This window comes from Haemorhous mexicanus, chromosome 1 (genome assembly GCF_027477595.1).
Source record: "Haemorhous mexicanus isolate bHaeMex1 chromosome 1, bHaeMex1.pri, whole genome shotgun sequence".
Classification (NCBI taxonomy): domain Eukaryota; kingdom Metazoa; phylum Chordata; class Aves; order Passeriformes; family Fringillidae; genus Haemorhous; species Haemorhous mexicanus.
The window spans coordinates 147,908,124-148,196,481 of record NC_082341.1 but is presented as its reverse complement, the minus strand read 5'-3'; the positions used below and the strand labels follow the sequence as shown (position 1 = coordinate 148,196,481).

At 44.4% G+C, this 288,358-nt stretch overlaps 1 protein-coding gene and 2 long non-coding RNA genes across 18 annotated transcripts; 1 reads left to right on the top strand and 2 right to left on the bottom strand.

Moving 5' to 3' along the window:
* The first annotated feature begins 80,528 nt into the window (after window positions 1–80,528).
* LOC132337959 (uncharacterized) lies at window positions 80,529–103,465 on the top strand. 3 transcript variants are annotated; one of them, XR_009489325.1, is made up of 6 exons: window positions 80,529–81,437; window positions 82,178–82,359; window positions 83,804–83,972; window positions 84,324–85,793; window positions 91,360–91,603; window positions 93,932–100,618. It is a non-coding gene; the product is annotated as an uncharacterized LOC132337959 (long non-coding RNA). The 3 variants fall into 3 exon arrangements; XR_009489324.1 differs by lacking the exons at window positions 82,178–82,359; window positions 83,804–83,972 and adding an exon at window positions 100,651–103,465 and having other exon boundaries at window positions 80,531–81,437; window positions 93,932–94,027; XR_009489326.1 differs by lacking the exons at window positions 82,178–82,359; window positions 83,804–83,972 and having other exon boundaries at window positions 80,535–81,437; window positions 84,324–84,457; window positions 85,678–85,793.
* Window positions 103,216–234,301, bottom strand: LOC132337933 (uncharacterized). 14 transcript variants are annotated; one of them, XR_009489309.1, is made up of 12 exons: window positions 234,234–234,301; window positions 195,892–196,262; window positions 186,588–186,670; window positions 174,787–174,867; window positions 160,111–160,175; window positions 154,231–154,355; window positions 146,241–146,624; window positions 141,086–141,443; window positions 128,739–129,025; window positions 124,287–124,769; window positions 104,224–109,601; window positions 103,216–103,677 (listed from the first exon to the last, which is right to left on the bottom strand). It is a non-coding gene; the product is annotated as an uncharacterized LOC132337933 (long non-coding RNA). The 14 variants fall into 14 exon arrangements; XR_009489303.1 differs by lacking the exon at window positions 128,739–129,025; XR_009489300.1 differs by lacking the exons at window positions 124,287–124,769; window positions 128,739–129,025.
* A 16,867-nt stretch (window positions 234,302–251,168) lies between these two features.
* MYC (MYC proto-oncogene, bHLH transcription factor) lies at window positions 251,169–255,112 on the bottom strand. The gene is made up of 3 exons (XM_059866968.1): window positions 254,810–255,112; window positions 253,197–253,902; window positions 251,169–252,144 (listed from the first exon to the last, which is right to left on the bottom strand). Exons 2-3 carry the CDS (start codon window positions 253,885–253,887, stop codon window positions 251,570–251,572), a joined length of 1,266 nt encoding a protein of 421 aa, XP_059722951.1. The 5' UTR covers window positions 253,888–253,902; window positions 254,810–255,112; the 3' UTR covers window positions 251,169–251,569.
* Between the last annotated feature and the right edge of the window lie 33,246 nt (window positions 255,113–288,358).

Sequence of the window (288,358 nt, the reverse complement as noted above, 5' to 3'; positions counted from 1 at the left end):
AAAGCCTAAAGGTTCATAGTCAGGAAATTGTAGTGTCGGGGGGTGGGAAAGGAAAGAAATGAATGCCAAAAAGCATGAATGCAAAAGGGGAGCACCTGGAACAGCCCAATATTAGTTATTTTAAAGTATCAAGATTTCTAAGCTGATAGAGGTTTAATTAAGGATTAAAAAGAAAAAAAAAATATTTGTAAGTGCAGAGCTGACAATACCAAGGTTCGTTCTTCCTGTTTCTTCCCCTTCAGGTGCTGTTGCAGTAAAGATCAGATCAGCACAATTCGCTCCAATTCACCAGCACAGGCACCTAAATTACAACCCCAGCACCACCCGAGCCTTTGAGAAAGTGAGACAGAGCTCCTGCTGTTTTGAAGCCAGCTCACACCGCGGCTGTCTCGCTCGCAGGGCAGCAGTGTGATGAGTGTATTAGCATTTAGCAAAGGTGCGTAAAGTCCTGGTCCCTGCCTCGAGGAGCTGACAACATTGCAATACCGAGGGACAAGAACAGGAAGCCACATAAAAAGAAAAAGAATTAAGCAGACACGTTGATTATGTATTCTTGCAACCACATCAAGTCTAGTCACTAAGGAGGAAAGGATTGTGCCCTTGGATGCAATTCCCACTCCTGAAGCGGAGCCCTGGCAGTCACGCAGCTCGGCACAGACGGGCACGACTTCCCGGCAGCCGGTCCGGGGCCAGCCCACCTTCCCGCACCGGGCTGCTGGAATGCGGCACGCTGCCCCAACCAGGGGTAGCCGGGAGCCACACATGTAATTAAAGCACTGGCTGGCTCAGCCAGTGAAAGCAGGCACGAGCTACTACAATCTGCTAACATTTCCAAACCTTGTCATTAAAAATTCCTCACTGCAGCCTGTGCCAAATGGGATGGGTAAAGCCTGCGGGTCCCAGGGCCCTGGTGCTCCCATCACAAACCTCCTTCTTCCTACACCACAGCTGCACAGACCTCAGCCTGTCCTAGACCCCTGCATCATAGAAGTGCTGAGATACTCCTGTCCTACCCAGGGATGGGGTGAATCCTGTGTAGTCCCAGCCCAAAATAAGGGACAGCTGTGTCTGGCCTGGGACTCATCAGAGAAGGGCTGCCTTTTACTCCTAGAAAGCTGTAAAATTCCCAGGCAATCACACAAAGGAAAGAAAATCTTCTTAAGAGCCAAGGAGGAAAGTCAGACATGCAGGACTGTCGAGGGACTTGCTCAAGGTCACACTGCAAGTCACTGCTGGAGCTGGACTGAGACATGAACACCCCCAGTGCCCAGGCTGTACTGTGACCTCCCTTAGACCAACTGAGACCAAGGCAAATCAGGATAAGAAAATGATCAGACAAAGGAAGCTTTCTCTAATATTAGGAATACCAGCACCTCCAGACAATGATTCTGGTAGCAAGAACCTGTTCTTACATCTGTACAGAAAGAAATTTTTCTTTGATTGCTTGATGGAGTTTATAATTAACATTACTCCAGCTTCTTTGGACATTTCAAGTCCAAAATAGCAAATTTCACAGTTTAAGTCAATTCATAGAGGCACAAGGGCAATATAACATGATCTTATGTAGCAGAAGTGGTCTCTGTCTCTCAGGTATTTAGCATTCCTCTGCAGAATCCCATCATGCTGCCTTGTGAAGCACTGCACATCCTTGTCTTCCTCTGTATACTTTATTCCTTTCCTAAAGAGAAAAAGTAAATGGGCCAGATCTGCAGCTGATGTAAATCAGCATCTCCCTTCTGAAGTCAATGAAGCTACACCAGCGGGCACTAGCTAAAGATCTGGCCCAGTGAGTTTAGTGCCACGAGGTTATGAATCATTGTTATTATGTGGCGCTGCATGTAATTGCCTGAGCCCTTCTCCCCATCTCCCCAAGGGGTCCAGAGCAGCTCTCCTCCTAATGCTGCCAGCAGCAGGGGGAGAAGAGAGTGTAATGTTCAATTATCTTTTGCATGTTTTTCCAATAGTAAATCACAGCAGGGGATGTGACCCCCTGCTAATTGGAAGTCATGTCCTGTGGGGTTCTCTTCTTCCCTTTTGCTCCTGTGTGTATCTATTTGTATTAAATACTGATAAATGGCGCAAGTGCAGAGAGGTGGTAGATTGTTGTGTCGTTGTGGGTCTAATGACTATTTCTCTCACAGGTCAGGTTTTTTCTCTAGTTTCAAAAATGTTCAATCATGTTTATGCCAGGTTTTAGTATACAAGGCTAAAGCTGATGGAAATTCCTTCAGCCAAACCTGACTTAAGTCAACTGAGTGCTCCCTGTGTTACAGGAGGATAGTGTTTCTTTCACTACCGTCTACCACAAGGTCTGAAATCCCTCCATGGGTGCTTTGTGTTTCAGAAAGGGCAAAACTCAGAGATGGTAATGCAGGAGACAGGAAGTGTTTCTGTGTAGCTCATCAGCAAGCCAGTTTAAGTTTTCAAAGGGATTTAATCCAGGCGAAATTCAACCCCGTGGTCAATGAAGCACTTACATTCCTTCCAAAGCTCAGCAATAAAGTGTAGGCACCGAGGGGTGAGATGGACAGGCAGAGATTTCCTGGGGGGAGCGTGCAGGCTGTGACACCCCTCCAGCAGTGCAGGGTGATGGGTGTACTCTCTGTGTCATCCTGGCCTGGCACAGCACACCTCCCTCTGTTTCAGTCCAGGGTCACCAGAACTCCTGGTGCTGTGGGGCTGCTGCTTCAGGCACTGTGCAGAGAGAGCACTGCCCTCCCTGTGCTCCCCTCATGCCTTGGGTCTTTTACTCAGGCTTTTATAGCCTGGCCAGCCCATGGGACACAAGTACCTGACCAACCTGTTCTGCATCGTGTCCCCAGCACTGGGGTGGCTGCTCTGGAAAGAGCATTGGATCATAACCCTGCATGACCTCCCAGCAGCATTACCACCAACCTCTTCCTCCACCCAGCTCCAACATATCAGATATGTTCTCATCCCATAAACCAACCCAGCCCTGTCTCATGCATGGAAGGATGATACCTGAGAAGCCTGTTACATCACAATGCTCTGAGACACAATTACACACCTTTGAAATGTACCCAGCACCTATTGCATCATGAGACATGTACCAAGAATATGATTAGAGAAGGATAAAAGGTGTTTCTTTAATAACGCATTAGCCAACGTGTTTAATGAATGTATTTTGAATGCCAGCTATAGACAGAACAAGGTGTATTTCAACACACATTTGCTGATCAAGGGGAATGTCAGGAGGAAGTCTAAAGGGAGTAAATGAACTTGGCAAACTGGGAATCCAGCCCACAGAGAATTCAGTGGGAATTAGGGCCCTAACTCAGCAAAGTATTTAAAGACAGATTTTTAAAGATACCTAAGGAGTTAAACATTTAAACACTTTTAAAAATCTCATCCACTAATATGTAATGATCCCTAAGTCTGTGTTACATCCCTATTCATTCACCAAAGTGAGCGGTACTAAAATGCTCTGCTGAATCAGGACCTAAATCAAATTCAACAGGCTAATCCAGAAATTATCTAAATCCTGTACAAGCTACTAAAGGACAATTTATTCCCCCCCCTGCCCCCAAACCCCCCACCCCCTTTTCTGGTTCTGGAACCCTCTTGTGAAACCACTTCTCAATATTTTTTTAAATTCAGTGGGTTAGATGGACAAAAAATCCATAGCTAAGTAATCATTTTGTGTCAAATTCTGTCAGGCCTTCTAAGAAGACCAGAGGTTTGAATTTCAAAGAGCAGAATCAATAATCAACCACTGTACAATAATTTGGGATTTACAACACAGAAGTATCCACATGACACATAAAAATTACTTTCTATAAATATCTCTTCTCCCATTTCATATCTAATTAGGAATACAAGTTGCTGTTGCTTCTCAAAACTAACCCAAAGGGAATCTTAGCGGAGAAGGAAGTGAGAGGAAGCTCAAGTACAACAGGGATGGGCACTGTGTAAGAGTACAAATCAAATCTAGTGAGTCCTACCCTGGCAGAGAATTAGGGCAAGTCAGGGGTTTGAGTATTTTTCTCATTTGGCTGGGCAGAGAGCGGAGGAATCTTGACACCAGAATTCCCCCACTGCAACTGGCTGGTCATAAGAAAAGTTTAAAAACACATTTTAAGAGGGAGCAGAAGGGATTGATAAAATGAAAAGACCCTTGACACTCTTTGGTTCTTCACCCCTGCAGTGAAAGCAAAAGCAATCTTGCTGATATCTTGAGAGAGTGAGATGATCAGATACTGGTGATACTATTTTAAAGTATCTCCAGAGAAGTGGCTGACAACCCACACTGCAGTGAAAATCTGATAAGCAATGAGTACTGAGCAAAGCTTCAAATATGGGTTTGAAGTGTAATGAGCTTCTTTTCACCTCAAGGAGTCTCTGCCCACATCTGCAGAGCATAAAATGCCCTGACTGCTGGTCATGCTGCACAAGGACCATGGCTTTGTCAGGTCCTCAATCCACTCTCGTCAGAAAGTGCACATGTAGGCAGCTGCTGCAGCAGGAAGGTGTGATGGTGTGGTGGCATCCTGTCCCCCTGACACCTCTGTAGCATCAAGGAGTGACAAGTTCCACCACTGCCCTGCTTCCCCTCCTTGCAGCTCCCACCCTGCCCTTGTGAGCGTTACCCTCAAAGCTGAGAATGTTTGTTTCAATAAGGGCAGTACAGGAAATGTTTTGGTCTGTTCTGCAAAAATAACCACTTGGCAAGTAAGAGCCCCCTCATGCTTGTCAATAGCCCCAAAGGTGCTACTCTCACTATGCACAAGTGTAAGAAATGGGACTACACATCTTTTACTCAGGTTTCTGTGGTGGGGAAGGTTTGGGGAGTATTGGGGATTTTGGGTGAAAATAGTAGTTCTTTCACAAAGGCATTTTAAGCTACGTTTTTACTGCAAATCATCACATGCTTTGGGCCCATCCTGAGATACAAAGATCAAGCACAGCTATTTGATTAGATGTGTGAAAGCACCATGTTCCTGAACAAAATTGCACTGCTAAAACTAACCTGCAGTGCTGTGAATTATGCTGACCAATCCACTCATCAGGCAGCAGAGGGTTCTTGATGTGATTGTGTTTTCGCTGCTGCTGGCTTCACAGTGAATGAGAGTGATATTGGTGGTATAACTGGTATTACAAAACATTGTAGGCTGAGGCTCACTAAGCAGTAGCAACACCATGAGATACTGTTGAAATATCATTGCCTTTACCAAAAAAAGTGTTTCTGTCCAGAAGTTCTGACTATTTCACTTCAGGAAAAGTCACCCACAGTCACTCCTGCAATGGGCTGGAGTGGGGAGCAGGGAAAGTGGGAATGGGGTGCTCTGCTGCAGGATCAGTAACCTGCTGATGGACAGGGCTTCAGTCCACTCAAATGCATCAGGAAGAAGGTTATTATTTACAACTTCTTTGAGAGCATATTTTGGACCATAAAAACTTCACCCTTGCTGTCTAGCCTTTCTCAACAGCCAGGAAAAATCAGACATGCATCACCTAAGATTTTTCATCACACTTCTCATCAGATTCCCAGCCACTAAGACAAAGGTCCAGGGTGTTTTTGTGGCCTCATTCTATATTCATATGTGGAATTCTATGGATGACAGTACAAAATTCTAATTTTTAATGTAAATTTTACTGTGCAGGCAGCGAAGCATGATTTTTGTCCACAGTCATGCTCAAGAAATCTCTTATGGCTTAACTCCCGTGCTGTGACAGGAAATCCAAAGAAGTGGAGACTACCAGTGACCTCCCTACCATCTCCAGGCATGCTGTGTGCAGCTTGATCTGGACTGTCTATGATAGTCCTTTGTTTGGATCTGGCTCTGCTGATTGCCTGTGCTCAAGAACTGCAAGTGACCATCCCCCAGCTCCACTGCTGCAGCAGAACATGTTGGTTCTTCCTCCTCCAATTCAGGACCATCATCAGACCTATTTCAAAACAAGTACTTAAACTGTTCTTAATAACCTGACACAAACTAGGCAGTGTCTTTCCTACAGACCCCTCCACGGCAGCCTTTGCTGAAGACTGTCTTTGGCACAGGGTTAGTGGCAGACAGGCAGAGGACACTCATGAGTTAAACCACAGATTTGCAGCCATCTGTGGCTGGAAGGATGCTGGCAGCTTCTTTCTGTGCTTAGCAGCAACATAGAAACTCTTGTGGAAACCCATCAAAGAAAGCTTCCCCTGGTCTTTGGTGATCAGCGTCAGAAGCCGCCTCCCCTGGTCTCCTGCTGGGACTTGTTCCAAAAGAGTACATGTAAAATAACAGCAAGAGCAGAACTGTTAGCAGCTTGTCAGAGTCCAGTGGTACAGTGGTACAGTTGCAACAGGCTAAGACCCAATAAACTCCAGGGAAATCTCAAAGTTTAGGGGAAAAAAAATTTAAAATGTTCCATTTCTGATGAGAAGCAGAAATGCAAAGAATCTGCAGGACATGGAAATGGTGGGGTGAAAAAGAGGAAACCATGAAATAAGCAAATGTTTGAATATTGCCAACTACTTAGAGAGGGTTCTAATGCTTCTTCATATCAAAATTTGAAGAGCTTTTCAAATGCAGACTTTCAGAGTCTGAGTTGGAGAACAGCATCTGCTGACTTTTGAGAGCCTGGAAGAAAACCCTGGCACCGTCAGCAGCCTGGTTTAAACTGAGATGTTTGAATTTGCCAAACTACCAAGAGCACAGTGATGGGATGAACAGAAGCTCCACTGCCTGGTGTCACACCAGCTCCATTTCACTGCATCTGTGGTGGCATGGTGTCAAAGACTCTACAATCTCTAGAAAGCACAGCTCTCCAGCCTGCCTGAATGAGAGAACTGCTCTAGGTCTGGCCCTTCTGGAAGCCCTTATTCCCTGATAAAAATCAGGAAGCAGAGAAGAAACACACAGGTTTTCACAGAAGTCTCCTTGGCCAAAGCCTGTGAAGTGAATCTGCAGCTGGCCATTTTTCCCAAGTTTCTTCCTGAGGAGCCTGTGAAGACCTGGCGGAAGCAAGGAGTCCCCTATTGTAAAACACCATGCACTTGGTGAGCCAAAGGAAAATCCAGAGTCAGGTACTGGGAATGCCAGGATCAAACCCTGCCTCCACTATCGGCCTTGGGAGGTAAAGTCACTGTTTGTTTAAGTTTCTGCAAAACACTGCAATGTCTGAGTTACCATTTCTGAAGCACCTGGGCAATAAAAAGTACCATGTAAATAGTTACTCCCACAAGTTGAGCATTGCAAAGCTGGACTTAAAGGTAATTGGTTGCTGCCAGCTTTGGTTTTTAAGCAGGTTTCATGTTTGTTTTCCTACAGAAATGTTTCTTTTAGTGGCTGTGTGTAACTAAAAACTGTCAGGTTCAATTTCTTTTCTTGAGCAGAAATTAGGAGTAGGTTGTATGTGTGCTGTGAGTCTTACAAGAAATCTAAACTGCCCATCGGGGCACTACATGAAACTGCATTTATTGGAGTGGGCATTTCCCCTGGTTTTCCATTGAGGAAGTAGGAAGAAAATACCTGTTGTTCTCGGTGAGGTTTAATTTTTGTGCAAATGTTCTTTGGGCTTCCTGTGAATGGGAAATCAAACATGATGATGTGAAAAAAACAAAAAAAAAACCAAAAAACAACACACCAAAACCACAAAAAAAGAACAAAAAAAAATAAAAAAAGAACAACCCACCCCCCAAAAAAAAAAAATTCCACCAGAAACACACCAAAAAAACCCCGACCCAAACACACACACTCTGAACAGAAAGAACTTTGATTTTAGTCAAAGCACTTTACATTTCTGGTGCTTTCTGGCAACACATATTTGATGAATAACTCAGCAAATGGGAATGAAGAGGCCAATTTAATAATGCAAACAGATCACAAAAATATATTGCAATGGAACAGGCCTGCAGGAAGGATTAAGAAACAGAGTCACTGGTATGGGCCTTAAGGTTTGTAGGTACCTACTAATTTCAGATCATTAAGAGGAGATGCCTGAAAAGCCGTTCTCTTCCCGAAAGCAGTTAAGTTGCAAAGGATTTCTGTAAGATGATCCACTTTTAAAGGTAGGCATGCAGGAGCTCAAAAGGTAAATTAAAACACATGAGGATTCTTTTAAAGTAAATAATTTTAGGATTTATGTATTATTTGCTCCAGATCTCAGTGTCCGAATGCTTTTGAAATAAAACATAGACCTGCTTCCCACAGAAAATTCTTCTGGAAGTATGGCCAGGGGGCTCTGAATACATCCTGACACTCCTGCCTCTGGAACAGGTACCTGGGAGTAAAGGGATATCCTCTTCAAATAGTGTCCAGCACTATTTGAAGTGTGTAAATGGAGTAAAGGGATGTCCCCTTTTAAATAGTGTCCAGCACTATTTGAAGTGAATAAAGGGAGTAAAAGGATGTCCCCTTTTAAATAGTGTCCAGCACTATTTAAAAAACAATCCAAGCTCTGCAGAAGTGAATAAAAATTCCAGGTTAATGAATCTTAGCAGATATTTGTTATCTTTTCAGCATCTTGAGTTGATGATTTCTTTGCAAGATGATGACTTTAACAGCTATAAATTGCGTTTTTTCTATCAAGTTCTCATGTAGCCTCAGCTGTGCATTTCACTTGCATTCACCATGAATAAAGAAACAAGAAACATGTATTCTCAATCCTTCTGTATTTAAATTTTTAGCAACCCTAAGACACTTTTTTCTCACCAATCCTCCTTTTGGTTAAAGATTTTATTTTCTTAATACATAATATCTATGTTGTATATACCAGAGCAACATGTGTCAAACATATTTTCTAGCCTAATGTTGACTAAAGGTAGTGGAAAGGCTGGTCATGGTCCCATGCTGGGCCTTCCTGTTGGTGAGCAGCAATCCTGGAGTCCAGTCAGTGGAAGGAGTAATTTGTGTGTAGGTTTCAAGTTTTTATATCTAATTTCTTCATCTAGCATCCTCTTCTTATCACTGTGGTTGCAAAAAGGGCAGGCTTTCTTGCAACCTCTACCACAGATGTGTATGAAAGACAGAGAATGCTTGCTCCCTTTCATTTAATATTTTGTCATCATTTCCAGGCTTTTGTCCTTTTTGACATAATTTGAGCCTCGTATATGTTGCAAGAACAAGGAAGCAGCAGCTCTGGGGGCTGGGGATGATGAAAGAGTTAAACAGACAGAGAGGCAGAGACCAAACATGACATTACACTCACCCCAGACCTGGGGCAGCCACCAAGAGAAGCCACCACTCCTCACATCATGTCTACCATCACCTTGAACGAACGGGTCTGTTTGCTAAACCAGCAGAAAACAAATCTTTTTTTCCTGAATGAAGTAGTCTCCACATCAGCTCACCGCGCGTTCGCATGACCTGCGGACACTCTGTGAGGGAGGGGCAGGAGTATGGGAGTGGGGGCAGACAGGAAAAAGTAGGCTGTATCAGGTTAAATTGAGGATAAAACTCCACCCCAAATGCCCAGTGACACATCTAAATTTATCATGGCAATCACTAGAAGTCTTGATGGGATGCTGAATTACTGAAGAATCCATAAGGCTTTTCAATATAAAAAGAGAAACCTGAATGTTTGAGGAACTTTAGCAAAAAATTTCAGACTCTATATCACATCAGAATATTCAACAGTGAAATTAGTGTTTAGTGGTTTATTTTAATATAACAAAGATAATTTAATTCCAAGCATAATAATAATAATCAACCTGCAGTATATTAATATTTAAAGACTGAAATGGTGTTTAGGCGGGGAGCAAGGATGTGTTAGAAGAAATAGTCCTTGTAAGTTAACTCTGTCATTAGAATTTGTTTTAATTAACCTTTTAATGTTTGATAGGTCTATGGTACTGTAACAAAATGAGTACTACTAATACCAGTTACAGAAAATGTACCATATGTTACATAGGGTACCTATGGTCCTACTTCCTGCAAAACGCATAATTTGGATGATTTATGGATTTTAAAGAAAACTAAGATTTGTGTTTGAGTTGGAAGAAAATGTTAAAAGAAATCTCTAAATACTGTTATTAGAGATCTTGGTTTTTATTATATGAAAACAAACTGTTAAAATCTCCATGTATGAAGCTTTCAATGAAGAGTAATGAAGAGTGTTTATCTTGTAACTTGTATTTTGTGCTGTGTAAGAACATAATATTTTTACCATCCTCTGAATATCTTCATACAATTGCAGAAAGCTGAACCTTACTAAAGGATATGCACTCGAATATCCTAGATTTATCTCCATATTTGCTAAAAATGTGCAATATAAAGTAGAACTTGAAAGTACTTTAGTAATATTTACAACATTATTGATAACTTTGCCAGAATATAAGTTCCAGTCATCATATACATTTTCAAGAAGTTGTTGATAATGTAAGTTCAGAAAAGAGCTAAGAGGATAATGTGTTTTATCAGCTAGATCAGTCAGAAACAGGGACTGTAACACACATAGAGAGTTTAAACTAATTTTAGAAATTAGTTCAGGTATTGATATTGAAGCTTATGCTGAAACATGCACATTTCTGCCTGTGCCTATGTTGACCCTATTAAAGACAGCTCAAGTGTCTCTGCAGATGCCCACACCTGCACTCCAGCCTAAGCCTGAGTGATTTTTGAAGCTAAGGTTAGGAAGAGCTCCAAAATATAACCTCAGCTCCACAGTAAACTCTGCAAATATTGAATTCGATGAGACAGGAGCAGAAGTGCAAAAGTGAAGATGTGCTTTTCAGAATCACAGCCCACAAGAGGAACTGGAACTATTAAATACTCTGGAAGACCATCAATAACTTGAGAACTAAGCCATTGAGGGTCTGATTGCTTTTATGGCTCTGTGGCCAAAGAACATGCAAAGGAGTTCTGAATCTGCCAGAAGGAAGGCATATTGCCCCAAATGTTTGTGTTGCAAAACATATCCTTTCCCAGACACACACACAATAATGTGAGACATAAACTCACCATACTTATGCCATTAGTCAGATAGGACCTTGATGTCTGAACCAAACGTTCCTTTACTGAAAACTGGGCCACTCTTGCCAAATCTCAGAGAGAAAATATTTATGAAAGGTGTGAGGAGCCCATTTGTTAAGATATGACTGGTGTTAGCAGAGCAGCTCTGACTGACATGAGTAATTAATTAAAAATACACTGAACTGTCACACAGGCAGAATACAGATTTGAGAGGGGAGGTCCAGGCTAAGTCCATGTTTTAAAAATACACTGAACTGTCTCACACAAGCAGATTACAGATTTGAGAGGGAGGTCCAGGCTAAGTCCATGTTTCTCCTACCAGCAGATGGTACTGGAATCCTGTTGAGGGAAGACCACATCCCCTCCCCACTAATTTTCACCTTTGTGGCTCTGTTGGGAAAAACTCAGAATTGCCACGGTAGGAAAATAAAAAAGCATTTTTCCTTTGGCAATAAACTGATGACAAAGTGCTGGTTCAGCAGAGCAGGAGAAGGAGCAGGGGACCTGACTACTGCTTCACAGTACTCCCTTCTGGGTTTGCAGTAATAGTTTGACAGAAGAAACCAGTTTCCACATTGACTACTTGTTTCATTTAGCAGAATTATGCATATTCAAAAGATAAAACATTTACCAAGGCTTCTAAAAGTTTGGGAAGTCCAGTGAGAATAAAAAGCTCTCTAGAAACCATGTATTTGTTGGAATAAAGGGTCCACTGTGTTTAAAATGAGGATGAGGTCCATGGCCATCCATGTCACAGTTGCATTCTCATTTCTTAGCAGTTCTATAACCTTTATTGAATGAGTGAACCAGAGGAATGGAATCATAAAGAAATTTGGCCGGGGGAAATAAGAATTTGGCAGCAGTGCTGACATGAAGGTGAAGTCTACATGAGACATCTGTGCTGCTCCTGCTAAAAGTGGCAATTCTTGGTTATCAGCCCCATGTTCCCAGCATGAACACCTTTCTCCTGCCTTAGCCTCACCTTTCCCTTTCCCTTCTCTTCCGTAGAGGACAAGCAGTACACGGAATGGCTGGAGTCTCTGGGCTTGTTCAGCCTGGAGAAGAGAGACTGGGGGAGGACTTCATCAAGGTCGACAACTTCCTCATATGGGGAAAGCAGAGGGGCAGGCACTGATCTCCTCTCTGGTGACCAGTGGCAGGACCTGAGGGAAAGGCCCCAAAGTTGTGTCAGGGGAGGTTTAGGTTGGATATTAGGAAAAGGTTCTTCACCCAGAGGATGGTTGGGCATTGGAACAGGCTCCCCAAGGATGTGGTCACAGCCCCAAGCCTGACACAGCAAGAAGCATTTGGACAATGATCTCAGGCCCATGGTGGGAGTCTTGGGGATGGACCTGTGCAGGGATCGGAGCTGGGCTCAACTGTAATTTTGGTTTCTTTCCAACTCAGAACATTCCATGATTCTATGATTATTTCTTTGGAAAGGTCAAAAGCACACTTTGAAACCTGTTAACTGTACCTCCAGTAGGAGAAGCTACTCTGCATTCAGTCCAAAAGTCTACATTATACGGTTTTCTTGGTGTGAATCTCAGTAGGCATTTATAGTCTTGCCTGCTTATAGGCATAACTCCCAACAAGTTCTGAGGATTTAGTTCCATGGGCTTTAGCTTTTTGACATGTAAAGTTGAATTTATAATCTTTTTCTTCTTCACTTTAGCCCTATGATTTATTCCTTAGTGTGATATTATAAATTATGAGGAACCAAGGACTTACTGGGAAGTTTTTAGACAACATCTATTCTAATGAGTTAAATAGTGGCAGGGTAATTTCCAGACAAGAGAGCTTGATTGTCACCACTGTTGATGATCCCTAGCTCAGTTTGGTTCTGTGCCAGATAGTATTCCCTGAAAAAAAATCCCAAAGCCCTATTTAGAAGCTTGCATGGACCAAAGCTTGCATTTCCAGTAGGCATTTTGGATTCAGCCAGCCCATCTGGTATGATAAAAGAGATTATTTGTAGGAGATAGGGCAGTTGGGCCCAGTGCCAGAGAATGGGTGCACTGCGTACAATTTCCTGCCTGAGTGTCTATCCATGAGTGAGGGAAGAACAAAGACATTTTTTAGCAGCTCTAAAATCATATTTATCACTGCCATAGGCAGATGCAGAAATAGATGCACAAGATGGTGCTATCCTTAAGTGTCCTGATGAGATATCTCTGTGACTATGTTTGCACTAAGTGAGAAAAGGCCAGGACCTGCCCCTGGATGGGATGGCTGATGCCCAGACAGTTGAACTGCCCCTTCCCTCCCAGACCAGTGTCCCAGGTGTTGAGCCATCAGCCCAGACTGCCCCCAAACCATGCCAAAAACCGCCCAGGGGATTGTGGGAGTGAGCTTTGTCCCATGATCTGACTCTTCATGTTAGCTGCTGCTAAGTAGCTCTGTGTTCTGAAGCCCTTTGCAAATGTAGACATTGCAGCAGGGTGAACACTTTTACTGAACACCTGTAACACACTATTCTACATTCCCTATTTTCTTTACCTTCAAGACATACATCAGTTCAGTGAGGTGCCACGAGGTCCTTGCATCTTCACCTCATTATGAAACTCCCCAGCCAGCGACTGATGCAAGAGGAAAGAGTCCAGGGCTCCACAAGAAAAATCTCTTGTGGGAAGCAGGAGGCAGAGGTCCCCAGCCACAGACTGAGTTTTTGTTGATTCAGCACTAAGAAAACTCTTTCTGTCCTCATTCAAGAGATGCAGAATTTTTTTTAACATGTTTAAGTGCAGAGCTGGAAAATAGGTCAGGTAGAATAAGTGTGACAAGACAGGCCACTCACGGGGAGGTGGAAAGTTCAGCTATTATAAGTACAGTTGTGACAAGTTTAGATTTGGCATTTGCTGATCAGAATCTCTCAAACCTCTAATAACTTCAACCTTCTCCTGAAAGGACAGTGTGCTTATATTTGTCCTTAAAACATTTTGTGAAATTAATGGTAGAAAGTAAAGGATTATTTCAGGGGCTGAATATTCCATTAAATAAGCAATTCTAAGGTACTTATAACAGCATAATATGGTAGTTTCAGAAATTACATTTAACATGACACAGTCAGTTTTAGGGCACTTCATTCTTAACTACAGCGTGTTAATGAGAAAGATCTGATTAACAATAAAGCTAACAACTGTGTGTGATGATCCATGCCTATTAAGACTTATTAACATAATGTAATGGAACATTTTAAAATCATAACATTATTTATTATGTACAAACTTCTTAAACTTAATTTGGTACAGAATTGAGCAATACTAGTGTTGGTTATTTTATTTATAAAACAGTCCTCAGCTTTTAGAGAGATGTCAAAAAATAATTAGAGTTAAGTCCATACTTTTAAATGTGTCTCCTTAATATTCATACCATTAAAGCTGTAAATCTTGTATAATCTATACATCTACAAAAGCCAATTAAAACTGCAAATTTCAACCACAGCAGTTACAAGCCTGATCACATACAAACTAATAGATGGTAACATAGAATTCATGTATTTCTGCAGTCCTTGTATCAGACCCCACCACACATCCACAGAGCCACTCATCCTGCTCACCTCATGCTCGTCTCATAGATGACCTTCAACAAGAGAGACCTGGTGTGATATTGCCATTGCATTACAGAAGTTTGGCACAACTTTTTCACCAAGTCTGACAATAGGAACAGGACACTAACGCAGGATTTTGAAGATGTCAGTTCTAGTCCCTCCTGGGTCTCGTGAATCATAGACCATTTATGTTTAAGGACCCCCAAGGGATCATTGCTCCTTTTCCTGCTGGAGTGTGCAGGAAGGAACAAGTGATGCTCCAGGGTGTTCAGGTACACCAGTGATGAGGGTCACAAAGCACCCTCAGTGCCATTGTATTTTTCATTGTCAGTACCCCAAGTCCCCATTCAACATTCGTACACTTAAGATTGATCCTAATGATAACAAAGGTGTTCACCTTGAAAAGCAGAGAGGGACTTTTTACAAGGGTGTGTAGTGGTAGGACCAAGAGGAATGGCTTTGAACAGCAAAAAAGATTAATTCAGATTACATGTTAGGAAGGAATTCTTTACCGTGAGTGTTCTGGACACTGGAAGAGGTTGCCTGGAGACAAGGTGGATGCTCCATCCTGGAAGCCTTCAGGGCAGATTGGATGGGGCTCTGAGGAACCTGCTGTAGTATAAGGCGTCCTTACCCATGGCAGGGTGAGTGGAATTAGATTATTTAAGGTCCTTTCCAAACCAAACTATTCCATAATTCTATGATCTAGGAGGTTTGGGTGGCCTCAAAGTAATCTGAGAATTCTTTCCAAATGCAGCAATTTGCATACTTTGTGTACTAAAGTCTACTAACTCCTGGCAAGAATTTTTTTCCTCTTTCCCAAAAATGCCAAAAACCTGCCTGTTTAAAGAGCCACTCCACACACTCTGACATTTTCATCATAAACATGTAGATGGTCTGCTAGTGCCCCCATACTATAGAAAACCCTACTCCAACATAGAACAGAATCATAGAATAATCAAAGTTGGAAAAGACCCTTAAGATCATCCAGTCCAACCATCAGACCAGCACCAGCATAACCCCTAAACCACTAAACTGCATTGCCCAACTCCAGATTCAGATACCTCTTAAACACCTCCAGAAGTGGTGACTCCACCACATCCCTGAGCAGACTGTTCAAATGCCTGACCATCCTAGCAGTGAAAAAAAAATCTATTATGTAATCTGAATCTCTCTGTCTCAGCTTAAGGCCATTTCCTCTGGTTCTCTCACTTTTGGTATGGTAAAAAGACCAGCACCCACCTCACCACACCCTCCTGTCAGGTGGTTGTAGAGAGCAGGGAGGTTCCCCTGAGCCTGCTTTTCTCAAGACCAAACAAACCCATCTGCCTCAGCCACTCCTCGTAAGAAATGTTCTCTTGTCCTCTCATGAGCCTTGTTGCCCTTCTCTGGACAACTGCAGCCCCTCAATGTCCTTTATGAGGTGAGGGACCCAGCACTGAGCACAGCACTCAGGGTGCAGCCTCACCAGTGCAGGGTGCAGAGGGACAATCACTCCCCTGGTCCTGCTGGCCACTCTATCCTTGATACAAGCCAAGATGCCTTCTTGACCACCTGGGCACACTACTGGCTCATCCTACCTCTAGCTCCAGTTTGCATACTACCATCTGCTTCTCTGAAGCACCAAAGTATCCTAGGACTAGCAGCATTTTTTGTGTGGTCATGCTTAAGCCAGACAAAGCTTCAGAGATCAAAACAAACTTTCAATCTCACCTAAACATCAGGCATTTTGCTGTGATGCTAAGAGCCCTGAAACTCTCGTGGGAATAAACTTTTGGTACAAATTTCACCATATGTCTGTTGTTTACACAGGAAACAATAGGTGTGACAAATAGTGCAGTTAATAAAATTAATAAGGGTTTTTAGATTTACTTGGGCATTGCTTTGCAGGGTTTTGTATCTAGGTGAGTAACAGATAGCAGAGTAAAGTGGGTATAAAACCTTTGTAGAAAGGCTACATTTTACACTTCAAAATCACTGTGCTGCACTTGGTATTCTTTGCATTTTTAGTGTATATTAATAATAAATTAATATTTAATTTCTTCAAGATAAAAATTGGGTATTCTGAGTTACAAGGAAAATTTGATGCATCTCTCCTACAGACATGAAAAATTTTGTGAGATATCATAGCTTTTAGTGGTTCCTGGATTTTCAATGTTTCATCTCACATGCATCAGACTGTGAAAATTCTGGGGGATTTTAAGGGTGACAGGAGATGAGGGGATTCTGGTTTTGTTTTGACCTTTTCTTTTGAGGTGGAGATTTGTTAATTCTTGTTTTGCATATAATTTCTTAGGTATTTTTAAGCACAAAATAAGGAAACAAGAAAATCTAGTGCGGTGGCTAAGTTTTACCTGTTCTCACATTTTTTAAAATGTTTATTCCATACAAACTCTGTGGGTAAGTTTCTCCCTACGGATCTCCTCAACTTTTGCCTGGCATCCATCATGCATGGGGAGTTTTACCTTCCCTTCCATCTATTTGTACTCTTAGTGAACTTTCCCAGAGTGTGGTTCCTCTTTGAGATGACCAGCACACCCATAGGTCGTGCCCACAAGTCACTGTGTGTGCATTGCAGGTTCAGCAGAGCTCTCATATGAAACCCTAGCAAAGCCCACAAGGTATCAGTGTGCACCACACCATAATCCAGTGGGGCATCACATGCACAAGCACATCTTTTTCCATTAATGCATGTGTTTAAGGACTGTGCAGCATCTGGTCCTTAACCAGCAAAATGGAAATGCTGCTTCTTTCTGTGCACTGTCTCTTAGTGGCCATTCAGTCACCCATTATTTCTTGAGGGAGCAATTGTCAAATGGGCCATCTTTGGACAAGAGTGAAACCCAGGCAAAGAGAAGGTCCATAACAGAGATGCCAGAGATGTCAGGGCTAACATCCTGTCTAACACCATTTGGTGTCTAATGGTTGCAATGGTTTTTAATAAGCCTGCCATTCTTCACCATGTCCATAGCATGAGATAAAAAACAGTACAGAGACACCTTAAAGGATGCAGACACCACACAGCATTTACTGGGGTGTAGAAAAAATCCATTCCCAAGACATTTTAGGCTTGGTGCAGAAGACATTTGAAACCAGATTCAGAAACATTAAGGCGTTGGCATTTAACCCATTCGTGGGTTGCTGCGGCTGCCACAGAATTGTGCCACACCAAGTGGATATGCTGGCTTGATCTTTCCACATTCCTTTCTCACCCAGGGGAAAAGCATCCAGAGCCATATGATTACAGCTTTCCAAAGTAAGTGTACTACTGTGGAACGTGAACCGTTTTGATGTGCACTGGAACCTGGCCCAGAATGAGGAGACCTCACAGGATGTGTCAGGTACACTCGGCAGCAGAAGTTTGGAAAACTCTAGCTTATAAATACTGGCATTAAGATCAACTTCTGGGCAAGATCATTTCCCATTCCAGGAAGTCTGATGCCCAGAGAGGAATGTCCTAGATGACTGCATGCTTATGAACAAAAGTGAGCCCTTCTGAAGGGTCTCTCAATAGGGTCTTCTCCTGGGCAGTTGTTTGTATCTCTTCTTTCAAGCGAGGCCGTGGGGTTGTGAGGTTTGTTTGGTTTTTTGGCTGGTTTTTTTGGTTTGGTTGTTGGGGTTTGGCTTTTTGTTTTAGATTGGTTGGTTTTTCTATTTTTTGGCCACTGACAGCATGTGATTTCATTAGACATGAGTAAAATTGTGAGCTTTGTGTCTTCCTCCTGTGAACTCCCCTCCCACTTACCCCATTGCTTCCGAGAAAAAGAACCTGAAACAGGCTGCTTGAGATTTTTCTTTCTGTTGAACTGAAAGTGAGAGAGAAGCAGAGAATTTCTGAGCACAGCTGTACTTTCCCAATCAATAAGAGCTGATTGAGAGCCCAAAATGCTCTGCACACAGCTACAGCCCTGCATTTCCTGTCACTGCCCGAGGTGAAACCTTCCATCGCCTGCTGCGATGATTCATTTCCAAAACTTCAGTTAAATTATCACAACGGCAGGTGACCTCTGATTTTCACCCATGTCTTTTCCCCACCCTTGCGTTCTTTTATTGGTTTTCAATTAAAATGTGACTCACTGTGGTGGAATTTTGTCAGAGTCCATCAACCCCAATCCTCTTCCTCTCCAAACCTTGCTCCTAATATATCTGTCACAAATTTTATTTTAAGCCTCAGTATTTGGCACTGTCATTTTGTTGAATGTGTCTGCAGCTCCAAAAACTGAATTCAGAAGGGCTCTGTTGTGCCAGGTGCTGCACAAACATAATGAGACCTGTCCCCAGGAGCTACTTTAAAAAGTCCTTTCTGTCCTTTAATGATAGGCTTGCTCTCTGTCTGTTTTCTTCTGTTTCTCTTGCTGGTTCTCTGTTGAAAGCAGAAGCCTGGCTGCAAACTTATCTGTTGCTACCATTGCAGCAAACCAAATTGTCTTACTGGAGATGGCAGAACTGCTCCGTATTTCTGCTTTGAGAATCAGACATCAGGACATGCTCCCATCTTTGACTCTTTAAAAATTAGTCATGATAAAATGGCATGATAGGTACAATAGAAAAATCTTTTAAGGTTAGAGATCCAATAAACCTTCCTTCTTTTTTTGATTCAGTGCAATCCTACCTGTTTTAAGAGACTTTAATTACTAATTAACTGTGCTGTTCATTTGCTTCATTATATTCATCCCTGCTTTCTTCTGGGATTTCAGCATCTGTTGGGGAGGAAACCTTGGAAGAAAGCCAAAAAACCATGGCTAGAGGTGTTAGTGGTGCTCTTTTCAAGTCAGAACTGGAACCAGGGACACCATTTGATGGTTAGTTACCCCACTGTGTTACTGTCTTGGATCAGATCCTGGGAATGTGACACACCATGTGCTCATCAGAGCTTAGAAGTCCTAACAACAAACTGCAGCACATTAAGTAAAATTCAATAGACTAAATGAAAATTATTTTCTTCTTTTAAGCACTACCTTATAAATTTCCCACTCTGATTAAGAGACTACAGAGGAACCCCCTTAAATTGAGCACCCTTGGGTAAACTCATCCTTGTAAGCAAAAGCCTCCCACTTTCTGTATGAAAAATTATCTCCACTTCAAGAGATAATAGGCAACAGCCTGGCCTACAGGCAGCCACATGCTGGTGCTGGAGTTAATTGATGCAAATGGCTCCAGGGTGTTTTGCAGAGGATCTCCAGAGGATCTTCACTCTCTTTACCATCCACATTACAGCACAGCTTTCTTAAAGAAATAGGTTGCTTTCACAAGACCTTCCCTAAGAAGGAGAGTCTAAACAAGGGTGAGAAAGTCATCACCAAACTCTAGTACTCAGTATTTGAGACATGAAGTTAGGTGTCATTATTGTTAGTCTCCTACACATTTCAGTCAAGCTCTAATAATATGTTTTCCCACATAAAAGTGCAAATGCTCCTGTGTGTCAGAGTTTATGTTTTCACTTCAGAATTAACTCAGGTGAAGCTGTTCTGTCTTCCTCCTTCATAGAGAAACCCCAAATCTGGGGGCGTAGTTTTCATTCAGAGCGGGATTACCAATTGATGCTCAGGATCTCTTAGTGAGGGCTGGCACTCTCAGTGCTGAAAATGCAGTCACAGAATTTGAATGTTGAGTTCCCCAGTGTTTTCCCACACTTCTCTGTCCCCAGAAAATCACTCCAATTTACATACACTTACCTGGGCGGGGGTATGTCTACACCATCATCTCATTTCCCACAGCACTCCTGTTCTGGATTCACTGATCCTCCATATTGCACAAACATTAATTCATTCTCAGACTATTTTTGGAAAGTACCAGGTAGGTCCTTTGAAAGAAAAATCAAAGTGTTTTGTTTTATCTATTCTGCTCTGGGAATATCTCCCAGCAGGAAATATGGATGAGAATGTACCAGGCTGTCGTTCTTCTGCTCTGCAGAATCCTCCAAAAACTCCCTACGGGCTTTGCAAACTCAAAAACTCCAGACTTGCCATGTCATACATACAAGACCAAAATGTAGAATCTCAGCTTTGTTCCATGAGCACACCAAGCATCAAGACTACAAGACAGCACAGCTCAGAATTTGAGCTGAGAAGGGACCCAAAATGACAGCTATGTATTAGGGGAGGAAGGACATAAGGCCAAGTGTAGTAAGGAAAGGACAGAGCTAACCTGCTGTCAAGGAGGCCAGCCAGCCTAGTAGGGTTGTAACCACTAGTGGATGGGTTTAGCAGGGTAGATGTAGCCAGAGAACATCACTCAATGCAGTAAAAATAATTATGAGATATTACTTTGATGGGTTCAGGGATGCACACAGGTGTAGGCAATCCCTTTGTGGAAATAACAAAATCAGGATATGGCCAAGGTTTGCTAAATGGAATCTAGATCCACATGAAATTCAACCACATTTCTGTAATAAAGACCTTAATGTGTGATTGATAGTAGTTCTTTTAATGGATTCCCAAACTGGAACTTTGTCAAGTAAAAATATGACAGATTCCTTAGATGAAGATTTTGTGGAGGGGAAATGCCACTGATACTCCCTCACGATTCAGAGATCTTTATGATACTGTTCTTCAGCTGTGATTTTTTTTTTCTGGTGCATTATATAGACCATCAGTTTTGGGACAGCAGAAGTGAGAGAGCTCTCTAACATGGATAACTGCCCCCAGTGTTATTTTGAATGTGGATTTCCTTCTGTGTTGCTCTTACAGTCAGAAAGGATTATATGCATTATGGGTCCACTAACATTGCAATTGGAAACCTCCTACTGTATTGAAAACACAACCTGTAAAAATTGTCAATCCACCTTTGAGAAATGACCTGCCAGTGTGTGCCATTCCATAACCAGCTTTCATGCCCAGGAGTTCCCCAGCTGGTGCTGAGAACCTCACTCAAGAAGAACCGTGAAATTCAAATCTGGGGAAAACATGTTTAGTTTGCTGTTGGTCATGACAGAGGGCAAACTCTCTGCTGAGACCTAAAATGAAGAGATTGCAGTAATTGCTCAAGTTTAAGACTGCAGAGTAGTCTTGTGTATATCTACAGAGATGGGAATGAGTGGAAAATCCTCTCCAAGCTCATCCCAGCTGAGGATTGTGTAGGCAGAAGGTGGATACCTTCAGTGAAAGACACAGTGGCCACACTGTTTCTGAGGACTTTCTGCAGTCTGGATTTTGTCTGTGGACACACTTAAGGGTTAAGGTGAGGAATTTTCTCAGAAACTCACTGTACTTTATGTACTCACTGTCTGCTTTATCTAAACCCCTTACATCTGCATATTTGCCTTGGATGTTTCAAAAGGACAAATATTTGCATGAGATTTCTTCCGATTTTTACTTCCAGAAAAGTCAGAAATAGTATAAGAATTTCAAGAATGGCCTCTTTACTTCTCCTTTGGGTTCTCTGTAGAAGGAGGAAGTACAAATCTCCTAATATGTTCAATTCAACACCTTTTTTTTTCCGGGTCTTTTTGTCAAAGTAGCTGGTTCATGTTTAACTGTGGAGAAGTTACAAAACCTGCAAGAGGATGGCACAGGCATCGGAAGTGTTGAGTGGAAGGGCAATAATTCAACTGTCCTACCATTATGCAGAGGAATTGTGATATTGATGGAAAACTCAGGACTTTCTTATACTCTGGAATCACTACTTTGCACTAACGTAGATATTTACTGTGTGGTAGGTGTTGCTGGAGACAGAAGAGAAATGAAAAAATCTCTTCCTAAGTCTGCCCAGAGTCCTGTTCAATAGCAGAATGCTGATCTATGTGATCATCTTGTTTAAGTAAAAGTTCTCCCAGACCATTTCAAGACATATGGAGCAAAATATCACTGCAGTTGGCAGCTCTGTACCTCCAGTGTGCCTGACCCACCAGAGTGGTCCCTGACTGAGCACACACCAGAGGGGCCAGGAGCTTTGTTTAAAAGAACCATTTACAGCTGCTTTCCTCAGTGGTGTGTCTCTGCTTTCTCATGTCAGCGGCGTTTTTTCCCCTTTCTTTCCTTTCACCAGAAAAGCATTTAAATCTGCCTCAGGGACAGCATTACGGGAATGTAACTTGTTAGTGCCAGAGGTATTGTAACACATCTGTCTGCACTGCAAATAGGATGGCAGATAAGGATTCTTCACTTCTGGGGTGGGCTGCATATCTCCTTCACACTGGCAGAGTAAGCAAACAGCTTTGCTAAATGACAGTTGCTGGATCCAACAAACCGTTGGCTCTGTCCCTTTTCTCATGCTGTAAATATCCATACCAGAAAGCCCACAGCTAACCCATACTGAATCTTTGGCAGATAAAAATCAAAGGAGAGATACTGAAGTCTGATGTCTTCATCCAAAGCTGACTGAAGTCAATCTCCCAAAAGATTTGGCATTTAAAGCAGTACCTAAATAACCCTTTCATCCTGGGGATGTTAGCTGGGGCAGAAATCTCCCCAAAGAAATTTTGAGAAGCAAGAGCATGACACTATATGAAATTGAGGTTGCCTTTCTCAGATTGTCCCTACAGAATCAGTAGGACAAGCTGAAACCTACACATCTATTGTCAGCCACATAAATCCAGGCTTATTATAAAATAAATAAATAAAATTAAAAGCCTCCTTAGTTAAACTGCCCCTTTCAAATTCTCACTGGCAACAGAAAAGTCATTACCAATCACGCACTGATGGGAGCACTGCAGATCATTTCTAACATGAGTTACTGGCCACTTTCAATGGCTTGTGCAATCAGTGGGTTTTCTAATTGCTTTGGGGATTAATAACACAATAGGAGGCCATTTCACATTGGTTGACAATTATCCAACTGTATAAAGAACAGGTGATAAATTAATAAATTATAATCAGCCAGTTATTAAAGCTTAATGGCAGATGGCTATAACAAGAATAAAGAGAGACTGAGCCTCACAAAATGGTATTTTGATAGTATTTTTCAATGCATTTTTAATGAGAGGCATATAAAATGCATAAAACTTATAAATCATTTATAGAAGAACAAACTACGGAGTTGAATGGTCCAGTTATAATGCTATCATTATATTATTAATATCACAAGATCACACAGCATCCAACAAATCTGACTGGCAGCTTATTGTGTTGGTTGCTGCACAAACAGAGAGGGCTGCACCAGTCCTGAGGAGCTGCGCTGCCACAGCTGGGTGCTGGAGGGCTGCCAATGTCACAGGAAGGTCCCAGGACTGAAGCTCACTCACCAGCACAAGTTCTGCACTTAAGTCCTTCGTGGCTGTCGAACCCAGTCTTGGGCTCTGGAATGTTAGTCCAGACGTGTGTGTATTTTGAAGGCATTTTGGTGTGCAGAGAGCACTGTGCTGTGAGACCAGGAAACATCCTGCAGGCAGGTGGGGAAATGAATGTGCAAGACATTGTTTGCAGGCATATGACATTTCACAGCACAAATGACTGTGCAGTGCTTCTTAAATGCTTTTTTTTGGATGTTGGTCTCAAAATACAGTCAATCAAACCAGTCTAGGACATCCCTTGTTTTCCTGTCTCCTTTTGCTTCCTCTGGGGCACTGAATAGCCTATTGTTTGTATTTTATATTCCCTGTATACTCTGATGAAATTCTCAACCTTTTTAGATCAGTAGTAAAACACTTATTGAGTACAGTTGAGATATAATTTCAAAACTTGTCTTTATGTGCTGGGTTACAGGTCTGCAGAATACAATTTCTTCCCTTGTACTCATACAGACTTCAGCTAAGTAACACCTTGGGGTCCTGGTCCAAATCCTATTAAGAACAGATAAGAGTCTCAGAAGCCTGGCTGGTTAGTGACTGGCTCAAATTCACCCCAGCCACTTGCAAGTTAGGGTTTTCCCCATGGCAAATTTGGTGCTAGAAGGACACTGCTTATGGGACATTGATACACATCCATGCACACAAAAATTCAAGCTCCTCCACCTCAAAATTCTCCTCAAACAAAGTCTTCCTTTATTCCTCTCTGCTGAATGTTAGCCAGTGGTTTAGTGAGATGTATTGAATATTCCAGCTCCCTAGAACCAGATGCATTGCTCACAAAAGAGTCATCATGGGTAATATCCTCCCTGGCTGTATTAAATCAGGGATCAAGAACTGAATAACCTCTGGAAAACAAGTTATGCTTCTTATCCCAAGCGTAAATGCTTTGTCACTGCGAGACTTTAAAAATGCAGTTGACAGCCAAGCAGTCAGCCCCAAACATGGTCTGCCAGTGCAACCGACCCTGTCTCTTGGTATGCCACAGCTACTCTCCCTCCCCTCTCTCAATAACATCATTGACTGCTTGTTTCTATCTCCATCCTATTCCTGAGGCTCTGTAGAAGGAGGATCTCTTTGGTTTTGGTGCTTGCACAGCCCTTAGAGGTATGAGGATTAGCCGGTCCTTGAAAAGGAGCCCTTCCCACAGAACAAATCACAAAATAAGGACAAATTCTCAGGAAATATCTTGGGAGAACCTTCCCTGCACTGAGTTTGCTGAAACCAGCCTTTGGCTGGACGAGGAACACCAGTCTGGCACCTTTTCCCAGCAACGACACTCAGGCTGTTTTTTCTTCAGGCAAGCAAAAGAAAGAGTGGCTCCTCTGCACACACACTGGCAGAGGCTTTTGGGGAGTAGCAGACAAGAGAGAGACTCTTAGGAGTTCTTATGGGGCAGGGACAGTCCAGACCTGACCTGGACTCTGGCTGGAGCAGACCCTAGGAGGGTGTGGGAAAGGGTTGATGCTCAAGGTACATTTGACCCTGAGTGATCTCCCTCCAGCAGAGCTTTGCTTCTTCTCATGCCTGCTGTGTGGTGCTTCCCTCAGGCAGGTACTCATTGCACTCCTGACCTCCACTTCCACATGTCCATCCTGACCCTCCACCTTTACATGTCCTTCCTCTTTCATCAAAGTGAAAATTGATGTGTGCTCAGCCTCATGCTAAATTGAAAAGGAGCCTCATCAACAGAGACATATAGGCAAGAATCTTTCAAAAAGCTTAAAATTTCATGGTTATTAAAAGAAACACAAGGATTTCCCCATTTCCTTCCCTTCTAACACCTGTTTTCCATCTTCTAATAATGGTCCCTTTGCTCAGCAAGAAATAAAACCTCCACTGAGTCACAGGACTGTTTCTCGGCCCCTTCAATGAGCTCTCAGGGTCCAGCCCTTGCAAGCAAAAGTACCTGGCTTTCCCAAGAAATCAAGATGGAAGAACTGCTTATGTAGAAAATGGGTCAAGGGGCTGCAACTGAATGAAGGTACTCCATCTGGGTTGGAAACCAGCCCCCCATCCCTTCAGTCTGGGGGATGAGCAGCCCTGATGAGACTTGGGAGTGCTGGTGGATGAGAGGCTGGGCATGACCCAGCAGTGGGCACTTGCAGCCCAGAAAGCCAAAGCTGTCCTGGACTGAACCAAAGCCCTGTGAGCAGAAAGGTGAGGGAGGGGATTGTGTCTCTCTACCACTCTCTTGTGAGAACCTCAGGTCCAACATCCAGCTCTAGGGTCCCCAATACAGGAAGGACATTCACCTTCTGGAGTGAGTCCAGAGCCACCAAGACTATTAGAGGGACAAAACACCTTTCCTATTAGGAAAGGCTAAGACAATTGGGGTTGTGCAGCCATCAGGTGACCAAATTGTACCAGTACCTGAAGGGAGCCTCCAAGAAAGAGGAGGAAGTACATTTTACAAGGGTGTGTAGTGACACAGGAATGGCTTTAAACTTTAAGAGGGTAGGTTTAGATTAGATATGAGGAATTATTAGGAACAAATTCTTTCCTGTGAGGATGGTGATGCATTGGAACATGTTGTCCAGAGAAGTTGTGGATGTTCCATCTCTGGAAGTGTTCATAGCCAAGCTGATTGGGGCTTTGAGCAATCTGCTCTGGTGGAAGATGTCCTTGTCCATGGCAGGGAGGCTAAACTAGATGATGTTTAAGGTCCTTTCCAAAGCAAGCCATTCTGTGATTCTGTGAAAAGAAAGGCAATTGGTCTTCTGCAAGCTCTGAGGAACACAATGGGATCAAAACCATGCAGTTTCCCTGGCTCTGAAGGAATTCCCAGGTGGTGTAAGCTTACGAGGATAGCACCCTTACTCCCAGCACACAGATATGCAACAGGGTTCTGAAGGCTTGCAAGTGGACAGCACTGCACTCAGCTGGTCCTGCAGCCTGTGGGATGGCCAGGCAACCAGGTGAGTGGCCAGCTGGCTCCATGCCACCCTCAGGTGTGAAGAGCTCAAATGGCTTCTCTGCTTCCACATCCCCACTGACCTCAATCCCACACCCCAACTGACCCTCCCTCCGCCATGAGCTGTCCCTCAGCTGCAAGCCCTGAGCACATTCATGCAAAACTCTACTTTTCCTCAGTCAAAACGTGCATTTATGAGTAATTTCTCTCTCTCAAGTATAATTTTAAGCATTTTTAGATTCTGATTCTACAAAGATGTGGGAAAACTGCATCTCCCGCCATTCCCACATTAAAGCTGTCAACCTACAAAGAAACCCTTCATCCACCCCACCTTTTCCCTCTCCTGATTCTAGGCTCTTTCACTTATTATCAAGATGCTAGATTTATCTGACCTTTATTGAATATGCCATCTGCCATGCTAGAAACTTTAAAAAGCATTTAACTCTTGCTGTATCTAATTGCAATTTTCCTCACTGTTCTCCAAATTTAGCACTAGATCATTTGGAAACACTGCACCTTTCATTTCAGCTAAGTCACAAAAGACAATTAGATCAATAATAATAATAATACCGACTTTCTTTTTTTAAGTAAAATATTAAAAGACATAATGCACCCAGGATTTCAAGAACTAAGAGTTACACTCCCTGCAGGTTTAAATACCAGGTAATTCTGTGTTATATTTTTACCCACTCTGTAAATGCAAGTATCAACCCCAGGCCTTCCTAAATGTGTTTTATTCTCTCCCAGACCACCGAGATACACAATGGTCACAGTGAGTTGCCTTTTTTTGGTCTCCCTGAGCAGCAATATCCTCAAAGAATTCCAGCCAGTTAATGAGGCATGCCCTTCCCTTCCTGAAACCATATTAGATATCCTTAATTAGGCCATGCTTTTCTAACTGTTCCTCCCTTAGTATCTCAAAAGAGGAGCTGAAGACTTTCAACTGCACAGATCTGCAGCTTCCTGGTGCATCCCCAGGCCCTTTATAAAAATAGAAAAAGAGATCACATTACCTCCCCCTCAACCCTAAGATACCTCTCCCCTGAAGGAAGCAAACTTGCAAAAATAGTAACTACAGCTTCTCCAGTTTCCTAACCAGAGCAATAGCAGCCTAAATAGATGTGTATTTTTCTTTCCTCAGCAAGGATGAGCCTTGGATAGGCTGGAAATGTGTTTCAGATGAGCTTGAGAAAGCAAGGGACCACATTCCTCTGCTCATCCAGAGCTCGTCTTTCTATTGTTTATTCTGTTCACCTGAAACTTTACAAGATAATTTTATGGTTTTCTAAGATAGAAGTTTCTTCTGTTTTTCTTGATTAGGATTCTCAGTGGTAACCAGAACCGAAACATACCTTTTCAGATCATGCAAAATTTGGCCTTGAACTGGAAATACCAGAAGCTTCTGGAATTTCTGGTTTTCATTTTTTTAAAGATTGACCCAACACAGATGCTCGAAAGCCTCATGATTTGTACTGAGTTTAGAATTGAGGTTTGCAAACCATGGCCTAGCTGATAAATTCTACCAAAACAAAGTGGTCATAGTTTACTCTTCCAATCCTGCCCTGGAATAAGCCCAAATCTGGCCCTTCTCTGCCTGCAGTGACAGTACTGCCCATGCCTTCCCCATCGTTCTTGAAAAGAAAAGTCTGATTTTCAGGCAGAACAATTTCCTATAAAAATCACTTTCTTGCCTCACCCCATCACTACACATTTTAGGGTAGCAGCATTTTATTTTATAGTTCTCTCCTCTTTATTTCCATAAAGCAGGTATATTTTTTTTCTCTTGGTGGAACTAAAGATGAACATAACATTCATTCTATACAGGCCAGCCCAAAAAGGAGAAAAAACCCTGAATTCCAACATCAAGCAGCTGTGAAAGGTATGTGCAGGACCCAAATGGAGCCCAAGTCTTTCACAGTGGTCAGACATGGACTGAGCTCAGTCTCCCCCCAAAGTGTGGAAGCTGTTACATCTGACTGCAAAACTTTACAGGCTCCACAGCAGCTGCAGAATTGAACATCTGGCACACAGAGATGGCCACACAGATCTGTGGGACAGGGGATTAGGGGGTGTGAAAATCTGTGCTAGTGGCCTCAACTAGATACTGCAGGGAAGCTGAGTTCAACACGGAGAATGTGGTACTCAGAGGAGAGGTGGAAGCAAGACAGCTGCTTCAGGGGCAGAGCAGGGTTTCTGCCAAAATCAGCTTCCTGTTTACTGATGACTATCATTATTTTATTCAAATTACACCAGTAGGACTGAAAGAGTAATTTCAGTGGCTGATACTTGCACCATAAAAATTATTGCCCCCAGAGAGCTCCAGATTTTTCCAATGGGTGACAAAATTGACCTGGAGATAATCTTGGATGTGTCTCAGCTCAGCAAATATTTGACTTCAGGGACAGAAGCTACTTCCACTATTATGAAAAATATAAGAATTTGTTTACTCTTCAAAAAGCCTTGCAAATAACCTTGATCTCATGTAGCACTGGTGATTGTCCTGCTTCAAGTGGCAGGTGAAAAGGGAAATACCCAGAGATTGCAGCCTTTCAACATTTTTACAGATCTCAGAAATTCAAGTAGATCTCTGCAGTCCCATAGAATAAGAAAATATAATTCATAATTATTTTCATTATGATAGTCCAGTGACAAAGACATAATTTGTGACTTTGAGAAATAACCAGTGTGTCTGAAGCCACTAAATATATACCAGAATTAAAGGCAGACAAAAAGGTGTATCTATTTCTGTGGGAGACGTTCACATTTGCCCCTATTTCTTACAATCACCGCCATCAAAAATATCTTTTGCTTATGCTTGCACATAAAGAATAATGCTTGCCCCCTTGTCATTTCTTCAGATCAGTGTGAGAGAAATTTTAAAACTTTCTGCAAACAAAACACATCTCTTGTCTCTGGCTTGCTTCTTTGTTTCTTTGTTTTTGTATTTTGCTGAGGACTATCTCTATGGTCAGTAACAAGTCATGTTTTCCTTTAGGAAAACACAGACAAGACATCATAATTTAAAAACACAGCACAGTCAAAGCATTCTAGCTTTACCTCAAGGTAAATTCATAAAGGTCAATGTCAAATATGGGTACAAATCTGACCCCGAGTAAGGTGAGGAGCCTTTTATGTGCACACATGCTGCCTGTCTGCATGGTGCAGGGTGTCCATCTCTGTGAGACTGCCTGCCCTCCTGCTTCCCATTCAACCCAGTGGACTGCAGTCCTTTGCAGAGGAATTTCCCTGAGCTCCATGTCAGAGAAAACCCCCTGCCAATATCTGTAGGTTTAAATTATGTGTGCACAGCTGGGTCTCTGCAGCTGTACCCCCACATCCCTTGCTGCCATTTCAGGATGGTTGGGTGCAGATAATCTCCTCTTCACTGCTTGGGTTTGGCTGTGGCCTGGGAGAGCTTTTCCACTCACATTTTGTGTGTTACAGTTTAACTTTTGTCATTGTTCATTCTCTTTTTACTGCCACGCAGGGATGTTTCTTTCACTTCAGCATTTGCTCACATCAGAAACAGATAACACCATGGGAGGCAGAACTTGTCCCCAGAGGTCACCCCTCTTTGCAGGGAGGGGGCATTATTGTCTCACCTTCCTCCTTGAACTCAGCATCCCTGCTGTACCAAGTAGTGCTGAGTGTCAGCTCCACCTGCCCTCCCGCTCTCCTCTCTGCCATCAGTGCTCCTGCTCCCTGCTTTCCTTCTCCCAGGGAGAGCATCAGAGCTCAAAGGGACCTTCAGTACCAAATTCAAAGCTGGACTTACTTTGGTGAAGCACTGGTGGGCCAGCTGGCCACCCTGTGCTTGCCACTGACATGAAGTCTCAGAGCCCTGTCCATTCACACAATCAGATCTAAACAGCCCTCCTGCCCTTGGTACCTGTGGATTTATCATCCCAAGACTTCAGAATATTAAAGAAAGGCTATTCCCCCTTTTTCACAAACAAAAACTTGAATTACAGCTCAAATATCTTAGAAAGGTTGGGTTTACTATATCATACTGATTTTACTACACCATTGTTAAGTGGGAAACCCCAAAGACACGCAGAGAATCAACACTCTGAACACAGCCCAGGTCTGATTATCTGAATTATGAATTAATTGTTAGAAGGGCACAAATAAGAGTCAGGTCTCCACACCACTTCCTTCCCATCCTTCACTCTTCCTCCTCACCTCAACTGTTAAAATTTTTGCAAGAGCAAGAACAGTGAAACTAAACCAACTTAGAGGAGTCACTGTGGCACGTAGCAGGCACTCTGTGCTGGAGCCCTGAAAATCCCATAAGCCATTGATTAAGTGGGAGCGAAGCTATTCCAGTGATAAGCATTTATGAAAAGCCCACCCTCAAAATCAAGTTGGAAAAAGCATTATGCTTCCCTTCCTGCTCTGCTCTGGAAATACAAATGCCTGCTTTGATATGTCACAGGCATTTCCTTGGAAAAAATTAAGTGGGAGTGAGGAATTTCCAGAAATATTTAACTTCAGACCAAAAATGTATCAGAATAAATAGCTTTCTAAAGGCAATTTACATCATGAGACACACTTGAATTTCTAGATCACAGAGCTGTATGCATATTGGATCAAACGTGGCTCTATTCCCTAAGTTTACCCTTAAAAAGATTTTGTTTAAAAACAAAAAGAGTGACAAAAAGTGTATCCCTTACATACAGTATTATTATTATAATTAAAAGCTGATGCAGAATATTAAAAGCAAGATGCATCCCTCTAAGAAATTTCCCAACAGAAGTAATTCTATGGGAATTCAACTACCAAGCATTGGAATTGAGGTTGGGGCTGAGGTGAAGGTTGCTCCTTGTCATTTTTCTTAAACCTTTCATGTTGTGAAGACATCAGTTTGAGATGTCTGAGCATGTAAAGACATCACAGGAGTTTAAATTGTCACATCCACCACAGTACAGCCCCTCTGTACAGATGTGAGTGTGTCAGATGCTTGAGCAATGGTCTGACTACAGACAGGAGTCTTCACAGTTTGTGTCACACCAGGGCTTACTGTGTCACTGCTGTGGCACCATTGACCCTTATACCTGTAGAAGATAACCTTCAGGGGAAGAAGCCACAAGAAATAAAACAAGCACACCAAAGCAGCCAGCTTGCCCCACAAAAAGCAAAGCTTGTGCCTGAAAAGGCAGCAGCTGAAGCTTAAAGTGTGGCTGAGGATTGCTCCTCTTCACAGCAGAGCCCTTTCTCTCTTGCTCAGCTCCCATTTGGGTCACGTTTACTTTTGCAGCCTGAGCCCTCGCTGGTTTTAGACTGTGGTTGTTGAGACTGAAAACAAGAGTCACTGAAGCAAATGGCAACTCCCTCCCCTATGATTTTACAGCATCATGCTTTATAGAAATTCCCTAGCCAAAGAGACAAGCTGAGGTAATTTTTTCTGCAGTTGGAATCACAAGATGCAAAATTAGAATGCTAAGATCATACCCTGTGGCTTTATATTTTCTTATAGAATTAACTAATGTAAGAAATGGGCCAAATATCTCTTTCTGTGAAGGCTGAAATTCCTCGGAATCCTCATGAAGAAATAACACAAGCAGATAATTCTTTATGTTAGTTTAAAATAGACCTTCTGAAATTTTTCTGTTTTCCTTTTAGCTTAATAAGTTTCCATACAGATGATATCCAGCTACCATATAGCTAATCTAATGATGTTATTTTAATTACAAAAGCAAAACAACAACAGTTACCCTCTGTCTCCCTTGGTATGACATCCAAAGAGCAAAAGAAACAAGCCATTGAAGTAATCCTTTTTCCTGTTTTGTGTTTGAAACATCCTCCATTTACACTCACAATGACCAAAGGAATTGCTTCTCATTTACACTTTTTCTCTCTGTAAACCATAAACTGCCTTTTAATTGATTCAAAAGGTGGGTAGGGATTAGCAGAATCAAAGTCACAGAGGAGGGGGAGATGTTTTTAAAGACTTCCAGTCTGAAATACAGAGAAAGGGGTAATGCAAACACAATTAAACTCTTGATGCAAAGGAAGCAAATGCTCACATTGTGACTTGCAAGAGAATGAGTCAAGAAATGAAGACAATCAAGCTATGTCATGTTTTAGCTCACAGTCACTGTAAAGTCTGGGGTTATAAACTCCTTCCTTTCAGACAGGCAAACAGTGAGAGCTCTGTTCTGTTTTCAAGGGATGGATGCTATCACTTAGACAAGATCCTAACTCCCAGTGGGTGATAAAAGCTTATCACCCCCATGAACAACACAGCCCAGTAACTGGTGGGTGCCTCTATCTTGCAGTCCCAGCTGCTGACTTCCTCTGCCTTGAAGTAAGGGAAACATAAATAAAATAATCACCATATGGATATTGCATTATATAAATGGCAGTGGTTGTAAGAAATGCAGTTTCATGCAGTATTGGCAAAGAACTGAATTCATCACCACCATTTCGAGGTTGGTTGAGCAGAGAAAAATGTTTCTTGGGCAGTTCCTCCAGCAGCAAGGGACAACTGAGCATTATCTTCAGGACACAGCCTTCCTGGCTAGCTGACATGGGGACCATGTTGGAAATGAATAGTTGGTGGCTGAGAACAGATGGCTCAAACAAACTGACTGAAATGAGCAAGACTTTGTACCAGCAGAAGAATGTGCTGCCCCTTTTTTCTAGCTGCATTACATGTAACATCACCTTCCAGCTTGCTCACACAGCAAAGGGTGGTTGGGGACAAAGAGCTTCAGGAAGTATCATCCTGGGCCTGATTATCTTGCTTAGTTAAAATCAGCAAGGGTAGCACTGAAAGATGAAACACAGTGATGAGGGGTGACTCCTGGATTGCAGTAGAGGGGACTTTTATGTTTTGCTGTAGCATGAGAAAAGGCCTTTCTAAGCCTTCCTTCATCTCAGAGGGGCTGTGCTGTGCTGGGGCTGATTTGCTGCTCCTGTCCATTTCCAGCCAAAGTCTGTTATTCTGTTAAACCAATGCAAATCAGGAGCAGCCCCAGACGGAGCTAATGAGTTATCCTCTGTCTAGTAGGGCTGTATCTGCCAGCAGATTTCAACCCTCTGTGGTCAGTTTATTACTGTAAGCATGGAGTTGCTCAGCTCTGGATGGAGGGCCAGGACCAAGCTGATTTACAGGTTAGTCACCAAAGTACACCATGAGCAAATCCCTTGAAGGACAGCCAAGGACATAAGTAAAGACCTCAGACAATTTTTAATGGTTTCAGCATTGGCCTTGAATCATTGCTGGCCACCTAGAAATAGTTCAGGATTTAGGAATCAAACTGATTCTGACTGAAGCTGAATATCAGTGCCAAATTCCCAGACTGAGAGCAGTAGCCCTGTGCTCTCCTTTCCTTATCTTTTTTCGAAATATCTGTGGCACACATGAGTTTACTTTTTTGCAGGCACCCAGTCCCAGGCTGGATTCATGCTCTGCAGAATCAGGGCTGTGCCAAGCCCAGGGGTCTGGTCCATGGAATATGTTCTCAGCACATCCTCAGAGGTAAATGGCTGATCAATTTTAAAATCTAGTCCATGACCTAAAACCAAGGAATTGCAGAGCCCTGTGCCTGTTATCAGACCCAGCCCTTCGTCTCTGTGCCAGGCTCTCAGTCCAGGTGTGATTTTCAGCCTTAAACAGCTTGAGAGACTTCATTTAAATAAGCCATCAGTCTGAGTTCTCTTTAATCTCGGAGACTGGGGATTTTTTTTCTTGTATGTTCTGTGGTTGTAAGAATGAAAAATGAGTGGTCAGACCAGTAGTTTGCAGTTATATTGGCTGTTTCCTTTTCCAAAGATAATGATTTTTTTTTTTTTTTTTTTTTTACTCAATGAGTTGGTTTTCTTAATGACTTGCAGTAAGGTGGTTTTTTTCTGGTTTTTTTTTTTTTTTTTGGTTTTTTTTAAACTTTCATTGTTAATAATAACTCTGGAGTAGTCTTAAAGCAGAGCACAGTTTTACAGAAGTGTGAATGCTCTGCTGTGAACCCCATGCAAACAGACCACAAGCCCTAGGAGAGACACACAAGCCTTGAAACCAACAGAGTAAAATGAGCAAACCTGCTTACACAAACCTCCACATAGTTTAACAGACAACAATTGTTCATTATCCTTTAATTATATTTAAGCAGAGGAATCTTCAGCAAAGTAATAGGCTCATAAAAGTTCCCACCAGCTCAGAGCCTCTCAGAAAGCCGTCCCTGCCATTCAGTGCAGGGAAACTCTCTTCTGAAAATGTTAGGAATACACATAAATAGCAACCATTCAGAGATTTTAGAGATAAATAGATTTCTGGGGTCCTTCTCATGAGTTACAAGCCAGTGTTACTGAAAATACTTTTTCATTTATGTAGTTTTGCCCATTCTGAGCCACTTACGAACATTCACTCATTTTCTCTCTCCTCCAGCAAAGTCAGATACTGACCAACTTGAGACCTGTGGAAAAAAGCAGGGCCTCAGCTATCAGCACAATCCTAATGCCTTTTGTTCTTTATAGTGGATATGTTGTCCTGAAGACTGGGGATAGAAGCAAAAGTTAGAATACTCCTAACACTGGCAGCACAGCAATTCCTTTAACAAATCCCCAGGAGACAAGGGGCCTTCAACCATCCGGGTACTTACAGGCTGCCTCAACACAGGGCATAGAGACAAGGCTCTGAGTTTATTGAATTCCACCTGTCCAAGGGTGCTTGAGAAGCAACTTCTATAAATGAAAATGTGAACCCAGAAAAACATTTCACACCTGAAAGTATTTTTTGATTGTTGGGACTGATTTTTCCAGTTCATGTTTTCAAAATCCCCTTCTTGTCAATAGAAGACAAAAACAACTTTTGAAGATGAGATTGAATCTTTCTGCTCAACAAAGTTTGACTGAGCCTGCATGCCTGCAACTGGCTAGACTTATGGGATCACCTAAGTATGAAAACAGATCACTTTTTTCAATGTTATTACATCCTTCTCTGTCCCGTGGATCATCTCTAGCTTTAACTCTATCAGACCAAGATTTTCTTTGCCTCCAGTCCTTACACAGGTCATTATCTTGGAACGTCACCTTGCCCTTTGGATTAAAATTTGCAAGATGCATATAGCTTGCATAATTTTCTGCAGTACCCATAGGCCCTTTGAAGTGATGTCTATCCAGGGATTTAACAATTTAGCATTTGTTGGTACACCCACAAGAAGAGCTGCCTCCTTCCTACACAGGCTACTTTTTTTCTCTTACTAACTCTTGCGCTTTCTCTTCCATAGGCAGGAACATGGTTGCTGGATTACTCACAAGGTATGTCTCAGCTGCAGTCATTACTTGTCACAGAGACACACAGCATAGAATTAATTTCAGGATTCAGACTGGCCTGAGCAGAACAAATACCCATGTTACAATATCTACCTCACTTGAGTGTATGAATCAGCCTTACTCAAGCTAATTCAGAGGTGCCAACAGGGCAGAGCAGAGAAACAGGGAGTTTCCTAAAACACACATTCTAAATTCTGAATTACTAGAAAGATCCACAGGGTTTGGACCCTCTTGGGTTAGACACAATAGGGCAAACATATTTCTAGTCCTAATCTTTGCAGCAAGCGGAAGAGCACCATGGTCACAACAGAGACTAGAGTTCACCACCATGGGTGCAGGAAGGACCCATAATTCCCTACACTGATGTTTAGCACTACTTCGATTTTTGAACCCTATAGCAGTTGCAATGCTTCCCTTTCAACATCAGGAAGAACTTCCAGAAAACTTCATATGTTGTCTGTCCTCAGTTATTGCCACAGGCTGCTGAGCATACAAAACCTTGCAATTACTCTTTCATACATTGTCAGAAGGATGAATTAAAACAATCATTGAATTTCCTCCCATATATGTCTCAAAGATGGCTGAATAATTTTTATTCTTTGTATATTTAAGACAATGCATGAAACATTGAGTGGCAAGCAGCAGACAATTAGTGAACAATTATTCATTCTTTCCACTAAAACAAATACTAGAAAGCAAGCAATGAGTTGTCAGTAGAGGATTTAATCCAAAAAGAAGTACCTTTTATGTGATGCATACCTAAACAAATGGAACCCATTGTTACCGGATATTGTAGATGCCAGAAGTTTAGCTGTATTTAAAAAACCATTAAAAAAGTGCATTGAATGAAAATTCATTAGCAACTATGAAAAATAAATATACACCTCCTTTACCACATGTTGCTGGAAGGAGGTGCCGGGGGAAATGAAACTGGAGTCTTGATTCATTTTTATAACTTGTCTTTAAACACTTACAGCAAATTGGTGTCAGAGATGGAAATCCTGGAATACCTGGATCTTGGCCGTGGAGCTGCTCTTGCATTTCTGTATTTAAAAGGCACTACATTTCCTCAACTGGTGTCAATACGATATTTTTTCTTGGAGCAGTTCTTCTGCCACCTGTCATTAAGAAAAGGAATGACCCATTTACCAGGCAATAGTTTCCTTTTGTTTCTTCTGTATATAACCTCAGTTGCTAGCAGTCCCCTCTTTGCCAGGAGTGGCTGCTATTTTTATTTAGATATTATTAGAACATTTACAGAGCTGTTGGGCATGCTTGCCCTCTACCATTTTTCATTTTTATATTTTCAGCTACCATAAATTGAAAGATTGAATGAAAATGTGTCGTCGCGCCTTGTGTGGCATATCTGTGGAATAGTTAGTTATTTCTAAAGTCACCAGGCTTCATCCTTCCATTGAATCATAGAATGGTTTGGATTGGAAGGGACCACTGAAGGTCATCTGGTTCAATCCCACTGCAATGAGCAGGGACGTCTTCAACCCAATCAGGGTGCTCAGAGCCCCGTCCAACCTGGCTTGGAATGTTTTCCAGGGATGGGGCGCCTACCACCTCTCTGGGGAACCAGTTCCAGTTTTTATATACCTTTACCAATGTCTTTGTGCTGTTAAAATGCTATTTTCCACTACTTGCAGAATACTGGGGTGTTCACTCTTGCAGTTTCTCCTAATTGGTCTCGTGTGAGCACCTCATGAAATCACTGTGTAAGAGACCAACAGACAATTACTTCCTGGCAGCCTTGTGTGTTTTAGTATTTCTTGTTGCTTTGGACCATTGCCCAAAAGTAAAAGCTGTTCATGACATGAAATATCTACACTTCAAATCTCTCCTTATAGGTGGGAGTTTTTTCCCTTTATCTTCTGAATCCATTTCAGCAGTACCTGGAAGAGATGGAAAGATGTGGTGGCAAACAGAAATATGTGATAATTGTGGCCACAAACTCCCACTGCCCAGACCCTTGTAAAAATAAAGTTCACATTCTTTTAGTATGTCCTCAGAAACATTGGTATTTATTTAAGGAGCCCTCCTGGAAAAATCAGTTAAAGATTAGACCAAGCAGGGATTAACTACATAGATACAGAAGACAGCTGCTAATTGGCTTTCAGTGAAAATGATTTTGTTCTTAAGGGAGAAAATATTAAGCACAAAAGTTCCACGCAGCATTTTAGATTGAGGGCTTCAGCCTACAGCCACATCCATTTTCCAGGCAGTGTAATCTTCCAGAGGAATATTCTCTGGAGAGCTGGGTACAAGTCAGCAGTGCCCAAAGTCACTGGGCAGCCCACAAATGCTGATTTAACTCTGGAGCTGGCTGTTCTGCACAGGTGCAAATTTTGCCCTTGGCAAATATAAGCAACGTAAGTGACACAGAAGCAATGACTTCTGTGACCTCCCTTAGATGATTTGCATCTGAAAAAAGACGGTTTTGGAAATGCAACAGTTTTGTCTCAATGTCTCCAAAATAAAATTATTTGACTCTTTGATTCAAATTGACTTTTAATTCTGAAACTTCCCTCAGTGCTCAGCTATTAAAATTTTACCTTTTTTTTTTTTTTTTTTTTAAAGACTAGACTCCAGAAAGATTTTTTTCTTTTGATTTTGACCCAGCTCTGACTTCAGAGCACATTGCCAGAAGGGAATCCATCAAACTGAGTTATTAACAGTTGTGTCAAAGTGAAACAAGGGGGAGATTATCGCAAAAGGTGTTGCCCACAAAATTTCCAGAGCTTTGCTCAAAACATGGGGGTCTTTTTTGCTATTTTGGAGCTATTCTTTTTCTCATGCTTCTTTTTCTCACGTGTGGACAGCAACACTGACATATAAAGAATTAGCAGCTGAGGCTTCAAAGAGATCTGTGTGCCTACAGAATTTTGTTCCAGGGACCTCACTGTAATAGTGGGCTTTTGATATCCATGGAAATGTGGATTCTCAGGAATTGTAAGTAACCCTGTGGGCAAATTTATCTTATAACACTTGGGAAAAATAAAAGGCATCCAGCATGAGATCATCAGTTCCTACTGGGGGGAACAATTGACAAAATGTGGTCTAAAGTGGCAGAATTCTCTTGAAATCTCTCTACATCTGGAGCTTACTTCTCGTGTTACAGGAGTCCCAAATGTTCAAACCAGCAAACCATTAGTGACTGAAGGAGCAGCAAAACATCTGTATAATGCATGAAATGTCTGGAAGTGTCTGACTCTCTGGGAATCAGCTGAAGCTTTCAATTGATGCTTTAATGGTGGTAATTGAAGTTTGCTGCACTGGCACATCCTAGCTCAGTAATTAGATGGATTACAATCTTTCTTGTTTGGCAGCATTCTTTAAACAAGCTTCAGCTTTTCATATAGTCAACACTCTAGCAGAGATAAATGTCACATCAGTTCAGAGTGAAAAGTAATTTAAGGAAAGACTCAAATTTATCTTCACTGAGTACCAAACAGGAGATATTTCAAAGACAGGACAATGGCCCTTTCTATCTTAAAAGAATGGCCCATTTCTCCCATATAAAGGCTATCTTGTGAAGGGGAATCTATGGGTGTGCCTTCCCTGAAATCACTGAAGCTAAACCTGCTTATAATATTTCAGTACTCAGTGTATGTATTAATGAATTGATGAAATTCTGGCAAATAGAATTCTGTTGGGGAAAGAAAAAAGGGAGAATTCCAAGGGAGAAAAATATATTGCCTATCACTTAGCAAGACAGAATTTGTCACGGTGATTGGTAACCAAATGGCCAGTGGAAAAAAACAGTTTAAAATGAAAGCATGAGAAAAAGCTCTGTGCTGGGATTATTTGAAGTGAAATTAAATAAAAACAGTTGAGATCAAGAAACAGCCTCCATCTATAGTGGAATGGGTGACATGCTTTTCAGTCACTTACAACCAAACATTGCTTCTGTAAATCATTTTCACACTTAGCTTTAAAATGGCAGCATCTAGCTGCTGCTTGTTTTAAAACTCCTGACAAATGTGCTACATTTACCTATCTTATTTTACTGGCAGCCTTGCAATTTCAGAAGCAATGTTTTGAAACAGGATCTGTTTCCTAGAGCTCTTGTTTAGATTTTCTCCAACCTGGATATTTTAGTTGAGTGAAATGAAAATTTCTAAATATCAGTGAATTGGTTCACCTAAAGAACTTAACAGACTGAGGATTTCACATCCTCATTTCTATGTCCTAGGAAATGGATTGCATGGTTGTGTCACCACTGTGATGGGAGCAGACCTCCAAAGGAGAGCAGATAGAGATGACCTTGTGGTCACACTAATGCCTCACTTTCCTCTACAGCATCACACATCCTTTCATCTCCTTCATCCCTCCTTAGCACCATCCTACCATAGACAGAATCAAAATATTTCATGTCTGGGGCAAATCAGGCTGCCATAATTCCAAAAGAACACTAGGGGATTGAGAAAGGAACTCTACATTCTCTTTCTCTCCCAGTGTTTATTCACAGCCTTGCAGTCATGTGCACCACATTTGGGGGAAATTTAGCACCTGCCACCATCATTATTCCCATGTTACAGATTTTGCATCATGTTTGGTTCTCCCATGACTGAACAGACTTTTGCAGTAAAACTTCTCCCCGCCCTTTTGTTTTAGGACCTCGAAACAAAAAGAATCTGTGACCTCTCTGTGTGAGCTGGTGTGTCCCATTTTGGTAAAATTTATGATGGATATAGATATGGAAATCTGGATCACCGAGGCATTGACCTAGTACCCATTGCCATCAGTGAAGGATCCTGGTAACAGTAACAGCCAGCATCCCATTCAGTCTTCAGGAAAGGTTCCCAAGAAAAAAATCACACAGGACATGCTTCATTTTCTCTGTGATTTTCAAGGTGCACAGGTACTTAAGTGGTCAGAATAAATAAGCAGAATGACTGCTTTGACAGATGACTGATAGAGACTTTTTCTAACTGCAGCAAATCACTTGGTCCAGGTTGTTTTGTGAAGGTGACAACAACTTACTCAGCAGATCTACTTTCTTGAATAGTGATAGTGCCTTCATTTCATTTTAAAAAGGTAAAAATTGAAGAGCTGTTGTTTTTTCGTTTTTCAAAGATCTGAGCTCAGTGATAGGCTGCCTTCTGCTGACTCAACAGAAAAAAATAGTCATGTCCCTGCAACCTCAACATTACAGGCAGCTCAAGCAAGGTCCCTGTGGACTTGCTGGTTTGCACAGTGTCCACTGCCAAATCTGCTTGTGTTTCAAGAACGAATGAGTGTAAACTAATTTTGATGAAAGACTGCAGGACCTCTAAACATCAGGGCAGTAGTTTACTAGGAAAAGCTTCATGTGAGAACATTTGGGCATAAAACATATTAACCACTTTTAAGTCTGAGTTTAATCAGTTCATAAAAGGGATTATATAATGTGATTGCCTACACACAAGAGACCCCTTTCAGGCCTGCACTCCTTAACTGCACAATACATCTTAAGGCTAAGAGATCAGTCGATGGTAAGGACCCTTCAGAGATTTGACCATGTACAAGAGGCACAGAATAAATGGAAGTGTACATCCCATCCTGTCCTACAACACATTCAGTAATGTAGCACATAGGAGGATTATGAGAAACTGGTAGTGTAATGTTAAGGCAGGGATCTCCTGGGTGAAAGAAAAGCCTGGGTAACTATGCTGGCGGGAGCGGTTCAAGTGTCACAATCCTGACGCATTGTGGAGGCCTCCAATCCAACATGGAGCAAAAGAACTTCAGTGGAGGTACAACATGAAGCACTGAACCATAACAAGCTGCTTTTTGAGAAGCAAGCTCTGAGGGTGATGGACAAAGCCTCCCATGATGGCCCTGTGGGACCACCCCCACATTCAGCAAAGGGCACATAAAACCTCTGACTGTCACAGGATGGTTTCCACACACCTCTGCTGCTTATGAACCAGGGCTGAATAGGGACCTCAAGATCTAATTTAAAGCAATGGGACTTATCAACTGGCTCAGTGCCATGCAAATTGGAAGTATAGCAACATTATTTTGAGACCAGCACTGGCTCTGAGAGCAGCATAGATACATGCATGTGGCACTGTGCCTGCAATAGTAAATGATGGCTTGGGTGGTTCAGGTCTGGATCTCTCAACACCTACTGCATGGCTTATAGGCAAAATCCATCCATGGATAATGGTGAATTGACTGTACAGCTAAATAACTTCCTCTCCCATATGTACTGCATCACACCAATGGCCACACACAAATATAGAAACTGAAATCTCCATGGGAAGCCAAGATAGAATTGCAGGGGCTTTACTACTATCCAATACAGAGGAATTGCCAACAGCTGTCATTCACATATCCATAGTCATCTGTTGCTGACCTTTACAAAGCCTTTATCAACAGCTCAACTGTATTGTTCACAAGCATATTTTCCCTCCTTCTCCAGGATAAATCTTTGAGCAATATAATTTGAAAAAGACCATTTCAAAATTCCTTCACAAAACCTAGCATCTCATCACTCAGGAACATGGCTAGGGATTCTTCAAGGTGACAGTGAATACCTGGAGCATACACAAGGTAGCAGGTATAAAGAGCTGGAACAACTGCGGCAAGTGTGGAGCATAAACTGGATGTTGAATTGTTACCATTGCCATCTGATTTGGGGGATTTGGCACAGGTGAGATACAGAGGTTGACAATCCTGTTTTGCTGAACTTTTCCATGGAAATACATTAATAAATCATGTTCTCCAAAACACTCAGGTTCCAATGACTCAGGTGGCATAAAACCTGCATAGACTGTGTGCACCTTGGAGATCACACCTGCAGCTTTTGGGATGTCTGCAAATGGCATGGAGTTGATATGGCATGATTTCAGTCAAAGAGATGATGCTTGCTGTGGAACCATGGCCAACTGGCTCTACTTTTCTGCTGAAGGGTGGCCAGAGGTCAGACTGCTGTCATCCCAGCGCAGCTTCCTACTTCCTTTATATTAAAGAGAACTGTGCTCTAGCAGTTCCTTTTTTTCTTCAGACCTTGCTTCATACCATCTCATAAGTAGCTTGCAAGTTGCATATACATACATATAGGAGTTGGACTTCCACGATCCTTGTGGGTCCTTTCCAGCTCAGGATATTTTATGATCCCTAATATGTATAATTTTGCATGGGGCTGTAGCATTTCTTCATGAATAAGATAATATCCATAGACCTCATTCATGCACAGGTATGAGTGTGATCAAGGTAGGACAGAATGATAGTCTTAGCTTTAGCTCAAATAAATTCAAGAAAAGAAAAAAATATAAAAATCAAGAAAAAAATATTGTATTTTCAACCAGAGACAATTTTATTCCTTGCTGTTTGTGGAATCCAAGTGAAGAAGGTCATTCACACAAGAAGAAACTAGTCATGGGGGGCAGAGTTCATTTTATCTGAGATTAGCCATCTAAGAGGCAACCATCCTAAGAGGCCACCATCCAACAAACCTAAGGCAGTTTTCTAGGCTCTGTACTCAATGGAAAGAGAAGGCAAAACTCCTGGGCACGACTGGTGGCCCTCTGAGGACCACTCCTTCTGCTGCCTAGAGAGGGACATTGAATTAATTACTACTGTATTTAACATGCTTGACTTTTATGAGATTGAGGTTGCAAGGGACAAAAATCCTACAAAATATTTAGCACTTGCAATATTCAAGAGTCATGTGTAGCATGCCATTTTGCCTGGGTTCCCCTCCCATTTCTGGTGGGTTTTTTTGCTGAGATTAGAATATACCATATCATCAAGGAGTAAAAAGCATTACTTTTTTGGTTCTCTGAATAACACACAGAGGCTGGGTGTCCTTTCCCTTCATCTGTAAGAAGCTTGGGTCATTACTGGATCCAGGAAGGGAAACCAGTCCTGAATTTCAACAGGATATTCATAAGTACCTGGTACTGCAATGGCTGAGAAACATCTCTTGTTGGGTCTAAGTGCTGCTTAACAGAGTAGGGATGAGAGCCACAAAGCAAGAGGACACTTGTGGATTCTTGTATCCTTCTCAGAAGTGTGTTTGAAAAGCAGTGTCTGGTTCACTGCACTATTGTTCAAAGATTAAGACAAGCAGAACAAAAAAGCAGCAAGGTCATCCAGTCCATCACAGAAGACACACTTTCCACACTGTGTTTCTGAGTGTTTTGTCTGATCTCCTCTTAAAATTCTCATGCAATGGGGGCTACACCAGCTCTTTGGGGAGTTTGTACTAGTCCAATAATAGATTTTGATGTCTGTCCTGTAGTTGCCCTGTTATTCTTTGAATGGCAATACTACATTGCTACATTTAGCTCTTGGATATTTCCAATAAGCTTTCCTGCAAATTTGTGATTTTCATATGCCTATACACAAGCTTCACTTCATCATCTAATGGATAATACTTCAAAAATTTGCTGCTAGAGACAGCAAAGGCAAAAAAGTCTAGATGCAAGGCTCAAGATGTGAGTTCAAGCTCATGTAAATACAATACGTGGATTTCTGTTCTGGTCAGTATCAAAGGCTTCTTCCTATCGATGTAGCTACACATAAATGTGAGCTGGAGGAATAAAAGGCAGTTTCTCAAGTGCCTCCAGCTACAGAAATCTCACATATATCTGACCATTCTAGTTCCCAGCGCTCAGGATGTTTTTTCTGAACTTGGCCTCACATTTTCTTGATGGACTTTCTGTTTGCCAGGACTGTTTTGACATAACAAGTGTCCAGCCCTGAATATTTTGTCATAGGTATGGCTATGGAAAACCAAAGCTTCAGTTTCTGTGAGCATCACTGATGTTTCTGTAGCACCTAGAGGCTTTGATGCTATCATATATGTTGCAAATTAAAAACATGTTCTCTGTCTTATAATTAAATTGTTCATTTTTGCAAGGGGGCCTAAAACAGTGTAACATGCTCATTTTCATTAACCCACTGATGACTTCCTCAGTGTGGCTGAATTTTCTGATTTGACATCAAGTATCTCATTATTTTCAATGGAGAAATGCCCAGTGTTTGTTTTATTTTTCAGTACTAATTTAAAGGAAATGGTGTCAATACACTTGCTATTTCCCAATAAACCAAATATTTAGTGACAGTGAAGGAATTTGTTAAAATACAACTGCAGTTAAAAGCAGAGATCATATTCAAGACGGAGAAAAGAAAAATAAACTCTTTTTCACTAATAAAATCAAATTAACTCTTTGTGGAAGTGAACAAAAGCAAGCCTGAGGAAGAGGGCTACTAAATATCAGAGCACAATGAAAAAGACACAGAAATGCAAGTGGACAAATAAGAATATAACATTTTTAATTTGGGTCTAGTCTCAATGTATTAAGCATAAATCCAACCACCATGAAAGTTCTAACTTACGAAAAAGTTGCCACTTGTAGGGTAAATAATCATACAAGGAAGCATATGGTAGATTTAGAAATTCACAAAACCACATATCCTTCTTCTGTCCCTCCACCCCAATTGTGTCTGTCATTTTTCTCATAGAATTTAGTTTATTTTGCTTTCTTGATCAGTATCTGGTCATGGTCTTGGCTGGGGCAAATTTCATGTTTCAGTTTTATACCCCCTATATTGAAAGCAGAGGTGTCCCACTCAGTAGCTCAGTAGGATAAAATTGTCCAGTGCTTAACTTATCCTAAATCCATTGACTCTTCTTATGAGTTGATTTTTTGTCCTGCAATGCACCACAACTTGCTTTTCCATTTCCACCACATGAACATTTTTTACTCTTCCTTATTCTTCTGACTCTGAACAGGCTTTCATGCAGTCAAAGCATCAGTGTCTTCCCTTTATGCTGCTTTTATTGACAATTGAGCCTGGTGCACTCTTCCGTGGTATGGGGGGAGATAAGGCTCTTGATGCCAATCAGTCACTCCACACAGGAGACACGGCATTCCCCTAACAAATATTTGACTAACCTTTCTCCCAGCCATATATATCTGAGTGAAACTCAATAAAATTCTGTGATCTACCAGATCCATGTGATTCTTCAGGGAGAGGACTTACTGGAAGTTTTAAGGTGGGAGGAGTAGGGTGCAAAAAGAAAATCAAATTAATGACTTAAAATTTCAGCTGCTATGAATTAACAAAGCTTCACTGAAATTAAGAGCTATGTCATTTTACTTTGGTTAAGAATTAGATTAGAGAAGTTTATATTCTCAGAACCCCTCCTGGTATAAATCTTAGAATTGAAAATTCTAAGGCAATGATTTGGCACTGAGTTCAGCCATTTAATGGGTTCAGTACAGAAAAAGTCATGTATAAAAGGCCAGATAAAGTCAATTCACACTGACGTTTTCAGTGGTTTTAGTGTAACTCTTTGATCTTTGGAGAAGACCTGACTTTCAAAAGATCACCTCTTTACTGACTTCATATGAATGTCTTACTCTCAGCTTGACTGCCAATCTTTTGTAAGAGGATCACTCCTGGAGGGTGAAAGCAAAGGAAAAATTTCTTCAGAAGGCAAAAGAGGTGGGCAGGAAGTCAGCTGGTGGGAAAGTCAGAGAAGGTCACTTAAATGGATGTTGCCTGAATGGGACCACGGAGCAGCCCACAGTGATCAGTGCATAGAGGGACACCAGCTAGGGCTACTGCAATTCCATATAAACCCAGCTAAAACTCTGACAGGGATGAATATCTCTTTCACATTCCTAGACTAATAATGTTGGAGTAGGAAGCAAGACTTGAGATTTAGGCAGTTGTGTTCCCAAGTCTGAAACACGCATGCAGAGCTTGCTACCAAGGAGTGGCCAAAAGGTATCAAACACATATGGATGTCCTTCAGAAGGCAGCTGCCCTCATCACACTTCGGCTGTGACATGTTCCAGTGTCTGGGATGGGGTGACAATGCAAATTTAAAATGTGAGGCACTATTCAAAACTGGAGAGAAGGAACTGACTAATGGGGAGATGACAGTGGCCTGTGCACAAAGTGGAACTTTTTGGGCTAGAGGATATTTTTGAAGTTCCTCAAGGACTGGTCTCAAGACTGATGTGACAATAATTTCATTAATAGCATTACTAAAAAAAAAAAAAAACAAAGCCAGTTGTAAATGGAATTTGCTGATAAGAAGTTTAAAATATTCAACACTATCAATAAAGTAAAAAAAAGTATGAAGAAATCATACAGAAAGCAGGAGATAATGTCAGTAATGGGCATAAGAGAAAGAGAATGACTTCCAAGAGGCAGAAAAAATTTAGCATTTCCCTTACAAGTTAATGCAAAAAGGATATTTGGATCAACGGTATGGGTATATTAATGCACACCTGAAACAATATGGATGGATCCTTCTGAGTTTCTCGCTCACCAGCCTGAAGGAAGAGACTAACTGACCAGACAAGTTGGCCTCATCACAAGCACCTCAGCTAAGGGCTGACCTGACTTGCAAAGCTACCAATATTGAAAATAATTGGGGACACTGGTGCCCTATGTGCAGCCAAACATTTCTGAACTTTCTCCATTTTATATGGAAAGGTGCTTTCAGTGACATGAAACATAAATCATTGCCTTGTAGAGGTTGCAGTGCAACTCATCAAGGACTGGGACTCATCTTTGTGCTGATGACTTTTTTGCCTTCGTGTCTTTGTGCAATATTTCCTTCCTTTTTCACTATCCCCTCAGTGAGAAGGAAGAATAGGCACAGGGCAGGGTTTGTCTGCTGGGCACTTAGGAGGAGCCCAAGGGACATTGCCACCAGTGGCCTGCACTCCTCAGTCAGTCTGGGACAGGCTGGTGGGTGTGGGAGAAGAACCAGATCAGACAGACCAGCATCCCTGACTTAGGCTGCCTGGTGGTGCCAGAGCACAGCCAGTGAGTCAGAGAGGAGAAAATGATGCTCCAGAGCCTGTGAGGGAGCATCCCAAAGTCATTGCTAGTGCTGCCAAAAGGCTGAATGCAGAAACACCACCCAGGTGTCCCTCACTAATCCCTGCTGTCTGAGCTACTGGCAGTCTCACAGGGGGAAAAATCAAAAATCTGGCCTAGAAGACAGCAAATCCCCAGGCACCCACTTGACCAATATATCCTGCAAGCCTGGCACACACATGCTGCAGGGCTGGGCAGCTTGGAAATGCTTGCTAATATCACCCAACACATTCATTTGGGTTGCAGGGGACACACAGACAGATGAATGCACTCTCTGGGAGAAACACAGCTCTGACAGGTGTACAGAAGCCTCTGCCCTGGGACAGAAACACAAAGCCACACCTGCAGGCTTCCATCAGGCAGAATAAATTGCAGTTTTGGATCATAGCCCTTGGGCATTAGTGCAAGCCAGCAGATCCAACCCTGAAGTGTTTCCCCTTAAGGTATAAAACACAGAGGGGTTGAGTTTTGTCCTACAAACTGTTTTTTAGCATTAGTACTGGTTCTGTTTTTTAGCAAATATTTTTAAATGTGATTTTTTGGGGGGGGGTGGGGGGATGGGGGGTGATTCACACCAGGCTTTTCATCTGTGCCAGTAATGTAAGACATTGTAGGCACCAAGATCTACAGCCTGAATATTGTAGAAGCAAAGGAAGAAAAAACAAACCACTATCATTTCAACTCCAGGGAAATTAAGTCAAGGTCCATAGATTTCCCACTCTCCACTGCTTCTTGCAAACAAGACAAATATGCCTGAGCAGTTAACAACTTACTACTCCAGTAAGTGAAATTGCCCCTTATAAGCCTAAAGCTTGAAAAAGAACATCTAAAACTACTGCTGAACACAACAGCTAAGATTCATTTGGCTCAGAATTTTCAGTCAATCTATTAAACCAACAGTGACACACTTGCAAGTTCCTATTTAGCCACATCCCCCCAGTCCTAAGTTATTCAAACATAAAAGTTTGGTTCAGGCCCATTCCCAGTGAAGATGTTATCAAAACTAAAGATGACTTACAACTGCTGGTAAATCTATTACTCAGAAAGTCTACTTGTCTGGTTTCTTGTCAGCCTACAGAGGGTTTTTGTTGTACCTTTTTTTTTTGACAACATAGTAACATTTTCTTTCTTCAATGCTTCATTAGCTTGTCTTACTCATGCAATTTTCCCCATTTTACTTCATGTAAATCAAACTACTCATCAGCTCTGTAATGCCATTAGTGTACAAAGAGCCCTCTACTAAAAAAATAATCACATACTAAAAATATTAGAAAAAGAAAGAAAAACTTAACTTATGCAGGCAATATAAGTTCTTGGAGAACTTTTCATAAGAGGTGTATAAAGCTAGAGGCTCTTCTGAGGCTAGAAGGGCATGGGAAGAATTTTAACAGGATTAGATTCTCTACTGTGTGGCTGAGGTGGGATGGTCAGGAAATATTTTACATAATGCAGGATTTTTGCCTTACTATACCTGTTTTTTCTTTCTTTTAGCAAGTGTGGCTAATGGTGCTCACGCTTCAGTGCCTTAATCCACCTGCTAAATATTTCCCTCTTAAAAGGATGTGTCATAAGCAAAATATTCTGGTTTTTTCACCAGCTTAGACAGGTGAACTGCAAGCAGTTTACAGCTTTGCATGTGAGTATTTTCTCATCTCCTGAAAGATCCGAAATGACAGCAGAGCTGAGCGGTGGGGCTGTCTGTGCAGAGCTGAGTTTGGCTGTGAGAGAGAGGTTTTGGTGTGAGGCCTGGGCTCACCCACAGCCATGGGAGATGGAGATAGACAGGCTGGGTGAAAGAGGGGGTGAAAGCAGGAATATGTGCCAGGACAGGACATGAGATCCCTCTCCTGTCTGGGTATCTCCCTGCTGAGGACAAGCTCCTCCTTGCAGGTGTAGGATGCAGGGCAGAGAGGTAGAAAGCAGAGGGAGAGGTTGTGAGGATCAGTCCCCTAAACACTCTTGTAAATCACAGAGCCTGAAAAAAGCAGCTCAACTAGAAAAAAAAAACAGTTTTTCATTTATTAATCCCGTTATACATCTGATGACTGATATTCAGATGCATTGATATATGGGATGTGCACACTATTCAGTATTTTTGTCCAATTTTACCACTGCTTTCTATCCTAACATTAAGATAGAGTCAAATACTAAGCAAAAATCCCACCATTAAAGCAATAAGAAAACAAATGGCTAAAGGCTGAGTGAGCACATTAGAAAACAATGTAAATCATACCTAGCAAACCCTTGAGGGTCTTTCCCAAGCATGATCAATAACAAGTCAGTCTTCTGAGCAGAAGGAATTTCTTCTAGGACAGACAGGCAACAGCACCTGACATTTGTTTTTCATAAACAGTGTATATAGGACAAAAATTTACAGATATCACTATTTGGAATACAAGAGACACAAGCAAAACTGGTGACTGGTAGGATTGCCTCATATATAATGAAAGTGAGGAGAGAGAGCTCCAGCCATGTGCAGGTTAACCCAGAGAGCAAACACTGAAGAGGTGTCAGTATGATGAGACACAAGAGGGAACACCTGTAAGAATTTTTTTTTTTTTTAATTAAAATACAGAAAAAAACTGCTGTTCAGAATCTCAGGGAGAAACTTGGTGTCAATTTCATTAGAAAGAAACTTTCACTTGTAACTGATGCCCTTACTTGCAAAAGCCTTTTGGTTTTAACAGAAAAAGAAAGCTGGGCTTTGAAAAGATCACTGCTCATGGCAGGAGAGCCCTAATTAGCTGGTGGGGACCCGGGGGAGTAGATCTATTGCACAGTTGTGAGGCTCAACATTTCTGGCTAAATTTCCTGTCAGTCTGCAGAGAGGCAGGATGCACAGCCAGCAGCAGGCTTTTCTGACAGTACCACTGCTTTCAGCCTTGTCTGACGCCGGGAAGTGTACCAGTTTGTCTGAGGTAAAAAAATATCAGCCACTTTTCACCACAGATTTCGGTTTTCCCTCTCATTCTGGATTGCACTTCCAGCAATTCAGCCAGTAATGAAAAGAGCTGCAGATAACATACCAGCTGGGGCTAGTGAGCCTTCAGTGTGGCTTGCAGTCCAGCTTCCATTTCCAAGGACTTCTCTGGGTCAATTCAAGGAAAGAAATGATAGGGAGATTTCAACATCTACCCGTGTTCTTGCCTGGCAATTGTCCCTGAAATGCACACAGTGCATAACAGCAACCCAGAGCCAGCACCTGACACATCTCTAATTAGCATTGTTCTTGCAGTTTTATTTTGGATTTTTCCCCTGTGATTTTTTTTTTTTTCAGTCAGGACACTCACTGCAATTTAAAGCTCTTAAAGCTCTTTCTGCTGCATTTATTTGAGATTATTTTTTCCTACCTGATCACATTTAAACCTTCTTGGAATGGATGGCTGTAGCTATCTTTTCAAGACAGAGGAAATCTTCAGATAACCAAGAATTTAGTGCAAAAAATGTTGTCCTTCATTCCATTTACTCATTCTTTTACATGACCACAGCTGACTGGGGTGGAAATTTGCAGAAGGTAAATGCTGAGCAAAACTGTCTCCTTGCACTAACCTCATTTTCACAAGAGAACCCTTTCTGAACTTTTCACAGACTTCCTTTATTATTTTTTTCATTCTTCATACTCATATAAATCAAATTCTTACCTCTAAGAACTTCATCCTGTGCCACTCTCAGCTATTGGGAATCACATCCACCCCAGATGCCCCAGTTTTGGTAGGGATGGGACATAACAGAGCTATTGTTTCCAACAGCTTGATGAAATAAATGTGCCTTATCAGCATGAAGCGTGGATTACCCCATGAACAGTTCCTTGGTTTGGTTTTGGGGGGTTTTTTTTGACCTCTGACAGCTCCAAGGTCTTCACATCCAGGAAGCCCTGGAGAAAGGGCTAAAGGACAGAGAGGTTCAGGTGTTCTTGCTAGCTCACTGTCAGCATCACCACCAGGCTGGGAGGAAAGTGGGGATACAGGAAGGGGAGAGGACGTGGCCAACCTACTCAAGAGAGGCTTGGCTGTTAAAGGGTCAGGAGCTGCCCATACTGATATTCTGCTGCCAGGTCCTGCTCCACTCCTGGAACAGAGAAAAAAGTCAATTTGTACTTAATTACCCTCAATTAAAGAAAGCAATTTTAGCTGTTGTACTTGTATTTGAGATCCTCCAAAAGTTGAGAGGATGGAGAGTGTAAGAGCTCTTGTTGAGCAATGGAGTTTGTGTCAGGGCTGAGAGAGCCTCATTAAGGCCTTGGTGGTGAGTAATGCTCAAATCCTGTTTCATAGCTGGGACAGAGGGAACTTGCAGAGCAGGCTGCCTCCCTGCATGTGTGATGGTGCCTGGGTTGCAATCCTGGGAAAGTTAGGGTTCTACAATGACCATATGTTCCTCTGGAGTCTATAAAAGAAACCAAAGGAAAGCAAGCCAGTTTTCCCTAGGATATAACATCCTACATGGGGATCCCCTCTTGCCAAAATAAGAGGATTCATTACATGCAAAGGAACTGAAACTTGCAGAGACACATGGCAGCATGAAGTGCAGGACAGAGAACTTTTTGCATTTTCCATACATGCACTACTGAAGGGACACAGCATTTTCACAGCATCTTACAGAGTCTCAGTCAAAGTTTCACTCTTGCCTTCCACTTGTGATGACTTTCCACCCCTCCTTGATTCCACCTCCACCTGTGTCTGCTGCATTTTCCTTGCCACTGTTGCACAGATATCCAGACAAAGGAAGCCAAAGGCAGCATTTCTCTGACTACAGATTACACAGCTGAAGTCACAGGGGGGAGCTTACACAGGCAATCCTCCTGCATCAGGAAAAGCAGGCACTTGCACTGGCCTCAGGTAGCTCAGGAGGCTGCATGAGGATGCTGGTCCCTGTCCCAAGATAATTTTAATTTGACTTTGTGCAAAAGTGGGTTATAAAATTTTGGGGAAATAGACAGTGCAGGGTTATTAGAGAAGGGCCCTCAGTCCCTTATTGTGGGAGGAGAGCCTTCTGCCCCTCTGTATTGTTCTGGGTTGCTTAGCTATGAACAGGAGTAAGACCGAAGAATATCACAGCTCAAGTTTGTTGCTGTGCTTTGCAACTGCTGTGGGGCAACCTTTGTGAGAATTCCCAATGGCAGGAGGACATCCAGTATTGCACCATTCCAAATAATCCCTAACTCCAGGACTGCATTGGGAGTGCACATGTCGCAGCTTCATGAGGTTCACTGAACTGAGAGTGCTCTGATTTGTTGCATTGAATCAGAATATCCATCTGGTGCAGGGATCTGGAAAACATGGGCATGTGAGCTTCACTAAGCTACTCAGTCTTCATAAATATTGCCAAAGTGAGCTTTCTGAATCCTCAGGTCCTATGGGTGTTGTAAAGAATATTTCAGACTCTGTTTGAACTCACTACAGGAGTATCTTTAGAGGAGGAAGATGCTGAGATTTTTTCCTCTCTTTCTTGGAGGCCTGTAGATTGTCTGTGGAGGGCAGGAAAACTCCTCTCTCTCCCAAAGAACTGGGAAACCAGAGGTGCTGCTGTTGTTCCCAACCTCCCTCACCTGCCTGCCCTGACATCAAATTTCTGTGCTGCACCTTCAGCAGAGGTGTGCCCTCAGGCTTGCCCTCACTGGCAGCTGCTTCATCCTTAATCCTCCCAAGAGGTTTCTCCAGCAAGTTTCAGACTCCTCACAATAATTCAATCACACTTATTACTGGTGCTCAGGAGAGAGGACACACTTCTTCCTCTGCTCAGCACCAGTGGCCTCTGGAGCAACCTACACAGAAACTGCACTGCTCAGGCAAAGGAGACACAACTTCCCCAGTCTACAGAAAGTAAAAGTATTTGATTTCCATAATACACCAAATATATTCAAGATACAAGCTGTTTCACGCCTCTTATATTTTCTTATATAAAGTCTGAAGTAATAACAGAATAGTAATTTCCTTATTTCACACAACTACATCATCTCCAAAGCATTGGCAAGAGGTGCAAGGGGTTCTCTGAGCAAGTGCAGTGCAGTTGTAAACAAAATTAAATGCACCTGGAACTGAAAATATCACAGGCAGCTACAGGACTACAACTCTGGCTGCTTGCTTCAGCAGATGGTGGAAGAAAGGCTGATTTAGGTCCTTGTTATACAAGCACCAAAGATGAGCTTTGACACCAGTTACAGCTCTTTTTCCCTGATAGTCTCCTGTGCCCATGGTGGGAATGTGCAGTCATTCTAAAACCAGTGGTCCTTGGGCTTCATGAAGACTTGATGTTTAAGATGTCATCCATGATACAGAAATTAAAACCAGATTAGAAGTACTAGATCAGTCTGTACCTTTCCTTTCTATGGCAGGGGCCTTCCCTACTGTGCATCACATAGAGGTCTTGTCATTTGATTTTTAAAAGTCAAATTAAACATGGATCTATCAACTTATATGTGGCTCTGGCATTTTCACTCTATTTGTCACCTTTCTGATATATCCAACCCTCCCTTCATTTACTCCTACTTAATATATGGGTAAGACACCCTACTTAACATCTCCACCTGTAGCAGGGGCCCCTTGGTTTGATAACCTAAAAGTGATGAAGTGATTGTGGGCAGAGCTAACTTCACCGTCCACATAGTGCACAACAGTCAACTCTGATAGGAATTTTAATTATTCACATAATTCAGTTTCCCTGACTCAGATAACACATTTTTGGCACCACAAGTCTCAGAACAGCATGATGCTTGCAAGGCTGAGGCTCACCTTTGCCAGGCAGAGGGGGCCTGTCAAATCTGTAACCTCTGCCGAAGTGGCCGCCGAGTCACAAGGTCATTAGCAAGAGTTTGCCAGCACGCCACACAGTGAGTCATACTTAATAGCCCATCTGCTGTCACACTTCATAAAATATTTTCCTATTATTCCTCCTTCCTGTTCTATTCCTAAGAAGCAAATCAATCCTCAGCGGATATGTAACTGCCAGAGCCCATTTTTGCAAATAAAAGAGAAGAAACAGTTGTTGCCTTTCCCACTACCCCCAAATATCTGAAACTTCTTATCATCCTTGCTGACATTTTAACAGTGGTGACTGCTGTTTGGGATAAGCATTAGGATTCCTAGTCACAAGCCAGTGACCCATTTTACTGTGGACTGTAAAGACAGCACAAAAGCTGCACCCCAAACAACTCCAGACTAAAGACATTCAGAGGGCAATTCTCCTCTCTCAGTGTGGATTCCCCTTTGTGAGCAGACTCCTCATTCTCGATGCTGACTTTAACCAGCCTTTATGGGGACTCTTTCTGAATAGCTAATTCCTCATTCTTTTCCTTTATTTGCATGCTCAATCTAAGTTAACAGAACAACGTTTCAGTAGGAATGGTATTTTATTGTTGTCTCTGTCTCTTCTTTAAAGAAAAAAATGAAAAAACTTGCCTGTATTTCTAAAATTATCTAAGTAGCAACAACCTTCACAGAAACTGTCTTCATCTTGCCATTTTATACTGTGTAAGTCCCATTAGTCATCCTGAATTTTAGTGGCTCCATTTTGCTGTCTGTTGGGGTTTTTTTCCTAGAGGATCTGAAGAGGGCAAGCAGAAGAGATTATTGTGAATGAACTGATCGTTTTCTGAACTCATTAAATATGCCATCAATTATCAATAATTAATGACAACAGGGGTACATTCCCCTCCTTCCCATGAAGCCAAGAATGCTCTTTAATAGCTGTACAGCAATCCTTTGAACAAAAAAGACAATGTATCTACTCCTTAGGGGTAACAGTAAATGATCTGGATTGATGCTTTCCATTCCTCTTCCACTGCACTTTGCATTTAACATGAACTTTAAAGACAAAGGATTTGCTTTCTAGTCAGATAATATTATGTTTATTTCACCTCTGCAAATGCCTCGAAGTCTAAGCAGCGGATGTCACAGAGCAGCCTCTGGAAACCTTTCTGCTACTTCAGCTCAGTGATGGAGCTGCACTCTGCAGATACCAAAAGCTTTCTGCTGAAGAAGCCTTCTGAGACATCAGCTCCTGAAACCCTGCAGCAAACAAGGCACCCTTCCCCTGCCATGGAGGAGAGTGGTGAAGCAGAAACAGTGACTTTCAGCAGCCTCAAAGCCTGGGGACAAGAAGGAAAAGTGAGGGTGAGCAGATTCCTGAGACTGGCTGCTGGGCTGTCCTTCATCCTGGTGGTAATGGTCACAAACTCCACGCCTCCTCCTGCCAGTCTGGACCAGAACAGTGGGATGCTCCTGGGAGAAGCACATGCAATTTTATTTCACCAGTGGGTGATAGAGCTCTGGCAAAGGAGGAATCTGAAGGGGAGGATGAAGCCATCTCACTCTGAATGCATGAGGCTCAGAAGATCTGCTTGTACTTTTATTGCCATGAATATTGTTTGTTTCCATCTTATACAACTTAGCTGTTTACCCACAGACAAAGGGCTGATGTGTTCTGGTCATGAACGTAAAAGTAAAACAACTGAGAGAAGAAAACAAAAGGAAAAATTAGCTAATGGTCAGCATACTTTTACAGAAATTCAGAGTTTTATGTAGGGATTAGTTTGTCTTTATGCCAAAGGGGGCAATGAGATTGCAGGTTAATATCACTAGTGAAATTTAACCATTTTTTAGTGTATCACAGGCAGAACCTCTGCATCCTTCCAGTTCTAGTAACGGAGGATGCACTCATGCAAAAATTTAAGGACATGGAGCAGAAACACAGTAACTTGTGAGTGGACCAATCATGCATATACCAGTTCTACTGTCCTGTGCATCTTGCACTGCATTTTACACTTTAAAAATAAACACATAAATTAGAGTTGTCTTTCCTTATTCCTGTGCAAAACGAACACAAATCTGGAACATTACAGAAATACAGAGGGGGGAAAAACCAAAAAAATCAAAACAAACAAACCAAAATTAAAAACATTTAAAGGCAGAATATTATTTCAGAGATTTGTTTGGCAGGAAAACTTATGGCTTCACCTGTAAATAAAGAGGAAGAACAGGCTGATTTGCTTTAACTGAAAATAAGGAAACTTATTCTTTCAATATTTCCATTTAAAACACAGGTTCATTTCCAGTGGCTGATAAAAAATGGGGCACTTTTCTCTCCTAATTACTTTATTTTTAGGAGATAGGATGGTGAGGTTGCCTATATGGGTCTGTCAAAAGATGTGTTACCAATCCTGACAGCAATTTTACTCTATTGCATAAACTATTGACAAAGAGGAAGGAAATGTTCATCAAAAAAAGTAATAGCAATGAAAAACTGAGATTCTTCCGAGCATGGAGAAATAAAAAGTATGAGGGCAATTGTGATCCTATGTAGTGAGGCAAATTATACTTGAACGTTGGTGTCATGAACAAATTAGGGAAAAGTCTCAGTTACTACGTTGCAAGTGGTGCTGAAATCTGGGTGAAAGCCAGACTGGACAGGGCCCTGAGCAGCCTGGGCTAGTGGAAGATGCTCCTGCCCATGACAGGGGGATTGGAACCAGATGATCTTGAAGGTCCCTTCCAACCCAAACCATTCTGTGAGGTGGCTGAAATCAGCAGCCAACCAGCCCAATCCTCACATTGTGATGATTTCTGCACAGCTGAGGATGTGAGCCCTGTGGCAGCTCTGTGAGAATTAGTTTTCCCAAACCACTTCCACTTCTGAGATGTCTCTCATTTCACACCAGGACACTTCTGCGACATCTAGAAGATTTTATTGGACCTCTGAGATGTTCCCATCTCAGCTGGGTCAGTAATGTCATGGACAGGGCCCTCATTCTGGACAGAGATAACCAAAGTCCAAGTCCCTTGTTTTTCTCAGTCATGGGCTGGAGCTCAGGTTTTTCATGCGCCAAGCAAGTACCATAAATACCTGTCCTGTGGAAGGCAAGGTTAGTTAACTAAAAGAATACAACCTCATATCAAGATTCCCTATGAAAAGCACAGATTAAAACCTTAGAGAACAATCAGGAAAATTAGTACAGCTAGGAAAGATTTCAGTCTGGGGAGACTTTCTTTCATGGACTGAAACAATTTGCACTTATACAGCCCACATGAGCTTCAGGGGGAAGAACAGTTCTGTGTGAACAAAAACCCATTAAATTGACTGTGAGAAAAGAAAGACATCAACTTCTGCAGTAGGCAGCCCCAGGAAAATGGAAAGATGGGAAAAAAATCTGAGCAATACACTGGAAAACTCCAGGGTGAAGGGAAATAGCAGGAGAGAAACCAAAGGGAATATTAAGCTTTAAAATTAGTGAGAAACGTAAAATTATGAAAGAGATCTCCACAGGAAAACAAGCAGAGGTGGTGGTTTAGGGGAAGTTCAGAGGGTTTATCTATAAACAAATGTAAGAGATTTCAGAAGAAAAATAAGGAACTAATAGTAGCAGGAGGAGGTACACAGAGGGGAGTGTTTCAACATCATGGGCATAACCAAATCAGAGTGAGGAAGTGAAAGTCTGAGAGGATGGGTCTGAGATCAGGGAGGAGAGTGATGTACAGGTAATGACCCAAAAGCTTTCAGATTTTAGCACAGCAAAATTGAGATATTTTGACTTGCAGTGGCTTTTGATCTATCTGCATGTCAGAGCTGCACTTCAGTGAGCTTCACCTTCTTTGTTAGCAAAAAACTGCCCTCAAGATGCCAGGGATTGTGTATACATGACCTACCTGGGAAAATTACTGTCAATTTAAAGGATCAAGTTACCACTGAAATCAAGAATTGGAAGGCAGCTTAGGAGGTTTCCTAGGATGGTTTTATCTCCATGCTCAAGACAGAGTTATCTCAGCCCTCTTCAATCCTGACAGATGTTTCTCAAGCATATTTGCATCCAAATTAAATCATTGATGTGTTAAGACTGCATCTACTTTTAATAAATAAATCTGTTTAAAACTTGAATCTACTTCTGCCCAGAAAGTTGTCCTCTCTACAGACTAAGTGAGAAGCCAGGTCTGTCATGGGGCTGCAGGAAGTTGACCACCTTACTTTATGAGTGGGAATGAAGTTGTATATATGGAATAATGCTATGTGCTATGTACAGTCTTGTTCCTTGAAACATATACCTAATTCACTCACATACACACACCAGCATACAAAGAATAATCTGAAAGATATATCTTTTTTTTTCAAAAACAAACAAACAAATAAGGTAAACATTGCTTTAAAGTGCTCCACTTTAATCTGAATGTCTAAGTGGTTGATGTTGCTGTTAATCTGAATGTCAAAGTCACGTTGCTCAGTGCTAGAGAACAATCAGCAGCTAGAGACCAGTCTTGGGTAAAGCAAACAGCCATGGCACCATGCAGCTTCTCCTCCAGCCTCCACAAGATGCACAGTTCAGTTCACACCCCACCTGCTTTGTACCACTGGCATTTTTAAGCCACTCCAAATCCTCTGTTTTCAACTTGTAAGGACTGCAAGACAGATTCCTACAGGATACCACGGCTGAAAAGGGTCTGGATGGTTGGTGTGGAGTCAGGCAAGGCTGATGGCATGAGTCAGCCTAGCTGGTGTGGCCACCCCAACTCACTGCACTTTCACCAACACTGTCCCACAGCAGCAGCCACTCAGCTGGCCCAGCCTTGGTCTTGTGTAAGAAACCGCAGCAAAAAAGTTCACACTGAGCAACACCACACTGCCAGTTGCCAAATATTTACTGTACAAGCCTGGCTAACCATAATAGGAACTTAGCTTGACCGAAACCAAAAGAAAAAGATGCTTTTCTTGGGTTGGAAGCCAAGTCAATTATTTTGTAAACACGCTTGGTGCTCTTCCTAAGAATGGAGGTCAGATCCTCATTTGTTGTGAGTATGGCTTAAACTGGTCTCAAAGAGGAAGCCAGAAGAAGCAGCAAGGCACTAAAAGTCACCTTTTAATGCCTGTCCTGCTATTTGATGCTCTTCAAAAGGCCAATTGTAACCTCCCCCTGCTCTCCACGTCCACTCTCCTGCACAGGACACCTGAATTGCCATCCCTGATGATGGCTGGAACACAAAGCTCTCAGTGGAAGTGTATCAGCAGCTGAGTAGCAAAATGCTCTAAAGGCTCTAGACTTCTGCTATGGCAGGAATGCTCCCCCTCAGAAGGGGATCAATGCCTCTCTCTGTAGTCTGCTGCTTTACCCATAGCAGTAGAAAATCAATGTAGGGGTCATCTCTGTGGGATGAGATGATCCTCCCTCAAGTTGCTCCTGGAGGCCACCAGGGAGGTGGCAGAAGATGGATAGAACCTTGGATGCCTGGTGAGGTGGCAGGCAGGGGACAGAGAGAGTAGAAGAAGAGCCAAGCAGCTCTGCTGTGACTCTGATTTTCCACTTGAGTTTGTGTCTGTTCTTATGGGGGAAAAAATACCAAGGCTGCTTTGGAATCTTATTTTAAATCTTTTTGAGACAAACAGAGCTTTTCTGTATCTTTTCTGTTTTTCACCTGGCATTTTATTTCTTAGTATGGGAAAGATTGTGCTATTTTTCTGTGTTACCCCATTTGATAGCTACAGATGATGTGGTAACATTTGTTGACATTTATAAAAAACACAATGATTTTTTTCTTATTATGCAACAAATTTGGAATTTGGGCTAAATCTGATTATGAATGCATGACTATCTCAAAGACTTGCTTTTCTAACTCACATTTAGGGAATCTGAATACATTTACTAGCATTCAAATAGTTTGTCTTAAGCCCTCTATTCTTTTCTTTCCCTGACTAAAGATTGATATGTGTTTTACTGCATCCATACAACACAACCCTTTATACATGTTTTTTTTGTCTCATGGTGAGATATTTTTCTCTAAAGAGGGATCTCAATCTCTATGAAAGGAAAAATAGCAAAGAATCACTCCCCTGCACATGTACACACACACGCATTTATAACCAATGGATTCATTTCAGCAAGAGCAGAGGGAAAACCTGGCAGATGAAGTTTTCCATCCTCTGAGGCATTTTGGCTAATTTACATCCTCATTTCAGAGCTAAAGGCTCCCACTGAAAGGCAACCATGTGTTCCTTTTAAACAGGTAGATTTGATTAAAGGCTGGACTTCTGGAGCATGATCCTGCTGCCTCTGTGCAACCAGTCCTACCAAGGATAATGAGATTACTCACAGGAGTAAAACACTGCAGAGCAGAACCCTGGAGTCTCACCAATTAATAGGAGAATTTTCTTCTCTTTTTCCATCCGCCCCTTTCTTTATTGCCCTTAAAATGCCAGGGGAACTTCAGAGTTATAGCAATTATTGTTATGGAGAACAGGGCATAAAATGAACTGTTATTGCCTTTAAAAGAGCTGGAATATCTTTACCTTTCAAGAGCAGGGTACAAAAATCTGTATGCAAATGAATAAATATAAATGCAAATATAATCTACACCAGGAAAAGCTGTTTTTCCCTGAGCTAAAGAAGCATAACGATAATCAGGCTCCCAACTGTAAACGGTACTCAGTGTTTTGTAAGAGCTGTGGAAAAACGAGGCAAGGGCTTAATCCACTTTCTCCTCTGGTTGGAGGAAACAGGTGTGGCTCCATTTGCAGGTAGCTTATTATTTTTCATGAATATATTAGAGGCACTCTTTGCATATTTCAAGTGGTAGGAAATTTTGCTGCTCCTGCTCAGGAGCACTCACTGGAGAGAGAACAACATGGACTGAGAGATTTAACTGTGCTGCTTTGCTCAACTTCAATGGTTTATGAGAATTTGAAGAGACAGTAAAACATCCTTTGGCAAACAAAGGCTTCCAAGTGGATTGAATATCAGGCATGCTTTGTTTATCAATGGACAAACAAGAGTGGGATAAAACAGCAGAATTTCTTCTCAAATACCCCACCTTGCAACATATATCCCGTGTGGGAATCTTCCAGGAGATGCCTTCCCCAGCCCATGTGGGGCAACTGGGACCACATGGCTGAGATCTTGCTGCCAGCAGAGGTCCCTGAAGAAATATTTGCATCAATTCACAATTAAACACCTAGGCAAATGGTGAAAGAATGAGGAGGGCACAGAATAGGTACCTGGGCTGTGGCACACAGGTGAAAACACAGACACCTGAGTGAGTGCTGAACCAATGAGAGCCATATTATTCCAGCACAACTGGAGGAAGAGTGTTGGTGTGAGCACTTTAATTTTCTATGATTATGGTTCCCATGGCCCAGAGAAACTGTGTTGAAACAAACCCACTGAATGCCACTAATCACTGTGGTTTCAGCACTGGAAGGAAAAAAAATGAGGAACAGTATGCTCAGTCAGAAGGATTTGGAGCACTTTGGAGGAAACTCGATAGCGCCAAGGAAGGGGAAGGAAGCACTAAGTGACCCCCAAGTATGTATTGTGTCCCAAAACTTAGCTTGGTGCCTGTGGCAAGTTGGTGGAAATGAAGTCCATTTAATGAGGAAGACACTGAAGAAAGCAAGAAATGTGAAAAATAAAGACCATAGGTCATGGGGAAGGAAAGAAACCAAAATGACTCAAAGAATACCTTTTCAAAGGAAAACTTCTTAAAATGCTAAATGAAAAGACCAGTAAAATTCAGATGCAGACAACAGTCTGGGAGAAACTAAAAGTTCAGCAAAGGAGACAGGTTTAAATCCTCACAGGATATGACACAATTTATTGGCAGAACAGAGAAGACGTTAAAAATCCCTAGTGAAATGAAAATTGAAGAGCACTATTTTGTTGCAACACTCACAAAAGACAACAGCAAAACAAACACATTTTCCACAAGGTGTGAAGGTCAGAGCAGATGGAAAAGAAATCTAAACTGCTAGAGATTCGATTGTAGTGATAGGATTGTTGCCAGCACTGGGAAGAATTACAAACTTCTAAAGAGAATTTGGCAATAAACTAATGAGTCAGGAGACTGCAATGAAAGTAGGACTCAATGATGACCTTAACTTCTGTATGAGTGGAGAAGAAAAGCAAGGCACAAGATGTTTTTATCTGGTATAGGATAATGTAGCATTGAGACAATAGGTAATGCAGGAAGGAAAGGAAACAATAAGCAAAATTAAGAGCCAGGAAGAAAACCCCAGTTAGTTTCTTCAGATTTGATGGAAACTTTAGCAGAGATATATTATGACAGAATCATGGAATAGTTTGAGTTAGAAGCAACCTTAAAGGTCACCCAGTTACAAACCCCCTGTCATAGGCACATACCAGGCTGGTCAGAGCCCCAGCGAATCTGGCCTTGAGCACTTCAGGAGAAGGGACATCCACAACTGCCCTGGGCACCCCCTTTCACCCTCATAGTAAAGAATTTCAAATGTCCAATATAAATTACCCTCTTTTCATTTAAAACTTTCACACTTTACCCTGTCACTGCAGGCCCTGTTAAACTGTTTTTGTCCATATTTCTTATGAAAAAGACAGAAAGGGAAGTTGGTGCTGAATGAAGGCAAATACTCCTGATGCCAACTGGCTCTACTGCATCCCAGCTGGAAGGATGGCAGGGAACCAGCAGGGTGACAGCCAGGAAAAAATCGTGGTATCAGGGAGAAGGGTGCCCAGGAAAACCATGCATGGGTGGGAGGCAAACCACTGGCCTGAAAAGAGCATCTGTAAAAGAAAGGTTGGAGAGAATGCACAATGGGGAAATGTCCAGGGAGCCAAAGTGTGGCACTCTGCACACATTGATAAATCTCTTGTGTCCAAAGCAGGTGGGGAACAGTGTATGGCCACAGCAAGGGAACCAGATGGGACACAACAGGCAGGGTGCATTGGCAAGGGGAGCCATTTCAAGGCACAGAGCAAACCCCTACAAAAACACACACGTCAGGCAAACAGCTCTTGTGTGAAACTGGACACAAACAGCCTGCAAGGAACAAATAACTAATGAGGTCAAGTCCAAGAAGATCATTATCAAGCGCATGATAGAAAAAGAGACCCTAATGTTGTGAGTTGTTCTGCTGGGGCAGGCCCCTAAACCTGCTCAAAATGGTACTGACTCCAATGACTCTCATATTTCTGCTGGCATCGGTCAGAAAAAAGCACCAGGATGAGCTGAAAAGTACTTACACACTTCTGTACCTCATTTTTCCCTGCAGCAGGCCAAGACCCAAAACAAGAAAAGCAGCCTCTCCATGGGCCTTCATTCGAAAACATGGCCAGGGTAGAGATGAATCATTGGGAATGGAGGAAATCATAGTGAAAGCCCCAAAATGATCAGCAGAGTTTTCAAGAAGAGTTGGAGAATTACTCACTGGTGAGTCACATATTCTATGCTCAGAAGGGGCTGGTGATCCTACCCTATGGTCTCCTGCACTACAGGCCACTGAAACTGCACTTTCCTTCAGGCTCTTGATCTCTGGCTGGTCTGGAGAATGTAATTTGGGCTGAGTTCTTCAGAGACTCAGCCTTCAGAGACAGAAATAATCCACCTGCATCTACGTGTCTGCCATGTCACCTGGTTGTCCTTCTGCATCTGGTGGGGATAAAGTCAATATATCCACTGGAGCCATGGAACTTTCTTTGTTTCATCTTAAATTAAGTGACTGTCTTTAGCTGGTTGAATCATAACCGGGTGCTGACTGGATCCTCACCCAAAAAAAAAACCAAGGCACAGAGTTCTGAGAAGGGGATAAGTGGATATAGATGCATCATAGATATCCAGAACTGGGTGAGATATGTCCCGGGCCAAGAATCCCAAGGTCCACAGCATCCTTACACTTATTACGATTGTTAATCTCATTTATTCTGAGTGTAGAATAGAAATTAGATATAATTTTTCTACCTTCAGCTTCCAACCACTGACTTTTTAATATCATTTTCTACTTAACTGAAGAGCTGTTCGCAATTAAATTACTCTGCTATTATACTCTCATTTTCTCTGGATCAACAGAGTTCATTATGGTCTAGATCTGCTATCACTGAAGACTAGATAACGACATTGGATCAGATCAAATACTTCCATTAACCAGAAAAGAAGGATCTAAAAGAATTTGTGAACCAAATGCTCTATAAATGGGATTTGGTTTGTCACTACTTCACATTTTCCTGCTGAAAGGAAAAAAAAAATAAAAGAGCAATAGCAACTCCCACATATTCTCCCAAACTCTTTTATTTCCAAAGCAATTATCCACATAGACAAGTGTGGATATTGATAGATAAAACAGAAGTTCCTTTCATGGGGAAAAAATATATAAATATGTTAGCAGCAAAAAACATGGCAAAGTAATTTCCCCTACTTGTTTGCCCTGGTGGGTTTCCTCTTGGATTGCACGAGTACTCACAAGGTGAAGGCTTTGCCCACCAGAATTTAGTAACCAAAGTGAAGAGTCCAAAGAGATTTCCATGAGCAAAACCCAGTACATGTGGATCACAGAAGAAATTCTTAAATCTACCTGCAAAGCTGACAATCAGTTATTACAAACTACTGAATGTTTGAGTAGAAAGCTGCCACTCTGAATGTTGTATTCATGCATAACTTATCTGGAAAGGTGCAGCTTTCTTTTTTATTCATGTATTCTTTTTTCACTGAAACTATTTTTATTCCAAAAATAATTTTTCTATTCTCTTTGTTTCACAAGCAGAGCCTCAAGCCAGAAGGGAAAAATAAAAACCAAACAACATATGCTGCCAGAAAAGTGATACACCATATTTTACACTGCTAAAGGATAAAAGGATCAGCTCAGAGAGCACCAGGTTAGATTTGGAGCATCTGCACTGTTAGCTTAATAAAAACTGATGCCTTCTTTGCTGTTTCTCTTCCCCCTCTCCCGTTAGCTGGAGAGCAGACCAGCCTTTCTCAGAGCAGGATCCTGTTGTTAATGATAACTACTGAAATACAGTGTTGGCAAAGACTTCAAGAGATATCCAGCTCAGTCCCTGGCAGGATCAGGAACACCTAAACCATCTCTGACAAATTCTGATAGCAGATGAGGCAAAGGTGTTCTGATACTGCCTGGAGGCTGTGGGAGATCTGTGCACACACTGACAGCCTGGCTCAGACAGCTGGGACTGGGTCGCACACACACACACACACACACACACACACACACACACACACACACAAACTCATGTTTGGAAGATGCTCTTCCCACCAGCCCTGAGGACTCTGGGCATTGTGCAACAACATCCACAGCCCAAGGGCTTACCTTACCTTCAACAGCTTATCTGCTCCAAGAGCTCAAAAGGAAAGGAAAGCCAACCACAGCTCCCCAGAGGGGTTTCCCAGCATATACCAGCTCCACAGATAGAGAGGAACCCAAGCAACCCTGACAACCCCTGCAGCCCCTGAGCTGGAGGAATGTGAGGATGGAGTCCTCAGTAATTTCACAGAGGACACCAAGCTGGGTGGGAGTGTTGATCTGCCAGAAGGCAGGAGGACTCTGGGCAGGGGGATCTGGGCAGGCTGGGTTGATGGACTGAGGTCGACTGTGTGACGTTCAACAAGGCCAAGTGCCAGGTCCTGCCATAAGAACCCCCTGCAGTGATACAGGGTGGGGGCAGAGTGGTTGGAAAGCTGCTTGAAAGAAAAGATCTGGGGGTCTTGACTGACAGCAGCTGAACATGAGCCAGTGTGTGCCCAGGTGGCCAAGAAGGCCAAAGGCATCCTGAACTGTGTCAGCAATAGTGTCACCAGCAGGACCAGGGCAGTGATTTTCTCTCTGTACTCAGCACAGGTGAGGTCACACCTCAAATCCTGGGCTCAGTTTTAGGCCTCTCACAACCAGAAAGACATTGAGGGGCTGGAGTGTGTCCAGAGAAGGGCAAGGGAGCTGGGGAAGGGTCTGGAGAGTGAGTCACATTAGGAGTGGCTGAGGGAGATAGAGATGTTTGCCCTGGAGAAAAGGAGGCTCAGGGAGACCTCTACAATTCCTTGAAAGGAGATAGCAAGGTGGGGGTTGGTCTCTTCTCCCAGGTAGGAAGGGACAGGACAAGGGGCAATGGCATTTATTTGCACCTGGGGAGGTTTGGCTTGGACAGCAGGAAGAATTTCTTCACTGGTTAAGCACTGGAATGGGTTGCCCAGGGAATTGGTGGAGTCACCATTCATGGAAGTGTTCAACAAATGACTGAATGTGGCCCTCAGTGCTTTGGTCTAATTGGCAATAGGTGTTTGGACTCTATGATCTTGGAGATCTCTCCCAGCCATAATGAATGGTACAATGAATGACTTTGTGAGGGAAGAGTGTATGCCTGAGGGTGACAGATACTTCTTTTGAGCTCTTTTGAGCTATTTCCACTGTGTTTGCTGTTACTCCTTTACTGCCAGAGGTCCTGGGAGAAACTTGATCATTATAGGAACAAGGCAAGACTCCAGCACCTTCAAGACCTGTGCCCTAGAGGGCTGAAGTGTCCCTGATGCCACCTTGCTCCTCTCCCTTCTACATAAAATACCTCAGGTATTTTATGGTTCTCGGGTTCTCAGGTTCTCAGGTATGCCAGGATGTCCATGTGACACTACCAGGAACCAGCAGGTTCCAGCCTTCCTTCTAACTTAACACCCCCATCTCCTTCTCAACTGGATCTGTAGCAAAAGACTACAAAGAACTTCCCAAGCTTTGGGCACTTAATGTGTTAAAAATTCAATGCTCTTCAAATTCAAGTCATATGGTAGTACTCTCTGCAGACAGACATCTGATGATTGTAGAAAAAAATTAATAGATAGAAAAGAGTAGCACAGAGGTGAAGACTGGAAATCAAAGTCATCAGGGAAACAAATAAAAACTACGAAAAGTCAGAGACAAAACTTCTCTGATAATAATGAAATAACAATAACAATAATAATAATAATAATAATAATAATCTTCTAGGATGGTTTCGTTTCATGACAACATCATCAAAATTGCTCCGAAAAGAAAAAAACCAAACATATTTTTGCACCTCAGGTCTGGATTGCACCAGCCATATTAAACAAAACCAAATAAAATAAAGCCAAAAGCTCCTCCCCCCTCCCTCTCAAAAAGCCCTAACAAACAAAAATTCGCACAAAATGAGCTCCAGAACCATAAAAGAAAAAAAAAAGAAAAGAAAAAGAGGGTTAAAATCTGACAAAAATAGTTTCTAATAATGACTATTAACAATTTGGATGGATTTACATGAATGACAACAGTGAGCTAAGATTTCCAGTATTTTTTTTTAATATATATATAATCATCACTGCAGAGAGATGAGCTCTTTTTATCTTTGCACGTCAGTTCTGTTCTCTGCTCTCTTGGAAGAGCAAGAGTAATGTCTGACATTCTCTGAAAGCTGCTCTCACCTACTCTTCTTCCCAGTTCTTTCTCAAAACCAAACTGGTTTCTTGAACAGTGAAATTAAGACATCATTTCTGCAGCAGGACTCCACTAAAGTGTCTTCCAGATACCACTATATCCCATCTTTCCTGCCCTTCTTTCTTTTCAACAATTCAGATTCAAATGGCCTCCACTCAAGCTGGGGCATTCTGTGAGTAATTCTTGTCTCTGAAAAATGCTCTTACCCATTTAGACTTCCTTCTTGTCCCAAATACTTGTGTAATTGTTGCCATCACCTCCCTTTAGTCACCAGTGAAGCTCACCAGAAAAAGTGATCTGGCAGATATGTGAGTGTGGAAGCTGATTTGGGAAGCAGACAGGCACCCAATTTACATGAGAGCTGGCAGAATTACCTTTCTGCTTAGTGATATCTCAAACTTCCTAAGTAACACCGGGCCTTCCTCTGATTAAAAGCCAAAGTTATTTTAATTCAGTTATTTGTATTCAGCTATGGCCTTTGTTCTGGGAACACAGCCAAGTGAAGTACTGAATACTTAGTGAGTATAATTAGAAAGGTAAGCAGCTCCAAAAGGAATGAAATCAACATACACACACTCAGTCATTATACAGGATGCATGGGGAGAAAGCTGAAGAGTGGAGGGCAAAGACTTGGACACATACACACAATAAAAACTCTCCACACCCTAAGTGATCTGTCTCTACCAAACTGACATCTCTGTCAAATGAACTCCATTCCCCTGATAATTTGGAGAAATGTTTGTTTGTGGAGTGGGTGGGTTGGACTCATGACCTGTTTGCTGAGGCAACAAAAGCTCTTGAAAAAGAACCTTCCTAAGATCTGACAGGCTTTGGCCTTCAGCAAACAACATGTTCAAAATAAGCAAATAATGAGCAACCTTCATCGATGAGCTGCCAGCACAGAATGCCTTCAGATCTCCTGGAGCAGTTCCTGCCCGGCTGTCCTTCAGCTTTTCTGAAGGCCCCATGTAATCACGTGTCTCCTCTGCTCTTCAGCTTTGTTTCCAGCATTTGAGTCATTGCTGTGTTTAACATCCAGTGCAGCTTCATAAAGAAACCAGCTTATCTCTATCCAGATTGTTACAGGTATTTACATGCTACCTTGATCATGAGAAAATCAATAGGAATCGAGTACCTAAATATCCTTGAGAACACAGGCTGCAGTGGCTAAAGCTGGGAAAATATGATCAAAACAACAAGTGGCTGCAATCACTTAATTGCTCCTGGGTTTATGGACATGCATTTGTTCAGATAAGTCTTTTAGAGCAGGTTAGGCTCTGCCTGAACACATGGTGCCATCCTTAAAACATCAGTCTGTCATCCACAGAGCTACCTACCTGTCACCGACATGTTTAAGGAAAAATCCTTTTCTTAGGATTTTTCCCTCCTGAGAAGCTGAGAGGCCTCAGGAACAAACTGTAAACAATTCTTATCTGCTGCTGTGGAATGCACCAGGGGGAATCTGTGATTGGCCTCATCTGGTTGTTTTTAATTAAGGGCCAATCACAGTTCACCTGCCCAGACTGTCTCGGTCCGAGACAAACCTTTGTTATTCATTCTTTTTCTATTCTTAGCTTAGCCTTCTGATGAAATCCTTTCTCTCTGTTCTTTTAGTATAGTTTTAATATATTTTCTATCATAAAATAATAAATCAAGCTTCTGAAACATGGAGTCAACTTTCTCATCTCTTCCCTCATTCTGGGACCCTTGTGAACCATACTACACCTACTAATTACTAAGAAGAATCTAAGTTCAAACCTGATAGAGAAAGTACTGGAAGGTCAGCAGAGATTTCCACTAGCTTAAAATTCTCATTAGTTCCTAACTGGAGTCTGGTTGCCCACCATAGTGGGGAAGTCAATCAGCAGCTATGCAGGCTGTGTAAAAAGAGGTCCCTCTCCTATAAAAAATAATCATTGAAACCTGCAGGATAAGGACTGCAATATGAAGATGCTCACAATACTCTTTCCACCATTTAGCAAAACAGCAACCCAAGAATACAGACTCAGGCTGTATCAGTGCAAGACACACACCCCCATGAGCTTCTGCAACCTGCTCAGGTCTGCCCTGGTTTCCAGAGCAGGGAGAAGATGTTTCACAGAGCCCACCATAAACTATCTTCTCCCAGCAGTGAAACATGCAAATTCTGGATCCAGCCCATGTTCTCATTTGAAATCTCACATCTGGCTTTACAACCAGGAGGCTTCAGCATCCGAGAGAGTAAAGAGGATGAGAGGATGTAATCTGAGGTCAGGCTAAGGCTACTACATTTTGCCATCCCAACTTTGCCTGATTTGCACTGGCATAGCTGTGCTAACTCCAGAAGCATGAAAGAAGCTCCAGCGCTCTTGCTTGCAGAATTTGTTTTGCTGGTGATCAGATGATGGAAACAAGAGGCCTAAATCCCAAGGCAAAGCTGACCTTCACCAGGATAAACTATGTTCCAGTAAGAGATTTGGTCTGAGTATTTCAGACAAATTCAGGTGTTGTTTTAACTTGTAATGTTGGTTTAGTTTCTCCACCTCAGAGCTCATTCTGCTCTGCTCTTAAACTACTGCCTGTGTCACGACCTCACAATGGCTTTGCTTGCTTGCTTTTACCTCCACCCATAAACAGCATTTCCCAAACTGAAATTCCCCTACTCCAAACCTAGTTTTAGCTTTTATTTTAACTGATTCCCATGGCAGATCATTGACTCAAGCCTGGAATGAAGCATTAAAGTTGAGCCAAACTCCAACAAGCCCAAGGCAGCCTCATTCAGTGTGGTGACATACCCACAGGATCAGGATCAGACTCAGGAACAGCTCCTTCAGCTTCACTAGCATGGCTACAGTCAAGCCATCCCCCAGTCAATGTTCCTGCCTTTACTTCAGCCTTCCTTTCAAATCCAGAGTTTTGAAAGGGGGATGTGTTTCACCTCCCTCAGTGCCTATAGGATAGGTATAACATGTGTGACCAGCACACTCAGGATAAATATCCCCATGCAAGCACATAATCAATATACATGTAGCATTTTAGGCCCCACGGAGTCAATTTTCACACTCTGAATTTCCATTTTGCCAGTCTGGACCAGGGGCTAATCTCGTAGTCAGTCTCACTGCTGTTATCATATTGTGCCAGAATATTCAAAGTAAAATCAACAAAATATCCAACACTAAGGAAGATTTCATGCACCACAGACTTGGATCAGATATTTTCACTTTGCTACGGTGTTCATCTGTATTACAAGAGACTGGAAAATGCAGTTTTGTTATGTCAGTCTTCTGGCTAATATTTTAATCATTTAACCACCCCTCTCCCCTTCAACTGGAAGGGGAAGTCTTCACTTCCTGGCCTGGTATTTCTGCACATTTCTACTTTCTGCTTCATTTTTTTTCCAAAGAGGGCTGTTTTTCACCTGTGGACAAAATGACCTTTGAATATATATCTACAAAGAGATTTAAGATCTTTTGGCTGATGGTGACAGTGTCTATCTGCCATCACTACCAATGCCCTGATTTAAGTCAGGATTTGACTTTACTACCAAGATTAAAAAAAAAAAAAAAAATTAGTACAGCACTCACACTGCATACAGAAATCATGTCCACATTATACAGAGCAGTACATCTGAACTCACTGTGCCTTTGTTTGCTGTGCCATTACTACTATTCATTGCCTTTCTCTGAGCCTGTAATCATGTCTTCCTGGTTAGTTGCAATTTTTACTGGCATTTTTCTACTTATGAAGATGCTTTTTCTTGAACTAGGGTCAGGTTTTCCTAATTTTCAGTAAATAGGTTTTGACCAAAGAGCACAGTTTGTGCTGGCTTCCTTATGTGGCCAACATTTCCCTGATGAACAGCACGTCACAAAGATGCAGCTCCCAATAACTTGCTCACAGTTTTGGCCTTGTCTGTGTTGCCGACAAAGTATGTTTTTCACACAGGGATTAATTAAGGCACATTAGTCATCTCCTGAAAGCTAACAACAGGGCAATACAGTGCTAACACAATAGGTCTTCTCAACTGCTTGGCAGCGCTGGACTTAAAAATGTGACTGACCTGAACCTTGCTTCCTATGAGACCCTGTGGGCTCTTTGCCGCACATTTCATTTCTGCTTCAGAAAAACTCCTTTTCTGAGCAATGAAGAGGCAACCATAACTTTTAGGTTTTTTTTCCAGTAAGTGGGTGTGAAGGTGACAGAACACGAGTGTTCAGTGCAGGCACCATAGCATTGTACAGCATTAGCTTTGTATGTGATATGAGTTGATGTTAAGGCACCATCCAACCACAGATGATGCAGCAGCCCTGCTGGCAGGAAGACAGGTTCTGATCTGAGCCCTTGTGATTGCCCCATCTCAAACCCACCTCTGGTTTTGCCCCTAGTTAACAACTGACAGTGAAAACCCATGAAGCTGGAGTATAACAACTGCTCCTACACTTCCAGCACAGCAACCTTAATAAATAAAAACCCATTAAAAGCACTTTCTCCTTGCTGGGAGGAATGACCAGAGAAAAACTGAGACTGCTGCTTAGCTACCACTGAAATCTAAGAGCCATCAGGATTCAGGTCACTGATGCTCAATTTGACACTGAGCACTCTGTACAGAGTTCGTGTGTGGGTAAGTAGGTGCATACAAACCAGCCTCATCAGCCAGCCTGGGATTTCTGACTGTGGTGGTATGTTAAATGTCATTAAAATTGAAATGCAGAATTTTGGGGAAAACCCACTGTCTGTCAGGACCTTTGGCACACACTGTCTTCTGTCCAGAAGGAACACAAAGCAAAGGGGAAGTGATTTCTTTATGACAGTGCTCTTCCTGAAGGGCAGGAAAGAAAAACAAGTACATGAACAGGAAAAGGCACCCAGTACAGACTGTCCAAAAGAAGGAAGGGCTAAAAAGTGGAAGAGTCCCCAACATAAGAAACCAGACTTTGATTTGTGAAAGAACAGTACTCAGCACCTTGGGAAGTTTGAGGTAGAGATGAGCCAGATGACTCAGTTATTTAGAGGAAGACAGACTGAGACCAGACAGAAAGAAAAAAGTCTGCATGGTAAAGAGAGATGATTTGTGATCATAGTCCAAACATAGAAAAGGAGGAAAAAATTAAAATAAATATGTACAGAACATTGACAAATGTGAACAGTTCGTGCTAATTTTCTCATAGTCTTTGGGAAATATACCCCACATCTTGATGCAAGACCATTTTATTATTCAAATTTTCTTTGTTATCCATTGCCATCTTAGGTGCTCCTTCAAGTATTAACTATTGGATGAAGAACTGAGGAATGAAGAACAGAAGTTTTCAGGTAGGCAAGAAAAGAAATAGCATAGGAAAGAGACAACAAAACAATTGGTTTAAAGAAAATAAAAGCAAATCCAGTAGTTTAAAAGAGGAAAGGCCCTGGCTTTAGCTCTTTGAAATGTATGTTTCCAGCTTCAGCCTCCAGCTTCCTCTAAAAAAACAAATAAAATTTTGTGGATTTTTTGAAAGTGTCTGTTTGTCTTAGAAAGAGCCCTTGGAAGCTCTTGGAGCAATGACTCGCCCTGCCAAACATGCAACACTTACCAGCTCATAAATATGCAAAACTAATATAACACAGGCCTGGTGCTCTGTTGCCACCTGAAAACTCAGCCCTACTCAAGGGCCATTCAATCTGCACTCATTGCAATCCCTTTGTTGGATGTTTTCCATGTTTGTGAGAAGCTCCAAATGAGTTGCCATCGAGCAGAGGTGACTTCTCAGGAAGGTTTGTCAGTTTAGCTGTAATCATATATGCAAAACAGAATCATTGACCCTCCAAGAATCAATACAGCTATGCTAGTGCAAAAATATTTACAGTAGTTGTCTTTAAAGCATGTCTGCAATAGAGATGTGGGATAGAATCAGTCATGGGGAGCCAGGCTGTGAAGTGTGACAGACACTGAGTGCCCAGCCCACATGGATTTCCAGATGGCTGTGCCTTAACCCGGGCAGAGTATTCCACTAAGCCACACAGGCAAAAGAGGAGTTTTGCCCATGTAACCTGTACCACATTTTTCCATGCCAGAAATATGTTCATTGGAGAAAACCAACATTGTTTGGGTGTAAACCAGGTTTTTTACCAGTATAGGTCTCATTTGGGCTAATGAATTTTTTTAAGATACAACACTGGAGAGGAAAGTCCTTTTAGATTTCCCATGTGCAGGTCAATGACTCGTGTCTTCAGATCCCTCCCTGCACCCCCTCAGGTCATCCAGAGCAGGTACTAAGTAGGGCATCCCTCAAAACATCTGCTGATACTCTACTGGGACTTCTGCATTAAGAAGTGTCCACCAGGGTAGATGAGACAGCCTCACCTCTGTGTCTAGATTAACACAGCTGATTTTATAAGAAACAATTTTGTCTGAGGGATCAATAAATACCAGGAGGAAAATATGGCAAATACCTCAGAAAAGAAACTTCTTCTACAGACACAACTGATCTGGAATGACATCTGCCCCATCATCACCTCCTTTTCCTCCCTCTTTCCACATAATACCAATAAATTATCATTGCTGGCATTTTAGCCTCCTTTCACAAGAATATCAGGCCTGTGTAATTACTCTGTGTAAGACTGGGTGTACCTGTATACTAGCCCTTTCCAGAAATAATTTTTAAACCCATTATCAGGTTTAAAAATTATTAAATACATTGACAGAAAGGTGAAAGACTCAAAGACACTAAAGCTATGCAAACAGGAGGATGAGAAAGAAGAGAAAAATCACATAGCAAAATAAACCCCTGTATTCTAAAAAAATATAAAAATACAACCTTAAGATACAAATCTCTAGGAAATGAAACTTCCTTGGCTTTGCTACTTATGGAACTATCTGAGCTTTTTAGTAGTGGTTTGCCTTTATTAAGAGAAAGTTGCATTAAAGCAGTAGTGTGGAAAATAAAGAATGGAAATACACACTAGCTTTCCCTTCACTAGGAACAAAAAGAAAATGCAACTTAATTCATAGTGAAAATCTGCTGCTTAAAAGATGAAAGTAATTCTGCCGTGCAGCTTCAAGTCCTGGAGACAAGTCCTATGGAAAGTTAGGGATGTGTGCCTTCATTCCCAGTGCAGGAAAGGAAAACCTGTAACAGAGAAGCGCAGGCATCACTAGTACCCTATGCCCATCAGATGTGCCCATTGTCTGAGTTTCACCTATGAAATCAGTGCCCTTAGCTTTGGGTGATCTGAAATGGGATGCTGTACCTGGCTTTGGATCAGCTGTATGATGCTGCTTTTGCCCCAGGAAAAAGGTGTTGAACAGAAACAGTAAATAAAACCCCTGACTTTACTCTCCCCCAGGAAAGCAGACCTCTGCATGGTCTACCTCCAGGCTCCAAACCCTGGGCAGAGAACAGAAAGGGGGCAACCCCATAGCCCTCTCTTGGCACACACAGGGGAACACAATTGCATTCAGCACCTCATGGGCTCCAAAACCTCAGGGACAAAGCCCTGGGCAGCCCAATCTCAGCACTGCCCCTGCTTTGAGGAAGTCTGCAATAGAGACTCCTGAGGTCCCTTCCAAGCCAATTCATCTTATGATCATGCAAATATTTACTCAAGAACTTCAACAATCACCTAATGCCAATTTAGTTGTCTTGCACATCTCCAGCCCCAAAGGAAAAAAGATAAGCAAAAATTTCAACCAAATGTGGTTTTGAGGTGGTGGTGGGTATTTTTAACCAGAAAAAAATATAAACTGGGGTTGGCAGCTCCTTCTTTCACAAGTTTTCCCCTAACCCACTGAATTGCTTTAGATTAAAAAAATTACACTATACTCAGGAGCCATCTCACTTAGAGTTTTTGGGGTTTTGTGGAATTTTTGAAAAAAACCCATCATCTTTAGACTGGGTTTTTAACAACCTTTAATTGTTTTTAATTGTGAATTATTTCAAATTGCTTTGTTTCATTTGTTCCTAACAAGAGGTTTTATCTCTCTCACAGTTTGTTTATATAGAGACAAGGACTCCAGTCTTGCCTTTTCAGGGTGTGTTGGGGCTGCTCATTAGCTCAGCAGAAGTATATTCTAACATAGTTTTGTCAGTGTAAAACAAATGTTGATTGCAGACTTTGAAGGAGCAGCCCAACCAAGCAGTGTTTCCTCCTGTGCCCTGAGAGGCTTTGCTTCCCTCTGTCTCCTGACCTTTTCCAGCTCACCATGGCTCCTCTCCACCTTGGCTGTTACAGCAGAGCACTGCTCCTGGAGCTCTGTGTCATCCCACTTTTCTGACAAAGATTGCCCTGGTGAGTTATCTGGAGCAACCAAACAGTATCTGCTATGGCTGCAGATTCACTGTCCCAGGAAACCTCTTGGTGGGGAAAAGAAGGGTGTTGCTATTGCCCCATGCCCCAGCTCCTGCACTAACAGCAGGACCAGTCATGCTGGACCTGTTATTCCTCTGGAAGGGACAAAACCCTGACACAATCCCAGGAGGATTGCTAAGTAGGGCTGATGGGAGCACTCGTGAACAAGCAGCCCACTAAGACATTGTATGTACCTACAACACTTCCACAGCCTCTCCAGAGGATGTACACTTGGGCAGCCAGGGAGAGGTCCCTGAAACAGGAAGGCCAAAGAAAGTGACTGGAACTCATTCAAAGACAGTCCCTCATGTCAATTCTCATGCGCTGAGTGAGATGTTTACATTAGGAGAGTGACTGACCATAGCTATGCAGCTTGGAAAGGACAACTCCTCGGCAAGACATCTGACTCCTTAAAATTTTGCTGAAATAGCCACACATTGAAACCCAGTCAGCTGGTGTGCCTTCCCACCTAGAAAATAAACGTGAGCAATCTTGTATAATTATAATAATTAGCATTTGTAGTATGGTGATGCTTTGATGCAACCTATTTTATGTGGCTTTTTATCATTGTTCTTTAATTAAAAAGATCTCCAGCTATTGAGATCAGCACGAGTGTGTCACACCTAAATGAGTGAGAAAGAAACTTTACCCCAGATCCTAAAAATAAGGGTTATTCAGAATTTGGATACTCCTGAATCTGGCAGTGCTTGTAGATGGGGTTTGGTTTGCACTTGTGCCTTTAGGTACCAGCCTATGCTTGGTGGATAAGGAACAGAAGCAGAGCCACTAAGTTTCTCAAAGCCACAGCTGGAGCTGGAATCTGCCATGCTGGGTCTCAGTGCTCTGCCAGATCCAACAAACTCTACACCTTTCCTACTGTAAAAGTTGCAGATGTGAAAAACAGGCTATGAAACAAGCCAGAATTCCTTTTGTTTCCCCTTAACCTTTTTAACAAAGAGAATCCACTGAAGGAATGTGGCGTATTCCAAAGTGCATGGATTTTACAGCAGCTTGTGAAGTACAGTCATAGAACTGCAGCATACACCAAGTGTTTGAAGGTCCTTAACATTCATTCCATCTTTGTTCTTATTTAATTAGTAAACATCTTCAAAGGGAACTGCCTGACTGCTCAGGCAAAGGGCACAAGCAGTCCAGCACTGCAACAGGCAAATAAATGTTTCAAGGAAGACATTTGGAATGTACAAGAGGCTGGGTTTTTTCATGCAAAACGGAGAAACAAAACCTTTCTGTGACTCACAATCCTAGTTAAAGACAAGGCAAAGCTGTTCCTGTTCTGAAGGCTGCTGTGGCACTAGGGCATTCATTCACAAAGAACTGTGTCTATATGCAGATTTGTGCTGAAATGCACATGGGATTTGCAACTGCATTAGCCATATCAGTACTGGTTTCCATGTAAACAGTTTTTTTTTGTCACTGGTTATCATAACAATCTCAGAAGTATTGACCTGTTGGAAAAATAGTGCCCCTTGACTCACAGTGAGATGTTTTCAGGCTTCTGCAGAGTATTTCTGTGCACATCCCAGCATTAAGCTGGCTGCAGAAAAGACTGGAGAAAGCCCTGGTTGTGTAAACCAGAGACCTCTTGAAACCAAAAGGTTTCTCCATAGACAGGAATAGCTCTTACAGGCAGACAGGGTCAAGCTTTGATCTTTAAAGTTAAATAACAGTCTGCTCTCTTTCACAGTGTCTAAGTGTCTCTGAGAAGTCTGTTTTGCAGCCTTGGTGTCCAGGTCCCCGATGCTCATGGAGATAGGTGGAAGTCAGGCACACAAAGCATCCCTGTGGTCCCTGCTGCTGGCCTTCCCTGCAGAGCCATGCAGTCCATGTCCTGCTCTGAGCTGGAGTGGGACACTGGAGAAAAACTGTTGTGGGGCTGGGATGGAGAAGGCTGGGATGGAATCTAGGGTAGGAATAGGAGGGGTAGGAAGGCACCTGTCTACTCCCCTCACTGTTTTGACAGGACTAGAGAGGAACTGGTGACAATTCAGTCAATTTCTTGAACGATGCCAGAAACCTTCAACAGAGGTCTTTCCATCACCACACTGAAAGAGATCAAAGGCACTGCCAAAGAATCATGGGTAAAATGAGTTAAAAGCCCCTCCACCAAATGCTATATATAGTTCAAGAAAATATATGAAGAAAAAAGATTGGAGACAAAAAGGAGAGCTGTTATTTTGTCATCTGACTGTCATGTAAATTCAGTTCTGGATGACCACAAATTTTCCCTAGTCTTTTAAAACCTTTCAGTGCAATCTGGATTCACTCTGCAATTCATATTCTATAATCCTCCCTCTTTGCCATCTGTCAATCACCTGCAGTTTGAATGTGAGTTCTTTTTGGCAAAGATATTTTTATGGCATAGGAAAGTTCAGACTGGCACCACGGAGATACTTCTCCATGCTGGAACATCTGTAGACCCTTGAAACACCATTTTAAAAATCAGTGAATTTGTAAATCCTGTAAAAAGAATATTTAAGCACCCACAAGGCATTTTAGGACTCTTAGATACTGATGACTCAAAAATTAATCATTGCTGATTAAGAGAATTTTATGAGACAAAGTAATGGAGTAATAAATATCCAAAGATTCTTTACTTTAAAATTTTTATCATGCAACCTTATTTTGTAATCATAAAACTTAGAGCATATACATAAAGTACATAACCCATAGAGAATTTGAGAGTAGGGCTTATGTCTGTAATTAAATAACATGATCAAATCTAGCCAGGAGATTGTCTTAAAATGAAAAGCCACAAAGAGTTGTAGGGAATTTTTCAATACCTTCTTTCCTGAGATAGACCCATAGCAAAAATTAAAATTTCAAATATTAAAAATGTGAAAAAATATGTGGATTTGGGGATTGGTTCTGCTTGCTTTTTTCTTCTTCTTTTTTTTTTTTTTTTTTTTTTTTTTGGTAGGCTTTGTTCTTTTAATGGAATTTTCCCATGATTAAAGGAAAAACAGAACTGTTGCAAAAGTTTCCATAGGAAGTACTTATCATTTCCCAAACAGCTCTCATCTTCTTTCTCTTGATTCATACTGTAGACTGAAGCTGTCTAAACCCTGAGTCCCAAAATGGTACTTAAGCACCATGAAAAAAAAAGGGAATAATAAAATAATGCTTAGTGGACTATATATAACACTATGTGACTTATGGGCTAATACCTGTCCTGTTATTATTTCTCTGCTACTGTTAAGCAGATGACCTCAGGACAGCAGGGAATTCACTAAAATAATTCTTTCCTCTCCAAGAGTTAAAACCCCGCTTCTTGAACATACGAACCAGAAATGAAATGAACTTCTGCAGCCTTCTCTTTGCCATAAAAGGACTCCTCTCTCGGCAGCTACCAGAGTCCATTAGCTGGGAAAGCAGGCAGGTGTAAAAGAAGTTCATGTTTAACCTCAGTGGGCTTGAAAGCCAGCACTGAAGTTTATCAGCTCACAAGCCCGTGAAGGGAGGAAAGGCAGAGAATGGGATTTAGTCAAAGACTTACTCAGAGTTAACACAGGCCACTGGCGCTAATAAACAAACATTGCCAGACATCAAAAGGAAGTAAGTAAATCTGGGAAGGTTTAGTCCAAACAATGGAAGGGCAAGCTAAGCCTGTTGCAGGGTGGGCAGTGGAGCGGGTGACTTCGAGATGTTAACCCTTGCCTGGGCCACAGAGGCATCACAAAGGGAGGATTGAACCCCAAATTTGTTGCAGAGAAGCAAGAAATTTTTAGCCCAAAAGTCAGAAAACACCTACCTTCTGAATCTCAAATTTCTTTGGTCCTCCACCTTAAATTAATCATGTCACGTAAGACTGGGAGTCAGCCCAGTGCAAAGATTAACGAACAAAACCTGATTTCAAGAGTTGAAATCTGTCCATTTTCACACACTGCCCAGGCAATCAGTGGCTGATGGCCTAACAGCAGAGGCCGTGGCTGCTTGGCACACTAGAGCATGGAGTCTTCTGTGTTTAGGAGACAATTTCCACTGCAACCAAGCAGTGCAACTGCAGCCCATGGAGCTTGGTGATGGGGAAGCTGTGAAGACGTAGCAGCACTGGCTTTTGCAAGAATGTCCCTGAGGTCTCCAACAGCTTTTTGAGGACCACACAGTTCCTATATCTTCCTTGTTTAAAGGGCATCTCTTCACCTTAGGTCTCTGCCCTAGGCAGGGTTGATTGACTATAACCAAATTGTGTACTTATCTCGAGTTTCATTTCCAGGTTGGAAAAAAGGCAACATACTTTAACAGATACAGTTCATCAGAGGGGCAAAAGTGTCATTCACTCATCCAAGGCTTCCTGATCTGTGCAACTCCCTTTGTCTTTTTAGTTCTTCCAGTTTGAAATACCAGTTTTGCTCCACCCATAACATAGTGCCTTGTGAGCACAGCTCCAACAGTGACATATGTACACCTCTGTTCTGAAAAAGGCTCTTCCTGAAGGGAAAGGCTTTGAGGATGCAGCCAGAAGCTGTAAGAAAGGAAATCTCGTCAGGTGACAGGGCTCAGTGTTTCATGAGTCTCAGAAGGGTCATTGGAACCAGCAGAGTTCAGATGGACTCAACCAGGCTCAGCCAAGGGTCTCCTTCTGAGCCCAAGGAGCAGGAGCTGCCACCTTGCACTGCATGCCCTAAGACTGACCTTCCTTTGCAGAGCCAAACATTTCTCCTGAGCACTTGGGAAAGCTGGGTCATGCTTCCTCTCACTGAGGCACAATCTCATTTTTTGGAGGCTGAGGTGGAACCAGAGGCACTGGGGTGAGTAGAGCATTGCTTGCGGAGGTCAGAGCCCACCCCTCTGTGCTCATCAGGGGCAGATCCCTCATGGGCTCCTGCTGTGCATCTCCCAAAGGGTTTTGTCACCTTGCTCCTGAAAGGAAGAACCACATGGTGACAACCGTAAGGAATGGAAAGTTGCGCCTCAGTTCTGTACTTCAAGTGGGAAGATAGAGAGATGGACAGCAGGCAATACACAGCTTCTTTCCCTTTTGCCCAGGAAGAGTAAAGAAAAGGGAAAATCCACAGCTCCTTCTTTAGCAGCTGGATGCCTTTGATGCATGCTCACCCTCCTGAAGGTTGTTCCTCTGGCAGGAAGCACAGGCACTGCCTCCAATAGGCTGCCTGCAACTTATCCCCCAGGAAGGGGCAAGTGTGTGAAAGGGAGACCAGGGAAGAGAGACTGAAGGATGCAGAAGGCACAGAGGCCCCAGGAAGAACAGACAGGTGTGATCAGGTAGGTTTTTGCTGATGGTGTTGTCTCTGCAGGGCTTAGGGCTCCTCTCATGTTGCTCCCTCTGACATTTCTCAGCAAGGACAGCCAAGCCAGAAGTGTCTTGCTCCAAAGGCAGGTGATACATTCAAAAAGAACAACGTCAAAAAAAAGGGCCCCCATAGAAACCACAATCAACATAGAGGTTTAAATAACATCATGCATAATACATTGCAAACTTCCACCTCCAAGAGAGGGAGAGATGGCTGAAAAGGAATGTAAACTGAGCCAAAAAGAAAGCAAAGCTTTTTACAAAAGGCAAAGACTAGAAAATCTGTAAGGGCTTGCAATCTGCTGTGGCACAGGTTGTTTAAAGGCTGGGGTGAAAAATAGGGACCCAAAAAGGCCCCAGAGCCTGAGGATTACTCACTTTTTTTTCTCCTACTTTTTTTTCTTTTTGTTATTTCTGCTTAGTCAAGGCTCATTTTGGCAGCTCAGGAACTCACATCTGTCGCTGGGAGTGCAGGCACAGCCCACCCAACACAAAGGAACCAGCAAGGGCTGAGCCACAGCTCCAGGTGGTTCCAGCCTGGCTTCCTTGCCACCCTCCCTGCCTCCCAGCTCCCTTTCCATCAGCCAGGATGTCTTGTCAGGTGCCGTGTCACCTCAGATCTCTCTCAGATCACGGTGTGGTGCCTTCCTTTGTCAGGCAAGGTAACGCAATGACAGGATGATGTGCAACGGGTCCATGTTTCTTTTATTAGGATCGTGTCCCTGCTGTCACTTTGGATAAGGACTATCTATTTCAAGTGGTTTTCTGCGAAGTCAACAGGGCTGAGTTTCTCTGAGAGGTCATAAGAATTATCTGGAACTTCCAAGTGTGTCTATTCAAACCTGCATCCTCTATCACAGCATGGCCAGCTTTGTTACTTCAAGATCCCATCAGGTACATAAGCCCTAAAGCAGCTACCAGAAGCCCAAAGAACATAAGCACATATTTAACTTTCAGATAAAGGATTCCTTTAGACGTCAGTTTTATTACCTTGTGCTTAAAGCCAGGCACATGTATTTTCTGGATCCTAACAGCATCAATAATTTACATTGTGGAAGCAGCTAGAGGCCCCATTTATGTTGAGATTGTTGTACAAACAAAATAATTGACAGTCTCTGCCCTAAAAATCTTTCAGACTGGAAAGTGAATCTGCAATTCCCTTTGTAGCTTGCTCTTCCCAGATTTATTTTTCTCTCATATTTAATCCAACTGAAACACTTCCGTGCAGCAACATCAGCATGTTATTTTTAAATTCAGCTTTTAGTGACTAATGAGGAGAAGTGATCCTCATCTTTATTGTTGAAAAGAGCAGAGGCAGCTGGGCCCAAATGCTGAAAGATTTAGTGTCCAGCAAATGGTAATGTGGAGGCACAAGCTGAGATATGAGCCATGAATTAAGATGCTTCTGAAATACTTTTGTGAGCTTTCAGCACTACCACGGGCTTCTCATCAGATCAGCTGTTTGCCAGTCAAGACAATAAAAATGCACCCTTCAGATTAATTCTTCCCCAAGAATTTGGGCTTAAACCACACAGGATGCTTTGCTGACTGTATTTGGCTACGTAGGGATTGGTATCAGCCTTCTTGCAATGTGGAACAGATGCAAAAACAACCAGAACAAAGCAGCTGGGTCTCCATTTTCACACTGAGATGGTTTCATGCTATTCTATTGGCTGTTTCTTTGCAATTCTAATCCCATACAGAGCAGGGTCCTGGAGACAGAGCATCTCTGCTGATCAGGTGTCTTGCTGCAGAGTCTGAGTGTTTATGTGTGTAATTGTCATGAGGTGTCCTCGGTCACTTCTCTTCCCATCAGGGAAGCACCCTCCTCTGCAAAAATCTGATTCGCATTTTCCACAATGGCTGTGGTCTCAGCTCTGGACTGTCACTTGTCCAATTCTACAACATGAAGCCCTAAACTGTACTCTGTGGCCCAGTCAGTGCTGAAGAAAGTGGAAAATTGGATGTCTGGGTAGTTTTTATTTAGTTTTTGAAGTACACACCAGATTATCTGCAGTACAGTACAGCAGATTCCTTTAGAACAATGTTGCCCCACTGACTCATAGTCAATTTATCATCCTCTAAAATCCCCCAATCCTATTTCCTATGATAGGAAAATACTGGTTAGAAAACACCAAGTTTCCTCTTTTTCAGGAGACTAACAGAACTATTTAAGGGTTTTTATAGTATCTGCTGTTTTCATCATATCCTCAGTGTGCACAAAGTTGACCACATTCAATATTCTTCTTAATTAAATCTCTGTAGATGTAATATAATAAGACCTGAAAGCAAGCCAAAATAAAACAATAAATAAACAAACATTTTTATTAGATTTCAGGTTTTCAGTGGAAAAGGAGTGGAGTATCCACACATTTGTTACCAGTTTCCAATAATTCCCCTGTGTTAAATCTAGTGCACCCCCAGGCAGACACAGCTGCCATCTCCAAAAGAGAACACCCCACTCAGCCCAAGGAGATGAAAAGAAGATCTTGTTGTTGTTATTATATGTAAGTATTTTAGTAGCATCCAGAGGCTCCAGCAAGGCCTTCAAAAGCAAGACACAACTCACCTGTAACATCTCTGCTGAGCCTCAAAGGATCAGGTTTAGCCTCTAAAGCTCTCTGTTGAAGAGCAGCAGTAAAACCAGTATTAGTCCCAGCCCAGATGCATAGGAGAACAGCTGAGATTGCCTCTGACACAGGCAAGATTCATTTTATAAAATACTAAATTAAAGACATTAAACCCTTTCTTTAGGGAAAGGAGGGGAACACCAAGCCACACTTCCTATCACACTACCTTCTACTCCTCAAACCTGCCATCCACTTCATACAGTTGCCCTCTTTGAATTTTTTTTTCAGCCCAAGCAGAAGCTGACTCTGCAGCTTTCTCAGCTTGCCCTCTTCCAGTGAAGGCTCCTGAGTGCTGGTGGAAAGCCCCATCTGATCTGAGGACCAGAACCACTCTGTGCACGTGGCCCAGTGGGCACCAAGAGGTACAGCCCAGAAGGAGAACAGCTGGGGTTCTAGAGATCCCCATCTCCAGCTCAGGTGCTCCCTCAGCGGCTGATCCCATCCACCTGGAGTGACTGCTGTCCCTTTTTCCAGACATGCTTGGCCAGCAGCTCTCACACACTGTCCTCTTCAGTGATGCTTTGCTCCAGAGTTGGTGTACAACTCTGTGAGCACAAAGCCTGGCACGGAGGAGGCACCATGGAGCTGGCTCCTTGGGGGCTCTCTCTGTGCTTTTCCAGTTTCTCCATGAAGCCACCATCAAGGACCCTTTGCTCTTGTGCTCTTCCATCCCTTTGGGACTTCTGAAAGTCAGCTGCTCTTTTAATTTAGACCTCAGCCCAGTAGGCCAGAAATAAGCAATATTTCGATTTCCATAAAAGGCTCCTCCTCAGTATAAGGGTAATAATAATAATAATAATAATAATAATAATAATAATAATAAAACCAAACAAAACAAAAACCAGAATTCGAAAACAAAAATCCACATTTGTTGCTGATTCTGGGGTAAGGGTTTGAAGCCTATTTCCTTAGGTCCTACAGATATTTGACAGTACTGATTTAGACTTCTGGTCCACTTCACCCTGTTGGTATATAGTAAATGGTGAGATCTGACTACGTTTTCAGATCTTTTATTATACCAAGTAGGGGTGTAAGTAATTGATCCTGTAATTTGTCTGTGGGGCAGAGGAAGCAAGCTGCACAAAAAGATTTCTTTCTCTTTTATATTTTCCATTGGATTTATATTTTCCATTGTGTTTAATAGAAAATATTAGAAACCATACTATACTCAGGAGAAAATCCTTCCTGTGTTATCTCCTTCTTTGGGGTGAGCAAACCTCTGACAGATCTGTTTCAAGCAGAGCATTGAGGTACTACTCTGGAATTTGATTTCTATCTTCCTGAGATCAGCTTTCTAAGAAGTCAAACGTGTGCCTCCGATTTACTAAAGAGCAATGCAAGTGATGGAGAAGATCCAAAGACAGCCAACAGCATTAGGAAGACTTCCCTCAAACTGGTTGGGGTCTGGATCAGACCCAAAGACAGTTGGTCTGAAGAAAAAGAAAAGAAGAGCAGAATTTGAGTATTCCTTAAAGTGTCAGAGACATAAGCAGGGCTGCATGTAATAGAAATAAGGAAAGGCTGACTGATAGAGATAGTGCAGTGGTTTCCTTACAAGCTTTTCTTTGTTCCTATGATTTAGAACAAGCCAATTTCTGTCAGATTAGCCAAGGACCCATTTTCCTGTCAGGAGAAGCCATGGTGAGCATCAGTAAAGGCTGAATAGACCACAGTGCAGAAGAACCCTGCTGGCTTGAGGTAAGAGCCTTCAGCAAGGAGCCCGAGGCAGCTGGTCTGAGTAGGGACAGGCACACAGGCAGCGCTGCCAGACACGCAGCTGTATTTGCAGTGCACAGGCACCTGCAGTACCAGACAAGGGCTACAATGAAATTTCTCTCACCCAAATGCTGATCAAAGAGCACTGAGATATTCCAGGCCAAGGTAATGATAATCCAGCAATGTATTACCACTCTTGGAACAGTAGCACTAACCCCAAAACAATCAAAACTAGAAATAGGACATTGGGAAATGACCCAAAGCTACACCAAAGGAGGGTCGGGTTGGATATTAGGAAAAATTTTTGTACTGAAAGAATGATCAAGCATTGGAAGGCTCCCCAGGGAAGTGGTGGAGTTACCATCCCTGGGTAGACATGGAGCACCATGATATGGTTTAATGGGCGTGGTGGTGTTCTGTCAAAGGTTGGACTTGATGATTTTGGGGGTCTTCTCCAACCTTAATAATGCTACAATTCTACAATTACTGCTGGCTCTCTACAGACCAACAGGTACAGACCCCTAAAAAAAATCCCATTGCTCTTTTAGAAGCATGAATACAGAGCTATGATAAAATTCAGTTTCTTTAATATTTTGTGCTGCCTACATACATCTTTGCCATTGATACAAAAATCCAAGACATTACTCATCCTTGGTGGTGGCTGCATACGTGTAGAAGGAAAGCATGAACCAATTACTGCTTATAAAATGTTTTTGACTCCTAACAGACTGTAGCTCTCTCTATAAACTTACCACACAACTGAAGCTTTTGGCTGGACTCAAATGATTGATGAATTTTCAGGCCAAAAAAAAAGCCATTTTGAATGAACTAAGTCAAAACTGCGCACAAGAGAGGCCAGAGAATTTCCTGCAGCAGGTCTCATAATAAGATTAAAACCTGTGGTTGCATCTTAAAATCACAGAATTCTTTAGGGTGGAAAAGAGCTCTAAGATCATTGAGTCCAATCGTTAACTCAGCACTTCCAAGTCCGCCACTAAATCGTATCCCTAAAGTGCAACATCTAGACATCTTTTAAATCTCTCTAGGGATTGTGACTTCACCAATTCCCTGGGAAGCCTGTTCTAATGCTCGAACACCCTTTCAGTGAAAAAAATTAATAAACTATTCCTAATATTCAATTTAAACCTCCTCTGGCACAACACAAGGCCATTTTCTCTTGTCCTATTACTTGTTTCTTAGGAGAAGAGACTGACCCCCACCTGGCTACAACTTCCTTTCACAGAGTTGTAGAGAGTGATAAGGGCTCTCCTGAACCTCCTTTTCTCCAGGCTTAACACCCCCAGCTCCCTCAGCTGCTCCTCATCAGACTTGTGCTCCAGCCCCTTCCCCAGCTCCACTGCCCTTCTCTGGACACACTTCAGCCCCTCAGTGTCTTCCCTGCAGTGAGGGGCCCAGAACTGAATACAGGATTGAGATGTGGCCTCACCACAGGGGTGAGGGGACAATCACTGCCCTGGTCCTGCTGGCCACACTCTTGGATGCAGACCAGGTGCCATTGGCCTTCTTGGCCTCCTGGGCACACTCTGGCTCATGTTCAGCCACTGCTGATCAGAGGTCCTTTTCCTCTGGGCAGCTTTCCAGCCGCTCTGCCCCTACCCTGTATCACTGCAGGGGTTGTTTTGACCCAAGTGCAGGACCTGGCACTTGGCCTTGTTGAACCTCATACAACTGGCCTCAGCCTGTTCAGATCCCTCTGCAGAGCCCTCCCACCCTCTGGCAGATCAACAGTCCCATCCAGCTTCATGTTGTCCACAAACTTACTGGGTGCCCTCAATGCCCTCATCATTGATAAAGAGGTTAAGCAGAACTGGCCCCAGTACTGAGCCCTGGGGAGCACCACTGGTGACTGACTGGCTGCCAGCTGAATTTAACTAAATTTGCTTGTGGCAACAGAGGTAGCAAACACAAAAAAGGGCATTTCTTTTTTTCCCAGAGAAAGAAGAGCTGATAGCTGAAAGAGTTTTAGCACAAATCTCTCAGTAATTTTAATAATGAGAAACATTTTAAGAGCTCTTTAGTAAGCTTTAATTTAGAGAACATAGATCTGTTCTGACTGTCCTATCTGTTACTGTTTAGGGTAGAAGGTTTTTATCCTTCTTCTTCATCTTCTTCCCTGGCCCAAGAATCACAAAATGGCTTTTCCTGGAATGGTTCAATTGCATGTAACTATAAATTAAAGATAAGCTATCTCTATACTGAAGTCCTGTTCAAGACCCACATCAATACATGTCTGTCTCACATTTACAAAATGTATATTTGCTTCATGCTAAGAAAACTGACATTTGCAAGTGGCTGTGTGCTTTGTGCTTCAGTGAGAAAACAAGCTTTAGCTGTGGTTTTTGAAAGGTGGGCTTCTCTCACCAGAGGCACATATTTTCCCAGGAAAGGAAGCACTGGTCTCATTAAGATCCAGTAGAGGATGAATTGCCCTGCTAAGAGGAACGTTTTGCAAGTTTATTATCTAAATAATGAAGAAAAACACAGAACACTCAAAATAATAAGACCTGCCATTCATACACAAGTTTAATATGAAAGGCTGAAGTGTGGCAGGTAGGAAAAAATGAAAAGCATTTCAAAGTGCCAGGCAAAACTCTGAATGTATCTTCCCATAGTGACACCTGCCCACCCCTTACCATAATGGAAAGTGTGTCTCAATCAAATCTTTGTTTTCCCCCTGACCTCTATGCCTACATATCAAACATTATAGGAAAAAAGTAATGCAAATAAACATACTGAAAATGAAATTAAGAACTCTTAAAATCAATGGCAGTCTTGCCACTGTTTTCAGCAGAGCCAGATTTCACATACAGATAACAAAGTAGGTCATCAATGTCCATGTCAGATCACTTCCTCACTCTATGAATGGAAACTCCTCTTGGCAAAGGGAGCTTGGCTTTTACCTTTCTAAAGTCTTAATTCAACGTAGTGCTTAATGCCCTTGAAAGAGAGATTATTCAGTGTTACACCAAGTAAGCACTTATCCAGCTGCAACCTGAGTTTGTAGTTTCAGGGAAAACACACAAGTGAAAAGGAAGGGACATATCCTCACTGGGAGGATGGCAAGACTGAGTTCCCCCTAACTCTTGCTCTCCAATGCATTTTTTTTTTCTGGTATTTGAGTGACTGAAGAAAACATTTTCCCAGTTTGGGGAAAAGTGGCATTTCTGCATCCTAGACAACAAGGGACTAATGGAAGAAGTATCTCCAGGCTCTTGCTGAGCATCACATTCCTGTCAGTGGTGGCACCCTCAAAGCTCAGCCGCAGTCCTCATACCTTGGGAATCTCAAAGACCAGGAAAAAGGCTTGCAAGGTACCACCAGAAGCCAGATGAGGTTCAGAGTGGCATTATCCAGTCTTGACCATTCTTCCCATGCTGAAGCAGCCATCAGCTATTCAGTCTCTGAGGATACCTTAACTAACTCTCCACAACAGCCTTAAAACCTGATCTCTTCACAATCCCCATCCACCTGGGAAAAAAGGAAAAAAAAAAGTCCATAAAAACACACTTCTGGCTGAAAGCACCTTCCTGCATAAGACAGCACATATTCTACCTTTTGAGGTCAGGTGGTATAGAAAGGGTTAACCAACATTCAACAAACAGGCAAACTGTTCTTTTTCAGTGTTTCCAGTTTTAGAAAGTCCCAGTCAGTTCTCTGGATAGAGCACATTTTTAAAGAAAATGGGCCAGAAAGTCCTCTACAGATGAGTCACACTGACAATATCAGAGCAGAACAACGAAATTGTTGTCCTATCAGGGCTAAGCCAAAAATAGTTGTTTTCATAAGCCTTTCACCTGATTCTCATTTCTCATTTGCACTGAGGTCCAGAGGGGATGGGAGAACCAGTTTAACAATAAACTTTTTCAAGATGTATAGCAGAAGTACATTACTGAAAAGTATGTAGCAAATGAGATTGGTGGCAAATTACTCCAATATTGGCAGAAGAGGTGACTGTGACCTTAGAAGGTAGTGGGCAGGTTATGGTATCATTTTGGGTTTCTGCCTCTCTAATAAAATCTTTCCTTGTGCATCCTAAGTATTCCACTTTTCATGTAAATACCCCAACACTTCTTTATGAGTGCAAGTGAAAGGTAGGCTTACTCTGGTTATTATTACTGACCCCAGCAGTCACATCACTCTTGAAATAAAAGTCTATAATGACTGCAAAATCATTCTCAACCATCTTTTTATTTCCAGCATTTAATGCTTATACAGGCTTTTCATAAAGAGCATCCACATCCCTTGTCTTGGAGGGACATAAGAGTATGTTACATAGGACAAAACTTTGTTATGTCCTTGCAACCTAGGTATTTTTTTATCACACTCCCTCCAAACTCATCTGTGCTGAGTTAAGTTGTGTGCCCAACCAAGAGAAAACCGTGTCATGTCATGAATTTAGGCTGTCTGGCCTAAATTCAAAGTGGGCCATGGTTCTAAATGCCTGAATTAAGACATGATAAAATAAGTAAATTTTCAAAAGTATTAAATATCTGCCCATAAAGAGAGACAGAAATAGAGACAGAAATAATATAAAATTTTAAATAAGCCAACAATTCTTTTTCAGTTAGAACACTAGCAAAAAAATCAGAACACTAAAGCCTATATTAAGTCTCTGACATGAAAAACCCTTCAGTAAGCCACACAAAACTCAAAGATGTCAGATAAATATTACAGCAACTGGCTGGCATAGAGAAATCAAACAAAGTCTTCAAAACTGCAGTAGAGAAGATGGCAGAGCTCAGAAGTTGAATATTTCAAGTGGTTACACATATCCCTCCGTGGAAGCTGGCAGCTAACCCTGTACACATTTTTTAAAAACCATTATGGAAGTTGTCACGTTCTGTGACATGCTGATCAAGGTTCCCCACCAAGCAAGGGGCTTTACTTAACCTCAGACCTGCTTTTGAGTTGTGCACACATCCCAGCACAAACATACAAACACAAGTCAACAGACCTGCAGTGTCATGGAGCCAACGATATTCTCTCAAAGCATCAGGCTGGCAGAGGGGGCCAGAAGCTTTTGGCAGTGCTCAGACCTCCCAGCCTGAGAGGAGAGGCACTCGGGTTGCTCAGTGCACATTTGGGAACATGACAAGAGCTTTGTAACTCCCCCTGTAAGGATCCCCTTCACCCACCCTGGTGAGCATAATGAAAGGGTGGGGGGTGAGAGGATGCAAGGCAAGGAGAGGGGGGATTTTTCCCCCAGCCCCTCAATCCATCACAGAGCGTTCATTTTCAGCATTTTAGGGCTACTCATTTATTCACTTGGTTCTTTGCTTTACCATGCTGCAAACATTTTGCAAACACTTTCACAGCTCCACTAACCAGAGCAGTTCAGCTACAGCACAGCACCTCAGTCAAGTTGCATGTCTCTTCAGGTCTGTTTTTTTTAAAAAGCAGGAGATCCAAAAAACCAAATGAACACAGAAATAGGTTGAAAGAACATTCAGGACAGAGAAAGAACCATCCTATACACTAAGCCCTCTGAGATACCAAAATAATCCCTGTTTCCTCCTTCTTTATTTAGACCATGCATCTTATGCTTATGGGACTCCATTTCAACAGGACACGAAGATACATCAATGTGGTGCAAACAGGCAGGACCAAGGTCCACCTTCTGCTCTTCAAGCCAGGCACATTTCTTAGCTTAGTGCCTTAGCCAAAGACATGCCAGCTCCTCTGGAGATAAACCATCATGTCGTGTAGACAAGCAGAGTGCTGTTGATCTCTTGGCTGACCAATCAGACTACTTCCTATGGTGATACAACTGTGTAAGTTAAAGAAGTTTTAGTTCCCATTTATCTGACATTTGGGAGCTTTGTGTTCAGTTTTGGGTTCCCTAGTACAGGCAATGCATTGACATAATGGGCAAAAATACATTTCCTCCATAATTCATCTGTGCTGGATTCCAGGACTGCTGGTTTATGAAGGATGAGCTTTACAACATTGAATCAGCTGGAATTTTAAGGGCAAGAAAATAGTAATTTTTTCAACAACAAGCATGACCAGTTTGACTACAGTGGATGCCTTTTATTATTCCTAATAATAAAACAGACACTAGTACAGATGTGTACAGACATAGCACAGACACTTGCTATGTGACAAGCAAGACACTGCACATCAGGTTGCATACTATTTGTGGTAACTATTCCCATATTTCTGAGCTGTCTTTCCTTCTGTGTCTTCTTCCTCTTCTCACAAATCACACTTTCTAATTTTATCGTCAATGATCTATGAATCTCCTATAGTTTGTCTGTAGACCAGAACAAAACTCCTCCCTTCATTTAAGATTTCTTCCACATTATTTTATGTCTGCTATCTGAAGTCCAAGGGTTTCTTCCCTTCCTTGCCATGCGAGAGCAGTAACAGAAATTCAGCAAGCACAGGATTTTCAAGAGAGACAATATGTGAAAGCAATACTTGAAAGTTTAATAGAAATTGCAAAATTCACATCTGTTTTACCTCACCACTGAGGCTCCAATATTCTAAAACCTTCATCTTGTCCATACATGTAAATAAGACAAGTCATTTCCATTCCTTGGCACAAAAACCAATTACCCAACTGCTCATATCCAGACAGCCAAGCCCTTTCACATCCCCAGAACAAGGTGCCTGCTGCCTAATTACTACTGGTGATGGCCTCTGGCCAGTGTGCATCCACAGATGGTGCCCAGGCAGTGTCTGGAGAAGCTCTACCTGGGGCTGGAGCTGTGCTAACAGCTTACAGAATGGACAGGTATACACCAGCACCCAGGGTTATGCCTTGTCCCTATTTAACCTGCTGGGATAAACCTGGCCACAACCTCCTACAGCTCTTGCATTTGCAGACTTTTCCTCTCTCTCTTGGTCATCACAGAAGAATAGAATCTGCTAAGGCAAAGCTCAACTGCACTTCAAGAATTTTGTCAGCAAGGGCTGGAAAACAGCTGGTCAGTACATAAACTTTTCAAATTTTAATTATTTATCTCACCTGGCTGTCTTTAAGAGGCTACAGCAACTGTTGTTTTTTCAGGAAGTAGAATGGTAAGCACATGGGGAAGAATAGGGGGTAAAACTTGATGTGTCAAGGTCTGGAAATAAAATGTTAGACAAGAGGTGACAGATCAAATACTGCATGTCTGTCACTCACAATCTGGTCTCTAAAGCTCCAAAAGACACAGTTCTTATTTTAAGGTCATGTTTCCACACCCTTCTACAGTATCTCTGCACAACTTGATTGAGACACATGCCTGAGGGGCCACCTTGTATGCACTGGCCCTGCCTGCCATTTATCACCGTGCTGGAAGTGTTCATGAATTACTCTCCACATACACTGGTTTATTTAGAGATAATTTGGGTCACCACATGTGTGAACAGGGCCTTTCATTGAAAACCTGCAAGCAGCCAGACAGAGGGAAGGAGGGCTTGTGGGAGGGCATGACAAAGTGCTTCAGGCAAATGACACCCCAAACTGTTCCACCTCTGCAAAGCCAGCAGGTAGCCCACAGCATAGGTGGAAACACCAGTGCAAACAGCTGCCACTTCTGGCTGGCCAAAACCAGGCATTCTGCATGTTTATTTAGACTCAGCTGACTATTAATGCACACTCACATAACACTGACCATGGGTGTTGCAATGACATGTCTCAATGTTCCAATGAAATCTTGTTTTCTATTGACCCTTTCCAGACAGACCAGAAACAGGTAATTCTAGTGAGGAGGGGAAAAAAAATTAAAAAAAGAAAAGAAAACAGTACAGAAAAATTAGGAATAAAAGAACACTTTCCTTCTTAGCATCTTGAAATAACTTGGGGTTGGTATTAACAGAGTCTGGGTGGATGCTAGGTTTCCACTCTAGGGAAGACACATAACAACCTGCTCTGCAAATATTAATAACAGCGCTAAGCAATGTCATGTCAATTGCCTTACAATTACAATTGTAATTACAATTACACCTTAAAATTTGAATCCATTGGTGCAGAAGAAGGACACCCACGTGTCGCTGAATGTTAACAAATCACTGTCTGGGAGGATAGTCCCATTCAGAGGCTCACAGGAACCTTCCTGGTCTTTCAACAACTTCCTATTCAGCCCTTGCTATCCTCCTCTTGCTCTTCTCAGAAGCCAGACTGTGAGCCACCAACAGCTGATATATGAAGGACCTGGGCATTTGTTGAGCTGGAGCAGAAAAATCCATCTTTTGGCAGTGGAGAGAAGGTATTTCCTATTTAATGTGGTGATTATTAAAATGCAAAACTTAGGTTCCAATACAACTACTATGGTTTCAATGGATAACTCCTAATATTTCAAAACTGGTAAGTCTGAGCTAAAGATGTATATCTTGTTTTGGAACATGAAAGAAGAGTACAAGTCTGAGAGTGCATGTTGCTGTATTTTGGGGTAATCATGCCAAATAACTGCATTGACTAAAGCAATGTATATATGGATATATATAATTATTTATATCAATATAAGTCCAAAACTAGGCCACTTATTGCTCTGGTCTGTGCAAACTTTACACATACCTTTCACCTAAAAGAACTCTAGCTACATCTCACAAGATGACAACTCCATCTAAGGACCCCATCATCATGGAACCAGTCAGCTGCATGCATTATCACAATAGTCCCTTGAAATCAAGCTCACTCCTTGGAGAGACCTGGCTTCCAGCTACTGGCAGAGAGGCCAAAGTCCTGACTGCTGAATGCATGCAAGACCAAAGACCAGTCCCTGCTAAATGAAACTTGAAAGAGTAGTATTAAAGTTAGCTCAAGCTACAGAGAACTGCACTTCAGTTCACCTAGATCTGCAGACAGGATTATTTTATCATCAACAAGAGCACCTTTAGAATTTAGGTGATGACCAAATGTCTGCATGAACTAATGTCCTTTCCAGCCCATATTTTGTTCTCTTTAACTAATTTGCACTGGTATCAACACACACAAGGATCTTCTGTTCTATGCATATTGACATCCACAGTGCTTTAAGCCATTTGTCTGGTGTCAAACACATTATTTCCCCATGCTGAAGAAGTGAAAAACAAAAGAGTAAACAGGCTTGTGGAGAGATATCTTCCAGTCTGGAGACTGTCTACCTACAGAAAGGGCCAGAAGGAAGATCCAGGAAACTGCAGACCAGTAAACCTTGTTTCACTCCCTAAGAGAACTATGGAACAGGTCCTTAAAAAAGCTATTTCCACGCAAACACATTTCAAAAACCTGAATGTGAAAAGCCAACATGGACAAACTGAAGGGTCAATCCTGTTTGACCAAAAATCATGCTCAGTGGATGAAAGGAAAGTAGTAGATATCACCATCAACTTGATTTTCACAAAGTGTTTGACACAGCCTCCCTCAAAATCCTTTTTGACAAGTCAGTAAGATACTGTCTGGGCAGATGAAACGCAAAATGGCTGAGGAACTGACTAAACTGTTGAGTTCAGAGCCTCAAAAGTTAAAAGGCTCAAAGTCATGCTGGCAGCTGGGCACAAATTAATTTCTTCTGAAGTCAATGCAATTCAGCTTTATAAGTGGTCTGGAAGGTAGGCCTGAATGCACTGTCACCAAATTTGAGGATGAGCCTAAGTTGGGTGAAGAGGTAGCAGTGTTAGAAGAAAAAAATCACCATATAGAGACCTCAACGAGCTGTTGAGATTTGGCCAACAAGAATGAAGTTTAATATGAGGTTCAGCAGAGATAAATGTCAAGTCCTGAACCTGGGATGGAATAATCCCAAGCAGGAGCACCAGCTGGGCACTGGCTGGCTGGACAGTTGCTCTGCTGAAAAGGCACAGGGTGTCTTGGCAGGCAGCAAGAGGAACATGAGCCAGCCAAGTATCCTGGCAGCAATGATCGCCAACAGCATCCTGGACTGAGTTTGTGAGAGTGTTGGTAAATGAAGAGATGTGATCTTTCTACTCAGCTCAGCACCTGTTAGGCCATACCTGGAACACACTGTTCAGTTTCTTTCTTCACAGTTCAAGAGACATTGAAAGCCTGGAGATGGTCCAGAGGGGACCAAAAAGATTAGGGGACTGGAGAACTTTACAAAAAAATGAACTTCGCTTGCTCAGACTTCAGCAGGGAAGGTTTAGTGTGGGGAAACCAAATAATTGCCTTCCAATACCTAAAAAGCAATTCTGGAGGAGACTCATCTCTTCACAAGGATGCACTATGATAGGAGAAAAAGCAATGGGCAAAACTGGTTTCTAGGGAAGTTCTAGGGAAGCTCCACGTGAGTATCAAAAAACTTTTTTCTGTGAGAGCAACATGAGGATCAGTTGCTTGAAGAGAGTGGAATCTTTCTCACTAGAAATAATAAAGATGTAAATTGATTTGGCCTCAACTAACCTAATCTAAGACCCTGTTTTTAATGAAAAGTTGGATCAGATGGTGGCAGGAGGTCCCTTCTAACTTAGTCTTGTCTCTGTTTCTGTGATTCCTTCCCATATCTTCTCAACAGATACTTTGCTATTCATTTATGTCAGGGGAAAAAAGTGTTCTGAGCTTTTCAATTTGGAAAAGAGAACAGTTAGGATCCAACAGTAATTTCTTTGCATGGATGACCAACATACAAAGATCTTTAAGATCTCTAACTAATTCAAACAGCAGCTCCAGCTCTCACACACCCAGACTTTTAATGCCCTGGGTTGCACCCTAACCTCGACACCTGGCAGACACTCTCTCTGCCAGGTGTCTGCCCAGTCTAACCTTGCCCAGAGGGGCTGTGAGTCTCATGCTTCTTGCTGGCCATGCCTCCCCAACCACGGTTTTGTTTTATGCTCCACATCATGCCAGCCTGAAGCATGAGCCCTGCCCTCCACCTCATGGGCATGGTCAGGCATGCATGGCCCAGCCTCTTATTGGGAGCAGCAACCTCTCACAAAAGAGGGAAATAAGAAACTGCTACCAGTAAAGGCAAAACTGGCTGCAACCAAAGATCTCACCTAACAGAAACACCTGTCATGCCTTGAGCCATGAGCCCGAGAGATGAACAGAACCTCACAGATACCCTACTCCAGGGTCAGCAGCCAAAGGGTTAACTGTGGTAGCAATAACAAGGCAAATGATTGAGCTGTCTAACTTTTTGGCCAGCCACCTTTGAACTCACCATCCCACCCACTGCCTCCCTGCTAGGATCCATACCAAGATGAATGTGATAAGGAGGATGGGTTTATCAGACACGCCAGCATTTCATTGTCTTGCATGTGGCAGACAAGCAAGGCAGCAAGTAGGCTGGCAGTGAGCTGGAGCCATGCCAGGGGCATGTGGGCGGGGAAGTGTTGGGGCCACCAAGTGCTGTCACACACCCCTGGGATGGCTTCCACCAGTGTGAAACTGTCTCCATCACGGAAGCCACACCTGAAATACCTTTCCAAAATTGTTTCTGATAAGCAGCAATTCCTACCCCGAGGAGCTGGAGGCATGTCTAACCCCAAACTCCTCCCCTTCATGGCCCCAGTCACTAGCTTCCTGTAAATGAGGGCGATACAGGCACCTCCATTGCTATTAAGTACAATGAGGTGTCTGAGACAATGGGAACCCACTCGGTGCAGCAGTACTTTGAGGTACTTGGGATGATGCCCAGCTGTGTTTTACTTGGCCCATCCACAGGCTTCCAGGAGACCCTGCATCACTGCTCCCTGTCCCAGCAACATGCCAGGGCAGCCACACAAGCTGAGGAGGAAAACAGGAACATTAGCAGCAGGGCAGGCAGCAGCCAAGCAGCCACCATGGAGCCACCTGGAAACTGGAAAACAGGCAGAGTAGGCACCTATTTTAATGAAAATTATCTGCAATTAGATATTAACTGATTCAGACCATGCACAGGAAGACAACATAGGCTTGAAAAACAGGTATGAAGCACAACTTCACAAAGGCAGGAAACTGATGTATACTCATACCAATTTCCTACATAAAAATATCCAGGAATTCACTGTCTGTCCATCCTCCCTCTGCTGAATACATTGACTGGAAGGAACCAAACATGTCAGAGAACTGACATGCATGGTAAGCTAGGATGGTAAGCTTTCAATGCATTTTGTGAAAACAGCTGAGCAGAGGAGAAATCTCAAAGCTGACAGCCCAGCCTGGGGTGAGTTCATGTGCTATTGGAGATCAGAGGCTCTGTATGGGGACCAGCTGTGGTCCCACATCTACGAGTACAGGGAAGGCACAGATAATCTCTGTGCCTTGTGAAATGGTGGTGGGAAGGTGTCTGGCCAGGTGTCTTTGCAGGCGATTGACTCAAGTGGAAGATGGGACATGGGCCTCCCATGTCAAAGAAGTTGTCAGTGCTGGCCTCTGCAAGCTCTTGTGCTTGGAAAAAACATGGAAAACATAGATACACCCAAATAAACTGAAGTTTGGTTAAAAAAGTGTTAAAATTTCCTCCTTACACTGACCTACATTCCCAGTGGGCACCAGTTTTCATCCACTGGTTTCTCAGCTCCTGAACACTTCCAGTATCTCAAAGGTTTTCCCATGTTTTGTAAAATCAGGAGTCTGCAGCACAAACATGAGCAAAGAGAAATGTGGGATGGCCAGAATGCTCAGTGTTCAGGCAGGGCTCAGGCAAGGCTGGCAGAGGTGGCCAGCACAGAGCTGGCCAGGAGCAGCAGGGATGTCCTTGGGTAACCTGAGTAGGGGGCAGCCCCAGCTCCTGCCTCCTCCCTTCCCTGAACAAAAGCAGCTGTAGCTGCTGAACCACCTGGGTTTGCAGTAGAAGAATTCTGAGGTAAGTTGCTATGGATCTGAGGCTCTCCTAAAACAGAGAGCAGAGAATGATTTGAGAATGGCTTAATGCCCTTGGGTGTGGACACCCACAATTCAGCTCTATGGTACATCCAGACATTTTAGAGTCTTCACTTCAAATTTTCCAGAGCTCTTTTGAGTGACCATTCATCACCTGCTAACAGGTTATGCTTGATCTTTATTGAAATCTCATCCTGATATACACAAATCACACAAAAAAGGACACCACCCCAGGAGGACCCAGTGTGGATCGACAGGTGTGACAGCAAGCATGACAAACAATGCAGTCCTGGCTGTAAAGAAAATGTAGTGGGCAATGCAGCCATGTTCATGTCCCCTAGCTGGTTCAAGGTTCAACCACAGAACCCAAAGCATGAAGGAGTCACAAAATAATGAAGACAAATTGTGTGCTGGTATGGGAATAGCAAGAAATGTTGGGGAATCTACCTCTTACTCAAGCAAATCTTCCTGTGTCTTGTCATAGGAAATTATTTAAAATATTTCACCTATGATAAAAGGGAGGTATTCTAATTGAAGGTTAAAAATGGGAATTCCTATGGCTGAAAGAAGGAACATCCATCACAAGGAGATGCCACCTGCATACTGAGAGAAATAACTGTTTCACTAGAGCTGAGTCTACTCAGAAAGTGCTGTATTCTAAAGCTTTTCTTGGACTTGGGATGTTGTCTTCTTAACTTAGCAGACCCTGAGGTCCTTATCAGTGCTGGAAGTTCAGATGACTTGGCAATCTTCCTGAACATTTTCTTTAAAATGAATAAACCTGACAAGCACAATATGAGTAACAAACTGACTTCCAGGAATAAGAGAATGGTTCAAAGAATGCAAGCCTGGAGCCCGACGGAAAAAGAGCATATCTTACAGCAGAGCCTTCCCATCCCCACCCGCATTTTTTCAGTCAATTTTTGTACCCCCTGCACTTTTGTTACCAGGCAGTTGGGATGTCTCCGTGCAGCAAGACTCATTCCAACTGGCAGCTCTGGATCAAAGAGCACTGGAAGCATTAATCAGTGTGCCTAATCATTTCCAATCACAAGAAACTTTTCTCTGTGACCTGGCATATAAACACCAAGTCATTTCACTCACTGGTTGACGCACCAGAAACCAAACAATGCTTATCATGCCTAATTCATCTTACTCCTACGGGTTAGAGATGGATCAGCCTGCAATCGTCCAGCAGCAGTGGCAAACTTTAGGTGCTTTACTTAATCAAACTGATTACAACCTGTCTGTAGTGCCTTTTATCTGTTGGTGGCAAAGTAGTTTAGCAGCATTAAGTGCACCTAATTTTGCGATAGCAAAGCAAGACATGGTGACTATATTTAAAAGCACCTCCAGTGATGTGGGGGAGCTCTTGTTTTAAGGGGGTGGGGAGGTTCAAGGCAGCAAGTTTTGCTGATGCATGAAAACCGCTTTGAAAATTAAAGGAGCGAATGGCGGAGTCAGGGAGGGAGCCCAGGAATTCTGATTGCCAGATATCTGTGCTGCCCACAGTACCATATGGTTTGTTGCAAAAGGAAGAGAATAATCAAACCGGACATCTGTGCCTAGAGCCTTATCTATTTGGGCACCATCCTCTGGACAGCCACACTCTGAGCACAAACAAAGAGTAATGAGATCTCCTCTACCCTTGGCGGATCCGCAGGGGGACGCGGTGCCTCCTGCACTGGTTCAGGTTAATATGTGTGTGATCACCACCTGTTTGGGAGTTTGCTCCCATGGTAACACTGATTTCTTACTTAATGCCAAGAGCAAAACAACAGCCCTGTCACTGTTGCAAGGAAAGCTGACAAAAAACTGAGGCTGCTTTAGCTTTCCTCAGCTTTTACTCGGGTGCCCCTGACTTGGGGGAAAAAAAAGCAGAAATAATTATGCCGAAGGTCAACCTGTTCCAGGGCAGTTTGTTCCTGCTTTGAAGGAGAGAGATGTGAGGGGTGGCAGAGAAACCCGCTGCTACACCTGACAGGCTCTCATGGATAAGAGCTGGTGAGGGAGCCCTGCAGAAGCCCTTTGCAAACTTGCACGACCTGCCTTGAACCTTGTCCAAAACTAATCCATTCTTTTCTTCAGGGCGTGGTGCCAGAGGCAATCCAGCTCCCTTTCTGCTCTCTCCTGGACACCAAACAGTATTTCTTTACCCTGAGAGAAGATGCCTTCAGGGAGAAGTGTGAGGAGGTGAAGAAGGATGGGAAGAAATGCACAGGCATACAGAGACTTCCCTCCTACATCGATGCAAGCCCATCTGCTGCGGTGGAAAGTTAAACGAAGGATTTCCTGGTGCAAAGGCTGCCAACTCGAAGCTTGGGAGAGCCGGTTTTCAACACCTGCTCAGCCACAAGCTTGCTGCCTGGCCTTGTACAAGTCACTCAAGACCCACATGTATAATGGTACTGACATATCTGGCTCCTGGAAGGAAGTCCTCGACACCGAGCTGGTTGGCTGAGGAGGATTAGGCATCTATGAATAAGTTTGGCATGAGGCAACACATCCAATGATGGCTGCCAACCAGGGCAAGAGGAGGTGCCACAAGTCAGGAGCAAAGCCCCCCCAGGTCTTTGCTGTTTGAATTGCACTTCTCTGTGGGAGCCTGCTGGTGGGAGGGCAGCAAGGGGCTGCTTCACCCTCTGTTGATCCAGCACCTGCAGTGGCTTAGCACATTATCACTCCTTGCTCCCATCTCCCCACCCCAGATTTCTGCAACCATTCACAGACCCCAAACTGTGCTATATCCCTTTGATTCCCAATCCCAATATGCTGCAGAGGTTTAATAAACATGACTGGACATGCAGGGGACAGGCTGGACATCTGGAAGCAGTAGTACTTCCACGAGCTTCAGAGAGCAATGCCAGGGCTGGTCCCTGGGTAACTCCTCTCTCTGCAGATGGCTGGGGACAGGGATTTTGTACCACTGCTTGTCACCTGGTGGTCAGGCACCAGGAAAAGGGAGGCTTTGGATATGGAGTTGTGCACAAACTCTAGCAGCTCTCAAGAAGCCAAGCAGAGACATATCTCCCTCCAGTTATGAGCAGAGAGTGCTATTTCTTTGTTGACGAGGCTGAGACAGTGCTAAATTTTGATAGTAACTCATACCCTGTGGCAACAAGGTCCCAGGCAGGCAGGAGAGAGCCACTCCAAGGGTGTCACAGCCATGCTCACCTGAGGCTGGGCACCCCCAGCAGCATCACTCCAAACACTGGGGAACTGTATCAGCATCCCACATCTCTTGGGTTTGCCACCTTTTCTGCAGCTGCTCAGCCAGCCATTCACCAAAATGGGAATAAGGACAGAAGACAGATGTGATGCCTCAATCTCACAGTGAGAAAAGAAGACAGGCACACAGGAATATTTCCACATATCAATCATTCAGATACAATCCGTTTTCATGGATAACCAGTTCATGTTGCATCTTTCCTAGGCACTGGCTGAGGATAACAGTGAGGAAGGTCTCAGGACCCTTCCCTACACCTGACAAGTGCCAGAAAAAAAATCAGGAACTCGTGGAAGAAAAAGCACTGCTGCTTCTGCTGTAAGGCCAAAGCTGGGAATGCTGAAGTTATCACACAGTGATTAATAAATGCCACTGAGCCCTCCTGAACCAAACACAAACCACACAGCCTAGATCCATCAAGGTCAATGCAGCAGCACTAATTTCTTAGGGTAAATCAAATGTGCTTCTCCAGGAAGCGAGTAACTGTGGAATTGACTTTTCCAGAGGAAGCTGCTGCCATGCCTTCCCTGCAAAGGCAGACCTGCGGTGGAGAAGAGCAGCTTAGCAAAATCTTGGATAAATCATAGCCAAAGCTCCATCCTCCCACAAGCCAGGAGAGATGTGAGCAAGCTCAGTGGGCCCTGGGAGTACTGCAACCAAGCTCCCTGCTGCTAAATGAAGATGATGGGCCCTCTCTCTGGGTGAGGCTTTTGTGCTTAGCCTTAGCACTAATGGCAGGCTCCAGAGCTCAGGAACCAGAGCAAGCACCCTCTTGCACTGCACTTACCTGCACTGATGTGTTCTACACAAGAACAAAGTGCCTGATGCAGCTGCAGTGACTGTGAGATGCACACTGCTGACACCTGAAAGGGAGCCAAGGAAAATGGGGAAAGGAGCGCTGAGGGCTCCTTTTTCCTTATCCCTTTCCAATCACTGGAAATGTGTTATCGGTAACACAAAAAATGTTGTAGGATACACTAAAACACCCCAGTCTGGGCAGATGGTCAGAGCAGGATTGCTGCTGTTCTCTCCTGTCCTGACCTGCTGCATTTTTGAAGTTCATGTGATTGTCCTTCCCATTCTGTATTCATTTGCTAATGTGATTTGAAAGTGGGTCAAAATGAAACAATTGCCATTTTGCTGAAGCTTAAAAGGAAAAAAATAGAGATAACTAGAACCCAATGTCTGGCCTCTCCTTATCCTCACTTTTCTTTTGACATTAACTTGTTTGTGAGAAGCCATTTAACTTGGGGAGTAAATATTTTGATTACAAAAAAAAAGTTAAACAACAACAACAATAACCCTCCCAAAAAACCCCAAAAACAAAAACAACAAAAAAGCTCAACACTGAAGGAAGAAAAGGGGAAAAATCACAGGTTTCTCAGTCCCATGAAATACATCTCATTCATTCAAGACTTAGAATAACATTCAGGCAAAAAAGTTTATTCCACAACCCCCACCACTCTCACACTTTCTGTAAAAATTCACACTTTTCACATGGTTCAAAGATACATAATGGATGTGAGGTTTATAATTGCATCATCACTTTTTCAGCTAAAAACCAAACATGAAACCTTCTGCCATCCATTAGTGAATTAATGTCAAATAGGTGAAAGAGGTTTGTACTTAGTTATTCAGACAGCCAAAAGAAAAAAAAAAAAAAAAAAAAAAAAACCACAAGAAAAAACACCAGCAAATCATTGTGATTTGTGTCCAGGGAGGAGGCAGTTTTCCCTCACTGTTCTGGACAGCCATTCAAAGAGCCAGAGCCTTGCATCCTTCCAGGGTCCAGCAAGGGCTGCAGCCAGCAGGACAGGTACACACAGGAAGGGGAAAGCTTGGTGCTTGTCTGAGGAGCGCAGGGGAATCATCTTCACAGCAACATCTACCTGGAAAGGGGATGTGGGTTACAGTTAGCTACTAACAGTCCACTGCTATCATCCTCTCTATGCCCAGAAGTTCTGGATTTAATTTTTACCCACTGCAGTTTACCCACTCAGATGCTCTAATTTGAAGCCATGGCTAACTGGTAACATCTCTGGGGAGCTTAGAGATGGGAGGCTGGGCTCATGATGAGCCATCATGGGAGGTCATCCTGACAGCAAACTGGGACAACTGGCAAAAGAGTCATGCTGCTCCTTGCCAGTGGCAAGAGCCCTCCCTCCATCCCTGCAGTCTACCCCAGGACAGTTACCATGTTAGAACTCAGCCCTGAGGATGAGCTCACAGCTGCTTCCCAACATGGCATGGCTGAAAAGACTGGGATAGGATAAGCTGGAGTGCAGGGGAAGAACTGGGAAAACATTCAATCAGGTTGAAAACAAACCTCTTCCAACACCTCCCTCCTTTCTGAGCATCTCACAAAGAGAAATGCTGATGAAAGTGGGTTTGCTTTTAATAACAAACAAAATACCCCAGCTCTTTCTTAGACTTACCACTGATTGCTGTCCCCTGGACTTGTCTCTTTTCATACTTCTTCTTAGGCAGGCAGAGGAGTGCCCAGTGCTGCACTGCTGGGGCTCAGCAAGTGGGTCAGTTTTGGTACAGGACCTCCAGGGACTGCTCAGCTGCAGAGAGCTGATTAAATTTTCCATATTATTTTCATCTCAGGTGGTGTCAGACAGTTCTTTGTTGGGTTCTTTATTCCACTAACTCCTCATCATGCACACAGGCAGTGAGAGGGGTGTTCACCTCACACAGCTTCAGATATCCAAAGCACAGGAGTCCACATCTCAGCCAGATTTCTGTTCTTCCACAAAGCTGCTGCAGGACAACAGCCATTACCAGAGGGAAAGCCAGTTATCTTAGACACCTGTCTTGAGATGAGATGGCTCCAAAGCATTTTGTCCTGACAGTTTACGCTATGCCCAGTGTTATGGCAAAACCTCTCTATCCCAGGGAGGGGTAGAAGAAGGTGCTTCCCTTCTCTGAGGGAGGAAGGTGCTGGGGAGTACCAGAGCTCTGAGCATAAAGGCAGAAAGACCCAAATAATCCATCCTGACTTCACTACACTGCGTATCAGTCCCTTTCACCCAAGACCTCAACATAATAAGCCCAATATTTTAAACTAAACTTGCGATGCTAGAGACATTTCCTCTAAAATCTGGAAAAGGACATAGAAATTTTAAGGGTTCCTCCTTATCCCAAACCTGCTGATCAAACCTTTTTTCCTCTAGATGTGGCAGTCAAGTCACCCCCTTGCCAGCCTTCATCCCAATTAACTAAATTGCACTCCTCATGCCTGGAGTCAAAGCAAGCCCAAGTAATCTGTGGCTTTCCATTAATTCTTCTTGGCACTACCCCTCCCTTCTTCAAGTACAGACACCAGGCAGTGTGTCACCCTTTAAAAGGACAAAGTCAGGAATCATATCCCTGCTCCTACTTGCTCTCCAGAGTTGCAGGGTTCCTTTCTGTCTCACAGCTCCATCACGAGCTCACTCTCATGTGATCACACACGAGGATCCCATGGACTCTCTCCCTGACACTGCTCCCCAGATGGGCTCACGCAACTCCAGACAGAACCTGAATTCTTTGCACACTGTGCTATTTAATCAGATACCAGCCTACAAGGGCTGATTATATCCTTACTACTAAAGACTGCAAGGATATATTCCCAGACACTGCCTTGCTGCAGGATCCCATGGCACACAATTCCCATGGGCTATGCTGCAGTGCTGAGTCGGTCCTCAGGTGTTTGTTAAATCAGGACTGGCATAAGGCACCATCCATTCCTGTGGTCACAGGAGGCCCATAATAACCAAGGTAGAGTTGCTTTGGCCACCCATACTGAAATTTAAATAACAAGCCCAATTTCATCCTCCTTCTGGAACAATTCAAAAGCAACACAGCATGATGAAAGGACAAGAGAACAGATGGGTTTTGTTGTCTGCATGCTGCCACAGCAAACTTTTCATGGAAACTCAAGCCCCCCCCAGAACACCCTGACTATGTGATTCATAAATTCTAAGAGCCAAGAGAAACCAACAAAATTATTTTGTCTGTCCGCCTGCCTAATAAAGACCACAGAATTTCACACAGTGATTTCTGCCCAAAGCCCAGCAATTTGTGGTTCAAACAGAGTATCTCAAGAGCCCACTGTCCAGCTTTGATGTGAGGATGTCCAATGAGGCGCTAACCACTTCCCATGCTGTCAAAATCTGGCTCTTCTACAGGTTGCCTGCATCTCTTCACCACTGCATACCTTTTGTAGACTTCCCAGGGACATTAATACTTTTAAGCACTTTTGCCGTCTCTATCAAAACTCTTAAACCATCAAAAAGAAGGAAAACAGAGATTCCAAGGCACAAAACACTAAGTAAATACACAGAAAAAGAAGAAAAAACAAAGAATCTCTATGTACGCTTCTGCTGTGATTAAATGGAGGGAATCTATATTAAAATGCAAGGTCCACTCATTTTCCCACTCCAGATAACACAGTACAAAACAAAACAAAAAAATTTGGAATGTACACCTGTGTGACTTGTAGGGAAAACACACTTGTTTGGTTACAAAAGTAGTTTTTCCTGCCACTTATAAAGCTTGCTACAGTTTCACAGCAATAAATATTTCCACAGCAGAGACCTTGAGTGGACAGAACAAAATCCACTTCAAAAACAACTCCTGAAAAGATCAGCCTAGTAAAAAGACAGCTCATTCTGACTTTTTGTTTCCAAAATTCTGTGGTTGGTAGCACTGATGGAGAAAGAAAAAAAATTTTTTTCTCAAACCCAAAGTGGCAGGAGTCCAGAAGGCTGGAAGACCAGACTTGTCTAAGATGAAAAATATGTATGTTGAGCACAGAATTAACACAAGCATTTCTTCCTTGTATCTTGTAAGTGCAGCATTTGATGGCAACCCTGGTGATTAAGTTCCTCCACCCACAGACTCAAAACAGCCCAGGCAACAGCCTTGAGACTTCCCTGTAACATCAGCCTGTGTTGGAGAATGGGAGGGGGCTTCAGGAACCATCCCCTAAATTCACTCCAGTTCCTGTTCACCACTAAGTAACCATATTCACATTTAATAAAACCATGCCAGAAAGTTCATTCCAACAGTGTCTCTTTAATTGCCACTTTCAAAGAGATGCTTTCTCACTCTCCCTCTGCATTTGTGCCCCAGTCAAACTTGGGCTGAAAACAAATTCTCAGGATGGTATCTACGGTCCTGTAGTTCAGACTTTGCTGGGATGAGCCTAGCTCCATTTTCTACTCCCCCCATAGAAAGATTAGTCTCACCTGGACAGCAGGTAAAGGTGCAGCTCCAGCTCATGAAGGTGCTGAGCTGGCTGTGGTCAGTGTGCTGCTAATAAACGTACTGAGTGTTTGTGTAGGGTGTCTCAGGGGGGCTGAGGCACACACTTAATGGCACATTGATACAGCCATACATTTCATGAGGAGACAGCAGTAACATCTCGGGCTGTGGCTTTCCCAGCTGTCCATGAGGTCCTGCTACTACACCAGACACAGGTCAAGGCAACAGGAGCAGTAGCCATGTGGAGAAGAACAGGACATGCAGGCTTATGAATTAGACCCTCATCTAAAGGGCAGGTCTACACAAACCATCTAGTGTTTTACTGCACATGAAACTTCAGACTGTTCTAAGGCAGAGCAAAGGTGATCTCCTTTAAGATTTCAGGCACCACAACTTTGTGCACTGAAACTCTTACATCAATTAAAATTCTGTGTTAATGGGTACAATCCAAGCCTGCATAACCTCTGTGAAACAAAAGTGCACCTGAAGCAGGAACAGTTGGGCCCCATTTCTGTACACACAGACCTGCAGAAATCATCATATAAAGATGCTGTATGGTCCCATAACTGCACGGACATTGCAAGAATTAGCAATTACACTGAAAAGGTAATTGCTTCTGAAAAAGCCAAAAGCACTGGTTTTTGAGGTCCTGGGTAACAAGCAGTTAAAGCTCTGCTTTCAAATCATCCACCCTGAAGTGGTCATAGCAGGTAAAAGTAGTAACCCTCACAGTGCAACAGTGCAGAAGATGGAGTGAAACCCCACAGCCAATTTAAGTATAAGCCTCACAGTTTCCATTACTGCTACTGTAATGATTTTGCAACTCCTATTTATTTTTCACCATTTCAGCTGCTAGTTTGTGGCAAATATTTGGGGAAAAAAAATAAAAAGAACCTAAAACCCCAGAGATTGCCCATCCTTGACAGGAACAGTCCTGGCATGCCTGGAATGTGCAAAACCACAAAAGAGCCATTTCTGTTCATATTACTCCTTATGAAATCCCCTTTTAAAGAAGACTCAGCACTGGAGCTTTAGGCACTCAGCAGAGCCCCTGTAGGATTGCCTTTTACTTTGAAATGTGACTTATCAGCCAAAGCCCAGGAGGGTTGGGGTATCTGACTGTTGTGCCCTTTGCTTTGAACTCTGGGACCGTTATGTGCACGGCTGCCAAACTGGCCAAGCCATTTTCCTCCCCTCCTTTGTTCTGAGGTTCAGGATAGATAAAAGCTGCACCAGGCTTGCTGCCTCACCAATGCTAATTTGACTGTTAATTTTACATTTAAGGGGAAAAAAAAGAAATAATAAAAACCCAACACCACACACAATGATTATCACTGTCACCCACACAAAGGCCAGAACAACCACAGCATGATTCAACAGGACCTGGGCTGCAGTGGCTATCTCTGGACACGCACAAGAATGTTCTTTGGCAATGCCGTTCTGCAGCTCTCTGACACATCCTTTTCTGTTTCTGAGTCTTTTTTTCACCCTCACAGCCTGTTGTAATATCAGCAGGGTGGCAGCCTGGTTTTGCAGGTTTTGATCAGCCCCATCCACTTATAGGGACACCTGTAGGGCACAAGATGCCCAGGGAAGTTGTGGATGCCCAACCCCTGGAAGTGTTGAAGGCCAGGTTGGAAGGGTCCCTGAGCAACCCGGTCTGATAGAAGGTCTCCCCGCCCACGGCACAGGAGTTCAACTAGATGATTTTTACAGTCCCTTCCCATCCAAACCAGTCTGTGATTCTATGTGAGTTTGCTTTGCTGGAGCAATGAGGTGATCAACTCGTGTTACTGCATTAGTGCAGTGCTGCCCATACCATCTCTTGAGGTGCCTCAAGTCAAATACTGCTCCTGTTTAAGTTACTAGGTAAACTTTTTGCTGTCTTCTTTTTGCTTTATATCTCTTTTTTTTTTCATTCCTGAGGTTTCTGGGATCACCTTTCCAGTAGATCATCACTATAGTCATGTGGCAATCTGTTGTGTGAGACTCATGTCTGCCTTGAATTTAAGAAAGCAACAGATCAATGCAAGATCAAGCTGAAACACAGGGACTGTTAACCCCAATTTCCAGCACTTACTGCCTTTTGTTTGTGCAGCCCTGCAAAATGCATGGAGCCCTGCAAAATGCAAGCACTGTAGTTCATAAGCAAGAGGTCTGGCAGGACAAACATTAAAGACTGTAAGAAAGCACAGGCAAAGAAGTATCTTGTACAGAACTGAAAAAACAAAAGATAAATGATAAGTAGGAATTCCCCAGTGGGCTGAGTTTATCGGTGTGATTGCTTTCAGGACTTTTTTCATGTTGCACCACCTTGATTTGCATACAAAGCATCTCTAACAGGAAATAGCATCTGTCCTGGAAAAAAAAAAACCAAGAAGGATAAGGATTTTTGCTGCCAAGAGTAAAATGTCTTTTGGCACCATATGACGTGCCAGAAAGCCCCTCTCCTCACAAAAGCAGTGGCACATCGCAGCTCTTCTTCACTCCTTGCTCTGTGTCCCATCCCAGGGGCAGCAGCGAATAATGCAGCACCTCAGGAGAGCTTCCATACTTAGAAAATCTGAAAATGAAAGAAAAAACAAGCAGGTGAGTTGATTTGCATTCCAGATTCACAATTAACACTGCACTAAATTAGTTTGTAGGAAGTGGAAGAGCAAAAAGGAAAACCGCTAACTTAAAAATGCAAATCTTCACCCTACTACAATCACAAGCCGCAGCCAGGATTTCTACAGACCAGGAAGGCACCAGTAGGAACCCATTTTTTCACTACTTTTTCAATGTGGTCACTTCATGAACTTGACAGTGGCTTGTGATATGTGGTTTCAATCCTGTACCATATATAGCCAGTTTCATTTCCTGAAAAGAACATGAACGGAAAAGAAGAAAATGTTTAAAATGATTGTACAGGTCTTTCTGTCTTTTCTTTCTCCTTTTTGTCTTTTATTGCAGCCTTCCTACACTAAAAAAAGACATTTATTAAATTAGTACAGGATTAAAAAATTGATCTTTTCCCAAGGCTCTTGGATCGTCAAGAATATAGGTTGCTGCTTTGAAACTCAGGCACCAACTTGGCAGCACAGCACGGAAACTCAGCATTTTCTTTGAGTATGGTAGACATACATGGATACACACTATTCCTCTGCTCGTGGCTCCAGGAGTCATGATTCAAGCCCAGCAGTGAGCACAGTGAGGTATGTTCCATAGCCCTGTGCACTGGTATTGCAGGACCTCAGCTGTCCATGGCCATCAACAGTCACAGCCCCACAGGAAGCAGAGCAGAGAGTAAAATCTTGCTTTCCAGATGAGTAAGTGAGACAGTGGTAGTTATAACACTCTTTTTCCTGCAGAACTCAGGGCATCTCCTCCTCTGCCTGGGCTCTGTGTCTCTGCCTACAGGAGTCCACACCATTAGCAGGGAGAAGAAGACTTTGCCACCCGAGGGGTCCTGTGTGCTCCTCTTCCCTCCTGGCTGTGGAGAAACACTTAGGCTTTCCAGGAGTCCTATTTAACTATCATCTAGGCACAGCCCATGTCCCAGCAGCTCTGCCACTCCTCAAGGGCTGGGACAGTTGTTGGGACCAAAGGCTAACTGGACCTTAGGAAAGAAACTGCAGCAAAGACCAACAGCCTGCTGGGCTGCAGGAGCAGAAATAGCCAGGAGATCTGAGCACTCATTAGACCCCATCTAGACACTGCATCTTGTTTTGGTACAAGAAACACACGGACAAACTAGAGCAAGTGCAGTGGAAGAGCACTGGTAACCTACCCAAAGAAAAGAGGCTGTGGGAGCTGGGCTTGTTCAGCCAGGGCAAGAGATGGCTTTGAGGGATGCAGCAGCAGCCCCAGCACCTGCAGGGAGGTCACTGGGAACACAGCCGAGTTCACTGAAAGCAGGACTTGACCAAACAAAGTCATGGACAACCTGGTCTGATCTCACAGCTGACCCACCCAAGATCCCTATCAGCCTGTATTACCCTACAGGCCATCTTTAAACTGCCACCAGTGCAAAGGCTTTGCAGGAAAGGGTGGGAATCACTCAGTGCTCAGGGACTGTGATATCCCCTAAGTGAAAGAGTTAGAGAAATTACCATATCCAAGACCATGAAGGCCCAGAAGGCCCTGGGCACTGTGCCTATGTTCCTCTCAGACAAACCCATCCTGCATGCAGTCCCACAGCAGCCCACATGCAGCTGTTCATCTCAGCTGGGGTGCCAGTGGCCAAGGAACCTTTGTCCACATCCCTTCTGCAGCACACACACATCCATCCTTCTCCCCTGTGTATGTGCATAAATACACACACATAGTTACAGAACAAGCAGGATTCCCTAAGGCCCATGGCTAGGTCAATTACAAAAGAGCTCTCCATACACTGCCCAAGCCTGCAGCCTCTATTCCACAGGATGGAGATGGCTCAAGAAGCCTTCCCTCTGCCTCACAAACTGCACAGCTCTGGTGCAGGATGAGCCAGCTACACTGTCAACATGGGCACATCATCCTCTCCATCCCTTATGTCAAAAAGAGTGTTGGAAAAATATCTTTCAGTCAAAATAGTTATGTCGCTAACAGACAGGAAATGTTCACAACTGAGAAGATGAAAAGGGACTTTACAGATAGCGCTACCAAATTCCAGCTTTTTAGAAGGACCTATACAAACTACAAGGTGATTGACACATGTGCTGGGTGGGCAGAAGAGGAGGAGGTAGAAAAGGAGAGGTTCATCTTCTCACCCCAGGTCACTAAGAAAGTCAGTGGCAGAGCCATAAATCAACTTCCTCCCCACTATCCCCGAGTTTGGATGCTCCCCATCCTCTTAATGCATCTGTTTGATAGCCAAGCTGTGCTAGGAGGTAAAGCTGCCCTCCTCCTGTTGCACATAACCACACTTCTTTTTGGAGACCATTGCTTAAGGGATGCCAGCTCCCCCCCAGAAGTCAGTCCTGAAAAAATATCATCTTTCAAAAATGCAAACTTGCATCCGCATTAAGAAACTCACCCTGTTTCGATAATATGCTCACCAAAGTGTTCTGAGATGTGGTCTCGTCTCACAGGAACTTAGAGGCTCTATGGGTTTATCCACAGGTGAGATTTTTTGCACTTGGAAGTGAGACCAGCAAGCATTTTTACACCTACCTATTCAAAGAGTTTTATTTTCAGTACAAAGAGGGTATCAGACCGCTCAGTTTCAACTTCTGCTGAAATTCCTGTGTGACCCAGGACAGCTCATTTCAAGCAGCTCTGAGTCCTCATGGTGACTTGTGCTAAACTAAATTTCTGCAACTGCACCCATACCAATGTCTGCATAAATCAGTAAGAAAACCACAGCTTCAGTCAAAATTAGTATTTTTGTACAGAAATAAAGACTGAAAAACTCCATCTCCAGCGCCTCATTGATAGGTAAGCTCTTGAAGCCAGATATACCTTCAAAAACAGCTTCCCTCTCCTCTTTCTACCCTCCCATTCCTCCAATCTTTGAGCTAGACCTCAGGGGAATACTGTGCAACTTTGTTTGCCAAAGGAGAAGGATGCTTTCTGTCTGGGAAGCCCGGAAGACTGTGCTGGAGCAAAGCAGACCCCGGGCATGCAATTACCCAGGCAGCAGCAACAATATGTTAATTCACTGGATCACTCTGAAACGAAGCACAGTGCAAGTCCCTGGAAAAAGTGAAAAGAAGCCTGTTAAGGAAACTGTGTGAAGGCCTTGTGCACAGGAGCCCCTTGGAGTCCAGACAAGGATGGACTTTGCACAGACATCATTTTTAGGCCTGAACTGGCAGCCAGCAGGCCTGCTCTTCCCACCGCAGGGCATCCAACAGGAATGACGGGAACTATGCTCAAGGCTGACAGGGGACATTGGGAAACATCCTTATTTTTAAGAGCTGCAGACATATGCATTTGCCCCTGCAAGGGGCATCTGTGGAGGCAGATCACAGTCATAATGCCATGCATGTTCTGTCCATGTCCAGAGATTTCTCACACTTTCAGGAGAGCAGTCAGCAGTCTCCTCCTTGGTGTCTGCAGCTGCCAAGTTCACATCCCAAGCTCAGCTCCTCTATTCAGTTGCCCAGAGCTCCTTAGGTAACTCCTGTCCTCCAACAACAAACGACAAAGCCAACATATCAAGGAGAGGAGAAACAGACTGAAATGGACCTTCAGTGAATTTGTTATGAGAAGTCAAGGCCCTCAGAAGGTCTGCACTGACTGGCTACCTCCTGGTGCATCATCCTTCTCCTACTGACTAGGAGTGCTCTCCTCTAACACCCAGACAGAAACTATGGCCTTGTCACGGCATCATGACAGAAGTAGTCTTGCACTCCTAAATCAGATGGGGTGCCTTGCTGCAGGCAGGAAAACTGGCTTTTCTCCTAGGGAAAAGGGACAGAAGAAGAGTCACAAAGATCTCAGCTAGGTCCCTGTGTTGGACAGACTGCCCACCTGCATGCTATGAATGCAGATTCCAGATATCACAAATCTCCTTGAGGAGCAAGCAATGATTTCATCAAAGGCAAGGGCAGCCTTAAATCTGCATGGCCTCTCGTAGAGAACTTTCTCTTGTAATCCATACATAGATTAAACTCAGCAAGTGGAAGAGTTGCACACCAAAGCTCTTTCTGCATAAGGCTGCTGACCACTGAGCTGATACATTCAGGTCAGAGGCTCATCTGTGCCGACACACTTCTTGAGGAATGAGAGTGTGGCTTTCATGCATAAATACAGCTGTTACCCTGAGGAGCAGGGGGCAACCAGTTTAATGCCAAGAAGTTTAAATTCAGTATTTACATTGTACCAAAACTCCTGGTTTGCTGCAGAAATAGGATGAACAGCAGAAAACATTTGGAGAAAGTCTTCTGCTAGCTTCTGCTATGCACTGGCTTTTTTGGAGACAGTTTGACTGTAAGACTAAGACAAATTTTGTTTAAAAATGCATCTGTTTTGCACAGATTGAGTTTTGCTCTCCAGGGGGATGGGAAAAGTAAAACACAAAACTAAGCTGCAAAGACAACACTGCCTAGCCTTTGCAGAACTCTTGACGGCTGTCCCTAAATGGGAGCATTTTGCTGCCAGATGACATATCCCAGATGAGATGACTTTCCTGAAAAGCATTGACAACACGGAGTTAAAAGCTCAGTTCAGACAAGCAGTGAAACAAGACTGTTTTCTGGGTTTTGAGCTGAATATTCAACACTTTCCATGTTTGCTCTCTCACAGGTTATCGGGGCTGCACAATCAGCAAAACTGCAAAAACACTTGCTGGGGCTCAGCTACCAGGCAGTCTGTAATGGAGCTGTTCTGGAGGAAAACAGAAGTGTTATTGTGCTCACGGCTGTCCCAATACAATTAGTCATATGTGATGGAGAGATACGCGTCCTCACAGAGCTCTTACTGCCTTGTCAACAGATGAAGTCAAAATGAAAACATCCCAATTATCAACAACCAACCTGAAAGCTGAATCATGAGCCCTGAAAGCAGCCTCAATGTTACAAAGACATTTCTTCTCTGCATGAGAAGACAGCGGGATTCCTTCCATCCATCCTCTTTTTCTTCTTCCCATATAATTTCTTGACACTGCTCAATGAAATAACATTTCTTCTTTCATCTCCCCACCCAAGCAACCCTTCTCTCCTCAAGCTGAGCAATGCTGTAGGCCCAGGAGAAGAACCCACACTTGAGGCAAGAAGAGGAGAAGGCCTGAACTTGGGTGGTGGGAAACAACAGCCCAGTTGTCTTCTCTGTGTGACCTCACACAACTTCCCCAGTGCTGCTCTGCCTCATTTCCCCACTGAAACAGCAAGTTCCCCACCATATTAGGTGACTACCTGGCCTTGTGTTTCCAATCTGGGCTTAATAGTGACAATAATCAGAGGAGGCTGATGGCGTGCCAAAGCTTCCCTTACATGTCAGCATCTCATTCGGTCACACAGCAATATTCAGCACAACCCAGACCATGGTTTCGTGCAGCACTTCTATACTTGTGCACTTCACAAATATCTCTGTCAGTGTCTTCGTGCTCCAAAGATTTTGGCAAACACTCCCTATCACAACAGCGCCACTTCTGTGCTGGAATCCCAGGAAATCCACATTCTCTCTTCACCACTTAACAGACATGGTTTGACAGGACATATTCTTGCATCTACACTAATGAGAGATGGAGAAGACTGTCAAACAAATGCATGGAGTTTGGCTCTTGGCTGGTACTAGGGGAAGAACATCAGAATGCCACTCAGTTGTTGGGACTTCTTTTGTGGAGACCCTGGCAGGGCATTCCCTGGTCTAGGGAGACACAAGAAGCCTCCCTCAAAAAGCTGTTAGACCCCACTGGCTCCTTCCCCTGTTCCTATGTTCCTGAGCCACATCTTCCCTATTCCCTGACTGACCCCTTTGTACTGCCCCTAGACCAGGGTCAGCCCACAGGCCCCGGAAGAGAGAAAAAGTGAGTCCCTCAGTGTGTGGGTGCTGGGACCTGAACATATCACTGCACGGCTGAATAAACATCTGTGAATATTATGCCAAAGGTCCTTTTTGATTCCTAACCCTGGACTATGCTAGCAGCAATTCAGACTGCCACATTCTTTAGCTGGAATGTTACCTGTCCAGGACATTCCAGTCTCAAAGGGATCCTATGGTCACTGCACAAGGACTCTGGATCTATACATGCATTGCACAATGGCAGACCTGGGAGCAGACACGCAGTAGTTCCTCTTGATAACCACCACGGAATTCATTTGGAAACAAATTTCTCTTTCGAAAGCCTCTTTCCCGGCATTGACAAATCTTTCGAGATGCAATTTGCACTGCCAGGGCTCCAGCAAGGTGCAAGGGGAAGCATGCTCTGCTCCACACTGAGGGCGGCCAGCAAGACAAGGAGCAATTCAGCGGATCCACATCCATGTCAGAGCTCATAACAGAAAACAAATCCTCCACATTCAGGTGATTCCCAGGCCAAGTCTCAAACAAATGCATACATCCGTGCTCACAGCAAAGAGCAGACACACATCAAGACCAAAGAGCCGTAGGTTGCCATGGCAGTGTGCACGGGTGATTTTATCACCCTTATCAGCTGCAACAGCATTTAGGCCCATTATCAGAGAACACTGGTATTTTTTTAAGGTTGCACTAGGTGGGAGAAGCTGAAAATCAGTGTCAGCCAGAAGACAGAAGTCAGGACAAAGCAGGAGCCCTTGCTCTGAGCGATCTGCCTCCCAAGGGCACATGGAGATTTATCCAGCCCCGGGCTCGTGCTGGAGATGATGGGCAACGCTGGGCTGCTGAACTCTCCCCTGCACAGAGGGATGCACAGACCTCCAGGGAGCACAGCAACAGCAAGTGGAGGGCAGTCGCCTGTGCTCTCCATGGAGCCCAGGGAAGTAGGTCAATCCTTCTGCTTTGCTGAGCCTTTTGGCAGGTCGGTGCCACGCTGCCGTCGCCGCTCGCAGCTCGTCACTTGTGCTGCATGACAGCCACATCGTTCAGAAGTTAACAAATTCAATACATCTAATTAAATCAAACTTGGCATCCATTCAAAACTCATCCTGTGGCTTTTTTTTTTTCCAGCCTTTTTATTCCCTACTGTTGGTAGTAAAGAGACCCAATGAGGTGAGATGCAGGAGAAGGTTGCTAAGGAGCAAGGCAGTTTTTATCTCTTTCTTTCTCTCAGTTTTTTTATCTCTTCCTTATTTCAGTTTTTATTTCCATGCTGCTCTCCTGTCACAGAATCACAGAATCATTAAGGTTGAAAAAGATCTCCAGGATCATCAAGTTGTTGCAGAGACACTGTTTTCCTCAAGGGAATAAAGCAATCCACATGGCATCACTCCTTATGCCTCTTTCCTCCTCCCCTGCCCCAGACAAAATGACCTTTTCTATCTCCTTGCAGGCTTTGCAAACAGAATCCATCACACCCTGGGAATCCTTTGGCTCTGCTGCTGACACTTGCCATGATGAACGTGGACTTGGCAAGCGAGCCAAGCTGGCCAAGGGTGGGCACATCAAAGTGTGACCTGCAGTCTCTGGGCTGGGCTGGACACACTGCAAAGTGGGAGTACATCTTCCACCACCAGACTGAGCAAAGCCAGAAAGCAGAGCAGGGAGATCACTGGAAATGGCTCATGCCAGCCAGGGTCATCCCCGGTTGCTCTCCCATGCAGTTCCTGACTTACACCAAATGCCAGCACTGCTTGGTAGATGTGGCCATGAACATGGATCACACTGGAGAAGCCATCCAAGACAGGCTAGTGGATGACTACAGAGCTCTAGACAAAGAGCACAGCATGAGGAGCTGCCATTTGCACACCATCCTCAGTGACATCAGGACACACTGGTGAGCTGCCCACACCAGTCCTCTTCCACAGACTGACATGGACACTGGGATCATCCTGTCCAATCTCTCATGTCTCCTCACTACAGCAGATCCTTCCTCTTCCACCAAATTTTCTGCTTCTTCCATGGCCTCCCTGCCCTGTGACCATCACCTGGAAGTCAGGATGGTGACACAACCAGCTGCCTTTCTGTGCTGTGACTAACAGATGCCAACAAAACTGCCATTCTCAGTCACAGGAGTTTAGTTAAAGACATTTGGATCATCCCAGAAGAACACTCTTCTGGCTTGGATCCGTTGCAGGAGTTTAGTTAAAAACATTTGGATCATCCCAGAAGAACACTCTTCTGGCTTGGATCCAAGGAGAAAGTATATTGGTTTTCCATATTCTTCATGTTTTCTATAGCCTTGCTGGCCTGGGGAACCAGGACTAGGGAATAAGCCAGGTGCCACCAGACCAAGCTTATGCAGTTTCTTTCAACCAAGCATTGTTTCCTCCATAGATTGATATGAAAGATCTCTCTGTCAAAGAAGGAAGTGTTTTGTATCTTTATGGTAGCACAGAAATTAATCTGCAGTCTGTTCCCTGCTATCACCTCAAAGCCATACTTATCCTGCCTGCTCAAAATGGAGCTGTTTACCTTCCATGTCTGCACTATTTCCTCTCCTTTAATCAATTCTCCTTCAAAATAGCTCCTAAAACACACAAAACAATTCTGGGTAGCTCTTCCTCCAGACTCCTGAAATGACACTGTGCTGAGGTGCTGCTTTGCTGGCAAGCAGAAGTCAGTACGTTGGAAAAGCTCTGGCTCCCAGCATTGCAGCTGCACAGCTGGGTGCTGTTCTCCTGGAAGGAAAGGAAGGACATTTCATGCAAAACCTACTGCTCATCCCTTCCTCAGGACTATGAAAATAGTCTTAAAAGCACTTTGAACTCCTCTGGTATGAAAGGCACCAGAAGAGCATAAAATATCCCTCTCCCCCATGGCAGAGAGATATCACACAAGTCTCTTCATGAGTGCAGGAAGTCTTTCTCTACAAAAAAGCTGCTCCTCCTCACACAGGAAAGATGACATATGATGCTCTACCAGGCTCAGGATCAACAGTCCCCCCCTCACCCCTTCCTTGCCTTTTGCATGTTGGCCATGCATGCCCCAGGCTGCACAGCAGCAGAGGAGCACTCCTGGGCTGGAAGGAAGTACTGGCAGTAGAGGATACCAATTCAGGGCAATTGCCTTGGCTGCTGTGAAACAGCACATCTTCCCCAATAGCTTGCCTCACATCTTCCCTCACTGTCTATGAGAGTCTCTCCCATGTGCTGACTACTTGTTCTGTGAAAAATACATTTACATTTCTATTTACATTTCCTTCGAACTGATCAGATTTGAGCAGGGCAGTTATGTGACTGCACACAACAGATGCCTTCCCAGCCACGCCAGTCGCACTGGGAGCTGCCGGAATGCAGAGGAAGGGGCAGCCTGGCGGAGATGCAGGTGACCCCAAGAGAAGCCAGGAAGAGCAAAAGCCAACAGTTTCAAGCAGTGGTCGCTCATGCTGCCCTATTAAGCAGTAACTCACCTTTGCAGAGTAAAAGTTAGTGAGAGATTTTGGTGGGTTTAAGAGGGGTGGGTGATAGGAGCTGCTCTGACTTTCAAACACAGAAAGAAATGGGGTAACCACTAAGTGCGGAGCAAGCACCATGGTCTGTGGGGTTCTGGGCTCTTTGCAGTGGGTTTTGCAACTGGCTTTCTTCAAAGGATGAAGAAGCGCAAGAAAGTCCCGTCTCTGTGCTGCACATTACTGCTCCAATCAGTAAGGATACAGTTTACAATGATGTGGTTTGTACTGCTGAAACACATCAGGTTCTACAACACAGACCTAGGAGCTGCTGTAACACAGGAGAGCAGTGATTTGCACTTCCAGGTTGAGAATGAAACCAGAAGCTGCCTTTGATACTCATACACATAGAGCACGTTAGTAAGTGCAAGAGGAACAGTGTCCTCAGAGGAATAGCCATCAGCTCAGCATCATCTTTGCACTCAGTTTTTCATGTTTTCTCTTGAATGAACTTTTGATGCAAGAAGTCCAAAAAGATAAATTAATTCTAATGCAATTGCTCTTTTTCAACATTTAGGTACACAAGGGACCGAACAGTAGGACAGGTGAACAACCCACATGCCCTTGGAACAAACAGCATCAGCTTGGGAGCTTCACCATCCCTTCAGCAGCAATTTCTCTTTCTTGCATTTTCTTCTCTCCCACTCCACAGAGATAGGGGAAAAAGATCCAGAGGACCAGTGTTTCCAGTGATCCCAAATCCTGTGCACTCTTTCATGTCTTCCAGGTAACACAAAGCAACTAACATCATCCTGCTTCAGGGCTGGCCTGAGTCTCACCATGGTTGCTTCCAACTCCATCTCAGCCAAGACCAGCCTGCATGGACTCCCTACCCTTCCCCCCTTCCTAAAAAGGATCCTCATCATCCCCTTCAGCTCAGCTAAACCAACATCCACAAAGCACGGAGACAAGCGAGCAGCACAGGCAGTGCAAGTGCTCAGCCAGCCCAAGGCAGAAGGCTGAGACATTTCACACCACTGCTGCCAATGTCTCCACTGCCGGCAGGAACACTGCAGGGCCACAACAGGAAATTGGGTCTTAATCACCAGCTCACTTTTCATTCCCCACTTCAGTTCTGCTATTTTAGCAGCTGCTGCGAGCTGGCTCCGCACTTTCAGATGAGCAGCCGTTGGGGCACAGGGTTTAGCTTGAGTGTTTTCACTCAGTTGAGGCTGCAACTCCAAATGTAAAGAGGAAAATGAGGCAGGGGGAGGCTCGGGGTAGCGATCTGATAGCAATCAAGGCTTTAAGACACACCCAAACAAGCACCAGTCCCTTATACAGACTGACACTGCCTGGGACAGGCAGCCAGGACAGGGAGGCCATATGTGCAGGACACTGGCACCATGCAGACCTATTGAAAGGGCTTGCTGCCCAGTTAGGACAGCTGTGTGACATGGTCCAATGCAGATGTGTCTCCAGGTGCTTCCCCTCCTCCTTGTTCATAGTACATCTCTAGATCTGCTGCAATAGCAGGGTCGGCTGGAGCAGCTCCCTGCTCAAGCTTTGCAGCAGCCAGGAAGAACCCCCTTTGCAGGGGGGAAATCTGCTGCCACCATAACCAGTGCAGATGGCAGAGCTAGCCCCATACACCTGCACCAGGGATCGCCTAAAAGGGAGAAGGTGCTGGGAGCCGGAAAGAGACACAGCCAGAGCTCAGTGGCACAACCATCCCTGTGCACCAGTGTAAGAAGGCTCACCAAGCACCCATCAGCCCGTGCTCCCCATGCTCATGTGGCCTGTGGACATCCAGAAGGCAAGTGTTAAAATTCTGAAATCCTTGAGCCAAGACAGCAAGCAACCTTTGCCACAAAACTAATTGAATCTTTGAGGAAAATGACAGTATTTACTGTCCCTGTACTGCCTCAAACAACACTATTCCTGAAAAGATTCTGCACTGTTCTTGTGCCAGGCCTTCAAGTCCTACTTTGCCTCCCCATCACATCCACAGGTCACAGATGCAGTGGGTGCACAAACTGTGGGTGACGCAGCCACTGCCAAATTGCAAGTGACCTACAGGAGTTTTCCCTTCTCCAAGCTGGCCTTGATCTGACCACCATCCTCTTCAGAAAAGGATGGGAAGTCAGACTCACTGCAAGAAGGACCCACTAAACTTGCTATAACACCCTCCTCTCTCCCCAGACAGCCCAGGGCATGAGCAATGCTACAGCAGGTGTAGGATTCATCTCACCTACCCTAGGAGCCATCTGAAGTATCCTACCTAGTCAGAGTGAGCTGGCTGGGGCATGCCACATCTCATCAAAGAAAGGTGTTTGCAGCCTTGGCACCTGCATCCAAACAAGTCAGCACAGGGTGCTTTTGCAGGTGAAGAAGAATCTGCCACACAGCCAAGGAAGATGAAGGTGCAATTTGTCCCATTCATCAGGGGTTCATCACACCTGAAACCCTATGGACAGTGTTGACTAGATCGCCCCTGGCTGCAGTATAAACCAAAAGCTGCACTGCTGACCTACATGGGGGGTGATGACTCCCACCTTGCCACCCAGTCAAGTGTAAAAGACACTTCCAGAGGGCAAAACTGCTCTCAAAGCCTAACTTCAGCACTTGACATGTCACTGCCTCCACCTCAGTGCACAGGCCTTAATCCTCCACTGTTCCAGTACGGGGAAGCAGAATAGATGCCACATTTCAGCTTCCCACCTGGTGCTCCAGTTCTCCCCGTAAGCAAAGATGGGTTTGTGCTCATACAGAACAAGGGATAAGGTGCAGATACACATTAGCTCATCCTTAACCCCGCCTCTGTGGGGAGCAGCTTTTGGCAACCAGGTAGGTTGGGAACTAGGAGCAGCAACATCTCAAACAGCTCCACAGGGATTCATTTCACATGAGGATGGTTATCAGAGCGTGCAGATGAGCAGTACCTTCAGCGCAGCTGTATTAACACATCTCAGTAAAACTCCCTGAGACTCCAAGAGAGAAAATGCCACATGGGCAGCTAATTTCCACCTAACAGCACATTTTCCTTTGGCAGAAGTTATAGACTGCAAGTGTTTCACGAGCCATTTGCAGGAACATTTGTAGGCACTACTGAGGAACTCAGAAACCTAATTATCTCTTTTAAAATGACCTGTGTGATTTAAAAACCTATTTGGACTTCAGGTGCCCTGGGATCTGTAATCCCTGATCTAGCTGCTTAGCTGGCACAATCTTGAAGTTACTATACAGGCCATTCACATCATTATAAATTGTTCTGCCTGCTCACCAAACCCTCAAACATGCCCCCAAATCCACCATCCCAAACTGACAAAGAGAGAAGCAAAACCCCAACAATCACCTCCTTTATCCTTATCCACTACCTGCCTGAGCTTCCCAAATGATGGCAAGAGCACAAATCCCTTCTGCTGGGGTCAGCAAACTTTCAGCATAAACAAATGCCCAAACATCTTTAGACATAAAAAATATATAGATTTAGGGAAGTTATTATGCTTCTCGGAAACTTTTTGCAATACTATTACCAAGGCTCACTGGCAGTTTTTAGAGCCCAGTGGCAGTTCACAGCTTGAACCAAAAGACATACCACACACAAACCCTCTTACTAATAATGGCCCGCAGGGCTGGAAAGCCCCTGTACCTCTCTCAGTGTGTGCTGCACTGAGGTGACATGCCTGGGTGCTCGATTTGAATATGTAGAGCTGAGCCCAGCCACGGGGGAAGCACAGATCCTGCCTCTGAGCTGCCATCCTGACCCCAGAGATGCAAGGTGAATGGGGCAGGGACAAGTGCGCTCATTTCTCTACCCCAAAAATATTTCCACCAAGTGATGGTTAAGAGCATTCATGAGAATTTTGGGGCTTTTTTAGACATGCCAGTGTGGGAGGACATGGCCAAAGGGGAAGAACCTGCTGGTAAAATTCCTGATGCCCTGGCCCTTGCATTCACTGACTGATGCTACACGATCCCCAAATGCCAAACTCCCGTGCTTTCTGCCAAGAGCAACATCAGATTATCACTCAAAAAAATTTAGTCCTGAGGTAGTTTCATAGCATATGAATATCTCTGATGCAGAGCCTAAACAGAGGAGGGCTTAAAGGCATTTTCTACTCTATGAGGCAGGGACCTAACTGAGACTATGTTACGAGCCATCATGCAGGGGTTTCTGCTGGAGCCAGATGCAGTAAGTTTTTTTTATTTTACACATAATCAGGACCCAGTTCTTTACTCCAAAGTGCTGTTACAGCCTGAAGAACACAAGCTCCAATGAATGTAGCAAAGTATCAAAATCATACAACCACGGAATGGGTTGGGTAGTAAGGGACCTTCAAAGATGATCTAGTCCAACCCCCTGCTACAGGCAGGGACGTTTCTCACTAGATGAGATTGCTTAGAGCTCTGTCCAGCCTAACCTTGAACATTTCCACGGATGAAAGTGTTCCACAGGAAGCATCCACAGTTTCTCTGGGTAACCTGCTCTAGCGTCTCACCACCCTCACAGTAAATGCTGAGACCCAAATCATGCTGCTGGGACACAGCATAGATCCTCGAGCCAGATTTTTCTTCCAGGCTCTGGCTCATGTTTGCTGAGAAATCAGGTGCAGCACCTGACATGCCTCCACTGCCCCACTGGAAGGTCCCGCCCCAGGCTCCTGCTGGTGAAAGGGACACACTGCTCAAGGTCCTCCTTCAAGCTTGTCAGTCATGGCCCAGTGCCTTCATGGAAACCAAACACCCTCAGCATGGTGTGAACCACAGGTGATGCTCAAGAGTGTGGTACAGGTGGGGTCCCAGCCATCCCCCGTGACACCACTCACGCACAGGTAGGTACCTGGCGCAGAGCCACACGTGCTGCCATCATTGGCAGCATGGCCCTTGCTGCAATGCTCCCTTGAAAAATTTCTCCTTTTAATTCCAAATCTCCCTCATTGCTGTATGGTCCTTTGCACCCATCCAAGCTAAAGTCAACTCAGTCCCCTGCCATCCCATGTGGGTTAACACCTCCCCAGGAGCTCCTGGAATCCTGTACATGACCCCCACCTTCACAGCTCAGCTCCTTTTGCATCTCCCCCAAGGGCAGGCTCCTTTCTATTGCTCATCACTTCTTAAATCTCATCACCTATTGCTCACACAGCCTTGAGGCCAGTGGTTTTGGAGGCAGAGGGAGGTTCAGACACGTGCTCTCAGGTAGCCTGCAAATTTGTCCCTGAATGTAGTAATTCCAGGGCCTCTCATGGACCTGAGTACATTGGGTACAACTCTCACTGGCCATTGAGTCAACGGGGATTTTTTTTGCACTCTACTTCAGCCAGTATATTTCCCTTAATGATTAAGAATAACATGCTGCAACAGCAGCTGCCTTACCTGTTTCTACACCTTCTGGTTTGTTCTGCTGAAGAAGGGGTATAATGGCTCTGAAAAAACACAAACAAAACAAAAAAAACCAAAGAATCGAGGAAAGTCACTAATGGCATCTATTAAAAAGACAAACATTGCAAGTCCTGAAGAACAGCTATAAAAGCTGCAGCCTTTCAACACTAGCTTTCATTTCAAGGTGGCATGAGCTGCCCCATACCCTGTACCCCACTGAGGGAAGCAAAACCTCCCCTCCCTGTGAACCCTTTAGATGGACAAACCAAGGAGAAAAGGTGCCAGAGACCCAAAGCACACTCATGGAAAAGCATGGATAGTGAAATTAAGGTTCCTGCCTCGTGGCATCACACTACAGCTGTTATAAAACAGGACATCCATCTCAGCAGCAGCTATCAATACTCCAGCATGAGTCATCTGCAATACTTATCTAATGGTGAGTAAGCTGCTCCTGTCAGTCATACTTTCCAGATAAATCTGTGAAGAAAACAAGAAGGAAGAAAAAAACCATCAGAACATGTTATCAGAGAAATAAAATGTAGGGCATGGTATCTGGCCAGCAAGACAGCACCCAAAGTGGCACAGGAAAAGGTGGTTTGGGGGTCATTGGATAAAACATGCACACCAGGAGCTCCAAGACAAACATTAGGGTCCATATGAGTGAAGTACCACTAAATCAACTACAATGTGACCCTTCCTGTTGGTGGATGCTTCAGCCAACACCCAGGGCAGGGGCTGTGCATGACACAGCTTTTGGGACTGGGACTCCAGCATACAGACATGTCAGCCTAGGGGTTTGTGCTCATCATGTCCCAGCTTTGCAGTGAATGATTGTCCAAGTGAGGACACAGTGTTCAGGAAGAGTTGCTTGGGGTCAGGGTCTTTAACATCCCCAACAGCATGGAAACCCCAACCCAGCCACGCACTGGGTGCAAAACAATCCTAAACACGGGGGATGCTTCCCCACCACCCCCTGTTTTGACAGAAGGACAACAGCTAAATTGCAAATAATTTAGTGGTGAAAGTAATGACAGAAAAAGATAAAGACATCTTCTTTCAAGTCTGTTTGAGAAAAGCAACCCTGAATGACCACACAAGCTCATTTGCACCCAGCCATATGTGACCTTTGTGTTTGCTGCCTGCCTACATCTTGTAGACTCTGGTGAGCCACAGGAGCTGAGGTCAAGCCTCAGAGAACTTTCTCACCAAGAAATCGCTGCTGGGGAAGTGGAGGAAATACCCCAAGGGTCCCCCAAGGGGTTATGGGTGTCTCATAGAAATTTCAGAGGGGAGCTGGGGAGCGGGGGCTGTGAGGGGAGAAAATTCCAAATACCTCCTCAACTTCACGTGCCAGAAAATGAGAGAAAACCCCATGTATGAATCACTCTGTGCTGATACCTCAGAGCCACTTAAGTGTTTCACACAGGCTGACGTGCAGCCTCCTGCCAGAGCAGAGGAGCCCATTTGCTGTTCTTGCAGCCCAGCTGTGAGGCTTTGTGGGCAAGGGAAGCCCAGGGTGGGCACAATGCTTCTGTCAGCTTGCCTGCAAGTGGGGAGAGGCACAAGGACAGGGCTGTGGGAACCAACACAGATCCACCAAACCCCAAGACCTCCACACCCAAGATGGAAGCCTGAGATGGTCACCTTAATCTCCTCCTACCTGGAAGGGACTGGAAAATAAGAGCTCTTGTCATGGCATTTCACAGAATCACAGAATGGTTTGGGTTGGAAGCTGACCTTAAAGATCATCTTGTCCAAATCAACTGCCATGGGCAGGGACAGCTTCCAGGCACAGTAGACCAGGTTGCTTAAAGCCTCATTCAACCTGGTCTTGAACACTTCCAGGCATGAGCATCAACTGTAGGCAAACTGTTACAGCATCTCACCACCCTCATCATAAAAAAATTTCTTCCTCATGTCCAAACCAAACCTAGCCTCTTTCAGTATGAAGCCACTCCCCCTTGTTCTATCACTCCACTGTCCTTGTCAAAAGTCCCTCTTCAGACCTCTTGTAACCCCTTCAGGTGTTTGAAGGTCTCCCCAGAGCCTTCTCTTCTCTAGGCTGAATGATCCCAGCTCTCTGAGCCTTTCCTCACAGGTGAGATGCTCCAGCCCTCTGATCATCTCCGTGGCCTCCTCTGGACCTGCTAAAACAGGTCCACGTTCCCCTCAGACTGGGGACCCACTGCTGGGCATTCCACACTGCAGCTCCAGCACTGCTCAGGGTGACCTCTGTTTTCCCAACCTGCCCTGGGGACAAAGGCTCTTTGTCAGACAAGTGCAGGAAGTGACACAATCAAGAACAAGCTAGACTGTGATTTTTCTCTGGGTTAGATGTTGTTCAAGTCAGTGTTGCAGTGCTGCAAAATCATGTGTACCCAGGCACCAACAGCAGGGATGGTATCAGTCTGAAAGAGGAAAGACAGTGGGACCAACTGTGGCATGGGCACACTCACACTGGGTGAGAAGGGCCACATAACCACACCCTCACATGTCATTCTCAGCACTTAATTTTATCAGCCTTGGAATAAAACTGATTCTTTCACTGGAGCACAAGCTCTGTATGGGGACAGCCATTTAGAAATAAAACCAGGCCAACTTAGTCTCTCCTGAAACCTCAGACTTATTTTCATATACATATTTTTCTTCCCTTTTTTTTTAAATAGGATTGAGAAAGGCCTCACTGGAGCATGAATTCCATAAGCACCCACCTCAGGCAAATACATAATCCTGCCCAGAAACACACCAAACACCTTAATCCCAACACTTCTATTAAAAAGCTTCCCCAAAAATGAGAAACTTTCTTCTTATGTTCAGCCTAATTACCAACCATAACAGGTGAGACCCATTTGCTCCTGAAGCATCAGCATCCTTCTGTCTCAGCAGGTCATCCATCTCCCCCCTGATACACCTGTACTGGGCTGAACAAGCAACCTGCTGCTCCAAGCCTTCCCATCTCAGGTCTTCCTGTCCACCATGGGAATTCATCTGAAGAACATGAGAACTGGACCCAGTAAGCACTATTGTGAAGACCACTTGCCTCAGAGAAATCGTCCTGTTTTTCTAGGTTCTCCTCTGAGACCTTCCTACTAGTGTTTTTAATTTTTGGGTTTGGGGCTTGAATTGGTGTTTTTTGTTTCAGTTATGCTGTATGACCAAAATTACCTTTAAAATGTCTAAACATGCATTACATATTAAATCAGTATGCAGGGAGGAGGGGGAAAAACTGTCATATCTTCTTGCCAAGATGCAAATAAAGTGCTGAGTAGGAAATGAACTGGCCACAGATGTAATCTAGCCTTGTCGGTGCTTTGGAGCACGTATGGTACAATATTAGACCCAAATTAGGAGATTCTTTCAAATGAAAAGACCATTTTGCCAGCTCAATTTTTGGTGGGAAAAAAAAAAAATAAAGAAAAAATAAGAGAGGTCTGTTTGGTCTAATATAGCATTTAACCTAGCCAGTTTTGCAGGTATAAAAAGAACAAAATCAATAATAACCTATGTAGCAACCTATCACAGTTTTGCACATTTCTATCAGTAAATAAATTTAGCTGTATTACAAGGATTGCCCATCTGTATTACGATACAAAGGCAAACAAATGTGCGCTGCCAGCTTTGGACCAAGGCTCTGGAATTTACAGAAGCAAGGAAAAATCAACAGGGGCTTTGCCTGAATAAAGACCGCTGGTTCAAGCACACAAGGCTTGTGCCAGCGTTCAGTGAACCAGCTTGGCCTGCGTGTGTGTGTGCACAGTTAAAGATAACCATCTCAATACATTTATATCAAAGAGGGAGAGCAAAAAAAACCTCACATGCAAAACATGGTGACGTTCTCACAGATCTTGCAGATCTGGAGGCAAGCGAGCCGCGCTCTCACAGGAGGTCACAGCTCTCAAGTTAAAAACCCTCTGACGTGGGTTTTCCGAAAGGGGACCTCATTTGGCTGCCCCTACAACTGCTGTTGTACACAAAGCTGGTGCAAAAGTCACATAGCAAGCATGCGGTGAGGTGATGCAGCACTGCAGTCATTCGGCTCCTCATCTTCTGCATGCTGGAGAACATTTTTGGATTCCTTATTTTGGGTTTGAAAGTTTGGAGATTGGATTCTTAAAAGCAAACGTGTGGAAACAGTCTGTTCCTCCTAACAACTAGTGCGTCTGTTTGCTTAGGTAGCTTTATGCTGGTACTGGTGAAGCAACTGTGTTTTTAATGGAGCAAAATTGCAGTCACTGGTGGAATTCATGAGAACTGCAGCTCAGCATCATCTCCTCTGCAGTCATCTGCTGGATTTGCATCTGGTTTGGTTGCTCAGCTCCATGCAGCTGCTCCAAGTGTACCTCCCAATCCCTACAGTAACTAGCAAGTCTCTTGGGGTGTAAGTATAGCTGTCACCTGAGATGTCTGCAGCCATTAATTAAATTTCCTGCTCTAGGTACTGCGTACCTCTCTTAGAAAGCAGCAGCCTTGACTCAGCACACGTCAGAGAGAGGGAGAGACCGTGCTGCTTCACTTTCTTGAAAGGTCAGCAGGGGAACGCCCCGGAAAGCCTGAGTAGCAACACCTCGTCCTTAACCCAAGTGCAGGAGCTGTATTTAGGCAGCTGACTGATCACAAGAGCTGCAAGGACACGTGTCTGCTCAGCAGCAACCAACTGGAAATGCGGATGCCTTTTATTAGCCGCTCTTGTATTTAGCTTGGCTCGGAAAAGCGTGCTGCTCCGCTGGTGGGTCCTGCAGCGTATGGAAGAGCAGTTATTAGTGAAGCTAATTACAAACAACGTGGCTACTTAGAGGGCTAAAAATAGCGTGGTGTATTAATAGATGGAGTGAAAACTGGGACACGGAAGATGACGGTTTTGATCTTGAGCGCAGCAGCATCCTACGTGATCCCAGGTAATTCTCTTCATCTGTATATTTTGTTTTCACAGTTTACAAAGCAGGCAGGAAAACCTCTACTCAGAAAGGCTGAGAGGCTGAATTCCTAAGCATCCTGGAGCACTGAGAGATCCTCTCTTGTATCTCCACACAAGAGGAAAACATTCCTGTGTCAGCCAAACTGGCTCGGTGACAATAATTTCACGCCATTTATGTGGCAACTCAGGCGACAGTTCCCAGAAAGCTGTAACATTTACCTTAAATACCTGAGTTCACTAGTCACTGATCAAAGGAAAATGCAGCCTTTGGAAATGGTTTCCGGTTGACCTGGGGCTGCTGGAGCAGAACAGCAAGTGAAGCCCTTGGTGCCTGCCACCAATCTACAGACAGGAAGACCACTGCAAAGGGGGAAGCATCTGACTCACTTATTCCATGCCAACTTCAGCCAATTTAAAAATCATATGATTTGCATCTACCTAATGACCAGAGGCACAAAGACTTGCAATGACACCATAAACCCCCCTGCCTCCCCACCAGACAAGCTCAGTCTCAGCCCAGCACCTGAGAGCGCACACATGAGAAACAAAGCTTTTCCCTCCCCCAGTCTGCAGCCCCTCAGGCAATCTAATAACGAAGGCAAACAAGACCCTGACTACCCTTCCAAGCTGGAAAAATACCACTGCTGTGCTGGAGAACATCTCCTGAACAGCAGGAGACCAGACCAGCCAACAGAAGGAAAGGACATGAGAAGCTTGTGTCCCAAATTCCTCATGTCCCAGAGAAGCTCCAATGACAAACCTGGCCAGGCTTGCAGGCACCAGGCAGGCTCCATCTCCCCAGCTCCCAGGCTTTCTTTGAAACTTCACAGTGCTTGGCTACATGCAGGGTAGAGAGATGTGTGCAACCCCTGGTCCCATACATACAAAGCTGTATTTGAGTAGATCAATGCACTGCTCCAAGATGCCAAATTAACCCCTCTACATCTATCCCTCTGATACAGCTATTTCTATGAAGAGCAAAAAAAAAAAGGTCTTGAATCATGATGCAACTGGGGTGTTATAGGAGGTCTGCATGACTCCTAGTAACTATAAGGCAACATACCTTAATGAGTAAGAAAGGGGAGTGGAAAATTAATGTGCATTTGCAGAGGGATTAATCTATTTATTTAAAACAGAGGTCATGCCTCTGAAACAAGACAGTGCAATCCCACAGTCAGTGACAGTTCTACCTTTGGACTGATGTAGAAGAGATAAGACTCTGCCCTTGAGTGTTTTGTTACCTTCTGCTCAAGAGTTCAAGATGATTAAAAAAAAAAAAAAAAACCAACAAAACAAAACAGAAAAACCCTTGAAGAAAACATAAAAGCCACAAACCATACCAGTTTCAATACAAACAAACAGGAATGTTTTCTTAAGCCTTTTCTGCCATGGAAGGAGTGAGATAAGTGGACCTTTCATATGAGTGTTGTGAAAACAGCTGCAGAAAGATAACAAAAATTGAAAAATATGTCAGATGCAACTGTAAGCTACTGGCATCTCAAGCTGCAACTGTTCCCACACTTAATCTCCAAGATGAGCAAACAAAAACATCTAACAGCGCTTCCAAAGTCAGCACCTCTCAGCTGTACTACTGGCTTCCTGACCAGGAGGGGTGGTGGCACCCCCCTAAGTGGAGGTTGAGTCCCAGAGGGGAGTGCCAAGCAGGAAGAGGAAGGACAGAGAGGGGAAGGAAGAGACACAGGAAGGAGGAGCAGTCTCCTTTCTCCTTGATCTCGTGATACAAAATTTCTCAAGGCTTCTGCCACCCCTTGTGTTTTCTAGTGGACATAAATTCCTTTACCACCCTCAAGAGCAGAAGCTCAGTGGAACTCAAAGATGCCTCAAGAGCCAAGCATGGCCCAACGCAACCAGAGTTTTCCACTGAGCACCAGCAGCCCTGGCAGAAGACCTAGCCCAAGGCTGAGGAGCTGGAACTTCAGCAGGGCTTCAAGCTCCAGCTTTACCATCCATGGATTTGGGTGAGGCGTTTTTTCTTCCATAGAACTCCACAGAAGAAGGAGGGATGACCCACTCTTCTGCATTTTGCTCCTCACAGGAACTCATCTGCAGGCTTGCTGCAGCCCAGGACCTGGGCAGACACACGAGGACTGCCCAGCACTAAGGGTCTTTGCTGCTGATGGGTGTTCAGGGGTGGAACTCCACAAACCACCACTGGAAACATGAAAAGAAACTGGCACCAAATTATGACTGTGGGAAAAAAGAACAGATGCCTGGTGCTTCCTTCTTTTTCAAGCACTCTTCTTTTTTTTCTAACCTATGACTTAATTTTTTCTAAAATATCCCTTCACATTGGGATAAAGCAATTTGTGGGGATGGAGATGCTCTCTAAAGACAATATCCACTGCACCTGTGACAGACCAAAGGATTTTTGTCTACTTAAAAGCAGAGCAAGATGTTTCAAACTGAAAAAAATTGAAAGAAGAAAGTGATTTTTCTCCTTTTCTTAAATCATCACCTAAATCAAACTAAGCAAAGTAAAATTAAATTAGGAAAGGGGAAACTTCAGCCAGACATTGGGAAGTATTTAACAACCTCATGCATCCTCCTGTTGGGAAAAGCTTCCCATGAGAAGGTCAGCGGCGGGGAAGTGAAGTCACCCCCAGCTCTGGAGCTCGGGGCTGCGCTGGCTGATCAGCACTGGCAGCGCCCGAGCCGGGATGGGGGGTCCTGCCCAGCTCCCGCCGCAGCACGGAGCCCGGCTGACTTCATCGGAAGTGAATCCCCTGCTCCCCCTCCGGCCCCCATTCATGTTGGGAAGGAGCCTGGCAAACCCTGGGGGGATTACAAGGCAGGGGAAGCAGGAGGTTAAAACGCTCTGAGGCCCCTTTCAGTCTAAAAGACAAAGTAATCGCGAAGCTAAAACAGATGCTTTGCTGAAAATAAAGAGTGGTTTACAAAATTCTCAAAGAGAAGCCAAAAAATGAAAATACTGTGTACAGTCCCAGGAAACTGAGAGCATCCTGTTCTTATAAATAGCTACAATAATTGCATCTACAATAACATTATTGCAGCATTTTGAAATGATGCTAAAAAATTATGTGTGTTATTCGAAGGATAAATTTGAGATGGTACATAAAGGAGACCATGCTGCTGAATATGATGTAATGAAAGCCCTTAGTTTAAAAAGATATATACTTACAATTTACTTCCACGAGTGATAGGAGGAGGACTGACAAGACCAGCCACCCAGGCAGACGGACAAGCAGCTACCCATTTAAATGAGCTCCCCACAAACAGAGCAAGAAATACCAAGACAAAGCCATGGAGAGATTAAGTCAGCAAATGCCCCTTATAAATGTAATTATTGTTGACTCCTGTTGCATTTGGTAGGCTGACCTGTTTCCCTGGACAATCAGAGAGAAGTGATATTCTGAGAGAATATTTCTGTATTTCACTAACATTTGAGCAGGGTATTTTATGGTGCTTTGATCCAGCTCACCTCTGTAGGTGAAGGGATGCTATACTCAGGCTCTGGGCTCAGCCACTCCTCCACCTTTCTACTGAAACTGCCACCTCAGCAGTTGCCAGCAGTGTCTTGGCACAAGCATGTCTCTGCTGCTTTGAGAATAGACTGAAAATGTCATGTTTCTTCCCTCTCAATTAATGCAAACGGATCAACTGAAATAGGAGATTACAACTTGCAGGATTTCAAGAATCACAGAGTGGTTTAGGTAGGAAGGGAGCTTGAAGGCTTCATTTAGTTCCAATCCCCCCTGCCATGGGCAGGGACACCCTCCACTAGACCAGGTTGCTCAAAGCCCCATCCAGCCCGGCCATGAACACTTCCAGTCATGAGGCACCAATAACTTCTCCGGGCAACCTGTTGTCAGTGCCCCACTACCTCACAGTAAAAAGTTGCTTCCTTATGTCCAACCTAAACCTGCCATCTTTCAGTCTGAAGCCATTCCCCCTTGTCCTGTCACTCTATGCCCTTGTAAAAAGTCCCTTTCCAGCTTTCTGGTAGCCCCCTTTAGGTACTGGAAGGTGCTCTAAGGTCTTCCTAGAACCTTCTTCTCCATGCTGAACATCCCAAACTGTCTCTGTTTCACCTCAAAGGAGAGGTGCTCCATAGGGACACCAGAGTAGATAAAAGCAGCTCTCCTGGAAGTGAGCCCATCTCTGGAGTTTGGGCTCTATTTATTTATATATTTGATCAACACCTCTGGCTGCTGCTTCAGAATGGCTAATGGACTCTGATTTGTCTTCAATATCTGGAGCTCTAGGCGAGGAGCAAGTCTGCCAAGTGAGGAAGCAACACAGCCAGCAAGATTTGTCTCTACCTTGCGCTGCTTTCCAGAAAGTTTAAAACACCTATGCAACTGTCCTGGGACCTGCCAGTGAAACTGTGCTGCAGTTGCTCTGCAGCTATTCACACCAGAGCCTGCCTTACAGGTCTGACTGACATTCACTGGCTACTTAGGCTAAATTCAAGGGTCTTGCACTTGGCACTTAAAGTCATCTCTCAGACCATTACCAGCACAGCTTTTCACAGACTTCCACTCTCTGTCCACAAGTGATTTTTCATCCCCAGGTTGAAGCCAGACTAGTACAGAAGTGACAACCCCTTTATTTTGTTCTTATGTGGTCAGAATACCCACAGTTAATTACAGCCAAAAACTACAACCTACAAAAAAGAGATGCTGACTTTTCATATATTGAATAGGGAAAAACAGCAGAGAAGAGGGGAAAAAACAGAAGAGGAAAAAAAGGAAGGAGGAATGAAAAAAAATTACAAGAAAAAGGAAAATAAGGGCAGGAGGGAGGGAAGAAGACATGGAAAAAGGGGTGGAAAGAACAAAAGGACTGGGTGGGATGACTCTAGTAGGGTTCAGGCACTAATCCAGCACTTGTTCACCTGGCATACTGCCCGTGGAGAACAGGCACTGCATTAGGTAGCAGGTCTCCTGCACAGTGCTGGCCCCAGGCTTTAATCCTCCTCCTGCACAGACGGCCCCATGATCACGTTTCAAGCTTTATAAATTATTTACATCAGATAGGAGGAAGCAGAGACATTAGAGATGGAAAAGATGCACCAGCCCATCCCCTGGGGAAGAGAGCTGGATCCTTCCCCGTGTCACACGAGCAAAGCAGTGATGCTCTGTCTCTCCTTAAGGAGGTGTTTTGCTACTCCATGCCCTCATCAGGCTGAATTTCTTCATGAAGCCTTTGCATAAATTGCATTTATTTTGACTTCTAATCCCTTTCTTCTGGCATTACCACCTGCCTGCATCCTCTGCAGCCCTCTGGAGCTGTACAGAATCACTAAGACACCTCCTTCTTGAAAATTTGCCATAGACATGAAATATCCTGCAAGGCCCAGTTAAAGGTACCTCCAAGAATAACCCAGCAATCGAGTACTTAAAAAAATAAAAATCAGACTAATTTTGAAAAAGGAGGACTTTCAGCTAGAACTTTGCTCTTCCAGGCTTCACTCTCAGAGTGGGAGAGCAGTTGCTAGCTAGAGATGTGGTCAGCAGAAAAATATTTCCTGAGCTATGGACTGACTGCTTTGTAAAATTTCTCCTGTAGCACCAAAGTAAATAATGGACTCCAGAGCAGCTTCATCTTTCCTCCCACAGTGCTCAGCCAGTTGGAGTTTGTGGGATGGGGCAGCACCCATCCACCTGAATGCTTGGCAAAGGCCAAAACACAAAAGCACAAAAGCAAGCACAAAATAACTCAGTCCCCATCCCCAGCACCACATTTTAAGAGCTAACTCCCTCCTGACAACTGAGATAGAGTACATAAAGGAGCATGTCATGCTTTGAACTCCACGGTAATTCACCTCCTTGCCAGGATTTACACATTCTTTCTGTTGGCTTCAAGAGTTGCCAACACTTCCTTCACTTACAGGGCTTCATGCAGATGAAAGACTCCTGCTGAGAGTCGTCAAGATTTACTGCAGTTTTGGTTCAGATCAGGAAAGCACTTACACGTGCCCCTAAATATTGCAGAAGTCAAGGGCACCCGGCTGCACGCTCCGTACTCAAAAGCAATCAAGAGGAACCCCTTTTTTTCATTGGAATAAACAGGCATGTAGAATCTTAATTAGAGCTAGATGGAAATTACCTAAATGAGCAGCTTGTTACTGTAACAAATCAGATGGGAAGATAATCAAGTACAAGACATGAGGACAGAAACTGGATGGGGAAAAGCTGGCACTGAGGGTTTGCTTGAGTAAGCACAAGGTGCGGGACACAGGGCTTGCTCACAGCACCTCTGAAAACAGGCTGTTTTCAAGACACCAAAAGTCAGAGAGGGGAGGTTCCCAGGTACTTTTACTGAAGACTCCCCTTCTAAAAGATGTATTCTGGCTTGCTCAAAATGGTAGGGACCAAGCCAGTCTGCTTTTCCCCAATGTGTAATGCATTTCTGCTGGCTTGTCCTGCTCTGCTTGCATAGACCTGTGCTGGTACTGGGAAGCCCTGAGCACGGAGCAGAAGTTTTGGAGGCTCCCCTGTACTCCACAACTCATACCTGGCTGGCAGTATCTATGATGAACAGATCATACTATAGATATGAGTATTTGGGAATATTTGGAAATTCAGCCTGTTCAGTCCCCATTCCCATACTCCCAGTGCTACATGTGGGACATCTGACAGTCACCACCAACTGCAAGAGAGCTGTAGCTGCTCACAGGCCACTACATCACCCATGGCTGCCCCAGAGCAGGACCAGCACTGGGCACTAACAATGTTCCGGCCGTGTGTTAGGGCCAATTCAAACTTCCATTATGTGAGTCAGTCTAACCCAGATAATGGTTTCTAGTAAGAGCGCTGCGGGTTCCAGGATGACTGTGCCTTAGCAGCTTCTAGAAAAAAAATTACCTCAGCTGACAAATAAAATGACAGGTTTTGCTTTTTTTTTCCAACTGCTAACTTGGTCTGGGAACTGAAAGCAAAGATGTGAGTTCTCATCACCTCCATCACTGTCACCCAGCACGTCATCTCCCAACAAGATTGCAGTGTCCATGGAACTGGGCATGCTGGGTGTGTGGGGTACATGCCATGATGCCATGAGTGCATGGGCTGCATGTCATGGGTGTGCAGCATGCTTAGTGTGAGTGTGGAGGGTGCACGCTGTGCACATGCAGGGTGCACTCCATGGGCATTTGGGGTGAACTCCATGGTGGGTATGCTGCCAGAGCCCAACTCACCAAGGTTATCTGCAACAATTCAGAAGCCAGAGGCAGACACTATGCCAGAGACAATGGTCAGACAGTGCATGCACTTGGCAGTTGGAGGAAACCCCCTCTGCTCTTTCTTTTAAGAAATCACACATGATCCTGCAATTGTATTAAAGGCAGGCACCCAGCTGGACAGGCCAGGCTGACAACTGGGAGTTACCAGCTGGTTGCCTCAGATGGTCACTAGCCCTAAACACAGCACTTCCCATAACCTCCCCAATCCCCCACCGAGGCAATCACCTATTCCCACAGGAACAGCAGAGCACTGCATCCAGGGCAAACAGGCAATAAACAGTCACCTCAGCAGGAGCCAGGTAATAGGGAAAAGCATGACTGTGGTGCAATGGCATGCAGACACTGCTGGGGAGCAAAGCCCAAGGGCCAGCTGGTCATCCACTGCCCTGGAGACCTCCACTCCAGCATGACCTCAGGGCAGTGGTTGCTCAACTGCTGGTGCAGGGCCAGAGGCTGATGGGCAGGCCTGAGGCTGCTCCACTGAAGTCAGGGTGACTCAGCATGATTCAGGGGGAAAATGGTGAAGAGAAAAGGTCTGAAGGAAGTAAGACCCAGCCCACATGTGACAGCATCTGCAGGTGCCTGGGACCCCATGCTGCAAGCTGTGATGGATGCTGGGCTGCACCATCAAAATGCAGGAGGGACAACAGAGAAAAACCTGAAAATCAGGCTGTGGATACTGTTTCAAGAGGAGGAAGATGGCTGCACATGTCCAGAGGTGCCATCCATGAGAAGGGTGGCAATGTCCTGCTCTCTGACCCCTGCCCTTCCTTGGAGATGGGGCACCCTGGGGATGCAGCACCCATCAGCCCCAGCATTTCTTGACAGCTGCTGCAGATGGCAGAGGAGCCTCCCCAAGGAGTCACTCAGAGCACAGCCTTGGCCCACGGCCACACCACAGAGGGCTGTTATCTCTGGGCATCTCACAGGGCACTGCAGAAAGCAGCGCTGGTGGTTTGGCTCAGAAATAAAGTGGTCTTCCGTGGGCAGCATCCCCCAAAGATGAGTCCTATGCTTCCAAGAACATGCCAGGATTGAGCCAGGAAGGGTAGTGGGCAAATAGTGACACTTCCAGCCATAATGTCCTCACTGTATGGGGCATAGCTACCACTCTTATACTGACCTAAAGAATGGCTTCTGCTGGACACGTGGGCTGCACCTCCTGCGGTGCACTACATGGCTGCCACAGGCCAGCTTGAAGATACTCGTAATTAAAGGAGAAGTGAAGTACCTTGTCACGGTCACAGACCAACATTAAAAAACTCCTTTGGGACCACCTGGCAGAAGAAATTGATGTTGTACATTAAGTCTTTCTCCATCAAAAACGGTGTTTTACCAGATTTATTCTGATCTGAGAAGATGACCCCACCCTTAGTACAACACTACAAGAGTATTGTTGTGTGGAATGCACCCTCCTGCGAGGAAAACCACATGGTATTTCAGAGTCCCTATCCTAGGAACCTCTTAACAGAAAGTTTGACCGTGCTTGGGTGGCTGGGTGGGTAGCTAGTCTTGCTTCCTGTCCAGGAGGACTCCTAAGAGCAAACTTGCCTTTGTGGACAGTGCTCAGTTAGGGGAGTTCACCAAGGCTACTCACTCTCCATCAAGAGCTTTGCCCAGATGCACTGCAGAAGCTGAACACCCCATGCTGTCAGTTCTGCCCTAAGAGGCAAAGACAAGGCACAAAGAAGGTGCTTGAGTTTGGTGAGAGAAGCTTCTCTGCCTCTCCCCTACCTGATAAACACCAAGACAACGTCTTGACTCCTCAGCAGGTTAACTACCAGGTTAACTTCCAAAGACTGAAATGGAAAGAGAGGGAGGAAAATAACCTGTCCTTAAAGAGGTAGAAGGATGGAGAGATGCAAGCTCAAAGTCTGGAGAAAAGCTCTTACTGTCAGCAGGAGGGGATGGCTTTTCACACCACAGAACTGGAAGCAAAGCCTTTGTCCAGCGGGAGAAAAGAGTCCCTGGATATGAAGCCTAAAGTTAACAGCTGTGCATACAAGGACTTCTAAGTGAAGATGCATTTGCACAGCTCTAAGATGCCCTGTTTTAGTCACATGAATGGTCTCCCTTCCCCTCCTCAATCCCACATTCTCCCAGGCACATGGAAAATCCTCAGAGCTTTGATCTGCAACAAAACCTTGACACAAGCACCTCTGACCTATGGACACAAATCCATTTATTGCTGGCCTGGGAGGCTGGACAAAGAGGAGTCGTGTCTCAGAGCAGGGTGCCAGGGCCACTCTCTGATTCAGCAAAGCCCTTGATAAGAAATGTCATCCTCCATTCAGTAATTTTAGCCCATGAGATAAGAATCTCTATCAGCCTCAAACATATGGCTGGCTGCAGAGCATGAAGCAAAATGAGACGGGTAATTTATTTGCTTGTGCTAAGAGCACTCCCAGACCCAGAAAAGCTGATGCAACCAAATAATCAGTACTAAATTACACTCTATTCTCTGGAGACCTGGAAGAGGCTCCTGTGATATACAAGGGGTTGTATCTCTCTCCTTTAAGCATCAAGCCACCAAGAAGACAACAGTCGTCCACAACTAATAGAAGACTGAGCTGCACTGCATTTTCTAAGGTCTGTTCTTCTCATTAAATCCTATTTGTTACACAGGAATTCACACCCACAGATATGACTGGTACTCTCTATGAAGTGCCAGCAGATGCTTCCCAGGGGAAGAAGTGGAGGGGTTAAATGACAGAATTACACAGGACTGAGGGTGAATTCCAGTCTCCTGGTCATTGCAGCAGGACCATCAGCCCACCAGGTGCTGTGATGTCCCCCGGCTGAATCCAATTTAGCACCTCGGATTTAGGTGACCTTGGCTAATCCATATAAACACAATAGTGGGCCAGAGACTGCATGGCTTGGGTTGCTCAGTAATGAGCTCTGTAACCTGAGCACAACAGGAGCATCTGATCCATGGGGACAAATGGACATAAAGGACACTCCCAAGAAATGCTTAGCACATTTACTCACTGGATTCTGCAAGGATCTGCTGAGAAAAGCTCACTCCTAAAGCACTCTTTCTTATACTCTTTCCTCTCTTAGCTATCACCTGGGGGGATACCAAACTGGTCTTGCTCTGTACAGCCACTTCTACTCCCTTTCATCTTTAACAGTGCGGCTGCTGTTCAATGTGTATCACACATTTTGTCACCTCACCTTTAAATGGGGGAATTTCAATGCAAGATTAACATCTAAACATCCACTCTGAAACTGAAACTTTGGCTTAACGGAACAAATACTTAAATTTGGTTCTTCCAAGGAACTGGGCCAGACCCAGACTTTGAAAGAGTCCTTCATCTCTCTGATTCAAATCTGCTTTAGAAATGTAGCAGCTACACATTTAGTCATAGATAGTCTCTTCATAGATGTGAAACCATTGTTGCTTCCCAGACAGTGGTACCTTCCCACCACCACATCTACCCATGTCATTAGCATTCTCACTGGAAAAATCAGCAGTTAAACCAACAACTGAATGAGTCACAGAGGTTAAAAACTTCTAATACAAAGTGATGGTCCTTCCAGCTCAGTGCTGAGACAGGAGGGTGAGGGACAGCCAGGAAATCTCTGATCTGACGAGAAGGGGGAATTTTCACCTCAGTGGAGTTCAGTTCAGCATTTTTCATCATTGCCAAATTTATTAGGGCATATTGCCATGACAGTATAGGTCCCCATGCACACACTGGCATGGCCTTCATGGGAACATCACACACACCACACATACTGAGAGGGAGAGTCTGATGAACCCTTTCCACCCTCACCACCATCCAGCCTCCAGAGTGCACGGAGAGCATGAAGTGCAGCAGAGGAAAGCTGTATGTCCCCCATGCCCATGGAACTGTATTGCTAGAACAGACCAAGCCTGGCACCCCTCTGTCATCCTGACCAGCCTTCTCCTCCACGGAATGCTTCCAGCACTCTAGAGCCCAGGGCTCAACATTGGAGGAGCAATGCATGTTTGAGGAAAAACATTTGCAGCAAGAAAGAAGCTAAAAACTAAATCAAGCTTCAAAATTCTTTTCCACAATCAATGTTTTTCAGTTCTCGAAAGGTAGTAAACTGGAAACAGGAAATTTTGCTCTATTTTCTGCCTTTCTCCTCTTGTGGTTTTGGATAAAGCCATGTGAAAGCCCATACATTTCAGCTCTCTCTGTATCTCATCAGTTTGGAAAATGCATCACTGTCCTGCTCTGGAGCTACAAAGAGTGCAGTGCAAACAGTGTGAGGCACTTGTCATCCTCACTGCCAACAATAGAGCAGTAAGATCCTCAGGCATAAAGTAAAGGCACAAGTGTCCTCCAGAAACAACACATTTAATATGCGTGTGTGTGTCTGTGTGTGTGTGTGTGTGTGTGTGTGTGTGTGTGTGAGAGCAAAGATGCTTGAAAAATTAACTCTTAGATATGTGGACAACTAAGGCAGCTGAAATTTACTGATGATTTTTACATGAAGCCTGCTCAAGGCACGGGTGATGCAGGACACAGGAAGTGGCCAGGGAACAGGACAGAGACTGGGGGCAGTAGGAGAAACTACTCAATGCATGGACTCATTACTCCTCTCACTTCTTGTCTGATGGATATTTCAGTGAGGTACGAAGGAAAGAAAATGTTTTGCATTTGTTTGATTTTTTTTTTTTACCTTGTTAAAAAGCTTCAGTCCCACTCTGGAGGGTCAGGAAGCTGGCTTGTAGCATCACCTCTTCTCCTTCTTCTAGTATCCACATTCCTCCTAGGTAAAATCTGTCTCTAAACCAAGATGTATAGGCAAGGCTTTTCTTCTTTGGAGTACTCCTTCCAAAAGCAACACAGCATTGATTTTCATTACTTGTGTAAAGCATTCTATCTCCTTGTGTGACACTGGAAATGAAAATTTAGGCTCCTCTGTCCCCAAAGTCTAGGGGAAGGGTTGCCTGGCAAGTTCAGAAAGTCTTCTGAAATACTGTAATCCAAGCCAAATTGCAGCTCATCGAGTTTCATCATCCAAACAGTGGATACACCTATAAAGAAAACACAGTTTTAATATGTGGATCAGGACAGATTGACAAACCTTCAGGTTTTATACAATATTCCTATTAGTATTAAGAGAGTGATGTCTGGTTCACCCATCAAAGGACACCCTGACCTTGCAGTACTGACAAAAGAACATCTTGTTGCCTCAAGATGCAGCCAATGGAAGGTACTACTCTAACAGAGATGAATAAGAGATGGCAAAGAAAAATCCAGTTCTGTCATCCTTCTGGGACTTTAAGATTTTGATTTTTTTTTCTACCATTCTGAATAAGCGGAAAGAAATATAAAAAACTTGAAATATTGAAAGTTGCTGAATTGAAACTCATTTTGACTTGAAGCACTTTGTTTTAACAGTTGGAAAATTTCCCTTTGGAGTCACAAACTTTTACATTTTGTATTATAACTTCCACTAGAAACAAAGACTCCTTTCAATTACAAACCAAAATGGAGTCAGAAAGTTTAGATGTACTGTCAGTAGCCAACCCTCTCCAAATTTTTACTACACTTTTCCCAAAAAGGAGGATTTACTGAAGCTGACTGTCTCCTGAGGGTGCGTTCAATTGCAACATCACATAGGATTAGTGACAAGGTAAGAGTCAGCTCAAATGCCAACAAAGGAAACATTGAGCTACTTTAATAAAATTAAGTGGATTTTAATACACATTACAATACAGTTAGTTTTACATGTAAATTCTACCCTAAGACAATGTAAGTGTTCAACTGCAGACTGTCACAAACTAGCAAAATGACTACACTGCGTGTTGATTAATACTAATGCAGACATTGCTCTGCTGGGTATAACACACTGCTCCACCGAGGCGCCAGGAACAACTCCAGAAATCAAATCTAGAATTAATTCTAAATTTTATCCAAAATAGCCTTTTTTTTTTTGTGTGCAGAGGGAAACAGAAACACAGCATTTAGGTACTTTATCTAAACTAAAGACTTTCATGATGTCCAGGAGCTCTTCTACTGGACACTGGCTGGACACAAGCAACCCAACATAATGGACCCAAGAAAAAAAGCAGCAGCCCTCATCTGTGTTCAGGGGACATTTGAAAGAGACGGAAAATAAACACAATGGAGATGTCTACAAGATTTCTTTGGGTGGGAAGAGCTGCAGAAGAAGAGGCCAGCAGCCCTATCCCATTAGGGAGGACCTACAAACTAACTCCAACCCAGCAAGGAGAGAAGGATTGCCAGGGTGGACCAGTGACATAGAAACTCAGGTTTAGGAGGCAGACGGGAAAAACTTGTAGTTTAGCCTCATAAAAAAAGAGCTCTCTTATATCAATGAAGAAGCTTGGTCCTACCCAGATTTAATGTTCCTAGTTACAAAGACCAACAGTGAAGGGAGGGCCCTGCCTATGGCAGAGGGGTTGGAATAGAAGATCTCTACAGCCTCTTCCAGCCCAGACCTTTCTATGATACCATTCTATGAGAAGCAGGAAAGCTGGTCTATGCTGCAGAAGAAACCTCTTCCTTGGGTGCAGGATGTGGAACAGTGTGGAGCACTGATGCTCAAACACACCCTGGGTAGGGAAGCCAAGCAGTGTGGTTTACTGCCAGAAGAAACAAGATCATGGCTTGGTGTGGTGGAAGCAAATGACTCTGTCATTGCCTGGGAGCATGCAGGGGACAGCTAACAAGGTGGTAACAGGAAACAAGATGGGCCCTAAGCCATGAGAATGGTAATGCCATCCACAGCTCCAGAAATGTGTCTCTGACCATCTCTTGCTGCTTTCTGTGTTCACATGACAAACATTTAGAACCACGCTGTCTCTCCTGCTCCAAGACCTGCAGTGCTGTTTCAGCATCTTTACTCTCTGAAGGACCACACACACAAACCAAGGTCCTGCAGGCTCCTCTGGGGCTGTACAATGTCCACCTCCATCCTGTGAATAATCCAGCTGAGCTGCTTTCTGACACATAACCAAGAGCACTTGATGGCCAATCCTTGGCCAGCTCACAGTGCTGTGTCATTCATTAGAGAGAAAGAGGCAGAAATAGGATGAGATCTACACCTTTGGGCCATTCATCTCATAGGCACCTACCACACCAACATCTCCTCCTCCTCACAGAAGGGCTTTGCCAAACCCCAACCACGTTTCCACCTTCTTCCCCCATTTTAACCTGCATAACCTCTACCCCACCATCCCTGGAGGGAGGTGACAAACCAGCCTTCATATGGGGAGATGAGATTCTTTTCTTCTTCAAAGACCTTGTGGCTGCCATCGCCTTTCAAGACCAGGCATCCACGTCAGTAGATTGCAGTGAGCACCACAAAATGGTCTGCTCTGAAGACAGGCTCTCTGCGACACAGAAAATGAGCCATCAGCAGAAGTCATTGGGGAAAAGGGAGGAAAAGCAGCATGGTGTAAGGAGCTGCAGTGCTCACCAGATCTGAGTCCGTATTGGAAGGGCTGTGACCCAGGGCTTGGAGTGTGCAGCCTAGAAAGACTGCACAGCTCAGGGTACTGGGAATTATGGAACGTTATCCTCAGGCTGCTGGCAATGTTCCCTGGGGCAGGGCACAACGCTGACACAGTGACATTAAAAGCACAGCTCCCAGTAGTATCCTGGCTGCCCAAAGCCCTGGCATGAGGCAGCTGAGCTGTCCCAAAGCTGACCCTCCCTGGAGGAACACCACATGCTGACAATCCTGGCACACGGACTAGCAAGGCAGTGTTGAAGTGCTAAACAGATACAACCAGGGAGAGAAACAGCTTCCCACTAATGAGGGGACAGGCAGGAGGATCTTCTCACACAAGGAGAGCTTGCCCTGGTGTCAGCTGAAGTCAGTGTTCAGACAGACAAATGTCTTGTCCACATGGCTGAGTTGCAACAGCACAGGTACACAGTGACCTGTAACCAGGCAAACCTGGGGCACAGTACTTAAAATTACATGCAAGACTACTTCCAAACACCCTACATGAATGGTAAAAGCAAGAATAATTTGGGTTACAGTTTGAATTGCCTTCCTTTCCCACGCTTCCTTGGCAGCTGGTTGTCCTTGCTTCTGCTGCTAAACTTCCCCCTCCTCCATTTCTGCATTACTCATAAATTAGTATCACACACAGCAGCAGGCAGTAAAACACACCAGCAGCATTGCTGAAGGCATTGACTTCAACAGTGGTTTAAGCAGATGTGCTAAGGAAACATCTGGATGATATTACCAAAAAGCTTCCTAGGTTCCCCATCAGATCAACACCTCTGTTTCCTCTGAATCATTACACATAAGAAACAACATAGAACCAATAATAAAAACATCTCAGTTGGACATACAGTCAACTCTCTGTGTCTAGTATCTAGAAATTCACCAGCACTGACCCAAACCCCCAATGGGAGCAGCCAGTCCATGACCCCCAGGCAAGAAGCTTGGTGCTACGCTCCATAGCCAGCAATGACAGGTTTGACTGGTACAGTGCTTGCAGGTTGACCATCTCCATGGTTAATCTTCACAGGAGAAGACAATCCATGAAGATCCAAAGAGGTCAAAAAAGCCTGCAGAACTTTGGAGCCAGTGGTATGCATCTGTCCTGTCCTACCATCCACTGGAGGTCTCAGCGTTATTTCCCTCTTGTGAACTACTTTCCTTCCTCCAGCTCTGTAAAACACATTCCTAGCAGCTCTCAGTTTTGTTGAGATTTTTGACGTGTGGCTGGTAGAGGGAGAAAGGTTGGACTAAAACTCCTTTCAGAATAAAAAAAATACATCAAAAAGATTTAAGAGATGCTTGGCATATTAAAGAAACGGGTGCGTGGAAACTTTTTAAACATGCAAGACCTACAGGACTGGCTGAGGTAAGAGGCATAATTAGCCCAAGGTGAGCTCGCAAGGCAGCTCCATGGTGCCTGGCTCCACAGACGAGGGATGTCACGTACCAGCAGAGGCCCTGTTATCTTCAGGCCTTGGGCTGGCACAGCTGATGGGAGTGTGAGGTTTCATACCTGTACCCACACTTCAAAAATACTGCTGGAAAAACTGGAGAGAGCTCAGAGGACAACCACAAGAACAAACCCAGGCTTGTAGCAAGGAGCTCAAGGAAGTCAATCAAAGAGAAAGTTAAAAGGCACCTCACAGCCTGTAGGTACCTGTCAGAAAAGTGCTCTCAGCCTGCCAGACAAAGGCATGACGAGACCAAAGGTTGAAAGTTGAAGCTCAACAGAAAACAAACCAGAAGCAACGATACCATTTTTCAACACTTCAGGTAATTAACAGAGAGAAAAGTCCTCCAATTGGCATGGCCAAGGATCCAGCACTGGTAACTTTCAAAGTAAGATGGAACTCTTCCACCTTGCTTCTCTTGCTCCCCCAGAAATGGTTGCATTCACAACGTCTGACTGCAGAGTGGAAATTAATTCAAGGAATCTCTGTTATACAGCAGGTCAGACTAAACAAGCACAACGTCCTTAAAGCCTAGAAATCCATGAGGTACTAATAACAAGAGGCTCAACTACTGGTGGTACAAAGAACAAGATGCCCCATTATCAGTGGTTGGGCTTGTAGAGACCCAGACATCCCTGCCCCATCCAAAGGTCCTCTGCATCCATGGCTAACCAGATGTGGATTCTGAAGAGCAGCAAAAGTGTCACATCCATACCACAAGAAGCAAAACAAAATGCTGTTAAACCAAGAAACCCACTCTGATGTTTTTTTCACAGGTAAAAAACCAGAAAAAAATCATATCCAGACCAAAGCAAATTAAAAAAAAATTCACTCACTGGCCAGAAACAAAGCATAATGTAAGAAATAAGCATTTTACAGTGAGAACAATCACTCACTGAAATAACCTGCCCAGGGAGACAGCAGAGTCTCCATCACTGGAGATCTTCAAGGTACAACTGGACAAGGTTGCTACAATCACCTTGGCTCCCTTTCCCACAAAAGACTGAACCAGATGATCGTTTCCAGTCTGGGCCGGTCTGTGGCTCTACGAAAGACACACAAAACTTTCCTGACTACAAGCACTTGAGCCAAAGGAATGAAGCACCCAGTTCTGACACTCTGAAACCACCCATTGATGCTTATCATAATTATGCTTGCAGGTTCTCTTTGTGCTTCTTGGTTCCAGGATCTTCACATCTGCTGGGTTCCTCTAAGCCTCAAAGGCATATCCCAGGATGTAGTCCCTGAATGCATTCTCTCAAAGAGCTGGAAAGCCCTCCCTGCAAAGAGAAAACAAATTTCAGCTCCTGCCTGGTTTGTTTAAAGTTTTCATCATCATGGTACTGGTTCATGGTTGTGCATTTGCAATACCTTCCCTCACTCCTGCCCCTTCTTCCTTTAGGGCTTAAAATGTGGGGGGCTCACTGTTTCAGCCATAGGATTTAAAGGGTAACTAACCTATGGCACAAAAATCAAGGAGCTGCTACTGCTCCCTAGGAAACCTGAAGGCTGCAGTCAGAATCCAGCCTCTACCAGCCCTAAACCTGCACTTGGTAGCTGGAAAATACAGGGGGAACCAGGGATGGGGATGAACTTTTGGGGCTGCAAAGCACAGCAATCACTCCCAAAGACTTTAGGACCATTGGGTCACCCAGCCTGAATCTTGCATAAGGGAGGTCACAAGTTTCATTCCTACCTTTGATTTGAGCACTACTGCTAGTGTTTGCCTAAGCCCCACCTTCCAGGGAGGCATGCAGGCTCCATGCAAAGAGCTCGAGATATGGAGATGGTAAGTCACCTTTTTGATGGCTGGCTCAAATACTTAAAAGCCTTTAGTATTTAAAAAGGGCACTTTAACTCTGATTTATCTGCACTGCATTTGCAGCCAGGGGTGCCTGTGATATAGCTGCTGGCTGAAGGAGATGCTTTGCCTGATTTTCCCAGCTGTTCACAAATCCATCTCCAGAAGAAACCCCGGGGCCTCTCTGCTCTCTTCCCCTTCAGACAGCCTGTCTTCTGCCTCCACCCTTTTTTCTGAATTTATATTAGCCAAAGGAGAAGAGGAGCTTTCAAAGGATTTAGCACAAGTGCCTGGCAGGGAATTGCTTCTGCGGGTGGCTGGTAAGCAGAAAAGAGGAGGAAAGGAAAGGCAGAGCAAACACTTTCATCCCCATTGTTTCCATTCCAAGGTGAAGCCACACATTTCTCCACACCCATTTCCCCCCACCCCCAAACACCTCCTGCTCTCTTACCAGCTTTTCCACATACTCACACATACAAGGCTGCCTCCCCCAAATATCCTCCTCAGATGCCTCACAACCACAAACTCCTGTGACCCTGTGCCACTCTCCCACAGTCTCCTTAACAATAATTATTACCCAAGTTACTAAACCTGCTCCTCAGCGCTCACCTGTCAATGGACAGCCCTAACCTGGCTGGCTAAGCAGCACTCACCACCAAGCAGGGAAACCTGGGCTGAAGAAGATGCTCACAGCAAATGCATCCGATAGAAACAGGGATCACATTCCACTACCCAGAGCTGCATCTGCACAGAGAGCTGCTCTTGCCTACCCTAGCTGCCATCTGCAGCTTATCCCATTTGCATGGGCACAGGTTTCAAGAGCCTTGTACTGAAGCTTCAGCACTTCCACAGAGTCTTTTGTATTCAAAAGGTTTATTTTAAAATTGGGTTTATCTCTAAGCACAGATTAATTTCCAATTTATGTCGGCAAAATAAAGACCAAAATGAAAAACAAAAATGAAAAAAAAGCTTGCCTGACTTGGAAGCCTAAAAATAGACCTGTGTATTGCAAAGAGTGAACTGTCAAGTAAAGGCTGTGGATTGAAGGTTCAAATGAATAATGTGTTTGTTTTTCCTGCTTCAATACTTTCCTGCTGTTATCACTGTACAAATAAGTCAGCACATGCTAATTACTCCGATGGCAATTTCCTGGGAACTGGTACTTAAGTATCAAGCCAAATTTATTGCCAAGCATCACAGACTAGTCCTCCCCCTGTACTCCCAAACAAACAAACAAGCCCAGCTGCCAAATCCCCCTGTCCTTTCCTTCATCACTGTAGACCCACCACTGCCAGCATGGTCCCACTCCTGACTCCAGCCTAAGCTGCCCTGAGGGACACGTGTTTCCTGACAAGCCGGGTTAAAGCTAAGGTGCTCATATAGAACGTAGATCTGGCAGTGCCAGAACCTGGACTTATATCCTTCAAGGCATCCAACATATGAACAAACTGTGGATCCCAAACAGTATTTGTGCAGTAAAGGGGGTTTAATCTCGGGAGCTGAGAGTACAAGCACCTTTTTGCAAGGCACGCACATCACGAGAGAAAGGGTGGGAAATGAAATGTCTGTGAAGTGTTTTTATAAGGCACCCAACAAACCAGTCTCAAGCCCCTTTTAGCCCAAAACCATCCCACAAGGCTAACAGTTTATATTCATGGGTGAAATACATCAAAGAACCACCTAAACAATGCCTGTGGTTTCTGCTGCATTTTTTCTCCCCCACTTGGTATTTATACAGCCATGGATTTGCACTGTAATTCAGTCAAATGCATTAGAGCAAAGATGAAGGAGGAGAGAGAAGAGGGGGGAAAATGCTATTACCTGTGTTACATCCCAAATGGCATTGAATTTCTGTATAAACCTTCACTGCAACCTCAACCCAGATGCAGGCTGTTTGCTGAACAAGCAATATAAACCCAGCATCCTCCTTTGTGGGCTTTTTCAGCTTTCAGACTCTTTTTTTTTTTTTTTTTTGAAGGATGGTTGGATTGCTTTGGATTTATTGTATTATCATTTCTTTTCTGCTTTCAATGTGAGGCAAAAAGTTAAGAGACCTTTCAGATCCTCCCTGGATGAAACTCCATGCATTACAAGAAAGCTTCCAGCCCAGTGAAAACAACTTGAAAGAGGGGCAGTGACCCAGCTACAGGCTTAAGTTTCAGGTCACAACACCCCTGCTCAAAACCATCCATCTTCCTCTGGCCATAAGTTTGCAGCCAGTCACCTCCCATTAGTCCGATTTGTCTCCAGGATTTGCAGGAAAACACCTCTTGGGGACCCAGCTGTTGTTAGCATCCTCTCTTGCACATGAGATGAGATCTGTGAGCTAACAAGGGATGCTGCAGGTACACACTAATGCAGCATCTCCTTGCAACCAGTAATAAGTGCTAAAAATGCATGGACCATTAGGAAAAATAAATAAATAAATAAATAAATAAACCAAAATGCAATTGTAAGCTTTGGTTTCATTTACTCTCAACTTTTGCAAGGAAACGGGTGTTTACAGCCCCTGCCAACCTGGACACATGCACACCACATTGCATGGCAGAATCAAAGCCGTTTGGCTAGCACAGGAGCTTCATGCTGCTCTTTTAAAAGCCCTGGATCAAAGGAAAGAGAGGGTTCAGTGTTACTGCACACTGAGTCAGGGAAACAGTGCATCTCAGGAGTACTACATGCTGGAAGAAGGCTGTGGAGAGGAAGGATGTGCCTGTTCTCCCCTTCTCCAAAAGGGGTTCCCTCAGGCCTATTAGAAATATTCACCTGCTGGTCATAGAATCACAGAATGGTTTGGGTTGAAAGGGACCTTTAAAAGTCACATAGTTCAAGGACCCTGCCATGACCACGGACGTCTATTGTTCCATCCTCACGCTGCAGCAAGGATGCTGGTAAGCAACCCACTGCTGAGATTAGTCAACAGAAGGTTCAAAACCCAGCTCCACACAAGCCAAACAGAAACATGGCTCCTGGGAGGGGGGATCTTGGCTTATCTGGGGCAAGAAGGACAAAAAATATGGCATCCAGCCCCAAGCCTGGCACTCAGCCCAGCTCCTCCCAACCTCACATCTACATGGGGTGGCCTTGCTCTGAACAGATGCTAATAGAGAGCATTAGGATGGGAAGCAAATACAGAAAAAGATGAGAATGTGAAAAGATTTATCAAACATTCTCCCAACCTCTACCATTTTATGCTGATAACTTTAAAAGCAAGAGCACAAAGGAACAACCTGTGTGGGCACTGAGACTTTGCCATTTATCATCATCAACCAAACTGCCCTGGGAAGTAGGGCAGGCACAAAGCCCAAGGAGGTTCCCAGTTCAGTTGCAACTCCCAGGGTTTCAATGGGATTAGGCTGGTGACTCTCCCCTACAAGCTTTCTGGCACTGGGACCATCCCATGATCTTGTTCCCATTAGTTCCTCCCTCTCAGCCGTGCCAGTGCATGCCAGTTTGACATGCAAGACTGCAAACTGGACTGGAGAATCAAATCTACAGAATAACAAGAGAAAGAAAAAATGTCAGTTGGATGTGTTCCCTGCTGCAAGTGTGTTCAGCAACATCTTTTGTTGTCAGCAGCCTGAGACTGTTTTTGGGTGTAGCAGTGCAGAAGGACAGCTAGATATTAGAGTAACACTGCTCAGCTGTGGAAGGAATGAACCACCCAATGCCACCTTGGGCTTTGAGTTTTTTAGTGACTAACTGTATTTTCATGTGCTATCAAAAAAATGGACAGAATTTGCTGAAGTGATCCCATTTCTCAGCTGACTGGCTTACAGTGCGATCCTGCAGCACCAGAGGAACCAGCTAGAAACATTGACTGCAAACCCAGACAAGCTGTTTCTGACTAGGTGCTGAAGAGAGAAGCCCTCAGCTGAAGCTTGGTATACACCAGGGACAATACAGGTGAGCTGAAACACTGTCAAAGGACATGACAAATTCACCAGGCTCCCTGACCAACAAGCTATGCAGAAGTAATGAGATGCTGAGCCCGTCAAGTGCAGTTATCTTCTACTGCCTTGCATATACTCATGTGGGATGGATATGTGTATTTATTTTAGTATTTGCCAAAAGTATTCACACTATGTCCCAAAAAATGCAAATATGTCCTTTGGTGCTCAGAAAGGTATGTCTTGTGGGAAGATTTAAAAAACCCAAAACTTGTTTTGCCTCTCCAGCCTGCTTTCAGACTGACATATCCTGCTATTGAAGAGCAAGCACAGGTAGGGTCTTTATTAATTAGCAATAGCCTTTAAAAACGTCCTGAGATACCCATTTAGGGAGGAATTTGTAGCTCAGCAATGTGAGTGTTCAGATCTCCCCTCAATGCATGCAACTATCCTTTTGTTGCTGAGTCAGCCTCTGTCCTCCACTCCTGCAGCTCTGCAACAAGGTTGGAGGATGCCCTGAACCTGACTTGCTCCTCTGGGTTAGCCAGACTGGGGATTGCCCTCATCAAATCATTTGGGTTGCAAGAGACCTTTAAAGACCATCTACTCCGAACTCAAGTGAGCAGGGACATCAACTTGAGCAGGTTGCTCAGAGCCCAGTCCCACCGGACCTTTAATGTTTCCAGGGATGGCACATCTACCACCTCTCTGGGCAACCTGTTCCTTCCCGCCCTCCCCCTCCTCCTTCTCCTCCTCCTCCAAGGAGATCACTGAGCACCCAAGCTGCATCAGTCACTGCACCCTGAAAAAGCCGAAGTATAAATGACGCCACAGCCAGTGGGAAGATGTGGGGACAACAAGATCATGGTGTTTTACCCAGTAACTGCAGTAACGCTGGGTAGTGCCAAGACAGGAACCACCTCTGGGGAGATTCTGAAGCTCAGATCTCTTCACTTGGTTTGGAGAGGGCACAACAACTCACTCCTTGTCTCTGGCAAACATCACTACCCCTCTTTCACTAGCAAAGTACTCAGTTTGGGGTTTTGAGCTACACTAGGGCCACCAGCTCTGGAAGAACCCTGGGGAACAGCAGCACAGAACTGGGGACTGTGACATTTTCCCTGAAGATGCCATTCACCACCACAGAGTCCGTAGGGAAACTCAGGGCATGGGATGAGATCCCCACCCCAAAACAGGGCATGGCTCTGATGGGGCACCAGCCCAGGGTCCAGCAGAACAGCCCAGCATACTCAGGAAGGGCTCGGCCACCCAGGCACTGCCGCTGCGCCAGCGTTAATCGCCACGCTAAGACTGATAGGGCTGCCAGCCCCAGCCAGCACCAGTGAGAACCAGCCCTGGGGAAGAAACACAGCTCTGTGTCCTGGCTACGTGGAGAACAAAACGAGAGGCACAGCTCACTCTCTCCAAGGAATACGCCCTTCCTAATGAGAGTCGACCCAGGAGCTATGTGGGAGTGGCGCCCATTCCCAGGCAGGCTTCAACGCCACTGAAAGCCAGAGATGGAGACAGGCAGCCTCTGAGAAAAGAGACACCAGTGGGAAATTTTGCTTTGATGCTGGCTCATCAGCTAGCTCCGGCACCAGGAAGGAGGAGGAGGAAGGACTGCCGGCTCTCGCGATGCTCCACTGCATGTGCATACATGCAGAGCTGAGCTCAGCCAGAGATCCTGGGAGAGGGCTGCAGCAACCGCAGAGCAAGTCACCAGCTGTGCCCTGCCTGACTGGGCAACACATGGCTGGCACAGCATGAGCCCCACAGTGGCAGCCAACCACCCGCCATCGGACAAGAAAGACCGCGGAGAAGAGCTGGCACTGCAAGACCGCTATGAAAGGACCGTGTCGTACAACCGTCCATCGTCCCAAGATGTCGGTAGGAAAAACTCCATTATCTGTAGCTAAATCTGGGCAGACTGCAGTGCCAGGACCTCTTCTGATCCCAAAGAGGTTATGTTCCAGGAGACACAAATATTTTTTATCGGCCTGGCTGCTGTTGCTGTTAGTACAGTAATGATATCAAGCATAACTCAGCGGCAACAGCAAGGCTCAGGGTCTTGGATTCACCGCAGCCTTGACCTAACTCTAGAAAGCCAACAGTAGCAGTGGGATCAGAATAAATACAAAGTGATACAATGAAAAAGATTACCCAATTAAATTCCTGACACTTGTATCCTCTCCCCCACCTCCTCTCCTTATCTTTTGATTTGCTACCACAGATCCCAAAGCACTTAACAACTACTTAAGTGCTGTTAGCACCCATCATCATGATGGAGAAACTTCCACTGGGTTGAGCAATCCTGAAATTGCCCAATAACCCGTTGAGCGAGGAGAAAGCAGGACTGGTTGAGCACAAGTCTATCCATCCCTCTGTGCTGTCTTGCTGCAGGGTATGAGTTACCGGCAGGAGGGCAGGGCTGTTACATGGCACAACCATTTCCCAGGATAGGGTGTGCCCCACCTTTACAGGTGCTGGAAAGCACTGGGCACTGTCTCTGCTAAGGGGGTAGTTGGAAATGCATCACTTATTTCTTTTGTTTCGTGTTTGTTTGTTGCTTTCCTCATTATAAATTTCCTGTGTTTAAAGCTCAGGAGCACAGACTTCCTGCAGAGAGCAAGGGCTGTCAGGGCAGGTAGCCCATGTGGCTCAGTTCCTCAGTTAATGAATAAGATAGATACTAGCAGGTGTTTACAAGCAAAACAAAACACAAAAAAATCACCAAGGATTTTTGTTCTGTGCTTACTATCCCCAAACCCTCTGTGTCCAAGGTCTGAGCTATACAACTACACATTGAGGTGACTGAGGGAGGGCATTTCAGAGAGCCAGGAGCTACCAGTGTGTGGACCTTGCCATACAGAGTCCCTATTAAAGCAAACATGACCTTAAGAGTTGTCCAAAGGTTGCAAAGTTGGATCCCTCCAGCAGCAGCAGCAGCAGACACACTGCCAGGGGCTATGGCTCTGATAGTGCTTGATTTGAATCACTCATACAGGTGACCATGGAGGACACACCATGGTAAGCAGGTCCACCCTGACTGGAGGACCACTAAGACTGAAGATGATGCAAAGTATTTCTATTTGCTATATAGTGTACTATCTCCAGTGTACTATCAAGGAACTGCTTCTTCTCAGCCCAGGGCAGTGAATGTGTTAGGTGGAGAAAGCAGACAGAAAAGTCTCTTACCTTGCCACAGACTTATTTGCTCTTCTTTAATTCCTTCACTTGCTCTAGTGGACCCATCTTGTCCATCCAATCCTCTCATCCTCCTCAGATTAATTCATTTGGCCTTCTTGTAAATGCTAAAATTACTGTACAAATGAACAATTAAGGGATTATCATCTAGCAATTGAGGATAATGTGTCAAAGAGTCACACCTTCAGATAGGTCCAACTTAACCAAGAGGACACTAGACAGAACTATCTACTGATGATACTGAAAACTGAGTTTCAAAACTGAGGCTGATACAGAGCATGGAAGACCACCTCTGCCCTAACTCTTGCTGTGGACTATGGGCATGAAGCAGTTTAGTGACTTGACCAAAATCCAGATGCTGGGTATCAAAGCACTGCACCTGAGGATCCCAAACCTGGGAACCAGCGGGCTAAAAAAACCTCTTTACCATTTAACTTTCCATTGCTCAGTCCTGCCAGGAGAGAGGGTTCAATTAATGTTTCAAGCACAAGTGCAATAACAGACTCTGTCCAAATGCATCCCAGCTGCTGAAACGCAATTAGTTTCATCCCAGCTTCTAGGAACAGGCTGTCTCCTCCTCAGCCCTGTGCAGCAGGAGAAACCTTGGGGTGCCCAGCTGATGGCTGGGCCACAGCTAATTAATTGAATTAGGCTGCTTCCATTCTCATTACAAACCCTTCAAAACAGTGTCCTTTAAACAGAGACCTTGAAGCTACTTTCAATAAAACCTTCTCGACATCTCTGTGCCTCAAATCCAACTGTACGAGCTTCTAATAGGTAGACAGAGCTATTGTAGTCACAGTGATCACTTCTGCTGACTAATTCTCCAGCTGCCCAGCCTGTGCACCCACAGCTCACACACAGTACTTGTCTTCTCATTAGGGATCCAGCACTACCAGTCCCCTCAGCTTCCCAGGCCCTTTATGTGAAACTGCAGTGACGGCAGCAGCTGCTGCAAGCAGCCAGGTTATGCAGAGCACCACATTCCTCCTCTGGGAACAGGCAGCATGAATAAACCCAAAATCCGATTTTATTGCATCTTTCAAATTCTTAACAAGCCAACAAAAATTACTGCTGCCTTTTTTTTCTTTGTATTATTATTTCCCATTTTTAAAGTGACAAGGCTTTTAAAATCAATAAGTAAATTTTAGATGCTAGGATACTGTTAGATGTGTTTGGGGATGCTTAATCAGAGTCACCAAAGAAATAATAATAATAATAATAATAATAAAACAACAACAACAACAACAACAACAACAACATGAATTCCCCAGCAGGATATGTAAGAGTGGGGGAGTGACTGTTGCTCTCTTCCCTGCCCAGAGTCAAGAGCAAAAGCACATCCATGAGTCTCTCTGCCCATGCTGGCTGGGGCAGTCCCAGAAAGGCAGAGTGGCCCAGGACATGCAGAACAGGCTCTTTGGAAAGGCAGGACCATTCAAACCTCAGCCTAGGTCATTTTCAGGGCTTAGGGCTTGTCAGGGAGAAAGCAAAGCCTTTTTTTGAATCAGGCAGCTGCCCACAGCAGAGGAGTCTGGGAAGAGCTGTGAGTAGGATGGGAGGCAAGATGGGATGCAGGGCAGGATGCACAGCAGTGGTGGAGCACATCCCAGCGGGAAGCACAGCCCTGCTCCAAAGCATCAGTCTGAGCTTTCCTGGCTCCAGCCTTCCTTCCCAGCACTGTGCCACACACATCTGTGTGGGGAGGGTCCTTTGGCAGAGAGCCAACTCAACAACTCAAGAGGTGCAATTATCATTAAAGCCAAGCAGGCTGGAGCAGGGGAGAGGAGATGCCTCCCTGCCAAATGAAAAGGTTTAATGCTGCTCACATTCCTGCATTCCTCTGCTGAAGTGTAATGAATAAACCCTCACAAACTGCTAAAAATGAAGTGGTTTTGGTTAAGCTTTGCGAGTGTGTGTTTTGTAATCTTACACCTTTGCAGACAGAGAGCCCTGCTATGCTGGTAATCTAGGAGCTGAGGTTTTCCAGAGCTGGCTTGTGTAGCCAGGCAGAGACATCAGCACATGCCTGTTTTATGGGAACAGCATCCCCATCACAAGCAGGGAGATGGGACAGAAAGCACTGGAGCCAGGCAGATCCCTTCCCAGGCAGGAGTGCAGCAGGGGACCAAAGCACACACACAGAGCCACTTCTGATGACAGAGCGGGATAAGATAGCATAGCACTGGATAGGATAGGATTAGAATGGAATTGAATGGAATAGAGTAAAATAGAATAAACCATTTCAGTTGGTAGGGACCTACAACAACCATGTAGTCCAAATGCCTGACTGCTTCAGGAGTGATTAACAGTTAAAGAATATAATCAAAGGCACTGTCTAAATGCCTCCTAAACACTGGCAGGCTCAGAGCACTGGCCACCTCTTTAGGAAGCCTGTTCCAGTGTCTGACCACCCTATTGGCAAAGAAATGATTTATGATGTCCAGTCTGAGCCTTCCTTGATGCAGCTTTGGACCATTCCCACACATCCTGCTACTGGATCCCAGGGAGAGGAGTTCAGCACTCTCTTCTCCCCTTCCCCTCCTCAGGAAGCTGTTAGAGAGCAATGAAGTCACCCCTCAGCCTCCTCTTCTCCAAACCAAACAAGCCCAGAGCCCTCAGACACTCCTCACATGACATGACTTTCAGCAATTCCACCAACTTTGCTGCCCTCCTTGGGACACATTCAAGGACCTTCACAAACTTCTTAACTGGTGGGGCCTAGAACTGCACATGGAGCTCCACCTGAAGCCACACCAACACTGGCCAGAGCAGGATAATCACCTCTTTTGCCTCTCTGGTTCTGCTATCTGGTTTTGCCCATCTGTGTTTGATGCACCCCAGAATGATGTTACATGCAAATTTTTCCCTGTCTGCACTGGTTTTTCTGCAGAGGATCCTGTCTGCGTCTGGAAGCAATAATATTACTTATTCAAGATTTTACTGAAAAAAGTAGTGGCTTCTTAGCCAAAGGTCAAAATCCATATGTCCCTCTGCTTGGCCTTGGCTTCTCCAACCTGCCTCTGTCAGCACTATCTCTCATCTCTCCCTTCCTGCCTCTTCATCATCCTCCAGTTCAACTCCAGATTTCCCTCCCCATGGGCTCTGTGGTTCAACCCATGCTCTCATCCTTCTCTACCTCCCTTTCACCTACACCAGAAATTTGTATTGTTATGGTGGTCTGCACCCTCCTCAATGCAGACTCTCTTCTCTACTCTAGACTGGTCTCCTTATGTTTGAAAGTAAGTCTCAAGACATCTTTTGAATGCTCTTTCATCCAGCATCCAAATCTGCCATTGTCATTGAAGCTCTTGCTTTCTCTCATCACAGCCAACACCCTTCCCTGTGACACATAACTTCTCCTGACCAGCAAGAGTACTACCACATGGGTCATGGTTTCTATCCCACCTCATCTTCTCAAGGATAGCCCCTTTCCTTATCTCATCACACAAGAGCTCTGTAACTCTCAATGTTTATCCCAATCTCTACAGTACCCACTATTTGCTGCTGACTCTTATAATGTTGACTATTACGTAGGAACTTGGTCTCCTGGGCCAGTCAATGGAAAATGCCTTTGATATTGAATGAAATTTTTTCCCTTCCTGCCCCTTGTCTGGTAGAAATTCATCTCAAATGTCTGCCAAACTACTTCAGTGACTTCCTCAAAACTCTCCTTTGCATGACATTTACAAGAAAACTCAGAAACTGTGAGGCTGCTGGTGTTCTGAGACATGTCTGTCAAGATGATCAACAGTGTCCCAGTGTTTTTATTTTATTCTCCCATATACATGTACCAATCACAACCTCCTGTCATTGATCCAGACCATGAGCTTCCTGGGGGGTGGACAGCCTTTGATTCAACATTTGTACTAAGGACAATAGACTGAGGGTCATGGTCAGTGCTCCTATTGTCACAGTGGGGAAAATAACACTTTTAAAGATCCATCAAGGTCAAAAGATACCTGATTGCACTAGGTATGATCCCCAGGCTAACAGCAGACAACATGACCAAGAAGTCCACTTGCATAATGTTGTCAGGAAGGCACAAGTTACTTGAGGACAGTTCACAGGGCACCAAGACCCAGGTGTCCTGTTGCTGCATCTGCTTACAACAACCTTGGGATTGGGCATCTACTCCATCTACTCTGGGCAACCTGTTCTACCATTTCACCAAACACATCATAAAAAATTGTCTTCCTTTTATTTAGTCTGAATTTATCATCTTTAGTTTAAAGCCATTATCCTTTATCATTACAGGCCCTGCTAAGAAGTCTGTCTCCATCTTTCTCAGAAACTTTCTTTAAGTACTGAAAGGCCACATAAAGATTTCCAGGAGTCTTCTCTTCTCTATGCTGAACAACCCCAGCTCGCTCAGCCTGTCCTCATCAGGGTCACTTTGAGACTGGATGAGCTGGTCTGGATCCCTGAATCTTTGCCATCCCTCCAGGTTTGTCATCTAAAGGTGACCAACACCAAGCATCCCTTGCTACTGTTTGGCCCCAGGAGCAGGAGCAGCCTTGAGCAAGACCTCAGAGTGTTCTGGTCCAAACTCTGCTGTAGCTCCAACCTCCACATGTGCACTGGCATCTCTGCTATCCAATCAAGAAGATGGCCAACTGGCCAGGAAGACAACCTGTGAATATCACATTTCACACCCTGGGCAGCTCTGACATACAGCTTCTACCAAACTGGAAGACACAGGGGGGAGAAAAGCAAGCCCACATGGAGGTGACTTTCCCTCCACTGCCCAGGAGAGACTTGCAAGGCAAGCTTTTCCACCAGGCTCCAGGGCTGGCCACGCCATTGGGCAGGGCCGAGCTTGCCCTGCTTGGCCACCAGTGCCAGCAGCCCCAAGCAGGACCCAGCAGCCCCAAGCAGGACACTCTGACTGATGAGAATCCAGCAGCCACATGGGACCTGTGCTCTGCAGCCCAGAAAGGAGATGCTCACACAGCAGGAATGGGTTTGCTCTCATCCATTAGATGAACTTGACCTGAACTAACACTGCAGTGACAGAAGCCAGGCATAAACCACAGACCTTACAGACTTCAGACACACAGGGAGAGCTCCCCTACCTCCTTCAGTGCTTCTCACTGGGGCTGGGCTGCATCTCTGCAGATTCGGGATTGATTCGTTCCATACAGAGGGACACCATCGCATCTGCACTGTGCAACACAGGCCCTGCCTTCCCTGCTGGGAAGCACTTCCCATGCTCACATCAGACATTTTGCACATGTGCACATGAAAAAGTTTCTTGGGCAAGAGCTTGTGCCCACCACCTTGCAATCACCCACGCTGCAGGTCAGCAACAGCACTCTTGATCAGGGTTTCTCCAAGGACTGAAAGGCTGGAAACACTGTTCTCTGAGAAACAGGCAAGACTCTGCTTGGTTGAACACAAACAATTCCTTTGTTTTTATTAATGTTCCAATTTCACATCACAGGCATTTTCAGGCTCCCTGTGATTATTTTGTATATCCAGTGCTACACAGTTCACAGGCACAGCCAAGGGCGAGAAGGTCACTCCAAGGCTCTGATGAGTAGGGATTTCACATGACCCAAGTGAGATGTGTCCACCCAGACATGTGCAGACAGACCTGGGCTTGCTCTGCTTGTGCCTAAAGCTGACTGGGACTCAATTCATTTTAAGACAAAAGCCACAGAGCCACATTAGTACAGCACTCTGCCCAAGCTCATATGACCAAAGTGGGTGCCTTGGGCAAACACCAACAAGACCTTTGATTTTGCTGTCCACAACAGTTATATGAGAATGGAAGGGTTATAAATCACCAACAGCATAGAAAATTCCTAATAACCGTAACTGGTAACTATTAGAAAGAACATATTTAAGAGAACAAGTGTGCTACTCTACCCTGGTTGAATGATGGATTTCAAGCCATCTGGTCCTTGGGCAAAAATATTCCATACTGCATGGGTCTGTGGAAAAAACCATAAAAAAATGTAATTTAATTGTCAGAAGGCTTCAATTTATTTGAAAGGATCCTACATCTTCATTAAAACAAAAAACAATCAAACAAAAAAACAACACATTTAGAAACTCACAAGGTGAGAAAGGCTTGGAAAACCAGTTAGAGGGTGCATAATGAAAGGAAATCCACTCTTGGGTGGAAAGAGCTGTTAAAAACCCAATCACCCAAACCCCCCACAACATCAGGGACCTCACTAGTATGGTTTGTGAGAAACAGTTTATGCAACAAAAATGAAAGTGTTCAGAAGGAAGAAAATGAATTGAAATTTAGCCAATACAAAGATAAATGTGAACGTACAAAGAAATGCTTTAATATTCTGAATGATCATTAAAAGCCACAGTGAGAAAACAACCATTCCCTGCATCACAGTATCCTCATGTACAAATGGCACCTGGAAGCACCCTATAACCCATCCAAGCAGCCACCAGGCTCAATCACATTTAGCTTGAATGCACCAGTGAACAAGAGAACAAAGCATATTTCTACATGTGTAAGGGTGACAAGACAACGCTACACTGAAATGAAAGAAGCTGATGGTCTACCAAGCTCTCCCCTTCTATTGAAATCAAATTTTACCATATGCCAGAGGACTTGGGTTACTTTCAAGATAGAGGGGAAAAAAAATCAATGGCCGCCTATCTATACCTCAGCGCTTCCGGGACTCTCAAAGCAGCTGGAGAGAGGAAAAAACCTATTTGGAGAGGGGGAAAAAATACACAAAACCTTTTCATCTCTCTAAGTGATGTGGATGCAACCTTGATGGGTGAGGTGGACTGGGTTGAAAGCTTCACAATGTGTGCAAATCTAACACTTCATCACCGAAAAAGACCAAGTAACCTTTCCTCACTTCCTAAAGCCACTGCTGGCCCTGATGCTCACCAAACCTCTGCAGCTGCTGATGCACTTCATTGTCCAGCAGGAAGCTCACTCAGTACAGACACACGCTGAATTTCTACCAGCACAGTGAGCTGTGGGTGGATCAGTGCTGGAGCAAGTGCAAGGGCTGAGGAGAGCTGGAGAAAAGAGCACTGCCATACTCATGGTGGCAGGAATGGTGACAGCCCAGCAAATCCCAGCACAGCTGAGCACACAGCCAACAGCAGCAGAGGGGAGGAGTGGACAAGGAAGAGGAGGAAGAAAGGAAGACGGTAACAAATAAAACATTTCGTTTTGGGGAACTGCCTCTAATTAAAACTCCAAAGCAAACACAAACTTGGCAGCTGGAGAGAACAGTGCTGTGTTCTGTTTTGGATTTGCTTGGCATTTATCAGCTTGGTTGGCAGGACACTTGTTAAGCAGCTCATCCTAAGGGAAATTCCTCTGATTTTCCTAAAAATTCCAAGCTGCTTCAAACAAACAAAAGCTTTACTCGGGTATTGCCCATAGCCGGGTGTCCTGATCAGATAAACACATTTATTTTATCTCCGAACAAATATTTTGCCACTCCCTACCCTCTGTGTGAAGAAACCAACTAAGGGAAAGGAGGACACCTGCTTAGTCCAGGAGAAGAGAATCTGGATATGCACACATTGCTTTGGAAATTGCACAAAGCACTAAGGTGGCAAAGAAAAGTAAGTGAACAGACAGGAATGTTACTCTTGGCCTGGGTACTGGCTCTGGTACCGTGAAGCTCTGGTTGCTCCTGGAGGTAGCTGCAGCTGGTAGCTCCTGCCTTGCAACCTGTCTGTGCCCAATGCTGGGCTTTCTCTTCACCCTTTTTGAAGTGATTTGCCAGAAAAGGCTCTGACAGATTTGAGCTGTGGCTCCAACGCTGCTATGTCAATCCAAATTAGGGATGCTGCCTCCTGATTCATACCCAAAAGAGGTTTCACCTGTACAAGGTGATGCCTAGGTTTCAGAGGACTCTTCTGGCTGTCTCCATGCAGGGGGGGAAACACACCCCATACAGAAGGATTGCACTGAGAGGGGTATTGCTGGATGAGAGCTGGTATCTATCACCACTGCTATCCCTATCCCTTGGGATATCAGTGAGGGAAGTCAGCATGGCAGAACAAGGCTGATGTGTTGCACAGAAGCCCATGATGCTCCTACCCAGATGCGTCAGCTGCAGTGCTGGGAAATGGAAAGCAACCTAGGAGGAGGAGAGGGGAGAGCTTGCACAGAGGAAAGGTACAGCAAGCAGGAAATTTGGACCTATTGCCAGTTTCCAAAGGGGAGGGTTCAGTCACATGAAGTACATGTTGCCCCTGCAGAGCTTCACCAAACTCCCAGCCTCTGCTGCTGATGGCCCCAAGGGGCTGACACTTCAATGCTCAGCACTGCAGTGCCCTGACAGGCAGCAATACTTTGGGGCTCACATGTATGTCCCCAAGTCCCTGCACCCATCACCAAGTAGTCTGCTGGACATCCCACTGGAAAAGTATCAAAGTGACATATGTGCCATAAAAATAGCTGAAATCGGTACTCCTACCCCTTTAATCAGCTTTTAATTCCAAGTACATGAAGCACAGATGCTCAGCGGGAGTTGTGCTTGAATGCATCAGAGGCGTGAGAGGCTTTTTGGTGGAAATCTTTCTTTTTTCAACAAGTATCTTTGAAATCAAAAGCAGCCTGTGGAAAGACTTGGGAAAACCCAAAATAACAGCAGTGATCCAACTGGCATGCACTGCTCACCACAGCAAAGGCAAAAGCACTAAAACTCAGTGAAGTTACCAGCACACCTTGGAGGTTTGTAAGCAAACAAAAAGTGAAATAAGCACACAGCAGAAAGACTCAAAATTATCAAAAGAGATGGGCAGGAAACAGAAGGAGAAATGGAGAGAAGGTAAATATTCCCTGATTGTACCAGCTTTTTGTATGGGGCCATCTCAGTAACTTCCTTCAAACAACAACCCTATTTCATTAATACATCCCAGCACACTGGCACAGCCCAGCCACCTCTAAAACTTTTTATACACCCCTGTTTTATCACACTAAATACCAGAAACTTATGGGCAAACCCCCTGGCAGGCTCCTGCCCAGAAGGCAGAAGACTCAGCACTTTGTCCACGGAGCTCTGGCAGATGCTCCAGCTGTGGGTCACTATCCTGATTTCAGACTCTTGGAAAGACATCAACTGGTGTAAATGGAGTGTTGTAAAAAAAGCTGAGCTCATCCAGGGAAGATTAAGCCCTTTTCAGTCTGGGAAGTCTCCCACTACATATTTTTAAATCACAGTCATGCATGGGGAGGAACCCAGGCAGAGGGCTGGAGCACCAGCCCCTGTGCGTACGCTCCGTGGCTGAGCATCGTGGGGAAGAAGAAACAGCCCCAGCAGCCTTACCCAGCACCAGGTTGTTTAAGTTTTTAACTAAAATGGTAAAAGCAGAGGTGGGGATAAGGGTGGATTCACTGCAAACTAGGGGTATTAACCAGCCAGAAAGAAGGTACACTGCAGCCGCCTCCTCCACACCATATAGTACCCCACTATCATGCCAAACTCACATAGTTGGATTAGTGATGAACTCCCTGTGGAGGTCAGTGAAGGAGCAGGAGGAGGTGCTTCAGGCACCTGCAGCCTGTGGTGCAGCCCAGGGTGAGGCAGCTGTGCCCCTGCAGCCCATGGAGGACCACAGGGGAGCAGAGATCCACCTGCAGCCTGTGGAGAAGACCCTCACCAGTGTTGGTAGACGAGAGAATCTCCTGCTACTCCTCCCAACAACTTTATTCACCAACTGCAATGGTGAATATCCCAAAGCTCAGAGGGATTGTCAGCACTGATTCAGAGGCCTGTGAGGTATTTCCACATGATTTTATTTTTTACTGGCTGCATGTTTCTGGCTAAGTCAACAAATCCAGTCACTGCTGTTACACATTGTCCTCAGTCTGACATTTATTTTTGTTCATGGTTAAAGAAACTGCAGTTCTTTCTGATTAACTCCACAGAAATGCCTCTTACTCAGATAGGAGTCTCAAAGCTGGCTTGAACTAATCAGCAAATTGGTTTTAAACAATTGGGTTTTGAGAATGAACATCTTCTAGCACCCAAAATGCAATTCTGAGGCATTTATTTGATTTCAATGTTATTTTTTGTCCTACCGTCCCCATCAGGTTAATCCCAGACAGGACAGAAACGTCACCAAACCTGGCCAGCCCATCATGGTATAACCCAAAATAGCACAATTAATTTCCCCATCGAGCTTTTCTACCAAAGCAACATATCCTGTTGCAGTCTTGGCTCTCTACATGCCTTGTGATTCAATTTTGAAGGAAAGAAGTTCACAAGGAAGCTGCAGGAATTAGTGTAAATCCCAGAAGTGCATCCTGCAAAAGGCAGTAGAGAGGACCCTAAAGCTGACTGCCCAGGTCAATGCTTTGCCATAGAAATACAGAACCATGAACTGTCCTGAGCTGAGGGGACTCACAGAGATCATAGAGTCCAACTCCTGACCCTGCACAGCACAGCTCCAGGAGTCACACCATGTGCCTGAGAGCATTGTCCAAACACTTCCTGAACTCTGGCAGGCTTGGTGCTGTGACCACATCCTGGGGGAGCCTATTCCAGTACCAAAACACCCTCTGTGTGAAGAACTTTTTCCAAATAGCCAACCTATACTCCTCCTGCCCCAACTCAGCTTCATGCCATTCTCTCAAGTCCTATCACTGTGCACCAGAGAGATCAGTGCCTGCCCCTCTGCTTCCTCAGACTTGCAGCAGGTTTGGCCAGCTGGCCAGGCACAGCTGTTTGCTGGTGGTCCAATACAGGACAACTCATCCCTTAAAACAAGATGAATGAGTTTCAGCAAGTAAGCAGAGACTCACTGACAGAGGGACACAAAAATGCCTAAGAAAGACTTGCAGCACATAAAGAAAGCCAAGGCTGTCAAGCCAAAGAGTTGCACAGTGCCCTTTCATACACCATTCCCCCAAGTCTGACAACAGAAGAACATGAGGCTGCAGCTGGGCTTTCATGGGAGAACAGTGCCTGTGCTGATGGTTTTGATTTGGCTCAGGGTCAGAGTAGCTTCTCAGTGGGAAAACAGCCCTAAAGGACCCAACACAAAGCACAGTGACTCTCTTCTCCTCTCCCTTTGTCAAAGCATCACTTGAAGCAAAAGCCTGAAAATGTGTTACCTGGGAAAGCAAAGCAACCACATTAGGGAGCGAGAGCACAAAGCACACAGTGACATTTACAAGTGAGCTCGAGCTCACTCATTTGTATTTCAAAGGCCAGGTTGACACAAGATATTTTTCTTGTTCTAGTTTTGGCTGTGAAGGGAATAATACACAATTTTGAGTGCTACTGCCACTGTGTCAGCTTTCCTGCAGAGTCAGATACAACATTCAGCCTTCCTTGCTTGGAGAACATAAGGACCAATCTTGGAAAATTCCCCTTTGGCTGACATAGAGAAAACCAGTTCAGAAGGCTTGCTCACATCCATACAGTCACCAACCCATCCTCACCTTCCTAAGGCTCAAGTGAATGAAGCTAATCCTGTTGAGTGTCTCCCCTCCTCCAGTAACTTCACACTATGAAAGTTTTCCATCTTCAGAGCTCTAGCTAACTGATGGTATCACATTTAGTGACAAAACAGGCTCAACAGTTTAACACCTTTCTGGCCTCCATCACACTGTAAGATGTCCTCCTTTGTAGTAAAGGACCAGTATTTCTGATACCACCACCAACAGCAGCTCCATCAGCACTAATCAGGCACAGCCCTTTTGGTGACAAGCCACAGTGCTCCTTAGACCAAAAGCTGTCCCTTTGGCCCAGAAACTCGGTGTAATACTGAGTAGAAGTCCAGTTTACAGCCTTCCCTGTCATGTCAGACCTATTGAGACCCTTGCTGGAGGTAGCAATATCCTGCCCTGGCATAACACCTGTCTCAGCTGACAACCCTGAAACTGGGAGCCAAGGTACACAGTACACTTACCTGCAATAACTTCAGCCTCACATCCTCCTCCTAATAAACACCCCACTGTCTCAAAGGAACAACCCATCCTCCCACTTTTCACCTCACATATTTTATGCCTCTGTTTTCAGGTCATCAGTCCAGGAACTCCAGAGCTTCTTGGAAATCTTTACCTGCCTACAACAAAGCCCATCACAATTCAGCTGGGCAAATATGTAAAACTGACAAAGCCACAATGAGCCAGGTCTCCACCCCCTTGGTAGACACTATCATGACAATATGGAGGCCTTAAAGTGATGCCATCATATAACAAAGACCATGAATTTCCCAGCAATAGAGATCGCCCTCTTCTAAGCAGGATCAAAAGACGTGAACATTATGTGGTCCTGTTGCTCCGCTGGTTCCCTCAAGTCAGAGTTGACCACAAAGTTTTATTCTTCTTCCATGAACGGCTGCCACAGTTAATTCTGGCTCTTTTCCTGCCCCCAAACATATTGGCACTGTCACAGTCCTTCTACCCAGTTTTTGGGTCCATGCGTGTGACCCAAGCAGGTACACAAGGAAGGCAAAATAGCAAAGTAAGGCAGGTGTTCAAGAAACTGCAGGGGAATCAATTTGCCCAATTAGTTTGCCATCCAATGCAGCTTCTCACACTGATCTTCTCCACCCACACACACGTTCCACCTCTGCCCTGGCTGCTGTTTCCAGTTTTCATCCACACCCGTGATACTCTAGTCATGGTCCAATATGTCTCCCCCTCTATTTCAGGGCAGTTTTACCCCCATTTTTAAAGCCATTTTCTCCATATGCACCTTGACCACATTTGTGTACCCATGCTCACTGCACACGTGCAGCTCACAAGTGTGTGTAAGACAGGGATCTGGAGACTTCCACCCAGCAGCTCCAAAACCCCCACATCCCTCACCTGCAGTCACCTGCAATGGTGCTCCATAGTTTTCCTTTGCCTGGCTGAAGCAATGGCCTTGCTTGGGAATGAAGGGAAGCAAGACAGAGAGACCTGGCAATGGACTGGTTATACACAGCAGATCCAAGCCAAGATCCCACCACAAAAGTGAGAGTTATTTCCTTGTGACAGCACAGACAAGACAAGCTTTATATAAATCACATACAGCAACGCATACTCACATAGAGCTATACGTAAGATATATATACAGTACACACCAAAATAACACCAAGGAGTATGGATGCCAAAGAAGGGGTAAAATTAGTATATTAGAGAAGTGGCACAATCTTATAAGAGAATGGAAAAAGGGCCTATTTTAAACAGTAATGAACACATTTCAAAAATATTGGATATTCTTGGCTTGGAGCCCTACATACCACAACATACGACAATCACATTAGATTGAAGAATGAGAAAAATCAGCCAGAAGGTCCATGGGAGATCTCCCAAGAAAAACAGGGATTGCATGTGGTAGGGCGCTGAAGCAAATTATTTCCCTGGCATCACAGAGTGCACCAGTGTTCTGTCTAGTCCAGCCCGCTGCTGAAATGCAACTTTCTGAGTCACACAGCCCTTACATGGCAAAAATTGGCAAAACCTCAGAAATAATTTTTTTTAATCTATTCCTTGAAGGTTAGTCCAACATTAAGGAGACAAAAAGCAACGTTGGCAGAGAATACCAGGATGCCATTTAACTCAGAGAAAGCTGAAATGCCAATAATGTAAATTGGAACTAAATAATACTGTTGTTAGCTCAATGATTTCATAACAATCAAGTTAAGGAGGAAAAAGGAGATGGAAAATAAATGAAAATGGGCTGGACAGTTTTTACCACAATTGGATAATGTGTCCAAGGGCATTGAAGGAGTCAGGAGCATCCTAAGGTTAGGAATCAACCCTGAGAAGACTTAGCAGATCCTCTAGAATGGAAAAACTAATAAATGCAAGGTAGTACTTATCTGTAATAAAGCCTACTATAATATTAAACAAGAATTAATTAAATTCAAATAAAGGCACTACATATATTGATCAATAATAAGTGCAAAATGTATTCAGAATCACAGCACTAAAAAATTAAGACCTACTACCAAGATGAGGGCAAGCATGGTGATTTGAAGATGCATCCATTCCGCTCCACACTTTATGGACATCAGGTCTTCAATGCAATACCTTGGGCAAAATACCCCCCCAGCACTTTCTGAGGAGAAATCTGTGCCCGAGACACCAACACAGCTCTGAGCATCATTTGCCCGTCTCAACTTACAGGAAAAAGTTTTCCTAACTTTCCCATCCTTTTTGACGCCGTTTCACTGGATTATTTGATTATAGGCATGAGGGATGAATTGCAGGCAGAGGGTAACTCAATCCCTCTCTCCCTGGAGGAGTCCTACTGGCAGCTTGAAGTGAGGTGCTGACCTTGGTTACTTTACCCTGTTTTTTTTCTCCTGCAAGCAACCACAAGAGAAACCTCAAGCGAAATTGTCCGAAACTCTCCTGGAGATTTGGAATTCAGTCCAACATGGGTGCTATTTGAACTTCATGAAATGAACATCTTAAATAAAAAGGTTTGCGGTGGTGTGCAGCTGTAAAATTGATTTCAAAGCCTTAACACGCCAGCTCATCAAGCACATTCATTAACTCTCAGCATGCTGGCAGTTTCAAAGATGCTACCCATGGCCAAGATCAGCCTGTTATCCCAAACACAGGCATTCATTTGCTGCTGTAGCCAGGAAACAGCTCCGAGTTTTATATTTATTCTCTCTTTCAGGGAAACAAAGACTTAATACTAAACTCATTTTACACACAAGCAACAGAAACATCAAGAAACTACAAGGTGGGACTGCTCTCTCCCTAATTTTAGCTGTCTGGAAATTGGGCATGTAACATAACTAAATGTTCAGAAAATTTCCATGATCCATAGAGGATCCTGGTCCAAAGTATTATTTGTTCCCACTCTTCCTACAGAATTAAGTGGTGTTTACACTGAAAAACCATTTTTTTTTAATTTCACACCCAACCCCACCTGACTCCAAACCACAGCTATTCAAGAGCCGTGAAGTCCACCAAACAGCAGTTGAGACTGGCACTGGACTGCTGGTACAACATGTCCAAGTGGGTCAGCATTTTGGATGCCCAGTCTCGTTTCTGGACATTTCTAGTCCAGCTGTCTGACCTGCACAAGGTCACTTGGGATGTATATTGCAGGGCATTTTACACTCAGGCTTGAGCTCTTCCCCCTTTTGGAAAATGAAACTGCTTCTATAGCCTTTATCTGTGCTCTCAGAAAACACACAAAAATTAATCCCAAGAAGTACCAAGCTTTTTGGAGGGCTTTTTTTTAGTATAACTGTTAAAAGAAATAAGAAAATTCAATTCAACAAGACACTCCATTTTCCTCCATCATCACAACATCTCTTCATAGATAACCTACTTGGTATGGGATTTGCCAGCAGTCAAACACAAGGAATGTCCTTTCTGCCACTTCCCACCTGGTTCTGACAAACTGCCCAGCAGCCCTGCCCACACCAGTGAGACCATCATAGAAGAGCACATGAAAAGGGCTGCAGCCTCAGATGTTCATCCAAAACACCAAGGCATTGGGAATAACATAAAAATGTCAGAACCATCCAATTCATGCTCTTTGGGACTATGCCCAGTTAGGTAAACTTCCCAGGAAAATATATTTGCAAAGCATTATCTATACAGTAAGGTCTAATCCCCATCACAATGTATAGCTGATGCCTTCCCACACAAGAATGCAATCCAGCAAGGACGTATTCCTGACATGTCACTACACATTCCCAGTTAGAACGAACATCAGCTCTCCCTGTCATGACCACATGGAAAGACAAGATGGAAAGCCACCACCCATCTCATCCCAAGTTAGCAGCTCCCAGTCAGTCTGCTTGGTCAATAAGGGTAACCCTTTCCTCCTCAGATGAGCTCCCTTTCTTGCTGTTAAAGACCTCTCAGGTCCTCTTTTTGGGAGGAATCCAAATCCAGTCAAACAGACAAACAAAAGAGAAAGAAAAAAAAAGGAAACATAACACATGCAGCCATTTGGCAGCTTGGACCCTGTGCTTTCCTGCCAAATTCTTAATCCCCCTTTCCACAGAGGTATACCAGCATCATGTACCCAGCAGCCCCTTTACTGTGGACCCCTCAAGCCTCTAGGCTTGAGTTTCCATGCCAGCTTCTCTAATGTGACACTGCCTTGGTTGGAAGTTGCACTGGGGCGGGCAGTTATGACTCAGGGTTACAGCTCAGAAGCATTAGCCCTGGGGCACTGAGATGTTAGCAGAATACACCCCAGTTTTCATAACTAACCCTTCTTGACCTCAGCCCCCTTTACTCCATACTGGTTTTCAATACACAGCTTCATAATTCAGAAAATGAGCACAGTTTTCTTCAAATGGGTCAAATTTATTAAGGAAAAGCATCCAAACCCTGGCAACATCTCCCCAGAGGAGCCATCTCTGCAGGACATGCTGCAGATCAGACATTGAAGATAAAAATACAGATAATACAAACCACCTCTGAGAGCAGCTTTTCCATGCATGTGAGTAAACCACCCATAGACACTGTTAACTTATGCGAGTAAACCACTTTAACTTAAGGAGGAAACAGCAGTACCAAACAAACCACTGATGCAAAACCTAAAAAAAAAAAGGCCAGAAAACACCTGGTTCAACTGAATATATGCAGTCTGCAACTGGATGCCCTCCATGAACACAGAGAATGGCACAGAATGACAGAATGGGTAAGGCTGGAAGGGACCACAGGGCCATACACACCACGCAGTCTGCAAAGGAGACTGTACAGATCCACAGGGATGCTGTGCTCTCTCCAGACACAGACGTGTCACCACTGAACGTGGCAAGCTGCCGGCTGGCCCAGACAACCCCGGGAGCTGCTGATGAAAAGCAGCTGGATCTTGAAGAGAAGTCTGCAAGGAGCTGAAGGGAGAGCAGACTGAACAATGTCACAATTTCCCCCCCCAGATTCATAACAGTGGCTCTGTGAGGATAGAACACTTCCAAACCTTTGTTCAAGTGCCTGGGTGCAAGGATGGAGCATGTAGAGATCACAGGGCAGAACCTGCTGCTCCGTCTCCACCTTCCTATGCAAGCACCCCTGTACACACTCATTGTCCCATGAAATTACTTTAAAGAAGCAAAAATGTCTGAAACAGGAGACAGCTCAAACAGATTTTTATCGCCACATCCTGCACATATCAAGTGAAATCAGAAAGAGGGAGGTGCAGCCCACAAAATAAATAAGCAATTAACCCTCACAGTGAAAGAGTCAACGTCTTGGCTTTGGGGAAGCGGGGGGAATGGAAGCTGGGGAAAAACTCATTAACACTGGGAAAATTAGTGAAACTATCAACAATGAAATGAAGCGGGTCACCTGCAGGACAGGAGAGCACAGGGGAGACGTGGGGGGAGACCAGCCATCTGCAGCTACAGCTGAGCTGACAACACCCAGGAGACACACGTGCAGGTCCAAATCACAGCAAAGAAATGAACTCTGTTAAAAGTTCATTTAGGGTAGGGCACAAATGCAGGCTGGGTGTAGAACTTGGCTGAGGAGGATGAGCAGAGTAACAGCTGAGCACTGCTCCACCCTGCACTCAGCATCTCCAGGCTGGCCAAGGAGGGTCCTAAATCCACACCAGTTTTGAGCTAAGGCATTGTCCCCACTTGAGCAGCCAGCCCTTGAGCTGCAGCAACCGGTTGGATTCGTGCATTGCTACTGCATCAAAGATGAGGCAAAGCACGGCCTAGAAGCCGTTCCAGGTGGGTTTAAACCCGCCGGTCTCATGCGGTGCCTGTTCGCGCTGGAGCTCGGTGGGCTCTGTTCACCCAATGTTCCTCACACTGCCCTCATCAAGGAGGGCTGAAGCTGCAATCACAGACCCCTCCTGGGACCGGCATTGACTCAGCTGGGCTACTGTCAAAGCTGGAGGAAGCAGGGACCTCACTTCCCCACTTCCCCACCAAGACAGCAGAGCCACAGCCCACACTTTTCCCTCTGTATCCTGGCCTCTGGGCTTTGCTTTTTTCGCCTCTTTGCAAGGTCGTTAGGTTTGACAAAGTTATCTTCTCCAGCTGGACAGAACTGCTTTTTCTCAGGGTTGATCAACTTGTGTCATGCAAACTACCCAGGGTGGAGGTAAACCAAGAAAAGGGGCATTCAGATGCTTCCTTTTATGTTTCACAGATCATTTGCATCCTTATTCTCTGCCTTTAGGGCAACTCTCAGTTGACTGAACACCTGCTTTTAGCTGCCGGGAAGCACGCAACAAACCTCCTTCTCCACCCACCCCCAATTCACACCCCTTCCGAGTACTTAACTGGTGTCACTGAGACTTGCAAAACCTTCCTCACTTCAGGCAGGCTGCTCATTTCATATTGGTGAAATGAGCAGCCTCATTGTCATCTCAAGATGGAGATGACAACATTCTCCTGCTTACCATGTCCCAGAATCCCAAAGCATCCCAGCTCAAGGAAATCCCAAACTCAAAGAAAGGACAGAAAAGCAGAGAAAGCTTCGTGGCTTTGCATTCCATGAGCCCTGAATATCCTTGCTGATATCCACAGTGACAGCCCAGCACAAAAATGTTTCCAAAAAATGGAGTGACAGAGAAAGAAAGCCAGATGGAGTGAACTTAATTGTGAAAAACCCAGAGAGATGTCCAGCAGTCAAGTAAAAATGAGGCTGTTCCCTGGAATCACCGATACTGAAAAAAGCATCCCCCCTTCTTAGACACAGCCCTTGCATTTCCTGCTAAATTGCTCATCCTTAACATCAATTCTCACAACTCCAAAGAATCAGTTTATTCCTGCTCTCTGCATGGAGAATCAAGGCACGGTTAAGAGCTAAGAGACCACTGGGAGAAGCAAGCATCAAATACAAGGGCACCGTGAGTCCCTGCAACATCATCTGGTCTCCAAGGCAGACAGACAGAAGGCAGGAGAGATATGTGTCAGGCTCAGGCAAAGGGCAGCAGTAACCACTCCATCTTTTCACTGTGACAGTTTCCCTTGCTATATAAAGGAGAGATTCCTCTCTCCAGGGTGGCAAAGAAAACACTCCAATTATCAGCAACACAGAAAAGCTAACAGTAAATTGCAGAGAAAACATTAAATAAATGAAGAATAACACACACACACACACACACACACACACACACACGCACACACATTTCCTTTGCCCAATTACAACTAAACAAGAGTGATGTACTACAGCAAATTATATTTGTTCTTTGACTTAAAGGTGACAGTCTTGACAATGGACCATCATCATTAATCATTATTTCTGAACAGACTGCCCCCAGAGAACAAATATACTGAGGGCATCAGCAGAAGCATAAGCATACCAAAAATCTTCCAGAGCTACCTCTGCTTAAGTACAACATCTTGTACATCTAAATTTCAACCAGTGTCAGTATTTATCCTCACTGCAGTAGGGATGAGCCAGCACAGGCTCAGCACTCTGCAAACACAAGCAGAACACATCTCCATCTCCAAGAACTAGGAGGGGAAGCAGAGGGGGTGGCCTAGCAGGCAGATGTCTCTGCAGGATTTCCCCTGGCTGAGAGATGCAGGGATATGCACAAAAGCTCTGGACGGAGATTCTAATCAACAGAGAGCTGACATGCAGGCCCCAGTTCTTCACAGAACCACACCTGGGGGATTCTGCAGCCAAGGTACCAGGATGTGGATGCTCCCTCTACAGGTGTCAGGTTCCCATGGGGAGATGGCAAGCATTGTTCCAAACCTTCCTGTGGCTGAAAAGCCACAAGCCACATCACTCAGAAAGCCAAAGAGCAGAGCAGCTCCAGGGCTGCTTCCCAGGAGCTTACAGTGCAGCCCAAGCAGCCTCACTAGGTCTTAGTGCAGCGGCTCCTGGGGCTGGAATAAACTCCTGAGGCTGGAATCTCTTGCTGATTCTCACTGGGGCTGCAACAGCCAGTGTGAGATGACCCAGTTGGACTGAAACCTTCTCAGCAATCATACCCTATCCTTCAGGAATGTACATATGCTGCCAGTCAGGGTGTATAAATGCCGAGAGCAGGCTCAGACAAGTGGCTCACAGATTTAAACTGTGTCCAGACCTTGAAGAAAATTTAAGGGCAGCTTAGGAGAGGCCAAGCTTTCATGCAGAGGCTTTGGACACCCGAAGCCACAAGAAGCACGCTGAACTCCAGTCCTCCTACACAGGGTACAGACATTACACATGCCTTGCAGACCCTACAACCAAACAAGCTGCCCCAGCTGTGCTGACAGTGCAGAGTAGCAGGTATTGTAGGGAATGATTCAATCCATTCAGATGCCTACAGCAGGTCAGGGTCAGGCACTTCTAAAAATACCCATTTCCCTCCAGCAACCTAAAAGGAGCCTGGGGGGGGCTGGATCAGTAGCAGGTAATTGCAGCAGAGTTCTCTAAACCCAGACTAGTCAAGTCACCTGCTGTGAAGCCCAAATCCAGCCAGAAACAAGATCTGTGTGATACACAAACCTCAACATATTCCAGATAGTCTCCAGCCCTTCTGAGATTCCCAAGCACAACAGCAGTTTACAATCCTCCCATCAGCCCTGAAGAGGCAAATACAGTGAAATCTGTACCAAAAGGAAATCTGGAGGATCAACAGAAGAGGTCTCACACAAAGGGTGCAGGGAAGACCCGGAGGGCTTCTATCTCCAGGCTTATGAGTGCTGAAAGACATCACCACTCACCTCATTTCCCAGGAAACCCTGCCAGGATCTGACCTTCCTTTGACACACTCCTCCCTTCTCCTTTCTGCAGTCAATCAAGACCTATGTAACATTACAACAAAAGAAATGTCAGCAAGCTCAATCTTGTCCCCTCCCTCCAACCAAAAACCTTCAATTGCTTTAATTTTTCAACATAAGGCTGCAATGGAAACCAGTTATATATAAATTATAGCTTTTATAAATATCAGCTTATGTATAAATTTAAATATTTATATATCTATTTAATACATATTAGTTATTTAAATATATCATATATACACACATATGTATAAATATATAAATTGGTGGAAGGATGGGGCCCCATGCAAGTGGCTGAAGCAGCAGCACATTCCTCTGCAGCCACCAAAGTTCAGACATCAGTGATGGAGCCCTACAGCCTGTCCCATGCTGGACTCCCATAATGATCCAGCAATGTGGCATGAAAATGCATGTCAGGGTCCTCTTGAGTTGTTCACTGCCAGCTCTAGAGCAATCCCTCAAACACTCCTAAGGAGTAATGGGAGGAAATACAGACAGGAGTGACAGGGAGCCTGGTGGCCCAGAGTGTGAGGAAAAGGAATGGAGGCAGCAGACTCCTGCTCCATGACCCAGAGCATCCCAGTGTCACCACAGACAGGATGTAGGCTTTTCCTCATGGCGACCTCCAGACATTGCTGAGCCCTCTCATCACAGCCCAAGGGTCACACAGGACAGCCAGGTGGACATCAGGCTGCTGTTCAGGTTCTCAGTGCTCTGCTGGGTGGTGGTCCTCATAGGCTGTTTTCTCCCACCATCCAGGTCCCCATCCTCTCCATCTCAGGCCACAGAGCCCTTGTTGGCACAACCAGTAATTCACACAGCCATATATCAAACAGCTTTCTATCACACAGGCTGCTGGTAATGGAAGTGTGAGGCAGAGGAGGGAAGGGGACCTTTATCACCATCAAAATCTCCTCATAGCTCAGCCTACTTAAACCCAACCACATTTGCACTGCTAAATTTGGGAGAGTATGAGAAGCATTCCCTCCTAATGGGAGGTGGGGGAGGGACAAGGCAGCTTCTGGCCTTCTTTAACTCCTGCCAAGTGCTCTGTAATTCAAAGTCCATGTCAGGGAAGCCACCCCTGGCTGAACAGCAATGGGCTAGACCCAGCAAACCTGGAGATCAGTGCCTTAACCCCTTCCAGTCAGCATCTGAACTTGCCTATTTTAAGAAAATTATTGAGTCAGGCTTTAGGAAACAGCTCCCACTGAAATAGGAGGTATCCAGTGGAGGGAATTCTGGACACCTCCACACATCAGCTTCAGACAGTGAGTTTGATGAACCTGCTCTGAAGGGATGCAGTGCTCAGCCTGGTACCAGATAGCAGCAATCCTCACCTTCAAACTCATTAAAGAAGCTGTGAATGACTATTTTTGGGTGCAAAACAGATGAACTACTCAGGAAAGATGGCATCAATATCTGCAGCAGGAAGGGGTCACCATTCCAGAGAAGCATTACCCTGACCTTCAGGACAGGCACCTATAAAGTTACCATCAGGCTTTGCTTTTGAGATCATAGGAACAATTAAACCTTTCTCTCCCTGTTGCTAGCAGGTACAGGAAGGAAACAAAGGTTACAGAAACCTTTCTGGACCTGTTCTCTATAAACACCATCAGCACCTGCACCCTTCTGCAGATGCCCAAAGAAATCTGCCCCTGGAAACACAATCCATGGAACATCTTGGGGGGCAAATGCGTTGCTGCCCACATCCAACAAATAAACATTTTAACTAATCCCAGAGGGCGCCAAGTCCAGTGGCATACATGGTGAGCCAGAAATTTTCCTCAGCATTCACACTGAAACATTCGAGGGAGCTTTTGAGGAATCCAGGCATGAGCCTGGGCAAGCGGCTGGAGACATTTCCCAAGCAATTCACACGCACGCAAAAAAACCCCCAAACAAATAAAAAAAACCAAACCAAACAAAACAAAACAAAAAACCCCGAAAACAAACAAAAAAACCCCCAATAACCTCGGCTTGTTTTCCGCAGAAGTGGGCATCAAACGTTCTGACATCAAGAAGGATGATTAAAGACAGCTGAGGTGCAGAAAAGATTAAAAGAACTAAATATGCCCAACCTGGCTAAGCAATGAGTAAGAAGAGACGTGATAAAAGACTCCAGGCATCTGAATGAAGGGAGTGGCGTGGCATTAAAGGACTGAATAAAATATCTTTCTGAGAAATGGATCCATCAACGATCTCTCAGGAGATAAGGTACAAGCCTCATTTTTTTAGGCATTTATAAAACCGGTCGCCAGAACTGAGGTTTTTGAGGAGAAATCCACATTGCCCCCAAGGGAACATACACCAAAGCTTTTTATCTCTGAAATGGGGTGCCAGGAACAACGACCTCGAGGCCACCAGGGAGCACAGGAAACTTGGGATGGGGCAAGCATTTCATACCACCTCACCCAAGAAGCAGAGATATGCCTTTTCACTGGAAAATTAAAATTTATAAACATACTTGATTTTTCACTTTTATTTTTATTCAGCAGCTCTAATCCATAATGCCTCAGAGTTAGGGGGGAAAAAAAAAGAAGGAAATAACCACCAACCTATTAAAATGAACAGTTCTAGGGATCTACAAGCACTAGAATTTTTTTTCACCACAATAAAGATACATGGCATAGTACCAAAGCACCAAGGAAGCAAGAGCCTGGATTGAGCTGGGCAGTGGTGCTCCTGGCAACTGCCAGCCCAGCAGCTCTCTAGACACAGCCAGACACAGAACACACATGGGCAAAGTGACAAAATCCTGGGAAGTTTTTCAGTACTTGGCTCTTATGAGATCATACCCTTCAGTCAAAGTATCTTCTGACCCTCTGAAACCCAGGGGCCTGATATACCTTATAAAGACCAGAAATGAGCCCTAAGGCCTGAGTAAACCACCCAGGAGGAGAGATAAACCTGTTATGCTGGCTTTGCCCCAAAAATCCATGCAATGCACACCTCACTATCAACTCTGTGATGCCAAACCAGTGGTTTCTGTGAAATCTCACATGATGTCCAGCCATAGGAGGGTCTTCTGGACATTTCCCCCTAGCACAGGGCAGTGCCCCCCAGGGAAGGAGCTTGACCAGGCCAAAACTATTTACTGAATGCAGATAAATGCACAGAGAGGTTTTTACCAACACAAGCTTATCAGTTCATCTGATGTGCCCTGGGACTGCAATTGACCCCAGAATGCTCTTTCAGGTGCTTCTGCCCTGAAATTGCTGATGCAACTCAGCCACCAGGGCTAGGATTTACAAGGCTTAGTGGTATCCCAGATTTGGGTACTTAGAGACTTCTTCTTCCCTAGCTGGGAAAAGCCAGAAGACATTTTTTGCGGTGTAATTTTAAATCACTGTTAAATTCACACAATGGCCAAGTATCCTGTCCCAGCTGCCCCTGACTCCCTGACCTAGTGAGCTAAGGCAGGGTAGTTGAATCTAAGAGGAAACTAGATAGGAAAAAACACAAAAGGTGAGTAATTTTCTTCTAATTAATTCCCTAAACCAGTTCAGTGGGGCTCAGGCAAGTACTAGAAATCTTTCCCCTTTTGGCATGAGCGAGATCAGCTGAACTGCAACATGTGACTGCAATCCAAGGCAACCTTTGTTTGCAAGACCAAGACTGGATCTTTTTAATTTTATTTTTTTCCCCCTTTCCCACAGCAACCTCTTAAGTCTGCAACTGCCTTTCTCCATGGGAACAGGAGATCCACCGTTAATTGACCAGTGAGTTTTATTGCAGAATTGAAACAGGATGTTCACAGAGGATTTTATTGTGGATTTTTTAATAATTGGGACATTTTAGTAGGCAGTGTATCTTCTTGCTTTATGCTTGCTTGTTTCTTTGGGAGGCTGAAGTACAAAACCAGGCTGCCAGATTCATTTTATATACTGAAGAAACATGATTTTGTTCTACCCAACTGTAAAAAGAGAACATAAAAAGACCCGTTCAAAGTGGAGGAAATTCTGCTCCTTATGTTTGGGATGAAAAGGGAAAATTAAAACATCTAAGATAGATTATTATACCTTCCATCAAACCTTCATCTTCCCACATCAGCTGCTTCCATTACTGCAGCAACACTGATCCTGGAGATTACCTGGCTCAGGATACCACTGTCACACAGAATTAAAGGTTTGCAGGCTGTATTTGGACAACTCCCTCCTTTCCTTTTGATGTTAATTTTGGGTATCCCTGCTCAGGCCATGACTGCAGTTTTACTCTTTTTACTCTGCTCTCATCATGCATTCAGACTGATAGCCAGACCTGGCAGCTCACAGCAGGTGTGGCAGGAGGGCACAGCCCCTCTATGACCCACAACTCATCCTTCCAGGAACGACTTTGGAGTCTGGAAAAGGGAATGTAAAATTTTGACTTGTGCAATTCCCACTACAGGGAGTGGAGGTTATTTTTTCCCCATTCAGAGAGTTAATAAGAAACAACTCTCTCTCAATACAGAGATTAGTTTCTACTCAGAAGAGTGGGCTGGGGAGATAGTCCATGTGTTAAAAAAAAAATGCAGAGAGCTCCCACAGGAAGAGCCCCAGGAGGAGCTGTGTCCTGGGAAGCAGCCAGTTCTCCATGTCCTTCCCAAGAAATACATTTCTCATCCTGACACATGCATTTTGGTACACCCACTCCCACTCAGCAGAGTCTTTGCCGGCATCTATTTCCCCTGGATATTTTACAAATGCTTATCCAGAGCTTCCCATTCTCACTCTCTCATATGGCAGTAACTGCTATACTACTTCTGCTCCAGTTTTGAAAAGGTGTGAGAGAGAAATGAGTGTTTTTCATGTTTCAGAAAGATGGGAACCTCTGTTTGAGCGGGCAGCAGCTCCTCTGCTGAAGGAAAGGGGATGGATGCACTTGCCCTATACACAAAGCTCTTGGAGAGGGAATGGAGCAGGATGTAAGTGCCTGGACTGCTGCTGGTAGTCTGGAAAGAGTTACTGCTGGGCTGGGGTGAAGAATGCAAGTGACGCAGCAGCATCCTGCAGGGAGAGAAGGGAAAACGTAAAAAAAAAAAAAAAAAAAAAAAAAAAGCCTTACAAAACCTCCAGCTCTTTGGCTGAGGTTCAGGATGACTACACTTTTACTGTAAGTGTTTAGTAACTCAGACTCACATAACCCTCTCTGCCCACTTGGGGCCACGAGATGCAGCTTAGAAGCTACAAGAAATGCTTCACACACACACACACACACACACACACACACACACACACACACATACACACACAGAGCCAATTCCTGTCCAAGGGAGGACAAAAAGCCTTTAACAAATTAAGCTGCGTTTCCCATTTAAGTAGAGCTCCATTGCTATTTATTTAACAATTTTAAAGTGTTATTTTAGCCTTCCTGGTTTTTGTGTGTTGAGAGATTGTTCCTGGGACAGGAGCCAAAGTTGCTTAGAGCAACCCGGCAGCTGGAGAGGGAGGGAAAGGCAGGACAGAAGAGAGAAGGAGGAAGATGCCAGAGTGAGCTTCACTGTGGTCACAGCAGCCCCCAGCCACAGAGCTGGGGGAGGAGAACAGAAAACTGGGGACAATGATGGGGAAGAAGCACTGGGGTGGAGAGCTGTGTGCGCTCTGTCACCATTCGGTGGCTGTTGAGGTTCCCTGCTTTCAGCACCCTCAACAAGCGTGCAGGGAGATGAGCAGGTGAAAGCAAAGCTCTGGCAGTCCTGCACACACCAGCATCCACCCCAGCAAAGTGCCTCACAGCTCTCTGCGGGTACCATCCAGGAGAGGTGCTGATCCTGCCTGCGAGTTGCTTTTACAGGAAAACTGACCAGAGGATGGATGACCCACTTGGTCACAAATGCTGTTTGGTATCCACCTGCTCAGAATGCCCTGGCAGTACCAACAGCCCTGGAACAAATGCATCAAGGTAAAAACAACATTAAACATTTCCTGCAGCTGTCAGATAAGTCCCACTCAGACCTACATCCTCTTGCCATGACTATACTTCCAGACTGGCTTCCAAGAACACCTCTTTGCATGAAGAAATACTAGTCTGTGAAGTCACCAAAGCCAAGATTTCATCCTTACACATAATTATATTCACCACTGCCATTACCATAATAGATCTGTTCCTTGAAAAAGGACTTCTAAAGAGAAAGTTAGTTGTTATTAATTGGTCTTCCTTAAAAACATTTTAAAAATCCTTTGTGCCAATGTTTTTGCAGTCCTACCCTTTACCCTGTCCTCTGAAGTCCAGCAGTTGCTAGACTCTCCACTTCCTCACTTAGAGCTGATGCTGTTGAATCACCTATACAGCACCCTGGGGTTTCAGGAATGCAGTTCAGAGCCTTCAGCATCACCCAAACCACCAAAGATGGGTTTTCTGTATGTCTAAAGACACATCTCTGAGATGCCACTACAACTTTGTTGACTCTACTGAAGAGCTCTGCAGCTCCACTATCAGCAGTCCTGCTACACCAGCCTTGCCACCAGTCAGCTTCATGTGGTAGCCACCCCTTCATCTGGTGATATTATATGGAACTGTCTGGGGATTTGACTTCTTCCCAGAGTAAGCCCCAGCCTACCAGACTGGAGAAGGCAAAAGGCAATGATTAGTAAACTACTAGTTCTCTTCTTCACTTTCTCTGTACGCATCCTAAGACAAATTACCATGCTTCTTTTATTCTTTAAGGAACCGAGATCAGCACAAGCCAGATTCAGCAACAACGTCAAACATGTCACAAGCAAACATACTAAGCTGCCTTTTTTTTTTTTTTTTTTTTTTTTTTTTTTTTTTTTTTTTTTTTCCTTCAGGGGAATATTAGCATTAACAAGACTGGAACTGAAGTCTACATCTTCCTAGCAAGGCTCACATCTATATCCTCCAAGACTGTGGACAAAGACACTGTGCTTTGAGCTGTACAGAGATGCAGAACGGCAAAGGAACCCTGCAAACCACAGGGGAAAGCTCTGCAGCCTACAAAAATCAGCCAGGCATATCCTGTAGGTCTGTCTATCTATGATCTTCCTCTTCAAGGCACTTCTATATCCTCCAGTGATTTCAAAACCAGCACATACTGTTTCAGCTTTGATGCTCTGTTTTCTCATTATCAACCAACCAATACTGGAATATCCTTTCTTCTTGCAGTAAACCCCCTTTTTTCCCCTAGGGGTAGAGCTGGTTGGACAGAACAGACCAGGCATTTAGCATTTCATCATAAACCTAAGTATCAGCTTGAATCACTAAGGCTTGCACAGCTCCAGCACATTCCCATCAGCTGCAAACACCAGCCTGGTAACATCCCAGAAGCTGCAGGGATATTTGGTTTAGCATCCACAGCAGAGAAGATCATCAGCTTACATCACAGCACAGAGTGACCAATTTGTGGTCAACCAAACTACTTCCAAGAGCCAAAAAGCCAAGTGCAAAGCAGTAATGAAATCTGGATTCAGAACAGGAGGCATTGAGACACTCAGCCTCAGCAGGACTGACAGGGGCAGAACCCATGCCAAAATCTGGATGCAAGGACTGCAGAAATGCTGGGCCAGGAGGGAAGTCAAACAGCCACCAAGCCCTAAACCCTCTCTTGGCTTGTCTTTGTGCTGCTCTCCAAGGCAACACCAGCACAGCCCTGCCAAGAGCAAGCAGGACTCGGCTGCAGTTCCCAGCAATGAGTATCACTTGCCCCACCACCCAGGAAGGGCTGCTGTGCTGCTAACAAAGAAGTTTCTAATGCTTTTTGGGTCAGCTCCAGCCTCACTCATTCTCCCTCACCACCACCACCACCAGGAGCTGGAACCCACACTCTGAGAAATACCAGCCTACCCCGCTCTACAGGCATGACAGAGACGATGCACTGGAAGACCATGCCCAGAAAAGGAATTCCCTGTATGCAATTTTCGTCTAGTCCTGTCTTCAGACATGGAAAGACATTATGTGCTGCACTCTGCACACCACCTTCCTGGATGTCTCAAATCTGCTGTGTTCCCTTCAAGGCTCAGCTCTACCAGGTGCTCACAATCTCCAGTTCCTCTCCTTCCTCCTGCATAATATCTGCTGTCTGAGTGGCCATACTTTGAAATAAATTTGGAGACACTTCCACTTTTTCTATACTGAGTGAAATTCCTTTCCCAGCTCAGCGTGTGGACACAGGTTGTGACTACACAACTGACCACACAATGAGCTGCAGCACAGTCAATACCAGGAGAGCAGAGATACTTAGCCCCAAAACTACTGCTGAAGACAGCATACCATCAAACCACAGCCTGACACCTGTGGGCTGTTGGTTTTGGGCTTTTTTCCCTAGGTTTAACATATGCAAATCTTCCAGCTATTCCTTTTAAGTAAATTTTGCCAAACAGAAGCTTCATCTTCCCAAGCTGCCTGCTTTCATATTTAAAACAGAGAGGCTGAGACTGGCTGCTGTGTTTCAAACAGGGCTTTTACAGGACAAATTATTACCTTTGCCATTTTTGTCTGGGCTATTCAAGATCTACCTGTCTTCTAACAGCATCTGACTGCAATTCACAACAAGCCTGTGATTCACTGCAGCTCACAGATTCTTTTCTGTAGTTAACCTGCTCATTTTGAGAGTTACTGCTCATTTTGGGTACCTGCATCCACTTTCCAAGAGTGCTGTTTTGCACTTGTCTTTATTGAATTTATTTTTTGTATCTTTAAACTACCCTTGCAGCTCATTAAGGCAACAGTAAGAGAAGATGTTATGACCTGAAGTACCTGCAATGTCCTGCATCATCTGCAATCTACCATCTGATCTGCTACTGACCCTGCAAATGACTTCCGATCCAACACAGAACTATTTCTTTTACCTTCTTAAATACCACCTTAAAATGACTTCATCTTCAGCACATTTCCCAAGTTTGTTTACTGACCAGTTGGGATTTCCTCAAGAACTACTCTACAGCTTTCTGAACTTCTTTGTTAAAGTCACTAAAATACCAGACCTGGTATGAGAGTGCCTAGCAGTTCTGCAGGCTCTCCATCCTTCAGGAGAACTTGGAGGTATCACAGCTAAGGGCTGGCAACTCAAGACAGTGCGAGTTCTAAGGTTTCTTGAAATTTTCTTTAAAGTCGGCTCAAGCAAATCATCCATTCCCCATTTAGGATCAGCATCACAGTTTTTCAAGTCTTACCTACCCAGCTCTCTGTTGCTATTTCCTGCGGCTGAGCTTAGACTTCAGGGCTGCAGGCACTTACAAAGAAAAGCTCATGCCCAATGGGTTAAGAGTTGTTATTTTCATTAACTTTAAATCATAAATATGATTTCCACTTGAAAAGGGAACACTTCATTTAACAGACACAGTGGCTCTGATGGGTAATGAAGGGTTTTGAAGGAAATTAAAAAAAGGGAAGCAAGGGGGAAAAGAAAAATAACACTTCCAGAAAGTTTTCCGAAGGAAATGAGTAACCTCTTGTTATTAAATGATAAATCACAGTCCTCGGGAAGTGGCATTGTCTGTGGTCTATTTTTAATGAGAAAATACCCGTCACTGGCACAAGGGCTATATGGGACACGTCTGTGGACAGCGGGAGTGTGCACTGGGAGCTATCATCTCACTGCTGCTATTCCCATCCCTTATTAGCAACAAAAACAGGATGAAAGGAACACGGTTTAGAGGGGGAAAAAATGCATCCAGGGCAACAAACAAGGGCTACTGTTCTCCATGGATGGAAGACAGGAGGAAACACTAGAGATGAAGGCGAGGCAGAGTGTAGTCTTAGACTTTGCTTGTTTTCCATGTGTGAGGGATGCACATGAAGCCACCAGGAAGCAAATCCATGCTGACCCAAATGTCTCTCTGGGGGATTAGGTGACCTCCCACATGCACCAGCATCCTCTTTGTCCCCAGGATGGGGACACATTAGGCACACAGCCACAAGAAACCTCTAGGCCTCTTTTCCCCAAGGTTTGCCACTAACAGAGTTTTCTGGGGAAGCACCTGATGCTGCAGCACCACTGATGCTGAACACTTCAAAGGTGTAATTAGCCTGATTTTATGCTGCTAAATGAGTCCCAGATTCCTGCGGCAAAGTGACTCCCAGCTGGGAATAGGCACACTGTCAAGGGAAGGGAAGCAAAAGACAGCAGAGGTGGATGAAGGCTCAGGTATAAGCACAGCCTCAAAACCAAATCAGTGGCCCAGACCCGGCCATCAGGCAGCAAGACTCCCTGCACACCGCTGAAGAGACCATTTTTGGCATCTTATGTCAAGCCCAACTCTCCCAAGTGCCAGCCAAGCACTGCCAAGCCCGAGCCATGGGGTTCAGCTGCAGCCCAGATTCCCCATGCGCTCAACACATTCTGTCCCAACACCGCACACTCCCACAAACTTTCCAGACTGCAACAGTAACGAGCAGAAACCTATGGCCAATGTGCTGAAATATCAGGCACTATGCCTCATTTTACTGTGAGGGTGCCCAAGCCTGCTCAGGAAGATTGTGGAGTCCCCATCTGTGGAGATATGCAAAAGCCATCTGGACATGGTCCTGGGCAACTGGCTGTAGCTATCTACCACCTGCACAGGTCCCTTCCAGCCTCAACCATCCTGTGACTTTTTAATTGCAAAGCCAACTGCATAGCAATCCTTTGCTTTCACTGACCCACAAAAAAGACTGTAATTATTCAGTTTCTCAACTATTTCTGACATTCTTTCCACAGATGAGGTTTAAGCCTTTTTCCCCCTTTTCTTTTTAATAGGAACGTAACCCCGCAGCTCACAGCAGATTATAAAACATGCACACACACATCACTCTTCTAAAACAGCATTTAAAAGTGTTTGTTTGATTTTTGTTTTTTCCCTGCCACCCATAAACCACCACCCTGCTGGTCTCATTCATTGTGTGGCATTTTGCAATGAAGCGTAAAAATGGTATTAATCATAGCTCTGAAAAAAAACAAACTTCTTCTCTGAGGTTTGAAATAACCATTTGGAAGAAAAACTTCCAGGAGCCAGAAGGACTGACAGGGCTGGAGACTAAAGTCCTTGTTTTCAAAGGCCAAGTGTATCCCAATATATCCCTTGGACAGTTGCCCCAAGCCAGAGTTATAATACTTTATTCTTCAGTTCAAGTAGCAAGAAGGAGATTTGGTACAAAATCAGTACAAATACCTAAAGGGAATAGAGAGGAAAATGTGTGGTAAATCTAACAGGAGGGCTGAGCTCACACTACAGCTTTGGTGAAAGTGTCTGAAGCCTCAACTGCCTCTCATCTCCAGGATGTTGCAGCCAGAAAGAACAGATAAGGGTACCCACCTTTCACAGGCAGTACCTGAGCATCACAGACAGTGTGCTGGCACTCACCCATGGCACAGTGTTGCTTCAGCCACAGGCAAAAGCACAGAGATCTGCAAAGGCTATGCCAAAAAATAAAATTATTATCATCTTTATGTTTTCTGGCCAAACACCACTGGAGAAAATTACCTTCTATATAAATCAAGTTCTTTGTCCACCTCTGTGGATTCAGTGCTTCTCACAGAAGGGGAGCTTCTGTGTAAAAGATGGAGTCAGAAAAAAATATGAAGCTCTTTTTTAAGATAGATGCTTCAGCAGATATTTGCCAAAGGCTTTGGAATCCCTCTGCTTCAGAGCTAAAACATTAATAATTTAAACACCTTCTTTTAAATTAGGAAAGGCACTAAAAGAAACTATTGAAAGAAAAAAACCATCAAGCTTGCCACCACCTCCAACTCAAATACTGACATTTTCTCTCAAACCTCAAAAGTAGTTTCAACAACCTGACAAATGAGAAATTTACGTTTTTCTTACCTGTCCTTACCTCACATTTTCTCCTCTGCCATTAATCTTCCTGGCAAAGCAGTTCACAACAAGGACAGGGCACACCAATCATCCTGGTACAAAAAGACCCGGGATGCAGTAATCAGGGGCAGGGGTGGTGCAAACAGTTGTAAAATGTTTCACAGGGCATGGAAAGCATTTTGTGTTTACTGTTTTATTGATGGGATGGGATGGGATGGGATGGGATGGGATGGGATGGGATGGGATGGGATGGGATGGGATGGGATGGGATGGGATGGGATGGGATGGGATGGGATGGGATGGGGTGGGGTGGGGTGGGGTGGGGTGGGGTGGGATGGGATGGGATGGGATGGGATGGGATGGGATGGGATGGGATGGGATGGGATGGGATGGGATGGGATAGGATAGGATAGGATAGGATAGGATAGGATAGGATAGGATAGGATAGGATTAGGATAGTTGGAAGAGACCTACAATCATCATCTACTTCAACTGCAAGTACTTAGTGTTAGAAGAGCAAGACAGAGAAAGCAAGGCAGAAGGAGAGAGAAAAGAATCAATTATTTTCTCTTCTTTTTAATCAGTAACCCCAGACTCCTGTGCAGGGTGAAGATCCCTGCTTATTCAAAGCTTGTATGCCACTACCTGTCTCAGCTACCAATACCTTCCTTATCAGCACATTTCATTCTTTTCTATTCTTTAAAGAGCTTAGCAATTTTTAAAAAGTGTATTATCTCCATATTTAAGAGAAAAAAAAAAAAGCTGGCAGAGAAAGGTCTACCTCACTATCAAGGTTTTTGCAAGAGCAGGAACAATGTGGCAGCCCAAGATCCATGCTGTCTACACAAACCCCATCAGGGACCCCAGCTCCTTCAGCAGCAGCTGGTCCAGGCACAAACCTCTGTCCTGGTATCAAGGTGGCCAGACAAAAGCACACACTTGGAGCACATCTCCTATCTCCCATGCAGATGTATGAACTTCAGATGGATTGGGACCAGTCCAAATTTGAAAAGATGAGTACAGCCAGGGTGTACCACCCATTTGCTCCATACCAGGTCTTCTCTTGAAGAAAACCTCTTTGATTTGAGTCCCCAGTGCAGCCATGTAACCAATGGAAAAATGCAACCTTATGCCTCTCCAAAGGATGCTTAAATACATCCTCTTCCCCGTGGGGGGGAAGGGGGGGGAGAAGATGAGGATTAGCTATTGAAAACCTACATGCCAGGCAATCTGGTGACCAAGTGCCTCCCTCCGATAGCTTTTCCAGACAGTCATGAACTTTAAACTATTTTTTGTCTCCAACTCCCAGCAGCTCCTAAACAGTGTGAGCTAAATATTTATAGAAGAATCATTGTTTGTTTAAGTTTCAATCCATACTCCCTGAAGTCCAATATGCCCAGATCCTGAAATGACAGCTGATTACAGAAGAGCCTGAAAACACCACAGAGGGGACACTGAGACTTACCAGATCTTTCATCTGGACACTTTCTCCACTGGTTGTTTTGGGGAGCCTTTCCCAGCTTCTTTCAAAAGAAGAGGAACTGCAGCTCTTGCTGGCCAAGATCCATGTTTCATCAGACACTTTGGCACAGCTCTGCTCAATGACACAGAGACCAGGTTTTGGGGGGTCCCCACTGTGCTCCAGAGCATATGGATTGCTGCTGGAAATGCAATGGAAGCACCCAACCTGCTGAACAGCAGGCACCAAGGCAGGGCAAGAACACCCCAACACCAGTGCCACAGCTGGGGCGCAGACAAGGTCTGTCACTTCAGCTTAACAAACTCTACCCTGACTCCTCTCTTCTGGACTCAGCACCAGCTTTTCCAATTCACCATGGTGTCCACTCCAGTTGAACAAAACAGTCCTCCCATACCTTACAAAAGAACTAAGCATACCCACACTTTCTGCCTAACTGAACAGCCTGTCAGAAGGTGAAAAGACACCTGCATGAGCTGACACACTACTGATATAAGCTAGCCAAGTCCAACAAGCCAGCTGCTCACCTATGCTGTTACACAGTTTCATGGGTGAGGCAAGGAAAAAAAAAAACCTGTGCCTCATCCCCTGTAATTGTGTGTGAGCAGAGTTGTCCTTTTGGAATGTAACTGGGGACTCATCACCACAAAGGAGCACACAAGATGCAAGGCTACCAAGCAGGCACAGCTCTACAACAACACATCCCAAATGAACATCCCACCCTGCAGACCTCAGTGTCCAGCTTGGCAATCTTCTAGAGAGACAGCAGAGGCTGGGAGACAACACCCAAGCAAACAGACTTTTAATGACCACCCAAGGCTGGTAATTCCCTTTTTTTTATGGTTTCACATGCAAGCTCCTGCATGAACAACAGAGCAGAAAGTGCTTACTCCCCTCAGATGTCTTTGCTTAAGTCCAGCTACCTCAAACCAGCACCTGCTATGGACAGCCCCTTGGATGAATGGATGTTGCTGAAGAACTCAAAAGCCCCACTGACAGCTGCTGCTGTATCTATCCCATCAAGATGAATTCTTCCACTGCATCAAGATGGGACTCAGCAAAGCTGCTCTGTCCTGGGGTTCTCCAAGGGATAGCAGAACTCCTTGCAGAGGGTGTTTCAAGGCATTTAGCCCAAATAAAATAGAAAACGTGATGTTTTAAGCAAGAGGATAACTTTTGTCATCAGGTGGATCTCAAGGACAGGCTTCCACACTCATAACTCACCTTCCAGCATGAAGGCCCATGCATGGATGAAGGACCAATCATGGAAATGTCCATGCCAATGCCATGCATGCACTCACTGCCCACACCCACCCTCAGACGTATTTTCTGTCCAGAAGTACCTATGCACACACACATGGAAAGTGCCATGAAGCCTCCTCCTGTGTTACCTGCATGGGAATATGCAGGAGTTCTCATGCAGAGGCCCACCACAAGCCAGCCATGCTGGCAGACAAGACTAGGAGAGAAGACTGCAACAAGAAAGCTGGAAATAATGACAAACACTTTCATCAGTAAAACTGCAATTACCCAGCCAGCACACAGCCTTTTATCTCTGTGGGGCAAGCAAATCTACTTATTAGAGAGATGCCTCTACTGTGATCTGACTTTTAGAGAAAAGGGAGGAACTGCCCCAGCTTTTCCATGTTTGATTTCTCTGACTCTCATTCCCCGTTATTGGGGAATCGCCATGCACATCACCATGGCTGCTGGGTCCACTGGAGCCAGCCATGGCTGGGAAGGTGAAGGCACAAGCCTGCAAATCAGGAGCCTTCAAAACTGCAGCTGGTCTCCTCCAGCATCATCCACACATTCAACACCATGGAGTTGGCTTTACTGATACTTCATGGAAGAAAATTTTACTAGGGCATAGAAGAGAGACAATTTTCTATTTTAATTCACCTGGCCCTAAAAAAGAAAAATAAAGGAGAAAATAAAGAAGAAATACAGCCCCCCTCTTTCCCTTTTTACATAAATATTGGATCTGAGCAGTTTATGCTCCTAAGAAGTTAAAAATAGGAAATAACATCAAGTCTGTGTGCTGCATCTTTTATCAAAGCCTTTTATAAACATCAAAACCAGCTCCTCTGCACTCTTTTATACTTTTCCTGCTGTCACTCACAATTCATAAAAGGGGTCTACAGAGATACAAAGGGTAAGGCACTTTCCAGTACTGTCACAGAGAGTCTGGGACAAAAAAACAGCTTTTCCTCAAAGCTCTGAAATCTAAGAGCAATTTTATGACATAATGTCACTTTTAGCACAAGAGATGAATAACAGATATTCATACATAATAACACTTTCATAAGTAAACAATGCTTTGCAGTGTCAAAGCTTTTCAGCAGCAGTGTCAAGCCTTTGCAGAAAGATCAACAGTGCAATCACCGAGCACCACTGGGAAGCAAACAGTGCAAGAACACACACATGTTTAACCAAAAGGCAGAGTCTCTCTGGCCAAAATCCATCTGCCTTCTCTAGAGACACACATCCAGATCTCCTCCACAAAAAAAGGGAGGTAGGGAGATTAACAAGGTGACCCAGAAACCCCTTACACATAAACTCAAGTTTGACCCTACCATCTCTGAGAGACAAGTGATAAACCCAAACCTCCTCCCCACCTGAAAATGAGCAGGCTTACACTCACCTATATTCAAGAGATATGAGCATTAATTAACTCTAATATTAAAAAAACACATCTGAAAGATGATAGCTGCTAGAATATTCATGACTCTCATCCAGCCTGTTTATATAACTGGATATGAAGCAAATCCTCCATGTAAACCATGGCAAACCTGACAGCATCATTTACCTGTTCAGCATCTTTTCCACAGAAGGCAAATTCCATAACTTGTGGTCACCACTATTTTTTTTTCCTGCCCTGCACATAAGAATTCGTAGGGAGGAAGTGATAAACCCATGATAAAAAAAATTCCAGTGAACTGTCAGCATTATCCTAACCAAAAAAGAATTTCCTCCTTAGTCATCCACAGGCAGGGTAAGCCAGCTCCCCCATGAACTACAGAAGAACAGGGAAAAAGTGCTTATCTGGGAAATTACTTCTCTTCCTAGTACCTTGGTACTTATTTTTTAAGCAAGGCAAAGGTCAAACAAAAATCACCTGATGGTGATACAAATGGAGCCCTGGATAAAACTGCACAGGGGCCACCACAAAGAGCTGCTCTGTGCAAAAAGCTTAATGAAAGCCAAGAGATAGTGCCAGTGGGGAGGATGATGGCAATCCCACATCCATGTGCCACAAGAATGCTGCCAGTGGCAGGAGGCACATCCAAGCTGTGGAGGGGGCCAAGCCAGGGCAGTGCAGGGTCTCCAGATCACTCAGGTCGCCAGGGAATGCCCCCAGCCAGGCAAACTGGGCTGCTGAGCCTGGGCTGAAGATACACTTCTAATTGGGATAGTAAGAGATCCACCTTCCAGAGGCACCAGGGCTGCAATGCAGCTGTGCCTCATCCCCCAAGCTGTAACAATAATTGTTATAAATACAGGGACTTTGTTTTGTTGCACACACTCAGGCCCTGTTTCTGTTGCTGGAGTCCCAAGTCTCTAATCTGACCTCCTGATTTTGACACTGCAAAGATAAAGAGGAGGCAGCACAGTGATGGTACCCTGCAAAAGTAGAGCCAGCAAAATCACAGGATACCCAAAACAGTGCCAGGGAAAAACCAGGAGGCTGGCTTTGATTCTAACTCAGGAAACACCCTAAGAATAAAATATTGCCCAAAATGGCATTTTGTGTTTCTGAACTGGGCTAAACACTGCAGGACGGAAAGATTAGGTAGATGCCCTCCCATGGTGGCAGACTGGCCCCATAGCAGCTGTTCCTGCTCAGCAGTTTTTGTCTGCTGCCCTATGTAAGCAACCAAACCAGCTTGGAGATGATTAAAGCTTAATCAGAAACTCTTCAGATCGTGTCCCATTCACAGAGGGAACAGTGTAAATCCTGCCACCTTTACCAAGAGCCCCTCCAAGGGCCTCTCACAGCCCTGGGATGCCAGCCAGCTTTGGAGGCCTTAAATTTTCGTGGCATGAGACAAATTTTGCTAAGAGTTCCTCAATGCTAATCCTCATAACGCTGCCCAGCAGCTGGGAGCACCAGAAAACAGCCTGTCAGCACCTCCAGTTCTGCACAGAGCCCCTCAAAACAACACAAAGGATTCAGAAACCAAGTAGACACTTCTTGCTTTCTTGCTGGCATTAACAATATGTCTCATGATAGGTCACTGATTCTTTGCAACCTGAAGAGCACAGTAAGTCAGAAGATAGCTCAGTATTTACTGTGCACAGTCAGTCAGTACCTGCAGATGCAGGTGCTCATAGAAAAGCAAAGATCACACATAAAGAGACATTTTTATTCTGAAAGTAATGACTGGGATACTTTGGTTTATACAAAATTCCAAGCAAGGTCTTAAAGCAATCAATAGAGGATCATTAAAGACATACTAGGAGGATTACTCCACATATTTAAAAATATATGAATATTTATTTACTTATATAAATAAACAGAAATATGGCCTAATGTATCCCCAATTACATGCCCTGCAGTAAGAGCACAAAGTTTGGGAACAAATGGCATTCATTAACAAGTGCCCCAAAGGAGGGACAGCCCTTAAGGAGAGAAAATGCACACTTCAAAAGTGGTTGATGTTTTTATCATAAACTGAAGACTGGCATCCACCTTTAATTTGCTTTGCTCATGTTGACTTTCACTGCTGCAGGATGAGCAAAAGTCAGCCTGTCCAGGATGAGCACAGATGAATCAAAAGCCTTCACCCTGGGCACGCTCTCCCCCAAACTCCCCATGCAAGACAGCAGAAGAAAGATCAAAGCAAAATTTCAGCATTGCCAGCTTCAGCACTTTCCTCAAGCAAAAGAAGATGTGAATCCAAAGATTCAGCTGTAAATATTTTAAAAGTGGCAAATGGGCTTTTGGCAGCCAAAATAAGAATCTTTAAAAGCACTAGCATTTGCTGCCCCCAACCCTCACAAATCCAGCCTGCTGAAGCGGTAAGCGAGGTTGCCCACAAACTGAAAACTGAAACTAGCTTCAGACCCAATTCCAAAAAACCTGGAAGTAATTTTAGAAGCAGGAAACCATCAAGCAAGAGACAGCACCTGTAGATTAAAACCTCTTCCTCTGTCAAGCTTCGACACATTTGACTCATAAAACCATAAAGAAAGTAAGACTCCCTTAAAAAAGCCTCATTGTCAAATTTTTTTATAGCTTTTGAGGTTATATTTTATCCTTAAACCAATAAATACTTGCAATTCCTTAATTTGCTGCCAGCTGGGGAGAGATTTAAAAACTTCTGCAAACCTGCAATTTCAGTGCTGGTCTGTGCTGGGCACTGAAAAATTCCACAGAGTTGAGACTGAGAGGGGTTAGTCATGACAAGAACATCCCTGCAATGTGCCAGGGCTGCTTTTCACTGTCATCCAACCATCCCTAATACTGACTTAGACCATCAATGATTTTTATTATCAGTTATGTGCTTTTGAAACACACACCCACGTACATAACCCTCACAGACAACCAAATAGAAGCCTTCTGTATTTTTTAAATTATTATTTATAACATGCATCTGTGTACAGACCAAGCCCCCAAAGGACATCTTGATCCAAGGATCTGACCTGACTCAAAGCAAATCTTTGCTACTTTACCAGCAAAACTCTTGAATGCTAATGGAGTTAATCTTTTAATTAGCACCTAGGGATGCAGCCAGCAGCCCCCCTGCCTGGATGCTCAAGCTGACCAACAGCAAAGCTCTTAAACTACTTACACTCTGAAGCTGCCCCACATCTACGCAGGATTAGACCTGCTCTGAAGAAAACCTGAGACGATTTTTCCTCTCTGTAAAGGACAGCTGCACATTTACAACTGAAACATCATTCCTGGCCAAGCTCTAATTCCTGGGCCACTCCCAGGTGGCCCAGATGTGTCAGGTACCTGCCAGACTGTGTGTGACTTGGGGAGTCACAATGCAAGGAGCCATGCAGAACACAAAATTCAGGGTACATCTATCATGGCTTTTTTTGCTGCTCACTGTCAGTGCAGACCCTACCATGAGAGGTCAAGCACCCTGGGGCTGCTCTGGGTTATCCAGGTGACAGGAGGTTTTGTTCGTTGTCCAGAAGCACCAAAGGGGGCCCGGCAGCACCAGCAGAGGAACTGATGCCCCATTTGCTCCCAGTTACTTATAAAAGATAAAGCTCATTCCACTGCAATGTGCTGCTGACAAAGGACCTTTTCACATCTTACAGCAACAAGAGGAGATCTGGTTAGCAAGATCTGGTGTCTTTATCAAACAGCTGACCACAAAAAAAAAAAGTATTTTAAATATCAATGTTTGCTTTAATTGTAGATAAAAAGAACAACTTCGAGTGATCTGTCTTTCTTAGGTGCTTTAGAAGTTGTTAGGAGCTAGTTAATAAAACACTAGGGATGACTTCAGTGATGGGAAAACTGGTAATTGAGGGTAAGGAAGGAAAACTATCTGCAAATGAAGAGCTGGTTCCAGGGGAATGTCTCCGCAGCAGAGCACAGAGACCATGCAAGCACACAAAAGGGTCTGGCTCTGCTGAGCTGAGCTCCAGGCAGTGCTGCTGGAGAAGGCTCTGCCTTGGCACATGACTACACCGCAGGGCTTGAGCATGGACCATCCCCACCAGCCTGGCAGGATGCTGCTTCCACCTCCAGCTCCAAATCCCTGCTGTTAGCTCCAGCCTCTCTTACAAGCACAGCAAGCACTTGACTTTGCTCATCGATAAAGCAAAGAACATCTTTATCCCCAATCTCTGTCTACCATCTCCATCTGGCCTACAAGTCATGGTCAAAATGAAGAGTGAGGAAACTATGTTTCCCACTGAACATGATCTATCCACCCTACCCCTCTCATTTCCTTCCTTTGATGCAAAATTGTGCTTACGATGCAAGAAGAGAAAACTTTTAATGCCTCACAAATGCTGAGGGGAATGCAGAATAAATGTACATCAAAGCATTTTCAGCCCTTTTCCTTCAGCACCTCCTCTTTGTATGGTGAAAATAAAAATTAGAGACAAAGAGCTAATTTTTTTGTCTACCCTGTAAGAAGGAGAGATCTGTTCAATACACCAACACACCTGAGCATTTGACCAAACCAGCACAAGTGCCAAAAAGAATTATTTTCACAGCAAATTGATACCCACAAAACAATAATTCTCTGCTAGAAAGAATGGAAAAAACTTGTCACCTCCACAAAAACATCTAATTAATTGTAAATGACTCTAACAACGCCAATTTGGTTGCTATCACTAGTGCTGTTGAGTTATGCACATCTGTATGGAATAGGAATAGTTTACTTTTAGAGCTAAAGGCATCTCATTTTTAAAGGGGTAAGTCATCCTCAAAATTACATTCTTTAGCAGAAATTCTGTTGAACTAAGAAGAGAAAAACCACTTGTGTCATCTTTTTTGAAATGAGACCATGAAGCCTGATAAGCTGATCCACACATGGCTGATGGTAGCTGTGGGCTACAAACACAGCTGCCCAAGAGTCCAGAAGGATCCAGGTGGAGGAATGAAGAGCATCAGATCCATCCTTTCCCTCATGTATGAGGCTATGGGTGATCATCAGAACCTTCAGAAGCTGACACTACTGATCCATGAGAACTTACATCTCAAACTGTGTCTGTCCCAACAAAGAAAAGTCACCCCCAAGTATGGCACCAGGGCCTTTGCTAGGTCTTACCTCCAGCAGAAGCTAGTAAGGGAAAAAAAAAAAAAGACTGAACTGAAGATCAAGAAAGCAAACTGGGCAGTGAATGAGAAAAACATTTACATACCTGCTGGACAGGAGTGCTGCTGCTGCACTGGAAGAGCTCTGGGAGAAGAGAAAATATCTTCCAGCTGGGTAAAGCAGTGGCTTCATTTCAAGATGCATGGGGAGGTATTCCAGTAAGTGACTGTTTGCCATAATCCTCAGGACAGGGCCACAAATGACACAGGGTGACCCAGGAAAAACCAGGGTAAAAAGATGGTAGAAACTTCCAAATGCTTTTATCCACAGCCAACATTCTCCAGAGGGTTTTGTGGTCCACAGGTCGATGCATCCCATGCTCCCCATGCTCCTAAAAATCCTCTGGAGCTACGAAAACAACCAGACTGCCAGACTCCAAACGTTCTTCCAGACAAGTGGGACACATGGACTTGGCACCTTCAGAGAGAAGAAAGGAACAGGCCATTACACAACAGCTCTTTACACGTTGGACAAAAAATTGGATTGCAAACTTTAATCTCTTTATTTACTTTTGCACAGAAGGAAGGGTTTAGGGTTTTTTCTTATTTTTCTTTTTTTTTTTTTTTCATTTGCACGATTTATTTAAATTAGTGTAACAGTGACCATAGACACAGCCCTGAGCACCACCTCCAGCTGCCTCATAGGTTCTAGGGGATGTGAAAGGAGGAGGACAAGCCAGCAACTGAAAGTAGTTCTCACCTAACCAACAGATCTTTCCAAAACTATTATTTTTCTTTTCATCAGGTGAAAGAACAGAGTTTTCCTCCCCTCTCCTTTTTTCCACACCTTCTAAACCTATTGAGGTATTTTCACTACCAGGGAAGAGAAGGATGGAAAGGGTTGTAAGGCAGCAGGCCAGCAGCACCATCTGCCTTCCTGACCTCAGTGGAAAATGTCTCTTCACCATCAGAATCACACCTTCAGCAACCCACAGCAAAGTCTGGCACAACCCACCAGTGACATAGCAGAAACACTCTGCCCTTCAGTACAACAACCCAATGTGACCTCCGATCAGACAGAGCCACACTTCCCACCTCTGCTTTCAGAGAAAATAAACATATCCCAGCAAAGTGGCTCAAAATACCCGAGGAATTAGTCATAAAGATTGTAGTATTTGTCGTATATAAACCCATCATGATCTGGGGGGTTTTGGTTGCTTGTTTTTTCAATTCTTCTAATCTGATCTTACTAATTGTGCTGGGAGTAGAGTTGCTGGGATTTTTGTTTGCTATTTTAAAAAATGAAAGCTGTCGCATAAACACAGGCAAGTGCCAGGCCCGGATATAATGCCCAGCAAGTGCTGAAAGGAAACTCAAATAACTCTGCCTGACATTGCTTTCTAGCTCGTCTGTAAAAAGAAAACAGCAGAGAGCAGCTGAGAGCCAAAAAAGGGTTTTTTACTTTGTTTTAGCTGCAGAAGCACAGGAAGGTGATAACATTGTGTGTAATGTAACCAAGCAAAAAGGAGTAATGAAAGTGCAAGCAAATAGATCAAATAGGACAGGGCTAAGGAAAAGGTGTGATAATCATTTGTTTTGCTAATTGTGTCAATAAAGTCCTATCTACCCTCAAACAGCGGAAACGTCATCAGATATTTAAAAGGGAAAAATCAAGTGAATAATTAAATGTACAAAACCCTGACATTTTTTTCCCAGATGTTCTCTTTAAAGGGTTGATTAGGAGAATCACATGTTTATTTGAAATAAAATTCCACTGACTTTGATCATGTTTAAGTTGCCTCACGTACAAAATCTACTTTGAACCAAAACTACTTCTTCCCTTGGGAAAAGAATCAAAATTGCCTTCTTTGCAGGGAAGATGCACCATCACCTTAGCACAACCCAGGCTAAGCTGGCTTGTGGGGACAACATCATAACCCACAAAAATCTGGTGTGCCTGCAACATGTTTTTGTTTTTACAAAACCCAGCAAGCAGGTCAGTACAAGGCAACTGGAAGTCTGCAGACTTGAAGTCTGCTATTTTGTGGAAAAAGAAATCTGAATTGCCTTGTCCTTGCTTCTGATGTTTTCTCAGTGATGGGGAGGGTTAGGAAATGAAATATTGCCTAACTCTCCCCCAGCTAAAGGAACTGAAGCTGAGGAAGGTCTGACCCAAGTCCCTGAGCTGATGAAAACATTTTGGAAAAGGATTTGAATCTCCCAAAATAACTCCCATCCCACTAATTACACAGCCAATCTCAGCCACTCTTGATAACTTTATGACATGCAAAATGCCTGTTAAACCTATTTCTCTACAGCAAGAACACCTGCCCAAAATCCTCGAGCTAACTGTTTTCTCCATAAACCAATTACCTGTAAAATATGAGCATGCAAAATATGAGATGAATCTCTGTTTCCAGAGAAATGAGGCTTGTCCCACCAACCCAGCCCCTCGCTGTGCTGTGCCCGATGCACCAGCAGGGCTTTTTCTCCAGGCTCCAACATGGATGTGTCAATATGTACTTTGCTCAGCTCTCCTGGGAGACAAGCCCAGCAGTCCACACTGTCCAACAAGCGAAAACATAATTTTTTTTTTTTGTTTTCTATCTTTTATATCTCTCCCCATCTCGCATATACCACACCTCCCACAGCACTCCCATCATCTGTCCTCAAGGTCAGCAGGATGGCAGCAGGACTCATGGGCTATGCAAGAGCTCAGTGATCAGCATCTTGCACAAGTTATGTTTTTACATAAACATATGGGCTTTGTTAGTCAGACTGTAACAGATAAACCAATAGCAGATGATTAATGTTCATTTTAAGCATCTTCTTTTGTGGTATGGAGGAACTTCACCCCCTGATGTAAGGAGAAGACATTGTCTCATTGTTATCCTGTTTGAGAGGCAGATGAAATTCAAACCCTTGTGTCCAGCACATGCCTGAAAGACAACTTTCCAGTTCTCTGGACTCTACCCTTAAGAGGTGCCAGATTTTTAAGACTGAGCACACTACTTGCTGGAAAGAACATCACTCCAGCTCACTCCATGGCTGCTTCCCCCTCAGACTGGAGGGAGAGTCTTCCTTGCAGACTGTCCATGAGTGCTCTCCAACCCCAACAGTAGAGATCTTTCCCTTAACAACTCACTGAAGGCCATGCAGTAGGTTGGCAGCAAAGCCCTGAAACACATCCAGATTTTTCAAGTCATGGGCCAGCACTTGAAAAACACATTCATCTTCCCCATCCCTTGACAAGAACTACTCCATTACTTGTACACAACAAGGGTTGAATCACTCACACACAGAAACACCATGGGCTGAGCACGTGTCAGCTCTGAGCAAACAAGGGATCACCCTCAACACAAGAGCAGCACCCTGAGCCACGGCTCCACTCCAAGGGCAGCAAGAACCTGTCAGCATGAGCTGTAGGAGACCAGCAATGAGCAAAGTGTGCCCTGCAATAGAGAGATCCCAAATGATTAATAAACACACAAAAAGAGTGAAAAGACTTGTTCCTCATTAGTTGAAAAATACAGGAGGAAGAGAGAAGGAGTCCCACCTGTTAAATTTTGAATGTTAAAGAGTCCCAAGTGCAATGGCTCATTTTAAAAAACAAGGGATGTTTTCAGTGCCTGTGTTTTATTTGAAGGAAAAGGCTGGGTTTTTTACACTCTAACATGTTCATTACAACCCAGCCATGTAAGTTAAACGCAGTAAGGGACCTGTTAAACCTTAGGATCACTGCAGTAAGCTTCAGCAGTGACTTTATTGTGGGCAAGAATGCAATTGGGGCATTCATGTCTGCTGCTCCTGCCACCAGGCACTGTGAGCAGTATGTGCTCAGTTTGCCAACACCAAAATCCCCACCTAAACACAAGGTGAGCATCCGAAAATGACTTTGTTACATCTCCATGAACAAGAACATCTCCAGCTACTGAGATGGCTTATCAAGGTCAATGTTGCCCATCAGAGAATAGAAAGGGGAAAAAAAGAAAACAATTCAATCTGGTTTTTTACAAATTCTCCAGCAAATGACTGCAGGTGTATTTCCTGAAAGGCAGCAGTTTGCTTTCAGCTACCACAAGGGATTGCATTTCTCCTGATTTAGTGAGCAGTCTCAACACCACCACTGGAGGAAGGAAGAGGATCAAGCCCAGACTGTCCTCTGCAATAACATCCAGCTGATGAATCAGCTTAAGCCACCTCTAAAAGCTCTCATTGGCTTCCTGTTCTTAGGCATGAAATTTTAAAACAGCTATAGAATGAATCTGACATAGAAGTGAGAGTGGCAAAATCACAGAGTTCTGGGTCAATAGGACTTGTGTTTTGTATCAGTGAGGAAACATGAACTTGTTTGCTTTATGGAATTATGGCAGGACACCAATTAACAATCTCGTATATCATGTGCTTATAATATTTAAGTCCTTATAAAAGATAAATAAACAAAACAAATTATTTCCCAAAGAAACACAAAAGAAAAAAACTAAAGGCTGCTGTGCCTTTTTCTCTTCACTCATCAACACCAAGTTTTTGGAGTAACCTGGCTGCTTTTGAGGGCTTCACAAGCTTGGCCAACATCTCAGGCAGTCCCCGGAGCTGGGGCTTTTGCTCCCAGATAAAGCAAAAGCAGCTATGGCTGAGACACAATTAATGAGGGGAGGGCACTGCAGATGCTCCACCAGTCTGTGACCAGGCAAAGACACATACCTGTCCAAAGCCCGAGTATGTGAAGAAAACAAGATGGAGGCAAGAAACACTCATCTTGCCTGACTACCATTTTTCATCCTAAAAATAAATTCCTTTCTGGAAACTCCAACAAAAAGGGGAGGGTTGAAAAAAGAGAAGCACAGAAGCATTGCCTGGTAGACTGGGAATTCCAACCTACATTCTGCCCAAAGATGCACTGTTTGGTAAGGCATGAAGTGCAACATAAAAACATTTCCAAGAACTCTTGTAATAGTTTCACAATAAAGTGTAATTTTAAAGTGTAAGTCTAGCTATTCCATTGAAGGTATCATCACACAAATTTGTGTCCCTCTCATCCACCCAGGACTCCTCACCCACATTTGGGATAGGTCTGCCCACCAACCTGAACAACAGCCAAGTGACCAACAGGCTGTATATTTACAGCTGGAGTTCTCATACAAAATGCAGGTCATGACTATGCTCTTTTGACTTCACAAAGTCACTCCACATGACGATCACAAGCTGGGATGCTACAATTTGAAGCACTGCTGAGATGCTTTACAATTAACCCCCTTCTTTTAACCATTTTTGAAGACAAAAAGCAAAATCCTAATCAAATGTCACACAATGTGACATTTTAAGTACCCAATGTCACCTTGGACCATTTTCAAAGCAAAATTTCATAACCTTATTCTCAATCTGCACCGACACAGATACAGTAAGAGAAAAAAAATCTTGAAAACATTCCCTAAGGAGAAGTGGGGGGAGATATTCTCCTGATAAATGGTAGACTCTTACATAAAAAGAATAAAGGAACGAACTGTAAGATAAATATTAACTTGCCTTTTTATAGTATTCAAGACATGAATGTTTCCCGCCTTGGGTAATAGTACCAAAAAAAAAAAAGAAATTCTATTTCATGATATCAAAATCACCTCTAATATGGAACACAGCATTCCACACATCCTTCTCTTGGAAAAAGATCTTTTACAATGAACTGGAGAGTGTGATTTTTAAGAGATACTGGATTGCCTCACCCAGAAAAACTGAAAGATCACTGAGAAACAAAGTCCACAAAGAAAGACCACTTTAGCCTTGAACCACTTGCAGCTTAAGCCAATGACCAAACTCCTTCTGAGATGCAATCAGGCTCCTTGGGTAGGAGAACATCCACCTGGACCACTCGTTGATCCAAGAGTGTGGGATACTCAGTAATGGACATGCAAAAAAGACCAGTCTGATGTCAGCTGCCGAACACTTATGGCACAAGATGTACATCAGGGGAAAATCAGACCTGCAGATCCACTGAAGTGGATGCAGGAATGCAAGGGACGGCACTTTAGGATAGCACTTCATGCCTCCTGCTCCAGTAGGAGACTGTGCATTCTGGCTTAAAAGGTGTTTTTCAGAAATGCTGGTCCCAAGGCTAATCTTGCAGAGAGATAAGTTGTAACCCTTCAAGCGCATTAGGGAATGGATTTTTGCACTTTTTTTGTTTGTTTGCATTTTTAAAATAGTCTCTCAATCATATCTACTATATCACCAGCTTCAACTACCACAGGAAGTCAAGACCTGCGCATCAAAATGAAAGTCAGGTTTCCCACACCTGGGTGTAGGAAGAGCCCTTCCAGCCTACTGTTCACACCCAGGAGAGCACCATTTCACCTCCCATGCTGCCAGCAGGCTCAAGCAAGAGCCTTTTTCTTTTCCCTGGCCCCTAATGCAGGCACACAGCAGCTCTGCCACCAGTGGCTCTCCCACCATCCCACGTCTAGCACCAAGGTGCTCTCACACGAATGACAGGAGCTGCTGTTCCATCTCCAGAGCTGCTCCACTGCATATCAACACACAACCCAGGGCCAGGTTCCCTTGCTGGGCGCTTCTGCAGTTCACAGAAAACTGGAAAAATTTGCTGCAAACTCACTTTGTGCCTCCACCAAAATGACCCACAGCTCCCGTATCTGGCTTGGTCACCATGAACCTTCCCAGCTTCCCATAGCAGGGCTCAGTCTGAACCCTGCAGACTCTTTCTGCTACCTTTTGTTTATGATTTTCAGCCCACAGCTTTAGTCACCAGCTTACAATGAAAGGAAAGAAAAATCACTATGCCAGCTTCAAAAATAATCCTCCTGCTCATTACATTTTCAGTTCTTTATCTTAGACCTATTCTTTAAGCCTTCAGGATCTAGGCTGTCACCATGCCGGCTAACAACATGCTTTGTAGTCAAATAAATGCTGAAATTCTCACAAGACTACATTGCTCCAGGAGCAAAGGAGTTGCGCTAAAATTATAAAAGTTGCTAATAGAGATTAATTGGATGCTATTAAAAAAAAAAGAAAAAAAAAAGAAAAAAACCATCACAGAAGACACCAGCTTCTTGCTTTTCAAAGATGAAACCAACCAACTCCAGGCATGTTGGTCGCAGTTGACATTTGCTTTCATCAACCCCCCCACCAGTGCAGCCTTCTGAAATCCCTCTATTAAAATGGATCCACAATTGTCCCCATTTATGCCATCATTGTCCTTACTTATGCCATCTATGCTGCCCCTGCTTCAGCTCCAAAAAGGCAGAGTTGGGATGATGGGCTGGGTCCTCAGAAGGCACTGGTGGGACAAACTGAGCCAATGGCTCCAGTGCTGGTGAAATTTTATCCCTGCGGCACTGGATCAACACCATGCCAGCCCCACGAACACCAAACTGATTAGCTGGCCAAAAGGGGACATTCCTGAGCCCTTATCTGCATCCCTCTGGAGCTCAACTCCTCAATCCAAAGGAAACCACACTCTGCTCTTGCTGGGAGTATTTACTGTGGGCAAAGCAAATCAGCACAAACCTGCTGAGAAGCAGCAAAGGGGTAAAGGCCAAGAAGGAAAAAGACATTTTTTAATGAGCTTAAGTCACCCCTTGCAGGACTGATGCATTTCCAGCTTAATATCTGGCTCCTTTAAAAGCTGAATCCATGGTGGCTGCCTCCTCCTGCAAGAGCAGGACAGAAGCCCAGTGGTAATGACTTTCCTTGTGCACTGTCACACTTGGCTTGAGGTCCAAGCATCCCCGTGGAGCCCAGGAGAAGCCTCACGTGCTCCGGGTTTGGCACAAGGCTCTGCAAAGGCAACTGAGGTGAAGATTTCAAAACAGCACTGGGAATACCAGCACAGAAACATTTTGGTACATTGGGCTCTGTCTTCCTGTTACTTTTTTGAAAGGTCCTTCTTATCAAGAGCACATGTTCAATATTCAGTAAATAATAACAAAGTGTTTGCCATTAATCTAAAGCCCACAGCATGATCCTGACTCATTCTGACTTGTCAGATCCAAATAAATGCCTGCCCTGCTGTTCCAGGCAGCTTTAACACGCAGCTCAGTGATCAGGACCTTCATGAAGTGAAAAAAATACTATTATTAGAAAAGATTTTGTAACAGTGTAAGACTTGGCTTCATCTAAACATAGATGTTGCATTGGTTTAATTAAATCAGCATGGAAAGGTTCTATTTATTGCATCACACAGTTACACTATAAAGTTACAGGCCAGGACTCATTTTTCTGTTGATATCCAAGAGTAAATCTTTTTTCTGCTGATGCAAGGATTCCTATCAGGGACAGCACTCCAGCTCTACCTGACCCATCCCATGTGTTTGTGAACAGATGTTTTGCTCACTGTCTTATACTCACAGAGACTCCTGACCATGCACCAATTTAGTTTTAATTCTGCTAAACAAAAACAATTCAGTCCTACCAAGTCTCTTTCCCTACCACTCTACTTTCACCTCCATCCTTAGTGAATATTATTGCAGCCACCTCAAGAGGAAGAAAACAGAAACACAAAAAACAAGACGTCTGAAAACGTCTGGCTCCTGTACAACCCTCTCCACGTTTGCAAAACAAGCACAGAGCTGCAGGGAATCAGCTGTTTGCTCCTCACCCTGAAGCTGCCTCCCACCAACCCTGCATCTCACACAAACAAGGCATCAGCCAGGGTCCAGCTCAGCTGCATGGATAAATAACCTCCCCAGGACAGAGGTTATATATTATTATATAAAATAATGTATATATTATTATATAAAATAATCCCCATTATTTTGATTCCTGAATGTGCTCACAAATTCAACTAGCCTTCCTATATCCTGGATATTTCTAAATTTTTATCCCAAGACTGACAAAGTATTGCACCTCTTCTCACTCATTTATTGCTAACAATATTTTTATTTTAATCACTTCTAGGCTCTTTAATACTTAATGACATGATTTTCTGAAGAGCTTACATGTTGTGAGAAAAACAAGGGAAAAAGAAGGGATTGTTTTATCACTACATTAGCATCTAAAGGCATCAAAGGAATTCCTAGCCACATACCACTGGCTATAGAGAATGCAGTTAAATAGTGTATTTACATACAAAGCCTGTGAGACTCGGGAGAACTTACAGTCAGAGAATCAGAGATTCAATGAATGGTTTGGGTTGGAAGGGACCTTTAAAGGTCACCTAGTGTAACCCCCCAAATGAGCAGGGACATCTTCAACTCCATCAAGTTGCTCAGAGTCACATTCATCAATGTTTTAAGTCCAAAAGACCTCTTCTCTTTTGCAGGGATGATGCTGCCCTGGAGGGTGCAGGGTTCTCCATGCACACAGCCCATGGTTTGGCACTTCTGTCCTCTCTACTCTGCCACAGCCCCACTGAGGGCAACACTGCCACCCCTCCAAAAGCAGCAATGCAGGTGAGTGCTCTTTGAGTGCTTAAAAAAAAAAAAAATTTAAAAACCCTAGGGTCCGATGAAGCAGTTTAAACATCAACTTAAACTCACTAAGTAGGGAGGGAAAATCTGGAGTCTGTACAACTGGTCCTGCTGCAGTGACTGTACACCAATTCCATGGCTCCACTGGCAAGACTCAGCCAAGGGCCTCACACAGCCTCCTGGCAGAAGGAAGGCCCATCAAAAAGTCTACCAAACCCAGAGGTGAAGTCAGAAATATCTCCTCCCTGCTGTGCTAACCCTTACCACCAACAGCAGATCCACCTAGCACTGCACTCATGTGAGAAGCTGCTGCCTGAGCTTATGTCTCTCCTTCCCAAGAGCTGCTTGGGAGAAGCCCAGCCTTTCTTAAGCATCTGATTTATCCTTGCTGGGAGCAAACAGTCCCACTTCTGCCTTTCCCTCCAGTGGAGTCAGGACTTCTCTGTCATGGGCATAATCTGCTCCAGAGACAGAAGATCTGATTTCATGTCCATCTTTTATCACAAAGAATGGAGAGAGATCATTGAGAGTGACACTAGCTTTGCATAGGTGAAGATACTGTTTGTCCCAGTTTGTAAGTCCTCAGAGCTATTTGGCTGAAATACCTGAAATAACTTCTTTCTGAAGACTGACTGCTCATTAAGACATCTTTTTCACCAGTCTCCTTCCTACACTGAATTCAATTCTCCAGGGGATGATGCTGCAGCAGAAATGAGTGCCCTTTCCAGACCCTTTTCCCATTTACTTAGGATGGCAAGTGCAGAGCTGGTACTCACAGCAGATAATCAGAATGCAGAATAAAGTTGGTAAAGAAGCTCGCTCCAAGGTTAAAGAATAAGAAAATGAGGAGGGAGAGGACACTGAAACACATCAAGAGTATCATAACAAACACATCAAGAGCATAATAGGAAGTGGCATACTGACAAATAAACTTCATGATTCAGGGCTAAAAAACAGCAACAATAATTAAAAATGTTATAGGAGATTAAATTTAATCTCTTTTTTTTCTCAAGAAGATGACACTCCTGCCCTCCTCTGACCCAAGACTGGTTATTTGGGAGTCGGGCTATCAGGTCAGACACGTCTGTGGCTGATGCAAGCCTGCGGTAACACTGCGGTGTATGGCACTGCTCCTGCAGCTGACACTGTGCTCAGATCCCCTGCCCGCTGATCCTCAGTGCAGGGAGGAGGGTGGCAGCTGCAGTGTGATGCAGCAAGGATATAAAAAGCTGAGGACTCAGCCTGGAGAGTGGCAGCCAACCTGGGCAGTGTCAGCATCACCTTTCACCTACATCTGCCGAGCTGCCTTCCCAATAGGACATTATCTTGGGAAAACAAGCCTCACCATGGCTGCTCGCTCCAGCTGCTCCCAGGACCAGAGTTATGTCCTTCTAGGACAGTAAGCCAAGGAGAGGGGGACCCCATGCCCAAAGCCATCCCCAGTGATAGGGGGATCAGAACAGGTTCTCCTAGGAAAAGAGAACTTCTTCCCATCCCCAGTGGTTCCTGAAGGGTTCAGCCCCATCCACCCCTCCAGAGGCTGGCTCCACGCTGGGGGAAGCAATAGCCCATCTGTCTCAGGCAGGGGGCTGATGCTCCCTTCCCAAAAAGGGGCACCAGGGAACAGCACCAGCATGTCAAAAAGCTCCAGTGGTTTTCTCACCTCCAATTCCCTGGCTCTCCAGCCTGGGAGCAAAGCATAACAGACTCAGGACCTGAGAGCAAGCAACAAAAATCTGGGAAATTCAGAGAGGAAATCATCAGCCTGAGAAGAACACACCAGAAGCCACCACCAAAAGAATGTTTAGAGCCAAATCTGATCTTGGTTCCATCAAAATGCTCTCACTGCCTCCTGTGCTGGATCAGGATGTGCAGGCCTGGTTATAACTGGGTTTTGGTCTCTTCCACATTCTCCCCAGGGCCAAGGTGGCTCCAGCTGATGTGCTCAAGGCAGCTCTGCCATCCAGCAGGATAGAATTCCAAGGTATCAGAAGTGCTGGAGCTTGCCATTAAGCTGTCAGAAAACCCAGGAAGAAATTATTACAGCTATTGATTTGCTATGTTTTTGGTCTGCCTATCTGGGGTCACATTAATGGCAATTTCTAATTTCTTAATTTATTTTGCTACTTATCTTTTAAAGTCCTCCTACAACCCTTTAAATTCAATTACACATTGTCATATATATGTCACCACACCAAAACAATGTCAACAATGTCACAAGACTCTTGATTACACAAAAAGCACCAAAAACTATTTTTTTCCAATGAATAAACTGGTGTATCAAAGCAGACTGGTGTATCTGGCAGAAAAGTAAGAAAACCTTACAAGCATTTTTTCAGGAAGAAAGTGGCAAGATCTTTCTAGATATTACCTTTTTTTCCTACCTCATAAGCAGCATGAATTAACAAAGCCAATAAAAATGACCTGAAAACCTAACCTGAAGTGCCTTGGCCTTGATTTTGATCTTGAAACCACCTGGCCCAAGATCAAGAATAATTCCTAATATTTATTTTTAGAACACATTACCTTCAAACCTCCGGACCTGTGTTAGATACCTTTTCTAATTTTTCCATGAGGCTGAAGACACGATCTGTGAAGTCACGTTTACCATGAGAGACTTGTCCATCATCGCTATCTCAGTAAATACTTTTCCAAGGAAAGAGTGTTCTTTGCACAGCAGACGTGGATTTTCCCACCACCTACCACCAGGAAATGCATCATGTTGATATCCAAACCTGCCAAAGCCAGCCTGCTCTTTCCAGACCCACACCAAAGTTCTGGCCTTGAGTTTACAAAGCCCACTTAACTGGTAGCTGTTGTTCTCACACACAGGGCAAATCTGTCTAAGAACTCACCCTCCTGTCAAGGCTGCATTTCCTCACACAGCTGCCAACCCTAGTCCACCTGGCTACTCAAGCTGGATGCAAACTGCTTCTTGCAAGCAAAAGCTAAGTATCTGCATCAACTCTGAGAACACTTTAACTTTATTTGAGGAGGTCTAACTACTCTCAGCTACATTTGGAAACATGCACAGCTGCCACATGCTGCCCCATGCAGTTCATGTACCAGAAACACCACTATAGTAAGGACCTGAAACCAAGGGAAAATTATTTTCCTTGAACTGAGCAGTTCCATTTGTAGAGATGTGCATCAATGCACCCAAGATGATATGAGGTCATCCAATCTCCCTGTCTTCTCACGAACACTCACAAGAGCATAAAATCATTGAAGGCCACGCAGGGATTGGGAAGGATAAAAGGAGTCTGTTCTCTCCCGACCCTAACACAGCATAATGAAGGGCTACAAACAGCCCCATTTGTGGGGTACTGGGGGATGAGAGAATCTGTGATCCTCAACTGCCTTAATGTCACCATTTCCTGCCACTCTCCTTCTCCACATGCCCTAAGAAAGGAACCTCTGTGAAACTGCCTTCTAAATCCAAGCCCTCAAGCAGGAAGCCCAGAAGCCTGTGATAGTTTATTGTATACTATTTCAACGGGTCCCTTTGCACTAATGTAGTCCTCCTCATTAGGATGGCCTGAGGCACATCAGGCACAATACCTAAAGATCACAGCTCTGTCTATCTAAAGGCACTAGGAATAACTCTGAAGAACTGAACCCTTCAAAGACCATGTGATGAGCCTCCCAGTGAAAGGGATGTTTTTTTAAAACATGATGACACAAAAATCACCAGAGGGGATCAAACCCAACCACCATCCTTAGTCAGCATCCGGTTCTCAGATGTTCTGAAGAGCAGAGCATGCAGTTGGCAGGAGTGAGAGGACACTCCTGCTGGCACCCATTACTGGCATGCACAAACTATTTGCTGCGTTCTCCAGCTTAATTAAATCAACAGTTTAAACTAATTCCTCAGCTTTGACTGGTAGCAGCTGAGAAGCTGACACAGCTCCCCTTCTGTCACCCATGGCAAGCACAGCAGCCTCCAGGATGCAGGGCAAGCAGCAGAGATGACAACATCTGCCACGGGCGTTGCATCACTGGGAGATCACCTGCTACAACCTCCAGAGGTCCACTGTACCACAAGGCCAGTGCTTAAACCAACCACTTACTTCCAGATAGATATAGAAACTTTTTTTTTTTTTTTTTAATCTCAGATATGTCTATTCTTGTGGTTTTGCCCCACCACTCTAGCCAATGGGGGATAGGATGTCTGGATTCAGGACGAGGCACCAGATCTTCACAGGGGACCTTCCCACCTCCAAGACTGTTAACAAAAGTTGGATGAGGAAATGAGGGGGAAAATTAAACAAATACCCAAAATATCGCATCATGGTTCATTCATTGTTTCAAACGGCTGCAGCAGAAATTCTGCTTTTGTTTTTGCTGGCTTTTCCCTTTTTGTTTCCCCTTTCCTTCCACATAGATGAAATGAATCATGGAAAGCAAGGGCCCCTGTCAGCAACTGCTCTGCACTGACAGTTCAATCCTCAGGGCCAGTCAGTGTGATGGGCCTCAAACTACAGTCACAAGTACAACTGGACAGATAAATCCCTCATCTATGGCAGAGTAATGCCTACTGCAAACTGCAACACTGCAAAAAGCTTCTCTGACCCTCCACGGCAGGGTCTAGTCCTGACTTGAGTGCATTAGAGCTGGAGCTGCAAAAAACCCACAGTGCTGAGGAGCACCCTGGAAAGCCAAATGAACCATGACACTGCCTAAAAGCTTTGATGTTTCAGTCCAGCTCCTGTGACTCCATTTAAGAAGACACAACTAGTTTAAACAAAGAACTGAAGCACTCAAAATCTGCAGAAAATTTGAAGTAAAAATTTCAGCTTAGGAGCAGAAAGTCTATTATGAATAAAACCATCACAGAATTACAATGGCATCTTCTTAGTCATCGCTGACAAGAGCTCCACCATAAATAAATAAGCTGTTATATTACATGTATTTTGTATAACATATATTGGGGCTTTTATACCACTTATGATTTCTTTTGGGGACAAACTTTTATGCAGGGCCTGTTAAGACAGGACAAATGGCAATGACTTTAACCTGAAAGAGTGTTGATATAGATTAAAGGAAGAAGTTTTTTTAGAATGAAGATGCTTAACACTGTAACAGGTTCCCCAGAAAGTGTTGAAGCACTAGAAAAGGTTGCTCAGAGAAATTGTGGATACCCCATCCCTGGAAACATTTGAGCAACGATAGAGTTGAAGATGTCCCTGGCAACAGGGGGATGGACTTCACAGGACGAGCTTTACAGGTCCCTGGTCCCTTCCAACCAAAACCATTCTAGGATTCTATGACATTATGACATTGATGAACAATCCTGCTAAAGAAGACAAAATCATGAAAATTAAACAGTTTTCATTGTTGGTCCTTTTAAGTACTGCCTTTCCCACAGCCACCAAGCTTGGGGCTTAGAACCAGAGCTAGGTGAAGGTTGATTTTAGCTAAGGCTGGTCTCATTAGAAATTCCACCTCTCTCTGCAGGTGAGTGCAGGTAAACAGGTACGTCAGCATGCAGGGTTTCAAGGGCAATGAGGCTCTGCTGGCAGCTGGTGGACAAAGTATTTCTGGGAGACCTAAAGATGTCAGGCTGCCCCAGCAGGAGCAGGAGACCTTGGCTCCAAGGTGCTACATCCTCCCTGGGAGCTCATGTCCAAGCAGGATGTGTTTGAACAGAGCCTGGTAGAGGACCCAGCTGTTAGAAGCAGGAGGGGAATGACAAACCCTTCTTAGAGGAGAGGACAGAGTGAGTGAGCTGCCTGTGTCAGACCTGGGCAGTTCAGGGGGTTTGTAAATGTATGAGGTATGCTGTCTGCATCATGGAAACAGGGATTTAAGCTAAGGACAGCACTGACACAAGAACAAATCAGCATCAGCTGGCTATGAATGACTTCAGGCTGCAGCACAAAGGTCCCTGGCCCTTCCAAGCTCTGGATGCCTTTCAGCAGTCACGGGGCAGGCAGCCCAATCAGTCTTAAGATGCAGCTTGGTAAATTTGCTAATGAGATTATATGCCTTGGCTGCTCATGAGGCTACGGAAGAGACCTTCATGATTACAACCCCACTCCTCCAAGGACAAGAACTCCCAGAGCTTTCCACTGATTTTTGTTATTTTGGTCACCACGAGCAGGGCTCCACTGCCCCTGTCCACTCCTGAAAGCCCTTCAGATGCATGCTGCAGTAAATCCAGTATCTTCTCAATGTATATAGAGAGATGTTATCCTTACTATGTCCCAGTGCATCTCCATCCCACTGCTCTGAAGTCCCTCTGCTAATCCAGACATTCTAGCTTCCTATTCCCTAAATACTTCCAGTATTTGTTTGGGCTGTCTTTGGAGATTACTGCACAGTGTTCTTCTAAGCCATTTGTTTTCAAAGGTACTCAGATACTTTGCCTGTACCTTTGATAGGTCTCCAACTTTCAGATCCCTGTGTTTAGACAAAAATTACTTTCAAGTCCAAGATTCATAGTTCAGCCTTTCAGCTGCAGACTTTCAATGACCAGATCTCAGCTAAGGCAGCAAATGCAGCTGCTGCCTTGCCAACATGTGACACCATTTCCTCCTAGACACCCCAGTGGCTCTGATACAGCTACCAGGACACACATGGATTTATTTCTTGTACTCCAGTGCCTTCTAATGTAAGGTCTGACTGGGAGCTGCAAGGGTGTTCATGAGACCAGTGGGTTTGTATCAGCCAGGGCAGCCCCAGCTCCCTCCAAGGCAGGGAGGGCTCTCCATGCTCATTTGCTGAGGAGTCCCATAGGCTCCCCAGAAAATTTAGAACCCCAGTCTGCCTTCATACTCTCAGCCAAGTGAATGAGAAAGCCTGTCTGTACACAGACACAGCTGCACCACTGCCTCCACCTAAGATGAACTGTCTCTCTGGCACTGAAGATATAGGGGAAAACCTGAGCACAGGTGCTCCAGCCTGCAGGAAGCTCAGGGGCAGCCAGCTGGAGACAAACCTCAAGCCACCCCATTACAATAAACCACAGGATACCATCCCCTAAAATGCTTCAGCTGCAGCTGGTCAGGAATAATCAGGAGTTCTGCTTTTAATCCAGATTCACATAGCACCCAAATTTACTCTGGAGTCTGAGTTTAGACAGGACTTGCTGTGCACAGCTGGGCTGTCCCAAGTGGAGGTGGTCCAATCTCTTGGAGAAGCTCCACCTTCAACAAAACCTCATCTACCAGGAGGCCCTCACATCCTTCAAGATAAGAAACTACAGCCAGTGACAGCTCCACAGTGCTGAGGATTACTTAGTGCTTGGATAACCAATTGCAAGCGAGGAGCCCTGTGAAAGCACAGGAAATATGCAAATATAAGACAAAGCAGAAACATCAGCATCTTAGAGAGGTTTGCCCTCATTCTATCAAAGCCTAGCAGCAGTGATGTGCTCCCTCCTCCAGTAAAGCTGTTGGGATTCTGTCACCTGCTTTAACACACTCGTCTTTGCCCTTCGACATGGCAGGAGGGCGTGAATTTAATTAGTATCCCCATTTCATTGAGATTTTCTATAAAGGATGGGGATGTTTGCAAAGGGAATCCACTTCCCATTTCAGACGCCTGACCAGGCTCAGCTGGATGGATATTTATTTAAAACATTACCACCCTCCCTGCCTGCTAATAAGGCAGGGGTTGCTACCATCACAACATCACAGGTCACAGCCGGCAAGGCGTGCTGAGGCTGCAACCCAAGGCACCAACCAGACAGGCTGGGGGCACGATCCTGTGTTGGATCATGTGCTGGATTTGGTTTGGAAAATGTCTATCTGCATTCTAGGCTAGCACTGCAGTGTAACAGCACTTACTCCAACATCTGCATCGCTACAGGTAATGTGTCTAAGAAAGATAAAGAATTAAATATCAAGTCAGTGAAGACTTTGCATATACAGAAATGCTGTAGTATTTAAAAAATAAAAATTTCATTTTAACATACAAAGACTTCCTTTCCACCTTAAAACTCATAAGCGCAAAAAAAGAAAAAAAAAATAATCCATACCTAAACTAGCAAATTCCCTATCCTCACACCCAAAGGCATACCAGGTCCTTTCTACAGACAAGCAAACAAGACATCTCATGTTTGCCTTGGCTTGACCCATACTTAAGATGTCCCAGGAGCCTGTGAAATGATGAAAAATAAATTAAAGTTCAGAATACACCCACAGCCACAACCTCTGTAGTTCTGCTGAGGAAATGCAATCCATTTGGAAGGAGTACTAAGGAGGCAGTGGGGAAGAAAAAACAGAAAAAAGGGGTTTTTTTCTGTTGAAGAATTTTAACTTTTTTCCTGCTTTGGGCTGCACAGCAGAAGGGTGGTACCCAGCAACAGGGGAGTGGATAGTATAACCTCCCAAAAGTGATATCTGCATCACCTGATTGTGCACTGCCCTCCAAAATGCTGCCTACTCTTTTCCTGCAGAGAGGCTGCAAATACAATCAGGGAAACAAAATACAGCCTTACAGACGAGGAATAAAACCCAAACAAAACAATTTAGGAACTACACAATGAAGAGTGTCACTCTATCTGAGCAGTTTAAGGTATACAAAACCCAAGGAAGTGGAACTCAGATCCAACACTAGGAGCTCTCAGCTGCCACTCCTGGATGAGGATCCTACCAGCTCTTCTCTGGGGAGAGACCCTATCATCAATACCTGTGACAATGAAAAATTAAGAACATTGTAAGGAAAAAGAACAGCCTCATATTCCAACAGACACTGAAATTACGATCTCTCACATCACTTTTCTGTGTGTAAGCTGTGCATCCAATTTTCAACTCTACACTCATTAAGCAAAGAAAATATTAAAAAATATTTTTAAAATCATACAGAGTCTAAACTAGCAGTTTATATCAGTAATATAACATAAAAAATGTCAATCAGTTTCCACATCCAGGAAATTAACTTAATCACTTAGAATAACAAGACAGCCAAAACTTGGCTCCCAAGGAGGAAGCTGCCGTTTCTTGGGGGAATCCACTGTGTCACTTCATAGCCTGATCCCCTGCAGCCTCTCAACCACATTTTTGAGGGTGTCTTATGCCTCCTAATGCTGCAGCCACTGCTGAAGACCAGTCCCAGGGACTTGGTTTAATACTCTATCCTTGGCCCCAGTATAGCGCAAGAAAATGGCTAGGGCCAGGTATATTTTATTAAATGAATATTGATTTTATACATGTCTTTTGGGGAGATCTAATAAAAATTAAGACAGGAGGAATCATGGTGCCATCTGATTCCAAAAGTACAGTGAGAGCTGCTTGACAGAATAAAAAGGCAAAATTGACATGTCCTCTAAAAATACATAAATTTCAAGTTTCTTGGGGTATTAGACTCAGGTAGGCAGTAGGAATATATCCAGGGAGATGGCAGCTAGTTCACTTCACTTCAGTGTATTTTCATCACTGAACTGTAGGTGCTGGGTGGCTGCCACCATGCTGAACCCCCTTCATAAATCACTTTGAGATTTTTAAAGAGCAGGTGTCCACTGCAAGATGAGGCACTTCAAGGTTGTCCCCCTGCTGCCAGTGGTGACAGAGCTGCAGGGGCACAAACAGGTGTTGGCACAGGGTCTTGCCCTGGCATGTCCCCTCAGCTGGGGAAGCACCAGAGGCCATCCTGCTGCCACTGGAATTTGGGGGGTTTTGAGGAGAGTGAGTCCTGCTCAGCTCTCTGGGAAGCAGTGGGATTCCAGGCTTGGGTAAGTCATGGGGGCAAGGAGGGGGACATGGGGTTGCCTTTTTCATGGCTGAAAGATCAGAGAAAGGGCTCTCACTGCTTCTCTGCACATTAGTCAGCACACAGGAACACGAAAACAACTCAGAGCAAATCTGCTCTGTAGTATCAGGGATTATGACTCAGAGATTTTTTATTTCTCTCCCCGTGACTCATCCGGTGCAGCCTCATAGCCCAGATTCAGAACAGCCTATCCTTTTTGGGCTCCCTCTGCCCAAAATCCCATGAAACAACTGCCCTTTGCAGTCAGTGGGGAAGAATTCAGGGGATTTTTCCTTTCCCTCCCCAACAGAGCAGGGGCTGGAGGGAGGGAGGCTGCACCCCAGGACCACGTGCCTGTGACAATGCTCAGCACTGGCAAAGCCAGCACAGCCCCGTGACCAGCTGCAGCACAGGCACAGCCCAAGGGGGTTATAATAAATAAATGTGATGATATCCATAGCACAGGGGACAGCTGGCTGCCAGGTTCTTCCCAGGAGGTGCAGGGCTGCGACTTTAGAGAGGTGGCAGTCATTTGTCTGTCACAAGAAGGTAACAAGAAGATTACAAGAAAATTCTGGAAATGACCCAGTTTAGCTCCTGGGATGGGTTAGAGTTTGCTGGGCAGGAATCCAGAAGCAAGGTGGGGCTACATGTGAGGTTTCTGGCTAGGAAAACTACTTTATATCTCCTCTGCACTTTCTGTATCACTGCTGATTAAAGATTCCTCAGGTAACAAGGCCCCCAAAAGCAACCTGTGCACCCTCCCACCTTACTCACAGTTTTTAGAGGAACAGGCTCTGTAGCTGCAGAATAAGGGGAAAAACATTATTTTGCAGAGGATGTAGCCAGGGCAGCCCCATCCCTCAGCCCTGATCTCCAGCACAAAGTGATCTGGGCTAGGCTGAACCAGAAAAGTTTTGTGGCCCCTTTGTGTTGGGATAATAATAGCAGCACATGAATTCCACATTTCAAACAAGGGTAAGACATTAAACAGAGCCTCTGTACAGAGATTAGGTGGAATAACAAAAACAATAAATCCTTATGTTCTTGGACTTGAACGGATTGGCAGGGAAGGCCAGGGAGTGGGGCCCCAGCACTACCACAGTGACCTGTATAACCAAGTGCTTTGGGGTTCAGCTGCCTGTCCAAAGGATGAGGTCTACAGAGTACAGAAAAACCTGAGAGACCTTCATCCAGGTCCACTCCAAAATCACTGAATTCCCAGGCTGTCACACTCCTGTGAGGTCCCTGCTTGTGCTACCTGCACTCACACCAGAAAGGCACTGTAAAGGGACTCAAGCTTGAGATGTCAGGTGAGAAACACCTCTTACCTTCTCTTGCCTCTCTCATGAATGAAACACAGTGAAAAAGTAGCAAAGAAATTTTCTTCCCTTATAGACCTGTATGGGGAGAAGTTACAAAAGCATGAACCCTCTTCCAGGCTACTACAGGAATGATTTTAAGTCTGAAAACCAGAAATAAAGATTAGTAAAGGCAGGAGGAAGCATGAAGAAGAGGTGGAGCCTCTTACCTAATTTTTTTTTTCTTCTCTTTTTGCTTAAGGCTATTTCTGTTCTGCTTGGTCTAGAGGAAGGCACTGACTCCTAGTGTAGTTTTCAAAGTTTCCACAAACCCCTTCGAAGCTGAGCTTCACACCTCCCTAGCCTGGAGGCACATCACATTCCTCCCTCCTGTCCACCTCACCTCTTAGGATGACCTGCATGAGGCAGATAAACAGTTTAGCACAAAAGACTGAATATCAACAACTGAGATTCCATCTAAATATCCTCCTCCTTAAAAAATAGGTTTAAGATTAATAACTGAAGACAACTGCCTTTGAAGACTGAATTTACTATATGGAGGTCGGTCCAAGCTTCACTGACGGATGTTGATGTCCTGTGGGACAACAAGTAAGCTAAAAACTACACTTTCATGTCTAAAATCACACCCTGTGAACAGTATTTCTGCTGTGTGCAAAGGATCTAGTAAAATTAATTGGTGCAAAGGGACTCCGATATTCTGCAGAGGGAAATCTACCCTGGAACAGCCACATTATCTGTTAACAATGCCTCATTTTGCAATAAACCCCAGCTATAATACTGCATCATATTGCAGGGAGATAAGCATAACTAATGCCAGGGTTGTTCATGCTTCCAGTTATCCTTGACAGTAATTTATAAATTTATAAAGTTCTTTATAGGACACAACTTTGAATAACATTTGCTAGAAAGAGTTCTTAAATGTGCTTTAGAGTTTCTAAAACGTATTTCCTTATCCAGATTATTACATCCCTTATGTAAGCCCTGGTGACACTAGAAATTAAGTCACCTATCTAGAATAAAAGTCACTTCACCCTTATGCAACCATGAGTCACCTTTATCAAGGAGGAAGGCAGCAGGAGGTGCTGACAGAAGGACAAACATTGACTCCAAAATGTCAAACAAGAGCTGGGAGAAGACAGGCAGCAAGTGACAAAAGGAGGAGAGAAGGTATTTACAGCTCTGAATCACACATTTCCCCAGACATCTTTCATTAATGATGAATATCATAATTTCCTTAAATAATGCAAGGAAAATTAGTTTAATCATTTAAAGGCATCATCAATAATAAATGCGTCAGCTCCAGATGCTAACCTCCCCATTCCTCCATCCTCAGGGACTGTTTTAGGGAAAACAGTAAGATTGCTGTCACATTTTAATTTTGAAAAGATGCTTCAGTTTCAGGGTCAGGAGAACAAAAGAAGTGCCCAGGACTGAGGCCTGTCAATCTGAGCCCCTGCTGGGTGTAAAAGCTCTTTGCACCACGGCTGCCATTCCCATGTGATAAAGCAGCAATCAAAGTGCTGTTCTTGTTTGCTCAGGTGAAGTGCTTACAGCAGAGGTATGCACTGAGATAGCTGAGGGCAGATAAGAGGAGAGCACCTTTCCCACCTGCCAGGAAAGGGTTCCACCAAGGACCTGCAAGGATAAGGAAGAGGCTGCTCTGTAGGCAGCACATCCATCATCTGCAGCATAGCAGGTGCAAGGGTGATGCCACATCTGAGTGTACCCAGCTGCTACATCAGCACAAGCACCAGCATCTGGATGAGAAGCGGAAGCAGAAAATTATGCATGGCCATCATTCAGCACCAGACTGCTCAGGAATGAAGAGCAAAAGAAGATTTAAGAGCTTTGAGCTCTTAAATCTCTGCAATGCTGCTGGCAAAACCCACCACGTGCCCAGGAGCATCCTCTACAGCACAGGAAAATCCAGAGAGATTTCCCAGCTCACCTTGACCTGGGTACTGTCTCCTCTGAGCCATCTGCCACCTCATCAACACACAAGTCACACCTTCCCTGAGGTGTGGACTCCTTTGCTCTGCCATGACAAAATCATTATCCCAAGGGCTGCTGCTGCCATGGCAACCCCAGCCAGTGAAAACAAAGGCAATGAATTGGTTGTGCAGGACTGGTGGGAGGAACTGGGCTCATTTGGGGATGTCCTAATCACAGCAGGAAAGAAGGGAAAGGAAAAGGGGTCAAAACCCAAAATCATGGGGACAACATGTTTCCAAAATGCACATTTGCCAGAAAAGCCTTTTGCCTGCAAATACAAGAAGGATGCAAGAAGCAGGAGAATAAATCTGCATAAAACTGGCACCGTTTTGACTTCCAAAGACATATTATGACATCCCCAAAATGAAAGCAGGGTAACCACCAGCAGAGGCAGAAACCCAAAGCAACCACCAGCATGTGATTCAGTGTCTCATGGCAAGGAAACCCAGCCTGCTGCCTCTGCCAAATTTCTATCAGGGGCTCGGGTGGGGCGAGGTTTGTGCCACCGGACCATGATTTCTATTGTTTCAACTTTTCTCTCTTCCCTTGGATTCAGAATCTGTGCTATTTTAAGCAACTATGCTAAAAAAAAATACCCAGAATGTAATGCCTGTTTGTGCTGCCCATAAAAATCTTTTCCACTGGAACAAAGATTTAAACCTCTGACTCAAAATTACTTTACAATGGGGGGCTGATTATCAAGAGGGCCAGAATATCCTCTTATTAGAAAAACATTCACTGGGTTTCCGGAATTCTACATGGTGGTATAAACTCAGTGGCTTGTTTGGTTGGATGCAGGCAATACCAGCTGTCTCTGACACAGGGGAAAAAGCAGATATGTATTTTATAATACAGAAAAAGAGCTTAAGGTAAGTGTGTGTGAATGTGTGGCATGTGTATTCATACAAGGACATGTGCATGGACACGTGTCCTTCTGATCATTGCCAGAAAAGATACAGGAAAGTAAAACTCAAGATCACAACAATCAAAGGATAGGAAGGATCAAAGGATGCACTCCATCTGCTTGTCTCAAGTAAAACAAACCTAACTAAGGCACTATTTTAAAATTATTATTATTATTTGTCTATTACAGTAGCAAGCATTGTGGGGGAAGATTCAAGCCCTATTTGTACAAGTCTGATGCCAACACCTAAGGCAGTCTGCAAGATTCATTTGGCTTCCCTTAGATTGACATTAAAGTACCCTCTGTTCATTTTAGTCAAAATGAAGTCTCTTATGTTTAGAGACTTGTTTCTATTGGTACAATATTTATTTGCAGATAGATTATGTTACAAAAAGGGAGGGTACATAGGCTGGGCAGCACCCAGGCAGGGGTCCTTCCACAAATCTTGTCTGGGGATGCCTGTCCTGCCACCATCCTTAGGAAGCATCTCCCAAGTCTTGCTGTTTTTTTTGGGCTAGATCAGTTACAACAGCCCCTAATGCTGGGCCTGCCTTTAGGGTAAGCTCTACCCCAAAGCTTTGCACCAGGGATGGCCCACGGCTACCGTGTGCGCCCTGTGCCACCTCCCAACCTGCTCTGTGCCAGCAGCTCCAGCAATAGCTGCCCCAGAGAAACTCTGCCCTTGCTGGCATAGAGGGGAAAGCTCTGTGTAAAACGCTCTGCTCACTCTTAGGACAGATTAGATTTTAAGGCAACAAGTCACCAGCTATGAGCTGAAAACTTGCCTTCATACACATCAGAGCAGACTCCTATAATAGAACCATCCCACTGACCAGGATCTGAACCAGAACCCGTGAAGGAGAAGTTCTGGAAGGGTTCCTAGGCTAATTTTTAGGGTACAGAGCCAACAGATAGTCAAACTCTGGCCTCCCAGCAAGCAAAGAAATCATATCCAATAATTGCATGCAAATTAAAAAAAAAAAAAAATACCCCAGGGAGCCTAGCACACTGTAAAACTCTTATTTACAAGTTTTTTGGCTGTTCTTTCATCACCAGAATCTACTGGAAAAACTCAAAAGCAATCATCATTTTACAAACATGTTTTGCTCTGCACAGTTCCTGCACCCAACTTCACAGGGAGAACATCAACAGGAAGACAGGAGTCCACTGCCGCCCCAGGAAGCTGCAGTGTGCACTTCTCTTGCCTTGTCAAAATCCCACCTCTCAATTTATATACTCTGCAATAATTATTTTGCTAATCATAGGCTGCTCTGTGCTTCTCAACACTAATTATTATTATTAGAGCTGGCTCAGCTACAAACGCGCTCGCTTTCCAAACACACAGCGCTGGGCTGGAGGAGAGGGGTGGGGGGTTAATCCTTTACTGGATGCAGCTTAAGGCAGTGAATGGTATTCTGGCCTGTAATTTCTTTAAAAAGGAAAAATAACATCTTTCAGGAGATTTTCCATTTTGAGTTAGCACAGAATCACCACAAAATGAAAAAAAAATACTGGGTAAGGCAACATAACACATACTATGGTCTTCTTTCAACTCATCAGCTATATTTATCTCTGAACTGCAGCACAGAAGCATATTTCACTTAGAAAAACTTTTAAGCTGCTTAAAAGAGACACTGAAGTGGCAAAGGCCACACACTTGGATACTGGAGGGGAAGAAAGGAAAGATTTATATGTTCAGATGCTGTAAACTAGCTGGAATCAGCCACCTACAACTCATCGCCAAGCCCTCTGGTGAGCAGGCATGACTTGGGCACAAGCCAAAATGAGCTTGAAATGTTTTGGTAGAAAGCTTCTCATATGACCTGGCTACTTTTTAGCCATCTATTTCACTTTCACCCACAGCTTGTTTTGTTTCGTTTTGGAGCACCTGCCTTTGACCAGGGCCAGAGACAGAATGCTGGCTAAGAACATCAGCATCTCTCCCAGTATAACAAGTCTACCCCCACCTGAGCCCAAAAATTTAGGACCAGCAGCATTGCAAGCCTCAGCACTGAATCTGAGAGAACTTGCACAGTGACAGCTCGGCATTAAGCAGACCTAGCTGTAGAAACAAATGTTCTGAGCTGTCTGCCAGGTTACCTCAGCCATGATCTGCTCCTTATGCTTTCCAAGGCAAGGTCCTTGGCATTCCCCAACTCAACCAGTGTCACTCAGAGACCTCCCACCCTGAGGCTGCAGCTATTAGAGACGTTCAGGTGCCACCACTGGGTTCAGTGGACTGGCAGCAACAAATTCATGGAGATAAGCCCCATTCCTGAGCCAAACTTAACCAGAGGGAAAAAAAAAAAAAAAGCAACTATTTGGGCAAGGAAGGGAAATGGAATTTGGCCTGAGTGTCTTTAAAATTGCACATCACACCAATTCTCACTAAAAGATCCTTGGGTGCAAGAGGCATCAACAGGATCAGGTTATAAGCATGGCCTGAAATAGCCCCTCTTCCAAGGGGGCTGAGGGGTGGGGGTGAGAGGCACAGGACACTTGCATGACTTGTGAAAGTCTGCATTGCAGAGGGGAACAAAAATGAAGTGTCATCCTGGCTGAAACACGACACTGAGTGTTCACATTTCACATAAGGAGCCTCACGTATTATCATCAGCCACATGCAGGGAACAGTCTGGAGTATGATTTCTGTTTATTCACCTTGATGACATCCCTTGAAATATTCTACTCGGGTTACATCTTTCCAAGAAACAAAAAAAATCTCTTTCCATCTATTGGAAGGAAAGCCCCTCCGCAGGTCTGCGTGCCTAAACCATGCTCAGCAGAGCTCACCCGACCTGACCCCCTGGGAGCGCTGGCTGGGCACGTTCAGGAATTGCCATGCACAGAAAATAACCAATGCCACAAACTGGGGCTTAGAAGCATTTCAGGATGGGAAAGGCAGTGCTGAGTCCTGGGATTTTCGGTGGGGAGGGGGAACCAAAACAGCTGTGCAAGCAAAGTCACCCTACCAATGAGCTTGCTGCAAGGCTGATGCAGCTGAAAATAAAATGTCTGCTGTCAAGCGATATTGAGCATATTCTGCAGTTCACCAACATCAAAGCCTTTCCCATTTCAGATCTCTCTGTTTGTATAATCAAAAGCAGTCAAAATGCTGTTCTACTGTCTACAAGTCAACCCCTAAAAGAGGCAGTTTGGCAGCACTCACTGCTTGCACGGACTGGGAAGTGCTGCGCAAGACGCGTCCCCAGCTCCCAATGCTGCCTGCTTGCTCCTACCAGGTGGCATCTTCTTAGAGGGATGGGGATTGCTCAAATCAAGCCATCACCAATGCACACACAAACCCACCAAGAGCTCAACTCTTCCCACAGCCAAAAGCTCTGCCATAAGGGCATGGCAGCCCTCACAGAGCCACCACAAACCAGGGCCTCAGTCCCCTGCAGGGCACAAACACAGCTGGAAACAAGTGGAAAAGCCCTGGGCTTGCAGCAGAGAAGAGGCAGAAAGATAAGAGGTAACAGAAGGAATGAAGAGTCTGGGCTTGGAGTGCAGACTGCACCCGGCAAGGAAGGAAATCACTGATCCTGAGGTGCAGAGAAACTGTGGCCATTAACCTCAATTTTATTGTTAACCATCAGATCTCAGAAATATCTACTCAGCCACAGCAGCTGCAATCCAGAGCAGAAAAGGGAAAACAAAACATTCAGGCTGAGAATGATTTAGAAAGAAGGGAAATGAGAGAAGCTCCATCTCTAATTCCTTTTTTCCAAGAATTAAGGGTACAGCTGCTGTCATTATCAGGTCACCAACTTGTCGGGTGTGCTGAGAGGTTAACAGGGTGCTTGGCCAACCTGCCCTGGTGAGAGAAAGGAGAAGCCATGAAAAATAGAAATTATAAACCAACCTGCAGGAGAAATATGTGGACAAGAAGATATAGAAAGAACAGCCAGAATAGAAAAGAAAGGGGAAATAAGGTAAGAAAAAACAAGGGAAATAGGCCTATGAAAAACACCAAAGGCATAACACTCCAACACAAAGTGGAACAGAAACAAAGAAGCAGAGAGAAACTATGAGGAAGAAGCAAAGTTAGAGATACATAGGCAATTATGCTTTCACACATATGTTTGTATACATATAAAATACTAGAAATGTTATTTGTGTATAGATATATTTATACAAACACAAGTAGAAAAACTCTGCCATGCTTTATCTACACTGCCCTGCACAAAAGGAAATTCTCTCCTGTGAGTGTGGTGAGACACTCGCACTTGTTGCCCAGAGAAGCTGGGGACTCCCCATTCCTGGAAGTGTTTCAGGTCATATAGGATGGGGCTTCAAGCAGCCCGCCCTAGTGGAAGGTACCCTGCACAGGGCAAGGGAGTTGGAACTACATGATCTTTAAGGTCTTTCCAACGCAAACTATTTTACATTTTCTCTATCTATATACAGTGATTCTTTATCTTCACCACCAGCCAAGTCAGCACTGACAGTTTTCAGTGGCATGGAAATGCTTTCCGTACACCTCTTGCACCAAGCTGGCTGCCAGTTTTACTGCTATTCAGAGCTGAAGCAACACAGGAGCTATTAAAGAAAACTCACTCTACAGCAGCATGTTTATGGTCATCGTGTGCACAAACAGCCACAGATGCACAGGAGGAATATCAGCACTGTTAGTTATTGGCATTACACACAGCACCGCCAAGAGCTTGAGATACCAAACGCGTCTGTGCTGCACGTTATGTAAAAATAGAACAGAAAGGTCAGACCCTGTCCCAGAGACCCAATGACCTAGGGTAAGACCAAGATAAAGATAGAAAGCAGAAACAAATAAGGCAGGCTGACCAGAATGGAGCCACGCCAAAGGAGACACTGTCAACTCACCATACATGGCAATCCTGGATGGGCACATCTAAGAATCCTGCTTTAGACAGGAAGCTGGGAAGGGATCAACCACAACACAGTGGGAGCAAAGACCCAACTATTCCCTGTTCTCTGAACTCCTGCTAAAACCACTAATGGGTATGGTGTAAAGATCCCCCATGACTGAAACAACCAGCGGCGAGCCGTAGCCCACATCAGAACCACCACATCCATCAAACCACACAGAAACAACCCCTAACTAAAGTGGCCACAATGTCCATCATGATCTTGACTTCAAGATTCCTCTTCTAACTGCTGGTTTGTTTAAATGTCACATTTTGAGACACATAAAACAGATCAGGACTAAGAGTCCTGTATCAATTTACTTGGAATCTGTGAGACCATCCCTGGTGATAAATGAGGCAACAGTTTAAAAAAAAAAAGTTTAACATGTAACAAATCTGCGAAATAGTAGAGCTTGCTTGGACCTGTTAACGCAACAAGGTGCTACAAACCAGTCTTGTGACAGCAAAAATTTCTAGTAATTAATCCTAGTTTGAAATGGGTGAAGAAAGGGAGGGCAGAGTTAAGGACATCCCTACCTTATTCTTCCAATTTCCTAACTTTTTTTTATATTCCTAAAAGTCTCAAACCACTGCAGGTAACTGGAACTGCAGTCAAAGGCATTTTTCTCAATGCTGTTTAAACACTGCAGTCATTACCATATTATCTTTTGTGTACTGTATTAGCTAATGAACTAACATCTGATACCTCTTCTTTCTCTTCCTTCCTCCAACCCAGCAGTGGAGGGTCTCGGTCTGTTTGTGTGTTCCTTAACTGTCTTTAAACATCATACAAAACATTGCTATATATTTAGGAAAAGGACCTTCAGCTGAACATAACTTAGAGCAGAATATTATGAGGTTTGTGGTGATCCTTATCTCTTGTGGTTGCACAATTTATGCAAAACTGGACCCTCAGAGAGCAGAGCTTCATATCCTTGCAGAAAGTTCCTGTGGCCTTTGGCACAAAGTTTTAAGCAATCTTCCTGCTACCTGAGGCAATTCAGGGAGCACACTAACAAGAGATCAAAAGACCTCAAAACTTTATCTGTACTTATAACAGAAGCCAGCAAAGAAAGACACACAGCCGAGACGGGCTGCAGCTTCCCGGATGGGCTGATGCTCCCTTCACTCACAGGCTCCCTGCACAAGTATGTCACTGCTGCTGTCAAACCAGGACACAGCAAATGTCAAGGACAAGACCAGAACTCTTCCCATGAAGAGGTGCTGGACCTGCTAAACAACTAGAGATGAAAGAAACACCAGGACAAGAAAGTTTATCACCAGGAGAAAGTCAAGAGCACTCCTAACCCTCCCACTCAACTGACCACCTGTGGACAGCAGGGCAGCAGCAGGCTCTTCACCACCTTCCCCATGCTCTTGGACACTGCTGGAGCTCAGAGAGCTCTTCCTTATCAATGAGCCAACGGGGTTCAGAACTTGGCTGCCTGGCAGCAGCTGGGTACAAAAAGTTTAAAGAGATGATCATACTGTGGCCACCTGGGCCTGGGCTGCCCGGCCAGGTCACCTCCTGCAGGGCAGTGTGGGGCTCCACGTGCCAAGACTGGTGGCAGGAGGCAATCTCATCATTTTTCCTTTGGTACCAGACACTTCTAAGAACTCATATGTGACTTCAAGCTCCTTTTTCTGGTGCCACTATGGCCTGCACTGTGGAAGGACATCAGGAGCCTCTGTGCAGAACTGCTCTGCTGGCCAAGACTCCAGTGAAGCTGCAGCCACAGAAGGTCAGCCTTAACACTTGGCAGCTTCTAATGGGCATCAAAATCCCTGAATATCTTCAAATAAAATATTAATGCTATAAGCAGTATTTCATGGGTCTACAGGCTTTGTCACACTTCAGGGAAACCTTAAAGAGATTTAGCTCTGATTTTCTAGAGAGCATGGATCCCATGTCAGCCCATCCCTGATGTTATCTCACACCTTCACAGCCTGAGCTGTCTTTCTGCTGCCACAGTGGAGACAACATTTATACCTGCTCAGCATCCAGATTTGCTAAACAGAACAAGATACAGGTATTTAACACCATGAACATAAGCACTCCTAATATTATTACAAGAAGATGAAAAGCATTATCAAGAACAACCATAAGCTCTCTCTGTCTTAGTGGATCAGGACAAGGGACTGAAGGTTGTTGGATTCCTGCCATCCACTCCCCTACCATACTGCTGTGATCCATGAGGTGGTGTTAAATTAACAGAAGGATGTACAGAATTTCAATCCTATTTATTGTAATTTGTCTCACAAAAGCAGCCAAGAAAAATAATCACTAAAAGTTATTAAAAATATCCTGCAAAACAAGGAATTTGGTAAAAATCTCTCAGGTCATCAGGATCTATAAGGAAGGCAGGGACAATGGGTACCCACAGAGGGGTACAGGCTGAACCCCCAGGAAATGTAATGTTGTGCTATATGCCTTATGCTAAAAGCAATGTATTGAGCTCTGAACAGGCTACAGCCTATCTTAAAGATACTTACACCCAAACTAGTACCTAGTAACCTGTAGATTGTACTCGATACACTTAAAATTACAAAATCATTGCAAATTTCCCTTCCCTTTTCTTCTCCATATGAAGAATGGCCATTAACCATGTTATGAAAGATAAAAAGCCAGTACTTACCTGCCACAGTAAAATAGCAGCTAGGGAAGGTCTTATTTCCAGAACTTCAACATTTGCACTTGAAATATGCAGCTGCTTAGAAAGAAGTTTTCAAAAGCTTTTTTTCTGTCTGGTTGTGTCGGCTGCAGCCACCAGACCTGCCCCTTAAAAGGCACCTACACAAGTCACCACTGCACTTTCTGACCATGTCAAGCATAGGAGCTCAACATTTCTATGAGGCTCTGAGGTCCACCTGACATTAGAAATCTGCTACTCTATGCTGTGAACAGCCATATGGAAGAGAGTGGCTGTCCTGAAACAAGTGCAAATGAAAGAGTCAAGCAGAAGAGTAGAACCTGGGGGGAGAAAGATGGTTTGTTCAGCCACCAAACCCCCCACAACCGATCACTGGGAACCCCATCATGTTTCCAAGATGCTTGTAACAAGCAGAACTGGTAAGTCTTTGTACTAACAACTCAAGATAAAGAAAACTTTACAAGACTAATTTCCCCTCTGAACCTGCTTATCTTAATCATATTTATTTACTCTTCTTGTATATTCAGGAAAGCTGGGCCTCCTTCCATCTTTTTCAACAAATGGAGATCAAAAGCTCAGCTTTTCAGTTTTGCCTCAGTTACCAAAAAACAGAGACATGCTGGTGGGAAGAACCCTCTGTGGTCTCCAGTCCACCCTCCCAGCTCATAAACAAGGCTGATTATTTTCCTCTGTAACACCAAACACATGTATATTTTTGTTAGCATTTTTAGATAATGTAACAGCAGCTTTTTAACAGTTAAGAAAGGTACAAAGCTTTGCTCACCCCCAAAGCTAACTAAGAAGAACCAAAACCAGATATGAGATACCTGTAAAACCAAGGATTCAGCAAACATCATCTTCTAAAACTCCTGAGCAGTATTCCAGTTGCATGTGCCTCAACATTAAGCTCTTGGCCTTTGCTTCCCCCAGAAGAACTTCTGGGAAAATGTATTTCAGACTTTCCTACTCTTATGAAGGAGGATCAAAACTAAAAAACCCATTATTATGATTTAAATAGGGCTGGAAAGATTGCTAAATATTTCCAAAATGATGTATGGTAGCTTTCTGCTCTGTGTGTTAAATTAGTCACTGATAGCTGTGACTACCTATTTACAACCCCAGCTGAAGCATAAATGGGTTTTGGTACATCACTTCTAGAGACTGCTATAGCATGACTACATAATTGTACAATAAATATCTTTACAACACAGCTTATAAAAGAGTAATGGTGGTTATACTAATGAGGATAATAATAATAATAGCAAACATCAATATCGGCAAAGAGGGACCTGTGATTTATCCAGTCAGGGAGATGTCAAGGGTTCAAGCACAGTCTGGGCTTTTGTGATTGCTCCACATCCCACAGGCTCAGCCAGGAGCCCAGGACTACTGTTTCCACCATGAACAGGAGCACACACAGCACCACACAAACCCAGAGCTGCACCAAAGGCAAGGACAGTGATACCTGATCTGACACTAAGCTGCAACAACAAGTCTGAAAAACGCTGAAACACATCTAGGAAAAGCCACTTCTCCTAAAGCTACAGAGGCTGTAGGAGTCTCCAGCCTCCTGCACCACATGTTCCCTGCATAGTCAGCATGCCCCTTCCACTTGTGCATTTAGGGCTCACTCCCTATCTGGGCAGGGAGCTGTGCAAAATGGTTCAATGTATTCTCCTTTGGCTGGGACTTTGCTCAGCCAACATGTTTAAGATGAGATCAAATACAGGCCTCAAAATACAAAGTACTAATCAAGAGTTGCAGGTTGCTGCTTTTTTAAAAAAAGTTATATTCCTAAATGGGATGTTTCTTCTCCTTTCTAAGTTGCTGGCAACAGCTCCCCAAACAGCTGAGATCTATACAGAACCTCACAGAACACCACTTCTGCAGCTCTGGTGAAAAGATCCAAAGTTTTTGTTCTCCTGACATGGAGGAAAAAAAATGAGACAAACAACCTCCTAAATCCAGCTGTTGGGAATTCAGGAAAGGCACAAAATTACTCAAGACAACAGGCATGCCACACTTCAGCAGGCATCAGACAACCTGTCCCATGCCTGCTTGGGAATGACTTCAAACCTCTTACTGAAATCCCCTGCAGCAGGAGAACTTACAGTGGTACCACATGATGGCTTGCACCAACTCCAAGAAAAAAATCAGGATGCTGCATCCACACCAAAGGTGTTACTGGGCTGACATTCCCCTTACCCAGCCCCATTCCAGCAGTAAATCCAAACACAGATGAGGCAGGCAGCCAGCAGGTACTCATGGAAGCCAGGCAGCATGGAACAGCCATTCAGAGAAAGCCAGGGAAAAGCAGACTGGACCATCCAGCTGGGCAAAGGCAAGATGATGATGATGGGTGGTTAGGAAACCTGAGTTTTTCACTTTAAAATCCATGAACCAGACTCATTCAAAGTCTGGGAACTTCCAACACAACCCACACTGCACTGAGGGTCTCTACAAGCTGCTTACAAAACCACATGAGGAGATGTGGTCTTGCCACTCAGCTCTGTTCTGTACCTGCCTCTAAGGAAACAGCCCACAGCTCCAGGTACTGCTCTTGCAGTAGGGACCTCCTCTCCCCAAAACAGGAGAGTTTTTCAGGCCTTCTTTAGGCTTCTCTGCCATTCATTCTTACCTCCAGAAGAGGAGCTGGGTCCCATGCCTAGAAAAGCCCCTATGTTATAGATTACAACCCCAGTGATGTAAACCTCACCCCTCAAAAGTTCCCAAAATCCTGCACCTCTTGGCCAGGTACATGATCTGGCACTGGGTATTCCGGCCTGAGACAACAGTAGAGGTGATAAAAGGCTGATTTCCAAAATATCTCATGCCAAGGACACTCTGCTGTGCAATGACACTCTTCCAGGCAAACATACAGTCCTTCCAGGGCTTTGGGCTGCTCTTCCTTGTCTGATCGCTCCACACATCGCAGCTCAGCTCAACCCACTCCCCAGCAGCACAGGTGGGCTCCCAACACCTGCACAACCCAACCTCATAGTGTGGGGGGCATGATCAAACCTCCCATCCATCATCCTGGAACTTTGTAATGAGCACACTTGCAGGAACCTACCCAGTAATTTTTATACAAACCTGCTTCTACGGCTCCTTCCGACTCAGGTTTTAAGGCGGAAATTACTGAGAGACAGAACCTGCCCTTTGTCTTGGCAATTTGTTTTAGCAGCTAATTACTCTTGCCTTTAGTTTCTAATTCAACTATAAATTCTGATTTGAATTATTTACCAGGCACTGGTTCTAGCTCTGCCTGTCACTGCTGCATTTGAGACCTCCTTCCTGTGTGATGCACTGTATCAGCAGGAATTCATGGACTATTTTTCCTCTGAGGTGATTAGAGATTTAATTGTAGTATCTGCTGACAAATGTAAGATACCAAGAGAAGGGAAGATGTGACAGCACAGGCATCAGAAAGGGTGGGACAAACCTGCCAGGAAAATCTGGGTGACACTCAACCAGTACGCCCCCAGTACTCAGGGTATCCTACCCTTATTTGCAGGATAGAACACCACACTGATGTTCACTTCCATATCTTGAATTCACATAATGAATGAGACCATCCAGGCATGCATTAAAAGGCATTCAGATCATACACATCTGGATGTTTTAGATCACACACATCCAGACCACTCCAAATGCCTGACCAATCCCAGTGCTTGACTCACAGCAAGCTGCTGTGTTCAGGTGAGGAGAGCTGATTCTCCAGGTAACCATCTCAGTGCTCTTATCTATCACCCTTGAAACAACAGGGAAAAAAACACCACCAGCAAGCCCTGTTTTAAACAATCTCTGGCACTTGCCAGAAAGAGAGAGAACTGAGAACACTCCCTAACTGCAACACTAGTAGCTCAAAAAAATGCTCTCCTCCACGGAACTGTACCCACAAGGTGAGCAAATGGCAGGCAGGTACCCCTGGTACCCCAGGCAGGTACCAAATGGCACCCCCAGGTATAATAATGCCATATGCAGGCACACAGAAGCACTGGTTCCCAGGGCACCGAGCACTTTGCTACATAAGAAGATGCACAATCTCAGGAGCAAATGCAGCTGTGAGGAGGGAAAATGTGCCTAGACACAGTGATACTGAGTCCCAGAAACAGACTATGTTTTTATACCCTCCTCACTCTTCATAAATCTCACCAGGAGCTTGCTGGTGTTCAGAACTAAAGCTACCAGCCATCAAGGAGAGAGAAAACAACAGGCTGTACTTCAAAATAAGATCAGTATCACTTTGTTGCAGAAAGGCAAAAGCTTCCTGACCAGGGATGCATTTTCCTCTTTGCTAGCTCAGTTTGCAGCTCTGCATCCCTCTTGGATCACAAAGCAGGACATCACACCACCCCCGGCCAGCCCTGAGAGGTCAGGATGTCCACCATCCCAGCATCTCCATCCCAGCAGTGATGCACTGAGAGCAGCACAGAGACTCCACTGAGGCTGCGATGGACCCATTTGCACTGCTGAACTGCTTGGCACACAGCTGCAGTGCACTGCACCACAAGTTCCTGACACCAGATTTCGCTAAATTCATCTGCTGGGAGCAAAAGACGAACCCCCAGTAATCCAGCAAGCAGCAGAAATGCCTCCCATGTCACAGAAAAACCACCATTTTCCCATGGTTTGGAAGCACTACTGTCTGCATAGACCAATGGGGGAAAAATATTACTTAAACTGTCACACTTGTAAGCACGACCTTGCAATTCTGAGTAGAGCTGCACCAGCATAATTACTGAAGAAGCGTGTAGAAAGAGGCCTGCAGAAAATGTGACACTGCAATAATGCACTGAACACATTCAGCTGAAAGGTGCTAAGCGAACACAAGCTGCACCAATACCCTGAAAGTACAGATGCTCTTTTCCTTCCCCTAGCCTTGCTCCACATCAGCTTCCCCTGACAGCAATTTCTCATTAAAAAAAAGTGAATGAAATATATACAGCCAGGAAGCATAGGCTGCCTTGGTAAATCATTCTGATTAAAAATAGGAAGATATGGTTCAAATCTTGCAAAGAGCTAAGCATAAGATCCAATCTTAGAACATCAAAGTCCTTAATGAAACAAAAAGCTGGGCTTTGGTTGTGCAGGGGCACAGAGCGGAGACCACGCCATAACACAGAGCTGCAGAACCGTGCTGCCATCCGGACACACAACTCACCATCACCTCTGAAATCTGTCAGCTCTAGCCAAAGTTACATTCCATGCGTGCACTTTCACCCGGGAAGCCAATATTCCAATTCACAAACTAAATGAACACACGATTCCCTTCTGCAGCAGGCAGGCTCTTCAGCGAGGCAGGCCTGAGCCCTTCCTTATTCCTGCGCCTGCAGATGGCTCTGACGTCGCTGGACATCAGCGAGCAGATGCAAACGATGCCAAATCCTCCTGGCCGAGCGCAGGCAGGGGCTGGCACTGCTGCTGCTGCCCCTGTGCACGCAGCCCCTCTTCCAGGGATGCGAGACACACATGTACATTTCACTCCAAACAGGCACAGAGGCATTCCCAGTGCCTGACAAACTGCACCTGTACCACTAATTACCTTAATATAACTTAAAATGCACAGAGGCACAGTCAGACCAATCCGAATTATAACAATCCTAAGGCAGCTGTAAGCCATACTCCTGACTTAATGCTATGAGACAGAAGAGAGAGGGGAAAGAATAAAGTTAGAGGTGCATTCCTAAAATGATGTTTAGTGAATATAAAATTACTTGAACCCCCGAGGCTGCAAGCTAGCATTTATCGAGATATGCAGGCCCTAGCACAAAAGAGCATCTTACTGCTTCATGTGCTTGGAAAACACAGATTTGTTAAACAATTTTTAAAATCACATTTGAAAGGAAACTGGATGTTTATGACACAATATTAAGTATAACACTGTATGCTTATTTATTAGTGATGTCCACACTTCAGAGCTACATTTTTTTAATATACTCCTAATTTGCAATGATGTATTTAAGTACTCTTAATATAATCCACAGTAGTGGACTGCAGTTGGTGCAAACTGGCATTAGTGAGATTGCATTTCTGCTCTAGTGAAGAAATAAACACTCTCATCTCATGCAGCTTTAACATGTATGTAACATAATTGTATTCTTTGTATTTAGCAATGGCTAACATATTCTAATACACCCTCAGAAAAGCTCTTTTGTTCCAAATCAATAACTTAAATAACACACATTTTTTAACATATTGATAAAGAGGAACTAGTGTAGGGCTCATGACTCACTGTGTCTGACCAGATATGTGGCCAGGACAACATGTCTAAACTTGCCAACAAGGATGGGATTAAAAAGATCTCACTGAAGGCCTTCAGCATCGCTCAGATTCAATTCTTGGTTCTGCTGGGATTTCTCTGCACGATATTTTAAGATGAAGCAACCAACAGCTTAATAGACTGAGATCCACGTTCTAAAGCACCCACCCTCTCAATGGAAACACATCAATATTATTTAGGTATAAAAATAAAATGAGGCCTATTAAAGTACTCCAAAGCCCCAAACAACTTTTTGAGGAAAAGACGGCCTAAAAAATCGTTTGTAGAAACGGTCCCTGGAACATGCAAAGAATCTTCCCAGTCCTTTCCTCTGGCCCTCCTGATACCCAGCTCTGGACCAGGCCGACCACGCTAACGGAGGCCAGGCCGAGAACTGCGGGTTAAAGCTGAATTGATCCCGCACGCCGAGGGAGCGGCAGGCACAGAGGGCAGCGCAGCAGGGCAGGCAGCAGGGCAGGCTGAGAGGGCAGGCTGCAGGACAGGCTGCAGGGTAGGCAGAGAGGGCAGGCAGAGAGGGCAGGCTGCAGGACAGGCTGCAGGGCAGGCAGAGAGGGCAGGCTGCAGGGCAGGCAGAGAGGGCAGGCTGCAGGACAGGCTGCAGGGCAGTCAGAGAGGGCAGGCTGCAGGACAGGCTGCAGGGCAGGCAGAAAGGGCAGGCTGCAGAGCAGGCAGAGAGAGAGGGCAGGCTGCAGGACAGGCTGCAGGGCAGGCCGCAGGCCGGCTCTGCGCCCCGGCCTGCGCGCTGCGCTCATTTTCCGCGCAGTTACAGAGGGCTCGTCTGACCCCGCACAGCGGGGACCCCTCCCCCGTCACCTCCCTGCCCCGAGGGTCTCCTCACATCGCGGGACGCACCCATTTCTTCGTCCCCGCTCCCTCCCCGGGTCCTGCAGGCTGGGGTGAGGGGCGCTGCGGGGGATGGGCGCATCGCTGCGGGTCACTCCAAGCCGCACCGACCCCATCGCGGCCGTGTTTGCCGTCGGACGGTGCCCCGGCCCCGTCTCCTCCCCATCCGCACGGGTCGCGGCGTGCAGTTGGTATTTTTAGGCCACGGGAGACCCAGCGCTTTAACAAAGATAAATAAATAACACGAAAGGCACCCTCCCCTCCCCCATCCGCGCTGCCCCCGCGCCTAGGGTCCGAACCGCGCCGCGACCCGCACGCCACGCCGGGGACTCGGATAACAACGCGGGGGGGGGGGGGGGGGGGGGGGGTTGGGCAAAGTAAAGGCAAAAGCAGGATAAACAAATAAATACCCCCTGTCTCCGCGCCCCGCCGCCTCGCTGCGGCCCCGGTACTCACCGCGGCCCCGCTGCGGGCAGGGGTCGGGCGGGCCGGGGCCGGGGCCGGGCGCGGAGCGGAGCGGCGGGCGCGGAGCGGCGCGGGCCCCGCTGCCCATGTGCTCGCCCGAGCACGCGCTCGGCTCAATGGAACGTTGTGCTGGCGAGCGGCTCTGTGACGTCACCGCCCCCCGCCGCCCGCGGCCGCAGCCCGGGGCAGAGAGAGCAGCACGCCCCGCGCTCCTGCCCCGCATCCCACCGCATCCCACCGCATCCCACCGCATCCCACCGCATCCCGCCGTATCCACCGCCAGCCCCGCGCTCCTGCCCCGCATCCCACCGCCTCGTATCACACCGCCAGCCCCGCGCTCCTGCCCCGCATCCCACCGCATTCCACCACCCCGCATCCCACCGCCAGCCCCGTGCTCCTGCCCCGCATCCCACCGCCAGCCCCGCGTTCCTGCACCGCATCCCACCGCCAGCCCCGCGTTCCTGCCCCGCATCCCACCGCCAGATCCGCCATCCTATCCCGCATCCCACCGCATCCCACGTCCCCCCCATCGCATCCCACCGCCCGCTCAGACCTCCTGCCCCGCATCCCACCGCCCCGCATCCCACCAGCGGCACCGCTCCTCATCCCACCGCCGGCACCGCTCCGCATTGCACCGCCGGCACCGCACCGCATGTCATGGATCCGCACCGCCCGCGTCGCACGGCACCCCACCGCACTACACTGCAGGCATCGCACCGCAACACCAGTACGGCCAAGCCTCGGCGTACCTTGAAATTTAATTATTTAAGTAAAATCACAGATTTTTTCTGGCGGCACTCCGCAGGTGCGGGGCAAGCCTGCTCGGAGGCGCGCAGCGTGCACAGGGAGGTTACGGGACCCTGTCCTGCTGCCCGGACAGGCAGGTGCGTGGAAGAGCGGAATCAGCTTCAGCATCAGCGGATGGGCAGCACGGGAGCCTTCACTGCCCATCCTCTTCACCCCAGCAGAAGCCTTTGGCCACGTTTCTCCCAAACACTGCAAGTTTGCCTCTTACAGAACTCGGGTTTTTATTTTTTCTTTTCAATATCATTCTCCCAAGTACTGACATATCATGTCTGTCTCCAAATTATCACAGGAGACAAGGATACAAGCATCCCACATACAAATGTAGAAAGTAGCTTTGCAGCCCTCCAAGAACTCGAAGAGAGAACATTGAGAGTGCAGAACAGGCTGCAGACTGTTGAAACAGGAAAAGAACAAATCTCCAGTATATGGATAGAGCAAGCTTTATTTGAATTTTTTGTTACCTTTTTTTTTAAACAAACTAAGAAAAAAAGGAAATGCATCCCCTCGATTCCAAGCTGGACCCAAAATGAAGTAGAAGACACAATGCCATGAGAGATTTTTCTCCATACTGCTATTGCTCTCTCCAGGAGGGAACCTAGAATCCTGCTGTGCCAGCTCCTTTGCAGTGAGGTGGGAGCTGAAGTGTCACTTCTGCAGTGTGTACAACTTCAGAGGGTGCTGGCATCTGTGTGGGTTGTGGTGCCCAGCCTGGGAGCTGCCACTGCCACACCAGGCTAATCAGCCTCTGCACAGAGCCTGTCTCTATCTACCCAGCATAGTGACATCTCCATATGGATAACACATGCTGCTCCATTCAATTAGTAAATATGTTCCCAACTCCCCTACAATGCTTTGACTATTTCAAGAAAGAGCTGATCTGCAAAAGCTGCCCTGTGACAGGAGAAGGAAATGCTTGTGCAAAAGGCACAAAGTTAGGGTGTAAAACCAGGCTACAACTCTATGGTCCTGCAATTTAACAAGATACAACAGTGAGTTGAAAAAAAGAGGCTTTCCATGCTCATGGTAAGAGAGGTGGGAGCCCTGCTGAGCAGGTAGATTAAAGATTTTGTTCTGTCCCTTTCAGCAAACTGCGGCAGAGGAAGAGAGGTGGAGGAGATAACTTTGGGCCATATTCCTACAACTGGCTGGAGACCAATAAATGACCTAAATAAATGACTTCCCAATGTCAGTGAACTCAAGAGATAGATCAAAATCTAAGGTTACTCATGAGACCAAAGGTTCATTTTATCAGCTGAAAAGGGCCAGGTGTTGGAGCACCCTGACACATTTTATTGTGGAGCACACTGACACAATTTTATCTGAAGCAGTCTGACACACTTTTTTTCTCCAAGTCCATTCCCACTCCAGAGTTTGGGAGAAGCAGTGGCATAAAACTATTATTTTGCTTTCACATTTGCATTGCCCTTAAATGTGGCCCTGATGGTTCCTTCACAGCTCCCAGTGGCCAGAGCAGAAGAGAAATAGTAATCAAATAGCTCTGAAATTTGAGTTTTCATTCCTCTCTCCCTAGGACTCCCTTCCTTTCTTGGCAAAACACACAGAAGATCTGCTGGTAAAACATCAGCTCAAATTAATAGAGGATTTCCTGATGCCACAGACTTGCCCAGGTATTACGATCACCAGCAGCATGGCTGTGAACACAGCTCTGAGTGCCATGACGAGAGATAAGTACTTCATGTCCAATTCCTGGCATGACAAAGACAGGAAGATATCATGAAGAGGGGTAAAAATGTTTGCCTGCCTGTTGACACACAGAGAAGTCAGATGATGGTCATACAAGGTTACCCAGATGTCGCTCCTCTGTGACCTGTGACACAAGGACATGCTGTTCCCCTCCCCTGCAAGGCAGTCCTGGGGTTTGGAAGTCAGACCCCACATCCCATAAGAATTCACAGGCCACCCTTATACCTTTGCAGGGAGGCTTGCAGGGGGATGGCACTGACCACCAAGCATTTCCACCTGTGATGGCACAGTTGGGGCCTCAGTAACCGGGGGAGACCCGCGGTTTCCATCCCACCCAGGGTTTTTCAGTGCAGGAAACATAAAAAGACCCTCTTTCCACCAGCATGTAGAATATGCCTCTTGTTCTTATCACTCAGCCCTGCAGGCTATCTACTGTTTGTACTATAAAAATCCTCTCGTAATGTGATCTGAATAGTCTCATATCAATAAAGCACTCAAGTGTAATCATTCTTACGACAGCTTAGCACACTTACACAAGGCAATTGCATTGCTCTAAGTTCACCTCTGCAAGTTAAACACAGCAAAGTCAAGGCCAACTGACGTAACACGCTCTTTCGAGGCCAAAAGAAGATCTGAGGGAAAGATCAGGGGTCAGGCTGCAACGAGGCTGTGGCAGCTGAAGCATTCCACCCTCCAGCACTCTGCTTCAGCTTCCCCGCCTGTGACCCCACAAGCTTTGCTGGCAGCAGGCATCACATGTGTGTGCTGCTTAATCTGTGCCAGTGGAGCCAAGGAGAGCTGTGTTCTTTGAGGTTACTAGAGTGTGGAGGTGACAGCTTCCAGCAGGTCACCACAGGCAGCTGGAAAGTGAAGTGTCATCAGCCAGGACAGGTAGGTGCAGCAGAAGCTGGAGCAAACCACCAGACATTCCCTGTGCACATGGGCCATGGAGAGACACAGCAGAAAAAACAGCTGAGTGTGTAATCATAGCAGTAATTATACCTTCCCTCATCCAGGGATTAAGCTTGTTCCAGGTTAATTCCAGAGCTCTCCAAAAAACCCTCAGTCATCTCAGACACTCAGGAGGAAAGGTTAGGTCATTGCATCTACTCCTCTCCCAATAGAAACCAGCATTTTGCATCAGCCTGCTCACAAAGACATTAACTTGAACATCAGTGTCTTGTCCTCACTTCACCTTCTTGGATATTATCTTGGAACTTTTCTTCTCTGAAGATTAGAAACCACCTAATTGTCATCCTGAATGCATTTACAGCCAGTTACACCCATTTGTTCTGCAGCCGGTGTTATGATTTAATACCACCAGCTCTTGTCCTCACTCTTACACATACCTCTCTGCTATGTTTACCAGTATCAAGTTCATTCTATGACAAAACAATGGCAAAATGCAATGGTGCTTATTACAATTAATTTCTTTTCCCAGTCTTTGAATTTAAATACTCATATTAGTTTAAAGAAAAGGCATTCCTGTACCCCAACAGTGATCCATCTCTAGGTGATGGTGATTCACCTGAGATTTCAGTGAGGAGACTCCAAGAGCCAGGAGCAGGAAGCAATAACAGAAAAATTAAAGACTGGAAAGTTTATGAAGCTCCAGGAAAGACTTCCACTGCCTTCTGTGGCCTCTCAGTGTTCAATGTGAGATGAAGAACAGATTCTGGGTAGCTTAGATGTGACTCCAAAGCAAAGAAAGAAGATATTCAGGGTTGGTATGAAGCACAGAAATAACAGACATCACTGATGGCTCAGCTACCAGCTACAGAAGCATGTGACTCAGATGCTCCATATATTCCCCAAGTTTGTGGCATAAAAATAATTTAAAAAAAAAAAGAAACACCACTTTTCAAAGAGATGTCTTTCTGCATGTGCAGCAAGACTGAGCTAGTAGAGAGGTACAAAAACTGCATTAGAGATTATGAAGAGCATTTAAAATTACTATCTTGAATGTGATTTAAGAAACAAGAAAGCCCTGGAATAAAGTGAAACCAAATGTCAGCATTACTCAAGTTGGAAAGTAGACCCAGAGATGACCACGCTTGAGTTTGGGGGAGGGATATCAAAACTGTGAGGCAAAGGTTTTACACCATTAGTTAAAAAAAAAAAAAAAAAAAATCGGTGAACAAGAAACAAGAGAGAATTCAAGAGAGAGGGAGGCAGCACCATTCAGGTCCCAGCCAGATTTCCCAGGAAGCTCCTGAGAAAGGCACTGACTAAATCTTTGGGAGAAGGAGTTTGTTTTGTCTGAAGGGTGAAAGATCACAAGAGAAGTTGCATGCCTGGGAGAGGAAGTGGCAAGTGGTGCTGTCAGCAGGGATAGAAAACCATGGACATGAAGATACCCTTGGATAACAGATAAGGGCCATAGGTCTGGTCACAGGGAGCCCTGTGCCCACACAGACCTGCTCTCTCAACAGCAGCAGAGGATGCACAGAGCAGGTAAAATGCTACCAGTCTCCAGAGGAGAGCCTGGTGACTGCTTCCCTATTTCTGAAGGATCCAGCTCCAGGTCAAGCAGCAAGATCTCTGCGTTCCTCACACAAGGATCCTGTTGCTAAATCTCAAAGAGGAAACTGTTTAGCTTGTCGGTTACTCTTTGGCACCTGTGATTGTGTTAGACATTATAAACAGGTTGGACCAGCCAAGCTGGCAGACACCACTGCGGTATCCCCAGGGTCCTTCCCTCTCTGTTTACTTTCCTTTTTTAGCCTTTACACTAATCTCTTCATCTATAACAAATATACAACATTCATGTGAACAATTTTCAAGGGAGAGTGACACTGGCAGCCCATGGACTGCCATGACAGGCCTGTTGACACATCCAAGCCACAACCTGAGCTTTGGGCAATGCACAGTGCTCCTCCAGCAACAGGAGGGAAGTGGGGGATGGTGTGTGAAACCTGTGCTGGACCTGGTGTCCTTCTCCTTTCAAGACCAAGTTGCTGTTTATGCACTCACGTGTAAAGTTCAACTTTTCCACAGTGCCTGTGTGGGCACAGCTGTGGGGCAGGCACTGGGGCTGGGTCCTGTGAGGGCTTGGTCAGGCTGCTTTGTGGCTGCAGGTATGGGATCTTCCTCAGAGGCGGCTGGTGCTCTCATTAGCATAGCTGGTGACAGTGGCACCCCTGCCCATGTTTCATACAAAGACCCAGCACCACCCTAAGAAGTGGGAGATCTGGTCCAACACCTTCCTTTGCATCTCTCTGCTGCCTGGAGAGTGGCTGCGCCCTGAGCCTTTGGCCTGTGCTGGCCCTTTTCTTTCCAGCTCCTATGTCAGAGATAAAGATGTGCACCACAGCAGGACACTGCCCTGGGATTTTAAGTCCATTTCACAGTCACAATGCTGCTGCTCTTATGCTACAAGGCATAGAATATGAAGATAGGCAAACTGGTTAACATCCACTGAAGAAACTCCACCAGTACTGGAGAAAAGTACTACAGGGAGGCAGAAGTATCTGCTGTGTACATCTGTGGTGAGCATAAGCTGCTAACCAGTGTAGGCCTGGAGAATGTCCCATTTAAGACCTGACATCATGATGGGCACCTGTATTGCTGGTATTATTGCTGTACCAAGAAGATATTTCAGCAACTGCAGCACAGCCACAGTACTCACAAAGACAGATAAGCACCAGGCTGTGCCCCTGCCATATCTCACATTATGATAATCAGTGTTGTGTTGTGCCATGGAAGAAGAAGAAATGGAAGCAGCTGAGTAGTAGTGATCAATGAAGTCTTAAAATGCCCTTAAGATGCATATATATGCTATTTCCAAGTTCACAGATATGTAAACTGAGGTGCAGATATGTAAAATACCTTGCCTGTGGCCATACAGAGAGTACACATTGACTTCTGACTGGTGTAACTGGGAGGCACTGGAGTTCTGACTCCCACTCTCTTGTTGTTAGTGTTGGGTGACAGATGGCCTTGGTTAAGAGAGTGGGATAACCATGGCTGACATCTCCACAGTATCACCATTCACAGTTTTTAGTTGCTCTTAAACAAATTCAAAACAAAATTACGCATAGGAAGATGGGAAGTGCAGAGCCTTAGAAAATGCATCCATGTTCTTCCCCATCAAATCTAATTAGATTTGCCAAAATCAGTGTGCATTGATCTGTGATTCAAACAATATGCTGATAACAAATTTTCATGATAGACAAGGTTATCAAGCTACTTGACTAAACTATGAATTAGCCCCTTCAGCAGAAGCTCTGAGCACATTTTGTCAGCACAGCCTTCCACAGACATCTTTTAATCCCCAAACCAACAGGTGCTCCCACTGTTTAAGGTTCTCTAGGCTCTCTGCTGAGCATCCAGCAGAGAAGCAAGGCAGGCAGCATATTCATGTTGACTATCAATCTCCATTAAAATCAACACACCATCTTTAACCACCCATCAAAGCAAACTGTAATATGTGCTGGGAAAAGACCTTTCCACTACTAGGCAGAGAAGATTATTTTGCTGTTGTGCTGGGCAGCCTCACCTTGGATAGATAGGGAAAGCATGGGATGTATGGAAAGCATCACATAAATCGACTGTCATCCCAGAAAACCAGCACCACACAGGGCTGTGTGCTGTTACTTGCCTTTCTTCCAGTGTCTGTTGTCTGCCCTCAGGATTCAGGGATGATTTTTTTTTTTTAATTTTTTTTTTTTGTCAGCTTGTGGCAAGGAAGAAACACATTTGTTTGGATAGTTTGTCTTTCAGCCAAATAATGCTGATTGGTACAAGTGACTGGAAATGAGAAAATGAGGGCAGAGCAGGTACGTTTTAAATAAGTCAAAGTAAATAGTTGACATGCCAGGAGAGACCAAAGGACAGGATTTTCCATTTGTGCTCAGTTTTCAGCTGAGCTTTGCAACCACTGACATCTGAGAGCTTCTGAAAATGTGCCTTGCCTGAAAGCCAGAGTGCATCAGAGTTTAAAGTTACTCAGAAAAAAATGGCAGAGGGCAGGCAGTGCACTTGTACCTGTTTGTATCCCAGATTTATCCTTTCTCTGCTGTCTTTTCATCCAGAAATTGTTACTGCTCCAGAAGAGGAAAATCACAGCAGTTTTTTTGCCTGATCTTTAAAAGTAATGAGCAATCCCAGCCCTTGGATCTGCTCAGCACCTCTGAAAATTTACATACTCCGTGCTAAACCTTGTGTAACACCAAGAGACACCATGGAAAGAAGCTGTCATGATGAGGATGTTGATCATTGACCAGTGGCACAGATTGCTCGAGGAGGTTATGTGGAGTCTTCTTCCTTGAAGATATTCAGAAGCCATGATCACAGATAAAAGATCATGGTCCTGGGCTGTCTGCACTAGATGACCCTGCTTGAGCAGACAAGTGGACCAGGCTCTACACATTTAAAACAATAATGAGTTACAGACACATAGTATGGGCAGAGGTGTGCTAATATAAATTATTTCAATTTAGAATGAGATTAGACCAGAATAAGGATTTTTATCCCAATGGAATAAAATGGATTTGAGATCTTGGTACAAGTCATGCCAGTCTGCATCCTGACCCCTGGGTTTCTCTCACTCTGACCTGGCTGCAGCGCCTGTCCTCTTCACTGGGTCCCTGCTACACAGTCACACCAAGGCCAAGCCGAAGAGGGGGCAGCTTTTCTACTGAGTCATAGAAACATGGAATAGTTTGGACCTTTCCATTTAACTGTACAAATGGCATGGTGTTTTCGTGACACTAAGTAAAAAAAAAAAAAAAAAAAAAAGGCAACAACTGAGCTCTTTTCATAAACCTAAGTAAATGGAACAACAAAACCGTATGGATTATATATGTTCAAACCTACAATACCTGCTGCAAGCTCCAGGTTACAGTGTTTGCCCACCCGAGGAAGTTACCAGAAGAAATCCCCCAGCAGAGATGACACAGGTCCTGAAACTCATTAAACTTGAATGGGCTGTAAAACTTTCTTAAATCCTGTCTGCCCTTCAGTTTTAAATTTGATTTGGTTGAACTGGTTTTAAAACTGGCTGGAGAGCCAAGATGGGCCAGCAGGATCAGCTGGAGAGGCAGAGGGTGGAAATTCAACTCTGCATGCCTACGTCAATCAGAGCAGTGCCCCCTCTACCAGGGAGGGTGGAGTGCTCCGCCTGATAAAAGGCTGAGCTCAGCAGACATTAAAGGAAGGTTGTTAGTAAAGATCAAAAGGTAGAAATGGGAGATAGAGCTGCCCCATTTGCAAAGTTACCAGAGCCTGCCAGTGAGAATGAAGATCTAGATGCTGTGATGCTGAATGAATGGGGCAATCTAGATAATGATATCAGAATTAAATTAATTAAAAGAAGATTAAAGAAAGATTGCAAAACTAAGGTTTTAATCGTGTCCCTGCTGGAGTCAGTGAGTGTTTCATGGTTTGTGTGGTGCTTCATGAAGAGGCCAGGATGTTGCTCCCAATGCATACCAAGACAAAGGAAGGTATCAGCTGAAAGCTGATTGACACAGAGCCAACTGTATTAGGGAATAAATAAGTTACAGTGGCCTCATAGTCACAAAATTGAAACCATGCATGGCTGGAGCATCCAGGAGGATTAATACAATTCATATCAATGTCATCACTGATCTGAAAACTATGGGGTATTCATGAGGACTTTAGGGCAACTGTGGTAGGACACCAAATTTCCCATAAATTGTGGCAGGATGAAGTTTATCATTCACAGATTTTAAAACAGATTTGAACAGGCAAAGCATGCTCACACCATGTCAGTACTTGGTGTTGTATGGACACACTGTGACTTGCCAGGGGCTAGCACCCTTTGGTGGGATTTACTGTTCCTACAAGCAAGATTCCCAAGGGCCACCAGCAGGGACATTTACAGAGGAACCTCATGGAAACATCAGCTGATCTTGAAATCCTCTGGAAAGCAGCATTACCAAATATGAATGCACGACATGCATGGGAAGTTGGCTACCAATTTCAAGAAAAATGAGCTTGAAACAGAGTTGGAGGACGGGGCAACCTCAACGGCCAAGTCACACAGTGCATCTGCACAGACCTCTGTGGCAGCCGCCTCCCTCTCCAGATATTTTGCTCCAGCTGCTAAGCAGGTCATTAATATCTGGTGATTATTTTGGCCCCTGGAGCTGCCTTAATGCTTTTGCAGTATGTGTTGACTGTTTCGGCTGCCACAATCAGGTCTCAGTTTTAGGACAGCTCACTGAAATGAATAGGGAAAGGTTGGATTCATTTTAATTAAGCACCAAAAATTAAATTTCAAATAAAAGTACAAATAAGGATGCATACTTTTGCCCTTGTAGACATGGGAAAATGCTGTATTATTCCATAAGGGCAAGATGCCTATGTTTTTTTCTTTCACAAATTCAAAAAATGGAAAGTGATTTTCAGCAGGAATCCAATTTTACAGGGAGGGAATAATATGTTACATAGTCGAATCACTTTGATGTCAATTTTATTTTGCAATCACTTCATAAGATATTCATATAGCCTTTTTATTCCCTTAAAGTGTTCAACTCTAGGCACAATACAGTATTATATTACTCTTTACCATAATGATGAACGATAATGGGAACACATAATAAGATTTTATGTGTGCCCAAAGAAAAATCTGCTTTAGCCCAGATGAGAGGAATTTTGCAGATCAAATTAATATTATAAAACAGCACAATTTATCAAAATAATACAGGTTTTCTTCTCTTAATCCATTGTGAATCTCAGTGTCTGCAGCCAGTACATGGTGAACTATTAGAGGTTGATGGAATTTTTTTGTAAAATCTCTATGAAAAATACTTGGTTGATAGAAGTGAAAAAAAAAAAAACAACCAAACCACCAAACCAAAACTCTCTTTTCCTCTCCTGTCCATCACACTTACACACTATAAACCCTCTAATATTTAAAAGGTTTGTTGCAACGGTTCTATAGTGATGCTGTTTACTGTTGAAAAGCCATTCCAGTCCAGTAGCATTTTTGTTCAAGTTCCTCAGAAACTAATGGATCACATTTGGTTTTCCTGGATTTTTTATGTTCATGGAATATGGTTTATAGGAAAATGCTCTCTATATATTTTGCTGCATACTTTTAATATAGATTCAGTTTAATTAATCTATTCATGATTTCAAAATGTAGCCTAAATTAGCAAAGTGTAGAATAGCGGGACAACCCTGATAGAAACTTTGCTGTCTGATCCAGCATCCTCACCATATTTTCTACATTTTTACTTGGTTTTGGATGCTTAAACATCAGCTTCTCTGAAAGAGCTCTTGTTGGAAGTCATGCCCTGACAGCAGTTGCAACAGAGCAGGTTTTCTTTCCTGGGACACACGTGAATAAATCAAAATTACTTAAGGAGCTATTGTAGTGCAGTCAAATGAGAACATAAATAGTTCTAGGAAAAAGCACTGGCAGTTTATCACACTGGATAAACCTAAATGAACTACATAAAACAAGACTGAATAAATTTGGAACCTAAATGAAGTGGGGTAGGACCCCACCTGGTATTGCAGACAGCACTATTATTCCGGAGGAGGAGGGCAGGGATGGTTCCCTGCCCAGGGAAGGAAGCACACGAACCTTTAGCTCACATTTGCTGTATCCACAGGGTTGCAGCGCTGATCCCTCTCCCCTAACTCATCTACAGCACAGCACGGCCTTGGTCCCAAGCCAAAAAAGGCTTTGTCAGACACTCAGCCGGGCACTAGATCACAGGAACTACCTGCACCGAGAGGCTTTGTTTGGTTCTGCTGTCGTCACGGAGCAGATTAATGGGAGAAAAAGGAGTGAAAAGAAGCTCTCGCTCTGGCAGCTGCACCCCTGTGAGCAGCCCCTTGTACACGTGTGGTGCCGGGAAGAAAAATGTGCTGGGAAACGGGAGCGCTGCTGTGCAGCTGCGAGCCCGGCGATCCAGGGGATGTCCCGAGGGATCCAAGGGGACGCGGCTGTGGGAGCGGGGCTGTGTGTTTTGGGGCTGTGTGTTTTGGGGCTGTGTATTTGATCATGCACAGTCGAACTTAGCCCGCAGAACTTTGGGGGATTTGCCCTCGTAGAAGCTGTATACAGAGCACAATCCCGGTAACTTTTTTCCCCTCTTCCTTCATGGATAAATTAGCACGAACAAAGCTGATGTAGCTAATTAGTTCCAAGCAGAGTTAATTTCTCTGATTGGAACTTTTTATGACCCAGTCAGATTCTTAATTTTTGTAGTTTATATTTTCAAATCTCTTCAGTTATTGTACTTAATCCTTTTTTCTACATTTTGTTGTGCTTTCTGATCCTATCTGGAAAACATAATTCCATGTAATTGGGACATGGAATGGAAATTACACATGGTGACAAGATTTTGCCTTGAATGGAAATGTACTCAACAGAAAAGTAGCCACAGCAAGATCCACAGACAGATATATGTGAAGGGTGAATTTAGCAATAAAATGTAATCACCATAACACATAACGTCAGGAATTAGCTGCTCTCTCTCAGACTTGTCTAGAAAAAAGAATAGCTCCACAATTCCTGTATCAAGCTGGAAGCTGGAAACAGTGCTTGTGGGAATGAGATACTTCAGTCAGCCTGAGCCATGGGGTCCACTCTCAGCCAATGATTTCTCCCTTATATCTCATGGTTTCAAGCAAGACCATGCAGAAATGGATTGTAGCTTGGGCTCCCATGCATTGGTGGCAACTTGAAGCAAGGTTTGCTTAGTAACTACAAATATTAAATAGTTTTGGCAAATGGCCAATTATGCTTTTTCATATGCATTAATATTCAGCACAAAAGGTCATATTCATCATTATCAGAAAAAATTAATCTCATTTGCTAGGAAGGTAGAGTCTGGACACACTTGAAGATAAGCTGCTTGGGCTTGAAGAGACTTGAAAAATTACCTGTATTATAGTACAAACCAATTGAGGGTGATATTGCCACTGCCTGGCCAGGGTCCCACCCTAACCAGCTCCCCCCTGGAAGCACAGTAACTGCAACTCTTTCATGAGGCATATCTGCAAGAAGGGCTGGAAGGAGGATCTGGGGAACCACATGCCCTCAGTGTGACCTCAGTGCCAGAGAAGACTACGGAGCAGATCATCTTGAGTGACATCACCTGACAGTACAGGACAACCAGGGGATCAGGCCCAGCCAGCAAGGATTTTTGAAAGGCAGGTCATGCTTGACCAACCTGATCTCCTTCTATGACAAGGTGACCCACTTAGTGGATGCAGGAAAGGCTGGGATGTCTGCCTAGACATTGGCAAAGCCTTTGGCACTGCACCTTTCACAGCATTCTCCTGCGAAAACTGGGTGTTTGTGCTTGGACATGTGCACTCGTCACTGGGTAAAAGTCTGTCTGGATAAGAATGGTGGTGAGTGGAGTTAAATGCAGTTACAAGTGGTGTTTCCCAGGGCCCAGTACTGGGGGCAGTATTTTCTGCCCAGTGGAACAGGACCTGGGGGTGTTGGTTGACAGACAGCTGAGTTATCCCTGGAGTGATTTAAAGGACTTGTAGGTGTGGCACTGGTGGATATGATTACTGGAGGACTTGGCAATGCTGGGCTTGTGGTTGGACTCAATGATCTTACAGATTTTCTGACCTAAACAATACTATGGTTCTATGAAGGGAATTGCTTTCATGGCTGAGTCCACTGCTATAAGCAAGGTGCTCCAAATTCTTGCACCTTCCCTTGGCTCAAGATCTGTGTAGAAGATGATTGGTTAAATTAGGAAAAAAAATCCCCTTTGACTTTCTAGCAGCTACTCTGAATCTCGGATAACATTTTTTTTGCATCCTGTCCCCACTGACATTTACAGCTATGCCTGAGATGAGTAAATGATACGAAGGTAGGTAAAACTTGCTGAACATCAAGTGTTTTGTACTGGAAATGATATCTGGTTTCTGCAGCTTATCTATGTGATTTCTTGATTTCACTTTTTTTTCTAGTCAGGTTTAGGTCTCATCTGTGTGAAAATGACAAGGGGAAACCAGGGCTTATTTCTCAGTCTCAGCAGAGTCTTTTTTCAGAAGCTCTCATAAATGTCCTTTTAAAATGAAGGAATAGCAAACCTGTAAGCTGGGATGTAAATCCTGAATCTCTCCCCAAGCTGCCTGCCTGTGTTAGGATCACTTATAGTTCAGTTTTATTTTTCTGTTAATTCCTTGGCAGATTATTCTAACACAAATCAATAAAACAAAACAAAACCAAAAAATCCAGCATTTTACAAGATGGTTCATCTCTGTAGATGAAACAACCACCTCCACCTTCTGTTTTGAGTAAATTCAGATTTCAACTGCAGTGGCCTGGCTTATTTCCAGTTTACAGTTATTCTAGTCCACTTACCTGAAATTCTCCCTTTCATGCAACTCTGATGAAATGTTTGCCATCTCTCAACTGCCTGCAAGGGTTGCAAAGTGCTTCATGAGCAGGAGTGCTTACGTAGGGACAAGTAAAGTAATTTCTTTACAGGTAGTGATAAAACTTTCAAGAGCATCCTCCACTGGCGCAAATCTGTTTCTCTGGAAGAAACATGGAATTTCTACAGATTCCAGCGGGAGCTGAATTAAGACATGAGTTTTTATACATCCCAGTTCTCCCCTAGCATATTCTGTATTGAAACTTTGAAGCCATTTACATGAAATGTAAAGACAAAATTTGGAAAGACAAAATTTAAGCACAAAAATAAAAATTAGGATGGAATCCTCAAAGTTGGTATTTAATTAAATTAAATTAGTGAGGATATATGATAAAGGAAATTTTATTTTCACCATGATGGTTTGTGTCTAGTTTCCTTTGATGCCACATTTTGCCCCAAGTTCTTCTGGAAGAGAAGCAGCTTTAAGTGTCCTGTGAAAGCAAAGGAGCAGAGAAGTGAAGTTAAAAATGCTCCTTGTATTTTAAGCAGAGCTTCAGTACAGCTGTTTGGCAAGCACTGTGAATTCTGCATTTCATTTCAAGGCTCAGATGCTGCTTTTGTAAGCTTATCTCCTCTACTGCTCCAAAACAGCAGCAAACCCCAACACCTTCCTATGCAGATACAATGAACTACTAACTGAATCCAGCCCAGCAGCTCCTGTGAGATGTTTGTATCTTCTGAATGTGCTAATCTCTGGTGAGGAGTCGGAAAGTGGAAGCCACATTCCTCTTTATTCCAGCAGGAATTTAATGACCAGAAGATGTTTCTTAACCCTGTACCCACAGAATGTTTTAATTTTTTTTTAATTGCTTTATTCAGGTACTTTGTAATCCTACAACAAAGTAAGAAATATCATAAATATGAGGTGACACCCCATAAAACTGTTTTTTAGAGTGGCAATTTGGGATCATGTTCATGGTTTGTTTTCCAGTAGGACAGTGGCAAGACGATGCTCAATTAAAAGTAGGAGTAAGAAATTAAATAACTGCAAGTATTCTATTCATCAAAATACTAAGGACCTTCTGCAGATAGAAGAAAAAGCCCAAAACTGTTTTCCAAATGATATGAGAAGCTGACAAATAAGAAGAGGTTCATTAATCATTGTGGTCTAGCCTCATTTAATGGGAAGAAGCCAGGGGGCTTTGTTAACACATGAAACTAGAACTCAAAGGTGACATATTTTTCAGGTTTTGTGGATGGATCTACACCTCCTGGTCTATTTTGGAGGATGGGGTTGCAGTTATAAATTCTTGAACATCTTGCTTCTGTTCTGAAGCAATATCTAAAATAGGAAGCACACCAAAAGGCAAATAAAATGAATGTATTTTTAAAATTAGATATCCCGTCTAAAAAAGGCAGAACTTTTATGTTATTCATAGCTGCAAGTTGTCCTGATTTACAGTTCAGATACAATTAACAGTTTCATTTCACATAATTCTATTTCCTCATAAGTGAATATCTGAATCACATGCCAGAAAAAAGCAACTGCAGACTACTTCTATAAACCCAGTTGCAAGGGGTGATACCACAAAAAAAATAAGATAAAAGCCTTGCTTTGTCATGTTTTTTTAACAGAATGGGGTTTTTTCCCCAAAAGCCCTCCATCAAATAGGATTTACACACTTACCTTCTTTCCAAACTCCCTCATGGAAGATTGTTGGGGTGGATACCCTGGGCTTTGCAGAACAGAGACCTTTGGCATCTACCCTGCCTGCATAGTGCTACCCCATATATACCCACACCCAATCATTCTTCTTCCCACTCTGAACTCAAAAGCAATAGAAAACCTGAACCCTTGGTCCCAGTTCAATGGCTGGCACTGGTGCTATCTGGCAGCACTGCTCCTCTAATGGTTAGAAGCCAAGCAAATATGTACTTAACGGGAATTATGAAAATCGAAAAAGTGCAAGGCCCAAGTTTTGAAAAACACATTCTTCCTCCACATCAAAGGGCTCATTGATTTGTTGCTGAAGTCATGACCAAAGTGGTGCTAAGAGGGTGAAAAGGGGAAAAAAGATCAAATCTAATCTTTGGAGCTGTGTCAAGCAAGTACCTTATGGCCCATCTGAGGCTGATCATGAGACAAGTCCTGAATGTAAATATTATTTAATATGTCTGGCAAATGTTAGGAATCTGTCTGAGCATATTCTTCAAGTGAGAAATAGCTCTCCTTTTCCTTTGCTCCCTTTTCTGTGTCCTTGAACTTTGTATCCCTTGAAATCCCAAGTAACTATTCACATTAATAAAGTGTTAAGGTGTTTGACCAAGATTGGCTCTGCTGATTTCAGCACTTAAAAAGGGAAACCGCTCTGTTGTTTTAACCACTTCAACACTCACCATCTCAGTTTATTTTCTTATCCTCTTTAACTTCTGTTAAAATCAAACAGGAAGCAATTAAGGTGAGCCTTCTACAAAGCAGACCTCAAAGTACATGGCTATGTCCCTAGTGCAGAATGAAGGTCATGCCCTGAAAATGTAATTATATGTATGTGGAAGGAATGCAGAGCCAACATAACTGGGGTGATCAGTGAGAAAATACACCACTCCAACTTTACTTTCAGCAAGCAGATGACCACGACCAACACAGGCATTGCTACCACACCTGCACGGAGGACCTGGTGGCAAGGCAAGTTGAATTGACAGGGCACATTACACCAACAATTTCATCCAGCTGAATTAGAGATGGAGTGGGAGCAAGAAACTAGTCCCTACTAATCTGCAAAACTAACACCATTTCCCCTCATTCAACCTCCCTTTAACTTCAGTGAGGTCACTGCCAAGATGACAGAAAAAGAAATGTCATGGAAATAGACACCTAATGACAACAGTGGGAGACAAAGTGAAGTCTTTACACAGGATTTAGCTAATTATATTTTGGGCAAATATTTATTTATCTAAAAACAAAATAAAAATCATTTTTAAAAGGAAAAAAGTACTTAAATAAAAAACAAAATTGTGAAATGCTATGGCACAGAAGTTCAAGACAAGTATAAATCCAGTTGCCACAACTGTTGTGTATTAATGTTGCACATTTTTCTATAAAGGCTTTATTAAAGGTATTTACATGGCAATATGATGTGTAAATATATACAGCAAACTGGGGACAACTTTTTTCTTTTGGATTCTCGTATGAAAAAATGCCTTAAATACAAAATTTTAAAAGAAAAAAAATTGAAGAGTTCATCCCCAAGCATGAAGAATGTCCCATCATCCCTTATGTCCAAAGTATCAATTATGAGGCAGTTTTGAGGTTCTGGCCAAACCCTTGGGAGATTCAGCCAAGGTTGTGTAGTCTCAAGTTAAATCGCACAGCATGCAGTTGCAATAATTCCACACTCGATGGACTGTGTAGTTCATGTCAGAGATTAGAATCATTAATATTTTATCAGTTTCAGTCTAGTTTGCATTATTCTAAGTGATGCTCAAGAGTTCCTATGCACAACAGTTCCTTAGCTGCTCAAGTTTGTGTTTCAAGTGTTCTCTCCTCCGCCTCAACTGCTCTTTCTCTGCAATCAGTCTGTGCTCCTCTGACTGGATGGAAAGAACATACTCTGTTGCTTTTTTCAGGATGACAACCTTGGGAGCCTTTTCATTGTTGGCCACCTCGGGTATCTCGTCACGCAAGGCAAAGAAACTCAACTTCAGCTCATTTCTCCTCTGGCGCTCCAAGACATTGTGTGTTCGCCTCTTGTCGTTCTCTTCTGAATCTGACGAGCCTGACGTGCGCGGACTGGAGCATTTTCGGTTGTTGCTGATCTGTTTGAGAACTCTGCCACTGTCCAACCTTAGCCTTTTTGCAGCTGGGTATTCAATCTTGGTGGAGGGAGGAGCGGCATAATTGTGCTGATGGATGTTGACATGACACCTTTTGAGAACTAGCGGGCTTTGGTGGGGCTTACTGTTCTCTTCTGATGTCTCTGTGCTGCTGGACTCTGTGCTGGATTCGTACTCATTTGCTTCAGCTAATGTAACAACATCGATTTCCTCGTCTTCCTCTTGTTCTTCTTCTGCCATAAAAAAAAAAAAATTAAATTCATAACTTGTACATAGGCACTCTCAAGACTACTGTATGTAAAGGGAAGGCTACTCTGAGTTGCACAACGAGGAACCCAATGACAAACCCTTCTTAAATCTATTTCATGATGCTGAACACAGCTTTCCCCAAGAGCCTTCCCTTTAAGGAAGCAATGCTTCAAGTGCAGTAGGACACATGGACTGCAGTTCAAACCCTGGCTCCCTGATTTCAAAAAGTTGTAATGATCTTGCGTAATGTCGAGTGCATGAAAGATAGTAGGAAAGTTTAACCTCGGTTGTCAGCAGTACAGCGCAATAAAGCTCCCAGACTCAAGCTGCCCTTAATTATGGATTTAGAAGGCTTTGGCCACGCCTTAAAAGAAAGCTTACTTAACACACATGGGTATTCAGAGACATTTTCTGGATCTCTCTTGATCTGTTAATTTGTGGCAAATAGGAGGGAGTTTGGGGAAGAAAAAAAAAAGAAAACTAGTTTAAAAAAGGAAAAGGAAAAAGGGAAGGCTGTAGCGCTTTGGGTAGAAACTCACTTTCAAACCAGATTTACGAGGGAGCGGAACCCGCTGTCACATACCTAAGGAAGCATTTCTAAAACTTTCCCAGCCCCATTCACTCCCCTGCAGTCACTTTCACTAGCACCTCCCTGACTGCACATTCTCCCCGCGGCTCTCGGGTTGGAGTTAACTCCTTCCCGGCCCACGGGTGAAACCGGGAGCCAACCTTATCGGGACCCCGTGATGAAAGTTTATCCCTCCTACACTTTCTTTATATTTTTCCCCCCGCTTTTCACTCCCTTATTCCCCGGAGGAAAAACTGGGCTGGTTTTCCAGGAAATAAGCTGGCTAGGACTCTCCGTGCCTCGCAAACGTGGCATTTAAAAAAAAAAAAAAATCGCACTCGGGGAGGGGGGGGCAAAAGGGGGCTGAGGAGGGAGGCGGGGGTGTGCTGCCTTCCAGCTGCGCCCCGGGAGCCCCTGGCGCCGCGCGGGTTCCCACGCCCTCCCGGAGCACGCGTGGATCCCACTCACCCGAGTCGCTGCTGGTCGTGGGCGGCGTGTCGACGCCCAGAAGGGACGCGGGGTTGGTGCCGGGCGGCGCGGCCCGCGGGGCCCGCTCGCTCAGCGGGTAGGGAAAGACCACCGAGGGGTCGATGCAGTCGGCGGCGGCGGCGCCCAGGTCGTGCAGGTAGAGGCTGGCGGAGGCGGCGGGGGACGCGGCCAGTCCGGGCGGCGGTGCCGGCGGCGCGGCGGGCGGCGGTCCGGGGCGGGCGGCGGAGCACCCCTCTCGGCGGGCAGCCTGGTAGGACGCCAGCTTCTCCGAGACCACCTTCTCCAGCTTGGCGGCGGCGGAGAAGCCGCTCCACATGCAGTCCTGGATGATGATGGACTTGACGGTCTCGTCGTCCGGATCGCAGATGAAGCTCTGGTTGACCATGTCCCCCCCGAGGAGCTCGGTCACAATCTCCAGCTGGTCAGCGGTGGAGGGGAAGCAGGAGCCGGCGGCCAGGCTGGAGCGGCGGCTGGGGGAGAGGGGCGGCGTGGGCAACAGCTCAAACTTCTTCCATATGTCCTCGGACGGGGCGGGGGGCTGCAGCTCGCTGCCCCGCTGCTGCGCCGCCAGGTAGAAGTTCTCTTCCTCCTCCTCGAAGTAGAAGTAGGGCTGCACGGAGTCGTAATCGTAATCGTAGTTCTTGCTGGAGAAGCCGGCGCTGAGCGGCATCGCGGCGGCTGGTGCCTGCGGGAGGGAGGGGGAAGAGGGGCACCCGGGTGAGTCGTGGGGGTCGGCTCCCCCCGGCTTCGGTGGAGTTACCGACCCCCGGCGCGCAGCGATCCCTCCCGGCTCCGCACACCGTGCCGAAAGGGAAATGCGCAGTCGCGTTTAGCAAAAAAAAAAAAAAAAAAAAAATATATATCTAATAATTATAGTAATAATAATAATAATAATAGATAAAAACCTACGACCCTCCTTCACTCCGTTCTAAGCGCGGCGGAACAATCGAGAGGCGCGACCTGACCCACTGAGGGGTGGGTTGTCAGCTCCCGGACCACCCTCCCCGCTCCCCCGGAGGGGCTGCGGCAGCCCGGCCGCCCGGCTCGACTGGGCTCAGCTCAGCTCCCTGCCGCTGCCGCTCACACGGGGCACGGAGCTCCTTCCCTCCCGGGACCGCAGCGCCAACCCTATCCCACGTCCCGGCGGGAAGGGGTGCCTAGCGCCCAGAGGCTTCCAGCCGGGAGCCGGACGGTTCCTCAGCCACCCACCTGGGCGTGCTGGCACTGCGCGGGGACAAGCAGCGACCTTGGCAAACTTTACCAAATCTTGTCATATATATACATACCTATCCGCATATATATATAAATATATGCATATAAGCAAGATATGTAGCAATCATACCCTGCCCGCGCATACGCGAGAAGCAAATGCTCCCCTCCCCCCAAAAAAATTAAATTAAAATCCGAGCGCAAGAAAAAGGATGGGAACGCCGGAGCCCCAGCAGAGGAAAGCGTCCGTCGGGAGGGACCGTCGGTATCCACATCCGCGGAGCGCAGCCCTGCCAGCAGCCCGGGTGTCACCAGCCCGTGTCAATCCAAACGCCACAACCGCGGGAATCGAGTGATGGGAAGCGAAGAGCCCCGCAACTCACCGGCTTCTCCAACGCGCCAGCTGCGAGACGTAGCGAGGCGATTATTGCAGGCGGTGGGGAAACAACGAAGGGAAAATGGATAGATGATAAAAAGAACCGCCAGAAAGGACGGGGGAAAATTAAAAAAAAAAAAAGAAAAAAAAATAGACAAAACGCCGGGAGAATGTAGGTCTCTTCCTCCCACTACGGTTTGATAAACCCCACGGAGCGGCAGAACAGCCGCCTCCCGGCGCGGTCGGTCGGTCGCTGCTCCGGGGCGGCGCGGCGCGCTGGCCGGTACAATAGAACTTTAGTTGCTTTCCTCCTTTAAAGCGCCGGCAAGGGGCGGGGGAGCAGTGCCGGGGGCGGGGGCAGAACCGCGGGGCCCCGCCGCGCTCCCGCCCGCCCTCGGCAGCCGCGCAGGCTCCGCACTCCCGCCGCGGGAGGGCGCGCTGCGAGGGGCGACCGCGCTGCTGCGCGCCCCCTGCGCTCCTCGGCGCGCAGAGATCTGCGGCCGCGCTTTGCCCCCGCCCCTGCCGGCCGGGAGGGAGAGAGGGAGCTGCGCCGGGAGAAGGCGATGCCGCGCTCCACGGCCCTTCTTATTTATTTTACTATTTTTTTGTTGTCTTTTACTACGAGCCGCGCACGGAGAGGTCGGAAGTAAACATAGTAAAAAAAAAAAAAAAAAAAGAAAGAAATTACTAGCAGGGATTAAAGGCAGCTCCTCGCCGCTCCCCTCCTCCCGCTGGCGTTCTTGCAAGGGAGAGCGCGGTAACCCCGATGGCGGCGGCGGGGAAGGGGCTTCACCCGCCCCTCGCTCCCCTCGGTGAGGCTCCGGCACCTTAGGGAGAACTGGTCCCGCAGCACAGAGCGGTGGCCGAGGGGCAGCAGGGGAGGCGTGGGCTGCCGGCACAAAAGAGCGTGTGTAGTTGGGGCACCCCCAACCCGGTCGCCGCTTGATTATCCCGCCTCTGCCGGCGTCTGCAGAGGATTAAACCGGGAGGGGGCGGAGGCAGAGCCCCGCGGGGGTCACCTTGCAGTCACTCTCCCTTTGGCGGTACCCGCGTGTGCCCCCGCCCCGGCTTGTGCCGCCCCCACTCTGACCACCTCCTCTCGCCCCATGGTGACCTCCCTCCTTTCGGTCATCCCCGAGGGACGCGGAGCTGCTGCGGCTGCAGAGCTGCGATGGGGCGCTCCCTCCTATTCCCGTTCCCCGTCCCGCGGAGACCCCGTCTCCGACGAACCTTCAGCTGCCGGCGACCCCCCGGGCGTCGCCGACCCTCTCCCGCAGCTCCCGCACCTGCTATTCTCCCGTCCCCCGGGGCAGCCGCCAACCTCCGACGAGCTACGCCCCGCGCATCCTGACACCACATCCCCACTCTGGCCTCCGCACTCGCGGGAGGTGGAGGGACACCCCGGTGTGTCCCCCGAAACGCTTCCAGGCGGCTCTCCCGTTCCCACTGCGGGCAGCCCGCTGGGGTGTTCTATGCCTATATGTGTATTTATTCCCCGCTTCCCAGCATTTTGCTAAGCACACGCGAGCACAAGCCCTCCGGGTTGCGGTGCGGAGTGCGGAGCCGCCTCCCGGCGCAGGGACCCCCGTCCGTGCCGCGGTGGAGCCGCCGGGCTGGGGGCGGCCCCGCGTTCCCACGGCGGCCGCGCCGCTTCCGCGGGGCCAGCGCGCCCCCTCCCGGCCGCGCCGCCAGCGCGCCCCCGCCGCGCCACCTGCGGCAGCCGCGACCCCCGGGCCCCGCCGCGCCCTGCGCTGCACCGCCACCCTCCGAAAAAACCAAACCAAACCCATCCAAAACACACCGATCCAGTCCAAAACAAACCAAAAAAAAAAAAAAAAAAAAAAAAACCCCACTCATTTTGCTGTTTCCGATCCTGTCTGATGAAGGACGTTTCTCCAAGCAGAGTGTATGCAAACATCACAGTCCTCACGGAGCAAAGGGTCTCAAGGAACTTTGGACCATCTTCTGTCCCGTGTCCTGTTGATTAATGGAAGGACAGTTTTACGCAGAGAGGGTGACAAAACAAGAGCCGTGGCATAGGCATGGTGTAGATGCTTCACCTACTGACATTTCCAGAATGGGATATCCATACCTTTGCTCAGAAATGGCTTAAAATACATTGTGCTATTTTTAAGTAACATCCTACTCTGCCCATAGCAAACCTTCCTTCTGTAAATGGAAGTAACACGACTAAAGGCAGGAGAGAAAGGTGCAAGATCCAAATTATTCTAGTTACAACTATTGTAAAATGCAATATGGGCACCTGTCTATTTAGGAATAGCATCAGTTTCGGCAGCTACACAATAAATGTCCTCAAAATTGTAAAAGCCATTAAAGTTCAGATGGAGCTGGTAATAGGTGAAATATTTTGAAATTACTCCAGTACAGATAGGGTTGAAAATCATGATCCTGTTCATGGTTGCAGTAGAATCACAGACAGAGCAATTAACTGTAATATCACAAAGGGTTATGACTTAAAGTGGAGAGGAATAAGTAACATGAGCAGATGGACTCTTAAAATACCCTGTGTTCACAAGAATGGAAAAACAGGAAGGGAAGACTGGGAGAAATGTGCTATAGAAACAATACAGCCTTCAGAGGAAACAGTCTTTAAGATATTCTACATGATTTCTCCAGGCTTGTGCAGACTGTGAGCTCACTTTTTGTTGAGGAGCCCACTCTGAGGTACACCAGCATGGATCTTATGAGGCAGTTTTAGTGTAGATGAAAAAAAAAAGATGTTTTGCTCTGATTTCTTATGTTCAACCCCAGATAAAAAAGAACAGAGGCAAAGTGTGAAATTAGTAATTATCAATTTCCAGTAAAAGGGCCATTTTGACAAAATAGCTGTTATACAGAAAGAATAAATGCACAAGTATAACATTAAGATGACAGTGACAGCAGAGTCAATGTGATTGTTTTGTCATGGAAGGGTTTAGTGATCAGTAGGAAATGGGAGGGGACTGAGCTGGCACCCCAGGTGGGATGTATGTGTGATACACCCACAGAGTGAGAACCTGTGAGAAGTAGAAATGAAAGCAAAATGTGAGAGAGAAGTAAAGGTGGTGGGAAAAGCTCTTGCACTCCCCTGTCTGGAAACCCCTGAAACGTAATGTGCCTGTGCCACCTACTGCATGTTTTGTTCTCAGGTGACATCTGCAATTTCTTTTTCAGAGGACGATAATCTGTCTAATAGTCATAGGGTCACCATGAACACTGTACTGGGTCCAGCTCTGGGGCCTCAGCATAAAAAAAAACCTGGACCAGCCAGAGCGAGTCCAGAGGAGGCCATGAAGATGATCAGAGGGCTAGAGCACCTCTGCTGTGAGGAAAGGCTGAAAGAATTTGCATAGTTCAGGCTGGAGAAGAGAACTTACAACACCTTCCAGTAACTAACAAGGGCCCATAAGAAAGCAGGAGAAGGACATTTGACAAGGGGATGTAGAGATAAAATGAGGGTAAGCAGCTTTAGAGAGTAGGTCTAGATTAGAGATCAGGAGGAAATTCCTCACTTTGAGTGTGGGGAGGCACTGCAACAGGTTGCTCAAAGAAGTTGTAGCTGCCTTATCCCTGGAAGTGTTCAAGTTCAGATTGAATGGGGCTTTGAAAAACTTGGTCTCATGAAAATGGCAGGGTATTGGGGCTAAATGATCCTTCAGGTCCCTTCCAACCCAAACCATTCCAGGTGTCTATGAACTCATAGCTATATTCAGAAATGTCTGCTGAAAGTTTCACTCAACTTCTTCACAGCTTTGCAGGTTTCTGGCCTTTCACAAGTGAGAAACAGGAAAGCACTAACTAGATGTTAATTAGTCTTGGAAAGTCCTAAGTCCTGGAATGAGTGATATACCCAAACAAATGTGGTCAGTGCAGTCAGAGACACTAAAATAGGCTAGCACACTTTCACTGGTAGTATCTGTGCAGAGAATCATGTCCCCACTGCTACCCCAAAAGACCCCAGCCTGAAATGCAGAGACATACGACAGTGTCAAGGAGAATCAGATTTGCCTTATTACTATGAAAGCCAGAAAATAAATGAGTTACTTTTTCATCTCTTTCAGCAGCTGTAATTTCTTTAACAATAGGAGGTGAGATATGTGTAGGCAGAATATGACAATGTTTCTGCAAGCTGCACAGCACTGACTAAATTAATAACATCTTCCTACCCCCCTCCTCCAGGCTCAGGGAGACTCATATGCTGTGCTAATGAGTACTTTCTCAGTGGACTCCCCCAGCACAGGGGAGAAATGCAGACATCTGAGAGGCCCACTGTCCTTGTCTGTTTACTGTGGTGAAAACCAGAGACTGAAATGCAGCTCCTGTTGAAGATGGGCAGGACCCACTGCTGCAGTTTCCACCCAGCTATAGCAGCCATGCTCCATGAGTCTTCAGAATGACCATCAAATATGCAGGAGAAATCAGTGGGTTTTATGGCTGGTGTGTTATCAATAAATATGAACAAGAGAATCACAGAAGTGTCATAATATAAAAAAAATAAAAGTAAAAAATAAAATAAAATAAAACAGAGGTAGCACATGTCACAGATATCACATACTTAGGTCTTGTCTGCTGTTGGAAGCCAAAGCTGGTTTTGCCTTCACCATATGGATGTCCATCTTCAGGCAGAAATGTCATGGGGTCAATAAAAGTGGTATTGAGTATAATTCATTTATTTGACTCTTCCTCATCCTCTCAGCTATGTGCCCTAGAGTGTTTGCAGCAAACATGGCAGCTTCTTCCTCGGCATCATGCCAGTCTGTGGTCCTCACCATAGAAAAACTCAAGCTGTTTATTACCAACAGGAAAAGGGAAATGTACAGAAGGAAACTGATGAAAACTGAATGGGGAGAGCACTGAAAATGTTACACTGCTATTAAATTACTCTCCCCAGAACGACATTGAGTACCACCTCCCTCACGGAAATCCATGGAAGTCCCAGAAAAGTAAGTTTTGTCATCAAGAGAATCAGGAAGAACTTGAAGTGCTCCTCTTGCTTGGGCAAACCAAAGGAGATTCAAAATGATACTTCCCATGATCCAGAGATTTTTTTTTTTTTTTTGTTAAAACCAAACACTTTTGATTTTAATTTTTCAATCTGGCAGTACATGTGAAATAGGACTTTTTTTATTATTTGTAATTGCTAAAACCAAATATTTCAGATGTTGATTTTTAAACTGAGTATGACAGCAAGTCTTCAGTGAAACAGAAGTATTGGCAATTTTTAAAGGTGGTCTGCCATTAGGCATATATGTATTGATATATATTTGTCTTGCTTTGTCCTGTTGTCTGGGATCATGAAACAGAAGAAGACATCAGGCTGGAAGACAGGAATGTAACCAACACTTTTGAATATGGAGAATAAAAGCCTTTGTACCAGGTTTGGTCTTTCCATGGTGTGTAGCCTTTACCTTTTTTGCTTTGGGGTAAAATCGCCACAGCTGTTAATTTAACTTTGTTTACAGAGAGCTTGACTTTGCAGTTCTTTCAAACCATCACAGTACCTTTGGTATCAAGTTTTAGTTTGTTTTCAAACAGGGCAGCCCTTGATGAGTTCATTCTTAATTATGTAAAATGAAACTATTTATCTGTGTATACAACTAAAAATCACAAATAAACTTTTTTTTTTTGCTAGCTATTTTTGTTGGTTAAATACACTACCTGTAAACTGATCTAAGTCCCATGCAAACAACTCCAAAAATACAAGGAGTTTGAGTTAACCTTCCTACATGAATTAACACCTTTTGTCATGGATAACTGGAATGCACCAAGTTAACACCAATAGTTTTGGCATTCCTTGATAGAAGAGAATTTTGTTCAAATGTGGATTAAGGATGAATTGCAGGAAATCTGCACTGATTTAAGTGTGTGATAAATGAGATTATTTTCAAGGTCCCTGTGAAAGATAAACAGTTATTTTTGAAAGGCCGGGTAATTTAAATTTCTCTTCGAAAAGAAAAAGCAGAGCTGTTTCAGAACAATCAGTCCCAAAGGCCAGTCACACATCCCTGGCCTCTGCATTCTCTGAATTGTATGCTACAGTTATCAGATTGTCAAGACATCCCGGCTCTGCTTGATTAAGTCCTCTTTAAAGTATTACGGTCATTTGCAACTACTTAATGATCCTTTTAGGTACCAACGCCGTCAAGCTCTGATCTTTAGAGCTGTAATGGCATCAGAGCCTCTTCCCTGCTCCAGCCCTTCAGTATTGGTGCTCCCCTGTACAGGATTCCCTGTCACCTGTGCGGCAGCAGGAATGACTTTTCTTGTCTCCCCACGCATGTGAAGCCACCTCCATATCGCACCTGCAAACGCAGAGTCCTGCTCATCTTGGCCCGACACTGAGGAGGTTTGTAACATGGCAGCTGGAAAGAAGGACTGAAAGTTATTGTGCAGGTTTCTTATTAATGCTCAAGAAAAAAAACAAACCCTTCTATAGCATCTTCCTTGCAGGATGGGTATGAAAGCAGAGGAGCAAAGAGCTCACTGTCATTCTTGCCACACATCCTGTGGGGGCACAGCTCCAGAAGCATCTGAGTGCATCAGATATTATCTGGAGGAAGGAATGTGTCAGCTGACAGCAAGGCTGGAAACTATTGAAACAATTGTCAGCTGGGCCATTCTTATAGCTGTCTCTTGTCTCTTTGAGAATTAAAAACCAATAATCCTGTCCCATCTACAAACAGGTGAGAGCAAAGGACCCCTCCAGGAATTATGCAGCTGGATGCTTTAGAGATGAGGTATCTGATCGCTATCAAATTAACAGGTTCAGCCACAGGAACACATTCCAAGAAAGAAAGTGGCCCTATTGAAGGAGAATGTCTGGAAAAGTAGGAATTGTGTGGCTTTTAGAAAACGTGGGAGATTGAAGATGTTACTGGTCTTGTTACAGCTCATAGGTGGTTGGATCTGAGTTTGTGGGGAGGTGGAAAGGCATATGCAATCTACTTACCAGAGCCAATGCAAAGTCCATGCTTTCTTCAAAGTTCAAGCTTCTGGTGAAGATCATCAGAGCTCCCTTTTCTGGCTCCGTGTTGAGCAAGCTCAGAAATGCTCACAGGTTTTTTTTTGTCTTGTTCAGCAGGTGAAATGATGATTTTCTCATTACCAACCCTTATATTAATCTTGGAGGTCCTGTTTGATTAAGTCTATATGGGAAGGAGGAAGATGAGCTTGTAGCAGTGAGTTTGTAAGTATTTACAAGTAACACTCCTGACTCCTGTCCTCTACGGGTTTCTGTTTATCAAATCATGTTTGCTTTTGACCAGTTTATGGAAGAGAGCAGTCACATTTACAAACTATCCTGGTGAATGATAACGTTTGGCCTCTGCAATCAAGGGCAAATCCTGTTCAGTGCTATCCCAATGAAGCTTACTTTCCAGCCACGCTCAGCCAAAATGATGCTGATTCCAGCACTGGACACTTTCTGGAACAACTCAGGGCATTCACCAATTGGTCAGTGTGATGCTGACATCCTTCTCATGAGTAGCACTCTGCACAGAACCTTTCAGAGTAGCTGCTCATCACAAAACTGAGTCCTTAAAAGGCATCAGACAGTTTCTAACTCTTCACACCTAAAACCTTTCCATGCATTCAGTTAGAGTCTTCTCATAATGTTACCTGGCTGATAACCCTAACTTCTCTCCAGCTTTGTTATGCAGTGAGTTATTTCTGAATTCATTTGAGCGTATGTAGTGAAGTGTAGCAAAAGTGCTGCCTTGGTTGGATCAGGACTTGCACTTCCCAGGTTTCTGGGTCCTAGTTGTCTCAGGTCAGGCACCTAGATATAAGGGACAGCATTGAGAAATATGGGTTAAGCCATCAGTGGTGGTCATATCAGCAGGCTTTGGACGTGCAATGTTACAGCCATGTGCTTCTCTAAGCTCTTTGTATGACTGTTTTAGCATCACTTTTGTTACTTTTGGTGTAGTTTAGTTCAGCTTTCTAGCAACCAGAGTAAATTCTGAACTGTTTAACTATGCTCAGGCAAGACATCTTTGGGAGATGAAGCTTTCTTATCTGTGGTGGCTGCTGCTGCATTTTGAAATGAGCATAAGAGAGGCAAATACATCCATGAACATTTGCTGCCAGTATGGATTTAAAAGCAACACACAGTCAGAAAGGCTACCGAAAAACTACTTCACTTGGCTGATAACTCAATTTGTTGATAAGAAAGAGGGAGTGTTTTGTCTCTCTGTATCAGATAAGTGACTTATCACTCCCTGCACTGCTGATGATGAACATGTTCATCTGGCAGATAGTGGCAATAAAGCTGCATCTCCCCTTTGCACTGCAAGACATATGCTGCATCAAATGAAATTAAGGGAAATAGATTTAAATAACTTCTTGGTAAATGCTTCTAAAATCAATTTATAATTAACCTGTGGAACCTCCTGCTGCATTTTGTTAGAAAGGGAAATATCATGCATGAAAATGGATGTTTCATGTAAGCAATAATATGGGGAGATAAAAAGTGTAAGAAGAAGGGAGAAAGGACATCACTGCTCTGGGCTAGGACTGCCTAATATAAGAGGTGGTCTGTAATTGAAAGTGAACCTCTATTTTTTTCGTACACTATCCAAATATAGCTTGTTGTTAGGTATAGGGGTATTTCTGATCTGGTTGGCATTTTTTTTCATATTGTGCATATGAAAAAATACAAGACAGCATTGGGACACACCTTTGCCACGAGAGCAGGCATGTCTGGGATGGAGGGATCTCCTGTTACAGCTGTTTTCTGAGGTGTTTAAAGCACAGACAGAGCCTAAATGCACATCTGCTTTTATCTGTTGCTGGGGAGGCCTCAGCAAGAGGATGTCAGGATGCATTCCAGCACAATGGGTCTGCAGAGCCAGGCCATCCTACAGGATCCCAGTGTGGGTGCAGAGTCTTGATTTTCCTTGCTGAGGGAGGTGAGGCCAAAGAAAGCCTTGTCTGTTGGTACTCAGCAATGCAAATCTGTGCAGTGGCTTGTGCCCACACATCTGCATTGATCCACTCCTCAAGATTAAGTCTAAGCTTCAGGACACTTGTGTGCTAGTCCAAGCTTTGACCTTGCAGTAGGAATGCTGTTTCACTGGGTTGGTTTCTGCTTGCTTTGGTTAAGTTCGTGCTTGGCAGAAACTGGGCTAGATCTCCAAAAATGGCTGTGCACTGTGCATTGACAGGCAATTCCAGGAGACTGCTGAGACCCAGCATATCAAACCCAGCTACCAGGAACTTGGAGCCACAACCCCTAGTGTGAAAACCCCAAAAATTGATTCAGCTTTGCTACTAATTGTTTCCTCTGCAGGTTGTTTTTGTTTTATTTCCTGACTTCATAGATTCCTGGTGTTGCCTAAGTCCAGTCCTTCCTGACAGAGTCAGAATTCCTACTGACATTCAGACTCTGTCCCTTTCTCAAATGGGAGCTGAGGGTTGCAATTATGACTGCAATGGCAAGAAAAGCTTTGATCAGAAATGGGCCTGATGAGGAGTGTGCTGAGGGATTAATGAAGAACTGACTTCATCAGCAGCTGAGAGTTCTGTGGAGGAGGAATTTAGGTGCTTCTTACAGCCTCAACAATGCAAAGCAGCCGTCATCAACAAGGTGTTCCCCAGAGGATGCTAATCACTCTCCTCCCTCTTGATCAGCAGTTAAGAGTGTCTCTCTTCTTTCTACTTATCACTTCGTCAGGGATGCCAGAGGTATTTCTTAGTAGATAAGAACATTATTTACACCCAGTCTTAGAAAGGAAAGAAGAGGTTGTCAGTGAGCTACAACCATTATTGTTCCTCTTATCGTTTGCATCCTGAAGGGCCAAGGATGTTGTAGTGCCTGCACTGCCTGCCTCAGCTCTGAAAGGGCTGGAAGAGATGTGCAGCAGAGGTGGGGGAGGGAGGGCCAGGAGGCCGAAGCACATACAAGTATAGGTCGAAGGAATCTGGGAAGCCCCACATTCTCTGATCTATCCTGGCCTGTGTGCTTGGAGGGCAGGGGACATCTCTTCTCCCTCTTCACTTCTATTAGGGCTTATCTGCAGATCCAAACCATGTTATCCAATGGATGTAGAGTAGCCCTCCTGTGCCAATATAGTTCCAGTCCAATTCTAGAGTAGATGTACCCTCCTGTTAGAGTCATGGGAAAGGGTACTGAGAGATGCATCTCACTTTGGTGAGTAGAGAGATATAAAATTTCAAATGTACTTTAGGACTATCTAGTGCTGCTCCTTATTAAGGACTGGGCATTTTTTTTTTCTTGTTTTCTTTCTTTAATTTTTTTTTAAAATTGTATGAGTTAGAATTAAGACTACTGGGTGCTTCAGAGCATGAAGTTCTGTCTATAGGTGTGATGAGAAGGCTGGATAGGTACATGTGCCAGCCCCCACAAACAATGTGCTAATCTCTACAGCTACAGTGCTCTGATATTTGACCAGAAGGTATCTCTGCCTTCAGCTCATGTTCTTCTCAGCTTCCCTTGTTATTCTCTCTGCTAAACAGAGAGAAAATGATATTATGTCTATGAAGCCAAAGGCTGTGTGTGTGCGTGCCGTGGAATTTCCTCGTGATATTGCTAACTAGAAGGTTCAAGGTCATTCTTATATTCTTACATCCTTACATTTACATGATCATTCTCTCCTGCATTAACTGCACTTAATGAGAGTTGTCATAATGCCTCCCTCAGAGTTTCAGAAGCTGCTGTCTGCTAAACACTTGAGTAGTCCCAAAATTTAAAATGTCCTGGATTATTTTGTGGGATGAAGATTCCCAACTACCCTCAGCTTTTCAGTACATGGAAAATGGAAGAATCCATTTGTAGGTCACTCAGTTAAAATTACACTGCATATGGACTGCAGGTGTGTTACATGGCTGCAATATTATGATTAATAGAGATACCAAGCAACTTTAAACCAGCAAACCTCAGTACCTGGGGTCCCATGGCAGCTCAGACAAAATTCACTTACCTCACTTTGTCCATAGAAGTTTTACAGCCTCTTCTGAGATCAGCAGTTGGAGGGGAAGGGCCTGTACCATAAGCTGGGTGGCTCTGAGATGCCTCAGGTATGTCAGTGAATCACTGCATTATTGTGTGCAGTGCAGACCTACTCCTACTGCCAAATGGGTTTGTGCTGCTGGAAATCTAAGGGAAGGATCCGGGGCAGAAATAGAGGTGGTCTTCTTCAGGTGTGGACTGGTAGTTTGTCTGAGTAACTTTTGTCCTTGGCACGGTGCTGTCTCTGGTTTGTTATCCTTAGCAGGCCCATTTGCTTGGCAATGCTGGTTGTTACTTACAGGTTTCCTTACACCATCAAAGAGGAGCAGGATTTTGATGGCCACACAAAGACTGTGGGAAAGGTCAGTGATGAGGGCAGATTTCTCAGTGTCCCTTCCAACTGCTTCAGGAGACTCAGGACCCCTTCAGACCTGCATATCCACAGACATTAGTGAGCACACTTGTGTCCCAGGCATAGCAGCATGTAGGAGAAGCATGCACAGAGGAGGTTTAGAGCTCAGCTTGCCTCCTAGCACCTTACTGGTGAGGTGAGCTGCTTGAGGAAGAGTAGAAGAGACCCTCTTTTCTCCTTTGCCACCTCCCTTTGACCTTGCAGCTATTTCAGAGCTGGTGATATCAGAGCAACTATCTTGCTGCAAACGTTGACTTATCTATCTCACATATACACGAAACCTAGTAATAACTAGCTCATATATTCATTCCTAAAGTGGCTACAGAGAGATTTGATGTTGCTTAACTCATCTGCTATCACTAATCACTTTTTGTTACATCCTTGCCTGAAGCCAATGACTTTGGGCAAGCTAGAAATGCTGGTAGTTTCTGAACAGCTTCAGTTATTGGACCAAATGACTGTTTGGTGACTTAGAGTTGTGAAAGCAGGGGGAAAAAATCACAGTGACTGTATATTCAAGCAGAAGAGGGAATTCTGTGATGGGGAGTCACTTCTATGCTCTTGCTTTCAGCTGCTACGTGAGGAAGGGGTGACTCTTCACCAGGCTCTTGTGCCAGCTCAGCTCCTCCGAACAAGAGGCAAGCCTGGATGCAAACTTTGTGGCCTAGCCCCATGTTAATACATTCCCAAACACTAATTAAGAGTGGTGAATGAAGAGAGAAATGCAGGTTAATGTAGCATGCTGGCAGTTTTGAGATTGCCTGCCAAATGAAGGCTTTGGAGGTGATGCATAAGTAGAGACTGTCAGCCTCCACAGGAGTGAGCTGGAGGGTTTGGGCTGGTGCAAATGCTGCTTTCTCTGGAGGGAAGATGAAAAGAGGTGGTAGAGTGCCAGTATCCAAAAGGAGAGCGGGGAGGGAAAAATCTGGGACATGGGAATAGATAGTCTTCGTGAGGATGAATGTTGGAGACCCTCTTTGCCTTAGGCAGAGTCTCCTGGAAATAAGATGGAACTGCATGTAGCTGGTAGCTCAGAGACATGCCTGGAGGTGCTTGCAAGCTCTGCAAGAACAGTGATGTCATTGTGGGTTCTACTTTTGATGGGGAGTTAGAGAGGCTCTTAAATTCCCAGTCTCTGTGCTGGATTTCCTCTCCCAGAGCAACCCACTTTGTAGGGCAAGTCCTGTAGACAAGGCTGCATCCCATTTTCACTTAGCAGCTCCTGAGGTAGGGGCTAAATAGGTGGTGGAAGGAGTTTTCACTCAGGAATGAGCCACTGTGTGATTCCTGCAGGTGGGGGGATGCAGGACTGACCTTGGCAAGTAGGTGAAGGGTTGTTGCTGAGCAGTGAATCAAGAGCTCTGTGAGCTAAAAGCCAACAGTTTTCCTCTTCAGTTCAGCAGGTCTGTGCTGTCATTACTGAGAAATCATGACCAGCTTCATGGCATCAAAATGTACTGCTGGGCAGTTACTCTCCATGAGATCTCCTCTCTCCTCCATTCCTTTTTCTACTGGATGCAATACTTGTTTTTTTGGTGAATTGAATGGAAGGTTGAAGGAGAGTAAAACAGTGCAGAGAACAGATATTTGGGAGAAGGAGAGAACATGAGGGAACATTACTATAAAAGCTGGAAGGAAAACAGATCAACTTCAGTGTAAAATATTTACAGTAAAGCTGTTGACTTGGAATTTTCTCTCGAATTCCTCCCTCAAACCAAGATTTTGAAGGGTCTGCTGAAGCTCAAAAGCCTTAAGGGCAGATCTGTCATGTTCAGTTTCTACAGCTTGTTTTCAGCAACTCTGGTGCAATTTTCAGATTGTTGCAACACTTCCTGGACCAAATGCAAAGGTGTCAATGTCCCACCAAGTACCTGCTTGTCTTCTTGCTGTCTATGCTCCCACAGCATTGATATCTGAAATTATGTTTTGAGGCTGGAAAGGGATTGTATAGATAGCAAATGGTCCAAACGGATTTTTAATCCCTATCTGGGGATCTTTTCCACCTGTCCTACTTTTATGAATTGAATTATAGGAAAGTTTACATCAGAAAGGATCCCGAATTAATCCAGTAGTCCCCAAACCTTTGTATTGTTTTTCCACACACGTACTCCTATCTTGGCTCTGGAGGGTGGGGTTGAAATGTCTCAGTGCTCAGTTACTTCTATTTTTTCCCTCCCTTTATGGTTTCTCATAGAATTATAGAACAGTTTGACTTGGAAGGGGCCTTAAAGATCGTCTCGTTCCAATCCCCCTGCCATGGGCAGGGATGCCATCCACTAGATCAGGTCGCTCAGGGCCCCAGTGAGGCATCCTTCTTTGGACAACTTGTTCCACTGTCTCACCACCCTGACCTCTGCCTCCAGGGCAACAATGTCAGATGAAGCTGTGATAGTGGCAATGTGATAGTACTAACATCACTTTGAATTAGTTCTCAGGTCAGCATCTTCCCATATAAAGTTTTTTTTATATTCCCCACTGTCTCTTCTTCCCTCCTCCCAAGTGACATGGATCCTGCAGGCTCTTCTAAGCATTTATGATATCATAAATGCATGTAATCATGAATATGAACAAAGGTAATGTTCTGCTTGGAGTATGTAGAGGTGATGTGCTGAATGTTTCCTTGCCTGATCAGATCAAGAACAAAGGAAGCAGGGGAGCAATCTGAGTTCAGGAGGAGATGAAGCACTATTGAGTTTAGGAACAGTTCAGGCTCCTCTTGGAGTGCAGAGACCCAACCTGGTGTTGCGTCTGGAGGCAGATGAGGAAATCTAAAATTTGCATTGGTTCAGATTTGTTTCAAGTGGAAGCAGGAACTGAAGCTACAGAAAAGTTTTTTGACAGATTCCAGCCAAGAAAACAGGCAAGGTCAGCAAAGTCTTGCTCTTAGTTCTGAGCTGAGGAGAGCCCATCTGTCCATTTGCCTGGGGCTCTGCAGGCAGCCATCTGCCTTGATAACCGAGCTGTGAAAAGCACAATCTGAAGGATGAAAGCAGAAGCCAAGGAGGAGCTGGACCTGCCTGTCACACCCACAGTACTCTGTACAGGATGGCTGTCAGCAGTGAGCTGGCCGTGGCTGCCATCTGAGTGCCACCAGAGCAGAGCCACCCCAGCAGTGCTGCTATTGGACCTTGTGGCACTGCTTCAGCCATCACAGATGACTTGGTTTGGATTGTGTTTGGGCCTGGCCTCTGTGGCAAACAGGCATTGAGAAAATAGGGGCAACAGTACCATTTCTGATTAGCTTTGGAGGTAGGGAAAGTGCATCTTCCCAGCAGAGAACCTGTGCTGTTCTTGGCTTGCTATGCCAAAATGTCCTTATGACCACAGATGTCACTCATCTGTGGCAAAGGGAGCCAGCCCTGTTTAGGTTTCCCCAGCAGATGTGGCTCTAACAGATGTGCTACAAATGTGATAACTCATGGGGATATGGAACACACAGACCTGGTGAACTGTGGGGACTTTTGCCTGATGTACATTTTCTGTACTTGAGTGCAAATCTCAATAATTCCTCAAAAATGGTTCAGTATAATCATTAAACCCTGATCATTAGCTGACCAATCTTGAGGGTATCTTGTTAAAGGAAAAGCTTTCTTGTACTGGTGTTTTTAACAGAGACTATTCATTACTTAGTAAAGACCTGAGATGTAATGAGCTGGTTTACAGCTCAGTCGTGTTTGTATTCAAGTAATATTTACAGTTTCCACAAGAGCAGATAAGAATCTTCTAATCTAGAGTAAATCTTTAGGAAGTCCACTGCTATTAATAGCTTACTCTAATTTTGCATGAAATCAGGATATAAACTCTAATGGAAGATATGGGAATTAGGTTTTTTTTATATAGTGCATTATACAGTTACTGTTAATACCAATGTTTTAGGCTGTGTAGTATAACTATAATTTATCCTAAGAATCTCACCTTTTTTTTTCCCATAGAAATGGGGATATTTGGGCTGAATTTAAATCCCTTCTCAAATGACATAAACAAAACCAAGACAAATAGGAAGTTATGCCTATATAATTATATCCCTTTGCCATTTGCACTTCTGCATTAAGTTACAGGGAAAATGCTTTCCCAAGTAGGTCACTTAATTTTAGAACAATTAGTGACAGCTATATCACAATTTTTTCTGGGTATTCACTGAGGCTCTGTAACACATCAAGTGCCAAAAAAAAAAAAAAAAAAGGAAAAAGAGAAATATGTTTTAGCTGTGAAAAATGAAAGCATATAAACCCTTGTCTCTCATACCCCAGCTGGGTGGTCTAAGAAGGTTATGCACTCTGCCCAAAATTATGTTTTTGTATTTATAAATAATTCTTCTGGTTCTTCTCAAAAGGGAGTGATGAATAAGTGGTTTGTGAGGGGCTAGATTTGCACCATGCTGGATTTTTCAAGAACCTTTATCCCAGGGCTGCAGGACACACTGAATATCTGGAGGTGAAGTTCACACCTGAGTGCCTAACCTGTGCTGCTGTGCTGCCTGGAGCACCAGCTTCATCTCTGTGGAAAGCACACTGTGTGAACCTGAACTGCTGGAGCTCCTCACAGCAATCCCTGATCGTAGCCTGGGAATGCCCAGGAGTGGCGTCATCAGCACAGACACGGAGGATGCTCTCTCAGCAAATTCCTCCCAGTCCCTGCTGAGGACTTCTGCCAGCACACCAACATCTGCTGGGGCCTGTGGAAGGGACACTCACAGTTTTTCTGCCAGCTTTTCTGTCAGAAAATATTTGCACTGATTTAAAGAAAAAAGGATTGCATTTTCAGTAGCATAACTTGTCCCACAGGGAGTGGTTTTCCTGCAGCAATGCAGTAGTTGCAAGAGTGCTTTATTTACTGCTGAAAACTACTGATATTCCTTCAGGCTGGAGCACCATACAGACAGCTCTAGTGCAGCTCCTATCCTCTCATAAAATAAGGTATTTGTGATATCACTTATTTTAACCATTCCTGAATGACGTAAACCACCTAAGCAAAATTCTGTAGAGCTTTCTCTGTGCTGAGGATATCTGGCAGCAGATCTATCTCAGTCCTGGCTCATGCCTCACCACACCTCCCTGCAGCAGAGTGTGGCTGAGCAGGTTTGCTGTGCAGGTTTCTAACATACTGCTGTGTCACCAGTAAATGCCTGGATAATTTTTAACCTCACACAGGATTGGTTTATCAGCTGCAGGTGTTCAAAATAATTATACACACTGCTCTCTATGAAAACTGGGTCAACAGGATAGTGCTTCTTTTTATGCTCCATCAGGCCTCTCCAATTTACACCTAGGGTCAGACTTCAGGGAGAAAGATATTTGAGCTAATGCAAGCAGCCATCACATCTATTCAGATGATGTCACCTTTCTAAGGCATTTTCTTCCCTCTAATTTTGCATCATAATGTTGGCTATGATACAATCATTGCTCTTGACAAAACAAGAAAGGAGAGCCCAGGGGAAAAATATTGATATTTATTTAAAATGAAGTGTGATAGATAAATGCACACCCTCATTATGTCAGGGCATGAAGAAGCGTGGACTTCCAGCACCACAACTTTCCAGGCAGACATCCTAAGGGCCAATGTGGTTATGCTGGCAGAACTGCATGTTTAGGAGTGCATCTTCCTTTGCCCATGGGATGTGGTTTTCCCAGTCCAGGGTGCACTATGTGTGTTTACATCTAGGAAAGCTGTAAGGTGACAGAGCTTTTCAGCTGGTGGGGCTGTGACCATTTCCCTTGAGTGGTGGTGGTCATTGTTAACTTCACTTTTGGGGTACCAAAACCTGAGAACCACAGTGACCCAATGATTAGCCAAACGTTGGTATCAGTGACTTTGGAAGAAGAGTAGGGAAGGGTCAGGAAGAGCATATCCCTAGATTGTGTTTCTGTGTGATCTCTACAAAGAGGTGGTTGGATTCTGCTTAGTGTTTTCCTTTCCCACTGTGTGCAGTGCTGGGCTCTGATAAGGATCTTGCACCTTTTGGATTCCAGTTAATTTCTTCACCTGACTGGCCGTGCCTGTGCTGGCACACGAAGCAGGCCAGGGCCTGCTCCAGCCCAGAGGGTGAGAGGCATGGCATGGCTTGTACTTAGGGAGTTAAGCCTTCCCTCTTCAGAAGGAAGAGCAGGGCATGGTTCTCTACAAGACCAGCTGGAAGCTGTCTTCATGGCTCTGCTTCTTTTCTGCTGTTCTGGTGTTGACCAGTGGTAAGAATGAGATCTGCAGGTTATTTTACTCTTAAAATATCTATGTGCTGAAGTGCAATTACCTCTGGTGTGCTAGGAGCTCTTGTAAGTTGGCAGACATAACTCCTCTAGACCATTAATTTTTTTACACCCTGGCACCACGTCACTCCCTGTTTGCATAGTCTCTGAAGGAAGCAGATGCAATCTCTTCCATCTCTCCCCGTGCTGACGTCTTTCTGTGCTGCTCATCACTCTCATCAGCTGTTCCTGAGCTCCATCTAACCCACAGTTGGAAATTCAAAGCCAGGCCCCTCCCAGGCTGCCGCTTTGATGTCCCTTTCTCCCCCTCCACATCACCTCCATCGCTCCCTTTGAACACCGACATCGTGATAAGGTTCATGAAATTACTTCCCGTTAGGATGAGGGCACCCAAACCCTGCATGTCTCAGGACTATCTGCTGCTTCTGACAGGGGCATGGGTAAGTATCTTTTAGCAGAAAGACAAAATTCATTGTGAAGTTGCCACAGTTTGTGAATCAGAGCCCTGGAATACATACATAAACACTAATTAAACCCAATTTAAAAGTGTCTGATATTTATCGAGATTCATTTAGTTAGGGATCAAAATTAAATTATTGATTAGTTACTGAGTAAAGCTACATCAGTGTCATCCTCTAAAGTAAACAGAAGAACATCCACCTGAAGGGACCAATTCAATTCTCAGTCAACTTCAGAAAACATTTGATTTGGTGATTTGGTGCCACTTAGGAATATCATAAGATTGAAAGCCAAATGTTTGCATTTAAATTACATACCAATTGTAATTTTGGGATTTAAATTCACTGCATAAGTCAGAACTCAGAGGATGTCTGAATCTAGAGGGGTGGGTTTTTGTTTGGTGTGGGGTGTTTTTTTTTTTTTGGTTTTTTTTTTTTTTTTTTTTTTTTTCCCCTGTAGTTCAGGATTTAGAAAACAGGAGCCAGCAAAGCCTGCTTGCTCAGCAACTTGCAGAAAGTTTTCCAAGTCTGGCCAGATGATGGTGGGAGCATCAGTGATATCACAGGCAGAATACATAACAGTTGCTGGAAAAGACCTTCAGAGAAACAGAATACAATAGAAATGCTGGAGCAGAGTGAGAATTGCAGACAAGGGTCTGGGATCTGGTTTTGGAAGATACTCAGTGTTAGCAGATTCATTAGAAGGCTACAGCAGATCATTAGGAGACAATAAATCTCTGTGCAAATGTTGTCTTAGTCCAAATAGGTTTAGGGATAATTTATACCAGCAAGAATAGGAGAGATACCAATAATTTTCTGGAGAGGAAGAAAAACTAATATTGGCATTTCTTTCCTTGAATACTCCATCTTGCTCTTCAGCACTATTTCTGTTTTAAATGGGAAAATATAAGCTGCAGATTTGCTACTGCTACCAATTTTTAAAATAACAGCTCCTTTTTCTTTTTTTTTTTTTTTCCCAAGAACTTTAAACTTGTTAGTAGTTGGTGAGATATGTGGATCTTGGAGCCAACTAGAGTCTCACTATTTATGTTACAGTAGAGCCTAGAGATAATAATCAGTCTTCCAGGTGCTACACAGATCGAGGCAGCCTGCTCCAAAGAGCCTCAAAATAGGTAAGGGGTAGAGGGAGGACAACAAAAATGTTGAGACAACAGTATGAGCTCAGGCTGCCAAGCAGGTTGGAGCTGGGACTTCTCTCCTGCATCCTCCATCACCCTGTGCTCCAGAAGGGGTTCTCCACTGTTTTCCCGAGTGTTGTATTTCAGCAGTTCTAGCTGTTTTCTAACTCCTGTCACTGACATGGCCAAAAGTCAGCCTATTGCTTTATTTTTTAAATTTTTTCCCTTGGAGAAGGGCATATATGTGTTTCTCCCCTTGAAGATACCAATCCCATGAAATAGAAATGCTGCCAGGATTTTCACTCTAATGGTACAAAGGATGCCACTACAAAAAGCCCCGCTGCTATTTTTATCCCTCATCCAGCTGCCCTCCATAGATTTCTGTTTGTGTTTTCCTCTTTTACTAGACAGCCTTATCACCAAGCAGAAGGTGGGGGCTAGAGCTGGGAAAAAGAATTTCAACAGAGCTGACTGCAAAACAGAGGTGGGTTGGCTGTGGGGGTGGTGACAAGGAATTCTTCCTCCAGAGCCTAACTTTGACCATGAACTCTAGTTCCACTTAGTAACCTAAATTGCCTCAATTTTGTCCAGCCTCTCCACTTCACTCCTATAAAGAGCGATAAAGGAAGACAAGGGTAAAATAATCCCTAAATAAAAGATGAGGTAATTTTGAAGGCACATTAGACCTAGACCTTTATATGTATTGTGGCTTTTTATATAAGCCCACTGAATGCTGAAGCATCTCCAGAGTGGAGCTGTCACCTGATATTTTCCACTTCATGGCAGTCTGCAGAAAACATGACTATCTCTGGTGCAAATTACTCAGAATTCCTCACTAACTTTCTGGAGTGGGGAGTTGCATTGATGAAGATGGTTTTGTTTCCTGTTTTCCTCTAACCTTAGCCATTGTTTTCAAAGGCAGTAGAAAGGATCCATCTATATACAAATCAGAGATCTCACTGAGCTTAAAGGTGTTCCCAAGCAATCTGCTGAAGTGAATGTATGGGATTGATGTGGGTGAAATTCTGGCAGAAATTCAGCAGTTTGTGTTATACTGCCTGGATGATCCCAAACATCTGTCCTTAAAATCTGTGAACCATACGTAGTGAGATTAGTACTGGTATGGATGCTGTAGCAATGCCACAAAAAAAAACAAAACAAAAAAAAAAAAAAAAAAAAAAAAAAAACAACAAAAAAAAAACCACCAAAAACCAAAAAACAACTACAAAATATTGAGTTTTAGAAAATTTTACACTGCCTGAAAAAGAATAATTCTTGTAGGGATTACTGACTAGGAAATTTGTAATTTTCCTCTTCTGTCTTCATTTTCGGTCTTCTTTCGTGTATGAGCTGATGCGTTTTTGGCAAAGAAGGCCAGGCATGGGACAGAGAGGCCAAAAGCAGTAGGAGCTGTTAGCCATGACATGAACTACTCTGTAGACCAAGCTCCATTTCTACTTCTCTTCCCTAAAGGGCATAGGGGAGAAGAGAGTAGCTGTGTCACCTCTGATGGAAATCAACTTGCTGGAAGGCAATCACTGGGTCCAAAACCTACTTGGCTACATTGAGACTTGTCAAGTCTCATGAATTATCTGGGAGAGTCTCTCACTTGCTCACCTCATGTCTCATGCCAGACACTGGCAGCAGAGTGACCTAACCTCATTCTTGCAGTGGGACCTAGAGGGCCAGTGTACCTTACTGGGAAAAGCTAGCAATTGTATCAGGATTGGGAGACGCTGTGCTTGGAAACCAAATTATGGACACTCAAGGGTGGCTTCACATCCATAGGAGACTTGATGAAAGACTCTTTTCTGATGCTACTAGTCAAATTATCTGACTTCTGAAATCTCACATGTATGATTAGAGGAATCAGAAATCCATAGGTTCTCCAACATTATCCTCACCTGTCTCCTCTTTTTTTTTTAAAGCAGGGCGTGCTGTAGGAAGGAATAAATCTTTCTGATCTTCTTGCACCATGACTGTCATTAGTTATGGTATGTTCAGAGACTCATGGACTCCAGGTTAAGAAGGAGACAGTGATTAGCAAATTTCACTCCCCTTTCCCCTCTGGCTCACTTAGACTGTAGAACTCCCCAGAAATGGGATTAAGTCATAGGTTTGATAAAGAGATCTAATCTTGTTGTAGAGGATCTAAGTGATTCCTCTTCTCACTTGGCATACTGTCCTGGTGTTTAATCATTCTTACCCCCAGGAAATGGCATCTTGTTTCAAGGTCAAGTTTATCGCATTTCCACTCCAGCTACTGAAACCTTACTTGACTTTCTAGGAGGAGGCTTCCCTGGGAGCTGGGTTAGTTCTGTTCTGTGCCCAGCACTTCAGCTCAGTGAAGTGACCTCTGCATTGATCTAATGTGCTCCCAAACTGCAGGAAGGGAACAGCTGACAGGAGGCTGGGGACACACCAGCCAGGAGGGAGAGAAGAGAGTTCCTCCATCTCTGGGAGTCAGTAGATGTGCTGACAGGCAGCTGGACAGGAGGGTTTACCTCCCCAGTTAGCTCAGTGGGCTGTGTTCTGGTGTATCAGTCATCCTTGCTCATAGGTCTCCAAAGGGACTGGATGCACATGGGAGTGCAACCAAGAGGGTTGGGGCTCCCCTGGTTCCATGACGTGACACTGACCCCAAAAGCTGCACAACCTCTGCCTTGTTCCTTTGGGGTTGACTTGTGGCCAGGTTCACCAAGGAGCTTTTTCAGTGTATTAAGGTCCTGCAGGGCTCTGGGATCTCAGGCAATGCTGCAAAATTGACCCAAACTGTTGTAAGCATGTCCTTATCCTCTCACAGAGGATTTGTTTATTCTGCTTGGGGACCTGGAAGAAATGCTTCTAGCAGAAACTCTTTTTATATGGACTTGTTTTGGCCCATAAAACATGCATCTACAGGAAGAGGTTTTGAATTGCCTGCTGTAGTCCTGTAGTCAAAACCTCAGACCTTTTCTACTCTGTCCCTGGTCCTGGGAAAAGAGTCAAACCTGCTGCCTGTTGTTGGCTGAACAAATCCCTTATTATTCCAGCCAGAGCCATCCAGGTCTCCTGGCCTGCCTTGACCCTGAGCTCCTCAAACCATTATTGCAACAGTGACAAGGGAAGATTCAGGCCAGCTCTCTGAGAGTGGCCAAAGCAAACGAGTAGGAGGCAACATGTGCTGGGGCCCCTGAGCCAAAACCTCTGTGTGCAGCCTGCAGGGAGCCAGGGAATGGGGTGCAGGGCTCCAGCCATCTCCTAGCGGACCTGGAGCCAGAAGCTGGCTTCACATTGCTGGAATCCAGCCACAAGGGAGAACTCGGAGGAGGCAAGTCCCTGGAGTCCTCTGCTGAGTGGTTTATTGATGTCTTGGTTAACCACTTGTGGTATGAGCCAAGCATGTCTGTGAAACTGCTCCAGAGCTGCCAGTGTAGGTACCTTCTGTCACCAGAGGAGGGAAAGATGGATGGGGGAGAAAGGAAGAGCATATGCTCCTGCTTGTAGTCCTGCTGGTTAGCATGAGGGAGTGGGAGGAATGTGTGTGGTGGAGTGAAGGCATTTTTGACTGTACATTCATTATTGCCATGAAATGAATGTTTTTTTCCAAGTAAAGAATATGGTGCTTAATGTCTCACACAGCATTGGAGACACAGAAAAACTCAATGTCCTCAAATACCTCAAGAAACTTTTCCTTAAGTGTGCAGGGTCTTGACTCCACTCCAGCTGAAAGTACTTGGGCCAGCCCCCATTCCACATCTCTGTTGAAATGTCAGCCCTTTGGTGGTGGCTTTTCAAATGAGCTCCTACAAATTTTCCTCTGCAGACTTTGCAGTCTCGTCCTTGAACATCTAAAAGAAATAGTTTTACAGATGTAGCTGGCACATATTTGCTTGTACCTCGGTCCTCTGGTTAAAAATTGCTAGTGGGTGTGGACAGCCTTGTCATCCTGGATGTTCCTGTCTTCCCCTGGCTCACCTTCACTACTGAATAATCTGCAGCCTTTCATCTGTCAGAAAGGAAGTGTTGTGAAACTCCCTGTGCCATCTCCATGCTGGCTCCTCAGTTAATGAAAAGGGGAGTGTCTCCATGCCTCTGTGTGTTGACTAAGTAAATCTAGAAATGATCTTTTGGCTATCAATGGGTTCCTTAATGGTTTTCATTTTTTGTGTGTGTTTGTGTGTGATCATCTGTTGAAGCGTAGGAAATGTTGATGGTTAGTAGGGCTAAAAAGGATACCATGTCCTTGTGCTTGTTTTAGTAAATGAAATGATTTTGTGAACAAAATAATAAATATTGGTTAGAATAGTACAGTGCTTTGCTCAAAATAAGCACAAGGTTGTGTTGTTCAGGAGATGAGCTAGGCTTTCAAGTTCAGCATTCAGCAAACTCAAATAATGGATAAATAAAGGTAAAACAGTTGTTCTCAAGCACCTGCTCTCCAACTAAAAATGTCACTGAAGATATTTGTGCTTGTCACTGAAGGGAGGAGGTCACTCATGAGCACAGGTAGATGGAACTGAGATGACTGAGGAAGTTACTGCACCTAGCTGTCCTCCCCATTTCTATCCTGGTGGTCAGCATCTTGCCCAAATGCTGGTGAAGCTGATATTGAACTGCAAAGCTCAAAGCCCAACCCAGAGTTTACTTTCATGTGCCTTTCTGTAGACTGCAGTGCCCGTGGGTAATTTTGCTGGACTGCCCCAGTGGCAGAGCTGGCAATCCCTGTGAACAGTAACTGCTCCAGCCATCTCACTAGTCTTTAGGAGGAAGGTATTAATCATAAATTTTGATTTACAGCAGCTGAAGATATGTTTTTACCTTGTTCGCTTTGTAAAGTCATGTGTGGTTCTGGTGGAGAGGCTGCTTGAATTTGGCCTCTAGTGGAGGAGAGCCAAATGATTAGATCTGATCTGTAGGTAAATAAATACCCATCAATAACTTGGCCTCTGTTCTCTGCTCCAATCTTGTTTCTTTTTACAGAGACCTCTGACTTTAATAACTGAGGTTCAACCTGTGGCTGTTTGAATAAGATCCGAGAGAGTTTTGTCATAGTCACTGCAGCTTTGGAATCTTCCCTCTGGAACCACTCAGTTATTACCAACATTGAGAAAATCATTGCTGCTCTCAAGTAGTAAATGAGTATGAAACACACACACACAGAGTGAATGCTGCAAACCCACAGGCTTGTGTGGCTGTTTAGTTTCTTTTGTTTGCTTGGCCAGTGTCCTATCCTGATGGCACTTGGGGACATCTAATGGTTTAGTAACAGACCACAAGGAAACTTCCCATTGTATGTCTTTTGTTGATGTTTTTATCAGAATTTGTCTCTTCTTTGCCACTTTTCTCCTTTAAAAAAATTGTCAGTTTTACTAATTAACTTGTTTAATTTACTCACTTTTAGGGGAAAACTGTAATCATGAGCTGTAATTTCAATCTAGTTAGCAAACTCTTTCTTCTAAGCAGAAATAACAGAGAAACACCTAAGCATAGTCATCTGCCTAATATAGCAAGAAAGATACAGGAATCATTTTACTGTGAAACAGAAATATTTTCAGTAGAGAAAAAACTGGTTGTTGAGCTCTGCTCAGTCTAGCACAGAAAGACTTAATCAGAAACAAGGGCTCCAAACTGAATGAAAATTTTGCCACTAAAATAGCTTATTTGTTTAATTCTGGGTTTTATTTGTTTTTTTTGTTTGTTTTGTTTTGCTTTGGGTCCTTTTAAAATTTTGTTTTAGTCTAGGGTACAGTCCTGAAGGAAAGTACTGGATCTTACATTTATTGACATTCTCAAATCAGGCTTGTATCCATTTTTGCAAGATGAGCTTTAGTCAAACCTAAACTCTTATCCTCAACCCAAGAGTGTAGTATGTGGTTTAATGGAGAATGTCATCCAAGAGGCTAGGCTTAATCTTTTAATGGGCCTGTCTGGCTTTAAATTTATGGAGAAATATTTGGTGTCTTTGCGTGCTTATAAGACTGTCCTCACTGCAGGGTTGGTTGGCACATAGTTTTGTAGTTCCTTTTGCCACAGCTTCTTGTCTTTTTGCTTTGATCTCTTTATATTAGCAGGGATTTTGTCTTCTTGTGCTCACCTTTAGGTTCTTCTGTCCTGTTCTGTACTTCAGCTCAAACGTTTTATTGCCCAGGAGGGATGAAGGCTACTGAAGTTAAAGTGCATTCAGGACAATGCAATCTTCTTTCTGCTTTGGTTCTTGTACATCCTAAACCTGCACACGGTGTCCAGATGTTAGCCTACAGATGTCTGTAGCTATTGAAGAAATTCCTACATAGCTCATCAAGTTTTCTATCCAGATCTTTATACTGTGAGGAATCCTTCAGGTTACCACAGCTGCAGGTTACACAATATGTGTGGATGTTCTGCTATGGCTTGGGTAGGCAATCACTTGGCTGATTACCCACTGGAAAGCAGAATAATTAATAATGTTAAATCAAATATAACCTAATCTAAAGGCGTAGCTAATGATGTGCTTATCAACATACTTTGCTGATTTTTATCAGATGGAAACTTGTATCTTCCAAGATTAAAGGAAAAAAAGAAATCTTAATACTCAGTGATGAAAGTATTGGTGGCATCAGTGCAATCTGCAGACCTAATGCAATATTATTTTGGAAAATGAATTTGCTGTTTCAGAGTATTAGTGAACATGCCTGAGGTCTCACTGTGGAACAGAATACAGAGTTCATCCACACCAGCCCTAATCTGGCTTTTGCATGGCTGTAAAAACCCTTCACAGCAGCGGGGAGCAGAACAGAGGTGCCAGGGTCCCGAGAGGTGCAGGAATCCATCTGGGCAGATGAAGTTTATGGTCAGGCCCTGCAATTAGCTGTGATTTGGCAATGGGTAGCAAAAGCAGGAAATGAAGCAGGATTATGGGATACTGATAGCAAGAAATCAGAAAATGAGCTCAAATGTCGGGATCTACCTGTCTGTCTTCCTCAAGCACTCACTGCCATTGCCTGAGCTGAGCTGGATATAAATGTGTGAGAGCAGTGTGTTACATCAGAGCAGAGGGTGGTGTCTGAAACAGACGCCAAAGCAGAAGCTGTTGATGGAAAAATGGATTTATTAAATGTATATTAAGGGAGGAGAAGCTTTTTTAATCAGTGATATTTAAAAATAATGTAAATAAATACATGTATTTTGAACTCCTGATTTGCCAGTGCAAGGAAGAGTAAACAGTAGATTACTGAAATAAAGCAAGATTAAGACAGATTAAACAGAAATGCTATATATAACATTTTCAGAGAATTTCCATTCTTGTGTCCTGTGGAAATGAAGAAACCTGTTCCATCACTGGATGAAGGTGGAAATTGTGTTTAGTTGGAGCTGTGTTTGATGATGATATTTGTTTGTCTGATTTTTAACTGTGTTACTAAGAAAGCTTGAGATGGGAGCAAAGCTTTCATTTTTACAATTGCATTCAGAAATTAAAAGCCTTTAATGACTCAAACTTAAGGGCAATTTGACATGTGCTTTGTGCAGTGTCAGATAATGATACTTTTTCTGGAGGGATGGTTCTTTTATGATTAACATATCAAACATCCCATTCATACTGAAGCACGACTAAAACACACAGAATTGTGCCAGGAAGGGGCTCTTGTAGCTAACATCTAGGTAACACCAATTTTAGGAAGGAAAAAAGATGGATAGATTAACTGGAACCAAGTCACAGATTTCTAGCTAGAGAAGGTTACAGGCACATGCACTCAAGCATGACATTTGTTGGATTAAAGTATTTGTGAAATGCAAAGGTGGTGAACTTGATTCAGTAGGCTTTGATGGTGCAGAGATGCACAGGTCTTTGCATATGCGCTAGTTCAACTTCAAACCTGACATCTGAGATCTGACGAGGCACCTTGGATTTTCTTTCCTCTGATTTCATACCCTTGGCTTCATTTCCCCCAAGAAACTTTCCTCACTGAAGAAGACCTCGTCCACCTTCTCCTGTTAGATAATGCCTGGCCCCACAAATGTTTTCAATGTGCAAGGCAGCGTGCTCATTCAAAGCCTGTTGCAAAGTATTTATAACAGGACTTGAAACTTAAAATAATTAACTAATTTTTCCACTTATTTATCCTCATCACAACCAAGCTGGTTTAGCACTTGGTTTTGAAGTTTGCTTTGTTTAATCCATGTCTCTGTCCAGTCCCTGCTTTTACTGGACTATGGGAACACCTCAAGTACACGTGAAAAACAAAGGCTAGGTAGAGAAAGGCCATGTAATTTATGGTCATGTAGGAAGCTTGTATTCAACTCCCTGTTCTGCAATAGGTTTTGTAAATTCTGTCCTAACACTCAATCTACTGATTCACTTTCCCCTTTGAGCCAACCCTTGATTTCTTTGACTGAGTGCTGCTCAAAAGTGTTGCTTTTATTTGAAATATCTATGAGTGAGCACCCATTTTAATTGAAATGGGAGAAGAAATTCAAGAGTTCTCTCACAATTCATCTTTAAAGCGATTCTCCCTTTCCTGAGGCCAAAGGAAGTAGAAAAAAAACATTAGAATTTTCTGCCTAAAATTTGCTTCTCAAATTCTGTCCTTTTACAGATAAAAGACCCTTTGGTTCTCTTTTCTCTGCCACACAATGAAATATTTCCTTAAGAAATCCTATGAGTTTGTTTGTTTGTTTTTTTTTTTTTACCAGCTCCACATTCTTTTTGTCTTACACACCCTGGATTTAACGTGCAAAGACAGAGACACTTATAAAACCCTGCTTTGGCACAGTAAAAATGGCAAATCACTGCAAAGTGGGCAGTAGATATTTTCCTTACGCAATAGCTGTAAAAGAGGCAAACTGTTACTATCAGCACAAATGATGCAGTTGCCACCCCTGTTTAGACTTCCTGAAACACAAACCTTTTCACCATCCCCCCTACATTTCAGAGTCAGAGCTCTCTGCAGCAGTTATGGCTCTACCTTAAGTTTTTTCTCAGAGGCTTTTGCAGCAATTCCAGAACAATTTGTGTCAGTGGGAATGCTGTGGTGGGATGAACACAGCACTCCAGCCAGAGTCAACACTTGAAATTATGAGGACCAAAATAATTCTGGGCTTTCTCTGCCATGAGCATAGAGAGGAAAGTGTCATGGGGAGGCAATTCTGACTTTTTCCATCTCCACTAAGTACAAACCAAGTCTTCAGCCTGCATGAGATGGGATGAATCCAAACCTTGCTGCTTCTGTGAGTGCAGTTACTAATCCTGTGCCCATCAGATAGATGAGAAGTCCATGGAGTGGAAACAAAGCTCTTTGTATCCCATGTCTTGAAAAGAGAAGTAAATATTCTTGTGTACTCTAACTTATTTTCTAGATTTTAGAACAGGCTTCCTGGACTTGTTTTCAAAGAAAAAGAGGCATATGTTCCAATGTACTGCTTAAGTGTGTCCATATGTCTTATACTGGTGCATTTTGGACTGTTTGCTGACTCTGGTCATAGTGGAAGAGAACAAAACTGTAAACATAACTATGTCCTTCTAAGTGTAGTGAAAATCATTGGTTATATTAAATAAAGTGATCCTGTACCTGGCTTTATCTTTGGGAGAAGTAGAGAATTCACCCTGGAGAGGGGTCCTGTAGACACATCAGACTTGGGAAAACTTCACCCACAGCTGTGTCACAAGGTGCAATGAGAGCCAGCCACAAGGTACAGAAATCAGGAGTACTGGTGCTCATGTTGAAATGCTTTGAAGCAAAGGAAGGTATGTAACATCTCTGTCTCCTGTCCTTAAATATGACTATATGCATCAGGACCTGCAGGTTAGTCTTCTGAGAAGATCTGGGTTCAACAAAATACCAAGTGAAGGTGAGTTGGAGGGGTCCAATCCAAATGTGAATTTCCCAGTTTCCTGTGAATGCTCACCTTGGCTTTAGGTCCACTGAAACAACCTTGGGTAGCACCAGATCAACAAGGGCTCAGGGCAAGCCTGAGCCATGGGTGAGCCCTGAGCTGTGTGCATTCTGGCCAGCACAGTTTCAGCAATTTGTTTCCAATTCATTGGTGCATATTGATTGAAGAGAAAATCTGACCTCTGCCCTGCAGAACAGCTGCCTCTGTCTTTCCTACTCCGTTAATTTGTAGCTTTTCTTCTATGGAAATATTTATCATCTCAACTTTTTCTAAGGGTTGTCCTAAACTGGGCAGGAAAAGCCTACATAAGCACTAAACCAGTCATTTTCTGCAGCAAGTTCTGGCACTTTCCTCCAGCCAGAATGAGTATTATTATTTCTTGTTATATTTTCCCTAAGCTTTTCTTGATTTGTTCCCAGATGTAAAACTGCTGTCAAGCTGAGGGAACCCAACAAAATCCTGTTCTATGGCGAAAGAAGGACTAAATTTTGGCAGTGATGTCCGAGATGGGTTTGATGCAGATGCTTTTAATCTGATGTTTGGAAGATCCCACAGAAAAAAAAAAATGAACAAATCCCACAAAAGGAAAAAATGTCTCTTTAAACTACATCTAAAAACTTAAGAGCCAAACAGTTGTGTGACATACAAGTTTTGAGGCATGGCTGAAACTTAAGAATCTGAAAATTATTTAAAACTCTTATAAATGTTCAAACTGTAGACTCAAGGATGTTTATATTTTGAATTTTGCATCTTCTACAAAGGGTGAATTCTGTTTTAGACATAGAGTAGAAAGTCATCTCCTTGTTCAGTAAGTCTGTTCTTATTCTTTTGGATGCAAGTATAAAAATGTATTTATATGTATTTATACATAAAAATGTATTTATTAAATTTGTCAAGTTCCACAATAATTCTGTTTATGCATTGGGTTTTTTCCTATGGAAATTTCTAGAGATTAATTTCTCAGATAGATAGATAGTTTTTTTTCTTCCAGTTTGCGAGCTGACTGCAGTTATGGCTGGTGTGTACTTGATTCCCTCTTGAATCAACAAGTCCTTCAGCTTAAGTGTCTTTTTTTACTCCATAGTTCAGACTTATAAAGAAAATAAAAAGTTATATTCCTTACAATCTGTTTTATTGGAATGAGCAAAAAATGTATCTGTTTTCCTGTCCATTCCCATTTTAATTAGCTCTGAAAATGTGTGGCTGGAATTGCACACATATTTTCACATTTTGGCATGCTGGCTTTAACCCCTCTTCGTTTTTTTCCTTGAAATATCACATCCCATAACAGTTTAAGACTGCATTATTCCTCTTCACAGTTATATCATGATGGTAACCTATTGTTCTTTATTGACTGTATACACAAAATATTTTGTCTCTCCTTAGCCTTTATTCATGACAAATACTAGTGGTGGTTTTTTCCCAGCTGTGGGACCTCACATTTATACTATTGCATTCCAGTCCATCTCCACTCCATTTTATTTGCATTTTTCAAATTTCCTTTTTACTGTATTCTTTTGGTTTTTCTCCCAAAACAGCAAATGAAAGTGTGCAAATGCTTATTTTTTAATTTCCCATTTTGCTCAGTTTAAATAATTTTCAAGGTGGCAGCTACATGCTAAATGTTGTCTCTTGTTTTGGGAGTATCACAGCACAGTTGCACCTTCTGGGAACAAGTCTGTTTGTTCCCACAGATAGAGAATATCTATTTATCTGGACAAGGAAGGAGGAAAGAAAAGGACTTTGGAGCCCTGGCTCATACGGCCTCTCCCTGTACAGAGCACCTCAGGCTGCTTTCAAAGGGACTGCAAGAATGTGCCTCTCACCCCAGGCCTTTATCCTGAGATTGTGGTGGGTACCTCTACTGGGATTTTAAAGAAAGTATTCTTCTTGAGTCCAGAATCATAAAATAATTTGGTTTGGAAGAGACTTTTAAAGATCAGCTAGTCCAACCCCCTGCCATTGGGTTGCTCAGAGCCCCATCCAATCTGACCTTAAATGTTTCCAGGGGTGGGGTATCCATCACCTCTCTGGGCCACCTGTTCCAGTGCTTTACGCCCTCATTGTAAAAAAAAAAAAAAAAAAAAAAAAATCTTCCTTACAGCTAGTCTAAATCAACTGTCCTGCAGTTTAAATCACTACTCTTTGTCCTATAACAACAGGCCATGCTAGAACATTCGATGGTCCCAAAGATCTAAGGATTATTACTGCATAATGGGCTCCCAGTATTGGTCAGACACTGCAATATCAAATTCTCATGAAATTAGCTCTTTTACTTTCTCCCTATAAATTCTGTTCTTGTCATGGCACAGCTGTGTGTAAATGTGCACTATGTCTGATGACTGTTTGGTGGCTGTACCAACATGTTCGGCCACATAAAGTACACAAACATAACCTTGTCATGCTTTGTCACCACTAACTTTCCATAAATCCAGCTAAAGCTCATCATATTTTTATGTGATATTTGGTTTCCTTCACTTCCTTATTCTGAGATTTGCTCATTTCCAAGCATACATATGCATTGTCCCTACTTTTCTTTGGGCTTGTGATGCCACTCTGAGCCCAAGATGGCCAGGCAGCTGTACAATGTCAAGAGCCGGTGCAACCCCTGGTGTGCTGCCAAAGCTTTTAGGTGTTACTGAGCTACAAAGGAAAAGAGATAACGATGGTGTGGGAGGGAAGAAAAATGTATGGTGTGGACAAAATTTCCCTCTCTTCTGTATTAGCCTGAATCTGTGCTAAAAGTAGCAAATGTAAAAAGAGTTTTTATGCTTCTGTGGGAAATAAACTGAAACCCAGAAATATCTGTGAGTTTGGGTTAGATGGCAAAGTACTGAATGGCTGCAAATGTATCTAGTGTTTAAATGAAGATGGTCCTGATGAACGCTCCACAGTATCAGCTGTATCAAGTGCATTAACCTCGTTACCAGGGGAGGATGTTGCAAACATACTGAGCCTCTTCTAAAAGCTTCACTTAATAGGTAAACCATGTTATTGGAGGAAAAGATCTCTTTTATCACAGACTCAATCCAGCTTCCTGCTGCACCTGGCAGCTTCCTTTAGATAAATGACATGATCTGAAGGGATGGGACCCAGCTTGTGTCTTTGGAGTAGGAATGAGAGTGTCCTTCTTTCCCAGTGACCTGCAAACCCAAACCACACAGGAGTGATTGTGTGGGACAGTCTGTCCTGTTGACATGGGCTGGAGATTTACATGCACTGGGTATCTCCATTGTCTTGCATACTGCACTATCCACAGAAAATATTCTTATCCTTCTTTCTCCATAATTCAGTCCTTGCTTTTCCAGTTCCTTCTTGACTTTCCTTCCTGCAGCTCCAGACTACACAGACAGCTGGTACCACTGTAAAACTGGTAGCAGTGAGATCTGGATATAGCTCCTGCAGACCTTTTCTGAAGTTAATATAGGTGTGAACGACAATTTCTGGGAAGTTCTTGAAATAAAGTTCACTGTAAGCTTCTTAAGTAACCTTCCCGCCTTTTTTTCAAAGGGTTTTGTGGCAGGCAGCCTCCTGTTAATCTGCTCTGTTTGAACCCCAGCAACATACAAGCCAACAAAGGCAATTAAAGTCTGCAGTAATGATCAACTCTGGGAAATGATCGGCATGGATTAAAGCAAATCTAAGGGGTAATTGCTTGGCAACAAGTTCCATAACCCTGAGTGCTAAGTACAGGAGGGGACTTTGAAACCTTGGTAATTACATCAGAAAACCTGTTTGTATAATGAACATTGTTCTTTTAGCTTGATTGAACTGAAAAAAAGTTATTCTTTTAAAGGAATCCAGTATTTTGTTTGCAGGAGATTTTATCTACCTGAGATACTGCTACAACTTTATTGCCAAAATATGTGGGTATATCACAATCTTTGATGTATTGAGCCTTAGATAGGGAAGTGCTGCTCTGCTTTGCTGGTGAGAAGGGGAGGATAAGGTACAAAGAGGCTTGGCCACACACTAAATGGGTACAGGAAATTTGTGGAAAGACTTCATTTGACTCAGGTGGCAAGTCCTGAATATCCAAATTCTGAATTTTCAGTTTTATTAGTGTCTATTTGTGTTGTTATTTTTTCCTGCACTTTTCCTTCTGGTATGTGTGGAGGGGAAACCTGTGGTCACCGTTGAACAGCACTGTGATTTATTGCTCTCTTATGCAATGTTTAGTGTGCACCATCAAGGGAGTTGCTCACCAGGGTCACTAACATCATGCTGATAAAGAAAGGCACAGCTTATGCCCTGAGAAGGGAGACAAAGTTTGTATTCAACCAAAAGTAGGAGGCAGAGGTGAGGAGGTGAGGAGGTAGATCCCTGTGCAGAGAGCCCAGCCCTCTGATCATTCCCACTTGTTCTCTGTAGAATGCAGAGCTCAGTCGCAGGCAGGCTGAGGTGGAGTGGCCATTGTCCCTTTTGCCAGCATCAGTGGGACAGGCCCATCCCAGGGATCAGGGCAGCAGGAAGGTTTCTGGACAATCATCTTTATGATATACACGTGACATCATAAGGGTGGT

Bases quoted from the DNA above. Each gene is read 5' to 3' on its own strand.
- MYC (XM_059866968.1), bottom strand. From the start codon at position 253,887: ATGCCGCTCAGCGCCGGCTTCTCCAGCAAGAACTACGATTACGATTAC. The intron at 252,145-253,196 runs GTGAGTGGGATC...TTTTTATGGCAG, and splicing joins CACGACCAGCAGCGACTCGG to AAGAAGAACAAGAGGAAGAC.